The 288,358-nt window shown below is 35.0% G+C and overlaps 1 pseudogene; it reads right to left on the reverse strand.

Moving 5' to 3' along the window:
* Positions 1–179,988: 179,988 nt before the first annotated feature.
* Positions 179,989–182,851, reverse strand: LOC121449981 (annotated as a pseudogene).
* Positions 182,852–288,358: the final 105,507 nt, after the last annotated feature.

Consider the following 288,358-nt stretch of genomic DNA (forward strand, 5'->3'; position numbering starts at 1 on the left):
TACTAATACAACTTTCATGTTAAGTAACACTATTATAAAATCACTTTATGTAATCCTAAACAAAGAAACAATTTTCAGCTTTTAAAACGTATTCAAAATACATTTTATAATATTATTTTTTCCTTTCTTCATTCTAAAATTTCTAGGTAACAAAGCAATACCCATATGGCAGTAATGCTAACAATATCTTAAGATTATGACCAGGGCCCAACCTAGGGTGGAACTTTATTGGTTAAACAGAGTAAGTCTTTCTAGTATGCAGAACAATTCCTATCATAAACAGAAAACAAAACACAGCATTCCTTAGAAAACTCATATTGGAACTTTCTATTTATCAAGATGCTTGCTACTTCCTTTCTCTGTCTCTGACAGTATACTGACAGAGATAACATTAACCTTAACAACGACATCAAGTCAAAGACTCTAACCCAGTTGACTGTCATTACAATCATCTTGCTTTAGTGCTAGCTGATTTTCTCTACTCTCAAGAGGTACCTGATAGTTTTCCCAGCAAAAAAAAAAAAAAAAAAACTGTCTACCCACAGAGCTATATTGTGTAGTGGTTTTACTGATTCTTTTACAAAGATCATTTTATTTAAATTAACATAAAATTAAAACATCTCACTTGTAAGTTAAGAAAGCCTCTCAAAAGTGTGGATCCATATGGGATGAGAACTGAGTAGAAATTGAAAAGAGTAAAGGAAGAGGAAACTGCAATCAAGATATATTGTGTGAGGAAAAGATAGCACTTTCCAGTAAAAGGAAAAAATAAAGAAGAAAACGTGTCTAAAATATTTGCTCATTAGTCTATATTCATAGTTTTCTATGTAGTCAGAATGGCCCCTCTTACTTTGGTTATGGCTTCCCAATTCCTCAAGTAATTATACTTATTTAACACAATAGAGAAAAACAAAGTTAAGGTGGAATTAAAACAAGAAACATTACCTTAATCCTCCTTCATTACTTGTGGCTTTTGGCAACATTACATTCTTTCTTTTAAACTTTTATTACTCAGTCCTTCTCCTTTCTAAAGTTTATATTATAAACACAATGACATCTGTTTACATGAATATACGTTAATATTATTGTGGTTATTAATATGGAAATGACACTGGCAGGTAATTCTTAATTCTTTCTAATATCAGGTTAATTATACTTAAAAGACTCAGGCTATAAATTCTTGAGTTTAGAGGGGGTATAATAGACATAAAAGAAAATACATAAGGAGATGTATATACACAATGAAGTTTTAATGGGAAGGATCTTTTCTTTAAACCTTACAGAGGAGGTTCACTAAGAGTGAAAACAGGGAGAGATAGAAAGGACAAGATGCTGAAAACTTGGAAGGAAGAGATGACAGGGGAGACCAGGGAGACATACTTCAAATCAAATTGTCTAGAAAACTTAAAGGAGAAACCATGAAACAATCTCCCAGGCAAAAAGAAAAATTTACATTTTCATAACCTTTTCAGCCTGGAATCAATATGAAATTTAGTTCAACATAGTGTACTGGACAAGGAGCAGAGAGAAGTCAGGAAAGAATTAAAAACCTAACTTAGAGACTTATTTTTGGCTCTGGTACAGACAGTTTCCTCCCTCCCTACCAAAGAGAGTGCTTGAAGTAAGCTTTGATCCTAAGGTATAGGCCTTTATCATAAAGGAAACCACATGGTCTGGTTTAGAATAGCAGCTTCCTCATTTCTCCCTAATTTTCTGAGATTATTTTTTCATCCCTCCAGATGCTGAAACCCATCATCTATACTTCTTTCCAATGAGGCTTAATCTTTTATTTCAATATGTAATATTTATCTTTTTGTACAGTGAGACAAATGATAGTATTATCATCTCTCATAGGTTAAAAAAGTATAGATAATATCAAATCTAACATTTACATTGCCATTATTCATTCCTTTAGGGACAAATACTGTTTTATTTCATGTCTTGACTCAAATGAAAGCTATTAAACATTATTTTCTATCAATTTAATTATTATTACTTTTATCATTTATACAAAGAAATAAGTTGGGTAATAATAATTTAATTCTACATTATTTTTACTGCATCCCCATTGTTTCTTGATGCTTATTGTATTACACTTCTAGTTCACTGAATAAAATACACACTTTCTCAGTATTTTAAGTGTAATTTTATAATAACTACTTTAATGGGCTAAAATGCATTATTTTGATTTTAAAATTGATATATGCTTGGGAATGACTTGCTTTTATGTCATAACTGGAATGATTCATGGCCATTCATATGTTTTCCTTAGAGGTATGGATAGCCAACTTATTGACTGCTTAAAATATATTATATAATGTTTCAAGTAAACAAATTTGATGAAAACTCATACATAATAAATGACTACTTCCAAATAAAAATAGAGTCTCTCATAACCTAATGCAGAAACATACCAGGTTAACTAAAATAAAATGATAAATTCATGGATACCAATAATAAGGAAAAGATGAATCATGAAGAATGAGAAACATAAAAAAACAATGACTAATTGAGTTCATAAGCAAAAAATATTACATGGAAGAATAAATCATAACAGATAGTTATTAACATTGTACAAATATATCATCAGTGTATGTAACAACAAACGTTTTAATAACTAACCATAGTTATTTAAAAGGAGATAGATATTTCTCCCAAATTGTTTCTGAAACAATTATTATTCGGATTCCAAAACCAGAATATAATAAGCAAAATTGAAAATAAGTATTAATACCCTTTAAAAATATTGATGAAAAATACTATACAAAATACTTGTAAAACTAAGAGATCACAGATGCTAACTGACACTACCCAGAAAAACTTTCAAATCATCATAGATGGAGAAAGCAAGATATTCCATGAAAAAATACCATATTTATAAAATACCTATCCTCAGATTCTGTATTACATAAAGTACTAAAAGAAAAACTCCAACCCAAGGAAGTTAGTTTCACCCAAGAAAACACAAGTAATAGATAATCCCACACCAGCAAATTTCAAAGAAGGGAAACACACACACAAATATACAATCACCAGGAATAACAACAAAACAATAAAATAATAGGAATTAATAGCTTGTCATTCATATCCTTATAACATTTCATATTCATCACAGAAAAATTATCTAATAAAGTTTTAATTATGAACATCTATGCCCAAATATAAGAATACTCATGTTTATAAAAAAATATTAAACTTTAAATAACACATCAAATCCCTCACCCATATAATGGAGGACTTCAATATGCCTCTCTCACCACTGGAGAGTTCTTCAAGATAGAAACTTACCAAAGAAATAAGGGCAGTAGCAGATGGTATGGCTCAATGGACTTAACAGATACCTATAGAACATTCCACCCAAACACAAAATAAAATATCTTCTTAGCATCTCACTAAACCTTCTCCAAAATTGACTACATACTCTGTCACAAAACAAAATTTAATAGGCACAAAAATTGCAATAATCATGTTATTGTATCTTATTGAATCACCATGGCTTAACGTTCTTCCTCCATATCGACTACCCTGTTTTCTCAAGTTCTTCTTCCCTCTCCTCTTCTACCCCCATTTTCTCCTTCTGGCCTTCCTATTTCCTCCACCTCCATATTCTCAATTTTGTCAGGCAATCTTGTGTGTTTCTCCATTCCAGGGGGATCTATGAATGTTTTTCTTAGGGTTCACCTTGATACTTAGCTTCTCTAGGATCATTAAACTATAGGCTCAATATCCATTGTTTTACAGCTAGTATCCACTATGAATGAATACATACCACATTCATCTCTCTGCGTCTTGATTACTTTACACAGGATGGTATTTTCTTTGAAATATTTGTATGCATATTTCAAGATGTCATTGTTTACTGCTAAATAGTACTCTAATGTGGAAATGTGCCATATTTTCTTTATTCATTCTTCAGTTGAGTGGCATTGAGTTGTTTACAGGTTCTGCCTATTACAAATAATGCTGCTATGAACATAGTTGAATGAATGTCCTTGTAGTATAAATGAGTATCTTTTGGGTATATCCCAAGAGTGATGTTGCTGGGTCCTGAGACAGGTTGATTTCCAATTTTCTAAGAAACTGTCATACTGATTCCCAAAGTGGTTGTACAAATTTGCATTCCCACCAACAATACAGTATTCCCCTTACTCTACATCCTTTCCAGCATAAGCTATCATTTGTGTTTTTGATCTTAGCTATTCTGACTGGTGTAAGTTGGTGTCTAAGGGTTGTTTTGATTTGCATTTCCCTGATGGCTAAGGATGTTGAACATTTCTTTATGTGTCTTTTGGCCACTTGAGATAAAGTAGCTGAGAAAGAAATCAGAGAAGCATTACCCTTCACAATAGCCACAAATAACATAAAATATCTTGGGGTAAAACTAACCAAAGAAGTGAAAGACCTGTTTGATAAAAACTTTAAGTCTTTGAAGAAAGAAATTCAAGAAGCCAGAAAATGGAAAGATCTCCTTGCTTTTTGGTAGATTAGATTAAAATAATAAAAATGGAAATACTACCAGACAATCTATAGATTCAAGGCAATCCCAATGAAAATCCCAACACAATTCTTCACAGACCTTGAAAGAACAATACTCAATTTCTTATGAAAAAATCAAAACCCAGGATCACCAAAACAATCCTGTATAATAAAGGGACTTCCAGAGACATAACTGTCCCTGACATCAAGCTCTAAAATAGAGCTACACTAATGCAAAAAGGTTGGTATTACTATAAAAACAGAGAGGTTGACCAATAAAATTAAATCCAAGCAAATATTAATTCACACATCTATGTACAGCTCATTTTTGCCAAAGAAGATAAAAATGTACAATGGAAAAAAGAAAGCATCTTCACCATTGGTGATGGCATTACTGGATGTCAACATGTAGAAGAATGAAAATAGATCATATCTATCCCCATGCAGTAAATACAAGTTGAGATAGATCAGAGACCTAAATTTAAATCTGACCACACTGAACCTGATAGAAGAGAAATTGGGAAGTAGCCTTCAGTGCACGGGCATTGGACACTACTTCCTAAATATAACTTCACCAGTACAAACATTGAGAGTAACAATAAATAAATGGGACCTCCTGAAACTGAGAAGCTTTCTGTAAAGAAAAGACACAGAAAAAAAAGGCATCCTACTGAAAGGGAAAAGATCTTCATCTACCCCACATCAGACAGAGGACTGATATTCAAAATAAATAAACAACTCAAGAAATTAGACATCAAAATTACAAAAAACCTTACTCAAAAAACAGGGTACAGAACTAAACATAGAATCCTCTGCAGAAAAATCCACATTTCTTTAACAACAAATACAGAATAATTCCAAGGGCTGGTTATTTCTTCAATATGCTGAGCATTTAATTGTTCCTGTACCAGTTGTTCAAAAGTCTGCAGTTTTTCTGTCGTTAAAGGTTATTGTGCATTCCATACAAGCTTGTCTGGGAACCATTTCAAAGGTAGAGCTGGTGGTGCCTTATAAAGATGAGCAGTTGTTGTGCCCTATTCTTGCACAACCTGAATGTTCGATGACTATATATAATATCTCATAATATTTTTCACAGAAATTTACATTAATTTATGGTTTGTTTCTAAGATTGGAGAATGTTTATCTGAGTATTCCATTGCTGTAACAAATCATGTTCCCACAAATTTATTGCTATGTTAGCCACATATGGTTTAATATTCTTTTTGTCCTTCTGACCCTATATATTTGACCCATTTTGTACTTGGCTTTACCTTAGATAAAGTTCTAATTCCTAACAGCTGAACATTTGGATCCTGAAGAGGCTATTTTGGATGCCAAGATTCTGATGAAATTATTGTTACATCAGCACTAGTATCTAATAGACTTTCAATGCTAATGTATTTTATTTGTATTTTTCATTTTGTTCTTTGCTTTTTTATGTGTTTGCCAAAATGTTTGCTTGTAGTTTCTCCTGAACTTTATGTTCTCTCTTCTAAAGTTGTTTTATTATCCAGAGCATTATGGTTTCTTATAATAGGCATTTGATTCTTTAATTGAGTTTCCCAACAGCAAAGGAATTACCTTGTATATTTCTCATTGTCATACATTTATTAGTTTATCACTTGCCTTTGCCACACCTTCCACATTATCCCAAAGGAACTGTTGTTATAAATGGATTACTCTTAGAAAAAGAAAACAAAAACATTTCTTCTAGAAATGCCCTTTCTACATTGTAAGTTGATGTTGTTTGTGACAATTATTACATTTGACATTTTGATTTTTCCTAAAACTTCTGGAAAACATCTCTCCTCACCAAGCATCATCATAAGCAAGAAATTTAATATTAATTGTTATTAAATATTAATTAATCTCAAATACATTTCTCAATAGGTACTGACATTACCTTTAATTGTCTAGTTATCTTTTTGCATAGAGAACTGGCAGTTTCCTAAACCAGAGATTCACTTATTATTCTTCTAGCTTCTGAATTTGTAATCATTCTATTTACTGCTAAAGTTAATCTTTGTAACTAATACATCATGGCTTACTTTGTGCCCTGCATAACTTAACAAATGACTCAATTTTATTTCCTACTTCTGCAATTCTACCCCACATATTCAAATCTGCTATATGACATAAAGCTAGGATGTAACCATCATATAACAATTGTGTTTATACAGTAGCATAATTTCCTTCTCCAAGAATTTTATCTTAAAAGATTTCTATACCTCTAGCCTTACTCTATTAATCAACAGTCTTAACCTCTTCTCTGAATTAAGCACTCCATTGTAATTATGAATCAGGCTCTAAAAAGAGTTTTAATCAGCCCTCTCCAGTCATTATAGATAATTCTCTTACATATAGACTAAGAGTTTAGCATTTGTTTCACTAAAGGTGAATGCATGTCATGTGAAATTATTTCCTTGAATCTCCTTAAATTTATCATTGGCACATGAATACATTCAGCTCTTTCTTTATCATGTATGGTTACTGAATATATTAATGTTGATTGTTGAAAACTTTAGACTGTTTCTTTCTATTCTTATAATGTGGAGCTGAAATTGGTTCTCCATTAAATTCCTCTGTTTGCATTTGAATATTTCTGTGATCCAATTTATTAAGTTTTCCTAAGACCTATATCTTAGCATTCAAATTAACCAAATTTTTAAGTGATACAACACAAATGATAATATTAATAATGGTTAAAGTTGGCATACAAAAATTCCAATTTATCCTCTCATTTAATCATTACTTTTTCAAACTGTCCAGTGTATTATCATATGGAGACATAAATTTCTCCAATGCAAATGGTATTTTCTACTTATTAAATGTGTAAAAAGATTCTCTTTTAACTAATTCCTCCCTTTGAGAATTCCCACTTGTCAACTCTACAACTGAAAAACACCATCAGTAATGTGGCAGGATATAAGACCTGCTCAAAAAAAAAACAAAAAACAAAAACAAAAACAAACAAACAAACAAAAAACCAAAACTGCAGCCCTCCTATATACAAATGATAAAAGTGCTGAGAAAGATATCAGGAAAACATCATCCTTTATAATAGCCACAGATAATACAAAATATCTTGTGGTAATGCTAGCCAAATAAGTGAAAGACCTGTATGAAAAGAACTTTAAATATTTAAAGAAAGAAATTGAAAAGATGATTAAAAACTGGAGAGATCCCCCATGCTCTTGGATGGGTAGGTTCAACATAATAGAAATGTCAATCTCACCAAAAGCAATCTATAGATTCAATGCAATTCCCATCAAAATCCCAACACAATTCTTCACAGACCTTGCAATAACAATACTCAACTTCATATGGAAAAAACAAACAAATAAAAAACCAAAACAAAGAACAGATTAGTCAAAACAATCCTGAACAAGAGATTGACTTCCAGAGGTGTTACTATCCCTGACTTTAATCTCTACTATAAATTATAGTATTGAAAACAGCTTGGCATTGGCGTAAAAACAGATAGGTAGACAAATAAAATTGAATTGGAGACCCTAATATTAATCCACACCCCTATGAGCAGCTGATTTTTGACAAAGAAGACAAAGATATACAATGGTAAAAGAAAACATCTTCAATAAATGCTGCTGGCATAAATGCATGTAGACATGTAGAAGATAGTAGATAGATCCATATCTATCACTAAGAACAAAATTCAAGTCCAAATAGATTAAAGACCTCAACATAAATCCAGCCACACTGAACCTCATTGAAGAGAATGGAGAAATATAACATCAGTAACAAATACACTGAGATCAACAATTAATAATGCAGACCCCCTGAAATGAAGGAAGTTCTATTAAGCAAAGGACACAACAGCATACATAATGGGAAAAGATCTTCACCAAACCCACATTGGACAAAGAACTGAACTCAAAAATATAAAAGAACTCAAGAAACTAGACATCAATATACCAAACAATCCAATTAAAAAGGGAGGTACAGATCTAAACAGAGAATTCTCAGCAGAAGAATTCCAAATGTCCGAAAGATACTTAAGGTTCCACAATATCCTTAACCATAAGGGAAATGTAAATCAAAACAACACTGAGATACCATCTCTTACCTGTCAGAATGCCTAAGATCAAAACACTAATGATAGCTTATGCTAGAGAGAATACAGAGTAAGGGGAAAACTCCTCCATTGCCCTGGAGAGTGTAAACTTGTACAGCCAGTTTGGATATCAGTATGACATTTTCTCAGAAAGTTGGGAATCAGTCTACCTCATCGGCCAAGCAATCCCATTCAAGTACATACCCAAGACATGCACACTCTTACAACAAGAACATATACTTAACTGTGTTCATAGCAGCATTATTTGTAATAGCCAGAACCTGGAAACAAACTCGATGTCCCTCTAGTGAAGAATGGATAAGAAAAGATGGTACTTTACACAGTTGTAAAAAAAAAAAATGACATCTTGAAATTTGCATGCAAATAGTTGGAACTAGAAAAAATAATCCTTTGTGAAGTAACCTAGACCTAGCAAGGCAAGCAAGGTATGTACTCACTCATAAGATATTAGATGTAAAGTAAAAATAATTATCCTATAGTCCACAACCCCAAAGAAGCTAGGTAGCAGAAAGAACCCTAAGAGATACATACATGGATGCCCCTGGGAAAAGAAATTGGACAAGATATCCTGAAACATTGGGAGAGTAAGTGGGGAGAAGATAGAATTAGTTGGAGGGAATAAGGAAAGAAAGGAAAAGAAGAAGAGGAAATGGGATGGTTGAGATGGGAAAAGGACAAAGATGGAGGGCAAGGAAAAGGATATCTTCACTCAGTGAGCCATTATGGGGCTAGCAGGAAACCTGGCACAAGAAAAATCCGCAGATACCCACAAGAATGACCCAGATAAGACCCTAAGCAATAGTGGATAGTGTTCCTGAACTGGCCTCCCAATGTAATTAGATTGAGGACTACCTTAATTCTTACAACTGAACCATCATTCACCAACTCATGGAAGTAGATGCAGAGATACACAGCTAAACAAGTACTGGATCAAGTTTCTGAAGACCAGTACAAGAGAGGGAAGAATATGGATAAAGGGTTTAAGAATCATAATAGCGATACCCACAGAAACAGTTCACCTGAGCAAGTGAGAGCTCATAGACTCTGGACTAATAGTTGGGGAACTTGTATTTGATCAAACTAGAACCAGTTAATGTGGGAGACTGTTGTGTGACTTGCCCAGTCCATGGGTCCACTGGAAATGGGATCAGGACTCATCTCTAGTGCTTAAACTGGCATTTTGGAGCCCATTCTTTGGGAGGGATACCTTGCTCACTCTACATATAAAGAGGAAGTTCCTTGGTACTGCCTCAAAATGATGTGCTAGAGTTTGTTCACTCCACTTGGAAGCCTTACCCTCTCTAAAAAATATTTGGGATGCTGGGGTAGTACAAATGTGGGGGAAAGGCGAGGGGAGTGGGGAGAGAGGAAGAAAGTGGGAAATAGAGTAGGTATGTAAAATGAGAAAAAAATGTTTATAAAAATAAATTTAATAATAAAAAATAATTAAAAAAGAATCCCCAATTGCCTTACCAAATCTTCCAATGATGTTGATGAAGATGTGAGGCTTATTGCTGTTGTGTAGAACAGTAAACGGGTGACTGGATTTCAAAGCAGCTACCTAGTTTGGCAGAAGCTTGAGAAGGGGGTTCAGGGAGAACCCACAACCCACTGTGGAGAGAGGGACAGACAGACAGAGAGAAGACTGTCTGAATAATGCACAGAGGATTGTTCAGAAAAAACATGTGTGGCCAGGGCCAACCTAAAGGCCTAACTAGCCAGTCTATGGTGGATGGGTCCTGTGGTGTTTAGAGCCTCAGTGACAACTGAAGATTGTTTCAGAGAGGCTACACAGAAAAATCCCAAACTCACTCAGAGTTTGGGGGAAGAAGATAAGAAAGCCTAGCTATATAAGGATGGAGCCTTATGTGCAGCTCTGCTGAGAGCTGCACAATAAGTTTTGATCTTTGCCAGTGGCTAGAAAACCTAGGGAAATGGATTTTTCATGAATTCATACCCCAAACACCGGGCATCAAATATAGCAGGGATAATAAAAACCCAAAGACAGATTTCAGGGTTTTATCTGAAGATTAAGATAAACTAAGGAGTCAAACCACTAGAACGTTCTTACCTCTATGAAATGTTCAGACTGAAAAAGAGATAGTTCATGTCTCATCCCACCTTATATTCTTCTCTAGTGCTGGGATAAAAAGGTGTGCACCATCACCCCCTGGCCTCTATGGCAACTAGTGTCACCTCTGGGATTAAAGGTGTGTACCACCACTGCCTAGACTGGATGGCTGACTAGTGTGACGTTTTTGCATTCTGGTCTTCATGCAAGCTTTATTTATTACAATACAAATGAAATATCACTACAAACAATCAAGAATTAGGACATTCTAAAACTGAAATGTTTCTGTAAAGCAAAGGACATGGTCAGCAAGACAAAACAGCAGCTTACAGAAAGGCAAAAGATCCTCAACCCCACATCTGACAGGTGACTGGTCTCCAAAATATATAAAGAACCCAAGAAACCAGACAGAGAAATACCAAACAATCGTTAAAAACAGGGTATAGACATAAACAAAGAATCATCAATAAAAAATTTCAAATGGCCCAAAGACATGTAAGGAATTGCTCAAAACCCTTGGTTATCAGGGAAATGGAAATAAAAACAACTCTGAGATACCAACTTATACCTTTCACCATGGCAAAGATACAAAACACTGATGACAGCTTATATTGGAGAGTATCTGAAGCCAAAAAAACACTATTCCTTTGCTACTGGGAATGCAAACTTGTACAGCCACTTTGGAAGTGAGTACTTAGGTGTCTCAGATAATTGGGAATCAGTCTATGTTAAGACCCTACAATACCACTCTTGGAATTATACCGAAAAGATCCTCAATATTTTATAAAGAACATTAGATCAATTATGTTCATAACAGCATTATTACTCATACTAATCAGAATCTAAAAAAGGCAGTCTAAATGCCCCTCAACTGAAGAATGGATAAAGAAAATGAGATACATTTACACAATGGAATATTTCTCATTTGTAAAAAATGACATTGTGCAATTTGTAGCAAATGGATGGAACTAAAAAATTCATCTTGAGTCAGATAAATTAGACCCAGAAACAAAAACACGGTATGTCCTCACTCATAAATGGATATTAAAGCAAATGATAATCAGACTACAACCCATAGTCCCAGAGAAGTTAGTGAACAAGAAGGACCCAAAGAGTGACCCACATGGATCATCCTAGAAAGGGGAACTAGATAAGATCTCCTGGGTAAACTGGGCTGGGGAGGGAAGAGAGGAGTAGAAGTGATTGATAATATGAGAGAACAAGATAATTGAGTTGGAAGAGTGATGGAGACAGAGAGCCATGAAAGAAATATCTTGACAATGGAAGCCATTATGTGGTTGAGGAGATACATGGTGTTAGGGAATTTCCCAGGAATCCACAAGAATGACCTCAGCTAAGACTTCTAGCAGTAGTAGAGAGGCTGCCTGAATTGACCTTCTTTAGGTTTCAGATTCGTGACTACCCTAAACAGTCATCATAGAATCTTCATCCGGGAACTCATAAAAGCAGTGCAGAGATCCAAAGTCAGGCACTGGGCCAACACTAGTGGTTCCATTTGAGAAGAGGAAGGGGAGGTTATATGAGTGGCAGAGGGTAAAGATAATAATGGGAAACCCCATAGACATAGCTGACCTGAGCTAGTGGGAGCTCAGGGATTTGGGCCAGAAGGCTGGGCCATCTGTATGGGACTAAACTAGGCTCTCTGCATGTGGGTGACAGTTGTTTAGCTTGGACTGTTTGTGGGGTCCCTGGCAATGGGACCAGGATCTATCTCTCGTGTATGAGATAGATTTTTGCAGCCAATTTCCTATGCCTTATTCAGCCTTGATGTAGGGAGCAGTGATTTGGTGCTGCTTCAACTTGATATGCCAGACTTTGTTGACTTCCTATGGGAGGCCTTATCCTCTGATAAGAGTGAGGAGTGGATAGGATGAGGTGTTGTGGTGGGAGAAGGTTGGAAATGTGAGGAGGGGAGAGAGAGGAAACTGTGGTTTCTATGTAAAATGAATAAAATGTTTTTAAAAATTAAACACTTGCAAATTAGCACATCAAAATGAAAATATACAAGCCAAATTTATCCCATGGATGCCAGAATTAATCAGTTTTTGCTTAACAAAAATGCTTCATAAGAGAACAAAAAGCATATGTTGATCACATTTGGATGAAGAAAAATAAATTCATTAAAATCAAATATGCCATCATGCTAAAACTTTCATTTATATAGAAGCATCATACATCAACACAGCAATCTTCATACATGAGAAAACTGTATATGACCTGATATTGATGAATGCATAGTTGCAACTAGTTCTCTTTGTAGCACATGATAGGGATGTGAATACTCACATTTTCTTATGTTACATACATTACAATTTCTAGCACGAGAAACTAAACAGTAGAATGGAATATATGACTCATTTGTATTAAAAGAGTGATTTAAAATTGTCTCTATGATACATTATCTTATACAAATAAAAACCAAAAGATTCTAAGAAAACATAGATTGATGTTGACTATAATATTGAAATTGTAGGATATAAAATAAACATACAAAAAACATTATTATGCCTAAATCACAGCAACAAATTAACTGGAAGATAAATTAAGAGGCTAATTTTATTTCTAATACCTCTAAAAATATAAAAGATACCAATCTGGGGCCTGTCCTTCAGGAAGACTCTATTTTACATTCTTAACATTCTTTATTTGCCAGTATTGATTTGTCTATAGTTGGGGACTTATGAGCTGTTTCCTTTTATGTAAGCATGTCTACCATTGTTTCAATTAGAAGGACCCACCATATGTCCATATATTTGATTTTTAGTCTCTAGCACATGAAATATTTGAAATGATTATAAGGTTTAGGATTTATGGCCTTATTGGATGAGGTGTGGCCTTGCTGTAGGAAATGTTTCACTTGGGGTGGATTTTTACATTCTAGTTTCAACAACTTCTGACAGGTCCATTAGCACTCTTGTTATACTGCCTGAGGATCTGGTTGTAGCTCTCAACTACTTCTCTAGAAACATGCCTTCTATGCTTTCTGGCATGCTTCCTTCCATGATTATAATAGAATAAACCTATGCTATTTTAAGCAAACTGCCAATGAAACACTTTCTTTTATACAAATTTCTGTGGTCATGGTAACTCTTCATGGCAAAAGAATAGAAACAAAGAAAGAAATTAGTGCCAGAGAGTGTGGTATTACTGTGACAGAAATTGTATCCTGCTTATGTGATAAATTAGGAAAACTTGGGGACTTCAGACAAGAAAATCAGTTGAACACTTCAAGCAGGTTAGGGGGTAATCCTAGTCAATGCATGTCAGAGAGTGCTGAGAGTTTTTTTTTTTTTTTTTTAAATCTGGGAGTTCAGAGAACAGGAATAATAGTATGTAGCCAAGAAACCAATTGTGATATTTTCTCAATGAATGTAACTGCTTCTTGCCCTTATCCTAAAATTCTGCCTGTGGCTAAATTGAAGAGTTATTGATTAATGGTATTATCAGAGGGAATTTCAAGACTGCCCAGTATTGACTGTGTCACTTGGTCATTAGAATTTATCTTTATGCAGGTCTACAATGAAAAGAAGCAAATGGGGCAAAGAGAAATATTAAACCATGCAATGTGGGGAGAAAAAGGAGCACAGGAAAGTTGAAGTTGAACCCAAGTCCTATTGAAGCTGAAAAACAATCCCACACAAGTTATGGATTATGGATAATTAAAAAGGTTATTTATTTGAGGGAAAAAACTTACAGATCACCACCAAACAACAGTCCTCTCATCACAAACAGGAAACAGAGAGTCTAGCAGCCGGAATGGGAGCCAGAAGCAAGGGAGAGGGAGCACAGTTCCTGCTGCTTTTTTAAAGTTTAAGAGACCATGCCCCCAGTGGGCTGTTATCTTAAAGGCTATTGGCTGAAGGAGCAGAATGTGCTCCCACAGTATCCTATGCTCAAGAAGATACAAAATTTTTAAATAACTAAGATAAATGAAATTAGAGGAGTTGTGATGTCAGAGAAAGACCCTGCCCAGCCATAAGCTCCTAACTTGTAAAAAGGTATTAATGTAAAGTTTAAGCTTCAAGTGGAACCATCAATATCAGGAGAAAAAGGAAACATAATGAAAAGAGAGGACCATATCCCACCCTCAGCAAGCAGGAGAACTTGACAACTTCAGGCATGGTGCTCTGGCTCTAGAGTGAAGGATAGAAGAAAGAAGTTATAGAGTCTCCCTCCTCGGCTAATGTAAGCTACTTTGATCAGGGATGTGTTGGGGTTTTCCCTACACAGAGGCCCAGAGAGGCCAGAGTTGTCTTAGAGACCTCAAGATGCTTCAGATACAGATCCATGGGAAACCTGCAATGAAAATCTATATTGAGTGAGTATAAATGAACCAAGAAGGTAAAGTGTTTTATGTTAACATGACTAGGAGGAATTTTAGATTTGAAAAGCTGTTTTACATCAGACATAAGACAGAACAGAGAGTTTTTCCTATTGGTTGTGTTTGTGCTTTGACCCAGTATTTCCACACTGTGTTCTTTCCTTTCTTTATGGACAGTGATGCATATTCTATGACAATTTATGTTGGTATTATGTAGTTTTATAATAATTTTGATTTTCAGAGTATTACAGTTGAGAACTTTGACTTTTAAATTGTGTTGTCTGTGAAAGACAATGATGACTTTGAAAGTTGAACTAAATGCATCCTTTCACTATGATATGACTACCAGGACAAAGGTGCCAGGGAGTAGAATATGAGGATTTGAATAGAAGTGATTCCTTTAAGCTTATATTTGAATGTTTAGTCACTAGAGAGTGTACATATTCAAAAAGTAGAAAGTATTTGTTGCCTTGTTGGATGTATGCTTCAGGGTTTCAAAAGCCAATGCACAATAGGATATAGACCTATTTCTCCAGGACTATAACTTCAATGACTTTTAATTTGCCTGCTCCAGACCATGATGATAGTATAATAAATATCCAGAACTCCAAGAAAGCCCCTGATTAAATTCTTTTACAAGTGGTTGCATTGGAATTAATTATTCTACAGCCGTAGAATAGTGACAACAACAATGTCCATTTGTGCTGCCTTCATTCAGTCTGTTTGTGCAGCCATGCTGATAGGCCTCCATTGGTGTCTATATTTTGTAATTGGTGAATGAAGATCAGTAGTGACTTAAAAGTAGATTTAGCAATCTTTTATCCCACTATTTCTATACTATATCTTCTTTTTTTTTTCCTTCAGAAAAAGATCCTTGAATCTAATCTTCTTTGTTTAGCATTTTCCTATTACCAGTAACACTTTGGAACCAACCCCCCACCCTAAATGTTGACAAACATTATAATTTCATATTTGAGCCTCCACGTTGGATGCCAAATGTAGGCAGGTTTTTCTTTGGGTCACTAATTCACAATCAATAAAATGGAGACTTACTATTAACTAGTTGAGCTTGGTCTTAGCTTATTTGTTTCTCATTAGCTCTTATAATTTAAATTAACCCATTTTTACTAAAATACTTGCTGATAAATTGCTCATGGCTTTTACTTTCCTCCTCTATGTCCTGCTTTCCTGCTTCCTCTGTTTCTGTCTGGTGGCTCTAACTTCCTCCCTGAGTTTTCTCTATCTCCAGAGGTCACACCTATTTTCTTCCAATCTAACTATAGATCATTTGGGCATTTGGGTCTTTATTAAGCCAACCAAACTTAAACATAAATATAGCACAAGAATGGGAGCCTTATCCAGAGTTAGATCTTTTCCCACCATAGATCCACATTTCTGCTAAAGCTGCTGAGGGATGTAGAACTCCCTGAGCAGTTGTCAGTTTTCCTCAAGATTTTAATGTCACCTAACACTATCCACTTGGCATGAAAATTTATCAGAAGTCCTTAGGATGTGAAAGTTTTTTGAGTGTTTTAAACTTTGACTCTGGTTCTGAAGCTCTTGCTAAAGGTACTGCAAGATAGGTGGTTTCTTTCTTTTGATATGAAAAGAAAGTTAATTGAGAAATATTTGAGTGAAAGAAATAAAAAGAATGAAAGTCAAATTACATATTTCCTCAGACTGATAGTTTATTGCTAACTATGATGTGTCTTCTTTGTTCTTTCCTTTCTTCCCTTCTTTTTCTTCTTCCTCTGTAGTAACTCTTGCTTCAGATTTCTTCAGTCCTTGTCAGACCTTGTTTCTGAGATTCAGTTCCATTATTAGGAAGACCTCCAGTTTCTGCTCCTCATTTCAAATATGAAGAGACAGAAAAAGTTTGATGTTTGATTGTGAGGCACTGATAAACTAGCCCAACAAATAGAACTTTAATTGACTGAGTTCTTACAGTGACAAGGTTTCTGGTGAATGCTGATTGTAAGAGACAATCTCACTAAAATATTAGTACCTAGTTTCCAACCAAGATGTACAATAAACTCAAAATTTAAACAACATATCAATGACTGAAATATTTATGAAAAATATAGCAAACAGACCAGGTATAGGTCAAATTATTACTGGATTCTGTACCATTACTAGATACTTATATCATCATCTTTTAATTTTATTTTGAATTTGAATATTTGAATTTTAAGTTAGGAAAGCTATATATGGCTTTCCTGTGTATTTTTTGGAACCTATGTATATACCAGCTTGTGATGTTGTAAGTATTTGCATGTTCTCTATAAATATAGATTGAAATCTACAGAGTGAAATGAATTATGACTATCATTTTGTAAATAATAAAAGGATTTTGTATTTTTTCAGATAAGATCATGAAATTCAATGAAACAAAATTTAGTTTCATAATGTAGTGAGCCTGTTCTAACAACTTGCATAAACTTTTAGGAGGTGCTAATGTGTATAATATTTGAACTAATATTTAATCAATCCTATTTCTGTATTTCCCAGAAATGCTTTTATAGACTTTATATTAGAAGAGATTTTTAACTTGAAGTCATAGTGACTTGAACATTTTGCCCTAAAATGATACAGCTGAAGAGTGCCGTGTCCCATGTGTCTGAACTGGTGACCTCATTGATTTTTGTCTGACATCTGAATTCTATCTCTCCTGCTAGATTTCTTATAACTATCTTCAGTCCCACAGATGTGAACTTTCTTCTAATGAAAAGCACATTTAACCATGTCTGATTAGTACAGTAAATTGAGTTTATCAATGCATTTAATAAAACAAGAAAGTACTCCACCTTATGTTTCCTTCTATTCCTTTTTGTGGTTATCTGATTTATTAATCTTTACATGACAGAAATTACAAACACTAAACATGCAAGGCATAGTTATGGAAGATACTATAAAACAAAGAATATAATTCTAGAGTAGATTTTTAAGTAGAAGAGATAAAAGGAACCAAATTAAGACTGGGAAGATGGGCTAACCAATATAATGCTTTCTCTATGAATAAGATTTTCTGAACTCAGATCCTGAGAAACTATTTAAAAAACCTAAGAAGGGTCCACAGGCTTGTAATAAGCACTGTGAAGGTGAAGAAAGAAAGATGCCTGGGGCTTATTGGATATCTAATTGAGTTAAATCACTGAGGTTCTCTTCCAGCAATGGACCCTGTTCAAGAAAGATAGTACAGAAATGAGCAAGAAAGATACTATGTATCTCTGGCCTCTGAACGTTTATGTTTTATTCCACCACTATGCAGAAGCTAATTTTTATTAAAGGAGAGTGTCATATGTTTAATTATAAATTTTAGAAAATTAGAGTTTCTGGGAGACAAAATAATGTATTAAAAGCATTACACAGCAGCAGTCATATACATGATTGATGGTTTAGACAAATGGAAAGTACAAACTAAGTGTTCTCTTAATGTAGTTCCAAAAACAAAATGATGTGGAACAAAATTTCTTCTTGATTCATTCATCAGTATATTCCATCAACTCTGAAGTAAATACCCCTTTTGCTTTTTGCTACTTTATCCATGTTCCTCAAATTTTAGTTTCTCACTGAGATTTAGTATAAGTTCTATACAGTTTATTACAAACACCACATACCTTTTTGAGTATATCCAAACCTTAACTTAGTTATAAAAATGAGTTCCCAGTATCCTATCAGCATTATTTTTAATCATATAGTATTTTCTTCTTAAATCAATAGTAAAAGTAATCATTTTCTTTGTTTGTATGGATTTTGACATGCACATTGAGATTTGAAAGTGATATAAAAGATATATGCAAAATTTTAAAAGATTGAAATGATTATATTTAGAATTAAGAGGTTCCTATTCTATTGTGTGATTTAAACATGAATGAAATTACAATTAAATTTGAAGTTAGAACTACACCAAGTCTTTCACATGATTATGGTCATAGTTCATCACTTTTTATAGTTTATATCATAATTGATTCAGATATTTACAAAATTGTTTCTGATCTATAGTTTATTATCTTATAGACATGATACATCAGCTGTATTCTTAGTTTTGATAAATACTGCTGACTATCAAAAAACAATATTTTGTTGAAATTAAACATTTAACTAAACAGGAAATTTAATAGCATTTAGGACATTTCATTTTACAAAATATATTATATATGTATATAATCTGTTTATATATAGTTAAATGTATGTACATGTTTGTGTTTGACTGTATGTCTGTGAGTGGATAAAGGTTGGCATCACATTCCTTCCTTAAGTGTCGCCACTTTTTTTTTTTAAGTCAGTGTCTTTAATGAATCTGAAGTTCACTAATTTTTAGACTAATTTCATATAAAGTATTATACCCTCTACTTCCACAATATTACTTCAAGAAAACATGCACTGCTGTGTGAAGATTTTCTAAATCTCCCTCCTAGAATATACAGCAGTGGTTAGCCTAGGTTTTAACATCAACATTTAAAACAGAAAATAACAGTGTAATGGATATCACATCTAAACACAGCTCTAGGTTATGAGATTCTCCCTTGAATTCACCAATGGGACCACTGTAGGGCTGTCTGCCCATGCTACTAGCATGTATGAGGTAGTAACTCAGGGCCTGTTGACAATGTAAGTGATGAAAATTCATTCTGTTTCCCAGGTTCTGCTTAGTCTAAAAGTCTGGTTGCAAGCAGACAATTAGTAGAAGAACCTATGGACAAAATATTTTACCAGTGTAATTTTAATCTCAAGTAAGGTGTCTTTAAAGTCTTACTCCCCCAAAATGTCACATATCCCTTTCAGATAATAAAGAGATCTCAAAATACTTTTCTCTGAGAGCATGTGTACGTAGCAAGTATTTTCATTATTTTAATTTCTTATATCTATCTTCTACTTCCTCCAAATTACTCATTTAGTAAAAGTTAATTTAGCTTTTAGTGTTATCATAAATTCTTAGTTTTCTTGCAAGGTGGGTAAAAAGAATTTCTGTGGACCTTTTTTTTTTTTCTGCTTCTTGCTGCTTAGCCATTGGAGCCAAAGTAAAACCAAAAACAAAAAGAAAACATATTCAGTCACTAGATGTAAATATTTATATACTTTTCTTTGTTCTTGGAATATTTCTGAAATGATTATGCATTATGACTTTATTTGACACACAAAAATAAAAGCATAAGGTTTTGTAAGTATATCATTCTGCTGTTATTCTTACTGAAAAGAAAAAACATTTGCTTTGAAAGAGATAGTCACTCATTGTAAAGATTAAACACAGTTCACTGTGTTATTTTGAAGTTGCAGTACAGACAACAAAATTTTAATATTAAAGTCACCTGTGGCAGTTTTACTATGAATGTGTCTGTAAATCAGGTCAATGACAGACAGTGTGTAAAGACAAGAGTTTATGTCTTTTTAGAGTCTCCAATCTGTTTAGACAAATGCAATCAGGCAGATTTTCAATTTTTTTAACTTCAAAATATTTACTATTATATATACATATATATACACATATATGTATATACATATATATATATATATATATACTTTTTAAAAAATAATCATGCAATATTCATGTAGCCAAAGACTGAATCAAATGACCACTCACAGGACAACTCTTGGAATGTAGAATGCCATTGTACTCTGGGTTGTATTCAGGTTGTAAATTATTTTCCCCTGTTTTTGGAATGATCATACCTAAAAATGAGAATGTCAGAAACGACAGCAAAACTGAAAGTGACAGACTGGATGCCACATGCTTCATGAAATGGCTTTGTCTGATATCTATTGGAAAAGCAAAAAGTATCTAAATTTTAAAAAAGAAACCTGTAAGAGGGAACTTTAAAGAAATATCAGCCCTTCTAAATGTCTAATATGTATTGTGCATTCACAAAGTACTTTATTGACACTAAAAAAATTATATCAAAATACTAGTAAAGCATATCTTTCTCTCTTTTTCTCTCTCCCTCTCCTTCTGTCCCTCCTTGTATATATGTGTGCTTGTATAAAATTATTTTTGAAACAACTGAAAGTCAAGATTAGCCAAATTGCTTTTGGAAGGTAGATTTCTGAGGAAACTTAAATTCTCTTATTTTAAAATACTACCTCCATTCTAAAAGTATGTAAATTTTGTAAATTCTGTAAGAACAAATCTATACTCACGTAAAGCTGTTGACAATTTTTATTGTTAATGTGTTTGACATATCATGTTTCTACAAGGCAGTTTTGTTCCAATAGAGTTCCTAAAAAACATTTTATTATGACAAACTTGCAATAAACATATCATATTTCAAAATTAAAAAACACAGATTCTACATTTCTTATTAAACTTCTATACGCTTTAATTTGCCCAGAGCTCTAAAGCACATTTGATACTTTTACAGGTTGACTATAGTGATTATTTAAGTGTACTAGCTGTTCCTTACTGAAAATACAGCAAACCAGAAAAATTAAAAACTAAAAACAAACATATTGTATGAACATTTAAAAATAACATAGAAATTAATGTTATTATTAAATGTTAATAGTAAAAGCTGTAATGGCAAAAAGTATTTGTACCAAGCTTTGTCTGTTATCATTTTCTGTAACTGTAGTATTCATAATTAAGTAAATGAACTGTGATTTTTCAAGCAGACAGTTTTGACGTGAAAAGATATAGAAGTGGGTACATGGATCCCCACTTTTGCTTGCTTCTTTCTCTGTAGGCGGGTGACATGAGAGTTCACTTTTTAAGACTGTGGAATTGTGTTGTTTTTGTATGATTGTGTTTTATATGAACACTAAAAAAATTGACAAAATTGTTCTTTTCTATTTATGAAACTAATGTTCTCCCATTTTTTGCCTCTTCTTCTATCTCTTATTTTCTCATCATTCTCATGTCTCATCTTGGGAACAAGTTTTTTTCTAAATTTCTCAGTATTTTTCTTTCGATTTGAAATGAAAACTACTAGCATAAACAGTTTATTTGTTCTCCTGAGAACAAGGATAGTCATTGAATGTTCTCACTAATAAAATGTGGTATTTCAATAGAGTTTGAGATACTGTACTGCCTCTAAGATATGCTACTGCAATGGCAACAGAAAGCTTGTGGTAGAAATTAATATATAATTTGAACAAAGGCCCAGTCCATGAGATGGGGCTAATAACTGACTTTCTTAGTTTTTATTGCTGTGAAGAGATACCATGACAACTCTCAAAAAGAAAATAATATAATTAGGTTTTCATTCCACTTTAGAGGTTTATTCCATTATCATCATGGCAGGGAGTGTGGTGTCATCCAGGCAGAAGTAGCTGAGAAATCTACATCTATATCCATTGGTATCAGGAAGAGAAAGACACTAAGATTAGTTTTGGCTTTTGAAACCTCAAAGCCACCACGCCCCACTTCCTCTAATGAATATGTATGTATTCCAACAAGATCACAATACCAAACCTTTTCCAAGGGTTGTGCTTTGTTGGTGACCATGTATTCAAACATATGAGCCTCTGGTGGCCATTCCTATTCACATCACTAAACCAAAAGTGCTTGGGTGACTAGAAACCTGAGAATATATAGTCTGGAGAATTAGGATAAAGCCCAATACTACTCTTCTTTAAAAAATAAATAGCAACTAAATGACCTATAATGATCTTCTACTATACTTACAAATCAATATGTTACACAGTCATTATTAGAGGAGTTTCTTCCTATATCACATGGAAACAAATACAGAGATCCAGAAGGAAAAAAAATGTAGATACCCACAGTCAGAAATTATGAAAAGTTTGGGTGATCTTAGAACATTCAACTTTAAATGGGATATCTCCATTAGATTTGGAGACTTGGTAAAGGACAGCAAGAAAGCAAGTCTCTCTAAATCAGTGTGCTCAAAGCAGATTTCAACTCAGAGACTGAGGCAGAATGCACAGGGCCTACATGGGTCTGCACCAATTCCTTTGCATTTAGATTATGAATTAGAATTTAATGTTTTTATAAAAGTTCTGAGTGTGTGAATTAGTAGGTTTAATTTTTTATGTCTTCTTTTCCAATCTCTTCTTTCCATTTGTTTGTTTTGTCCAATTCCAATGCGTTACTCTGTAGTATAGTATAGTGTTGGGGACTGCAGACCCTCAGACCCTGAACTTTCTATGACCCTTTGCCTGACAGAGAGAACATCTTGTTTTCTTGTGCTTGCAGCTGATCTCAGCATGAGACCCTCATGAGTTCCTGATGGCAGGGGAGTGGTTTCTGGTGGGTTTGCAGCTGAAAATCCCAAGAGCTATAGCATGGCTCTTAGTTAAAAAAGAGCCCTATATAAGCTACCTTGGAACACAATAACACTGGCATTCTTGTTTCAAGAATGACTGGTGTCTCTGTGTATTTTCCAATCTCCATTCCCTTGCCAAACTTGCAAACCATCCATAGTGCAGGCATTACAGTTTGAGACCCCAGTAATATCAGGAAATATGGACTCCTGAGAGATCACCCTTGGAAAGCTGGGCAGCAGGTAAGATATTTTCAATATAAGTGCTATTAATTATGTTCCAGTATTGACTGGCCAATATATGGTTCTTTTAGAGAAGCAAGACACTGCTATTAAAACTAAGGCAGCACAAGAGTTCATTAGACAGTTTCGTAGTTTATTCCCTGGTTTCCACAAACAGGGAACTTTAATGTTCCTGGGTGAGAGCAGGTAAAAGCTGACCTTCAAAAGTCTTTGAAAGAGAGATGGCCAGAAGACTTTTCCTTAGCGACATTTTCTCTAAGGTGTTATTCAAAGGCATTCTTCCCAGAGATAGTACAAAAGTGAAAGAACAACTAGAGAATTTAGCCAATACCTTTGAGGATATACAGGATAAAGAATCTGTGAAGTCTATTAAGAACTTTGAGGAGGGAGAAGTTAAAAGTACAAAAAACAGAAGAGGAAGAAGAAAGGAAGGAAGCAAACAGGGATGTCTCCATAAGACCCTTGCGGCATAATCAATTCCTTGCTGCTTCAAATCCTTTTGCTGACTCTTCCACCTCTATTTACTTAGAGGCAGAAATCCTAGAACTCTAAGATAGACTAAATAATCTAAGTAGAAATGGATAAATTTATCCTATCACGGTGTTATTGATCCACGAAAACAGCAGACCAGGCATCATATTCCTTTGGCTTTTAAAGACATTAAACAACTAAAAGAAGTAGATATGGCTTATGGGTCCCATGACTACCTTACAAGAATGCTACCAAGGATTCTTAAGAGTTTCATTTCCGGAATTCAGCCCAACTTGATATACTGCCCACCTTCATGGGATGGTACCTCTGTGGACCTCAGGACTGTCTAAATTTTGCACCATTGGCTGTGCACAATTGTACCTTGTCTAATGGCACATCGAGATGAAATATACCTTGCAGTTAAACCGAGACAAAATAAGACTTTTCAGGCAGCTGCCTCTATGTCAGGGCCACTTCTCTTTCTTTTAATTAACCATTCCTTGAATGATTCTGCCCTTAACTTCTCTCAAGTTTTATGGCATTTAAACATCTGTTGGGCAAATGAGACAACTGCCGCTGTGGTCCTGGTTCCAGGTTAGGTACCCATCCCATTGAATCAGCTGGTGCTGAGCCATCCCTGCCGAGACTTCCGGATCATTTGCTGCAGCCTCTGTGAAAACCAGAATTGCCATCAACCAGACAGCTTTTGTAGCTAGCTCTGTTGACCATATTTTTACAAGAACAGTTAGAATTTTTATGGGATTTGCTCTTCTTCCTTTCCTCATATTTGTGCCACACCTATGCCAGTACAGCGACTTCCAAAGATTCTCTCAATCAGGACATTCTTTATGGCCAAGGCTTGCTGAAAAGCTGCTCTGGGACTGACATCACAGGAACTCTTGTATCTGGAGAGTTTCTATTGCTCTGCCTCTACAGCAGATATCAGCAGCAGCAGCAGCAGCAGCAGCAGCAGCAGCAGCAGCAGCAGCAGCAGCAATGTCATATCTCCAATGCTTGCCCAAGTGAGTTGTCTTCCTCCAAATGCAGTACAGGTCAGCATATTATGGAAAGACCAGTAATCCAGAGACCGTTAAGACACGAGCCTGTCAAAATCAACCTAAGATAGAGGCCTTGCATGCTGAGCCAAATCTTCTTGATGATGGGTAAGATGTGAATTTATACTTCTGCAACCCAAGAAAGGCCTGGGCTAATTATATAGAAAATGGGGAGCTCTTGAGGACTTCAGACCCTCAGACCCTGACCTTTCTGGAACTCTTTGCCTGCCAGAGTGAACAGCTTGTTTTCCTGTGCATAGAGCTGCTCTGAGCACAAGACCCTCATGAGTTTCTGATGTCAGGGGAGTGGTTTCTGGTAGGTATACAGCTGAAAATCCCAAGAGCTGCAGCATGGTCATTAGTTAAGGAGAACCCTATATAAGCTGCCCTGGAACACAATAAAATTGACATTCTTGTTTCAAGAGTGATCCTTGTCTCTGTGTTTTTTTTAAATCTCCAACCCCTTGTCTGACTCATGAACTGTCCCATAGTGCACGTGCTACAGTATAGTACTTGAATATAGTATAGAATGATATTCCTTTAGAAGCCTGTTTGTTTGCAAATGAGAGACAGAATAAGATTCATACAGATGACAGGAGAGATAGGGGAGAACTTGGACAAGTGGAGGAAAAGAAAACCATAGCCAGTCTATATTACGTGAGAAGAAAATCTATTTTCAATAAAAACTTAAATAATGAGATATTAAAAAATCTTCCAGCCAGGCGGTGGTGGCGCACGCCTTTAATCCCAGCACTCGGGAGGCAGAGGCAGGCAGATTTCTGTGAGTTCGAGACCAGCCTGGTCTACAAGAGCTAGTTCCAGGAGAGGCTCCAAAACCACAGAGAAACCCTGTCTCGAAAAACCAAAAAAAAAAAAAAAAATCTTCCCTTTTCATTCACAAATAAGGACACTCTGAATGGTCTTCACTCAGTTCTACTATGACCAGGCATTCATATCTTTTTTATTATTATTAAAAATTTCTACCTCCTCCCATTTGCCTCCCCCATCCTTCCACTTCCCTTCCCCCTCCCTCTCCAGTCCAAAGAGCAGTCAGCGTTCCCTGCTCTGTGTGAAATCCAAGGTCCTCCCCCCTCCATCCAGGTCTAGTCCAAGGTCCCCCCCCCCTCCATCCAGGTCTAGGGAGGTGAGCATCCAAACAGACTAGGCTCCCTTTCAGTCAGCACTCATTGTCCGCCATGTTCAGGGAGTACAGTTTGATCACATGCTCCATCAGTCCCAGTTCAGCTGGTATTGGTAAGCTCCCATTAGATCAGCCCCAACGTCTCAGTGGGTGGATTTTTTTTAACCATTCCTTTATGTGCCTCTTTGATTTTTTTTCTTTTTATCTTCCTAAATATTCACTTTCACTGTTTCAGGTTCCATGTCTGTCTATACTGTGTACTTGAGTATCTCCAAAAATCTAAGTTCTATTGAATGGCATATAGTTCCAGATACACTATTTATGGATATCTACTTGGTTGAAATATAAGAATCCATGTAGATGCACTGGGTGTTGGTAATGCATCTGTCTTCAATTTCATCACACTTCAGAACTATAGAATATTATCTAAATAAATAAGAAGTACATTGTAAGAAACATCCAAAACTCTAGAATTGGCAGAGACATTTCTCTTCCTAGACGGTCACCCAAAGTTTCATTTGTAACACTGGGAAAACCAACTTTGGCTAAGGCCTTGAGAATCTGACAGACCATTATCAGAGGCAAGAAAATTTTAAAATTTTTCTTACTCTCTCTCGGCAAGGTTTGTTACTCTTATTGCTTGTATCCTGCTTTTCCAGTTTGGATACAATGAATTTTATCAGTAGTAGTGGCAGGGGCAGTTCTTGGCCCAAATACCAGTTTTTCCAAGAAGAAAACAAGCTGCAAGAGGAATTTCTTCAGTGCCCAACATTCTCTCAGAATTTCATTGGTACTGCCAGGAACAAACATGTCTCACATCATCAGAATTCTGAGTTATTTAAATGCCATATTCTACAGTTCTTTGAAGTGGTTGAAGATTACCTATCTATGTGGAATACAATCTCTATGCATCTAAAGAAACTCATTAGTCTAACTATAAGTTTGACTAACATGGATAACTATTAACTTACAATTCTTAACACCTATATAGATTAAAGAATAAGACTTCATATTAAAAATAAAACAATCTTTAAAACAGTATGCAGCAAATGATGACAATGACCTCAAAACATAAACAATATATAAGTATGTGGAGGGCCAGTTTTGAACTACTGAGAAACTCTGTGCAAGGGTGACTTGAGGTACATTCTTGCTGACAGGATTGGCAAACCAAGTCAGGAGAAGGCAAACCTCTCCCATCAGTAGAATGCCTTGCCAATAGTCATTGAGAATGCAGATGTGCACTGTAGTTCAAAGACTCTAATAGGATATCTTCTGCTGAGGTGTTTTTACATATTATATAACAGCAAAGGTTATTCCCATAACATCAGGCTTTTTGTTTAGATTAAGGCACAAAGCTCTTGAAATTATTTGTAACAAAGTTATTAGTTTATGTAACTATTTTCAAGTATTATGGGAACCTAGTTTGAATTGTAATTTGAGTATTATAAAAGAATACTGGCTTTGCTATAAAGTATGAAGTTGTATCTCCTATTTTGCATCCCCTGTGTCCTGATTTCTGTGATGCTACCCAGGGTTATCCATAACTGAGGTAGTTGGGGAAAGGTCCCCAACATAAGTATCTTGTTCAGAGATAGAAATATATACAATATGGTAGAATAAATTCACTTAGGTGTACATACATTGTAAACAGAAATAAGTGCATATTCAGTATAACAAATAAAATTTTAATTTATCAATATATAAAAATCTATACCAATGTAACTTGTCTATAAACAATAGCTCACAAGTAGTCTTACTATTACTCACTATTATTAGTATGAGTAAGCTCACAATAATCTACTGATTATCCCATCCCATACAGTCCCTTTTATTTTTTTAGAAAAGATCCCTGAGCCTGCTACATTTTCACCCCCAATCCCATACCACTTATAGACAAACCCTAATAGATGTCCTTAACCCTGAAGGCAAACATTGATGGGAAAGGGGATATTATCATTTTCTAGAACTACCTCCAGCTGTCAAGAAGATGGTGTTATTTTATGGGATCTTGTAAAACTTGAAATAATGGTTAAGATAAAAGATTACTTGAATTTCATATAGTCTCTGAGTAGTCAGTAGAGGGTTTTTTTTTTTTTTTTTAGAAATTTTTATTTGAAGTTCTGGCCAGAACATTGTAAAAAGGTGCACCAGTATCAGTTAGTCAAGTTGGAATCTTTTTGAGCTGCCTAACTAATATATATCTCTGTATATTTAGAAAACCTAGCTAAAATGACTAACCACACTCTCTGAATGTGGCTAACTGTTGAGGCTGACTGAAAAGCCAAGAACAATGGAGCTGGGTTTTTATTTTACTGCATGGACGGGCTTTGTGGGAGCCTAGTCTTTTTGGATGCTCACCTTCCTGGACCTGGGGGGAGCTGGGAGGACCTTGGAATTCCCGTAGGGTAGGGAACCCTGACTGCTCCTTGGACTGGAGAGGAGGAGAGGAGGTGGCAATTTTCAATATAAACAAACAAACAAACAAACAAACAAACAAAACAAAACATGCTAAGTGGGCATGGCTAGGACCAACTCTCTGGTCTCTCTGTTGGCTCCACCCCATCCAATGTACCCCAGAGGTACATTCACTGACAGCTCTGTGAGCCATGTTCACTGACCCAGCTCCAAGTATGCAGCATGTTTATGTTGCCATTAAGTAACTAGTAGCACACTGCTCACAAACACTATTTAAGTGCAGGACCTCCCAAAGGAGCCAGAGTTCCTTCTCCCAGCACAAACCCGGAAGCTGGCTTTTAAAGGCGCCATGCATTTTTGGCTGCTAGTATTGAATCAGAAAGCCTTCTCTTAAAGGAGCTGCACCTCTGCTTACTGCCCTTAAAGAGAAACTATCTGAAAAAAGATGCAGCTATCAAGAAACTGAATGTGGTTCCTATTCTTTTGGGTCTAGATGCCACCACCCCCGCATTTTTAAATATTTGTTAAGCTTTATAAGGCTGTACATTGTCAAATGCTGGGAATCATTTTGTAATCAGAGACTGTTGGTTTATTTCCCAGCTGCCCAGACCTGAATAATCATACAAAACTATATTAATTACAACAATGTGTGGCTTATTACCGCATGCTTCTTATTAAGTAACTCTTACATCATAAATTAACCAATTTCTATTAATCTGTGCATCACTACAAGACTGGGGCAAACTGGTAAGATTCCAGTGAGAGTCCTTACCCTTCAACATTTACATGATGTTCTTTGACTCTGCCTACTCTGTATCTCTATAACTTTTTCAGCCTATCTATATTCTGTACAGCCATAGGAAAAAGAATCTTCTTTATTAGCCAATGATAATAAAAACTTATTCACAACATACAGAGGGGTATCACACATCACTGTTTCTATCCACCCTTTCATCTCCAGATCTACCTCTTTTTATCATAGAGTTACTGTCTTGATTTTCTTTCTCTTCACCACATTCTTATTTGTTGTATTGGTGCCTTCCCAATCCATGCTTCACAGTTTTAGGCAGAAACCTCGTTTTTGTCTCATTTTGGGTCCTAGCATATGATGTATATCTCGAGGCAAGGGACTCTTAAGTGTTTTCTATCCCAACCATATCATGTGGACTACCTTAAATTTTTTAATTAAATTTATTCTTTAACAGTTTCATGGGATGTACTCGCTCATAATTGGTGTCTAGCCATAAAGAAGGGCCACGGAGTCTACAATAGGTGAACCTAAAGAAGCTAAGTAAGAAGGTGAACCCAAGGAAAAACATATAGTTATCCTCTTGACTAAGGGAAGTAGACCAAATTGCTGGGGAGAAAATTGGGATCTTGGGGGTGGGGTGGGATGGGGGTAAGGGGAGATGGGGAGAGAAAAGGTAGAAGGGAAGGAGGGGGGACTTGGGGAAACAGGAGAATTGGGATAAAGGAAAGGTGGATGGGGGAGCACGGAACCACAATTCTTAGTTAAGGGAGCCACTTTGGGGTGGGCAAGAGACTTGACCCTAGAGGGGCTCCCAGGTGCCCAAGATGAGGTTCCCAGTTGGTTCCTTGGGCAGCTGAGGATTGGGAACCTGAAATGACCCTATCCTAGAGCAATACTGATGAATATCTTGCATATCATCATAGAACCTTCATCTGGTGATGGATAGAGGTAGAGACAGAGACCCACACAAGAGCACTGGACTGAGCTCCCAAGGTCCCAATGAGGAGCAGAAGCAGGGAGAACATGAGCAAAGAAGTCGGGACCACGAGGCGTGCACCCACCCACTGAGACAGTGGAGCTGATCTACTGGGAGCTCACCAAGGCCAGCTGGACTGTGGCCGAAAAAGCAAGGGATAAAACCGGACTCTCTGAACATGGCGAACAATGAGGGCTGATGAGACGCCAAGCACAATGGCACGGGGTTTTGATCCTACTTAATGTGCTGGCTTTGTGGGAGCTTAGCCAGTTTGGATGTTCACCTTCCTAGATGTCGACGGAGTGGAGAGGATCTAGGACTTACCACAGGCAGGGAACCAGGACTGCTCTGTGGACTGGAGAGGGAGGGGGAGAGGAATGGGCGGAGGGGGAGAAGGGTGGGAGGAGGGGGAGGGAAATGGGAGGCTGGGAGGAGGTGGAAACTTGTTTTTTGTTTATGTTTTTTTTAAATAATTATAAAAAAATGAAAAAAAAACATTTTCATAATAAGTAAAATTTGAAAAAAAAATAAAATTATTATTTACATCTATTAATTATTCATAGCATGACTGATCATAATTGTTAACTACATCTGGATTCAACTAAAAGTCAAGTTGATAAGACCAGGTGATGGTGGCGCACCCCTTTAATTCCAGCACTCGGGAGGCAGAGGCAGGCGGATCTCTGGATCTCTGTGAGTTCGAGGCTAGCCTGGTCTACCAGAGCTAGCTCCAGGACTGGAATCAAATCTATGGAGAAATCCTGCCTTGAAAATCAAAAAAAAAAAAAAAAGTCAAGTTGATGGGCATATCTCTGAGGGATTTTTTTGGTTACATTATTTGAAGATAGAAGGCCCACATTAAACATGGGTCACTCATCTAATCTCAGTCTACATAGAAGACATAGAAGGTCATGGAAGAAGAAAATTTTTGTTTTCCCCTGTTTTACATCTCTGCCTCTGGCAAGTGCATCTATCCTGTTGCTATGACCACTATTAAATATAACTTCAGGATTCTAAGGGAGACACAGATTCCAGCATTAGAATGGTGCAGCAGAGAAATCCAATCTCTTGAACTGAATATTTACTGCATTTTTTCCCTTTCATTGGTGATACATATTTCAAAAACATACAGGGATATCATTCCACATAGGGGATCATACATACATACACACAATATTAATTCATGTTCTTAAGCCTTAAATAGATAAAAAGAAATACTCAATATAGTATACAGGACTGTAAGATATTGTTCTGGTTTGAATTAGAATGGCCTTCATTGTTGTAAAATGTTACTTTAACTAGGCAAAGAGGTTTTACATTTGTTTAAGTTGCATTTATTTAATAATGCAAAGATGTGTTATCCTGCCTGTCTAAGGTGCTTATTGGTCTAATAAAATGATGAATGACATATATGTGTATATATGTGTTTGTATATACACACACATACATGTATTTCTCTCATTTATATTCTTTTAGAGAATGCTGACTAATACAACCTATTCTAAAGAATCCAGCATCCAACCAAGTAATTTAAATATTGTGCTGGCTAATTCACTGTCAACTTGACACAGGTATTAGTAGACAGAGCTATAATTGAGATACTGATTCCATGAAATCTGACTGTAGGCGAATCTGTAGAATACTTTCTTAATCAGTGTTACAGGATGTCCCAACCCGTACTCAGGGTTTTCACCCCTGTGCTGTTAGTTCAGGGTGCGATAAAGAAGCAGTCTGACATAGCCATAGAAAAAAGTGATTGAGCACAACTCTACAATGGCTTTTCCATCAGCTCATCAATTCCTGATTCTAGCTTCCTGCCCATTTTGAGTTTCTACCTTGGCTTTCTTCATTGAATTCTAACTTAGTGTATATGAATGAAATAAAACCTCTCTCTCCCTAGTTGCTCTTTGTTATGGTGTTTATCATAAGAATAGTAAACCTTAGACAAGTCCCCTGCTTAGGCTCTATCATCTGGACAAAGAAAAAGACAAAGATATCGGTGTAAAAAAAAAGAATAAAATACATCTGTTCATACATAGTGGCTAGGAGAATTGAGATGACACAATCTTAAAAGAAATCCTAGCAAGAGCAAAAATATCAAATGATCTTACATAATTAGGGATGAACTACTCCTTCAAAAATTTACTTTAATAAAATCAGAATACAAGAATAATTACTTGGATGTTAGGATAGTAAAAGAATTGTGAGAGAGTTGTTGGTTAGTGAGTATTGTTGCAGATTTGACAAATGGTATAAATGTTGGTTTTGTATTGCAAAGTATAGTGAATGTAGGTTACATTATCTTATATGACTCTAGATGTTACAAGGGAGGATTATGAGTTCTTCATTTGAAATGATGAATTTTTGAATTGTTGGACATAGAATAGTAATGGTCCTGCTTTGATCATTATACAATGTATAATTCAAGTGTCTATACATCAAATCCAGCACATAAATTTCCTTGCTTAAAATCTTTCAATATTTTTACATGTAACATCTACATTTAAATACATAAGCTATTCTTAAAACATCATTATTCTCTTATCTATAGTATGATTTGAATTTAAAATGGTGTAGGAAATCCTCTATGAAAGCTACCTCCTTGGCACTTCAGCATTCCCCCTCACTGTTCTTTTCACTTTCTGCTTTCAGTTCCCAGACACTGAGATTAGTCTTCAAAATATTTCTCTGCAGCAGTGTTGCTTTTCTAAAAATCGATTTTCTTGTATCCAGCATGAATGTTGCTAGAATCACTTCATCTCTAGGACTTTACATTTCCCCAAGGCTGTGGATCCCAGAGCTGCCTCTGGGCAGAACTATGAAGCCTCCATTAAGTGGAGTTAGTTGAATGTAATGATCTGTGTTTCTTCCATGGGATGTTATGAGCTCTCTAAGGGGAAGGATTGTGAACTTCTGACTCTAATATATTCTATGGAAACCAAGTCTTCCAGTTGTTTATTTTTGCTGTAATATAAATAGAGAAGACACAAGTAAATCAATGAGTGGTAATTCCTCAAAATTTTTCTCTGTAGATGATTGAGATGCAGAGTTGAAATGAGTACATTAAGAAAACTTTTTTTACTGATGTTATGTTTATTTTTATAAAATATAATGCATATTTTCTATAAAGTTATTAACTATCTCATGTCAAGCACTCACTTTGTGCTTACCATTAAACTAGTTCTAAGTTCCATGGCAAATCTTCAATGCAAGATTTCTCTGTACTATTTCTGTACATATGGAAAATGAAGTTCAGAGAATCAAAGAAGTAAGGATAGAGTAATACGACTGCTCACTTGCAGCCTAGGGAATAAAGATGGTTTGCCTCTCCAGAACTGCATCTTCTGGAACAATGTTTTTGTTTCATCATCAATTAGTTGAACTAAAACATTACTTAGATCATACTCCTTTTATATGTTTACAGTATTGTTCAAAATAGGTAGAAGGTTAGAGAATAGACACAAATATTTAGTCATTTTTCAGAAAATAATGTTTACATCTATCAGAAAACAACTTTCTTCTTCACCTCTTCAGACTCAAGTACCATTGTTCCTTTCGACATATTGATGAGTTTATTTAAAATTCCTTTATTAATGTTGCATCAAAACATATTCATAGACACCTAATTGTATAAACAAATGTTAATAGATTTAATATAGTTAAGGTGGGAAAATACTATTTATCATTTTTCCAAATATATTTTACTACTGAAATATGTTCATAAATATGCAGAAGTGTGCATAGGATATATGAGAAAATAAAAATTTTACCACTTCTACTGAAGTGTCCTAATAAGCATTAAAATCAGACAATAAGAACTGTACATTACATATGTTTGTTTTACTTTATTTTAATAGATAACAAGATAATATGCATATAAGTACAAGGAAGCATCATATGAATGACTAATCATCTATCTATGGTGTGGGAGAATTGTCTGTAATCTGTCAATCATGTTTAAAAACGCTGATTGGTCAGACAGGAAGTAGAGGTGGGGCGATGAGAACAGGAAAATGCAGGAGAGGAGGAATCCCATTCCTCCCATTCCAGCCCAGACCACAGAGAAGCAAGATATCACCTGCAGCTAAGAAAGGTACTGAGCCATGTGGCTAACATAGATAAGAATAATGGGTTAATATAAGCTACACGAGCTAATAAGTAGACTGAGCTAATGGGCCTATCAGTTTTATAACTTATGGAGATCTCTGTGTGATTTTTCTCTGGGACTAAATGGCTAAGGGACCAGGCAAGACAGAAACCCCAATGAGCCCAGCCTTCATGTTACATATGTAGGTTGTTATTCAACAATATTATTGAATATAAAATTTCCATTTATGTGATGTGATACTATTCAAAGTAATCTTGAAAATTCATGTTTTTTATGTTCTTCCTTGTCCTCTAGTTTCTTATAAGTATTTTGAATCTTTTAACATTGTCTCATGATGTTGTAATCTACACAGTTTGTTCTTAAGAATTATACACTTACAGAGGAGATGTTCAAGTGAATAAGAACATTTAATATGCAACCTTTAAATCCTGATCTAGACCTCCAGAAATAAACTGAGGAACTGGATTCAGTGGGGATACACCTATAATCACAGCACTCCTAAGGCAATATGAGAAAATAACAACAGGAGAAACAGCTTAAAGCTCAATGACAGCTAACCTGGAGTACTCAAGGCAGTGACAGAAACAAGAGCACAAGAGTATATCTAATGTAAAAAAGCTGAAAGGTAAGAATATATTCCAAGTACTTTTCATTCCTGTTCCATGTATTCAGTAAGACACACACACACACACACACACACACACACACACACACAGAGAGAGAGAGAGAGAGAGAGAGAGAGAGAGAACTAACTCTACATAGACAGATATACAATGAATTAATAAGTGATTACCACTTGTAAAAGGTAATCTGAACATTAAGGTAAAAAAATTACAAAAAAAAAAACCCTTATTTTAAGTTGACAATTTTATGTTCGACTGCATTCATAGTCATCTTGTGGTTCATATATCTTATGGGCCATAGGGTAGATGACTAGGTTGTAAACAAAATCATGAATCCCTTCTTCTAGCATCTAAAGTCATATGTATGGGAGTATAGAAAGGAATAGCAGTATATTCGTGGGAAATCATTTGATTCTATGAACACCCACAGTGATTTCCCTGTTGACTAAGTTTTTGATTCTGTCCACTTCTGGCAGCTGTTAAGTCCCAAAGAAATTACATTAGTTATACACTGGTTAGACTAGTATCTCTTAATTTTTATTAACTGTTAAAATTTATATTAGTACATAATTTTTGTCTGTGATAGCCATTTTTGGTGAGGCAGTCACATCTTGCATCCTCTGCATCTGGGTCACGACTTGTAGACTGTGCGTCCCTCTTCTTAGAATTCTTATTGTCCCACCTCTACTTCATGCTTGGTCACCCTGTGAAGGCGTAGTTTTTAGTATACTTTTGTTGATTGGGGATGCTGATAATCTTATAAGGACATATAGTAAATTTAGAATCATGATCAAGTCATGGCTGGAGTATCCTGTGAGGCTTGACCATCATAGGCAGCAGTCTTTAATCTGTTTTGGATGTAGAATTCAGATATTTGGCAATCTGTTCTTATTGGTGATTTTTAAGGGGTCTTTTTTAATTAAACCTAATTTTATTTTAACCAGGAATGAACCCACAACCCCTAATTTTTTTGTGGAAACCAAAGAAAAACCTCTTTTTCAAAGTAACATACTTTTTTTACTTCAATTTTGAAATCAAAGTATTTTTAAAATACCTATTTTGGATTAATTTAACAGCATTTATTAACAAATATCTTTTCGCAGCTGTTGATTCTTTTTCAGCATATAAACAATATAAAGAGAACCTAATAACGTACAGTATCCAGTTTTTGTGTGTTTTTTATCTTTACATAGTTTTATTTTAAACTTTATTTTTTATTTTTAATTTTTGGCTTTTTGAGACAGTATTTCTCTGTGTATCACCTGGCTACTCACTAATCAGGATTTTATTAAAAATTATACAAGTTACAAGATAAAAGACGCTTGCCCATAGCATTTTCATTTTCTTCTTACTCTTCTATGTTCCTAAGATGTATATGTAGCACTCACAGAAAAATAAAATGTATAACTGTGCCTTAGTTATATTGTTGTGTGTATTCAGGGAAATCAAAGCATAGGTGCATTATACACAATATCAGAAACAAAATCAGTCAACTTAGTTCAGGTAATATAAGTATTATAATTTTCATTTCACGGCTATGAAGACTAGAGAGTCCACAATTAAGGAACTGACAGATTCAGTGTTTGAGATATCTATTCTGTACTTCCATTGTGATTACTATTAATACCTGACTTCACATACTATAACAGATGGAAGGGGAGAGAGAATATGAGCTAGTTACCTAAACTAATTAATTTAAGGGACTGGACCATTGGTAAGGACAATTTATTGTTATTATTTAATCACTCTACTTAAAGGGAACCATTAAAGTTTAACATTAACATCAGAAGTCACCATCAGTCAAAACATGCTAATATTAGATTATCAGACTTGTATGTTACAAATTGGGAAGTGGAGAGTTTCTGGCTTATTAAGGGTTATGTTTGAGCTAGATAAGTCCAAGACTTCTTCCTATTAAGGTAGAATTTTCAAGCATGCATTTTACACTTAAAACTTGCTTTCTTATTGATAATAATAAGGCTTCAGTTCATGATAATTTTCTAGTTATGCCTGGTTAATATGTTTATATACACCTAGAAATTTTTTAAAGTTCAATACAGGATGATCATATATAATCAGGGGCAACATTGGAACCATTCAGTTTTTCATTGCTAACATTCATCTGAGAAAATCATATAAATAAGGAAGCTGAGACAAAAACTGCTATGCCTTTAATGATGGTGGTACACCTTTAATCCCAGCCCTAGGGAGGATTAAATAATGGAAAGAAAGAACTCTTAGACACACAGTCTCATTCTGAGATTCCGGGAGGCATTAATACCTTTTCAGACTGAGGTCGAGGTAAGAGTCAATGGCTGGTTGTTTTACTTTTTCAGATCTTCAGGTTGATCCCAATTTCCGGCCTTGAGCTTTTATTAATTGTGCTTCAAAATATAGAGGGTAGAATTATTAAAATTCAGAAGTTTGAAATAGTGCTGTTAGTGTGTTGGCTTGATATCAACAGATCACAATACTCACTGAAAGATCAAGGAAGAACTGGTAAATGGCATTAAATTCTTGATTAGACAAAAAAAAAGATGAATTTTATAGTTGTAAAAAAACACCTGCCAAGTTAATCCAGCTGCTACTAAGGGAAATAATCACATCTTGATTGAGGAAGCAGTTCTCACATCATTATCAAGAGATGGAGGAAGTACAGCATGAAGGGAAAAAGACCATGCTTCAGTCCATTCATAGAACATAACTGAAAAAGGCTGGATGAACACCCATTGCTTTGCAGAGTCCTAATCCCATTCAAAATACAGATCCATGGATGTGTTGATGACATCTATACACAAAACACATACACACACACATTTTTACATACAGTCATGCTTGACTTAATAATAGAAATAATCTATGCTTGACAGAATAATAGAAATAATTTTTAAAGAATGCCATCATTAAGCGATCTTATCACAGAGGGAGGGCTCATCCACAAACCCAGATGATACCCAATGGTATGCATTTAAGTATGCAAATCTGTGAAAGAATCAGGAGCTATACATTACTTAAAAATTATCTTGTACACCATGGACAGTGATAGTCAGCTTACAGGAAACACCAAGAGATTTAATGAGGGAGGGGTGAAAAATTATTGCAGATGAAGATATCATTTTGTACTATCGTAGAATTTATAGAAACTGTATATTTGGGTGATAATATTTTTTCTTTCTTAATAAGTTAACAATAGCTAAATATATCTTAAAATATTTGTATTTGTATATGATATGTGCATGGCATGTAAGTGTGTGTGTTTGTGTTCATGTTCTTGTGTGTGAGTGCAGGTGTACCATGCCACTGCTCATGTGTAAGGGTTGAAAGACAAATCCAGGTGTTGGTCTTGGCATTTTAACTTGAGATTGGGGTCTCTATTTTAAATACTGACTTTATTTTTATTTCTATTTATGCGTGCATTTCTGCTTGGGGGCATGATCTCAAGTATACTTATGTCTTTGAAGGAAAAGGGATCAGATTTCCTGTACTGGAAGCATGCATTTGTGAACTGTCTGATGTGGGTAGAATTGAAGCATGGTTTTCTGCCAGGGAAGTAAGTTATCTTAACTGCTGAGAAATCAAAACAGAATCTTTTGTTCATGACAGCATATGTTAAGCTAACCAACCCATGATATTCTGCAGATTCTTGAGTTTCCATTTCCCATCTATTTGTGGGAGGACTGTAATTACACAACCAAGTTGGCATCCAAGTTTTATGAGAGTTTTGGAGACTCAAACTCAAATCCTCACATTTTATGGCAAGTTATTTTACCTACTGACTATAGACTATAACATTTTAAGTTAACAAACAAGGTTTTTAACATTTAAATTTTTGCAAAGGTGCTTAAGTTAGCAAATGTTAGCTGCTATAAATGTAACTTGTTTCATTAAATCTCTATTTTGTAAATTGTCTCCATTTATTTCTTTTTTGGTTTTATCTCTTGTGTTTGCAAAAACATAAGACATAGCTACACACATCAGCCTCTTTATAGTCAGAGTCAAGCCATTAGAATGAGAAACTTCCCCTCCACAACTTGTGCCAGTATAAATCCTGTTGAGACAAGGATATCCAAGGAACTAATTTCTCCTTTGACATCATCACGTGTAGGACACACTGAGGTTCTTGGGAACATTCCCATTTTTGAAAATGGAGATTGAAAAGCGTGCAAACTAGTATAATTTATATAGAAAAAAGTATGCAGAATTTTCAAAACACTATAGATAGAACCACTACATGGCCCAGACCACTCACTCTAAAGTTCTCTTTACCTTGATATGGACCATATCTACAAATTTATGTTTACTTTGCATTATTCATGATAACAAAAGTTAGAACAGCATAGATATTCAATCATAAAGTACTGAGTAGTGCAAATATTGTACATGTATACACTGGAATTTTAATCAGATTAATAATAAAGACAAGTTATAAAATTTACTTAAAGAAAACTAAATGGATCTGGAAAATAAAATATGAAATTTCCCAAACTCAACAGAACAACTGCAAGTTCTCTTTCTGTGCTGATTTTGGTTTATAGTATTTATATGTTTATAAATAAAGTTATATAACCATTATTAAAACAAAAATGTAGACAATATATTAAAGGAGACACAGAAATGTATTATAGAAAGGGGTGGGAATAAAAAGCTGAAACAGAAATGAAACCTAAATGAAGAAAAAGATAAAGGAAAAATAAAAGATGGAGGGAAAAGAAAAGAGAAGCAGAGAATATGAGTTTGAAAAGATCAGAGACTCAACTGTAATATATTTTATTCGCAAATGACATTACAATACTTAATACTGTGTATACTTATTCAAATTGTTTTAACTAAATATCACAATAGTGTTCAGAGTAACTTGTTTGATCTTTTAGCAGACATTTGCTTCTGAGCAAATATTACACCATAGAGCTTCTGTCTTAATACAGACATGTTGGTTTAAGATCTGTACATTTGCCATCCTCTCTCCCCCAATTCCCATGCTCCCATTTTTTTCAGGCCATGTTGTATATTCAACCTTTCCAGGTGAATTTCTTTATGTTTTTCTTAGGGTTTACCTTGTTACTTATCTTCTCTAAGAACGTGAATTCTAAGATCGCTTCTCTAAGATCGGGAAGGGAGGAGGACACTTAGAGGGAACAGGATAATTGAGATGGAAGGACAGAGATGAGAGCAACGAAAAAGATATTTTGATTGAGGTCACCATTATGGAGCTAGCAAGAAACACGGCACTACAGAAATAACCATGAATTCACAAGGAGGACCCCAGGTAAAGTCCTAAGCAATAGAGAAGAGGGTGCCTGAACTGGCCTTGCCCTGTAACCAGACTGATGAGTCATATTGAATATTTTCCACATGTCATTTCTATCTTTGTTAGTATATTCAATGCAACAAATTTAAAATTATCAGAAGCATTTCATTATGATATATATAGCAATAAAAATTATCATAGATTAATGCAATAATCTCTGAAAAGCTTTGTCATGTCCCTTGTTCGAAGATCATTAAATAAGCTTCTATTCAGAAATGGTAGTAAGTGTACTGTCCTGGACTTGGCTTCTCAGTTTCTTGTTACCTTTTTTATCAAAAGTCTGAAAATCTTAGCTAAGCACTTTTTTAATTAACAGTGAAATAGAAGAACCAGCGGTTCATTAAAAGAGAGATCAGTTAGATGGTGAATGACACAAAAGGTCACAGTGGGTCACACTTGGAACAATTTCACCACAGCAAAGTGGAGGGGTAATGTGTTAAAAGAACTCTTCTCTTGTCTCAACGTTTGACATCACTTGTTAAGATGGAAGACCAACAGAAAATTATAAGTAATTGCTTTAAGTGACTAATCATTTTAATTAAACAGAAAATTGCCAGGTGGAAAGAAGTCAGGTCCAATTATGAGGTTACATTAAAAGGTTCGTTTTATTTTAAAGTTAACATTTGAAATGAAAATAAAATGAAAACCAAATCACACGCTCAATAAACTATAAACACAAAATGTTATTATTTAGCTGATGCCAGTGTGAAACAAAGGTGAAACTAAAAAAAATGAGCATAAACTAAATGAATATTTCATAAAGAATAAAATTCTACAATCCCAAACAGATTTTCTGTTGTAGCACTGGAAATGACCCCAAGATCTTTCACTATCTAGAAAATATAACAGTAATATATTTCTAGATCCACAAAATATGATAGTAAGTTACCTAAATTATAACTTTACTGGAGAAAAGTATGTGTCAAAAATTCAGTTACATGCAATGTTTCCAAACACAACTATTTAAAAATACAGAAAACAATGTATTTTGTAGACATACAAAACTAGAAATGATCCATAAATTACTTTTTCCCTCTTTATTTTCATGTTGACTAAGTATATTATACCTTCAAAATATTTACACAGACCTATATGTGAAAATATAATAAAGAAGAAAAAAATCAATTTATTAAGTCATATTCTTTCGTGTGTGTGTGTGTGTGTGTGTGTACAGTTAGGCATGAATGTGTGTATGTGTGTGTGTGCTTTCTGTTCAGTAGGAAGCCAGAAGTATCTTCTGTAGTTACTATGTTTTTTTTATTCTTTTATATGTATTTTCTGTGTGTGAGAATGTATGTCATATATGCAGGTATGCATCTTCCTGTGTGTACCAAATATTGACATTGTGTGTTTTCTTCAGTTACCTTCTCATTACTATTGAGACAAATGTATTTCACTGAATATGAACACATCATTTAGGCAATGCCTATTCAAATCCAGCTGTCTTCTCCATTCCCACAATAATGTTATAACTGTGGATTAAAACTCCAAACTCTTCTATACGTTTGAGAAAGTGAATCCATGTCCTCAGACATTTACAGCAGGCACTGTATTTATCAATAACCTGAGCTCTCTGCATGGCATTTAGTAGGGATGAAGTCTCCTAGATGTCATTGTTTCAGTGAAACTGGCTGACCAACAGCCCTGGGATGTGTTTCTCCTGTTTCTTCCTCACCTATGCAATTCTTGGATTAAAATGTTAGCTGCTAGACCATCTATTTTCTAACAAGATTTCCAAAGATTGGAACTCAATTTGCTTTCTTGAATGGCAGATATATTTTATTAATTGAGCCATATTGTTAGGCAGATTTCATCCTTCACAAATTAATAGCTCAATTAAAATAAAAGAAAATGAGAATTTAGACTTAATCCTTAGTTTATTATTACTTTACCAATTCTGGTAAAAATGCCAATTCTGGTGAAAATATCACACAAATTATGGGATATAATTAAAGTGAATTTGATGGAGCAAAGATTGCAAAACTGTGAATCAGAGAACATTAAGTAAATAAATAAAATGGAACATACAAACAATGATGTTGTAATTGTATTATAATGTCAAAAGATAAAAAAAAAATAAGGTGAGTGAATAGCCACATTGGCTTGATGGCCCACTCTCCAAGACCTCCCCAGTGTGAGAAAACTCAGGGGCCTTCCACAATTCCCTAGGCTTTTATAGCCAGCCAACAGGAAAATTTCCTGTGGCTAGGCTACTCCCCAACCCATCCTATCACCATACAAAGTACTAGCTACACACAACCCCAAACACACCTATCTGCCTGCAATCTCCTTGGAACTGTGAAACACAGCTTGCTTCAATACTGAGGTAAATGATAGCCACATGGCCAGATGTCCCACTCTTTAGGACCTCCCCAGTGGGTTAAAATCCAGGGGCTTCTCTAGCCAGCCAGCAGTGAGTTTCGGTGGCTAGGCTCCCCTGAAACCCAAACCCATTCACCAGACCCCCCAAGCTACTAACCACACCTTGCCTAAGAGCTGAGAACTTACTATAATATTAAGGGAACCAAGAGCATGCTACAAAACTGAGGCTAATAAGAGAGAGCACCAAGAGAGCAAAACAGGAGAGAAGACCAAGAAAGAAGGTGTATAGAGGCCACAGGGGCTTTCTGAGACAGACATTGACCAGACCAAGGAAAATTCCCAAATATTCAGACAGCCACAGCAAGGATTGGACGAAGACACAAAGACACTGCTGGCCTCATTTGAAAGAAGAGATGGTGAGTAGGAGCTAATGCAAGAATTCCTCCAGCAGCATAAAAAGCAACATGGTAACAACAGAAACCAGCAGACACACAACAGAAAGACTTGATCAGCCTAACCCAGAAGAAGTAGAAGAAAATGACTTTAAATGTAACTTGTTTCTACTGCATGTACTGGCTTTTTGGGACCCTAATCTATTTGGATGCAAAGCTTCCTAGGCGTGGATGTAGCAGGGAGGGCCTTGGACTTCCCACAGGGCAGCATTTGCAGCATTCCCTGCCCTCTGTTAAAGAGGGAGGGGGAGAGAAGAGGGGGAGTGAGGGAGCAGGAGGGGAATGGGAGGAGAGAAGGTAAAAAAGCAAATAAAAAAGATGAAAAACAAACAAAAAAGTAATAGAAAGATAAAAGTTCAAGGGCAAAAAATAGAATAATTTAAGATAAGAAGAGCTGACAAGAAATAAACCAAGTTAAGACCAGGCATTTATAAGTTAAAAAAAAAATGACAACAAAAGGCGATCAAGGGGATTTAATTTGGAAAGGATGAAGTCAAACTTTGTTATTTGCAGATGATATGATAGTGTATATAAGTGACCCCCAAAAATCTACCAGAGAATTCCTATAGCTGTTAAATTCCTCCAGTGATGTGCAAGATACAAGATCAACTCAAAAAAATCAGTAGCCATCCTATATACAAAGGCTAAAGAAGCTGAGAGGGAAATCAGAGAAACATCACCTTTCACAACAGCCCCAAATCACATAAAATATCTTGGGGTAACATTAACAAAGAATGTGAAAGACCTACTTGACAAGAAGTTTATGTATTTGAAGAAAGAAATTGAAGAAGATAACAGAAAATGGAAAGATCTCCCATGTTCTTGAATATTAAGGATCAACATAGTAAAAATGGCAATCCTACAAAAAGCAATCTATAGATTCAATGCAATCCCCATCAAAATCCAAACCCAATTTGTCACAGACCTTGAAAGAAAAATAGTCAATTTCATATGGAAAAACAATAAACCCTTGATAGACAAAACAATCCTATACAGAAAAGGAACTGCCACAGGCATTATCATCCCTGCCATCAAGCTATATTACATAGCAACATTAATCAAAACAGCTTGGTATTCGCAAAAAAAAAAACCCACAAACGTTGACCAATAGAATCAAATTGAAGACCTGTATATTAATCCACATATCTATAAACACCTGATTTTTTACAAAGAAGCTAAAATTATATAATGGAAAAAAGAAATCATCTTTAACAATTGGTGATGGCATAACTGTATGTGAACCTGCAGAAAAATGAAACTAGATCAATACCTATTGCTATGCACTAACTCAAGTCCAAATGGACTAAAGACCTCAATATAAATCTGACCACTCTGCACCTGATAGAAGAGAAAGTGGGAATTAGCTTTCAATGCATGGGCACAGGACACTACTCCCTAAATATAACTCTTGTAGCACAGTCACTAAGAGAAACTATAAATAAATGGGGCCTCCTGAAAATGAGAAGCTTCTGTAGAGCAAAGGGGACAGTCCATAAGACAAATAGGCAGCCTACTGAATGGGAATCCCACATTAGACTTAGGGTTGATCTTCAAAATATGTAAAGAACTCAAGAAATTAGGCATTAAAATTCTAAATAACCCGATTTAAAAATGGAGGACTAATAGAGAATTCTCAACAGAAGAATTTCCAATGGCCAAGAGATACTTAAGGAAATGTTCAACTTTTTTGATATCAAGGAAATGCAAATCAAACAGTTCTGAGATACCATCTTACACCTGTCTGAATGCCCATAATCAAAAACACCAATGATAGCTCATGCTGGTGAGGATGTGGTGCAAGGGGAACACTCATCTATTGCTGGTGGGAATTTCAACATGTATAACCACTTTAGAAATCAGTATGGCGCTACTCAGAAAATTGGGAATCAACCTACCTCAGGATCCAGCAAAACCACTCTTGGGAATATACCTAAAAGATACTCAATCATATTACAAAAGCAACTGTTCAACTATGTTCATAGCAGCATTATTTGTAATAACCAGAACCTGGAACCAACCTAGATGCCCCTCAACTAAGGAATGATAAAGAAAGTGTGGCACGTTTATACTTTAGAGTACTACTCAGCAGTGAGAAATAATGAAATCTTGAATTTTGCATGCAAATGGATAGAATTAGAAAAGATTATCCTGAGTGAAATAATCCAGACCCCCCAAAATGAATATGGTATGTACTCACTAATAAGTGAATACTAACTATAAACAAAGAACATTGAACCTGTAGTTCACAATCCTAGAGAAGATTAGTAATAAGGTGAACCAAAGAAAAACATATATAGACCCACTGAGAAATTGGAAAATGTCAATATCTCCTGACAAAATTGGGAGCATGGGAGTGGGGTTGGAAAGAAGGGGAAAAGGGGAAGAAGAGAGGAGAAATGGAGGGTTGAAGAGGACTTGAGGGAATGGGAAAGTCCAGATGAAGGAAGGACAGATTAGGTGGAGGTGGGTTGGTAGGGTATATGAAGGGAATGGGAGGAGGAGAAGGAATGGGATGTTGGATTAGTATTTAAAAAAAAATGTAATAAAATAAATTTTATTTGAAATGATTATTTGGATGTAATTTTAGGAAATAATTGAAGTTTTAACTATATTAATAATCAATGAAACAATATATTACAAATAAAGTTTCCCTAAAAATGTTAAACTCTTACCTGTTTGTAGATACAGTTGTATATGAATAAACAAAACTGTATGCTTCTCTTTATAAATGACAGAGGATATACATTTACAGATACATTTTTTCATGAATTTTTATTTTTAAAATCTATTATTTAATTAACTGTATTAAAAGTAATTCAGGAGAAAATGTATAATTCTGAATTATTTTTGGAAAATGTTATAAAAATACCTTTATAATGGTGGGTGACACCATTCAAGAGGCAAGGAATAGAGAATGAAAAGGAAATTGCAAAAGCATGATGAGAGCAAGAAATCAAGTATATGTTTATTCTCTTTGTGATTGACAGTGGATGTCATGTGACTAGCTTCTTGAGATTCTGTTTTGACTCCCCAAAATGTATTGTAACTTGAAAATGTAAACCAAGAAAATTCATTCCATCACTTCTTCTCCTCTATTTAAAAATGAAAAGGAAATCAGAATAGGAAAAAATATTTCTAATTATATGACTCATATAACAGTTCTAGAAAAAATACTTGAACAACACCGTGGCAGAAAATTATTTTCTTCACATGTATAATTGTGTGTGTGTGTATATATATATATGATATTTTTACATTAAATATATATGTATATTCTAAATGAATATGTATATTCTAAATATATATGTATATTCTAAATGTATATGTATATGTGCAGAATGTATGTGTACATATAGAATATATAGATACATGTATATTATATACATAATATACACATCCTATTTGAATAATTATCTAATAGAATCCATAGGTGAATGGTAAGATTTAAAATAATGATTAGGCTATATAGATGGCACAATTAATAAAGTCTTTGCTGTTTAGATCCCAGCACTTACTTAAATAGTGAATAATGGTGGGACACATATGTTATTGGAGCTCTGGAAACAGAGATAAGAAGGTCCTTGAAACTCATATGTGTGTGTATAAAAAAATTGAAAACTTGGCATGATTACTAGCCTCCATATATTCCCATACATGTTTACACATGTCCCTGTATATACACATAAAGGAAATATATGAAAATATACATATATACATTCAGATGAAAATTAAAATTAAACAATTATCTTTAAATCTTATGAATCATAAGGATTAAATCAAGAAAACAATCTCAAAGTTTTAAAAGATGGCTCAGCATTTAGGAGTACTACCTGCAATTCCATGGACTTTTGTTTAATTCTCAGAACCCACATTGCTGTACACAACTGTCTATAACTATAGCTGAAAGAGATCTATAGCTTGCATGAACACTAGGTATACTTGCATCGCACATATAAATGAAAATAAAACATCCATAAACATAAAATATAAATTTAAAAATGAGCCCAATTTTATCATATTTTACAGAATTAAATTCTATGTGTTATCATGTACATACATGGAATTTAAGAATTGAAGTCATTTTATTTCACATATATGATAAAAATACAAATTTAAACTTTTATCCTAGTTCCTGGTGCTGTGATTCTAAAATATTTGTAATCTTGGTGCAAACGGGGAGCTCTCACCATCGTCTCTTTTTAAATTCTACCACTGGATGCAGTTTGAGACATGGGGCTTCTCTTAGAAACAAATGATAGTTTATGATAGACTCTTGGACATAGGCAGAATGAGTTCTGGTCACCAGAAATGCCAAGCAAAAGTTAATTAGATATTCACAACACTCAACCTTATCACATTTGAGGAATGAGAGAAGACAAAGAAATGTGGTTAATCTGTCATAATTTCTTAGTGATTCTTGAAAAATGCGTGAAAGATGAGGCTTATGGAGAACAAGTGAAGAGAAGAGAGGTACATGCAAAGGGCAAAAAACACTGGTGCTTGTCATTCTAGTCATTCAACTGGATTCATGGTATTGCCCTTTAAAATAACCTGTCAGCATTTTTATTCACTGAATTTAACAGTCACCATAGAAATTAACACACCTAAGCCCTTTCTGAAGGAACCCTCTGATTAATTGCTCATTTAAGAGAAAATTGGAAAGCCTGTATTCATCATTATGATTTAAAATCAGGACATTCTTATGAGACTGGCTCCTTACCTTTGAGATCAAATGCGACCACTAAGTAGGTATCAAAATTAAATACAATCAATTTTATTATTCCGTGCAAACATCACTGAAATAACAGAGATGTTCATTCTGTACTAATGTTTATATAGAATTGCTTAAACTATGCTTATAAACCAATCAATTTCCAGAGAGACTTGAACAATTTCATGGTTTTAGAAAAACTACTCTGATAATGAAAAGTATTTTTCTTCTTTAATTTATATTTCAAATTTTTCAATATATGAATAGAAAGAAAGTTTATAAAAATATTCCTATTTTGATTAAACATATTTAAGAAGCAGAATTCTACAAGAACTTTAAAGAACAGATAATACCTATACTCCTCAAAGTGTTCCACATAATAGAACCAGAAGGCTTATTGCCAAACTCTTATTATGAAGCTACAGTCACCCTGATACAAATACTGCACAAAGACTCAATTAAGAAAGAGAATTACAGACCAATGTCACTAATGAATATGGATGCAAAAATCCTCAATAAAATACTATCAAATAGAATCCAAGTACACATCAAAAAAATCATTCATCATGATCAAGTAGGCTTAATACTGGAAACACAGGGCTGGTTCCACCTACAAAAATTTAACAATTTAATCCATTATATAAAGAGACTGAAAGAAAAAATACCACATGATCATTTCATCAGATCTGGAAAAAGCATTTGACAAAATTCAAATCCCCTTCATGGAGAGATTAGAGATACAAGGATCATATGTAAATATAATAAAAGCAATCTTAACAAGTCAACAGCTAACATCGAATTAAATTGACAGGAACAAGAAAAAGCTGTCCGTCTCTCCATATCTCTTCAACATAATTCTTGAAGTTTTAGCAATAGCAATAAGACAACATAAGGATATCAAGGGAATTCAATTTGGAAAGGAAGAAGTCAAACTTTTCTTATTTGTAGATGATATAATAGTGTATATAAGTGACCCCAAAAATTCTACCAAAGAACTCCTACAGCTGATAAATACCCTCAGTGATATATCAGGATACAAGATCAACTCAAAAAAATCAGAAGCCCTGCTATACACAAAGGATAAAGAAGTGGAGAGGAAAATCAGAGAAACATCATCTTTCATAATAGCCACAAATCACATAAAATATCTTGGGGTAACACTAACAAAGGATGTGAAAGAACTATTTGACAAAAAACTTTAAGTCTTTGAAGAAAGAAATTGAAGAAGATATAAAAAAAATGGGAAGATTTCCCATGATTTTTAATATTAAGGATCAACATAGTAAAAATGGCAATCTTGCCAGAGGCAATCTATAGATTCAATGCAATCCCCATCAAAATTCCAACCTTGAAAGACAATAGTCACAGACACTGAAAGGACAATAGTCAACTTCATATGGAAAAACAAAAACTCAGGACAGCCAAAACGATCTTATACAATAAAGGAACTTCTGGAGGCATTACCATCCCTGACACCAAGCTCTATTATAGAGCCACAGTAATGAAAACAGCTTGGAATTGGCATTAAAACAGAGATATCGACCAATGGAATCGGATAGAAGACCCAAATATTAATCCACACATCTACAAATACCTGATTTTTGACAAAGAAGCAAAAATTATACAATTGAACAAAAAGAAAAAAAATAATTATTGAAGAGAGTAGCCTGTACAGAGAAACACAGAGACAGCTGAAAAGGCACTGATGATGAGATCCTTCTAATGAATGCCATTAGACAACAACTAGACAATATGAAGAGAGTGAGACACCATGAAACCCTCTCCCTTAAATGGGTTTTCTTTATTAAATCTCTCCCCATGGGGTTCAGGGAACCATGCAAATGTGGAGACAGAAAAAATATAAGAGCAAAAGAGGATGAAGGACACCAATGAAACAAAGGCCTCAAAACTCACAGACTGAAGAAGGGCACATGACCCACTTAAACCTGCACTAGATTAGATCCTAGAGCTGAGAAGTAGATGTACTCACATTCCTAACCCATAAGTAATGTCAAATTGTAAATAAAAACTTAAGTTTTTCTAATGTATTCTCAGTGAGATGACTCTTTAGGGTAGATCCCATGCCCAACAGAAGATGAACAACACAAAATAAACCTAATGACATCTTTAGACATTCTTTATCTCATATTGTGGTACTAGAGCATTTTTTAATCTTTCTATCCATATTATAACTTTTTTATTTGTGTTTTATGGCATTTCTGTATGAGTAAACATGTGTCTCTATGTATATAAATTTTTTCCAACTTTTTCTTTGGCTCTTTTTCTTCCATTTGTTTGCTTTTTTCCCCTATTTATTTTGGACTTATTTTATTTTATTTTTCCTTTTTCTTATTTTTTTGGTATTTTTGAGACAGTGTTTCTCTGTAGATTTGGAGTCTGTCCTGGAACTTTCTCTTGTAGACCAGGCTGGCCTCCAACTTACAGAGATACACATGCCTCTGCCTCCTGATTGCTGGGATTAAAGGTGTGCTGGGATTCAGCCATCACAACTGAAGAATGGATAAAGAAAGTGTGGCACATCTACACATTAGAATACTACTCAGTGGTAAAAAAAAATAATGACATCTTGAATTTTGCATACAAATGGATGGAATTAGAAAACACTATCCTGAGTGAGGTAACCCAGACCCCAAAAATGAATATGGTATGTATTCACTCATAAGTGGATACTAGGTATAAATCAAGGACGTTGAGCCTATAGTTCATGATCCTAGAAAAAATAAGCAATAAGGTGAACTCAAATAAAAACATATATAGACCCTCCTGAAGATTGGAAACAGAGAAAAATTTGGGAGCATGGGGGCAAGGGGTAGAAGGAAGTGAAGAACGGGGGGTTGAGAACTTGATGGAATGGGATAGTCAAGGAGAAAGAACAGATATGAGATCAAGGAAAGAGATATCTTGATTAAGGGAGCCATTAGGGAGGTAGCAAGAAACGTGGCTCTAGTATAATGCCCACGAACCCATAGGGAAGACCCTAGCTAAGACCCTAAGCAATAGAGGAGAGTGTGTCTGAATTGGCCTCATCCTGTCATCAGACTGATGATTATTTTAAATATCACAATAGAACCTTCGTCCAACAACAAATTTGCCATACTGATATCCAAAGGGGCTGTACTAGCTAGTACAAACACCAGCAATAGGCTCTATTTAGTGCTGAACATGAAACAGTCTCTTATTTTCTCCACATTGCTTATTTAAGGGCTTCTTTGGTAACTACAGTCTACTGTGAAGAGTAGATTCTCTGCTGAGGCTTGAGAGATGCTTTGATCTATGGTATAGCAATGTTATTAAAAATCCTTATAATACTAGGTTCATTTAGGAGAAAAATAAATTTGGATTTTCCCATAAGACTTATGACCTATACAGCCGTAAGTCCTTGTCACATATAATGGTTTAATATATGGGTTTCAAATGGACCTTAAATCGAACAAGAATGTAATTGGTTATGACCATAACATTTGTACCACTATGCACCTGTAATGTCAGGACAGTCATTGTAGTTTTCAAGGATCAAAGAGATGTGGAATTATGAATTAATCCTATTCCTCAGCAGGGTGCATATTAATGTATATCAGCATGAGAACTGGTCATAGGAATGATATTTATAGGGGAGTACTAGCTTTGTTTGTTGATACTATATGAATCAAATATATGATGTCTTCAAGAACAGTGTCTTACCTTCAAGTTCCAGTGGATATTCAAGGGTACTGGCAATAGCTTATAAAGCTTAGAAATTTTAGAGACCCCATTGAATAACATATACAAAAACAAGAAATCTATTAATTCATTTATGGAACTAGAATTCTATTTATATATATATAAATTCTTTTGCAGTTGTACTCCCTAACTCCATTGAACTTCTTTATATATGTGTGTATTTGTGTTTTCGTGGTCTTTCAAAATAATCTTTTAATATGTCTTTTGAGAAGGGTCATAGTAATTTTTTATCCCTGTCCCTATTCCACTAATTTTTCTTATTTTTCATCCTAATTAGACTCCTCTTTTCTATTTTCTAACATTAGCCCTTTATACCACTAAGTTCCATCCCCCATTTTGAAAGTGCCCCTGTCTAAAGTTTCTTAGAAATTTTTGACTACTGTGGATTATTACAAATGAATATCACATATCTGAAATTAATATCCAGAAATAAGGGAAAAGATGAAACATTTGCCTTTGTGTATCTCAGTTACTTCACTCAGAATTATTTTTTCCTAGTTACATTCATTTACCTGTGAATCTTTTTTTTTTTAATGGTGAAAATTTTTCTCCTGTGTTTTAGATCTGTTTTAAGCTATTTGGGGAGATTCCAGCTGATTTTCAGAGTGTTGATTTCACAACCACCCTCAGTAAATCAACATTCCCATTTCTACACATCCAAGGTATTATATGTTATTATTTGAGAATTATTGATATTTTACAGCTGGAAGTTTTACAATTATTGCTTATATTCACTGTGCATTATAATTTCATTAAATTATTTACTTCAGAACTATCTAATTTTTATATGTCATATAAATCAAGAAATTTGTCCATTTCTTTTAAAATTTCTAGTTTATAGATTGTAGATATTTATACATATTTTAGTCTCCAAATCCTCAATATTTACTATAATATAATGCTTTCTTCCTTCTTATTGTAATTAATTTTGGTCTCTCTTTTTTTTTTCTCTAAAGTTTTATACACCTTTATTAAGCTTTTCATGAATTGAATTGCTTGTATATTTGATCTTAGTATTGGATATTGTTGTTTGTATTTTATTAAAATAAGCCATGATTTTATTATGTCTTACTATGTACTTCTTAAGTATTGCTTTAGATTACATTTTCAAAACTTTTAGCTTTGGAAATATTAATGTGTGATGCCTTCATTTTTTAAATGTGAGAACTTTTTCTACAGACTTTTCTAGCATTTTGTCCCATATAATTTGAATGTTGTACTTTTATTTTTATTTAGTTCTATGTATTTTTTATTTTCTTCTTGATTTATGTCTTGATCCAATTCACACTCAGTAGTGTGTTGTTTACCTTCCATTGTTTGTGTACTTTTGTCATTTTTGAGACACTTGTTTTGATACATCATATGTAACAGATTTTTAAGAATGTCACATAAACTGCCAAAAAGAAACTGTATTATTTAGTACAAAGATTAAATATTTAAATATCTTTTGATTTATTATGTCATTTAATTCCTGTCTTCTCTATAATATTTGTAAAATTCGCTGTTACTGTCTTGTGGCCAAAATATAATTTTTAACATTAACGTTGTTATTCTTTGAAAATTAGTGCCCTGAGTTTTGTGCATAATTGTTGAAAACAGTATAGTACCCTAATTGAATTTTTTCAAGAATAAAAAAAAGTCTTTTCCCATTTATAGTTATTAGTCTTGATCAAAAAGTATACTTTTTCAGATATTAGAGTGGTTTTTCGTGCTTGGTTCTTTATTCCACTTATTTGGATTGATGTTTTCGATCCTTTTGCCTAATGGTTTTGTCTGACCTTGGTAATGAAGTTTGTTTCTTGGAGGTATCAAAAAGAATCTTCTTTCCTAATTAATCTATTGGCCTGTTTCTTTTTGTTAGGAACTGAGAATATTGACATTAAATTTTTTTCTTGAATAATGATCTTTATTTCTGTTATTTTGTTATTTCAGTGGTGTTTTTTTTTTTTAGAACTGTTTTGGCTAACTGTTCCATAAGTATATATTTCTTATTCTCTGTAAGGTATTTTTAATTTTTTATTTAGACAAAAGTGTTCTTTCTAATATCTTCTATGTATATAATATTATGGATATAAGCTAATAACCCTGATTTTTTTTTACTTGAAAACATATTATTTTCTCCATTTCAACCATAAATATGGTTGATAATTTTTTTGGTTATAATAGTTTCAGACAAACTTTTTAGTTATTTTTAATTTGCAGAAAGTTGGTTGTCCTACCCCTTAGGCTTTTAACATATGCATTGAAAATACATGTGTTGTTTTAATGATTTTATATGTGGCTTGATTTTCTTTTTTGCCAATCCTAATATCCCTTTTGGTTTTTACAGTTAGTGTTTCTATTATCATATAATGTGAGGAGTTGTTTTTTCTGATTTTGTTTATTTAATTTTCTGTGTGCCTCTTGAACCTAAATAGGGATCTCTTTCTATATATTTGCAGAATCTTCTTGGGCTTTTTTTTTTAATTATTTGAACATTTTTCTTTGAATATAACCTGGGTTTCTTTTTCTTTTTATATAACTGTTTTTTATATGTTTTTGTTTTTTTTTATAAAATCTCAAAAATTCAGAAAATTCTGTAAATGTTCTGTTCCTGGGTTTATTTTAGATTTGACATTTTCTCTGATAGAGTGATTTTTCTTCTTTATGTGTCTTAGAGACCTTATGCTTTTTATTCCACTTGACCAAATTCTGCTTATGATATTTTCTTCTGTGACTTTTGTTAGATGATTTTTAGCTTTATATTTTGAAGTTTATTTCATTTTGTTCTGGCAAGATTCTGTCACTTTCACTAAATTCCATTTTCATATTTTGATTTTTTCTTTTTGTTTTTTAGAGACAGGTTTCTCTGTAGCTTTGGAGTCTTCCCTGTAACTAGCTCTTGTAGACCAGGCTGACCTCAAACTCATACAGATCTACCTGTCTCTGCCTTACAAGTTCTGGGACTAAGGTTATGCATAGACACCATCTAGCCATACTTTGAATTATTTTTATCAATTCTATCAATTTTATGTTTTCACAGGCATCCTTTGGGCAATTATTCATTTCATATAGTTTTTGTGTTCTTGATCATACTTTTATTTTTTTTTAAATTTATTTATTTATTAAGGATTTCTGCCTCGTCCCCACAACCGCTTCCTATTTCCCTCCCCCTCCCCCGATCAAGTCCCCCCCTCATCTGCTCGAAGAGCAATCAGGGTTCCCTGACCTGTGGGAAGCCCAAGGACTGCCCACCTCTATCCAGGTCTCGTAAGGTGAGCCTTCAAACTGCCTAGGCTCCCACAAAGCCAGTATGTGCAGTAGGATCAAAAACCCACTGCAAGAGACAGAGACCCACACGGGAGCACCGGACAGAAATCTCAAGGTCCAAATCAGGAGCAGAAGGAGACGGAGCACGAGCAAGGAACTCAGGACCACGAGGGGTGCACCCACACACTAAGACAATGGGGATGTTCTATTGGGATCTCACTAAGGCCAGCTGGCCTAGGTCTGAAAAAGCATGGGATAAATCCGGACTAGCTGAACATAGCGGACAATGAGGAATACTGAGAATTGATCATACTTTTAATTGCTGGTATGAAATAATTGTCTCATACACAAAGTTTTTGTTAGAGAAAGATAAAATCTGGTTGTGAGTTCCTGAAGGAGACAAAGTGTTAGTTATTTATACTGTTTTAGATTTTGTTTATTAACTGATGTATCTATAGTTAGACATTGTGTTTATTGGTATGGCTATCTGTCTCATCATTGTTATGTGATTTTGTCTTTTTCTGTAATTACTTCAACTTGTGAAGTTTTAAATCAGATAAATCATATGTATCACATGTTTGATATTGGTCCACTTTGTACTTTTGTGGAAACTGAGTATCAGAAGAATGTTCTGCTTTATTGGGATACGTGAGGCTTCTGAGTTTAGTAGTAAATAATGTGTAGGCTTAAAAGATTAGCTCTGTTTCCTTAGGTATTTTATAGATTGCTCATGGGATTTAGATTTTGATCCATGATTTCCAGGTTAAACTCCCTTTTGTCTAAATTCTAAGAAGGATAGTAGATAGCAAAAGTAAAGAGGAAGTTATGTGATCAATTATGAGTTCAATAATGGACTCCCTATATTGTGGTGGCTAGAAAGTGTGGGACAACAGAAAGGTGTTTGAGCAATGACTACAGAGACATAATGATAAATCTGGTAGGATTATAAACATTGTGGGTGCCAGATATAGAGGCACATTAGGACTCATTATGCAATATAATAACATTTAGGAAACTCTCAGAATTGCACACTGAATTAAAAACTTTAGAACATTTTATTACCCAGAAAAGAATCTCCATATTCACTAAGAGTTATGAATTTCCTCTTCTCAATCTGTCTATAAATTTCAGATGAATGAAGCCACTTTTCTGCAAAAATTTTGTGAATAACTTGTTTTATTTAATCAATGTTCTCACGACTCATCTATGTTGTAACACACATTAGAATTTCAATACCCTTCTACAAATAAGTATACATCAAATAGTAAGTGGTAGAAATAGAAAGCAGAACCCATTGCTACACCTTCAATTTTCACTGTGTTGTGTCTATTTCTTCTCATGGCATATTTTCAGATATTTTGGCATCATATTTGGAGCTGAAATCGCTAATTATAAGAATTTATGTTGTGTAGTAGCTATTTGAGATGTTTATCATTGCCTTCAAACAGAGGATTGTCATTTCCTTAAGAGAGGGCTGAATAACTACTGTACACTCAGAAATATCATGTATTCCTAAACATTTTATGTTACAAGGAGGATGATTGTAACATAATCCATTTTTCTTCCCAGCCACCTGGCTATCTTGCTCCCAAAATAACCACACAGAAACTCCATTCATCAAAATACTGCTTGACCATTAGCTCTAGCTTCTTATTGGCTAAATATTATGTCTTAATTTAACCCATTTCTATTAATCTGTGTATCAGCACATGACTGTGGCTTACTGGCAAGATTCTAATGAGGATCCATCTCAGGGAGGAGATCCATGGCATCTCTCACTCTGCCCTTCTTCCCAGAATTCAGATCTGTCTTCCCCACCTACCTAAGTCCTATCCTATCAGGCCCAAAGCATTTTCTTTATTCATTAACCAATGAAAGCAAGACATGAACAGAATAACCTCCTACACCAATTTTGTACATTCAGAATGCATACCATTGAGAGTTCTATATCTCCCCAGCAGATCTACTCTGATTTTGTTTGTTTTTTTTTTAATCATTTTGGAAATTTGAAAATCTAGTTGATTAAAAATCTATTCTTTCCACACTGCCTGCCCTTCAGGTGTAGAAGAGGAAAACTTTGGGTGCTGCACAAAAACCCTTTGGATGTTATATATTTTTCAAATTTCTATTCATTCCAAATGGCTTGACACCATTTCTTTCCAAGATATTAGCATTACTCTACAACCATGATATAATCAGGTAACTTTATATTTATTTATAATTTTTCTGTGCCTTTCAGATATTCCATTGAGAGCTTTATGTAACACACTTTTTTGAAAGGTTAAGTAGTGCCAATCCCTTATCTTTGAGAATTATGAAAATATACCCCACAACTCTATGATAGGGTGTCAAAATATTTGACTTGACATCGATGAAGGTTCTTAATTTTGAGTAAACTATAAAGAGATTAAGCTAAGATATGGCATTTTCTGCTTTACTGCAAAAACTGATTTTACCTGTTTCTAAGGAAGGTTGAATGGAGATAGTGCTTGTCACACTGGGAATCAATAGGAGATTAAAATTTCAGATGGGTACTGAGGGAGCAACACAGAATGCGGGATGAGCCCAACTCTGACCAAATAGAATCTCCAGCTCACAGCATCCTACTGGGTCGCCCTAAATTAGGATACAGACTGTGGGTTCATTATTAGAAAATGAACCATGTAGGAAAACATTCCCTTAAGAGGTGCAGTTGAGGTTAATCACTTACAGAGAAACCAGGTGAGGTGATACAAATTACCCTTAGGAGAAACCTAGATAATACATTCCATTGACGTCCACATATGTAACAGTGGGATAGTTATGAACAGAATATCTCTCCTAAGGTTATTTCCTATTTAAATATACTATACCAGATTGAAGAACAAAAGCAGTGTGCATCTAAAACTTGAAACTAACTAAAATTATATTCATTTTTAATTATAAAAATAAAACAAAACCCAAACAATACAAACAAACAAAAACAAGTCAATCCTACTCTCAATAACTCCTCCTTTTTCAGGTTTTGTTGATAGTATTGCACCTTTGTTTAGAATGTACACTTTTGTATGTTCTATCACTGTGTTTCCATGTTCTATTTATTTAGACATATTGCCTATGTAGTGTGTGAAGATAAATCATCCATGCTGTTATAAGCAATTTAGGCAGATGGATCAACTTAACATTACTGAAGTAATTGAAAAAATAATCTGGAACAAGTTTAAATTGGTCACTTAACTTATGAAATTTCTTTTCAGTGGGTATAAAGGAGTTTTTCTGTTATTTACTGTTTCTTTCAGGTTCATTTCAATTTTTTCCATGTGATAGATGTTTTCTTAGATTTGAAGAAATAGTTGTTAGATAATTGTTGGGCAAATAGTCTACAGATTCTACAATTATAGGCAGAATGAGACTTAGAAATAAAGACTGGCACATTAAGAAATAAAAGACATGTTCAAAAATATAAAAGACCAATTTAATTGAAAAAAGTTCTTTGATTTCTTGTCTTTTCTCCATTTTAAATTGCAAACATGAAATATAAAGTATATGAAATGTATGCAAATTGAGAGAAATACAAATGAGCTAACTTCTTTATACATGACTACATTTATCATTTGAAGTGTATTTGAACAAATATAATTTATTCAATAATATCTTATTATTTGTTGTGTTACAGCCTGTGCAATGTCAACTTGATGCATATAGTAATTTTTGTTCAGTTTGAGTGATATCACTGTGTATGTGCAGCAGATGCTTTTCTATGTCAAATGATTCTTAGTCATCTCATCAAATACATAAAAATATTTTAGGATTGCAAATATGCAAATGAAGATTATAGGCATTTAAATTTGCATTGTAAATGAGTAAGTTATTCATTACCTTCCATTTTTTATTCTCAAAGCAAATTATTTTTTTCTCATGGATTTTCAAAAAAAACATGTTAGTCCTCACTCAGGATATTAATGACACTGCAACAAAAACATATGTTTATATCCAGTTAAACGGAATAGGCCAGTTTTTGTTATGATCTATTTGACATTGAAGCTGAAAATAATGAAAAATAAATGATATAAGTCTTTACAGACTTGTTTCATTTGTGAATATCTTAACAGTAATAGGATGACCATTATAATATTCAATACATAGGTTTATTGAATTCATTTCTCTTAATAAAAAAAAAATCCTTACATACCTGTGGATATAGGTCTTAGTTTGTTTCCCAGGATGACATACAAAAACAAGTTTTCCTGTAATATTATGAAATACTAAAATTCAAAGACTTTGAAAGTTGCAACAAATATATTCCTATAGGTTTTTATGGCAACTGCAAAAGTCTTAGCGCTTTCTGATACTAAATGACAGACAGGCCCTCCAAGCCATACTGAGCATTGCAGAATAGAAAAATAAAAAATAAAGGAGCATAAAGGTACATTAAGGGTGTGAAAAGCCATTTGTGGTCAATTACAGATAGGCATGGCAATCATAAACACTTAAAAAATTCAGATGATAGTAATGAATGTGCTCTGTCATAGATTTATCAACAGTTAGAAAAAGACAGAGGAGGTTTTGCAGAACCCATACAACTCATTGCTGATTTATAATTTTCTTACAGAAAGATTCATGGAAAGATAAAGATATTCTCTTTATTTGTGTATTGACTGGTAACTCCACAGGTTCTTGTGAATACTGCCAATACAATAGTCACATTAAGTCACCTACATATATAACAAAACAAAACCAAAGCTCATGGATCTGGTAAAGAAACAAGAAAGTGGATATTAACAGGATCCAAACAGAGATGAGATGGGGTAGTGTGAGAGAACAGCCAGAATGCATTATTATATTCATGTATAATATTGTTCTAGAACTAACTTAATACCAAAACAATCAACATAATCAGAATTAAGGGACAAAATAAATGTACATGTTGAAAGGAAAGTGAGATTGCAGCATCTACTAAGGGACTGTCTGGTGTTTTTGATGCACTGCTTTGAGTAAGAGTAAATCATTAAGTTACTCAGACCCTAATAATGACCTAGAAGGTCTATTTCTTTTCTTTAAAAGCAATTGTTAATAGGCATTTTGAGAATCAGATGCTATTAAGATATAAAATATCCCTTACCTTGACTCTTGACAGAACACACAGTTTGGAATTCGTTGTGATAGCATAAGCATATTGTGTTGCTCATGACTTCCTAGAAGACTATGTCACTTTTGAGACTGCTTTGACCAGTTAGATTTTATGAATTAAGCAAAGCTATTTCAGAGAGTTAGTAGAAAAGAGAAGACTTTTTGCTTTGATAACTTTATTTCCAATTTAGTAGGTTTGAATTTAATATAGTTTTTATTTTCACCTTTTCCTGAATATTTTCTTATGTGTATTATAAAATTTGTATTGCCTCTTATGTAATGTATCTGTTCAATAATTTGCTTGGTATATCAATTGTTTATTTATTGTTGATGTTGTTGCACATTGTTAAGTGAATATTGTTAACTTGGTAGGATCTAGAATATCTTAGGGAGAAATGTATATGTAGATTTTAAAAAATAGAGTAAATAAGAAGAGAAGCTATTTATAAATGTGAACAGCACTGTTCCATAGACTAGTGTTCTGTATCTTTACTCAATCAAAGTGAAAGAGAGTCAACACTCAGGATCCATCTCTGCTCTTGAATTTGAATATCATATAAGTGGCTGTTTCAAGCTTCCCCTTCCATGCCTTACAGACCATGAGGAATGGTAACATAACACTGTGAGCAAAAGTATACCCTTCCTCCTTTAAGCTAATTTTGTCTAATATTTTATCAAATCAAAATAGAAATTTGTAGGAGAGACCCAGCCAATAACCTTGCAAGCAGGGGGCGGGGTCCCCCGAGGATATTTTTTACTTATAAAGATTGCTGGCATGCTCCCAACTGTCCCTTTTGCTTTCCTGTTCTCTACGGGAACCTGTGGTTCTGTAAGTATATTTCCCCATTAAAGCTGTATATATTATTACAATCTGTCTGCATTCATTTACACTGCTACATAAGGTAACTAATATATTTTGTATTTTAATGGGTATTTAATCATTTTATGTTTTTTTGCATTCAATCTTGATTACATTCTTATTTTTCAGAAATATTTTGATTAATTGTTTCCCCATTATATATGTAATGAAGTATATCAATACTAGCTAGGAAACTACCTAAAAAAATATCTTGAAACACACCACTATATTTTCCAAGCTACAGGTATTTCCTTAGGGGCTTTGATTCATTTTGAACTGTTTTCTATGTTGGATGAAATTGCACTCTAAATTTTGGATTCTACATATTAATGCCCAGCTTTCATAACATCATTTGTGGTTTGAAAGGAAACTGCTTCCATCAGGAGTAGTACTATTAGGAGGTTCTACTTTGTTGGAGTTGAAATGACTTTGTTCAATGAAGTAAATCACTGTGGAGATGGGCTTTGAGGTCTCCTATGCTCAAGGTATTCACAGTGTTGCCCTCAATTCAATTCCTGTTTTCCAAAGATGAAGAACTATCCCCTCATTCTCCAAAACTTTGTCTGCCTTTACAAAACAATGAAGATAATGGATCAAAACTCTAAAACTCTAAGTCAGCCTGAATTAGGTTTCTTACTTTATATAAGAGTCATGGTAAAGGCGTCTCTTCACATCAATAGAAGTCCTAACTGGTTCACATATGATCAGGTGTCTTTCCATTGTCTAATATGCATTTCCCAGCATTATGGGGAATCGGTTAATTGCTGAGGCTTGAAATTTGCTACACTTTTTACTTTGTCCCAGTGTTTATGTGAGATACTGTCTGCTTTTATAATCTTCTGATGTGGGAGTGTCATATATCAATCTGTTGATTTCATTGGCTAAGCAATAAACAAACTGCTTGGGCTTATAGCCTAGAACATAGGTGGGTGGAGTAAACAGAACAGAATGCTGGGAGGAAGAGGAAGTGAGGTAAGACGCCTCAGAGAGATGCCATCCTCTCCTCTCCTGGGCAGACACACGCAATGAAGCTCCGACCCAGGATGGACTTAGGCTAGAATCTTCCCGGTAAGTGCACCTTGGGGTGCTACACAGATGATTAGAAATGGGTTAAATTAATATGTGAGAATTAGCCTAGAAGAGAATGGGCCAAGCCGTGTTTAAATGAATACAGTTTGTGTGTTGTTATTTTGGGCATAAGCTAGCCAAGCAGGTGGCTGGGGTGCTGGGGATGCAGCCCTGCCGCTCTTATCACTACAATCTTCTACAATAGTCTTTGTATTGTGTTTTGTCAACAACATGAACTTCCACCTAAGTCTCTGGAGTGTGTTTTGAATTAGATATTAGGAGGACTCCAGTAGGTTTCTTTTACTCAAGTTTGGTTTTGATTTCAAGAGGATTTTATTTAGGCATGAACTCCGGCATTGTTTTGTATTGTTTTTTCTTCTGGTTGATTAGTCTTTGTCAAAAGTTGTAATTGGACATCAGTGACTTTGTAGAACTAGTTGTAAAGCTCTTTCTTTTTAAATTTATGGAATAGTTTCAGAAAATTTGGTGTTGAGTTTCTAAAATCCAGCAAGGAACACATGTGATACAAACATTTCTTTGTTTAGAGACTTTTTAAAATACTGTTTCCATTTTCTCAGTTATCACCTACATATTTTCATTCTTTATTGTTATTTTGTTTGCATTTGTTCATACCTTATGCATTGTCTAACATTTTGGAATCTAGTGCCTTCAAATATTTCCTAAGTATTCTTGAGTGTTAGTAATGTCTATTATGTTGTTTCTTTTTTATTTCATATTTTATGAATTTTAGTCTTTCTGGATTCCTTCTGGACAATTTAGATAATTGTTTGTCAACTTTTTTACTGTTATTGTTAAAATCTATAGATAAATATAATTTCCATATTTCTGTTAGGTGTGTATAGAGTTCTCCTGTCCATGTGAGCTAGCATATTAAGTTTTTTGTCAGGCTGAGATTTTTATAACATATTCTCTCGTAACTATCATGTAGCAGCTTTTCGATTTTGACACAGATTATCCCATGTCAAAGCAGAAGATTGACTGTTTCTGCAGCCTTCTATACTGGCTCTGGAACTCCAGACAAATGACATGGGCAGCAGAGTATTGTCCTCTAAGTTCCTCTTATTATGCGATGGATTTTCTTAGGAACATTGCTAAGAGCAGTTTTGTTGCTTGAGAGTGATTGGAATTCTGGTTACATAAATCACATGAAAATATTTGAAGATATATTCTTCCAATTGCAGTCCCTTGTGCGGAGACAAGAGGCTCCAAAAAATAATAGTGGCTCATCAGTGTCTCTGTACTTCATTCAGTCTTAACAGATTCACATAATCTATCCAGTTCAAACTTTAATTGATGTAAAAGATCATGTGACAGTGTGAACAACTGATATTTTTTCCAACTGTTATTTTGTTTGCTTTCTTTCTGTATCCAATATAAGATCATCTTTTCCCAGAAGAGCAGTCTTAGTCTTCAGATTTGCAAAATACAATAAAGTTTATGCCGTATTTCCTTTAATATGGAAGTGTATGTCAGTATTTTACCATACCTGAATTATTTTTTTTTCATGTTGTGATCAATTCCTAAAAGGAGATTAGGAACAGAAGCTAAATTCAACCTGCAAACCACATTGACCTCAACATAATGTAGTGCACATGTCACAAAGCCTAGGGCTAATGCCATTCAAAAATTATAATTATGGTCATACCCAAAGAGTCATTGGAACATCTTGGTTTTGTGGTACATAGTGGCATTTTATTTGTGTTTTAATAATTAAAACTTGCCTGGCTTCTAAATACAGATAGACTTACCAACACTGATTATCTTAGTCAACTTTCTCAGTGGTATGTATGAATAGATTCTGAACAGAATCACTTAAGGGATAATTTTTATTCTGACTAATAGTATGAAGGATAGAATTTATTATGCAAGGTAAAACAAAGCTGTGCGAATGGCTTACACATAGATCAAATGCAACTTGAAGAAGATGGTTGCTCTTTTGGCAGTTACAAAGTAAAAAGATACATGAGGAAATACAACCAACCCAAAATCAACCAGCCCACTTCCCATGTAATTGATCCAAATCTAAATGTTTTAGAACCTCTCAAAACAATGTTGCAGGTTGGAGAATCATGTGTTCAAACATGATTCTGTGGGAGCTATTTCACACTTAAACCATAACATTGTCCCCTTAAGCTCACAATAATATCACAAAATTCATTACCACTTCAAAAGATTCCATTAAGTTTGGACATTTGATACATCTTATGGTAATGAAGTAAATTTCTGTGAACCACTGTATAAATACCACACACTGTAAAACTTCCAGCAGACAGTGGTGAAGATTAAAAGTCTGCATTCCAAAAAAGGTAAAAAATGGAAACAAAAACATTAAGATTAATAAATTCCAGAATCCAGCAAGACAAACATCACATCTTGCAGCGTCATGTCTAGCTTCCAAGTTATCTGGTGCAATCTCCTCCATTTGGTTTGCTTATTCCTGTTGCTTGAGTCCTGTTGTCTGCATCACATGTGGCCTACTGCTCTATCCTTAAACTGTATCTTTCCTCAGTGCCTGCCTTCAATATATTGGCATATTGAAACTTGTATTATAACTAATGCGTGACCTACAGAGCTTCTTTCACAGCTTACTTTGTACCCCTGCACAGGGAATACAATCATGCTACATACTTAGTAGTCACCTTCCCTTTAAGTATCCTTGGAAAAGAACAAATTACCCCCTCATTATTGTATTGTTCTTGCCTTCAAAATCAGTGCTTAACAAGTGAGCCAGCCAGATTTTATTGTGAGCTTGCTCTATAGCCTGGACCATCTGATCATAATCTCAGCAGCCTCACACACCAGGGCAGGTGAACTTGGGGAAATACTCTCCTAAATGATTGTTTTGTAAAAAAAAAAAAAAAATAGAATTCTGCAGGGTTATTTTTGTCCTGGCAATCTGATTTAAAATGAATTTGTATTTTGAAGATTTTGTATCCTTTATATATTGGTTGTTTGTATCAACTGCTTGCATGTAAACTGTGGGTTTGAGCCTGAATTGTGATACTCTTTGAGACAAGTACAGTAGCTTTGTCTACCTCACAATGGCCTCAGGTTTAATGAAGTTCATATTTTATTTCCTAACAAACTGTAAATCTTTATGTCTTTCTATTGTACTTTACTTTCTAGTATCTCTCCATATCAATTCAGGTATAAGCAGTAAATAATATCCAAACCACAGCCCACACACCACTCTCTCTTAAAATCTTTCCTAACAAACAAATTAATTGTTTTTTATTCCAAGATCTAACCAACATTCATGACAGATATACCGTGAAGCCAAATGACAAGTCATAATAACTACTATGTGTAGTAAGAAAAAGATGCTTATTTGTCCCAGCCTCCCAGAACCGAAATAACCACACAGAAATTGTATTAATTAAAACACTGCTTGGACCATTAACTCTAGCTTCTTTTTGGTTAACTCTTGTATTAATTTAACCCATTTTTATTATTGACATGTATATCAACTTGTGACAGTGGCTTACCAGCAAAGCTTCAGCATGTCTGACTCTGGTAGCAGCTCCATAGCATCTCCCTGACTCTGCCTTCTTTCTCCCAGCATTCAGTTTTGTCTTCTCTGCCTACTTAATTTCTGCCCTGTTATATGTCCAAAGCAGATTCTTTATTCATTAGTTGTAATCACAATACATAGAGGGGACTCCCACATCATATTTGAATTCATGAGAATCTGATAAAGAGTCTCAAAAATTTATTCACATATAAAACAGGTGAAAACACTCACTGATACAACAGGTTAGATGCCATTGCAATTTGGCTACTGTGCCCTGCCCTTCTGCGCAGGGGAGATAGGCACCAATCAATTCTTGATTTGGTTCTGAGAGTATAAGAGAGATAGAGTGAGAGAGCATGACCCCTTTCCTTCAGCTCTGAAGTGGTCATGTAGGCAGACATGATCATATCCTAGGACTTGTTAGCTCAGAAATCATAGCCTAAAAGAATCAAAATCTCATAAAACTTGCCTTTTTTGTAAATAAGAAGGTTTTAATCATAAAATTTTCTATAATAAGAAAAACTCTCAAGTTTTTTTTCAAAATAAAAAAAGAAATAATATAAGCAAAGATAAAACTATAACTAACAAGAACATCAAACAAGAAACACATTGTAAATGCCCAGATCATAGGTAATTTGTAAATTACAGAGATTATTGCAATAGCTGTCCTATTCTAGAGAGTCTATATCATGTACCTAATAAGCCTTCAATAAGAATGGACAGGATTATAGCTGCAAGTATCTAATCTTGAACCCCATCAAAGACCTGAGAAGGAGAATAATGTTACCTGAGTAACATTTAAAAGATGCAAGAAATGAAAGAAACATCTGGATGGTTGGACAATCACACAAAGTCTCTCTACAATGATGGGGCAACAAACTTTGTCTGTAGGTCTACCATATCTGTTTGACTATTTTCAGAAGTATGAAAATTCGAAAGACTGCCCTATCCTGTTTTGGAAAGATTCAGCAGGTGTTCTTCCTTAAATTCTGATGAGGGATTCCATTTTGTATGCTGCAAATATCATTGGTCAATAAAGAAACTGCTTTGGGCCTATAGCAGAGCTATAAGTGAACAGAGCTAGTTTGGAAAAACTAAACTAAATGTTGGGAGAAAGAAGGGTAGAGTAAAAGAAAAGCCATGTAGCCCCCACTGGAGAAAGATGCTGGAATTTTAGCTGATAAACCACAACCATGTGGCAATACACAGATTAATAGAAATGGATTAAATTAATGTGAAAAATTAGCTAATAAGAAACTAGAGCTAATGGGCCAAGCAGTGATTTAATTAATATAATTTCTGCTTGACTATTTCAGGGATAGGTGGCTTGGAATGAACAAGTGGCCTACCACAACAAATTGGTGCCCACATGTCCAATTAAATAAACATAAAACCTGAGAGGGTTTGCAAAGAAATTCTAGACACTAAAAAACAAAGTTTAGCTGCAGTTTTTCTCCCTTATGGGCTTTGCTTGCTGGCAGCATGCTGCAGATTTTTCAAGAGAAGTTTTTCTGACTTAGCAGTAGCAGAAATAATGCTGCACCACTTTGAAATGCCTGCTTTCTGGGTCATACTACCAGCACAACCTCTGGTTCTTTCAGGAGACCTAGCACTTAAATGTGATTTGTAAGCAACATATTACAAACTGCTAAATGGCTCAACACAGAGACACTGCATATTTGGAACTGGAGCAACGTGCACAGCTTGTAGAGGTGGGGAATGGACTTCCACCATGTTGGACTGTTCAGGGCAAGCAGGAAGTACCACTCATACCTTAATAATTCTGCTTATTAAGTTCATAAGAAGTGCTTAGCATTTTAAAAAGCCTTTGAGTTCGAAAATTATTAAAGATACACAGTAAAGAAAAATTCAGATAAAAACACTATATGGGTCACAGTGTTGAATAAATACAGATAGGCTTGAGAGATAGAAGAAAAAGAGTACAGAGAGTTATAAAAGGAAGTAAATATTATTTTAAAAAAACAAAATTTCTAAGAAGACAGAGTACAGACAATCATAAATTAAATAAGTAAAAATAATAAAATGAATATTAAAATGTAATAGAGTAAAAATAAATAAGCCACCTAAAGATGGAATATACACAGAGAGTCTGGATCTTTGAATTTTTTGACTGTGAAGTAGCTAACTACAGAGAGACATCTCATTGTATGGGCTGCTAAGTGAAACCAACATATATATTTTAAAAGTATCTTGAATTCAAAATATGGGTCTAAGGATATGTAGCTTTGGAAAAGAGGTTCTTTTTTTTTTTTCTTCCACAGAGGATGAGAACTTGTGAATTAATTTCAGGATAATGTGATTTGATAGACCAAGACCACCTGAAAGGTGACTTTGAACACCCCCTAAAAATTATATACAACAGTACAACAGGAAGCAGTGTGGAGAAAACTATGCCCATATTCCCAAATATTGTTTATAAATGTTTATTTACATTTAAAGGGATATATGCTATAGAGATATTCATTGTATGGATTTTGGTTTGTTGATAAAAATTTAAGGTCAATTCTATTATATGTCTATTTTGCTCTTGATTAAGCTATTGTGTGTACCTCATTTAAAAATGTAACATATAATTAAGAAAGATAGGTTAATAAATAGCCATTTATAATAGTTAAGCTTGTTGTCGTGTTAGGAATTCTAGATATATAAATGCATTTCAGTAAATAGGTATTCTTCAAATCTTTCAGAGACCTTCAGAATATGACATTTAAAATGTTTTAAGAGCTTGAAACTTTTCATGATAATGAGACACATCTATTCCTAGCAGGACCAAATACTTCAAGTGGAAGATGGGCATTGAAGAAGCTCCTTATGGAGTTGGTTAGCCATTTGGGCAAGAAACTGCTCTTTCCCGTACTGTTTGATGAACTGGACATGCAGGGCCCAAATAGAAATGATTAAACTTGACTAAATTTGAAATGATCCTTCAGGGTTCCTGCTTTATGAAAGATTCTGCTAGACATTTGGCAGGACACAGAAAAAAAGTGACTGACAAACTGCCAATATAGGCAGAACTCTCTTTGAAATTTCCTGCTTCATGGAAAAGTTTTTTGGAAACTATGTGCTACGGGAAGGTGTATAGATAACAAGTATCCACCTACAGGAGTGTGGCCTCATAGACTATTTACCTGGAGCAAGAGAGACTCCATGTAGCCCTCCTGGAGACAGATGCTGGAACTTTAGCTAGTAAGCCACAGCCATGTGGCAATACACAGATTAATTGAACTGGGGTTAAATTAATATGTAAGAGTTAGCGAATAAGAAGCTAGAGATAATGGACCAAGCAGTGATTTAATTAATACAGTTTCTGTGTGATTATTTTGGGGCTAACCAGCAGGGAATGAACATGCATTCTCCCCACAACAGAATCTGCTGTCTGGATTAGATAGCATTCAACATGCTTACTGTCAACAATGGAGTCAAAGGCAGTTCTTTGCCAAATAGGCCAATGTTTCCAAGAAGAAAGCAAATTCAATATGGAGAGTCTTCAGTGCCCAGTGTCCTCTCAGAAATAGATTGGTGTTGCCAGAAATATTCATATCTTACATCTGTAGAATTCTAAGCTAATATAACTTTTAAATACCATCTTCTATAGGTCTTTGAAATATTTTAAGAATGCCTTTCCGCATGCAATACATCCTTGTACATGTAGCTAACCTAATTAACATAACCCTAAGTATGACAAACATGGGTGACTATTAACTTGTAATTTTTAATATTCTATGTAGCTAAATGACTAAAACATCACACTATAAAAATAAAAAAAAATCTCCAGATATACATCATAAGGATAATAATTTCAAAATTGTCACAATATAAAAAATATTGTAATAAATGGTATAGTGAAGTATGACAATAATATGCTTAATTTGCATCAATATACAAAATATCTTAAGTAGAAATTGAAAGACATACAGCATGGCAAAAGTAATTTGACATTTTTATTAATATAAAAATGTTGAAAATAGATATAAAACACACACACAATATTAAAAATATAATTTTGATTTTGTACCAGTATGCAGATTATCTTAATCATCAATAGAAAAATAAGTTTATATTTGTATCAGTATAAAATATTCCATACCAATGCAAACTATCTAAAACTAATAGTTGTTAATTTAGTTAATAAGTAGATAAAATAATCTACCATATTATCCTATCTCATCTAATTTCTGTTTATCTATACCAAATTAAATTCTTGTTTCTAATTTTTGTTATTCAGTGCCCAAGCCTAAAGCAACTTATAATCAACCAATTACACGGACTAGTTATAGACCATTGGACTCAAGTACATTTGGTTACTCTTGTTACATTAATCCGTGAGAGTCTCTTAAAAGGTCTCATGAATTTATTTAGTTATAATATTGTGGAAAACACTCACTGATACAAAACAGATTAGACACCACAGCAGTCCAGCTGCTGTGTCCTGTTGCTCTGCCCAGGGGAAATAGGGACCAACTTCTCCTTGTTCTGACCACCTAAAACAAAGAGATGGGTGCAGGGGAGGGGAAGAGAGAGTGTGACCCCTCTCCTTCAGCTCTTAATTGGTATTGCACACAAACATGATCACACATTAGGGTTTTTTTTTTGTCACAGAAGTTATTGCTAAATGGATTGAAATCCCACAATAATGATGTAACTTAAATGACTGCTTTCTTCTGAAACTCTGGGGTTAGTCCTAACGGTACATATTTGCCACCTTCTGATCCTCAACACATCTACCAGAATGGCTCATTAGAAGATATTTATAGAATTCTTGACTTCTATACCTCTCAGTTACAAACACTTCTTTCTTCTTCCTAAAAACCAGTTGCAGAATCTTGCTTGTCTGGATTAGACAGAATTGGAAATGCTTACTGTTAGCTGTGGAGTCAAAGGACTTTTTGAGACAGAATTCCTCTAACCCTGTCCTGGAAGAAGCTCTTATAGACCAGGCTGACCTTGAACTCCTAAATTCTGGGAATAAAGACATGCACCACCACTACATGGCTGATGACCCAAATTTTAGTACCAGTGTTTCATATTACTTTCCTTTTACAATGTTGTTACCAAGTATTCAGTATAAATCAACTTTAAGGGAAAATACGGTGAATTAGGCCCCTAGTTAGTTTCCACCAGCTTAACCTGGAAATAATCACATGGAAACTGTATTAATTAAATCACTGCTTGGCACATTAGCTCTAACTTCTTATTGGCTAGCTCTTACATATTAATTTAACCCATTTCTAGTAATCTGTTTATTGCCACGTGGCTGTGGCTTACCAGGTAAAGATTCAGCAACCATTTCCAACAGAGCTACTTCTGTTTCCAACAGAGCTGCCTCTGCCTCCTTTCATCCAGCATTCAGCTTAGTTTTCCCTACCTACCTCTATTTGCTGTGTTAAGCCAAAACAGTTTATTTATTAACCAATGGTATTCACAGCATACAGAGGGGAATCCCACATCAAGAATAAGCTACTTTGGCCACTGATCTAACAAGATCGAGTATATTGTGATAGAGAACACTTGAAAACAGGGGGCTTCATGTCAGAAGAGTCATGTACATGCTGGTCCATGTTTCTTTCTATGGGGAACAAAATAGGGAGTTCAGGACAAAAGTAGAAAAGGGTTGGAACCTAGTGTTCCTCAGTCTCCCTAATGCTGTGTAACCATTTAATACAATTACTCATGTCATGGTGATCTTCGTTTCAACCACAAACATATTCATTTATACTTTCTGACTCTATTTTCACTACTAGTATGAATTGTAATATTTTGGAGAGAGAGTTTTGGCAAATGAGTCTTAACCTATAATTCCATTGCTGTAAGCTATAATGAAACCCAATTTGGTGACCTGTTGCCACATCTGAAACATTTGAAGTAGTGCACCAAGTACTCAAATCATAAATCTGTAGGAGACATTTAACATCTAAAATGTAATGCTGAATTACCTCAAAATAATAAATGCTCAATCATTGTTTCAATTTTTTATTCAGATGGGAAATTGTCAATTTTAGAATAGGTGCAGCATAAAATGCAACCCTGATGAAATTCTTCTATTCATCTTTAAAATCGATACAGGTTTCTGTTTTATTGTACTTTCAAGTTGATATCCCATTTCAGATTATATATCCTCTTATTTTCAGTAATTTATTATAAAATTAATTTGGCATTGCATTTTCAATTCAAAACTCCTTTATGTTTGAAGAAATAAATAATTCTAACTCAGGGAAATAATATTTTATAAAGAACTCTGAGACTCATAGAGATTTAACTCCCAGGATGCTTATAGAAATGCATATATATTGAAGATTTAAAATGGAAATAAGAGCTTGAAATAGTGTGGCATTTTGCTTGTGTTCCAACAAATAAAACTTTCCTGGAGATTAGAGGGTGGAGCTAGTCAGTATTTAACTGTAGATGTTCCTAATTCTGTAAAGACAGAATGCAAGTGATAAGGCTTGTCAGAGAGATGAAGTAATAAAGTATGGCAAAGTCAGGAACTTGACACTTCTCAGTCAGAGGAGTTTGAGAGGTAAAAAGTGATAGTGGCTGGTCCTAATTTACTTCTCTGATCTTTTATCTTTTACCTCAATATCTGACTCAAGGCTTTATTACTAAGAGCAATTAGGAAAGTGCTTCATTGAAATATTTTTTTTAATCTCAATCTGTTTCTAGAATATCCTTTAAGCTCAGGACTTATAAATACTTGCTGTAAATTTCTAATTTGTCATTTTCTTTAATTCACTTCATAAACAGCCCAGAATTACAGTGATATCTGAGCACAAGACAAAGAAATTATGGAATATGTCCAAGAAAATTCAGAATGTCAGAAAAGAAATAAATTCTGAAGACTGGGGAAAACAGGTCAGTGGTGAAGGAAGACCTGTGTAGTGGGAGCTGCGGGTTGCATTCCTGCCACCCCAGCTCTTGGTCACCTGGCTAGCATATGCCCTGAAATAACAACACACAAATTGTATTCTTTTAAACACTGCTTGGCCCATTATATCTAGCCTCTTCACGGCTAACTCACGCACCTGGACTTGCCCATTTCTAATAATTTGTGTAGCACCCCAAGGTGTGCTTACCAGGAAGATTCTAGCCTACGTCCATTCTGGGTCCGAGCTTCATTGCGTCTGCCCAGGAGAGGGGAAGGATAGCGTCTGAGCTCACTTCCTCTTCCTCCCAGCATTTGGTTCTGTTTACTCCACCCACCTATGTTCTAACCTATGAGGCCCAAGCAGTTTTTTTTTTTTTTTTTTTTTTTTTTAACCAATGACCTTCCTCCATCAGACCTGAACAACCAACTCTAGGGAACTGAATGCCATACTCAGGCCTTACTGAATACCAAGAAACTATTTTGTCCTTACAAATGTATTAAGGCAAATAGCATACAAAATAATAAATAAATAAATAAATAAATAAATAAATAAATAAATAAATCTTAGAAATGTAAATTCTGGAAGTAGAGGATGACGTGTAGGGCTCATATTAGAACCCATACTAGGGAGATCATCAAAGTCTGTAACCAAAGCTTCAGAATGCCTAGTACCCTTTTCTGGTCTTAGTGAGAACATGTTCACTTTATTTCAATTTAAGGTAATCAGGGTGGTATTGTTTGATTTAATAGTGAATCATATTTAGTATAATACAAATATATTTTGATATTATTTATATTTATTTTATGTATATGAGATTATGACGTGCATATATATCCATGCACAATGTCTGAACAGTACTCCAGAAGCTGAGAGAGTTGACAGATTCACTGAGATTTGAAATTGAATATAGCCAAGATACATAAAATAGGAGCTGAAAGTCTGACCCGGGGTCTCTGAAAGAGAAATCAGTAGTTGTAGTGGCATTTCCTTTGTATTTTAGTAAATAAAGTTTATCCGAATATCAGAAGGTAAAACAACCACTCTGATCAGACTTACAGAGCAGGTAACAATGAAACATCTTTAATCACAGAAGCCACATTAACTTGCCATAGAAACCAGGCAGTAGTGGTTCATGACATTAATCCCAGAACTAGAGAGAATTAGCAATCGGGGAAATGCAAATCAAAACAACTTTGAGATACCATCTTACACCTGTCAGAATGGCTAAAATCAAAAACACCAATGATAGCCTTTGCTGGAGAGGTTGTGGAGGAAGGGGTACCCTCATCCATTGCTGGTGGGAATGCAAACTTGTGCAACCACTTTGGAAATCAGTGTTTTGGTTTCTCAGGAAATTTCGGATCAACCTACCCCTGGGCCCAGCAATGTCACTCTTGGGAATATACCCAAGAGATGCCCCATCATCTGACAAGGGCATTTGTTCAACTATGTTCATACCAGCATTATTTGTAATAGCCAGAACTTGGAAACAACCTAGATGTTCTCCAATGGAAGAATTGATGAAGAAAGTGTGGAATATATACACATTAGAGTACTACTCAGCAGTAAAAAACAATGACTTCTCGAATTTTGCATGCAAATGGATGGAAATAGAAAACACTATCCTGAGTGAGGTAACCCAGACCCACAAAGATGAACATGGGATGTACTCACTCATAATTGGGTTCTAGCCAGGTACCCAAGGTGAGGTCCCCAGTTAGTTCCTGGGGCAGCTGAGGATAGGGAACCTGAAATGATCCTATCCTATAGCCATACTGATGAATATCTTACATATCACCATAGAACCTCCATCTGGCGATGGATGGAGATAGAGACAGAGACCCACACTGGAGCACCGGTATGTTTTCAAAGTCAAACAAAGATATATTATATATAGAAAGGTCATCTTCAAACACTTCAGAGATAAACGGAATATGGAATTTAAGATGTTTTTATAATATACGCTACTATTAATGAAAATGTAATATTTCTACTAGTAGCAGCATTAATCTACTTCACTTGGGGATTATATTCTTTGTGGTAAAAGTAAGCCTCTTGGAAAGAAAATGCCCTTGCCTCTACTTCTCACAGTATGTTGTCTTATTGGACAAGTAGAACACAAAGGAGATGTCCCCAGCTTGTTCCTTGAGCAGCTGAGAAGAGGGCTCCTGAACTGGCCCTATACTATAGCCACTCTGATGAATATCTTGCATATCACCATAGAACCTTCATCTGGTGATGGATGGAGATAGAGACAGAGACCCACATTGGAGCACTAGACTGAGTTCCCAAAGTCCAAATGAGGAACAGAAGGAGAGAGAACATGAGCAAGGAAGTCAGGGCCACGAGGGGTACAGCTATCCACTGTGACGGTGGGGTTGATCTATTGGGAGCTCAGCAAGATCAGCTGGACTGAAACTGATGGAGCATGTGATCCAACCGGACTCTCTGAACGTGGCTGACATTGAGGGCTGACTGAAAAGCCAAGGACAATGACACAGGGTTTTGATTTTACTCCATGTACTGGCTTTGTGGGGAACCTAAATTGTTGGGATCCTCACCTTCCTAGACCTGGATGGAGGGGGGACAACATTGTGTTTCCCACAGGGCAGGAAACCCTGACTGCTTTTTGGACTGGAGAGGGAGGAGGAGGGAGAGGAGGAAAGGGGAATGGGGGGAGGGATAGGGAAATGGGAGGAGGTGAAAATTTGTAATAATAATAATAATAAATAAAAATAAAAAAAAACTAAATTAAAAAAAAAATTCTCCCTCCAGATTTAAACCTGCTTTTACTCCTGTGAACTTTGGGTCATAATATTCTTTAAGCCATTGAGCCAAATTTGTGCTTCCCATACAGTTTTACCTAATCCATACTTGATTTTTATGCACATGTTCACACATGCATACACACAGACACACATACATACAAACTTACACACAACCATGTGCTCATCTAATAAATGAAGCACAAATTGAAAACACTTTAGATTTTTTCTTTGACTAAATGTCAATGTTTCCAAGTAAGCTGTTGAATTAAATATTAAAATTTTAATGATTTTATAATTTGAAACATCAAAGATTTTTCAAGTTTAACAAATTTAAAGTGTTGTTACTTCCTCCAAAATCCCAACTTACGCATGCAATAGAATCTCCAAAAGTACATGGAATTTCAAAAGATTTCTTACAAAGGCAAAAATTTCCCAAGATTTTCTACAACCTCCAAACATTAAAATTCTGAAATAAAGCTTAGGGCAAAACTGAACTCATTTGGGATTCTTTCCTTACAACAGTGAGAGTAAAAGTCTTCATTCAACTTTTTGGTTAAATCTAGCACTTGCACTTTACAGAACTTCTTATTTTTAAAAATATTATATATTTGAAAAAGATTGCACATGGACTATATGACCCTAGTCATCATTAAAAAAGAAGTATTTTTAAAAAAGGAGAGTTTATTTTGTTCCTTGTATTTTAAAAATGTACATTATTTGTATTTATTAATTTTTATTTTGGATAAAATATATCATTATGTTAAGTAAGCAAAAACCTATATATTCACCAATAAATAACTGACAATATATTATCATAAATAAATGAATGTAATCAAAATTAAAAAAATTGTAAAAATGCAAAGAAAAATTTTCAGGGTAGTTTTAATAACAATGACTTATTCTATTGAAAAAGGAGGGTAAAATTTTAACTATATTATTTAGGGTTGTCTAAGAAGATGCAAAATATTTTCTTCTATCATAAATTATATATTTCAATTTGTATTGATTTGTCAAAGATCCATTTACTTTGTAAAACAAAAGTACACCAAACTCATATTTTCTAGCTACTCTATTTGCTCAATAGAACATGCTCCAGTGAATTGTGCAACAGTATAATTTCGATACTTATTCATAGAATATGTCAGTAACTTTTATCCATTGATCAGATATGCCATCATAGGCTTTATTATTTGAAGTCAATAAATAAATAATTAATGTAACAATATAAGCTATCAATGCAGAGTAAACAAATACTGAAAATTATTTCAGTATGATAAATTTAAAGCATTAAATGCAGAAACATCATAGCGGCAATCGCATTACTGTACTTTTGATATCATTTGTAATTATATTTGACAAATTCATTCTTTTCCCTTTATGTTTTCCATGTGATATAATGGCTGTATAAAAAACCTACAAGCTCAAAAGACTATCTGTTAAAGTTTTATTAACCATCATTATAAGTAACTTTTAACAGAAAGAGGGAAAAATCAGAATATATAGAATTTACACTCTAGTAGAATACTATAGATGATAAATCATAAATGTAGTAAATAACTAAATTATGTTATATACTAGATAAGCAATGTTCTATTGAACACAGAAAAACCTAAATGGTTTTTGAACTCTGTAAATCGACAGAGATTTTTAATTTTGGAGAGATGTTCTGCCTAGGCTTTCTTGAGATGACCCTCTAAGACATTAAAGAGGTAATGAGGTGAACAATGCTGATCTTAGAGTAATAGGGAGTGGAAAATAATGTAAATGAGGGTCAGTTACAGAGAGATGGTGACAATAGTTCATTCTTAATAATAGAAAAGCAAAAGTTTCTAAAAAACCAAATATTGGACAAAGATTATTTCTGATATCATTCTATTTTAGTTTTCATACATTAGAAATCAATATCACTTTTTAATACTAACAATAAATAATGAAGTGTAAAAATTAAAGAAAGAAACAAGGTTGCAATCGAGATATGTGACTCAAATCTAACCCCCAATCTCTGGGGGCTATGAAAATAGTCTTAGAATGATTTTTAAGACACCCTAGGTGGCAGAATTAATTCTTAGATATACATTAGCAGATATTTGTAACTTGTATCAAAATTTGAAATAACAAATAAAGAAGAGTATAGGAAATTTCCAGGCAGAAAAATGCAAAAGCGTATAAGTAGCACTGACATTTCTCACCATATTTAATACTCAGTTTTTAAATTTAACTCATGATGTTTGTGGTCACAAATACAAGTTTTCTTATGTGTCCTTGATTTGGGTTAAACTCTTTGGTCTCTTCACCTTGTTCTTATCTTTTCAATACATCTCTGCCTAGCTTTGTCAAATCAGACAGCCTTTCACTTTTTTCATATCACATATAGTCTCAATATATATGTTTCTTAAATCACATATAATCTAATATTGATCACCCCTTTCTATGTAAAACTAAAGACATCTTCTTTATCCATTTCTTATCTTGTTTTTTTTTTTTTTTTTTTTTTTTTTGGTTTTTTGAGACAGGGTTTCTCTGTGGCTTTGGAGCCTGTCCTGGAACTAGCTCTGTAGACCAGGCTGGTCTCGAACTCACAGAGATCCGCCTGCCTCTGCCTCTGCCTCTGCCTCCCGAGTGCTGGGATTAAAGGCATGCACCACCATCGCCCGGCTTTTATCTTGCTCTTTACCACTTACATTCTCTCCAAATAAATCAAACAAATTAAAAAATTCGAAGCTTTGGAATATCAGAATAAGAGACTACCATATTGTCCTTCTGTATCTGAATTTTTTTTATATTTTCCAATTAAATTTTTTGCACAGAATTTAGTTTTTCTTTAGTCCTGAATAGATGTATTTTGTGTATATGCATCATATTTATATTGTCTATTAGTTAGATGATATATATCTAATGTAGTCTATTTCCTAAATGTAGATAAAACAGGAATCAGTGTGGACCAGTGAACATCACTCTATTAAGGTATAAATGTCTTGAGTATATACTGAGAAGTTTCTTTTCTAAATTTTATAACAAATATAATTGCAAGTCTATAACTGTTCGGCTTTCAGTGATAACAGAGAACTGATATTTATAAAATATTACCTGACTAAACACAAAACACAATACAAGCAACTCACAAACCTTTAGAAATGACAGACAGTTGGCTGCCTGTATAGTCATCTGTTGTAGGAGGCCTGTAGTTTTTGGCTGCTCAACCTCAAAATAATTACACAGAAACCATATTATTTGCAATACTGTTTGGCCAAAATCTTTTTTTGGTTTTTGGTTGGTTTTTTTTTTTTTTTGTCCAATAATCTTAAGCGTATTTCTGACTAAAACATATATTAATCCATCTCCATTAATCTGTGTATCAATACAGGGCTGTAAATTACTGTGAACTATTTCCAGCGTCTGTCTCCAGTGGGGCTATATGGCTTCTCCTGGACTCTGCCCCTTTTCTACCTGCATACAGCCTAGCTTACCCACCTAGTTCTGTTCTGCCCTGCCATAGGCTCAAAGCAGTTCTTTATTAATCAATGAAAATCACAGCGTACAGAGGGGAATCTTACATCATCCAAGATTCCTCTGCACCAAAAAGTATCCATATTCAGCCTTCATGTCTAGAACATCTGACAAACTTTTCTGTGAAGCAGGAACTTTGCAGTTCTGGCCTATATTGTCTTGGCAAAGGTCTGCAGTAATTTCCTTTTTGTATTGCTTGTCTGTCCAGATAACAGAACAACAGCACATGTTTGTTTCCTAGGTTGATTTACTTGAGACATAGTTTTCATTCTTTAATCAGAGTTTAGTTGCTATAAAACTGTATAGTTCTGTTTTATAGAAAGAGTGTTTCTTTGAGGTAATAGATGATTTCTGATTTTTATTCAATTTATTAGTCTGTTATCTTTTGATTGAGAAACTGCTACAATGACTGTTCAGAATTATTACTGAAATTTGTTTACTGACTTGTGTCAGTTTTTAGTATTTGTTTCCTCTTCTTCATTACTTGCTAAGTTATTATTCCAGCACCGTCTCTTCTTTCCTTTTTCTTTTATTTCCTTTTTTTTTGTGACCTCCTGGAAAGATTATTTGTCTTCAGAAAAGATCCCTTCAATTATCTTCTGCAGAAGTACCTTGGTGGTCATAAATTCTTTTAGCCTTTTATCATGAGAGTGTTCTGGTTTTTCTTTTACTATGACAGAGAGCTTTATTTAGTTAATATGCTGGGTTAGTAGTTGCTGTTTTCAGTGCCTCAATTGCATCTTTTGAAACAGTCCTGGATAAAGTTTCAGCTATCAGGTCTGTGTTACTCTGATGGACCTGCCTCAAGAGGCTTTTGCTAGGATGTGAAAGAAAAAGTTCTTAATGCTATGACCAAAAGTTAGCATTTCAGCTTGATGACTGTAGTAATAAGAGCAGCAGGGCTGCGTCCCTAGCACCCCGGCTGCCCACATGGCTAGCTTATGCCCCGAAATAATTACATGGACACTGTATTCTTTTAAACACTGCTTGGCCCTTTAGCTCTAGCACTTACAGGCTAATTCTCACATCCCGATCAACCCATCTCTAATAATCTGTGAGAACCGGTCTCACTGGGAAGATTCTAGCCTAGTCCATCCTGGGTCAGAGCTTCATGGCGCGTGTCTGCCCGGGAGCTGGGCATGGCGTCTCTCTGAGGCGTCTTCTCCCGAGAGGAGAGCTGTGGAGTCTGACCTCACTTCCTCTTCCTCCCAGCATTTTGTTCTGTTTACTCCACCCACAGGGCCAAGCAGTTTCTTTATTGCTTAACCAATGAAATCAACAGATTGATATATGACACTCCCACATCAGATGACATTTTGTAAGTACAGTTATTTGACAGTCCTATGTTTTTCTAGAGTGCTATAGGTATCTTCCCAAATCTCCAAATTTGTTATGCAAATTTGAACTTATCACAGACTATCTATTTGGACTATTTCAAAGAGAAAGTTTAGGTGTGAAAAGCTAAAGTGACATAGACTATAGAGTAATCACATGAGAAATTTCTTATATAAATAATAACATTTTTACTAATTTTACATTTTTAAAGAACCTCTTTAAACACAAGTGTAAAAGGACATGACAACAAGATGCAGAGGAGAAATATATAGGAGCAAATGTATTATATGGGATGGAATGTGCAGAAAGGAATGCATTATACTAAACTGAATATAAAAATGCATACAACAATGCTAAAACTTAATTTAGCAACAGAGAAACAATAAAATTCATCATGTGGTATATAGACAAAAAAAAGAAATGATACAAATATGCAAAACAGAAAATACTCAAGGAATTAATTATTTGCAAAGATTAGTTAAAGTGAAAAGTGAAGTTCTCTGTTGAAATTCTAGCAGAGTCTACTCAGTTCTGCGGGGGGAAATAAAGAGGAGCTGCAGTTCTCTGCAGTGCTGATGCTCTATAGGTTCTAGCATGTGGGGAAGGGAGTTTTAAACCTTTTCCTGCTGACTCCCTGTGATCCTTTTACCGTATCTTGACCTCTCCTGATCCTATGTATGTTTCAATTAATTAATTACATATTTTAAACGTTGATTTACATATTTAAAAATTATTAGGAATTTTAAAAAGACAAAATAACAATGAAAAATCTATAAAACAAGTGTATATATATTATACATATATTATATGTATGTATATATATATGATTTGGGTTACTAGTACAATAGGTTCCAGTTATAAGCTACTATTCCACTGATTTGGTTTTATTATTTTACTAACTATTTTCACTTTTATTTAAATTCCAATACATTTAAAGAAATTTTGTCAAATTTAGGGTGGGGAATAGAGAGAATATTTTATATTAAGTGGGCTGTAGTTAACACATTAATACTCAATTGCTTCCAATGAAGAGAAAAGACTGTAAGTTCATCCCTATATGAATATCTCTATCTACATTCCAAATATGCAAACTTCAGAGACCAACTTGGGAGAGAAGGCAGAAAGACCAGCAGAAGAAAGATTCAGAAAAAAGCTTTAAAATGCTGTCTTTTGGACACGACAGGGCTACTGGTCTCATGGACTCACATCAACTATATTAAACCTATATTATATCATACCAAAATTCAGGCATAGTTGCAATATAATATTTTATTTGTGTTTTAATAAATAAAACTTGCCTGAAGAGCAGAGAGCAGAGCTAAGTCACTAGAGGGCAGGAAGTGCTGACACAAACCTTTAACCCCATTACTCAACTCCACCCCAGGAAACAGGAGAGTGAATCTCTCTAAAAAGAGAAATAAAACTCATACAAAGGTGCTCCCAGCTCTCAGGCCTCACATATCTTTATTCCCAGTGCTAGGGAGGTAGAGACATGAGTAATATGAATATGGCTGGACAGGGAGAAGTACATAAAGCAGAACAAAACAAGAGCTCAGTTTAGTCTGAGATTTGCTGGAGAGCATTTCAGTCTACAGTTGCACTGAGGACAGGATTGTCCCTTTTTTGTCTGAACTTTGGTAGACGTAAAAATTCTCTAGTGGCTTGGCTGCTTTGATTTGATTTTCTGATATTCACCTTGAACCCAATATCTGTCTTTTTTTTTATTATTATTCATGCTCTTTCTGGTGCCGAACTTTTGTGGTATGAATTCATGAAAATGGAATTTGCCTGTGGTTTACAGCCACTGGCATAGGCCGGACTTACATACAGCTGCCGTCACTCCCGTTCTGGTTTTGTTTTCCTTTCTTTTCTCCTGGTGGGATTTCCATGAACCCCCTTTTTGAGCTTCTGACAAACTAGGTAGCTTCCTTGAAGTTTATCAGTCCTTTGCTGCTCTTTGAGGCAACAGTAAACCACATATCTTCATCATCAACAGGGAAAGATTTGGTGAGAAAAATGAGGAATACTTAAGGAAGAAATTAGAAAGAGAGAATAAGTTCCCATGTTAAAAAATGGGAAACGCAAGATGGAGTTAGATGTCTGTATTATTATGTAATGCATGGTTTAAAAATGGAAACACTAAATGAAGAGATAACCAACGTAACTGGTACTTATGCACTGTTAATTAACATTTTGATAATCCTTGTTGCTGTTTTGATATTTTTTGGTTTATCTCTTAAGAAGTTGTTTTGTTTGACTGCCAAGATACAGACCATAGAAAAACTTAATAAAAGATATCATAGAGATATTATGATACAGACAGAGGAATTTAAAGGAGAACCATTTTGAGCTTTGAATTACAAAGTTAGAGAAGACCAGCCTAAGGTTTCAAACAAACAACCTTAGCATATCCAGTAACCTTACAGGAATTGTCAAATGATAAAAGCTTTCTAAGGGCTAAATGAAATCCTGTGCCAGCGTTAGATTTAAGGAGATTCAAGGAAGGGATTCTTTCATATGACATACATTCACGTCTGTGAATTGTTAAACTTATGTAATAGAATTAATCTAAAAAGCTGGATAGATTAGGCTAAAGCAGTTTTAGAGTCTGGTAGACAATTAAAAGGGAGTACCTGGTAGAGAAGAGGCTAAGACTATTGAACAATGGTGTAAGGCTAGAGAAATCTGCAAAAATCTATGAAAATCTTCCTGGAGAAGGAGATTATACTACTACTGAAAGGCAATATTTATATGATGACCACACCCTGGCTTTATTATGCACAGCAGCTTTGAGGGCTTGGAAAAGAATTGGAGAAGTAGGAAAGAAAATTGAGACAATGGTTAAAGTTATACATGGCCCAAAGGAAGCCTTCCTGCATTACTTGCAAAGATTAAATTCAATGGTAAATAGAATGATATCAAATTTTTAAAATAGACAAATAGTAATAGAATCTATAACATTTCAATTTCCTAATTCTCAATGCAAAAGAAAATTAGGATTGTAAAGGAAAAATCAGTATCCTTGAATGAATAGCTATAAGATACAATCAATATTGAATCTCATAACCAGAATGATACTTATATAGGAGAGGTGACTTCCAGAGGTTTGAGGAAGAATCAAAATGTCAAGTTCTATAATTATGGCAAACAAGGTCACCTTAAAAGCAATTGTAAACAAATTTTGTATATTGATAGACATTTGAGAATAAACTTGTAAAGATATACTATATACTCATTTATAATTTTTGTCAAGGTATTGTACCTATACATCTCATTTAACAATGTAATGAAAATATATAGTTCTTCTAAGTTATTTTTACCAACTGTTTAGTATAATAAGGAAATTCAGGTTAGTAATTAGCCACCTACTACAATTAAACTTATACTTAGTTCCCTTAGGTATGTTTTTAAAGTCTATCAGATATGTTTTTAATAGGCATTTCATTTTCAAACACTTAAGAGATCTACAGAATATGTCATTTAAGATGTTTTAAAAGCATCAGTATTTTTTTTAATGACAATGAAACATGTCTGCTTTTGGCAGCACCAATCTACTTTGGAGAAGATAATGGGCATTGAAGAAACTCCATATGGAGTTTACCTTCTTTGTGGCAAAAATAAGCCACATGGCACTAGAATGCCCCTGCATTGATTGTTGACAGTATACTGTACTAATTGGACAAACAAGACACAGAAGAGAGTGACTGCCAAACCTTGTCAAGACAAGGCAGAATAATCCTTCAAAAATCTTGCTTCATATAAAAATCTGTGAAATGTTTTAAGACTTTATCATGAAGATGAATGCTCCAATATTGGAGAGGAACTTTGCTTTACTGTCCAGACAGTCAGCTGCTTCTATCATTTCTCATATTTTTGGATGTTGCTTGTTCAAACGCTCAGCATACTCAGTTAATAATATTTTCCACTTGTGTCTCTCAGGTAGTTGAGCTTATTGAGGTTATTGCTATAGTTTCCCTTGTTTGAATGACATAGTAAAGAATTTCACTGCAGAATTGTAAAGTGCAGAAGGCTGAGAGATATCAAAAAATAGTTTTGGGTGGTAATGCAAATTATGATAGAAATTAAATTAAGAGTCAGACTTTGAACTCACCAAGATAAGATAATGGAGTATTTTCTCTGAATTTGTCAAATGCAAATGGACTAGACTTTGTTGATTACTTATTGTCTGTATATATTGTATATAGTTTTTCTTAAATGAGTTTTAGCCTTCTTTTTTATTTTAGATAAGAAAACAAGGAAATGCAGAGGTATTTTATTTGTGTTTTAGTAAATAAAACTTGCTTGAATATTAGCATGCAGAGTTAAGACACTAGCATTCAGGCAGAGGTAGCACACACATTTAATCCCAAGACTGAAGACTACCCTGTACTACATGAGATTGACTCTGTCTAAAAAGAGAAATAGACATCTCACAAAGGTATGGCCAGCACTCTGGAGTCATATGTCTTTAACCCCAGCACTAGGGAGGTGGTGACAGGAGTTATATGGCTGCATAGAGAGAGGTATATCAGATAGGAAGTGATAAAAGCACATTGCAGTCTGAGATCTGGTGAAAAGCATAGAAGTCTCCAGTCATGATAAGGACGTGATTGTCCCTTTGTTTGTCTGAGCTTGGAAGAGTTAAGAACTCTTTAGTGAATTGGTGATTTTGCTTTCCTTATGCTCAGCCTGAACCCCATATCTGTCTCTGGGTTTTTATTATTTGTGATACACTGAGGCCATGATTTTAAGGTCCTCTTCCATACTAAAGAGATATTGACTATTTGCTATTGCCAAGGAATAGAATATCATTCTTTGAGAAAGAAGCCACTGTTATGTTTTCCAATACCCCAGTTAATATTCTCCATTATTTCTTAGTATACATAATCAACATTTTCCTCTCAGTATTAAAACATAGTCTTTTACATTTTAATTTTCTTGTTTTATTATTTCATTACAATTGTTATTTTGATATTACTAAACATCAGGCTAGATCATTTTAATGAATTATACTACAGTTATTGAGGCAATTAAGGTCATAGTTTAGGGATTTTATTTGGTGAGAAAATTCATGCTCATTAAATCATTACAGAAAAGTTTAAAGGCATCAAAGGTTAATATATAGAAGTCTCAGGAGAGAGTCACTTTTACAAATAACACGTTTTCCAAAAACTCATAAGTCCATGTATCTATTTACCCATGAAAGAATTTAGCCATTTGAGAAAGCAGAACATTAAACAGTCAACAATGCTTAAAAGCTAATAATATAGGGCTTCCCATAGTCCAAGTTAGCATGCCTATTTCTGTTTGCCTTGGTTTGCTCATGTTCATGGACCTGAAGGAATAGTAAAAGAGGAAGCAAGAATCATGTAATTATATATAAGGTAGTTAAAGAAATACAATTTTTAAAGTTAATGCTCTGTCTACCCCTTCATACTTCTCAACACCTCTTAAGCATTTTAACATGAAAGGTTGACATTCTAATAATAGCCTTGATTCCTCCTTCCAAAATGTGTATATTATAATAGCCTTGATTCCTCATTCCAAAATGTGTATACTAGAATTGAATCTATGCCACTTTTGGATAAATGAGTAGAGTTGCTATTTAGATTCTGATGCCACTTGGCACAGTGTTACTCATGGGCCTTGTCATATAGTACTGTCTTAAAATGCTTCTAAAAAGAGAAGAAGCACACACTCAATGTGTCTAAGCTCCCACCACTTGAGTTAAGTTCACTTTGTTACACAAACCATGGAAGAGATTCAGTCAGAACAAAGCTTATATCACTTTTCTTAATTAAAAATATCTACATTCATAATTTTCTGATCCACATTCACTTTTTTCTTATGACCATTCTCCTCTATCTCCATTCTCTTCATATTCAATGTATCTTTCACTTTTAATTTATTTGTCTAATCAAATATTGTCAATTACAAAACTGTACAGAAACCTAGACATTATCTTTCAAAGTCTCACATACTTAGGTAACCTTACCGACAGAAACTTGTCTCCTACAGAGTTATTTCTGCTTATCTGCTGATTCTGACACCAGGGGAAGACAAATTTAATTAGTATTTTTCTGAGCTTCTCTTGTTTTGCAGCGAATCAGATCATTCCATCTTTCTCCATTGTTTACAGACACAAATATGTCAAAACTGTCCATTATGGACTCTGGTCACCTTTCATTAAAATATTAAAATGAATAATTAGTTTTAAAATCAATACAAAGACTGTCATTTTCATCTAAATTTTTCAGACCTCTTCATTATAATTCTAAGAATTTTAGTCAGTAATTGAAGAAACTTGCCCAACATTCACAGTGATTTAAGAATTATAAAAGAATCTGCTCATTAGAAAATATTGAAACTGTATGTGCATAAATATATAGAATCTAAACATACTTATATAGTCTTTCTTAGGATATTATTGTAAACCTTAAAAAATAACAAAATTTTATTCTTATAGCTCTTTATCCCTGATAACTTTAGTTAATATTGAATTCATGATAGTTCAAATTTAATAGCTTCAGCATTGTAATAGATCTTAATATATATTTACAAAATCATATTAAGTATGTTTGTAGTTATGTGTCTGTGTCTATCTATGTATTTGTCTGTCTATTTATGTTCCTTTGTCTGTCAGTATCATTGTCTGTCTGTTTCAGTCCATGTTGACTTGTGTGCACTTATGACTGTCTGTGCTTTAACCTGTGTCTGTGCTGTGACTGTTTGACTGTGTCTGTTGTCTGTGTATGTGTCTGTGTCTGTGCCTCTGTCATTTTCTGTGTCTGTGCCTGTACCTGAGCCTGTGTCTATATCTATATCGCTTCCTGTGTTGTTGCATATGCCTGTACCTGTGCTTATACCTATAACTGTTCCTGTGTCAATGCCTGTGTTTCTATCTATGCCTTTGTCTATAGCATCTGCCTTTGTCTGTGACTGTACCGATGCCTGTTTCTGTGTCTGCTCCTGTTTTGTGACTGTACCTATGCCTGTGTCTGTGTCTGCATGTGTGCCTGTGTCTGTACTGTGCCTCTGCCTGTGTCTTTGCCTGTGCATGTATCTAGAGTTGTTCCTGTCTGTGTTTTTGTCTGTTACTGTTCCTGTGGATATAGCTGTGCCTGTACCTGTGCCTGAGCCTTTGTCTGTGTCTGTGCTTTTGTCTATGCCTGTGTCTGTCTAGAGCTGTGCCTGTGTTTGTGTCTGTGTGTTTATTTATAGCTATGCCTGTGCTGTGCCTATACATGTCCTGTGCCTGTGTTTGTGTGTTTCTTTATAGCTGTGCCTGTGTCTGTGCCTGTGTCTGTGCCTCTGGCTGTGTGTTTCTTTATAGCTGTGCCTGTGTCTGTGCCTGTGCTTTTGTCTATGCCTGTGTCTGTCTAGAGCTGTGCCTGTGTCTGTGCCTCTGGCTGTGTGTTTCTTTATAGCTGTGCCTGTGTCTGTGCGTGTATTGGTGCCTTTGACGGTGTCTGTGCCTGTGCTGTGTCTATGCTTTTATCTACAACTCTGCCTGTCTATAGCTGTGCTGTGCTGTGTCTGTGTCAATATTTGTGCCTATGTCTGTGCCTGTGCCTATGGATATACCTGTACATATGCCTGTGTCCATTGCCCATACTACTGCCAGGGCCTGTGTCTGTGCTTGGGCCTGTGTCTATTCCTGAGGTTGTGATGTGCCTGTGTCTTCACCTGTGCCTTTGTCTTTGCCTATGTCTGTGCTTGTGCCTATTGATATACCTGTGCCTGTGTCCATTACCCAAACTAGTGCCAGGGCCTGTGTCTCTACCTTTACCTGTGTCTTTGTCTGTGCCTGTGATGTGCTTGTGTATTTGCCTATGTCTGTGCCTGTGCCTATGGATATACCTGTGCCTATGACTGTGTCTGTGCCTTTACCTCTGTCTGTGCCAGTGGTTGTGCCTGTGGCTGTGATGTGCCTGTGTCTGTATCTGCGCCTGTGTCTGTATCTGCGCCTGTGTCTGTATCTGCGCCTGTGTCTGTATCTGCGCCTGTGTCTGTATCTGCGCCTGTGTCTGTATCTGCGCCTGTGTCTGTATCTGCGCCTGTGTCTGTATCTGCGCCTGTGTCTGTATCTGCGCCTGTGTCTGTATCTGCGCCTGTGTCTGTGATGTGCCTGTGTCTGTATCTGCACCTGTGTCTGTATCTGCGCCTGTGTCTGTATCTGCGCCTGTGTCTGTGATGTGCCTGTGTCTGTATCTGCACCTGTGTCTGTATCTGCGCCTGTGTCTGTGATGTGCCTGTGTCTGTATCTGCACCTGTGTCTGTATCTGCGCCTGTGTCTGTATCTGCACCTGTGTCTGTATCTGCACCTGTGTCTGTATCTGCGCCTGTGGCTGTATCTGCGCCTGTGTCTGTATCTGCGCCTGTGTCTGTATCTGCGCCTGTGTCTGTATCTGCGCCTGTGTCTGTATCTGCGCCTGTGTCTGTATCTGCACCTGTGTCTGTATCTGCACCTGTGTCTATCTGCACCTGTGTCTGTATCTGCACCTGTGTCTTTGCCTATGTCTGTTCCTGTGCCTATGGCTATACCTGTGCCTGTGTCTGTGTCCATTGCCTGTACTAGTGCCAGGGCCTGTGTCTGTGCCTTTGCCTGTGTCGATCCAGTGTCTGTGTCTTTGCCTGTTCCTCTGTCTGTGTCTGTCTCTGTGTCTATGTACAGTCTTGCAGACCATGAAATTTGTCAGATCCTCTGGCAGTGTCTGAAATATCTGATATGTGTTCTTTTGGAATCAAAACTCTGGTCCTCTGGAAGAACAATATATTCTCCTTACCACTGAGTTATCTCTTAAGTTCTGTCTTAGTGTTTTAAATGTATAGTTATTATAAATTGTGAAAATATGACATTTTCCCTCAAATCCCAAAGTTTCAAACAAAAGAAAGTTTTTTGGTTTCTAATGTTGCTCACATATGAAATTTGGGAGTTAGAACCTCATGTGATGTTTTTCTGAATAAACTCTTTTATTGTTGTCTTTTATAATTCATCTCATTTGCCTTTAAATCTCATGATTTTATTTATTTATTTATTTTTGTTGTTTTGAGACAGAGTTTGCATGTAGCTTTGGAGCCTGTCCTGGAACTAGCTCTTGTAGACCAGGTCGGCCTCAAACTCACAAAGATCTGCCTGTCTCTGCCTCCTGAGTTATGGGTTTAAAGGCATGTGCCACCACTGCCTGCCTCATGATTTCAATTTTTAAGCAGATATTATTTTGTAGTATAAATCTATGACATTTTAATTATATATACACATGTTTAGGACATTTTGGGTGTTTCCATTTCCGAGCTGTAGTGGAAAAAAGCAGCAACAAACATGACTGAGAAAACAGGAACATACGGAAGAATTTTAGAGAGTGGTAAAAATAGTCATAAATGATGGAAATACATTATAACTTCAAAACTAGAGGAAATAACTAAAAATCCAAACATCTAGAATGTATAATACATTAAAAAACAAGAACTTTACAAAAATCAACTTACATGTTTATCTAGCCGTGAAAAATAATGTATGTTTACAAATTTATACCGGCCGTTTTAAAATGTGTTTCACCAAAGACCAGAGTCCTGCTTTTATGTGGAAACCCCTTGTCAATGAGCAGAACATGTAAGGCTAATAATTGACAACATACCTGTCAACATATGCTGTGTGGCATTTTTTTTTTTTTGCTAAACGGGAAACCATAGCAACACCTGATAAGTGAAATTTGAAGAAATATGTTGTAATTTTGCATTTGTTAGAGCTGCTGGTCTGTAACAGATATATATTAATTGGAAGGAGATGTGACAGCTTGCAGCAGTTACCAAGGTAGCTAACAAACCATCAGCACCTGTCAAGACAAGGGCTGAGAGATGAATCAACTGCTGTGATGTGTGACTTCAAACATGGTGTCACTTTTGTGTACTCATCATTTGTGAAATGTGTGAGGGAGTGTGGGATTTTGTTAATATATAAATATTTTCAGCAATGTCTTAAGGATATGTAAAAGAATCATCACTTGTCAAGTTAAAAAGGGAAAACTATAAATTCAAAAGGGCCCATAAAATGTTGACAGCTCTAATCATGTATCATTACTGTGATTTCACAGAGCATGATGCATGCAGGCATAAAAGATATTCCAAATACAGATTGCCATACTAGTGCACTGGACAACACTCTCATTAATGTTGGGGTAAATATAATTAGAAAAATTTAGATTTTAAAAATGCATTTTACTGAAATTAAAATCACATATTTTACTGTCCATCATAGGAAGAAAACTGATATTATCAATTGAGGCATATTTTCAAATATCTCAAAAATAATATGAAATACCAACTCCTTTACAGTCCATCTTTTATAAATGTATTAAATTTTTCTCATGCTAGTTTGGATATTTAACCCTTCATACTAATTTATTTTTTTGAGGATAACTAGAAATTTGGAAAAATTGTCACTTAATTGATATTTTATCCTTATAAATATTCTATTACCCAAAAGGTTAAACAAACAATACAAATAAATACAAGAAAAAAATCATGCAACTTACTATTCTGTTTTTTGGCCCAATATCTTTGATGAACAAATGCTCTAAATTTCTATCCTTATCATACAAAGAAATACCTACTGCCTTTAAAAATTACTTGAGTCTTTCATGTGCTGAAGGTGATATCGCTTGAAATTCATAGATAGATAGATAGATGATAGATAGATGATAGACAGATAGATAGATAGATAGATAGATAGATAGATAGATAGATAGATATAATTTTTTAAAGACAGGGATTCTCTGTGTAACAGCCCTAGCTTTCCTTGAAATAGCTCTTGTAGGCCAGGCTGGCCACAAACTCACTGAGTTCCGCTTACCTATACCTCCAAATGCTGGGATAAAAGGTGTGTCACACCACCACTTGGCTTATAATATAATATTTTTACATTAAGATACTATAAGAAGTAAAATACATCATCTTGCTAACAATAATTTCATACTTACATATTTTTAAAGGTTATGAATATTTTCTTATATACTCTAGATCAGTCTAGGTAACAGTTTAGCATAATTTAAACATAAAACAGTATTTTGTAGCCTTTCTTTTTTGTTTGTTTTTTTGAGACAGGGTTTCTCTGTAGCCCTGGAGCCTGTCCTGGAACTAGCTCTTGTAGACCAGGTTGGCCTTCAACTCACAGAGATCTGCCTGCCTCTGCCTCCCAAATGCTGAGATTAAATGTGTGTGTCACTTCCGCCCAGCTATGTAGCCTTGTTTTTCTATCCAATTGATTTTCACAATAAGGATTGTCCCATGTATTTATGAAAGAATCAATAAAAGTATTTTGCTTACCTATATGTAATTAATGTTGCTAACTGCACTTTCTCTGAAAATGTGGTCTATAATGACTTGTCCTGTAAACTCTACACTAGAAAAAATAGAGTAAAATTACATTTTATTTTGAATTTCAATCAAAAGATGTTTGAAGGAGTGATTTTATTCTTTCTGTTAATTAGGAGAGTTGGTTTTGTCTCTCTGTGTGTTTTGGTTGAAAGGATTTTAATATAGTTATTATAGGGAACTTGATATATTGATATGAAATTACAAATATGTGCGGGAAAAGAAACATTTGTTGTAATTTTCTAAAACATCCTAAATACCAAAAATAGATAGAATGGGATTGAACAAAATGAATATAACTCTCATATGTTTTTTTTTACAATTACTATTTTACCAAGAAAATGCAGTGCATTGCTTTGATGGTTTACAACTACTTCGCATGTATTTTAAAATGATTACATAACTCTGTTTCTCATTTTCTCAGAAGTTTCTCGTTTCCTTGCTGATTGCATTTCAATCTGAACAAATTGGTTGATCTGTGCATGCATGGTGTGTAGAATTATTTTCTGTGGTCATGTAGTATTCTTCAAATTACTTATGCTGAAGTGTCAGTGGCTTAGTAATCTGCTGACAGGGAGATATATACACAGTCCTTAGGACATCAGATATGATATGAAACTATGATAAAATGAGCCAAAATATCACTGTCAACATTTGTACCATTTCTGTTGACAATAATGAGATATTCCAAAAATAGTAAGAAATCAAATGAAATACAGGTTCAGGATTGGAATCTTTAAGTTATTTTGAGTGAAAAACAACAGTATGAGTACTGTAATAACAATATATTATTAAAAGTTGTCTTTTTTAAACTTAAAATTATTGTGGCATAAAAATGTATCTGGTTAACAATAAGAAAAATTATACTATATTTCAAGTGGTTCTGTCAATGTAATTCATGATTATCCTGGTGTAGTCTCACAAAATGTTGCCCTCATAGAAGTATAGAGGGAAAACCATGCAGGGTCAGTAGGATGAGAAGGATAAAAATCAATGGGTGAAAAGTCAAATCTAGGTAAAAACAAGGAGTCCTGCAGCATTATTGCACAGAATGGCAATTCTAATAAAATATACTGCATGTTTCAAAAATCAAGAAGAAACTATTTTACATGTTCTTTAATGATAATAACTTTTTCATACAATATGGAATGTTGTTATAAAAGATATATGCTATATGTGTCCAAGATTTCTTCTCCTTCAAACACTCCTAGATAGTCCCCAATCAACAAAGCACAACTCTTTCTTTCTCATTAGAAAACAGAAGGAAAAACAACCATACAAGGAAAAAGGAAAAAAGAAAATAATCAGAATATAAGACAAAACTAACAGAAAAGAAATATCCAAAAAAAAAGTTGATGAAACACATACTGACACATATACAGACACAAAACCTCTGCAGCAAGACAGCTGGCCCTAAGCATCACAGAACAACTGCTACCCACCCCAGCTCCTAGGATACAGGTCCCATCCCTCACTACCAGGGGAAGGAGAATGATCCTGATAGCACGGGCCTAGGGGAGCTGGTGAGCCCCACCACCTCCACATGAATTAGGTGGACCCAGTGGCCTACACTTACCAGCTTAGCTACCAGCCAGGCCACATCCAGGACCTTGGGTTGACCCACCCTAACATTTTCCCCATCTAGGACCTGCTGGAGCTCCTGAAAGGACTAGTGTTCATACCTACAGGATTTTCATGACTAGGAATAGATTCAGGGTCTCTGTAACTCAAGGAAAGCATGGTATATCCAAGAAGAATATAGATAAGGATCCAGTAATGAGGATTTATCAGAAAGCCAAGGCCTTGCAGTAAACTAGTGACTCACTGCAGTGAACACTTGCTAGTAAAGCTGATTGAGCCAAAAGAGTCTAAAATGTGACACACCTCTTCCAATGCACAAGAATGAATGAAGAGGTATTGGTGAGGCAGGAAAGAGCAAAGAAGTTTTGTTTTGTTTTGTTTGATGTTTGCTTTGTTTTGGTTTGATTTTTCTTTTTATTTTCACTGTAGGCATGAGAGAAAGATATGGATGGATTAGGAGGTCAGTGATATTAGGATGCATGATGTGAAATTCCTAAGCAATCAATAAAGTAATTAAGTTAAAAACACATACATACATGCACACAAAATCAGGAACCTTAATATGTCAGCAAAAGATTTGTAAGATAAACCAATCAAACAAAACAAAAACAGACAAACAAAACAGACAAAACATAATTAGACAAAAATAATAAACCAAAAAACAAACGAAGAAACACATAAACAACATTCAATTTATTTTGTGTGGTTCATCTACATGTTGGGAATGAACTCCTCTTGAGATTCCCCATTGAAGATAACTAATTTTTTCTTTGTAAGTGTTTATCATTGGACATAGCTTTTGTGTTGAAAATGTTACCTTATGTCAACTCCCACTTGGCACTGCAATACTAATTTGTTTAGACCTGGGCACACTGTCATGATCTCTTTTAACTTGTACATTAATCAGTTAAGTTATGTCTAGTAGTTCTTGTTTCCTTGTAGTTTTCCACTGTCACTCGTCATTGCAGTCTTTGGTCTTCTCTTTGACAAAGTTCCCATGAGCTCTAGTAAATAGACAACATCAAACTAAATCGAAAGAAAGTCCTATCAATTCCACTAAAGTCAGGAACAGGACAGGACCGTCTCCTCTCTATATATCCATTCACTATTACTCTTGTTCTAGCTAGAGCAATAAGACTACAAAATAAGATCAGAAGAAAAATATTGAAAAAAAAAAGTCAAACTTTACTATTTGCGGATGATGTGAGAGTACAGACAAGTGACCACCAAAATTATATCAGGCAACTCCTATAGCTGATAAACGCCTTCAGTAAAGTGACACGATACAAAAGTAACTAAAAAAAATTCAGGAGCCCGCCTATATTCAATGATAAATGGGCTGAGAATGAAATCAGAGAAACATCATCCTTTACAATAGAGACAAATAATATAAAGGATCTTGGCTTAACTCTAACTGAAAAAAGTTAAAGGCCTGTTTGTCAAGAACTGTAAGTCACTGAAGAAAGAAATTGAAGATATCATAAAATTTAAATGATGTGGGGTATCCTTCTGTATATGTGTTGCTTTTATTGGTTGATGAATAAATCTGTTTGGACCCTTCCCATGGCTTAGCAGAGTAAAGCTAGGCAGGAAATCTTAACAGAGATATATAGAGGGAGTAGGAGAAGTCAAGAGATGCCACGTAGCTGCTGAATGAGACAGATGCAAGATCGTAATTTAATGATAGGCCATAGCATCATAGCACACATAGATTAATAGAAATGAGTTAATTCAAGATGTAAGAGCTAGCAAGAAATACAAATAAGCTAATGGTCTAATAGTATTGTAATTATATAGTTTCTGTGTGATTATTTTGTCATGGGCAGCCAGGAAACAAATGAGCAGCTTCTATCTGTAAAAACTCAAATGCTCTTGAATAGAGATGATTAACAGTAAAAATGGAAATCTTACCCAATGCAATCTACAGATTTAATGCAACCCCTATAAAAATCCAAACACAATTCTTCACAGACCCTGAAATAACAATACTCAACATTACATGGAAAAAAAAAAACTCAGGATAAACAATACAATCCTGTAGAACAAAGGAACTTTTGGAGGCATCACCTGTCCTGACTTCAAGCTCTACTATAGAGCTATAGACATAAAACAACTTAGTACTGTCATAAAAGGAGACATGTGATTCAATGGAATCTAATCAAAGACCCTGACATTAACCGACATACCTATGAACACACGATTTTTGAAAAAGAAGCCAAAATTTTAAATAGGGATAAAAGAATCTTTAACAAATGCTGCTGACATAAATGGATATGGGATATTAACATGTAGAAGAATGTAAATAGATCCATATCTATCACAATGCAGAAACCTCAAGACCAAGTGGATCAAAAACCTCAAAGATAAATCCAGTTACACTGATTGTGATAGAAGAGAAAATGGGAAGTGCCTTTGAACACTGATACAGGAGTCCACTTTGTAAATATAACACCAGTAACACAGACACTGAGAGCATCAATTAAAAAATGTAATCTCCTGAACCTGAGAAGTTTTTGTAAGGCAAAGAACAAAGGCAATAGGACAAAACAACAACCTTCAGAATGGGACAAGATCTTCACCAACCCTACTTCTGATAGAAAACTGATTTTCAAAGTGAAAAAAGGAATTCAGGTAACTAGACATCAAAATACTAAACAGTCCAATTTAAAAAGGAGATGCAGATTTCTGAGAATTCTCAACAAAAGAATCTCAAATGGCCAAAAGACTTTTAAGAAATTGCTCAACACTCTTAGTTATCAGGGAATTGCAAACCAAAACGACTCTGGGATATCATCTTACATTGGCAAGGATGCCTAAACTTATCTTGGAGTGAATATTGAGTAAGGAGAACACACCTCCACTGCTGTTAAGAAAGCAAACTTGTATGGTCACTTTGGAAATCAGTATGGTGACTTCTCAGAAATTTGGAAATTAATTTAACTTAAGACCCAGCAATGCTACTCTTGGGCAGATATCCAAATGATGCTCAATCATATGACAAGGACTTTTGCTCAAGTCAGTTCATAGCAGAATGATTCATAATAGCCCTAACATGGAAAGAATCTAGATGCCCTCAACTGAAGAATGACTAAAGGAACTGTGATACATTTACACAAATGAGTATTACTCATTGGTTTACAAAATGACATTATGAAATTTGTAGGCAAAAGGATGGAATGGGAAAAAACATCCTGGGTGAGTTAAGGCATACCCAGAAAGAAGAACATGATAAGTACTCACTCATAAGCCAAAACAGAATTAAAACAAAGGACAACTTTACAACAACCCACAGTCCCAAAGAAGATAGGTCATAACATATACCCTAAGAGGAACATGGTTGGACTTCCGTATATCCCCAGCAGCACAGACATTAAGGACAACATTGAATAAATTGGACCTCCTGAAACTGAGAAGCTTCTGTAAAGCAAAGGACACTATCACTAAGACAAAAAGGCAACCCACTGACTGGGAGAAGATCTTCACCAACCCTGCAACAGAAAAAGGTCTGGTCTCCAAAATATATAAAGAACTCAAGAAACTAGACTTTAAAAGGCTAATTAACCCAATTAAAAAATGGGGCACTGAGATGAACAGAGAATTCTCAACAGAAGAAATTCGAATGGCCAGAAGACACTTACGGTCATGCTCAATCTCCTTGGTGATCAGGGAAATGCAAATTGAAACTACTTTGAGATCCCATCTTACTCCTGTCAGAATGGCTAAAATCAAAAACACCAATGATAGCCTTTGCTGGAGAGGTTGTGGAGTATGGGGCACACTCATCCATTGCTGGTGGGAATGCAAACTTGTGCAACCACTTTGGAAATCAGTGTAGCAATTTCTCAGGAAATTTGGGATCAACCTACCCCAAGATCGAGTAATATCACTCTTGGTAATATACCAAAGAGATGCCCTGTCATATGACAAAAGCATGTGTTCAACTATGTTCATAGCAGCATTATTTGTAATAGTCAGAACCTGGAAACAACCTAGATGCCCTTCAATGGAAGAATGGATGAAGAAAGTGTGGAATATATACAAATTAGAGTACTACTCAGCAGTAAAAAAAAATGACTTCATGATTTTTGCATGCAAATGGATGGAAATAGAAAACACTATCCTGAGTGAGGTATCCCAGACCCAAAAAGATGAACATGGGCTGTACTCACTCATAATTGGTTTCTAGCCATAAATAAAGGTCATTGAGCATATAATTTGATATCCTAAAGAAGCTAAATAATAAGGTTTACCCAAAGAAAAACATAGTCATCCGCCAGGATATGGGAAGTAGACAAGATTGCCGGGCAAAAACTGGGAACTTGGGGTGAGAAAGAGAAAACAGATAAGATGTCCTTGAGAAAACTGTGTGCAGGAGGTTCGAGAGAGTATGAGAAGGGGAATAAGAACATGAGAGAATAGGTTGTTTAAGTTGGGAGAGGAATGGAGAGGGAGAACAATGAAAGCGATAAATTGATAGAGGGAACCATTATGGGGTTAGGGAGAAACCTGGGCTTCAGAAACACTCAGGAACTTAGAAGGATGACCCCAACTAAGACTCCTATAATCATTGGAGAGGGCACATAAACTGGCCTCCTGTAATCAGACTGGTAACTGCCCTTATTGTTATAGAATCTTCTTTCAGTAACTAATAGAATCAGGTGCAGTAATCCACAGCCAAGGACTGGGTCAAGCTTAAAGAGTCCAATTAATGAGATGGTGGAAGGATTATATGAGAAAAGAACTCAAGATCATCATTGGAAAATCAAAAAGAGAGCTGACCTTAGCTAGTGCAGGCTCCTGGACTCCAGACTACAACTGGTGAGCCTGGATGGGACTGAATTAGGATTGAATTTGGGTAACCTTTGTATGGCCTTTTCTTTTTGTGAAGCACCTAACAGTTGGACCAAGATTTATCCCTGCTGCATTAATAGGATTTTTTGGAGCCCATTCCCTATGGTTGTATACCATTCTCAGAATTAATATGGGTGGGGATGGCTTGATCCTGCTTGAACTTGATATGCCAGACTTTGTTGGCCCCCTATAGGAAGAATTCTACTCCCTGAGAAGTGAATGGTAAATACAGGGTGAAGGGGAAAGTGGAAGAGGGGAGGAAGAGGAAACTTTGGTTGGTATGTAAAATGAATGAAAGAATGAAAAAAATAAAGAAAAAATTTGACCAATTTTCCTTATAGACATATGTGAAAAAATAATCCATAAAATACTTATTAAACACAATAAAATGACACATCAAAAAGATCATCCATCATGATCAAGTAGGCTTCATTCCAGAGATGTTAGGGTTGTTCAACATACATAAAACAATGATTGTAATCCACCATATAAGCAATCTGAAAGATAATAAACACACTATCATCTCATTAAATGCAGAAAAGTTCTTTGAAAATATCCATCACTGCTTTATGATAAAAGTCCTAGAGAAATTATAATCACAAGGGACTTACCTAAGAAATTCCATAGCAAGCATCAAATTAAATGAAGAGAAAATCAAAGGAATCCCACTAAAATAAAGAACAAAAAAATTTTCCCTCTGTTTCTATACCTACTAAAAATACTTTTTGCAATCTTAGCTAGAGCAATATGGTATAGCAAGTAAAGGAGAAATAAATTAGAAAGGAACAAGTAAAGTATATATGTTTGTGAATGATAGGTTACATTTCAAAAGTGATCTTGTAAACTTTACTGGGAAACTCCTAGAGCTGATGAACACTTTCAGGAAAGTAATTGGATATAAAACTAATTCAGAAAAATTAATAGCCTTCCTATATACATACCATACATTCTGGGAAAGAAATTAGAAACAATAGCTTTCACAATAGCTTCAAATAATATAAATAATCTTGGGCATCTTTTACCAAGCAAATGAAAGATTTGCATAATAAAAACTTCAAGTCATTAAAGAATAAATTTAAGGAAGTTATCAGAAGGAAAGATTTACTTTGATCACAGATCAGAAGGATTAGTAAATATGTCCACACAACCAAAATCAATACTCAAAATCAAAGCAATCCCCTTCAAAATTTTAACACAATTCTCCACGGAACTTAAAAGGACATTTTTCAGCTTCAGATGCAAAGACACACAAAGACACAAACACACACACTCAAGATAACTAAGGTAATCATTAAAAATGGAACTGTTGAAGGTGTCACTATCCCAAATTTCAACTTATACTCAAACATTATAGTAATAAATAGAGAATGGTATGTGCTATGGACTGCAGAATTATGCAGTGAGAACTCAGCAAGTACTTAAGAAGTCAATCATTAGAGAGGTATATCTCATGGAGACAGACCTTATTTAACAAGGTTATAAGTGATACTGTCGCAAGAGATGCACATCTTCTGGAGATACCTGATTTAGCAGGATGATAAGGTATATTGCCTTCTGAACATGTTAGCTGTCCTCATTGAAGATTTTCTTTGTTAAGAGCTCTTTCCTCACATTGGAGTTTGGGGATTTTTCCAACATTACTACAGTGTGTTAATTGCTTACTGGGCACAATTTCCCCTACAGCTAACTCTGTGAATCTTATCTTGTTTCAAGCCTCTGGAGAAAGAGAGATTTTAAGAGACAAGACTAAAGAGGTACTAGCTGGATGGGGCAGCTGGGAGAAATTAGCAGAAATGTTAAAAAATAAGAATGTAAGAAAAATAAGAATGCAAAAAAAAAAAACTGAAGAGGAAAAAGAAGCTGAAAGAATCTAGGGAGAATTAGAAGTAGCACAGAATTATTAGAGTAGAAACGTTCCAATAGAGAAGAGCAAAGAACACAGGAGTAAAGAGCATGACCCTCAGATTATGTGTGAAGTCACCATAGAGAACTTTTTATTCCATTAGTACTAGAATAAATTTCTGTATGGGAAATAACACTGTCATTTGAACAAATTGACAACTTAGAAGGTAGGTAAAATTTGTTATCAACCACACACCTGAGGGACAGCTAATGTTCAACATATTTAAGAACTGAGGAAACTACACATTAAGCAAACAAAGAAGATCATTTAAAAATGACATGCCAGTCTAAACAAGGAAATCTCTATAGAGGAAACTCAAAAGGCTGAGAATAAAAAGAAATGTTCAATATCTTTAGCCATCAGAGAAATGCAATTCAAAACTACTTTGAGATCTTATCTAACGTCATTCAGAATGGCTAAGATCAATAACATAAGTGACAACTTATTCTGGCAAGAATTTAAGGTAGGGGGAAGACTTATTGATTTGCAGTTAGAGTGCAAATTTGTGAAGCTATGATGGAAATCAATGTGATAGTTTCTCAGGATGATGGGAATCAATCTACCAAAATATCTAATCATATGACGTTTGGGCATGTTAGTATGTTAGAAGTCTCTGTTTCTTGTGTTTTCTATTGAGATATTTTACTTCTGTCTGTTTAAAGTATAAAAGATTAATGTGATAGTTTTTGATTTAAGTAATTATATTTTATTTTTGTATATTTTTTAATATTATGTCTTAGAAGCAGAAAGGGAGTAGATACAATGAGATAGAAGGTGGGAAGTAATTGGGAGGAGTAGAGGAAGAAGAAACTATAACCAGGATGTATTTTATAAGAAAAGAATCTTTTGTTAGTAGAGAGGAAGAAAACTAAAAATTGTAATTCATATAAAACATAATTAAAGTCAAATATTGAAGGCATAAGTCACAAACAATGCCACACCAGTTTGGAATCATGATTAATAGGGTGGTATTTATTTAAAGGGGAAAAACCTTACAGATCACAATCCTAGCCCTCTGCGAAACCAGGAAGGGAGTCTAGTCACCAGCGGAGCAGGAAGTGAAGAGAGAGAGGAAAGGGAAGTGGCCTTTTTTTTAAAGGGAGAGAGACCACACCCCAATGGGCTGGTATCTAAGCAGCTATAGGTTGGAAGAACGGGAGGACCTCCCGCAACAAAATATATTTTGATGTTCATTCTTATAAGATGGGTAGTATAAAAAAATCTAAATGCCCATTACTGCATTCCACTCATTCTAGAAATTAACTCCAATACATTTTTGTTATATCTATCATCTCAGGTTCTAACTTACTTGATTTGTGAATATATAAAAAATTGTCTAAATTGCTTTCCTTACCTGAGTATCTGATTTTCATAAAATAATATTATGTCTTTCTCATCCTTTTTTAATCTGAATATATTACATGGAATGAAAAATCAATAAACAAAATAAAAGAATATTTAAAAAGAAACATTTTTATGAAAATTATTTTAAAAACTAAAATAAATAAATTAGTATCATAAAGAGCAAAAAAATAACAAATGCTTTCCACTTTGGCTCTATTTCTAGAAGACTTTAAATTCTTTATCTCAAAAAGCCATCTATCTCCAAAAAAACCTATAGAGGCGAGGAACCAGACATTCAGAGCCCATGGAAAACATTGCATATTCAGACTATACAATACCCACTAGCTTGTCACACTGAATATTTTAACATAATTTGATGTTGCTATTAAGTCACAAATTCCTTTGTTTTGTCATGTTTGAAAATAGAAGATGCAGTTGTGCCATGGTGTCACCACCATTAATGACAGCACTCAGGAGGCAGAGGCAGATGGATCTCTGTGAGTTCAAGGCCAGCCTGGTTTACAATGTGAGTACCAGGAAGAGGTTCCAAAGCTACACAGGGAAACTCTGTCTCTAAAAACCAAAAGAAAAAGAAGGAGAAGTAGAAGAACAAGAAGAAGAAGAGGAAGAGGAAGAGGAAGAGGAAGAAAAAGAAGAAGAAGAAGAAGAAGAAGAAGAAGAAGAATAGAAGATGCTTGATCATCAGGAATATGATATTTGTGAAAAACATCTGTATCATATAATTCAATATTATCTCATAGATTTCTGGAAGCACTTCATCTGCGTAATATCATTTACTTATTATTTATTTTAATTCATACATTAATTTTAAAATTTCATGATATGCAACAGCCCTAGACTAGAATTATCTAGACATATTCAGAATTTTAATATCAGAATCAGACCTTGTAATATCTTCTGTTGTAGTAATATGGGGTGGCGGCGGGGCTGCGTCCCCAACACCCCAGCCGCCTGCTAGCTTATGCCTGAAATAACAACATACAAACTGTATTCATTTAATTACTGCTTGGCCCATTTCTATCTAGCCGCTTCTAAGCTAATTCTCACATATTAATTTAGCCCATTTCTAATCATCTGTGTTGCGCCCCTAGGTGGGCTTACCGGGAAGATTCTAGCCTATGTCCATTGTGGGTCAGAGCTTCATAGCGTGCGTCTGCCCAGGAGCCAGGAGCATGGCGTCTCTCTCGGGCGTCTGCTCCCGAGAGGAGAGATGTGGAGTCTGAGCTCACTTCCTCTTCCTCCCGGCGTCCTGTTCTGCCTACTCCTCCCACCTATCTTCCAACCAATAAAATGGGTGAAGGCAGTTCCTTTATTAGCCAATGACCTTCCTCCATCATTTCCCCTTTTTCTGTTTAAACAAAAAAAAAAGCTTTAATTTTAACATAGCAAAATTACATATAACAAAACAGTTATCAAGTAAAAGTTACAATAATCTTTATCATAACTAAGGAAAACTATAACTACAACTAACTATTCTTAACTCCATCAAAGACTCCAGAAAGATACAATACTACCTAAGCAAACAAGAAAAAAGCAACTTTTAAAACTCGAGAAATGACAGAGACATCTCGCTGCCTGGACAGTCACCCAAAGTTCCTCTGTACCATTGGGGCATCCATGTTCAGCCTTCAGGCCCATGGTATCCAGCAGACATTTCCATAAAGCAGGAAAATTCAAAGTCAGTTCAGTCACTATCTGTTGTGTCCTGCAGAATGTCTCGCAGACTCTTTCAAAATGAATCATGAACCCCGAAAGATCATCTCACCTTAGGCAAGTTCAGTAGTCCTCTCTCTGCGGGTTCTCTGTGTCCAGTTTATGCAACAGTCCAGGCAAGAGCAGTTTCTTGCCCAAATGGCTATCAAACTCCATAACGAGCCTCTTCGATGCCCATCTTCCTCTTGAAGTAGATTGGTGCTGCCAGGAGCAGAGTGTCTCATTGTCATGAAAAGTCCTAAGTTATTAAAACATTAAATGTCCTATTCTGTAATCTTTGAAAGACATGAAGAATGTCTATCTAAAATATATCTCTATATATCTAGAAAATCTAACTAACATGACTACAAGCTTTACTATTATCGATGATTATCCATTAACAACCTATATTTCTTAATTATACAGTACATATTTAAATGAACTACACAATCACAATACCTTAATCAAAATCAGAAACACTTATACATATAACAAAATTGATCTTAAATCTCTATCAATAAAGCAAAATCTATACTAATGTAAATTATTCATATCTATTTCATATCCCCCCTTAAAATGTAAAAGAACGTTTATAAACCATATTTGGGAATATGGGCACAGTTTTTTCCCTCCAAACTGCTTCCTGCTGAATGGGGGCGTCGTTAATTAGGTCTTTCATGGTATAACCTGTGTGCTAGTTTCATCTCAGTTGGCAGTTGAGTGAAGCAATTTTTTGAAGGCGTGCACAGGAACCATTCAGGAGGACGTGGTCCATCATACCAAATCGGAATAGAAGAAATGAACAGCGTCTCATCCTCTGTGAAAACAAAATAAGAAACTCCTTTCCAAAGTATCATATCCTTATATCCAAATTCAAAATATCTATGTTGGATTAGTTCAGCAATATTTATACATAAATATCTTTTAGCAGCTGTTGCTCCTTCCTCAGCATTCAAATAATTCAAAGAGAGCATAATAGCATACAGTATCAAGATTCTCTGTGTATTTTCCATCTTTGTACAGCTTTGTTTTAACCTCTATTTCGTTTATTTTTACTTTTAACTTTTTGCTTTTTGAGACAGGTTCTCTGTATCTTTGACCTGAAGTAACTCTGTAGACCAGGCTGTCTTTGAACTCTCAGAGATCCCCCTGTCTCTGCCTCCCAGGAATTGGGATTAAAGGCGTGTGCTACCACACTTGAAGTCACAGAGGTCTATCTCCCTCTGCCTACCAAGTGTTGGGATTAAAGGTGTGTACCACACACAACGACTCTCTTCCTTTTTTTTTTTTTGTTACTTTAAGAACTTTAAATTTTAGTCTGCATATATTTTTAACACACTTCAAACCATTTAGAAATTTTCTTTGTCTTTGAATCTCTCTTTACTGTATATCTCTCTTTTTCTGACCACACGAGTCTTTAATTTATCAAGCAATATCAGTAGGATTAAAGGCGTGGCTTTGCCTGTTGGATCCAGTCCATTCCTTAGCTTTCCAGCCTCATGGCGGATATACAGGCTGTAGCCATGTTTACTGCAACAACTGTATGGCATTTCAAGGTCCCTGCCAGCAAGTGAGCTACAACAGACAACACTCAAGTCCTCTCTCGGTAGCCGGCCCTCCTGCCTCAAACAGTCAGAGTTTGCCCTGGCAGGATGGCCCAGAAAGCCGGCATTTTTAAACGGCGCAGCTTTTTTCCTGCTATGGCTGAAAACCGAAAAGCATGCGTTCAGCTTTTCGTCAACACCGTTTAAGTGTTTCGTGGCAGGACCTCTTAATGAGCTGCAGGCTTTGCAGCTAAAGCTGAGTCAGGAAGCCTCTCTTAGAAGAAAGCGCATGCTTGCCTCTAACAAGCAGAGCAGACCCGAGTACACAGCGACTCTAGTTGCCATCAAACAAATCGTAGCACTTTACTCCAAATGCTCTATTCAAAAGTTCTGTCTCCCACAGGAGCCAGACAGAGATCTCAATGGCGGCACAGCCCCAGGAAGTCGCGCTTTAAAATGACACAGCGTTTTTCTGCTACTGTTGCCGAATCAGAAAATCTCTCTACAGCACACCACCAACAAACAGCAAAAATCTGTGTTAAACTCTCCCTCCCTTATTTTTAAGCCTTCTCAGGTTTTTTAAGTGGATTTAGTACATCATGTCAGGCGCCATTGGTCTCCTTAAACAAATTCCAATCTTAAAAATTTCATAATTTGTGTATTTTACTTTTTACTATTTACTAAAAATTACTTTGCTTAAAAATTGTTTCTGAAAAATTACTCCGTAAATTTATCATTCAAGAGTCTTGGTAATCTCATTATTTTGCATAATGCAATTAGAATTTATTGAATTTCTTGCTATTTAACAGCCAGTATGCTGCCAATTTGTAGTGACAGCACAGCTGTAATCATTTTTCAGAATGAAAGATCACCCTCAATACACTACCACCATTTTTTGGGATAAAAAATGCTCAAATGTATGCTCAAAATTTGCTGCAAGGTTATACATTCCTTGGCATACCTTGTGTGGTACATTCAACAAAATCAGAACATTTAATTTTACTTAGAATTTTGAATTAGATCTTATGTCAAATATAGGATAATGTTACAAAAGGAGCTGCATTATTGTAGATAAAATGTTAAAGTGCATGCACCAACCACCAAAAGATGATTTATAGAATTTTAATCATAAAGCTATTGTGGAAAATGATCAATTAGAGAAATTAGAAACTCCCCATGGAATTATGAAGTATTATAATGCTTGAAAAAGAAATAGATATGTGCATACAGATTTTCATATATATGTTCAATAATAAAATGTCTTCAAATTTAATATTAAAAGCTCTTTTCCACTGACTTAAATGATATGCACTATATTATGTAAATATGTTGATTAGATATGTTCCCCTCAGGAAGCATCATAGCAGCTGATTGTGTTAGACAGATTCCGAAATTCCTTTTTATTTATTCCAAGGGTTTTAAGCACTGGAACACTAGAATCAGAGCTGGTGCCACCATGTGTGCTTTTAGCTTATTTTCTATTTGTCCTTATAATCTTTATTACAAACTAATGAATTTTGTAAACATTTATCTAATAATTTCTGCTTCTACTTTGTTCAAGCCTAGCTCTTAGTTAAAATTTTGAAAGATTTCAAGGTGAAATATACTTCAAAGACTAAGCAAAAGACCTAAAAGATATGTTGAATGGAAGTGACCATAAAACTGTTTAGTCCTGGAATATATGTGCATACAGTAGTCTAGGAAATGCATTCAAATGTTAGATTTACCCAATTTATCTCCAAAAATTGAAAGGCTGTACCAGTGCATGAAAATAACATCAATTATAAAATTATATTAAGATGGCTTATTTTTATAATACTATTATATGTAAAATGTTGTAATGTAAAATTGGAACTACAATGAAGAAATGTAGTAATGTGACTGTGCTTCAAAATAGATTAATTTCTTGGCATAGAAAGTAGAATATGAAGCAGCCATAGGAATCTCCCAGTTGCATGAATATTTATAAATATCAGGCCCTCATTTCTTGGCTGTGTTTTCTAAGGTAGTCAAGATTTTTATGCTGGTGGTCAAGTTTGAGGATCTTCTTGAAGTGGTCATTCATATTTAATTTGTTTAGAATTTTAGAGGGTAACTTGATTAAAGGTTAAATGACTAGAAAGGAATTTGAGGTACTGTCCACCAGAGCTTTATAGGAATAATATAGGCTCATGGCCCTGAAGTAACAGACCATGGGCGGAGGGGGAGAATCCTGGCCATAGATACTTGTGGTGAGGTCTTATTGGGACAAAGATTTTTCAGTTTATCAGTTTCCACTGAGTCCTTAGGATATCCGGAGAATTATATCATTATAGCATATGTTTCATGAATGGTCATGTGGGGGGAGGATCCTAAATTCTATAGAAAAGTCAGAGTTTCTAACTCAGAAGTTTTGAGTAGTGACATAGGTTAATTCCATAGATGACTTATCCTACATTCTAGAAGCAATTTTGGTACTCTTAATAAGACTAAATTTCATTTTGATCTAGGCTGTAAGGGGTAGAGCAGGACTTCAGGAGGCGTACTTCAAGTTGACAGCAGTTGTCTGACTAAGAGAGACAATCAGGCTTGGTTTCTAAGAGAGACTAGATGATGATAGATAGATAGATAGATAGATAGATAGATAGATAGATGATATAGATAGGTATAGATAGATGATAGATAGATAGATAGATAGATGATAGGTAGATAGGTAGATAGATAGATAGATATAGATAGATATAGATAGATAGATAGATGATAGACAGATAGATAGATGATATAGATAGATATAGATAGATGATAGATAGATAGATAGATGATAGATAGATAGATAGATAGATAGATAGATAGATAGATGATAGATAGATAGATAGATAGATAGATAGATAGATAGATAGATAGATGATATAGATAGATATAGAAAACAGGCAAGTAGTTAGTCATCTATAACAATAATTTTTTTAGAGAAGCTAGGTATGATTTTTCAAACCATACAGATATATATTTTAGATAGATAGATGATACTTGTCTGACTAAGAGAGACAATCAGGCTTGGTTTCTAAGAGAGACTAGATGATGATAGATAGATAGATGATTGATAGATAGATAGATAGATAGATAGATAGATGATAGATAGATAGATAGATAGATAGATAGATAGATAGATAGATAGATATTCAGAGTCAGGTAGGGAGAGAGGTAATCTAGAATGAATATGTTTGTAGTAATGTGACTACTGAGGCTACTACAAAAATGTAATCTTTTACTTTCTAGAAGACTTCTCTGAGGAGGTGATTAAATTGATTGATTGCAAAGAGAAAATAAGGTGAATTATTGAAGGAATGACATTGTAATACAGCAAGGTTTCTTTTTACATATCAGATTCAAAAGCCTTTTCTCTTCCTTTGCTCTGACAAAAGCAGACAACTGCTGTGATAATGTGTAATACACTAAAAACGTTATGAGAGTTGTTTTTCTTTTCTTCAGTAAGTTTAAATCTTTCTTTTCAATTAGTTTCTTTCACAAGAGATTATTAAAATAATACTATTGATATAAATAAACCCTGCAACATCCATGTATAGAGACTAGTAAACTTTTCTCTAATTTATCTTCTACTTCCTTAATATTGGGCAAAGTTAGACAAATATAAAAGCAATGATTGTATCTATTATTTCATTATAAGCAAATATTATGAATTGTCCATAAATAAGATGGACAAAAAATGATTGAAGAGCCAGAATATTAGGATGTCTTCTATAAAATAGTATTTCCTAGAAATGACTGCAGAAACAAGAGAAAAACAATGACAATATGCTAATATTAAAGTAAGTGTTGACACAGAAGCCATCTACTAATGGGAGGAGAATTAGACTCTCCAAAGGATGAACCTGGTTATTGACCGACTAAAGCAAAGTGCTTAGTTTTAAAACCATATAAACACAAACACCAAAAACAGATTCAGAAGGCTCAGTCTGAATATATCCTGTATATATATTATATACTGTATATATATTATACATCACATATGCATATAAGTATATATGTTATATAATATATATGCACATATGTATATAATAATAATAAAATTAAAATTTCAGCTTAAGAGAAAAGGAACTGATAGTGGTTGTATGAGTTTAGCTGTGAAAGGATAGAGGTAGTGAAGAGAAGAGAGGAAAGTGATCTAAGTTTACTTTTACTCAATACATACTAAAATGAATAATAAAATTAAGGTATAGTCATAGACTATCATAAGATGATGGTTATTTGAACTGCATTGACAGCTGAGACACAGAATCAAACCATATTTTTTATTAATTATATAATAATGGCTAGTGTCATAACCACCCGAGAATGATGAAACAATACATGACCACCCTTGCCGGGCGGTGGAGGCCCACGCCTTTAATCCCAGCACTCGGGAATCAGAGGCAGGTGGATCTCTGGGAGTTCGAGGCCAGCCTGGTCTACAAGAGCTAGTTCCAGGACAGGCACCAAATGCTACAGAGAAACCCTGTCTCGAAAAACCAATAAAAAAAAATAATAAAATAAAAAAATAAATGACCACCCTTGGAAGTGGCCTGTATTATTTCTGTATCTTATTCCACATAGCTAAACAAATTCTTGATTAGATAAAGTATAAATATGAGTATAATAATGCTCATATTAATAAGATGAATTTTATGGAAGGGTATTAGAATATGTAAATGGCTTATTTCAGAGTTAAAACTGAATGAAAATAAAACCTTTTAGACTTAAATTCATAAATTTCAATTATTCTTGTAAATACTGGAAACTTTAGATGATGGAGAAGTTTCATTAAATCTTCTTTGTTGCAATAGGTGGGAACAAGTTTCTGACACTACTCATAGGTTAAATTTACTAACTTTTGTTAGAACAGTCCATACCTCATAACTGCTCATGAGAATAACCTATAATCCTGAATTCTGTAATTAATGGCAGAAAACTTATCAGTTCACAAAGCTGAACTTTGATGATACCTATTTATTGCTTTCCTATCTAAGTTGAGTAGATATTTGTTCATATCTTTACAATGAGAGCGTGACACAACACAAGGCAAACGGGTAAAATTTCTTGACTAGGGCTATTCAATAATAGCTCTATACCATCCAAATTTTCTCAATGATCAAGCCTATACAAGTGTGCATCAAGACAACAGTCCTCAGCCACATGTCACTGTCACTATAACCCTTCAGTGAAGAAAATTTAAATCCCTTTGAATAAGTAGTGTCAAAATAGAGATAAAGATAATGCAAACCACATTATAATTATTAGAATATTTCATAAAGTGCACATTTCTTTTAAATAAGATGGTTATAGATTGTATTAACATTCTAGACTAGATACAGCAGTGAAAATCATAGCCCATATGTATGTATGTATATGTATATATATATGTGTCTCTGTGTATGTGTGTAGCTATATGCTACTTTGAGTCAAGGATATGTATACATATGTAAATGCATGTATAAATAATAGAAAAGTTTGAAATATAATATAATACTATTGGAATCTGTGTTTCATTTTAAAAGCTGTTGAGCAGCCAGATGGTGGTGACTCAAATCTTAAATCCCACCACTCAGGAGGCAGAGACAGGCAGATCTCTGTGAGGATGAGGCCAGTCTGTATTACAGAATGAGTTTCAGGAATGGCTAATTCTGTGACAACAAGGAAAAACTATCTCAAAACACCCAAAAAAGAAGTTGTTAATAAACTTCATAAATATGTCTGTTAATGTATATTAATAAATTTAAGTAAAATACACATATACAAACTAGAACTATAATATGAGTATAAAACTAAGAAGGATAAAAAACTGAACAGGAATTTAATTTATTTAGTTAACTAAGAAAATACCTTTTATAAGATATTTTCTTTACTCAAGAAAGAAGTATGAACATTTGTGAATGCAGAAGATGTAATTGGTTATCCAAGATAATCAGAGAATGTTGGGAATAAAATTGGCAAAACAACAACAAAGAAGACAACAACAATAAAACATAACAAAAATCCCCACAAAACTTAGAGAGAGAATGTGCCTAATAGCAGGCTGATTGCATGAGAGCAGAGGCCAAATTTTCAAATGTGAAGCATTTTAAACATGAGATGACAGAGCTGCTCATATACCATCTGTTATTTGCTGATCCATCTGTTGTCAACACAGTTATTCAACACTCTTCAGTCTTTGAAACATCACCATTTACATTTTTTTAATTGGAAAATAATAGTGATGATTTAAAGATGCAGTATTTGATTACACTAAGCAATGAAATGCCCATTGTTACCCTTATTATTATTACCATCACTCATAATTAAGGCAATATAACATCATATTGATGCCTACACATAAAAAATGTGTTTAGGTAGAAATATTAAATAAAGATTAACAAGGGCATTCTACTATAATTCATCAATTTCTGAGTATATAATACTAAGCATGCTATGTGCATTTTAATAGATTTTGGAAAATTACCCATTTAAAGATAACAACCAAAAATTTTCACACATAAATCTCAACAAATGTTATATTTATAAAAAGCCATACACCTAGTATGGCTGTAGCATCTGCACCTAAGTCAGTGGATTATCCCTTTCTGTAATAAATATTATACACAGAGGATGTTTGTTTCATGTTGCCCACAGGATTGTGAATTTACTAATCAAAAAGAATAACAAATCCACTTATTTCCTGAGATACATGCGTTTACAGTGTACTTTTTTGAGACACTACTTCTATGCATAACAGCCCTGGTTATCCTGAAACTCACTATAAAGAACAGGCTACTTTGAATACACAGGGATCTACCTGCCTCTGCATCCCAAGTACTGGGATTAAAGGTTTTAGACATCATTCATGGATCAATGTACATTTTTATTATTTATTTATTTCCCAAATAAAATGGTATGTGTCATTTTTGTAGATCATATTCATATAGTCCTATTACTCTCCCTTACCAGGACCTGAAATTCCAATTCTTCTCAGAATTTCAATGAATAGTTAATACCTTTACTTCTTAAATTGTTCCACATAATAGAAACAGAAGGAAATTGCCAAACTTTTTCTATGAAGTTATAGTTATCCTGAAACCAAAACCACATAAAGACTCAACCAAGAAAGAGAATTACAGACCCATCTCCCTCATGAACATTGATGTAGAAATGCTCAATTACATACTAGCAAATCACATCTAAGAAAATATCAAAAACATCATCCACCATGACCAAGTCAACTTCATTGCAGAGATGTGGGGATGGTTTGGCATAAGAAAATCTATCAATGTAATTAACTATATAAATAAACTAAAAGAAGAAAACATGATAATGGCCGGGCGGTGGTGGTGCACGCCTGTAATCCCAGCACTTGGGAGGCAGAGGCAGGCGGATCTCTGTGAGTTCGAGACCAGTCTGGTCTACAAGAGCTAGTTCCAGGACAGGCTCCAAAACCACAGAGAAACCTTGTCTCGAAAAAAACCAAAAAAAAAACAAAAAAACAAAAAAACAAAAAAAACAAAACATGATAATCTTGTTAGATGTTTAAAAAGCATTTGACAAAACCCAACACCCCTTCATGATAAACATGAAGCACACCTCACCTCAAACACAGACATTAACTGTTTTTGAGAGATTAGAGATATAAGGATCATATCTAAACATAATGAAAACAATATACAGCAAGTCGACAGCCAACATCAAATTGAATGGAGAAAAACTCAAAGCAATTCTACTAAAATCAGGAACAGGAAAAGTTTTCACACTCTCTCCATATCTATTAAACATAGTTCTTGAATGTTTATCTAGAACAATAAAACAATAGAAGGGGAGTAAAGGGATACAAATTGGGAAGAAGTCAAACTTTTCCTTTTTGCAGATGTTATGATAGTATACATAAGTGACTCCAAGAATTCTACTTGGAAATTCCTATAGCTGATAAACACTTTCAGTAATGTGGCAGGATATGAGATCAACTCAAAAAAAAAATCAGTAGCCCTCTTATATACAATGATAAATAAGGTGAGAAAGAAATAAGAGAAACAACACCTTCACAATAGCCACATATAACATATCTTGGGGTAACACTAACCAAAGAAATGAAAGACCTGTTTGATAAGAACTTTCAGTCTTTGCAGAAAGAAATTGAAGAATACATCTGAAAATGGAAAGATCTCCCATGCTCTTGGATAGGTACAATCAACATAATAAAAATGGCAATCCTGCTAGAAGTAATCTACAGAGTCAATGCAATCTCTATTAATATCCCAACACAATTCTTCACAGACCTCAAAAGAAAAATATCCAATTTCGTATGGAAAAACAAAAAAATCTCAGGATAGCCAAAACTATCCTGTATAATCAAGGAAATTCCAGAGTCATCACCATCTCTGACATCAAGCTCTATTAAAGAGCTACATTAATGAAAACAGCTGGTCTTGGTATAAATACAGACAGGCTGACCACTGGAATTGAATTGGACACAGATATTTATCCACACACTTATGAATGTCTGATTTTTGGTAAAATAAGCTAAAATTACACAATGAAAAAAAGAAAGCATCTTCAACAAATGGTACTCTAAGAACTGGATGTCAGAATGTAGAATAATACAAATAGATTCATACCTAGCCCCATAAACGCAACTGAAGTTCAAATGGATTAAATACCTTAATATAAAACTGACAATTCAAAACCTAGTAGAAGAAAAAGTGGAAAGATTCCTTCAATGCATCGACACAGGAGACCACTTCCTAAATATAACCCAAGTGGCACAGACACTGAAAGCATCAAAAAAATAATAGGACCTTATGAAACTGAAAAGTTTCTGTAAATCCAAGGACACAGTCAATAAAACAAAAGGCAGCCTACCGAACAGGAAAAAATATCTTCACCAATTCCTCATCAGTCAGAGAATTGATATCTAAAACATAAAGAACTCAAGAAATTAGATTTAAAAATACCAAATGATCCAATTAGAATATGGAGTACATATCCAAACAGAATTCTCAACTGAAGAATTTCAAATATCTGAAAGACACTTATGGAAACTTTCGACATACTTAGCCATCAGTGAAATGCAAATTAAAATGACTCTGAGATATCATCTTACACCTGTCAGACTGGCTAAAATCAAAAACACCAATAATAGTTGTGCTGGAGAGGATACAGAATAAGAGAAACACTCCTCCATTGCTGGAGGGAATGCAAATTTGTACAACCTCTCTAGAAATCAGTATGGCAGTTTCTCAGAAAATCGGGATTCGACCTACCTTAATACCACTTGGGCATGTAACGTAAGGTTGCTCAACCACACTGCAAGGACATTTATTCAACTGTGTTCATGGAAGCTTTATTTGTTATAGCCAGAACCTGGAAATAACCTAAGTGCCCCTCAACCAAACAATGGATAAAAAAATGTGGTACATTTTTTTAAATGAGTTTAAAAAAATGATAGTTTGAAATTTGCATGCAAATGATGGAACTAGAAAAACCATCCTGAGTAAGGCAACCCAGAACCAGAAAGATGAACATTGTTTGTACCCACTTATAGGTGCATGACCCCAGAGAAGCTAAGTAACAAGGAAAATACAAAGGGAAACATACATAGTTTCCTGGGAAGGGAAACTAGACAATATCTCCTGAGAAAATTAGGAGCTGAGTGTGGATGTAGAAGGGAAGGTGAAAGGGGAGGAGGAGGAGGAGGAGAGAAGTGGAAGGAGTAGAGGAAATGGGATGGTCGAGATGGGGGAAGGATAGAGAGAGAAAACAAGGAAAGAGATATCTTGATTGAGGGAGCCATTATGAGGCTACCTAGAAACTCAGCACTAGAGAAATCCCCAGAAATCCAAAAGGATGACCCCAGCTAAGACACTAAGTAATAGTGGAGATGATGCCTAAACTGGCCTTGTCTTTTAGTCAAACTGATGACTATTTTAAATGGCATCATAAACCCTATATCCAGCAACTGATGGAAGCAGATGCAGAGAAGCACAGTGAAACATTGGGCTGAGATCCCCAAATCCAGTCAAAGAGAGGGAGAAGTGAGAATATGAGCAAAGAGGTCAAGCCCATGATGGGGATATCCATTCAAACAGCTTACCTGACTTAATGGAAACCTTCCAGTGAGGGAACCAACATAGAACCAAACTAGGCCCTCTGAATGTGGGTGACAGTTGTATGATTGGGGTTGACTGTGGAGACACGACAGTAAGACCAGAATTTATCCCTACTGCCTTTTCTGCCTTTTGGAACCCATTCGCTGGAGATATACCTTGTTCAGCCTAGATATGGTAGGGAGGGGCCTCATACTGCTTCAAAGAAATGTGATAGACTTTGTTGCATCCCCATGGGAAGCTTTACCCTCTCTGAGAAGTGGATGGGGAGTGGAATGGAGGTGGAAGAGAGGCAAGGTGTAGGAATCAGAAGGAGAGGAGGCAGTGGGAAATGGATTTGACAGGTAAAATGAGAAAACATAGGTTTTCTTAATAAATTAAAATAAAAACATATTTAAGATGATGTCTTATGACAACTAAAAACAACAGTGGCTATGTTAATATCAAACAAATTACTGAGTTAAGACCAATTCAAACAATTTTAAAATAACTATGTTCATGCTCATCATTATTTATATAAATTTTATGATCATTGTGTACTTTTGAATAAAATAACCTTGTCTCATTGTATATAATATCAGTTTTATTTTGTTTTTGTTGTTGTTTGTTGGTTTGTCTTCTCATTAAAGATGTTTTAATGGATACCAAAAAAGGAAATAAGAATATATGCATATATTTATGTTTGAATATAGATATAATTTCTTTTAATCATTCTCATTTATAGACACTTGATCTGTTCTTCTACCTTGGTTGCTCTCTAGTGACATGAGTAAATAAGACCAGATATATAAAGAATATTATGGTTTGCTAATTTAGGAACCAGCAGTTACAAAGTGTAAAACGGTATGGGTTTTTTGTTTTGTTTTGTTTTTGCTTTTGACTGATTTCCCTAGTGGTTTTGCTAATATATTTTCACATATTTTTTTATAAACACTCCTCTTTATCCGGGTAAGAAACTGTTACTCTTGAATGGGTATACGTTCATTGTAAGAAATGACTTGTTTAGTAGAAATACTGAATCACTCACATTCTGTTCTTGAAAATGCAAAATAACTACTCTTGAAAAATATAGACAGTTCATTCTAAATAATTAGACATGCAACTGTAATATGACCTGTTCCTGGATACTTATCTCAAATCAAATAATATTTATGTTCATGCAAAAACTTATTTATAGATGTTTATGCAAGAGTTATTTGTAATAGCAAGGGGGGAGGGGGCTGACAACCCAAACATCCTTCCATGGGTAAATGGGTAACCTGTAAATTGTATTATATACTTTTCCTGAAATACCATTCAAGGAAATAAAACACATTGGCATAATTTTCTGGAAAGTCATCCAAGCTCAAAATATTAAATGAGCTGGTTTCACTTATATAGCTTTCTTGAAATGGCAAATGTGCAGAAGTAGAGAACAAAATGATTGTGAATGGGGTAAAGCGCATGTGGGGATCCTCTTGATGATCGAGACAGTGTGAGAACAAAATGATTGTGAATGGGGTAAAGCGCATGTGGGGATCCTCTTGATGATAGAGACAGTGTTTTTCATGGTGGTACTAAAGTCAGTCAGATGTGTAGAGCTCAAGATGTTGACATTAAAAGAAACCTGGCAAACATCAAAAAAAAAATGACTTGTTACATGAAGATAATTTTTTAACAGATACATCATGTACTTTCAACATTTCTGCTCCCCATTCCATCCAAATCTACCTTCCTCCACTTGTTCCGAAATTCATTGTCTCAGACTGTGTCGCTTTACCATCTTCTCCTTTGTGTATATTGGTAGTTTAAGTAACAGATACAATAATAGCTGTACACCTTGCATTACGACCATCACTGTTATACTAGTTAATTTTCTATTGCTGGAATAATAGCATTCCTAATTTTTAAAGGATAAATGAGTTTATTTTGGCATATAATTATGGAAAAGTAAGATTCTATGCTGGAGAGGAGGCATGGAACAAGCATCAAGAATGTAGCTGGAGGACTCTGAAAATTCTCATCTGAACCATAAGCACTAAGCTAAGAGAAAATAAGAAAATGTGGTGAGATTTCAAATTCTTAAAGTCCTCCCCAATTTTGTACTTCCTTCAGAAAGATGCACCACCTTGTACACTCTCTATACAGCACTCTCAACTGGTGGCAAGGAGTTTAAAGTGTCCTATAGGGTACATTTCTCATCAAGACTACAGAAAATGTTTAATGACTTGCTTTTATGCAATATTTGCTTCTATTTATTGTCTATGTAGTCTTTAAAACCCTTAATTTAAGATAGCTGCTTTCAATTTTTAGCATATTTCAGTATTTATCATAAAATCGTCTTAGAATTTGTCAAAGATTTTTCTACATCTGTTGAGTTGAATATATCATGTGATTTGTGACATGTACTGAATATCATGTTGATCCATTCATCCACCACCAGACTGAAGGTAACTAAAATGTTATTGAAATATTAGTTTTTTAAAGATAGCTATTCTTACTGCAGTAAGATAAAATCTTACTATAACTTTAATTTTAACACCTTGGTTGTTTAAATAAATAATTTTATCTATTGGCAACACATACTGACTAAATGAATCCTATAATCCATACTAGCAATTTCATATTGATCAATAATATGGCTGGTATAGCAGAACAATGCTTTGATAGGTAAAGAAAGAATGATGCAATGAAACATAGAATTTATATTCTGCTTACATCTTAGAATTTTGAAGAAGCAACAAGTAAAATTTCAGAAAGCTGAACTAACAAGCTCTGTTCTCTAAGCTGATCAGTTTTCATATTTACATTTCAGTTAAGAAGAAACGACTCTCACAGTTTTATTATGTAACATTTCTCCAAAGAAAACATCACTTATTTTTTGTCTCTACTGCATCACTCAATGCAGTGGCTGTCATAGCTATATTTTCCCCCAAATCAGAAAAATTACTATGCCAGTGCATCCTTTCCCTTCCAGTTAACATTGCCATTTGGCAATAGTTAATCTTCAAATTTACCTTCTACCAATGGAAATCTAAGTGACTTTAATTAATATATATATTTTAATTACCAACCATGTGTCAAGTAACTCAAATCTATTCACTCCCTATTGGCTTCGGTTGACATGTCTTATACTTTTGGGCATCTATTACATATACCAGGAATAGATAAAATATATAGGAAGCTTAGTTACAATTTTTTGAATTAATAAAAAGGGAAGTGAAGAGATCAAAGCATGCATTCCCAGGAAAGAAGCTGACTGAAATAGTAAAGCATAGCAAAATCTTGTCTGAATCTTGGGGATTAGCAGTCCTTTTTATTGTGAATTCCTTCATCTACTATTTCTGAATAAAGATCATTTTAGAAAAGGATAGAATCTTACATAAATTAGATCATTATACCAATGATTATTTCTGAAAAACTTTCAATATGGAGCTGGGGCAGCAGGCACAACAGTGATACCCATTATCCCTGAGGAAAACAAAATGGAAAGCTCACAAATCTTGCCATATATTTATAGGACAAAGAATGTTTTCACAGACTATACAATGGATTCCCAAGTCAATAAAAACATTAGTTACATATATGAGTCTTGCTTTAAAATATATATAAGAAGATAGACCCAATATTTCAACCAATAAATATCTAGGCAGTTTCCATAATCTTAAACACAAAGAAACATGTTTAATTATTAACAAAATAAAAGTCAACATTGAGTATTCTTTCAACTAAAATAAAAATAGTAAATTGAAACACCTCAATTACATTGATGGACACTGAACAATTGGAACTGAAAATTATTTTATGTGTAATATGGTATAACTGCTATAACCAAACATGTAAAGAATTCATTTAAAAATTAAGTGCCTACTGTTGTTATCTATTGTCAATTAATTTGACCTTCTTAAAAAATATCTAAATATCTTCATTGGAAATTTTAAATGCTCCATTATTACATTAAAGAACTGGGAAAAATCACAACATATTGATACTAGTTAGCATCTACAATAAACATTTTAAATATTTGATTATTATTAGTATAAATGCAAGCAAATATGGAGACATGACACATTAACTCTAACAGCATTTTGTTTGATAGAAAAGCATTAATAGATACTTAAAAGCTGTAGCATTTCACGCATGTTAAATTACTAGTCAAAACGGGTCTTTGTAAATGGATAATGGGTGAGAGGTTGACAATTATTTTGCTAATGACTATACAATGAAATGAGGACTTTGTTGGAATGCCATATAGAATTTTCTTTGAATTATGCACGAATGTCATAAAATCTCACTGACATAAAAAATTTATGATTTACTTGTATTTTATTTAAAGAAATACTGTCAGAAATCCCTCCAGAGGATGAAGAATTTTATTTCAATATTTGACAATGATTGTATCATGGTTTCTTCCCTTTGTAGTTCTGGGATATCAGGTACCTTCTGCTATTTGGAATAAAATTTTGATTAATCACAGGAATTTTAGAAGATGATATTAAAATTTTCTAAAAATCAGGTTTGTGAGATTTAAAGTTTTGAGATCTATCTATCATCTATCTATCTATCTATTTATCTATCATCTATCTATCTACCTATCTATCATTTATTTGTATAGGTAGTTTGCAAGTATGTATGTCTATGAACTATATGTGTTCAGTGTCCATAGAAGTATGCAGAGTGTGACTTAAAACTTGTTTTATATATAGATGGATGTCAGTTTCTGGGAATTGAACTTGTTTTCTCTGAAAAAGCATATAGCATTTTTATGTAAGTAAGCATTTTTATTTAAGTAAGCTTTCTTTATATCACTTATATTGACTTTATTGGATAGAAATAGCTATACGACATATAAATAAATATGAGACGTAAATATCGATATGTTTGTAAGTAGAGGTAGACAAACATGTGTATACACGCACACACACACAGATATTACCAAAGTGGGTGAAAACAAAGTTAATATAGATGTGTAAGCATAAATATATAATTATAGAAATATCTTTGGGTATATAGAAAGAGGTAAAATTGATATGTATATGGTAGACATATATTTTCATATATCTGATATATATCACAATAGGTGTATAATATATATATCACATATATTCATATATATGTATGAATGAGAAAGAGCTTAATGAAAAACAATCTAATTTGAAACTTTTCTACATTCACAGGAGAGACAGAGAAAATAATAACTAATTCCTTTCTATAAAAGAAGTATGATACCTTTTAAATTATAATTAGAGAGCACTAAATCCCATGTGTATCATTTTCCAAACTGGGAAAGTATTTTATGTATATTTACATTGAGAAGCAAATATTTTGATCAATATAATGGAAGAAAATAAACAAGTCTTAAGCCCTCATTTTGAAGAATTGGCAAGAAAAGTAATACTTCAAGTGACTTCACATCAATTAAAAATACAGTATGAATTAAAAAATAGAATAACTCAGACATTTCAGTCACTGTCTGTTTGTGGGTGGTCTGTCAAATTAGAATTTAAATGCTGTTAGAAACAGGTGGCAGCAGCTGTACTTTGCCTATTATATATGGACATGTTTTTCTCATCATCTACTCTGAAGATGGAACTTTTCTTTGTTAAGGGACATTTAATCTGGAGTGCTGGCTATCAAAAATGTGAGTGCAAAGCACTTAGTAGAGTACATCTATCTTTATAATATTCATGCACCCAGGGCCTCTCTGTGTTCAGAACACAAAAGCAAGTTTCTGTCCTCCAGTGTCTAAAGCTCATTGATCTCTGCCAACCTTTAACTGCCAGGGTTAGGCTTGTATATTTTATCTTTTCTGTCTTTCACTATAAGAACATATGCATTTAACTTTTTCCTCTCAGCTTTCTTCATTATTTGTAAATAAATGTTACAAATAAAAACCCGGCAATATAGAAACTAATGTTAATTAAGAATCATTCAGACAACCTTCCACCAAACATATTATCACTATCATAAGGAAAAGGTTACAACATATAGAGGACAATATGAAGGATTAGACTTTATCTAAACAGAATATATTATTAGCCATATGACTTCAGGGATGTTGAGAGTTCCAGTGCAGAAGTTAATATTAAAGCATTGTTAAGTTTTATGACAAATGTGTATATCATGAATGGTATTTACAATATACATTTACACAAGTGAAAATTTAACTCAATAAACTTAACTCTTGTTGACAAAGACACAAACGGAGAAAAATATGAAAACTTCGTAACTGTTTTCTGGAGCTGGGAATCAAACATGCCTTATACTCTCAATGCAAGCGCTCTGCCACTTAAAACAACATAAAGAACCCTCAAAGTGTATAAATAAATATACAATACAAACCTGGTATAGCATCTCCTGGCATATACCCCTAACAACCTCTCAATAACTTTTGTACATACAATTATTTCAACATAAATACTTACTTCTAATTTAGCTATTAATAGGTATCTGTTATTAATGAATATATTCAAACAATGTTGTCCTATGTCAGACTATGTCCAATGTCAGACTATGTACTAAATAGATTTTATGGGTTACTTTTTCTGTTCTTGATAAATATCTCAATTTTTCTGCATTGTCCTTTCTAATGTTGAATAAATTAAGAGCTCTGCTATTGCAAGAGCAATGCCTTCCTTTTAAAGTAATATTTCATATGTTTTTGAAATTATAATATAGCTACATCACTTTCACTCTTCCCTTTTCTCTGTTAACCCCTTCCAGTTTTCCCTTTGTTCTCTTTCAGTTTCATGCATTTTCTATTTAATTTTTGCTACATATATATGTTTATACATATACATATATATATATATATATTTACGTACAGGTAAATAGATATAGGCATTGTGCATATTTAACATATTAGTATTGTAATGCCATATTTATTGTTGTTGAAGTTCAAATGTTTGAAACAAAGTTTGGTAGGAATAAATATTGCTTCTCTCATTTGAAACTTTCTGGTACCATGATAGCTACTGCTAATGAGTAAAAGTTTTCAAGTCAGTGGTAGCTCAGATCCTCCAGGTATTGTGTCAAAAATACATCTTATCTTTCGCTATGTTAACTTATCTTCCTTTTCTGACTGACAGTAAAGATTACCACTATATTTTAAACTATCTTTGGGTACTCTTATCAATAACTCAAGGTAATGTAAAATTTCTCTTATTTAGAACTGAGATATATTTTAAATAATCTAAAATTTCAGGAAAAAGCATATCCAGCCCAATAACAAATTTTCATTCCAACTATGTGTATGTGTGTGTGTGTGTGTGTGTGTGTGTGTGTGTGTGTGTTATGTATAGCTTCTGAGAATTCTCATCCTGATCCACAAAGAGTAGTCAGAGAGACACACTGAGAATGAGACACATTTTTCAAATCTTCAAAACCTGCCCCCAAAGGCATCTTCCAACAACAAGGCCACCACCTATTTATTAATCTTACCCTAAATAGTCCCACCAATTGTAAGCCAATAATTTAAACACATTAGTGTATCTGTATAATTCTCATCCAAACTATCACAGTGGTCTTGCTTGTCCACTGTTATATTCTATGAAACAGAAAGCATTCCTCCAGATTCTTATGGCTTTCAATGTTTAACAAATCAGGAAAACCAGCTATTAATCTAATGGATTTTCCTTTATATATGATATGTTTTTTCTCACTCTCTTGAAGCTTCCAATGCACTATCATTGCTCTATTTTATTACTGTTTTATCGAAGATATTTTCTGTGGATTTTGTTTTCTAGTCATGTTTACTTAGTTTTCGGTGTACTTTTATATTTATGTCTTTCTTTGGTTTGTGGATGTTTTCCTCTATGCTTTGTTGAGAATATATTCTATCCCATTTAGTTAGGATACCTATTCTACACTTTTTTCTATAGTTCAAAAATTTGGTGTTTTTATTGTAGTCTATATTTTCAAGAATGTTACTTTCCTATGTTTTTTTAATAAGTTCTTGGCTTGGTTGGTCTAGTTACTGTACTTTATCTTCGAATCATGATATTTAAAATTCAGCTTGATTCAATTACTGAATTTACCCTAAATTTACTGGTATTTACTCTAAACTGCTTTTGTTTATTATGTTTTTTTTCTATTCTATGTTTATTTCAGCTTGAGATCTCTTCAAATTTACTATTTTTTCATTGAATTCAGTTTTAAAATCTTATTTTGAAAACTTTGTCATTCCTTTAAATATTTTGTTTATGTTTTCTGGGAAATCACTCAGCCATGTATTCTCTTTAAGTTCACTGAATGATTCATTGTGTCTTACTTAAGCCCTCTTATTCCTCTGATGTTTTGTATTGATTGTATTCATCTGAAGAGATCTGGCCATTTGAAAAACTTTGTTAGTTTTGTGCACTTTAGGGGTACAGAAGGCATAAATGGAGCAGAGGATTCATAGGACATGTTGTGCCTGAAACTTTTATTGTGTCTTAAGTAGATTGGCGTCAGCTTGATTCAGAAGGGTGAGCTGATAGAGATGATATACATTCTAACCCATGCTAGAATGGGATGTCAGATATTTCTAAGAATTGATTTATGTGAGGAGAATTTAGAGTACTTGGGAGAACATTACAAAAATACAGGACAAGTCTTATGATTTCTGTTCCTTCAAGAAACAGGATTGATTGTTCTTGGAATGTGTTTTCATATTCTTCCCAAGTATAATTGATAGGAGTGCTGTAAATAGATGTTTCTCTCCTGAGACATCCAACATCAGAGTGGCTTTTCTTCCCAATTCCCCATTCTTGTTCGCTGTTGTTATTTAGAATGTTTACAGTATAAACTCATTTCATATGGCTTTACTCCTATTACCTTTCTCAATTTTAAAATCATAAATTGTCTGATGCTCTAAATGAAGTTGGCTATTTATGCCATTTTAGTCTATCTTATTCATGGGCACCATTCTTCCAGATCCCACTGCCTCTAGATCTATGACATTATGGTAGTATATATGAATATATATAATTTTAGAATAGTATCTGAGTGAAAGGTCAGTTTTCTGGGTAGAGTAGACTCTAGAAATACTTGGCTGTACTTAAAAGTTGGTTAAGATGTGTGACTCAGAGGTCTATGTTGTTGGCAAGGTATGGAGCCCTGGCTAGAACCTAGCAGTTGAGGGAAGAATAATCTTAGGTGGCAAGACTAGACCAGTATTGTGGGAACTGCGGGTTGCATTCCGCCACTCAGCTCCAGCCACAGGCTAACTTTACCCAAAATAACAACACACAAATTGCATTCACTTAAACATTGCTTGGCCCATTATATCTAGCCTCTTCTCAGCTAACTCTCGCACCTGCACTATCCCATTTCTAATAATGTGTGTAGCACCCCTAGGTGCACTTACCGGGAAGTCTCTAGCCTATGTCCATCCTGGGTCAGAGCTTCATCAATCGCGTCTGCCTGGGAGAGGGGAACATGGCCTCTGAGCTCACTTCCTCTTCCTCCCAGCGTTCTGTTCTGTTTACTCTTCCCACCTATGTTTTAACATATGAGGGCCAAGCAGTTTCTTTATTTTTTAACCAATGACCTTCCTCCATCATTTCCCCTTTTTCTGTTTAAACAAAAAAAAAAGGAAGGCTTTAACTTAACATAGCAAAATTACATATAACAAAACAGTTATCAAGTAAAAAGTACAATAATCTTTATCATAACTAAGGAAAACTATAACTATAACTAACTATTCTTCAACTCCATCAAAGACTCCAAAAAGATACAATATTACCTAAGCAAACAAGAAATAAACAACTTTCAAACTCTAGAAATGACAGAGACATCTCGCTGCCTGGGAAGTCACCCAAAGTTCCTCCATATCATTGGGGCATCCATCTTCAGCCTACAGGCCCATAGTATCCAGCAGACATTTCCATGAAGCAGGAAATTTCAAAGGCAGTCACTATCTGCTTGTCCTGAAGAATGTCTTGCAGATTCCTTCATGAATCAGGAACCCCGAAAGATCATCTCACCTTTAGGCACGTTCAGCAGTCCTCTCTCTGCGGGTTCTTTGTGTCCAGTTTATGCAACAGTCCAGGCAAGAGCAGTTTCTTGCCCAAATGGCTATCAAACTCCATAAGGGTCCTCTTCGATGCCCTTTTTCTTCTTGAAGTAGATTGGTGCTGCCAGGAGCAGATATGTCTCATTGTCATCAAAAACCCTAAGTTATGAAAACATTAAATAGCATATTTCATAGTCTTTGAAAGATATGAAGAATGCCAATCTAACTGATATATCTATATATCTAGAAAATCTAACTAACATAACTGTAGACTTGACTATTATTAATGATTATCCATTAACAACCTATATACATTACATTTTTAAATGAACTATACAATCACAATACCTTAATCAAGATCAGAAACACATATACATATAACAAAATTGACCTTAAATTTAAATCACTAAAGAAAAATCCATATCAACGTAAAATATTCATACCTATATCATATCCCCCTTTAAATGTAAAAGAACGTTTATAAACCATATTTGGGAACATGGGCGCAGTTTTTTCTCTCCAAACTGCTTACTGCTGAATGGGGGCATTGTTAATTAGGTCTTTCATGGTATAACCTGTGTGCTAGTTTCATCTCAGTTGGCAGTTGAGCAATGCAATTTTCTGAAGGTGTTAACAGCAACCCATCAGGAGGGTGTGGTCCATCATACCATATTGGGATAGAAGCAATCCACAGAATCTCACCCTCTGTGAAAACAAAATGAGAAACTCCTTTCCAAAACATCATGTCCTTAGATCCAAATTTCAAAGTCAAGGCATCTTCAAAATATCTATATTGGATTAGTTCAGCAACATTTATAAGCAAATATCTTTTAGCAGCTCTTGCTCTTTTCTCATCATTCAAACAATTCAAAGAGAGCATAATAGCATACAGTATCAAGATTCTATGTGTATTTTCCATCTTTGTGTGGCTTTATTTTAACTCTACTTAACTCTTTTAGAGTGCATAGAAGATGGAACATTCCAGGATTCCAAAAGATATTTTCATGGTCTTGGGAAAACTCTAATTAGAATACTTTGTACAAAAAGAAATATATTTTTGATAAGAGGACAATGAAGAAATCTTCATGAGAATACTTTAAAATATATAAACAGAGTTACCCAGTATGTTCATTAGAATGGCTTACAGGCTGTGTTCTAGGTAGACTAAAAATCTACCAACAGGGGTATAAGAATTTGTCACAGAACTGAGTTCCAAAATTTATAAAGAATTCAAGAAACTAGACACCAACACGCGAAGTAATCCAAATAAAAAGGGTACATATCTATACTGATAATTCTTTTTTATTTTTTTATTAAATTTTTTTAATTAAAATATCTGCCTCCTCCCCTCCTCTCTTTTCACTCCCCCTCCCCCCACTCCCCACGACCCACTCCCCTCCCCCTCCCTCTCCAGTCCAAAGAGCAGTCAGAGTACTCTGCCCTGTGGGAAGTCCAAGGTCCTCCCCCCTCCATCCAGGTCTAGGAAGGTGAGCATCCAAACTGGCTAGGCTCCCACAAAGCCAGTACATGCAGTAGGGTCAAAACTCAGTGCCATTGTCCTTGGCTTCTCAGCAGCCCTTATTGTCCACCATATTCAGTGAGTCTGGTTTTATCCCATGCATTTTCAGTCCCAATCCAGCTGGCCTTGGTGATCTCCTAATAGATCAGCCCCACCGTCTCAGTGGGTGGGTGCCCCCCTCGCAGTCTTGACTTTCTTGCTCATGTTATCCCTCCTTCTGTTCCTCATTTGGACCTTGGGAGCTCAGTCCATTGCTCCAATGTGGGTCTCTGTCTCTATCTCCATCCATCGCCAGATGAAGGTTCTATGGTTATATGCAAGATATTTGTTAGTATTGCTATAGGATCGGGCCATTTCAGGCTCTCTCTCCTCAGCTGCCCAAGGACCTAGTTGGGTACATCTCTCAGGAAATTTGGGATCAACCTACCCCAGAACCCAGCAATACCACTCTTAGGAATATACCCAAGAGATGCCCTATTATACAACAAAAGTATTTGTTCAACTATGTTCATAGCAGCATTATTTGTAATAACCAGAACCTGGAAACAACCTAGATGCCCTTCCACGGAAGAATGGAAGAAGAAAGTATGGAATATATACATATTAGAGTACTACTCACTGATAAAAAACAATGACTTCTTGAATTTGCATGCAAATGGATGGAAATATAAAACATTATCCTGAGTGAGGTAACCCAGACCCAAAAAGATGAACATGGGCTGTACACACTCATAATTGGATTTTAGCCATAAATATAAGACATTGAGCCTATAATTCACGATCCTGGAGAAGCTAAATAAGAAGGTGAGCACAAAGAAAAAAATACAGTTGTCCTCCTGGATATTGGAAGTAGTCAAGATTGCTGGGAAAAAAATGGGAACTGTAGGGTGGGGTGGGATGGGGGAAAGGGGAGATGGGGAGAGAAAAGTGAGAAGGGGAGGATAGAGCCAACTTGGGGGAATGGGATGGTTGGGATAATGGAAGGATGGATATGGGAGCAAGGAAGTATATATCTTAATTAAGGAAGCCATTTTATGGTTGGCAAGAGCCTATACTGATAATTCTTAACAACAACAACAACAAAAAACTCAAATGGCTGAGAAAGACTTAGGGAGATGCTCAATATCCTTAGCCAGCATGGAAATACAAATCAAAATGACTGAGATTCTATCTTATGATGTGAAATATGCTTCTGTATCTGTGTGGCTTTTATTGGTTGATGAAAAAAAGCTGTTTTAGCCAGTGATTAAGCAGAGTAAAGTTAGGCAGTAATTCTAATAGAATTATAGAGAAAGACTAGACCAAGTCAAGGAGACACCATGTAGCTGATGAAGAAGAAAGATGCCAGAATATTACTGGTAAATCATAGCCTTATGGCAATACATAGATTAATAAAGATGTAAGAGCTAGCTAGAAATATGCCTGAGCCATTGATCAGAGTGGTAATTAGTATATTTTCTGTGTGATTATTCGGGTCTGGGCAGCTTAAGAAATGAAAATACAGTTTCAATCTACAAATGGTGCAGATTCTCTATTGCTACATTTTTTCACATAGTCTCTGTTTGCTGGCTGGGAGCAGAGGTGATGTTTCCTTAAGAGACAACTCTATGGTTCATGATGGCAGTATGCATGGCTCTGACTATTTCAGGAGGTCCTGCAACAGAGCATTTAAATGGAGTTTGTGAGCAGCATCCAACTAAGTACTTAATCGTGACATAGACCTGTTTTATCCCTGAACCTAGTACAATAATCATGGCTTATAGATGTAGTGAACATTCCTTCATCATGTTGAATAGGGTAGAACCAACAGGCAAGGCCACAGGATGAATCCTAGACATGCCTGCTTAGCATTTTAAAATTTGCTACTTGTCAGAAAAGAATAACACATACACAGCAAAGACAGATTCAGACAAAACAAATCTCTAAATGGTTTACAGTGTGTTTAGAAATATATTTAGGCTTGTGGAAGAAGATAAAAAAAGATAGGAAAAGTCTTTTAAAAAGAAACACAGTAGCTGGGCATGGTGTCACACACCTAATGTCAACTGTTTCATTTTTGGCAAATATGGTCACCTTAAAAGGGATTTAAAACAGGGTGTTCTTAGAAAAAGTAAAAATTTTTCTAAGCATAGTTTAGACAGAATGTATCTCACTTCCAGATTATGCAGAAGTTATGGAACAGGCAGGTTTTTGAGCAATGAATGTAGCTCAACAAAGAATAGTCAAGGTAATACTATGTCATTGGTTAACTCCTTGAAGGGCCTCTCACAGGCCCCAGTGCCAAATCTTGTTCAATCATTTCTTGTAATCATGGTGAAAATACCTTCCAGGGGAATTAAAAAGCCTAATGTCTATAATAAGAAATTATAGTGCTCGGGATGATAGAAATGATATAGAGGAGAAAACAAACAATCAGTTGAAAGCATAAAGCAAATATTTTGACAGACTTCTATTAAAGAAAAAAGACCAAAATTAAAAATATGAATAAAAGACATTGCCATTGAAGGCCTTTTAGACATGGGTGAGGATAACACAATAATTTCACCAGAATCCTATCCTGATATTCAAATTGGTGTCTTCCAGAGGTAAATCAATCTCTCTCTCTCTCTCTCTCTCTCTCTCTCTCTCTCTCTCTCTGGATTGAAACTTTATCTTAAATAAAATAGAGCGCAGGTGGGTTGAATGTATAAGACCAGAAAGTAAGAAAGATAAATTATAGTCATTTGTGGCCAACATAGCAATAAACTTATGTGTACGTGATTTGCTATAGCAATGAAATGCTGAGATTAACTTTCCCCGAATCTTAGGAACAAACCATAAATTAACATACGTTTCAGGGGATGATGTTAGAAGGTATTATAAAGAACAGTCACTGACCATTCAGCTTGTACAACAACAGGGCAAAACATTTGTTGAGCTCTAAAAGGCACCAACAGCCATACCATAAAAATGGTTGATGGACAAACCTATATCGGTTGTGCAATGTCCTTTAGCAACAGAACAACTGCAGGTTTTAGAAAAGCTGGTACACTCTAGGCACTGTTAGCAAAAGCTGTTAATCCCACCACTCAGGAGGCAGAGATAGGTGAGTTCACATCTGACTGGTCTATAAGAACTAGTCACAGAACATCTAAGGCTGTTATACAGAGAAACACTATCTTGAAAAACAAAAGCAAAATAACAACAAAAACAAAAACAAACAAACAAAAAAAAACCCAGCTTGTGCAGAAGCAGTTAAATGCACAGCGTATTGAAGAATCAACCAATCTTTGGAATTCTCCTGTATTTATTGTTAAAAGGGAAGTCAGGAAAATAATAACAAATCTAAGAGCTGTTAATAAGATGATTCAGCCAGTTAGTTCTCTACAGTCTGTTAGTCCTCTGCTTCCTTTATTACCTAAAAATGGCCTCTTATAGTTATTGATTTATTAGACTATTTATTTACTATTATTTTACAAGAAAAAGACAAAAAATTTACATTCAGAGTTCCTGTTTATAGGTAATTTTCAGCCCTTTAAGAGACATCAATAGCATATAATCCAACAGTAAATGTTAAATAGTCCCAACCATTGCCAATATTTTTCAAGTCATTCACTGGAAATAATTAATAAGCAATTACCTCAATATATAATTTTTCATTACATGGATGCCATCTTATTAGCGGATTTAAATATAGATACAATAGAAATAATGTTTGATGAAGTAAAAAAATTGCCACGTTTGGGATTAGAAATTGCTCCTGAAAACTACAAAAAAGGATATTCTATTAATTATTTAGTTTATAAAACAGATTTTTAAAAAATTAGACGCAAAAGGTGCAAATTAGGGAGGGCGATTGCATACTCTTAATAACTTTCAAAGATTGTTAGGAGACATTTTCCATATATGGCCCACTATTGAGATAAAATCGGATGAACTGTGTAATTTAAACAAAACCTTAGAAGTGACAAGGACTTAAATAGTTAAAGGAAATTATCAGTGGAAGGTGAGAGGGAATTGGCTTTGAAGGAAGAGAAATTTCAGAAGCTACAAGTGAATCATGTGTATCCAAAGCTTAAGTACATTCTGTCATATTACCTTACAGGAATTTTCATTCAGAGGGTAATGCCTCCAGAAGTTCCTTTATTGTATAAGATTGTTTGGGCTATCCTGGGTTTTTTGTTTTTCCATATAAAGTTGATTATTGTCCTCTCAAGATCTGTGAAGAATTTTGATGGGATTTTGATGGGGATTGCATTGAATCTATAGATTGCTTTTGGTAGAATTGCCATTTTTACTATGCTGATCCTCCCAATGCAAGAGCAAAAGAGATCCTTCCATTTTCTGGTATCCTCTTCAATTTCTTTCTTCAAAGACTTAAAGTTCTTATCAAATAGATCTTTCACTTCCTTGATTAGAGTTACCCCAAGATATTTTATGCTATTTGTGGCTATCGTGAAAGGTGATGCTTCTCTGATTTCCCTCTCTGCTTCTTTATTCTTTGTGTATAGGAGGGCAACTGATTTTTTGGAGTTGAGAGACATTTTTAAAAGCCTTGTTGTCCAAAGAAGATTCTCATAGAGACCTACATAAATCTACTCTACATGGGAAAAAGAAAAAGACAAGATATCCTGAGTAAATTGGTATCATGGGGACCTATGGAATGGCTAGACATAGTGGGCGGGACAATGGAGGGGAACAGAGAAAAATTCACAGCTCGTTAAAAACAATTTAAAAAATAATACAGAGACTATTTCACTAGAAGGTTCTTATATACCACATTCTGAAGCTCAATACCTCATCTTCATGATATTGTTAGTTATTGTTCCACAGGCTAGAGACAATCTTGAACATGTTTCCTTCATATGATATTGAAAGTTTTTCTCTCAACATAAACTTATTTTCCTCCAGTTTTAATTATTTCCACTACGATTTATCAAATCCACAATATCTTGTGGACAAAAATATCTGATATCCTGCACATATTTTTTGAAACTTTAGTTTACAGAACTCAGACTGGTCCTTGCCTGAGAACAGATTTTGATGCATGTGTAGTATAGTAACAACAAATGCCTTTCTCACCGATATTGATGCTCACAGCTAAAGATACAGAGCCTCATCCAGGATCACACCCTCACAATATCCAGTTTCTATTCATTTTATGCTGTCTGCTTTTTTACCATGTTCTTGTTTTACCTCCTTAATATACTACCTGATGGGACCATTTGAAAAAAAATTATGCATAGAAGTACAGCTCATGGAGTGATCACAAAGTTTGTTTCATTACTACTCAGTCACAGAACCAAACAATATTTTCCTGTCTCCCTTACACTCAGCAAGTACCATGTCATTGAATGCTGGTCAAGAATTAGAGCTAAGTAATTTTATGTTATTTTAGGTCCCTAAGATATTTATAGTCCTCAACATTTTCTGTCAATGTGAGAAATAAATATAGAAGAACACGGAACTCTAAGTATGGTATAGTCAAATGAATAAAGACTTCTAGTCCACTGAAAGAACTATTGTAGAAAACATGTGAACTCATGAAACTGAGTTTCTACTTTATCAAAATACTGAAGTTTAGGGTTTTGTTCTACAACAGTCCATCTAACTAAAGTAACACATACCTAACTCTGTATCTTCTATGTTCTCTGAGTTTGTAATATGTTACTGACCTTCTCAGTCATATGAATAAAGTATTGATATGTTAATGGCTTTGAAAAAACAAATAGTATGACATATGTTCCCAAGATGTCAGAGAAAAGAAAATACAAGCCTTTTTAGAATCTATTATTATTTTTAAACATGATGGTTTATTATCCCTGTACAGCCTAATGTTGGAAAAGTTATTTAATAAAAATTATTGAGTATTTTGAGTGGTCAATATCACTTAATCTTTTTTAGAATGAAATCTGAGCAGTATGCATGGGCATTTCGTTGGTACCATAAATATATGAAATCTTTGGTACTGATAACAAGGAGAAAAAAACAAAAGAATATCTAACTACAACAAATGATGATTATCAGGAAAAAGAAACAAACAAACAAAAAAGAAACTAACAAATGTGAAACAATCTGGCAAGTTATAAAGTTACTGAAATGTAAATGTCTGAAAACTTTTATTTTTCTCTTTCAACAATACATTTTCTGTATTTTCAATCAATCATTTAATGCACATAGTTATTAAAAGTAGCTATAATTCTGCACATTAGATATTTTGAGAGCTCTATGACATCATCCACATTACTCATTCACTGGACCAAGTAAGTTCTTATAGTTCTTAAAATATAAAATAAATTAAAATAGACAATTTCTCCGTGTTGTTTAGGATTTTTAACTCAATTTTATTCATACATATTTTAAGGTGTTTTTTTAATCATTTAAGCCCACAGATTAATTAACAAACCTATTCTTCCTAAAATAGTAAGTATACTGAATAATGTTAACTGTAAAAATTTGTATATAAATGTGACAATCTTGGACTTAGATAATTAATGGGTCCAATATCTTTTGATAAACCTGTAAATGGTACAGTTTTTCACAAGTTAAATATTTCTGAAGTTAATTATATGTGCTTCAATTAAAATTGTCTTAATAGAAAAGATAAAGAATATGCACATTGTAACATTATTGTGTTGCTAAATTAAGAAAACAACACACAACTTGATGTAATTTCTGGATGTCCAGCTCTTCTTCTGTCAGATATTTAAGTACTTTTTGTTATTATGGTTATATGTAGTTATATAAATTTTTCAAGATCTGCATAGGAAATGAGCATAATTGATGAAACTTATTTTATTTTTATGGTCAAAACAAATATTAAATGATGAGTTCAATTTTATATATAAGAATATATATTATATATTTAATCATAATGTATTACTATATTTTAATGATATATTAGCCCAAAATTATCATCAATTGCAACAAAGGTTTTACCAAAAGCAGTAGCTAAAAATTATGATAAAACACAAAAAATTATTTGAAAAAATAGATAATTGATAAATTTCTAGAGCAGTCTAATATGTCCCATATTAAGCTGCAAACTAGAAGAAATTATTCAAATAATTTAAATCTATTTTAAAATGTAAGAAACTAACAAGAACAAGAAAGAAGAGAAGAAATATGGAGAATTTGCTCCCTATGCAAGATTTATATGTGAGAACATTTTTATATGTGATGAAGAAAAATTTAAAATTGAATATATACTCATTGAAGAGAAAATGGAGGCAATTTAAGAGCTGATAGATAGAGAATTATTAGATGTTGAATGCAATGGAAGTGCAAAAGAAATATATTAAATCTTTCATTAGGAGGATTGAATTATATAGCAAAATATTTCACACTATTTCTTTATCCAATCCACCTATAAGAGTTAGATGATTAATTTGTATCATATCTACTTTCCTCCAATATATTCTGTAGATTTAAATACCAAAGTACTCCTTGCTATTTTTTTATTATTTTGTTATGTTTTTTTTTTTTTTTACTACAGTGACTGGCATTCTTTACAAACTTTTCTCTTGATAACTCTCACACCCCAGAAACAATGGACTTTTGATTGTTTGTTTTTCTTTTTGTTGTTTGTTTTTTAGCCTAAATTCTGAATTATTCTTTGGAGTTTTACATCATACACTCCAATTCTGTCATTTCCTAATCCTTCCATATCTGACCTTCAATCTTGCAGCGTTAACCCCCCCCCCCCCCCCGGCAAAAAAAGAAAAGTATAACAAGACAAAACAAACAACAAAAACAAAACCCACTTTATTCCTCCATCTTTTTTTTTTTCTTTTGCCTCTCCAACACCTCTTCATTCATCTTAGAGGCATTGGAAGCCACAGTGTACTGTACAATATACCCTTTGTTCCTATCAGTGCTACCTACAAACTTTCATTGCAATAAGGAATTGATCTATTTAATGACCTTTGGTGTCTGGTACACCATCATTACTAGATCTGAGTCATGGAAAGACTGCAAGTATCATTCTGTATGACAGTCTCTTCAAATGTTTTGTAGGCCCTTGGTGGGATAGATGTGAGGCTGAGCCAAGCCAAGGCCCTGGACATGAGCCTAGTTGTATTTGATTTGGTCAGACCACCCTCAGGAGCTGGGTAGAGCCAGTTCGCCTGTGCACAGGCTATCAGTACCAGCTCCCCAATGCCTGTGGTGAATGTTGGGGCCAGCTCTTCTGAATACAGGGGCCATCTCTCCCATGTGGTTCCAAGTCAGCTCTTTTGCTGTAGTGTCCAGTAAGGACAGGGTCCCTTTTCCCAAGGCCAGCAAAAGGCAGGGCAGAATCAGCCTGGCCCTTGATTTAATGGTTCTCATGTCCTTCTGTCATAATACAAGTCACTGATATCAACATAGAAAACTGCAACAGGAAAATAGACCCAGACATGGCTGTCATCATCAACTCAGGCCGTGATGTCACCATGACCCATACTACAGCTCAGGTAATCGAATTCATTATAGCACTGGCAGCACCATGACGCTTTGCCACCAACATTGTCTCAGGTGGCATACAGATACCAGGCATCCTCATGGATTTTGGTGGTATTAGGGGCCTAAAACTTCAACTCAGACCCTTGCTGCCATAAGGACACAGAACCAGACATGACCCTTGGCTGGAGCTCAGGCCTGGCCAATGCCATGACCTTAGGTAACAGCACAGGCTACTCACATCAGCCGGACTCCAGTAGCAGCATGGTCATCAGAAACCAATAAGGAAACAAGTTTCAGCCTAAACCATAGGTATCTGCGTGGGTTTTGGGAAAACATGAGTCATGGACTTCAACACAGAACTCCACTATTGTATGATCAAGGACCAAGACATGATCCTTACCAGCAGCCAGGCTTGAGTGTCACAATAGCCTCAGGTGGAAGCACAGACCACTCAGTTCAGTGTGGCCAATGACAGTATTGTAACATGAGGGGACATGCTTGTTGGGGTTTATGTCCTGCCCAGTTCTCCACAGCCGGCAAACCCCAAAGAAAATCACAAAGAGATCTCCATAAGTTGTAAAACTGATTGGCCCATTAGCCCAAGCTACTTATTAGCTCTTGTAGCTTATATTAACCCATTATTCTTATCTATGTTAGCCACATGGCTTGGTACCTTTCTTAGTGGGGTAGCTCACATCTTGCCTCTTTGGTGTTCTGGGCAGAACTGTGCAGAGAGCTTCCTGCTTCCCAGAATACTCCTGTTCTCATCGCCCTACCTCTTCTCCCTGTCTGGTTGACCGACCTATACTTCTTGCCTGGCCAATCAGTGTTTATTTAAAACATGATTGACAGAATACAGACAATTCTCCTATACCACAGTATGGTCCTCAGAGACCAGTATGGACCCATGTGGTAGAACAGAACCCAGGCATGCTCATGGCCTTCAAAGGTAACAAGAACTACTGACATCAACATAGACCCTGGCTGCTATGTATTACCATGGACACAGATATGACCTCAGCTGCAGCTCTAGTCCAGATACCACAATGGCCTGAGGTGGTGGCAGAAACTACACAGATTAATATGAACCCAGCAGCAGCATGATCATCAGACACCAATATGGCCACAAGTGGTACCCCGGACCTGGGCACCCTCATATCCTTTGGTTGCAAACTGTTCATCACAGCTTCAACAAATGTTATTAGAAATTTTGGATATTCACATGTGGAAGATTGAAATTATACCTGTATGTATCTATTACTAACAGAAAAGAAACATGTCTAAATCAATTTTTTAAAAATGTGAAATCTAAAGCACAGAAATATCTTTAAAAATATACAAGCAGTATTATATAGGTATAGGGGAAGAATATCTGAATAATATGTAATTTCCCCTGAAAATAAGACGAATAATTGAATAAAGAGAGTTCAAGAAACTTAATATTCTCTTTACACGAAGGAAGCAGTCAACAGAATAAGAGAAAACCCTCCTAATTAGGAGTGAGGATTAGTCTCTTCAATATATAAATATCGCAGGAGATTATTATTTAGAATGTATATAAATAAGTCCAAAAACAAACGGTCAAGAAAATAGGGGGGTTATGATCTTAACCGATTTTTAAAAAGAGGGAAAGAGAAGAAAGAAAAATGTCTTAGGAATTACCACAAACATCTTTAATACTCTTAACAAATAGATTTAAAAAATTAAAATAACATTGCAATTTAATTTTTACAAGTAAGAATGACTAAGATTAGCAAAACAATAGTAATCAAATGCTGGCCATACATACCTAGTCATTAAATTAATTTATGACTTTGGGTATATGTGTATTTACAATATCTGTAAACCAATAAAAGCCCAATACCAGGTATAAGAAACTTAATGTTGACATATTGGTAAGGTAAATACAAGACTTCCAAACAATATTGAATATAGCTATTTCTCCTAATTGCTTCTCAGAAGTTAAAAGTAAATCCTTATTTTTGAAGACAGACATATTTTTCCTGAAGACTCCAGGGAATCAAATTGAAACTGACACAAAACTCTTCTTCCTCATAACTAGATTTTATAATAATTATAAATTACTATGAAATCTGAAAAGTAGAAAAGCAATCAAAACTCCTTTCCAACAGTGATAACTATGGGCCATCCCAATGACCATCACTTGAAGATACCTCTTAAAGGTACAATAGTGGTATTTTTTCATGGCAGTAATCAGCAGTGGTCTAACTGGACTAAAAAATAAAACACTAGGAGGTAAATCATGCCTGGTAAAATATACCCAAACAACTACCAATAACCACTGAATTTAAAGAGTATGTCATTGAACCTACTATTACCACTTTATCAACACACTATGATATTCATTCTACATATTTATCTTTATATTTATAGACAAGTGTAGCTGTCATGCCTCATCAAATTGATTTCTTTTAGCAGCAGATGGAGCCTACTAGAAAAAGACAGAGTAAAGCAGCAGAGCAAAAATTATCATAGGGCTTCTACCCCCAATTTATAGATTTATGAGAAACCCATACACCTAAGACTCATAAAACATTAGAAAAAGGGGAAGGAAGAATATCTGCATCACTGTATTTTATTTATCTAAAAGAGAATGTAAACCCTTGAAATCTCATCAATATGACTGCTGAAACAGCAAAGACCATAATGATGATCTACAAGTTTATGCCAACATGGATGTGGGATATTTGATCACACTGTGAAGCCTGAGTTTGCATTTGCTTTGATGAAATAGAATCAATATTTTGTCAGCAAGCAGGAGCAGCAACTAGCTAACTGAAAATGATCTCAGAGTCTGGGAAACAGAAAGATGCACATAAAATAGAAGGGGGGAACTTTGAGTTTGGAAATTATTTTTAGTTTGGTAGAGCAGAAGGCTGCTTTCTTTCTGTGATTCTGCGGAAGAGAGATGGTCATTTAGAAGCTTTTAAACTTCTCTGAGAAAGCAGACTTTTACCCCATACCCTAATGCTGAGTTTTACTGATAAATAGATAATGATTAAGACAAAAATGACAGTTTGTGGCAGTGACAAGAGGCAGAAACAGACTGACAAATACCTTTCATCTAATAAGGTATGAAAAAAAGAAAATAAAATAATATTTTGAATGATAATTTACCAAAGGCATAATTGCCTTACTAGTATGGAAGAAAAAATGTGTTCCTTAAACTACATGTTCTAATTTCACATTAGAATTTTAAATTGTATGTTGCCAGATAGCCCACGACTCCTTGGATAGACATCAAATTTCTACTTTTTTTTTTTTTTTTGGTTCTTTGCTAAAATACACATATCACTGTATTCTACTTGTCTAAAGTATTGCATTTATGGGACATATTTAAATATGTAATAAATCTTCTTATCCTTGAAGGTTATTGTCAAAAACTGTTTAGGATAATTAAAAAAAAATTAGGTTAGTAGTTATTCATCTATAACTATAAAATATATAGTCCTGTTAGGTATGGTTTCACAGTTAAAATGAGATATATTTTAGGCACATAGGTGATTCTTAATCACTCTTAGATGAACAGAATATGTCATTTAAGATGTTTAGATAACATAAGGCAGTTCATGCATGGAGGTATAACTACTCCTGGCAACATTTATCTGCTTCAGAGATGGTAATGGACATTAAAGAACTTCCATATAGAGTTAGTTTTCAATGTAGCAAAGCCAACACTGGGCATGAGTCTACCTTTCCCTCAACTTCTGACAGTATTCTGTCCAAATTGGACAAGAAGGACACAAATAAAGTCAATTGCCAAACATTGCCAAAACAAGGTGGAAGAGTCCTTCAAAATTTCTACTTCACAGAAAAGATTGATAGTTGGTATAGGCCTGTAGGCAAGGAATGGATGCCCCAATATTTTTGAGTTAGCTTTGGAAACTGCCCAGGCAGTCATCAGTGTTTTACATTTCCCTAGTTTTGGCATTTGCTTGTTCTGTACTTCCCATTTATTCAGGTAATAATTTATACATTTTAGTCTCTGATGGGTCTGAAGACTACATAGTTGCATTCTTGTGGTTTTCCTTTTTGGCAAATTCATAACATCAACTCACAAAGGAAATGCAAAGTTTGCAAATTTTGAAAGACGTAAAAGCTTAAATTGTTTATCTAAAAATGCTTTAAGATCTAAAACGATATTTTTAGGTAGTTATTTTAAGTTATGACTGAAAGCAGTTTAGGTATCAAACTTTGGACTCTCCAAGATCAAATAAATAATGGAGTACTTTCTTGAGAGTAGCTAAATGCAAAAGTAATTGGCACAGATAAATTTTTCTTATTTTATATAGCTTTACTGTGTTAAAGTTAAAAACCAATCACTTTATATAAACAATAAATGGAAACCATTGAAGGATTTTCAATAACACTCTGAACTCGTTTTCATCTTTATTAATGAAATAAAATCAACTGTGGGTCAGGAGTCAGAGCCAGCACCTAATTTATAGGAAAAAAAATCATAGAGAGTGAACAGGAATCTAGAATTTGGACAGAGAGATGCCCTGGAAGTAGTAGGAAGCAAATTAGAGTGAGTACTTTTTGATTTTGGTGGACTAGAAAGATATAGTCTCTCTGAGATGCTGGTGAAGAGGGAAGTTCAGCTTAGCTGCTCCTCAACATTTATATTCTAGCATGCTTTCACTCCAGACTTTTAATCCCAAGTTTTATTGATAAATAAAATGCTAGAGACTCAGTCAAATACTATATTTACTGCAGTAGCAGGAGTCAGGACATAAAAGTCCTACCAGGATGCTGCCTGAGAAGCAGGCCAGTAACAGCAGAGCCACAATTCTTGGCTGAAATAGCAGTAGATTCTGATGCAGCTGGAAAAAAAAAAGGAAATTTCATGTGGTACCATCCCTAGATGGAAATCTACAGGCAGTCAATGATGGCTGAAAATGTGAGAATTAATCTCTCCTAGAGATGAGCCCTCTTAATGGCTATTCACTCCCATGGGATAAGCCCCAAATATGTAATTCTGAACAAACTCAGCAATTTATTTATACATATATGAAACAATAATTAAATATGAAACAATATATTCATTCATCAAATATATGAAACAATGACAAAGAAAAACTGGTAATAAATTTGAAGGGTCACAGGAAAAAGTTATAAAGGATAGAAAGGGGAAAATGAGGAAATTAAATTTTAATTAAAAACAAAATAAATTATAATAGCAGTGAAATAGTACATACAGCCATCAAATTTCCAAAGAATTTACATAAGTAGATTATAATAACATTATTTAAAAATAATTTTAATACAGTGTTCTTAGAGAAGGCACATGGAAACAATCATCTTTATTGGATAAGGACCTTTTGGAAACAAACATATAATAACCATTTATTAAATTTATTACTCCAGTAGAAAGCAACCAAAAGAAAAGGATATTTAAAGAAGTACATTGAAGCTAGAAATTCAGTTTCTCCATCTATACAAACTCACAACAACTCAGTTTAAAACATTTTAATCTATCAGGCAGCAAGCCTGCTTTTTAACAGGAATAATTTGATCAAGGTAGCCATGGAATTCCTTTTAACGGATTTAAAGAGCACTGCTTAGCACAGTGCAAATTTGCATCAAAAATGTCAGGCAATATGGAAAGAATTGATAAGCAAGTAAGTGAAAATAGTAAGGAATTAAGAGCACATATTTAAAGTGTTTATTGTGGAGCTGGATAAATGCCTCTGCAGCTACAACTTATACTGTTCTGGCAGAGGAACTGAGTTCACTTCCAGGCACTCATGTTCAGCTGTTCACCATCTCTGAATCTAGACACAAGTAAAACAGTGGTGCCTTCTGGACTTCCTGGACTCTTTTAGACACCTAAAATACACATACGCACATGCATATACACAAAATAAATACAAATAAAATTAAATACTTAAAAATTATTTGGTAAAATTATCATAAACTGTTCTCTTACATTCAGATACTCAGTTGACTATGGATACTTAAACAAGCTTACTGGAAATTAGCACATCTAAGATGTCAATCATAAGCATAATAAACTGACTAGAGTAAAAGGTTCACTCGTGTCAGTTTTCTCCTGATTTAAAAGAAAACCAAAAAGAGTCCTCTTTCTATAAAAGTGAATGAATAATATAATAGAAAAGAAAGAAAGAATATATTAAACAAGACTAATATCCATACTAATATAAGTAAGAAAAATAATATTAAATCTCATTTAAAATGAAATGGAGCACCATTTAACATATGGTCAAGTACAAGGCATTATTTTGACAAACATAAATGATGTACTATTGTCAGAAATCTCTACATGTGATCATTCTTGAAGTGTCTTTCCATCACTTTTCTTTGCACACTCTAAGCCTTTATTTAAAGATTCTTAAGATGTAAGGTGTGTTCATAGCTCAAAGTGTTTTTTGAACATAATTTATACAAATAAATTATATTACAAACCATGACAAAGGATAAAGTACAATGTATAATAAAATAATTGATATACTTTCTTTAAAAGCATGATGAACATTCAAAACTTTATAGAGATAAAAGTATATTAGACTGAATTCTGAAGGGTATAAAAGCAAGACGCAGTCCCTGTTATGTCTCCTCCAACAAAAAAAGTAGAACAAGAATTTCATGTTGTTTAGGAACAGAGTATGAATTCGATTATGAATTTTAGTCTTAGAAAACATACTAGGCCCATCATGAAAGATGAAGCATTTTGAAGACTTTTTGCATGAGTCACAGCTCATATGAATAGCCAAGAGAGCTATGGCATAAGAGCCCAGCAAGTCTTCAGAACAGTTCAGAGATTTAACCATATCAGTTATAACTTCGACACAGACCTGTGAAACACCTACCCTAAGCTCAAGAATGTATTGATCCCTTGTTCAAGAATGAGTTAGATTAGCAATAGTTACGGTTTATGATATAGCACCCTTACTGAGAGGATGGGGGTAACTGATAGAGTTGTTGGAGGGACAGTAAGGTTCCTTCACCAATGAAGTCCTGAAAGGTTAATCTTGCTCAGTAGATAACTTTACATCCATAAATATCAGGCAGCACTAAGATCACTCAACAGTCTTTTAAAAAGAAAAAAGAAGAATATTGAGGTAAGAGTAGTAAAGTGGAAGAAGAGAAAATGGGGGAGGAGGACGAATGGTATATGTGATCAAAATACATTATATGAATGTATGAATTTCATAAGTATAGAAAGATTCAAAACAATTGTCTCTGATACCTGTCCTCACACACAAAATTCTTTTACTCACATTGTATTTAAATTGTATTTCAAACTTCTCAACAAGAAACAGAGTGCCTGAATGCGGTAGAATCATGTTTTATACTTTAGCAACTTTAGTTGATGCATAGGCCTTAATATACAGTTATCGGTATTCATTACTTGGGCTGTGAAATTAACAACCCAATTTAGCGTCAAAAAATATCCAATGATTTACCTTAATCTTTTGGTGATTTGAGTAAAAATAGCACCTATAGGCTCATAAACCCCAAGGTTCATAGCTTAGAATATCATAGTGAGTGATATTATTTCAAAGGACTAGGGAGTGTGGCCTTTTTGGAGCATGTGTGTCACTGGGGATTGGTTTTAATGTTTCAAATCCCAATGCCAGGCCTGTAGTCTCTAAATCACTGGAACAGGATATAACTCAAAACTCCTTCTCTACTACTGTGCCTTCCTGCATGCCACCATTCTTTCTAGCATGAAGATAAGGGATTGAAACTCTAAAATTTTAAGCAAGTCCCACTTAAATGCCTTCTTCTATAAGAGTTATGGACATTTTGTCTCTTCCCAGAAATAGAACACTGATCAATCATTACTCCATTTACTAAATTGGGCAGAAGAGTAACCCTAAACATTTTTTCTCTATTTTTCCAGTATTCTTCTGAAGCCTAAACCTGGAAGATCTTGTGTCAAAGAATGACCTTATATATGTTGTAAGGAGACCACTAGTTAGTTCCAGATTGCTCAACCCTGAAATAATCACACAGAAAATATATTATTATATTATTTAAAACACTGCTTGGACCATTAGTTCTAACTTCTTATTGGCTAACTCTTATACCTTTATTTTACCCATCTCCATTAATCTGTGTATCGCCATGTGGCAGTGGCTTACTGGATAAGCTTCCTAGTGTGTTTCTCTGGTGGTGGCTCCATGGTGGTTCTCTCTGACTCCACCTTTTTTTCTCCCAGCATTCAGGTCCATCTTTCCCACCGATCTAAGTTGTGCCCTGCTTTAGGTCTAAAGCACTTTTGTTACTCATTAATGGTATTCAAGCATGAAGAGAGAAATCTTTATGAAGAACCTTTGAAGTATCTCCAATAGCATGACAAAACACATTCCCTCCTTGTAACTTAGTTATAATCTGAATTACCTCAGATGAGTATGCTGCATGATGAAAGTGGGACACAGTGTGGCAGCTTATGTGAATATATGTGTGACATAAGATAATGGGTCTGATCTATGTACAGTATCTCTGCCTATAGACAGGGAGAGTCCTGTAATATGTGACAACTGAACATTAATTGTGGTTGACATAATTACTGTAATCAACAACTATTATTGTCTTCATTGTACCTTCAAAAGACTAAACCAATCATCAAGATGAGTCAGAAAGTACACAAAACACTCTACACCTTGAGCTTCTATTTGCTTCTGATTCCCATGTAAGGGAAGTCACGTTGAACCCTTTCCCTACTGGTGGTCACATCAGTTTCCATTGGATAATTTTTTAACAATAGTCACACAAAGAGCCCTGGTTAAACATATTTATCACAAAATAATTTAGTCACTGATCTATTGGTGTGAAGGGACACCATTAATAAAAGATTGAAGGACTGAAAAAATTGATATTATCATCACATGCATGAAACTAGAAATTATACTGTTAAGTGAAATTATACAGTCATGGAAGGGCAAGAACCGTGTCACATGCGTAAAGCTTTGGTTACCTTTGTACAATTCTATGAGCATCGGTAATAATGCCCTGGACATTTCATAAACCTAGAAGCAAGTGATTTGGTAATCTCTCTCTAAAATTACAAATACTTGAGATGATATACTTAACCTGACTTTACCATTAAGACTTGTATACTTACAACATAATAGCACATATTACGTGCCATTTTTAGAAAAAATACACATTTTATGTCTGTGCCTAACTTGAAAAAGTAGGAAAAAGATAAATAATTGTATCTACTTTGGTAGTACTCCAGAATTATTACTGTATGTGTTTTATACAAACTATTCCAGAGAGAGGACACATAATCTACATTTTATCACTTTTATTCCTTCAGTTTTTATTGAGGACAGTGTTAAGGAATTAGGCTTAAATGTGAAGTGATAATTTAGGAGGAAGCAGACTCTCCATGCTGTTCCAAACTTTTTATTCAGTGGTCAATAACCTGTTTCCAGAAGAACCTTTGGTTAGATAGCACCAGGACTCTTCATTCATTATTCATCCTACAGATGATTTTGCCTCTTAACATTTTTTTATGTATTTCCCTCCTTTTCTATGATGATCTTTTCTTTTATATTTCTATTTATTTTCAAAATGTAAATGAATTCTTGATTTGTATCAGTTTTCTTTTGAGTCTTATGCTTGTATCCTGCAAACTTTGATGGGAACCAGGTATTAAACTTACAGGTTAATTTAGTACTGAACACTTTATAGATCCTAACTCAAGCTATTAACAGGCTTTCTAGATATAGCTCCTAATACTGAAACAAACTTAACTCTCATATCCCATCTATGCTCTTTTATAAAATTTGGCTTTTTGGTATGTGGCCTGGAATGAAAAACACAATTTGAAGAAAAATAACCTCTTTGATGCCTTAACTATCTGATTTTTCTGTTTTCTCTGATTTTTCAATGACATTGTGTATATAATTCCATGAAGCATGCTTTGCAAATTCCATACTTTCTTTGTATATGTAAAAGGTAAATGATTAACCTATCTCACATTTCTAAAAGAAAAAGTCTTCTTTAAGTATCATTGACTTATATGGAAGGAATTAAAGATTTTCCCCGATCATCATTAAGAATCCAAATACCAATAAGTACATTCCCAAATTTAATTTTTCTTTTAAATGTAATTTCTTGCATTCTTGTTTATATTCCCCAAAATCTATGCTTATCCTTCTTTTGTTTCAGGAATTTTTTATTTTGACTTTGTGTTGTTTTTAATATGTAAATAACTGAATGTCTAGAATTTTTTCAGTTTGCTCTTGAAGACTTATATTTGCATCCAGAAACCTTACATGCATGAAAATACTAGGCTTACTGTCAGATTTAGGGCTCTGCTTTCTGTAGATCCCAACTCAAGTTTTGAAAACATGTTCTCTAAAAATGCCTACTGGAAAAGTATCTTATATGATTAATATAGGGAAAGAATATCTATTATCTAAATACAGTGATTAGGAAAAACTAATTTTTGACTGAGATAAATAACTTTTCAATGAAATCAAAATGTCCTATGCACATGTTACTAGGTTTTAATTTAAAATAAAAGTAGAATTTAAAAAATATATGAGTGTATATATATACATATATATATTATTCTTTTTAGATATTTTTCTTAATGTATATGTATGTATCTGAGTATAAGCTGTACATGAATAAGTACCTTCAGAGGCAAGAAGAAAAGCAAACGATTCAACTAGAGATCCATTTACTGGCAGTTGTGAGCTTCCTAGAAAGCCTACCAAATAAATTCCTAATTCTTCTCTAATTCATTATCATAGATTTAATTTTCATATTGATTTGGACCTCTCATTTGTCCTATGTGTCCAATTAACTAATACATTCAAATACACAAGCTTTTTATTTCAGTCTGCTAACAAACTTTTGTTTCACACCATTCAAGATTTAATTTAGTTTTAGTGTATGAACACAGATTACCTTGTTTGGAACCGATTATCAACTGAAAAACCCTGTACAAGTTTAAAAAATCTTCCAGCACTTTCACTTTCTCCATATATTATGAGAGAAACCTTGGTGATAACTGCTGTAGTTTGGCTGATCTAAGAAAATCTGAAAGAATTTATTTAAAAGTTTAGTTTTCGAAATTATTGTTAAACCTTGATGTTCAGTAATGAAAATGGAAAGGTGCAGTTATCTTCCAATTTCTATAATCATTGTAAACATTTTGAAGGTTGTGTGCATTGCAGTTACCCTTTTCTCCTACACAATGTGTCTTGTACTTGGTTTTGACATACTGATTTTAATTATAAAAGATCATATATGAATATATAATGTTATCCATAAACTTTTTGTCTAAAAAAGCATTAATCATATACTTTTTTGTGTTGTGGTCTACCATAGCTCCATAAAACACTGGTACCTCTAGGGAAATATTGTATATTAATTTATCCAATTTTTTCATAAACATCCCATTTAGAAATTTTACACAATATGCAACTGTAAGGTCTGTCCTCCACAAATTGTACATTTATCTCTGTTACTAACATTCTCCATAGTGTCTTTCAGAGTGGAAATAATTTTCTCCTAAGGCATTAGGCCTACAAGTGGCAACAGATGCATTCACATGCAATGCAACACCAGACTCCAGTTTGGCATTGTTAGTCAAGAGTTTCCTCTTATAGGAGATGTCACTTTGCACTTAACAATCTCTCCTGCTAAATTAATCCTTTGTTGGCATTTATGTCTACTTGAAACTAGCTTACCATTTCCTCAGTATGGATCCATGACAACCTAACAGATGGGCAGAAGGACATGCATGCCAGATGATCTGAATGACAATGAGGTTTAAATATTATGGGATACATTCTTTTTTCTCAAATTCCAAAGTAATGATTTACACCAAATATCTGCGTATAAAAATTTCAATTGTTTGCCATTTCATTGTTGAATGTATTCATAAATATATTTCAAATAATTAATGAGAAAATATGATCATATTAGAACACATTTTCATATGCCTTGAGGCATCTATCTCCTTAAATGAGAGCAAAGCCAATATTAGTATTGTAAAAGTTCTGAGAATTATAGAAAACATTAAAATAACTTGCTGTTGAAAAACTGGTGAAATAGACAAAGTCAATTCAGACATAGTGGCACATTCTTGAAATCCCAGGACTTGCATGTGAGACTAGGATAATTAGGAGCTCAAAAGCAACCTTGTGTATGAAGTTATTTCATGACAAATACTATTTTACTATTATTATTTTATTTCTTAAAAATACCTACCAATCCAAATTCTGACTCACTCCCCTCCTCCCACTCACTCCACACACCCTCCCAACCCTAGCCCCTCCAATGCTAAGAGGGCAAGGCACACTGTCCTAGGGAAAGTCCAAGGCTCTCCCTACTATATCTAGGTTGAGCAAGGTATACATTCAAAGGGAATAGGATCCCAAAAAGCCAGTACATGCAGTAGAGACAAATAACAGTGTCACTGTCAGTGGTCCCTCAGTTTGCCCCAACTGTCAACCACATTCAGAGGGACTAGTTTGATCCCATGTTTGTTCATTCCAAGTCCAGTTGGAGTTGGTGAGCTCCAATTAGCTCAGCACCCATTATTTCGGTGGGTGAACCCCTCAGGATCTTGATCTCCTTGCTCATATTCTCAATCCTTCTACTCTTCAACTGGACCTTGGGAGCTCAGTCCAGTGCTCTGATTTGATTCTCTGCCTCTGTTTCCATCTGTTGTTGGATCAAGGTTCCATGATGATATTTAAGATAATCATCAATCTCACTACAGTGCAAGGCCAGTTCAGGCACCCTCTCCCGTATTGCTTTGGGTCTTAGCTGGGGTCATCCTTGTGGATTCCCGAGAATTTTTCTAGAGCCAGGTTTCTTGCTAACCCCATAATTTCTCCCTCAATCAAGATATCTCTTTCCTTGTTCTCATATCTGTCCTTCCTCCATCTCAACTATCTCATTCCCTCAAGTTTTCCTCAACCCTCCCCTTCTCCCCTTCCTCCCCCCCCCCCCGCGCCCCCATGCTCCAAATTATGTCAGGCAATCTTGCCTGTTTCCAATTCACAGGTGGGTCTATATATGTTTTTCTTTGAGTTAACCTTATTACTTAGCTTCTCTAGGATCATGAATTACAGGCTCAATATCCTTTGTTTATAGCAAATATCCTCTTATGAGGGAGCACATACAATATTCACTTTTTTGGGTCTGGGTTACCTCACTCAGGATAGTGTTTTCTAATTCCATCCATTTTCATGGAAAATTCAAGATGTCAATTTTTTTTTTACTACTGAGTAGTACTCTAATATATAAATTGCCACACTTTCTTTATCCATTTTTCATTTGAGGGGCAAGTCATAGCTCTATTTTTTTTTTTTGGTAAGAGGTCATAATCTCTGAATGGATCTTGGGAAAAATATAAATTAAATTCATAAAATCACATAGAATGCATAAAATTTCTTCTCAATTTATGCAGAATTTCTAGCCAAAATCCAAGAACTGATCCAGACAGTGGTGCACAACACAGCACTAAGGAGGGCATGGCAGGAAGAACTCTGTGAGTTTGAGGCAACTTGATCTAAAAGAGTTAATCCCAGGCAGGACAGGCTCCAAAGCTAGAGAAAAACCCTGTCTCACAAAAACAAACAATGTTCAAGAAGTGTGTTTACAAGACATTCTGAATAGCACATTGGAGGCAAAAAAGTATCTTAGTACATAATATCTGATTAGTTTTTACATAAACATGAAATAATCTAGGATCATCTGTGAAGAGAAAATCTTTGTTGAGAAAATGCCTATACAGGATTGGCAAATATGCATAGAATTTTATTGAATGATTATTGAAGTGCAAGAGCTATGCTCACTGTGGTCAGTTTCATCCATGAGCAAGCTGATTTGTCTTTTATATGAAAACAGGATAAGCAAGACATTAGAATCAAGTCAGTAAGCCGACTTCTTAAATTTCCTCTGTGTCAGTTCCTGCCTTGGTTCCTTCCTTACTTTGAGTTCCTATGATAATAATAACTTTCTTGAATGATTGATTAAAGGCAGTATGGAAATATAAGCCAAATTAAGCTCTTTCCTCCCCAAGTTGTTCCTATCCATGCTGTTTTGTCACAGAAAACTTAAGGCAGTATGTTTCTTCAGATTTTGGGGTAACCTATTCAGGAGTTTATAAAACTAAAGACAAGTGGAAAATTGACAAATTTGAACTTTCCAGAATCTTGTTTTTTTTTATTCTCAGACATGAATTATCTGACACAATCTTCATATTCCTGTTGTATGTTTAGAGGAAAAGGACAATTCATGAATGATGCTGCTTGGAATGTAACACGGGGATACATAGAGAAATGTGATATTTTAACTCTTTTTAAGAGGGAACTTGCGGTCTCGTTCAAACTCTAAAGAAATATTTTTGTAGTAGTTTTGTATTTTAAATTATTATAATACAACAAAAATCTATTTAAAAGGGTACTATTATAGACACAGTAAAAAGGAAAACATAAGTAACATCTTCATATCCTCCACAACAGTAACTGAGCACCAAATGCCTCAGTTACCATAAGAAGATTCTGCCTACAGAATTCCACAAAGGGAATTTGTGTCTTAACCTCTTTTGGCTTCTCCAAATCAGGAAGGTTGAAAAATATTTTTCTCATTTAAAAATGAAATTTTAACAATTAGTAAAGTTAGCATGCTTTCTTATTTAGTTTATTTTCTTCAATTAAAAATGAGAACCCAAAATGCTGAAAAGATCTTGATTTATGAAATATATTATTTCTCATTCTGGATTTTTTTTTGCAAAATTTTGTTAAAATATTGCTTCACATTTTGTCATTTTGAATTTTTGTGTCTTAGGTATGTGTGTCTGTGCATGGACACATGTTAATGTCTGAACATGCTATCAAGCACAAATAAACCTTGGTTTAAATGGATGCCAATAAACAAAGTTTTGACCCACCTGTACCACTCATGGGCATAAGCACAAGGAATCTATACTCAAAAGGAAGAATTCCTAAAGAACCAGGTTCATTGTTGCTCTATTCAAATTAACTGTGTAATGGAAGAAGCCAAGTAATTAATAGAAAATGAAAATATGAAGCATATGCATAATTTATACTACTGAACTCTAAAAAAATTGTAATGTGAAATGTGCAAACAATGGACAAAATGAGAAAAACTGATCCTGCATGTGGATCCCAGCTTGAAAGAAAATGAATCATTAATACTTATGTTGCAGCAAAATATTGAGCACATTACAAAAATTTCTAATAATAACATATTAATATTATATTGTCATTAAAACAGATTCTGTACTTTAAAAAAGAATTGCTAGAATTTTTTTAGTTTAATTTTTGATCAATTCATCTTTATTTTCCTAACTGGGTCCAAGTTACTTCATTAAATTAGTATGGAAAAATCTACTTTTTACTTCCCTATACTATGCAAAATAGAAAGGAAAGGATATTGAGTCTTTGTTGCAAGCTTGCTAAGAAGAAGGCAGCACTAAAAAGTATCATTTGTTCAGTTTCTTTGGCATGTGTATTTTTCTTTGATTTTTTTTTTTTTTGATTTTGTGTTTTGAACTGGAGACAAAGTTTCTTGTAATATATCTGGACAAAAACTCACATTGTAGTCTGAACTGGCCTCTAACTCATAAAGATGCACCCATCTCTGTGTCCCAAGTGGTCAGTTTATAGGAGTGCAAAATATCTTAAAGTCTACAGATATATTTTATAAATTTGCTATCTGTCAGACCTTAAGATATTATGTTCTTTAAATTTTTGTCAAAGTATGAAATTTCCTCTTCTCTGCTTTCCACACACAAAAGCAAATGTTTTCTGAACAAAACTAGCAATATAAGAGTTATTTTTATATCTTCTTTTTATCATGAAATATTTACCTCTGTATTTGGTTGGCCTAAAACTTTATATTTTCAAAATTTCTACGTAGTTATTCATTTTGAATGTTCTGAGGCATAAAAGTATCTCTAAAATGTAGTTACGTTGAGATATTCATACCTGGGCTATTGCCAAGAGCCATGTTGGGGTCCTCAGCCTTAGGTCTTAACACATTATTACAGATAATGGTATCTGTAACACATGTTGCCATCAAGTGCAGTGCAGATTTCAAGGCTCTATGCTGTCACCTGGGCTATGTTTAGGAACTACTATGCTTTCATGGTGATTCTGATATGAGTATGTGGCACTTTCACCTGGGTCCATGGTGACATCTGGGTCCCAGCTCCTGATAAGGACTATGTCAATGTTCATGGTCTTACCGCAGCCAGGATCCATGTTGCCACCAAAACTACAAGGATATCTGTGCACAGGGATACTACCTTTGGCCCTGTGTGGGTCAGAGAGATGAACTGTTCCCAAGACTACATCCATATTGATGTCTTTTTCAAGCATCCGGGTCCTGGCTGTTTTTCAGGCCTGAGATGCTTTGAAGGACCATATATGACTCTGGTCCTTTGGCCCTACTGCAGTCAGGATCTTCACTGATTTCCATGGCTCCTTTTAACAGATAAAAGGCCTCAAAAAACACTCAGGTATCTGGATCCTGATAGAATAGAAAGAGATGAATATCCATGAACTCATTGGCTAAGGGAAAGACTTTCAAAACAGAATACCATTAGCATAGGCATTAAGAACTAAAATTAACAAATGTGGTCTCATGAAACTGAAGATCTTTTGCATGGCATAGGACAATGTTATTCAGACAAATAGAAGCCTACAGAATGGGAGAATAATTTTACTAATTACACAAACAATAAAGGGCCAATACAAAAAAATATAATGAAATTAAAAAAATCCAATTAAAAAATGGGAGAAAGATTTTAAAAAGAATTCTGGAAAGAAGAAACTCAAATGTCAGAGAAATACCTAAGAGATATTCAACAGACTTAGCCATCAAGGAAATGCAAATTAAAACTATTGGAGGTTTCATCTTATAGCAGTCAGAGCAGATAAGATCTATAAAACAAGTGACAGCTAATGCTGGTATGGATGCAGGTAGAGTAATGGGAATACTCATCTATTGATGATGGTAATGAGAGTTACTGCAAGTGTTATATCTCCAGAGAGAAAGATATCCTGACTGCTTGAAGGTCTTCCTGAAGCTAGGAAGAGAAGGTATCCTGAATATCTACAGCTTTGAGGAAAAAGGTATCCTGACATGTAAAGTCATGTTATACCTGAAGTTGGGTCCCAGTGGGGATGTTTTCACTACACAAACTGGCAATCCTTCTCTCAGGAAGAGAGGGGAGAAGGAGAGAGAGAGAGAGAGAGAGACAGAGAGAGAGAGAGAGAGAGAGAGAGACAGAGAGAGAGAGAGAGAGAGAGAGAGAGAGAGAGAGAGAGAGAAAAGCTGCTACAGCTGAGCTGTGCTTCACTCCCCTAAGGGAGTTTTCCAGCAGAGGTGTCCATTGCGTGCTGCTCTAATACACTAGGGCAAATCCCAGTAGAGATTCTGCTCCACTCTGGCAATACAATGTCTTCATCCAAAACACTTTGAAGAGATTTAATTGGGAATGAGGAAACCAGCAGAGTTGCTGTCTGTATAAGCATAGGGCTTATAAAGGGCTTTATAGGGGTTTAGTTTTTTTCCAGTTAGAAGATCTTCAAAGGGAAAATTTGATGTATGGTGTCCTTCTGTATAACATGGAGGATTCTGTTTGTTGTTCCTACCACTTATCAACTGTACCTTGAGAGCTCAGTCCAGTGCTCTGATGTGAGTCTCTGCCTCTGTTTTCATCTGTTGTTGGATGAAAGTTCTATGGTGATATTTAAGATAATCATCAGTCTGACTACAGGGCAAAGCCAGATCAAGCACCCATTCTTCTTTTGCTAAGGATCTTTTCTGGGGTCATCTTTGGATTCTGTGGATTTCTTGGAATTTTTCTAGAGACAGGTTTCTTGCTAACCCAATAATGGCTCCCTCATCAAGATCATCATCTCTTTCCTTGCTCTTATATCTGTCCCTTTTCTATCTCAATTATATCATTCCCTCAAGATCTTCTCAACCCTCCTTTCCCCCTCCCCTCTAACTCCCTCCCATGTTCCCAACCCCACCAGGCAATCCTGTCTGCCTCCAATCACCAGGTGGGTCTATGTATGTTTTTCTTTGGGTTCACCTTATAACTTAGCTTCTCTAGGCTCAATGTCATTTGTTTATGGCTAGTATCTACTTATGAGTTTGTATACATCATATTCATTTTATTGGTTCTGGGTTACTTCACTCAGTATATTGTTTTCTATTTCCATCCATTTGCATGCAAAATTTAAGATGTCATTGTTTTTTAGCACTTAGTAGTTCTCTTTATTGATTCTTCAGATGATGGGCATCTAGGTTGTTTCCAGGTTCTGGAATACATTACAAATAATGTTGCTATGAACATTGTTGAACAAATGCTTTTGTAGTACGATTGAGCATCTTTCGGGTATATGCAGAAGAGTGGTACAGCTGTATCCTGAGGTAGGTTGATTCCCAAATTTCTGAGAAACTGCCATACTGATTTCCAAAGTGGTTGCACAAGTTTGCATTCCCACCAGCAATGGATGAGTGTTCCCCTTACTCCACATCCTCTCCAGCATAACCTATCATTAGTGTTTTTGATCTTAGCCATTCTGACAGGTGTGAGATGGTATCTCAGAGCTGTTTTGATTTGCTTTTTGCTGATAGCTAAGTAAGTTGAACATTCAGGTAATCTGAGACACTATGTAAAGACCAAATTTAAGAATTACTTGGGTAGAAAACGGTGACGAACTTCAATAAAAGGAACAGAAAATATATTCAACAAAATTATAGAAGAAAATTTTCCCAACCTAAACAAGAATATCCCTATGATGGTATAAGAAGCTTACAGAATAACAAATAGACTGGATTAAAAAAAATCCCCTCGTCATATAATAATCAAAACATACAGAATAAAGAAAGAATATCAAGAGCTGCAAAAGATAAAGGTCAAGTAACATATAAAGTAAACCTACCAGAATTAACACCTAATTTCTAAATGGAAAATATGAAAGCCAGAAGGTCCTGGATAGAGGTGTTGCAGACACTAAGAGACCACGGATGCAAGCCCAGGCTAATATACCCAGCAAAGCTTTCATTCACCATCGATGGAGAAAACAAAACAAGATATTTCATGAAAAAATCAGATTTAAGCAATGCATATCCACAAATCCAGCCTTACAGAAAGTTCTAGAAGGAAAAGTTCAACCCAAGGAAGCTAACTAACCCACAATACCACAGACATCCGATAGCTCCCCACCAGCATAACCCAAAAATGTTTCTTTTTCTTAGCAGACAAAAACCCACTTCTATTTTGTGGAAATAAATTGAGATTATTCAAGCTATTATCAGGATGAAAAATCACAGTTAAATCAGGGGATAATTCCCATAGTGTAATAAATGAGTGCTTTGAACAAAACTTTAATTAATAATAACAGTTCTAAAAGAATACCAAAGAAAACAAAAAGAAATGAACAACAAATGTAATTAGTTGTTTTTTGGACAAAAATGAAAATTGATAAAAATGAAAGTGGGTAGTATTTTCAACACAGTATGATTTATATGTTTAAAAAAATTGTATGAGACCATAGTGTAGTAATCTGATGAGCAGGCCTGCTTTTCGTATCACCCATCTCCTGCAGGTTTAGCTTTACACCCGAAATAAAAACACACAAATTGTATTCATTTAAACACTGCCTTGAAACTATCTGGTCCTGTGCGTTTTTTGGAAGGGAGATTTTTGATAACAGTTTCTAATTCTTCGCGACTAACAGGTCTATTTAGATTGTTCACCTGGTCTTGGTTTAGCTTTGGTATATGGTACTTATCTAAAAAAATGTCCATTTCTTTTGCATTTTCCAGTTTTGTGGCATATAGGCTTTTGTTGTAAGATCTAATGATTCTCTGAATTTCCTCTGTGTCTGTGGTTATGTCCCCTTTTTCATTTCTGATACTATTTATTTGCTTGTTCTCTCTCTGTAGTTTAATTTGTTTGGATGGGGGTTTGTCGAGCTTGTTGATTTTCTCCAAGAACCAACTTTATGTTACATTGATTCTTTGGACTGGACATTGAGCCTACAATTCGTGATCCTAGAGAAGCTAAATAAGAAGGTGAACCCAAAGAAAAACATATAGGCATCCTCCTGAATACTAACCTTCATCAGGCGATGAAAGGAGACAGAGACCGACATTGGAGCACTGGACTGAAATCCCAAGTTCCAAATCAGGAGCAGAAGGAGAGAGAACATGAGCAAGGAACTCAGGACCGCGAGGGGTGCACCCACACACTGTGACAATGGAGATGTTCTATTGGGAACTCACCAAGGCCAGCTGGCCTGAGTCTGAAAAGAATGGGATAAAACCGGACTCGCTGAACATAGCAGACAATGAGGACTACTGAAAACTCAAGAACAATGGCAATGGGTTTTTGATCCTAATGCTCATACTGGCTTTGTGGGTGCTTAGGCAGTTTGGATGCTCACATTACTAGACCTGGATTGAGGTGGGTGGTCCTTGAACTTCCCACAGAGCAGGGAACCCTGATTGCTCTTTGGGCTGACAAGGGAGGGGGACTTGATTGGGGGAGGGGGAGGGAAATGGGAGGTGGTGGCAGTGAAGAGGCAGAAATCTTTAATAAATAAATAAATAAAAATAAAAACTGCCTGGCCCATTAGCTCTAGCCTCTTACTGGTTATCTCTCACATCTTGATTAACCTATTTTTAATAATCTGTGTAGCACCACGAGTTGTGGCTTACCAGGAAAGTTTCTAGCCTATGCCCATCACAAGTCAGAGAATCATGGCGAATGCCTCACTGCCTTCTTCCTCCCGGCATTCTGTTCTCTCTACTCTACCTATGTAAATCCTGCCCTATCAAAAAGCCAAGGCAGTTTCTTTATTAACCAATGAAAATAAGACATAGACAGAAGGCCCACCTACCTCACCATAGTACTTAAAATTGAGAATTTTTTCAGTAATTAGATGATATGGAATACTTTGGTTTACATGAAAAATTATAAGCACATTTGATGTTTTCTATTTTTATAGAAATTTCCTGGAACACATTTACAAAATTAAATAACTTTGAATTTAACCATGTATACTTTATTCCATATTAAGTATAATATAATATAATAAAAAATTTAAAAACATAATGACAATATATTGGCAATATATTATTAATTACAACTGTTTCATAACATAGAAGAGATTAGAATAAAATAGATACTGAGTAAATATCTCTGAATCAATGAATTAGTGTTTTTACCCTTAATCTTTAGTTTTTGAGGATTTTCTGGGACAATACTTTTACATCACTTATAATATTTTGCATGTATAATCAGGTTCATCACTGGAATGATGTCTGAGAAAGGACATTGAAGGATTCTCAATTATTGTAATATCCTTCATATCTCTTTAATCATGTAGTTGGTATAAGTGAATATGATATCATTAATTTACAACTTCAAATTTTCCCTCTAATTATAATGTGAATAAAGAGGGAAAGGAGGTTGTGGGAACAATGGTTATAGAAAAAATCAGCTAGACTGCTAACTCAGTATACTGTACAGTTGACAATGGAAATCTGAACCATAATAATGGAAATAAGGACAAATGGATTCTAGAGATGTTTATATGGAAACCACCACTTATATAGAAAATCCAACTGAGCATGAAAACATGGATTTAACATTGAAAATAAATAAAAAATAACCAAAACAACTGATATATTTATATATATGTATCTTTTCTAACATTACCAGAATGTATTATATTGCATTTAGTTTAAAATTAACTTGAAATATATTCATCAATATATGCCATAATTCATAATACTTAGTTAAAAAATTGTAGAAATATATTATTGTATATATTATACTAATAATCAAAAGTCATAAACAAGGCTGTCTGATTTTCAGTTATCATTTTGGTGTTAAAATTATCAGCTGCTATGAATTGCAATTTTTTTTCTAATTTATTTTTGTTTTTATTCTTTGTTGAAGTCTGAAAATAAGCGACATGAATGGAGAATTACAGAGGCAAAAAAGGAAGCCACTATTATCCAGAATTTTATGGATAGATCATGCTCAAAGAAGCTCTAGGGAGGATCATATGAATCTTTTTCTTTGACTGGAAATCTAGATAAGAGCTAAGAGTGGCACCCTCTGAGTCAGTGGTTCCATTGACAGAACAAAAACTCTTCTTTCTAGTATCTTTACATTTAGAGAGCTTCTTTAAAACAATTCTGATAAAACTCCTTCTGTGTTGGCAAAGTCAGCTCCCCTACAAAGGCTTTAGTGATCATTCCTCCATCAGACAATTAACAATTGTGAAGAATCTACTCATTATATCCTGTATATCAATATCCACTTGTAATTTTGGAATTATCTTCCCTTTCTAAATGTACTATTTAGTCATTAGGTCATGTAAAGAGTATGGAATATCAGTCATTGTGTTTTCCTTCTTTTATCTACATATTCATAAAATTTTCTTGTTAATTAGATAGTGTCTTCTATTAGTTCTAAACATTTCAATAAATGAAACCAACTTTTGGGCATACCACAAAGTACAACTAATAAAAATTTAGTGTCTTACATTTTTAGAAAAATATTTTTATGGTTAAATGAACATATATTTATTGAGGGATTAAAATTATTATTTATTTTATATTCTAAAATAAAAAAAAACTTATTACTAAGAAACTATGTGGAATAGCAGAATATAGAGATGGTTTTTATTCATATTTTCATGTTATCTTGTTTGTGTATAGTAGCAGAATCTTGAAAACTAATATTGGAGACTTAATGATGTGAGTCCATGGTTTTATTATTTTTAACAGGTCTAAAATTGAGTAACCCATAACAGCTCTTGATGGCTTAAACAAGCAGGAAACTTATCATGTTCACTTAAAAGGGAAATGTGAAATGAAGTCTGTGAAAGAAAAATTACCTAGGGGATATTCTGATTTTTTCTGTTTGAAAGGCTTGCCAATTCTACTGGTATTAGCTTTGTAGACAGAACTGCAAAATTAACAAACCATGAAATTCAACACCACACCAAGCAGTACCAGATGCCTGACTTTGCAGTTGCTACAGCAAACACCAACAACTATATTTCAAGGATTGGAAAAGAAATCATTCTGCTTCCTTTGAAATTTTATACATTTGCATGCTTCATGCATACTCATTTAGAAAAGATTCATTTAAAATGTGTGCTCCAACTCATCCACGAAATATCAGAACAGTTTTAAAATGCACTGCAGCATAGCAACACAGGTTCTACTTACAATTATGGTCTATAGACAAAGTGATAATCATAGCTAGCTTACTTAATGTAAATTAAATATCTTTATTGCAGAACTACAAATAAAATTGTGATCACAGATGAAATATTAACATTATCATCAAAATTGTATCTTCAATTATGACCTGTAATAATGATTAACATTTTTCATGCATTAGCATGATTTTATTAAGAATTTTTTAATACAATCTTTTCTCATTTTACATAACTATCCCCATTTCTACTTCCTCCCCTCCTTCTACTCCACCCTTTCCCCAACTCACCTCAACTCCATCCACTCCTCAGAAGAGGTAAGGCATCCCATGGATGTTATAATAGGAGCGGCGGGGCTGTGTCCCCAGCACCCGGTCACCCACATGGCTAGCATTACCCAAAATAATTACATGGAAACTGTATTCTTTTAAACACTGCTTGGCCCATTAGTTCCAGCCTCTTATTGGCTAGCTCTTACATATTGATCTAACCCATTTCTAATATTCTTTATAACACCATGAACTGGCTTACCAGGAAAGATCTTATCCTGCATCTGTCTGGAGTGGAAGAATCAAGGCGACTGTCTGACTCAGCTTCTTTCGCCCAGCATTCTGTTCTGTCTACTCCGCCTACCTAATTTTCTGTCTTATCAGGCCAAGCAGTTCTCTTTATTAGTTAACCAATGAAAGCAATATATAAATACAAGACCGACCTCCATCACATGGGGAGTCAAAAATTTCTGACAATTTACTTTGAGGCAAGACCAAGGCCCTTATCCCCTAGAATATCCCTTATATCTAGGCTGAGCAAGGTATGCTTCCAAAGAGAATGTGCTTCAAGATGCCAGTACAAATACTAGGGATGAATCTTGGTCCCACTGCCTGTGGCCCCACATACAGCCCAAACCTATAACTGTCCCACACATTCAACAGGCCTAGATTGGTCCTATGCAGTTTCTCCCTCTATCAGTCCAGAGTCAGTGAGCTCTCAATAGCCCAGGTCAGCTATTTTTGTGTTTATCACCACCATGGTCTTTTCCCATTTACTTATATATTATTGTTCTTTATTTTATTGGACTGGTCTCTGGTAGCTTGGCGCAATTCTTTGCTGTAGATCTTTGTATCTGCTTCCATCAGTTGCTGATTGAAGGTTCTAGGATAACAATTAATTAGTCATCAATCTCATTAGAGGATAAGGTCATTTCAGGTATCCTTTCATTGTTGCTTAGAGTCTTAGCTGGGATCATCCTTGTGGATTCCTGGAAATGTTTCTATTGCCATGTTTCTCACTGGCCCGTTAATGGCTTGAATATAAACCTTAATTTTATAGAGAATATACTCCAGTGTTCAAAATTATTTTGCAATGCTTACATTTTTGTAAAAAATAACTGAAATTATTGAGGTTAAGGACATTTATAAAAATATCACAGATTAAAAATTAATTGATATTATTTAATCAAAGTTTTTAGTTATTACAATCATGACTGAGGTACTAATAAGATATAGATATATCAATTTATAGATAGGTAGAAAAATAAAGATATAGTCATAATTTCAATTTTGAATTTGATGTGCCTAGAGAATGGAAACTCAGTTAAGTTTCCTTTGTATTGGCCTATGAGAATATCTATGAGACATTTTTAATGTAGATTAATGTCAAATTGGTGAGAACAAGTTAAGAAATCCCATCTCGAAGAAGGTACGCATGGGCTGAGCGTGAAATACAGCTGAGTAAGACATGGAGAACAAGCCACTAAGTACTATTTTTTCATGACCTCAGCTTCAGTCCATGTTCTAATGTTCCAGGCTCTGGCCTTTGTCCTGACTTTCTTCCAAGATGAAATGATGAACAGTAACCATTAAGATGAGATACTCTTTTCCTCCCAGATTCACTTTGGTTAGTGTTTTATAACAAAAACCAAGAAGTAAATAAAAACAAACACAAAGATCTGTATATCAACATATGCAATGAAAACATGGAAATAAATATTAATTGACAGTGTAATGTTTAAATATAATTTATTTATTTATTCTAACACACTGGATAGAAATTTTGAATATCCTACTTTAAAAAGGGAAATTATTTTCAAAAATAAATGTTCAAAGTTTTGTGTAAAATGATATCTTACACAAGTGCTTAAGGAAAACAATAAAAGGCAGTTAAACACTGTAAATATTTAACTTATTGACTTAGAGAAAGTATTATCATTTGAGATATATAAATAGGCATTTTTGAAGTTCCCTTGTAATATGTTTGCATCTAAATGTTTTATCATTATCATTAACAAAAACTTAAAAATAATATTGCTGAAAAATTCAAATCAGAGTATATTTTAATCTGTCCACCATTTTAAAATAGTTATAATTTGCTGTGGAATAATGATATTGAACATGGAAAAAAAAATTTGTCACTCACAACAATGTAATAAAATGCTGATTACCCAGTAGCGAGGCAGGAAGTATAGGTGGAGTGACCAGACTAGGAGAATTCTGGAATGAGGAAAAGCAGAGACACAGTCACCAACCAGACACAGAGGAAGCAGGGAGAGAATTCATTTCCGATGAAAGATTCCAAGCCACATGGCTAAACATAGACAAGAATTATGGGTGAATTTAAGTAGTAAGAGCCACTTTATAATAACTCCGAGTTAAAGACCAAACATTTCATATTCAGTATAAGCTTCTGTGTGTTTTTTTGAGATGGAAAACTGCAGTACTGGGTGGGACAAAACTTTGTTCTACAAATTGACCCCAGACATTTGGCAAGAATTTTTACACAAAGCCTGATGAAGCTTTATCAAAAAAAGGGTTCTAGACAGACATGAACAATCAAAGTGCAGCTTCTTGGTAACTATCTTTTCTCTGGTAATCTCTGTTTGCTCACAGCAAGCAGAGGCATGGCTCCTTTAAGAAAGGCTTCCTGACTCAGTGTTAGTGGCAAAAACCTTGCAGCATTTTAAAGAGGCTCTGCCAACAACCACTTAAATGTTTGGCATTCATGAGCAGCTGGCATCAGGCTTCTTGTTGGTGGTATGGACCTAGAAACTCCACACAGTTTTGATAATAAGAGTGTCCCCCTCCAGTACCTTTGCCATGAAGCTAGACTCTCAAAAGGCTATGGAATGGGCTGTTGTCTGCCACCAAAGTTGTAGTTTTAGAATTAATCATATCACTTAGCAGATTAAAGACTCATGTTGTCAGAAAAAGATAGTGATATACAGTAAAGCAGATTCAAATGAAAACCAACCTCTAAAAGATTTACAGTGTGTTTAAAAATGTACATAGATGGGAGAGAAAAGAGAAAAAGAAATTGAGAAAGTTCTTAAAGAAATAGAATAGTTGGCTATAGTGGCACACACATACCTTTAATCTAAGCATTTGGGAGGCAGAGGCTGGTGGATTTCTGTGAGTTCAAGACCAGCTTGGACTAAAGAGTGAGTTCCAGTACAGTAAAAGGCACAGAGAGAAAGCCTTTCTCCAAAAATAAAAAAGGAAAAAACAAAAAAAAGAGTAAAAAAATGTATATATGTAAAATATACCTGTAATGGGAATATTGTATGTTATTGCATTTTCTTTGAATTCTTTGACTGCTGTGGAAGGTGTAATAACTGCTGAGAGATATATTATAAATGCTGCTGGATTAATCCAAACTATATATTTTGAAAATGACTTGACTTCAAAATTTAAATCAAACATATGTTACTTTAGAGAAGAGGTTTTGCGTTTGTTTCCACAGGAAATGGCCAGCTGTGGATTCATTCTGGGTTAATAAAAATAAGGTTGAATCAAGGAATACTCCCTGAAAAAATCTTCAATGGGAACAGATGGCTCAGGTGATCCAACATTTCAAAGGACCTCAGTTGTACTTTCCTCTGAGTCATACATTCAGAACAGCCTCAAGACTGTTGGCTGAAATGATCCAACTTCACTGAATACTCCAGGCAGGACTTAACAATAATACTAAATTTTTTTTTTTTTTGGGTCTCCATAACATGACTAGCACCACCAATCAGCAGGAAGTAGCATAGGAAACTACACTCACAATTCCACACAAAAAATGGATGTGTGCCTTTGTTTTTGTATTGGTTACAAATTATTATGGGCAATGGTCAGGAAAAAGCTAAACAAAGGAGATTAGATTCAGGGTTCATGTTTATAAAATAATAAAGGGGAACAATGTCGGATAATGCTCTTGTACACAATAAAAATTTGTCACTCATATTAGTTTAATAAAATACTAATTGGCTATTAACCAGGCAGGAAGTATAGGCAGGGTGACCTAAGAAAATTTTGGAAAGAGGAAAGGCAGAGATGCAGTCACCACTCAGACATGCATGAAGCAAAATGAAAATGCCTTATTGGAAAAGGTACCAAACAACATGGTTAAACATAGGTGAATTATGGGTGAATTTCAGTTTCAATAGCTACTTAATAAGTTTCAGCTAATAGGCCAAACAATTTATAATTAATATAAGCCATTGGTTGTTTCTTTGGGACTAAATGACTATGGGACCACGTTTATTGATTTATTTATTAATCAAATAGTTACCTCTGTTATGAGGTTCAGTAAAATGTTTTGGGTCTAATAATCTTCATTGTCTAGCAGTGTTGCAGTTGCAGCCATGTGGCAGAGTCATGACTGCTGGTGGTATGAATAGTCCTCTACTGCTTTGGATTTTTACATTGGTGCCTGGTTAAATTCTGACAAATATGCTTTGCTTGACAAATTAAAGTAATAAAATCAATTCCATACAAGGAGAAAGGAGCCTGGAACTCATAAGCAGGAAGCACAAACCAGAAGCTTTCCTATCACCCCAGCATTATCCAGAGACACTTCTATCAAATCTACCAGAAAACACAGGTGGTTAATTATGGTCGGCAGTTCTTAAAGAGTTAGTACCTCTGGGGTGCTGCTTGTTCTTACCACTAAGACATGTTTGGTAGTCTTGTGTCTTCAGTTGTGTCTTCAGCTTAATGGCCACAAGCTGGTAGTCCTCCAATAATGTTGATTAGGAATTATCAGTGGGTCTCCAAAATCATCCCAAGGGGAGCAAAGAGGTAGAAATACGACACATTTCCCATGAATGAGATAGAGATGTAATACCCAAGGGTCTACATTCCGAGCATCCCACAAATTCATAGAGGGTCAAATTTGAGATGGTACAGACTGCTCTATGATTTATCAAACATAGAGCAGTGCCTAAGGACTTTGAGCTTGAAGAAACACAATCACCTGGTACCTGGACTTCCAGAAAAGCCAGAAGGGGAAGAGAGGACTGAGCTGGAGAAATGAAGGCTTACCAACAGTCAGAGTTGGGTAGCCCTGACAGAGACCCATTTGCCTGAATAAAAGGCAAAGCCATCAGTGAACAAGAAAGCAGATTTCTTACAGGTGGTAGAGAGTGGATCTCTTGAAGGTGAAGCAGGTGGGTAGGGTCCCAACATAAAGTGATTACTAACAAACTCAATTTTTTCTATCCTTAACTCTAAAGCTAGAACAACATGGCAATAGCTGTCAAGCCTTGATGTCTGATGAATCTGAATCATGGCCACCATGTTTAATTATGTCTTTACTAGCTTTCTGTCTTTCACTGCCTAAGCCTGACTGTCCTGAAATTTGAAATTTGCTCTGCAGACAAGGCTGGTCTTGAATTTACTAAGGTTTGCCTACCTCTCCCCAGGAGTGCTAGGATCAAAGGCATGTGCCATCATAGCCTGAGGCCACCACTCTCTTTACTCAATTTCTTAATCTGTTTATCTCCTTGAACAGAGGATTTAGTGCCATTCTGCTTGCTGGTGTCCTTTTACTCATCAAATATTTTTCCTTGTTAAGCTTGCTCCTTTCATTACATATTTTCATTAGAGATAATACTAATATCCACATGACAAAGTCTCTATTAAGCTGTTATGAGATTTTTTTTTTTACCAACAGAATTAATTCAGAATTCTTCATTTCAGCATCATGCAGATTCTTCAGACAAGGGCAAATATCAGCCACTTCCTTTACCAAAATATAACACTGATTTTTATGCAACATACAAAATTTTTCTCTGAAACCACTTGAACTGACACCCCACCTTTCAAATCATTATCAACACTGTCTTCTTCCATGCTACTAGTAGTGTGGCCCCATTAAGCAGTGCTTAAAGCATTTCAATGCTTTTATAACCCAAATACCAAAGTCATTATTCTGAACAAAAACATAGTCAAGACTATCACAGCAATACCCCAATCCTGGCACCAACTTGTGTGTTATTTTAATTTTTATTTATTTGTTTGCTTGTTTACTTGATTGTTTGTTTGTTAGTTTTCTGTGAAGATATGCCAGGACCACAGTAACTTTTACAAAGTAAATGTTTACTTGAGGGAGGCTACACTTTCAGAGGTTAAGTCCATTTATGATCAATGATAGTAAGCATAATGTCAATCAGGCAACTATGGTGCTGCAGCTGAGTGTTCTACATCTTGACAACAGAATGTCAACCATCTCTCACACTAAGTGAAACTTGAGAAAAAAAAACTTAAAATCTATTCCTAAATGACACACCTATAACAGAAGATGTGAACCAGATTAAAGATATGTCCAATAGCCTCTTGGTCTGGATTAAAGGTGGGTTCCATCCAGCCTCCTCCAAAATCATCCTTCCTCAAACAAGGAAGGTCACACCTCCAAATACTGCCAGTCCTGAGCTTATGTGGATCAACTACATTCAAATTATCACAAGTTTGATGTGTTCACATTAAAGTATCATTTTGCTGAGTAAGTGGAGATATAAATCTGGTGATTTCATATTCATGGATATAGCTCATCAGTGGGTCTGGTATCTTAATTAGATTTCCATTGCTGTCATAATGACCCTGCCCAAAAGCTATTTCATAAAAATATATATGAGTTTAAAGATGATAGTTTATCAGCAAGGGAAAACAAGACAGAAACTCAAGTCAAGAACCTGCAGGTAGGATATAAATAGAGGCCATGAAGGAATGTTGGTTACTTACTTGCTCCCCATGGCTTATTGAACCTCTTTCTTATACCACCCAGCATGACCAGCACAGGGTAGAATTATTCACTATGCTGTGGGCCCTATAATATCAGTATTTAATAAATGAAATGCCCCATAGATTTGCAAAAAGTACAGCATGATAGAGAAATTTTCTTAGTTGAGGTTCCATCTTTCCTGGTGAAGCTAGTTGTGTGGCACTGACACAAAAACAAACAAAACAAAAGAGTCAGCAAAATTGACCCCTTGTTATCCTGACATAAACATGAATTGCTTTTAAACCACTAATCTTTTATACACTGCTTATTCTCCAATCCATATTTGAATATTAGCATTATTATAAAAATACGAAGGGTGCACCCACCCACTGAGACAGTGGAGCTGATCTATTGGGAGCTCACCAAGGCCAGCTGGACTGTGACTGAAAAAGCATGGGATAAAACTGTACTCTCTGAGCATGGCGAACAATGAGGGCTGATGAGAAGCCAAGGACAATGGCACGGGGTTTTGAACCTACATAATGTGCTGGGTTTGTGGGAGCCTAACCAGTTTTGATGTTCACCTTCCTAGGAATGGACGGAGAGGGGAGGACCTAGGACTTACCACAGGGCAGGGAACCCTGACTGCTCTTTGGACTGGAGAGGGAGGGAGAGAGGAGTGGGGGGAGGGGGAGAAGGGTGGGAGGAGGAGGAGAAGAGTGGGAGGAGGGGGAGGGAAAAGGGAGGCTGGGAGGAGGTGGAAACTTGTTGGGTTTTTTTTTCTCCTTTTCTCAATAAAAAAAAATGGAAAAAAATAACATTTTAAATTCCTTTGTAATTTTTTATATTTTGAAATTAAAAATAATTATACCATATTGCTCCTTCTTTTTCTTATTTCTTATTTTCAATTTTTTATTTCCATGCACCCTTGCCTTCCTTGCCCTCTCTCCATTTCATTGCCTCATTTGATTTTTGTTATATGTATTCCTTGAAACTTTTAAATGTTCCACATTCTTTAAAAATTTAAACACATTAAAATTTCAGCTCTTAAAATATGTTCAGTTCTCCTTAAAACTCAATGGATTCTTTAAACGACCAATGTATTGTAACTGCGGATTTCTATGAAATCCATAATAAGTTTCATTCTTCTTTCACGGGGAAAGATCCAGAGCATAGACCCAATCAAATAAAAGAAATGAAAATCCCATAGTTTAACAAATTTGACATCTGAGAACCTTCATGATCTGTGCTTCAAAGGGTCTGGACAGCTCTTCTTCTTAGGCTCCTCCAATTGAAGCACAGAGCTAGTCTCGTAGGTTCAGGCAAGTTCCATCCCACTGCTGCTTCTGTCCTTGAAAATAATCCCAGGATCCTAGTGTTTTCAGTATCATGATGTCTTCTCTATGTTTTGACTGTTCTTCTCCTGTTGGTTACTTACTTGCTCCCCATGGCTTATTGAACCTCTTTCTTATACGACCCAGCATTACCAGCACAGGGTAGAATTATTCACTATGCTGTGGGCCCTAAAATATCAGTATTTAATAAATAAAATGCCCCATAGATTTGCAAAAAGTACAGCCTGATAGAGAAATTGTCTTAGTTGAGGTTCCATCTTTCCTGGTGAAGCTAGTTCAGACCTTCTGAAAACAGGTCTCCTATTCCTGCATCCTCTCCTGTTTCTTTTCAGAGATTTGCTGTGGCTACATTGTCGCAAGCTTCACCTGTCTGTGACCTCTTCAATCCTGTGGTTTCCAGTGCAAATAAAGGAGTACCTTCACTATTAGCAACTCTTGGACTCCTGTAGTGTCAGAGCTCAGCTGCTATCCATGATCTCTAAACCCTGAGATTATTTTGCTGCCCAAACAATTGACAGACAGGAGATTTATACATTCACCAATTTGATGATCCTGCTTGCGATACAGCTTTGTTACTCTCCGGACCAGATATAGTTTGTGATGACACTTAGCAAGTACTTCCCGCAATATTTTTTGCCATACTTGTCCTAGTTTCTAAATAAGAGCTGATTTTTAAGTTCAATAAAACAGCATCAGTTGTCCCAGTAAAGAAAAATTATGGTCTCTTTTTAATGAAGGCAGATTCTTTAGCCTCCCTTAAACTGAAACTTTTATATGTAATAGAAAATATCACATAAATAGCCTCAATGGAATCTTTTCCTTTTTAAGATTTTTTTTCCATCAAGTTCACTGCTCTCAACAATATCTTCCAGTTCCCACAAGTCATTAAGTTCTGAACACTCAAAGACATTTTCAACCAAAATTTCTAAAATTCTTCACAGTCTTTCCACAGCGTAGCCAGGTATTTCACCACAATAGTCCCTCTGGCACTAATTTCTGTTATATTTTGATTTCTCTTGCTATTTCAAAGCCCTTGATCAAAGGCAATTTGTGGAGAAAATGGTTTATTTGGCTGATAGTTTATACCACCTGAGGAAGCCAAGATAGGAACCTGCTTAGAGGCAGGCACTGAAGCAGAGACCTTAAAGTAATGTGCTAATGACTTGTTCAGTTGGAGTACTTCTACTAAAGGGTTTATTGAGTCTAACTTTTTATAAAGCCAAGGACCACTTGCCAAGGGCCATTACCAGCAGAGTGCATCAGTCATGCTCACATCAAGTGTTAGTTAATAAAGTGTTTTGCTGCCTTACCAACAGATCGATCGGATAAAGGCATTTTCTTAACTGATGTTTCCTTTCTTCAGATGACCCTAACTGTATCAAGTAGAAACAAACAAGCAAACAAAATGTTAATCAGCACATCTATCTGGAAATTCTCCCTCATCACTTAAGTTGTCCAGTAAATTTCTATCATAGTTCAAATTAAACTAAAACTAATAGTAAAAGTAACCTTTCAACTTTTGTTTTGGGAAATAAATATGACACTTAAGATTTGAGTATTGAGCATAATAAAAAATGATCATGTTTCTCAAATTATCTGCTTATTTCAAACACTGCTATAAATAACAAAATAATGGTAAATAATGGGTATGGTTAAATAGGTATTCATTTTCACGTTTCCAAGTGATATTTTTGGAAATAATGAAAAAGAAGTATTTTGCATGAACCAGGCTATAGGAAACAAATTAAAAGTCATGTTTAATCTTAAATTGCAAGAAATGTACAAACAACTCATTCTTCAATAATTCATTAACCTGGTATGTAAAGTTAAATTCAAATTACTAAATTTAAAATTATATAAAATATCATACTAAATAATAATGCTCAATTAGATCTTGCTATAAATTGCAAGCAAAAAATATTTTAAAGTAATTTTAATTATTTAAAAATTTATTTATTATTTTTATTTCATTTTATATTCCAACCACAGTTTTCCTTCCCATCTTCCTCACCTCAACTACCACCTATCCACTCTTCCCAATGGGTAAGGGCTCTGATGGGTAATCAACACACTATGGCATATTGAGGCAGGACCAAGCCCCCCCCCCTCCACACACACACACAGTAAGTCTGAGCATGGCATCCTACCACAGGGATTAGTCTCCAACTAGCTATCTCATGTACCAAGAATAGATCCTGGTCCTACTTCCAGTGATCTCTAAGGTAGTCCAAGCTTCAGTGCTGTCTCTCAAATATGGAGGGTCTAGCTCCATTCCATGGAGGCTCCACAGCAGTCAGTCTAGAGTTTGTGATTTTCCATGAACTTGGTTCAGCTGTCTCTGTAGATTTTTCTTTCATGATCTTGCCCTCCCTTGCTCATATATTCCCTTGTTCCTCTCTTCAACTGATATTCTGGAGCTTGGCCTGGTGCTTGGTTATGGATCGGGTTCAATCAGTTATTGGATGAAGTCTATATAATGATAGTTGGGGTATTAACCAATCTAATTACAGAGGAAAGCCAATTCAGGTACCTTCTCTACTATTGCTAGGATACTTAACTCTGGTCATTCTTGTGTGTTCTTGAAAATTTCCTTAGCAAAAAGCTTCTCCCTAACTCCATAGTGACTGTCTCTATCAATCTATCCCTTTCTTTGCTCTCCTCCTCCTTCCCTCAACAATCCTGTATCATCTTTTCTTAACCACCTCTCATTTCTCCAGGTTATCCAGGAGATCTCATCTAGCTCCCCTTCCCAGGGATGTCCATGTGTTCCTCTTAGGGTACTCCATGATACATAGCTTCTCTGGAGTTGTGGATTATAATCTGGTTATCATTTGCTTTACTTCTAATATCGATTTATGAGTAAATACATGCAATGTTTGTTTTTCTGAATCTGTTTCCTCACTCGGGAGGGTTTTTCTAGTTCTATTCATTTGCCTGCATATTTTATGATTCCATTGTTTTTTAAAGCAGAGTAATACTCCACTGCTTAAATGTACCACATTTTCAATATCCAATATCCAGTGCAGGGGAATATAGGTTGTTTCTAGGTTCTCGATGTTATAAATAATGCTGCTATGAACATTCTTGAGGAAGTATCCTTGTGATATGACTGAAAATCCTTTGGGTATATGCCCAACAGTGGTATGTCTGGATCTTGAGTTAGACTGATTCCTAATTTTCTGAGAAACCATCATGCTAATTTTCAAAATGGCTATAAAACTGTGCACTCTCACCAGCAGTGAAGGAGTGCTCCCCTGACTTCACATCCTTTTCACAATATGCTGTCCTCACTGATATAATATAGTATAAAAGCCCAGGTTAAAGCAAACTTACCACTTAATTTGTTTGTGCCTCTGTGTGTAGGCAACTTGTTATAAACCTAAATAGAAATTATCCAAATAGATTTTAACTATATAAACCACTTACCCATATAAAATGTGCTTATGACTCTTTTGTTTGTGAAGCCTAAGAGTTCATGTATACAGCTTGAGATTTCCTGAGAAGTGACTAATATTAAATATAAATTGGGATTATTTTTTTCTTCTCCACTCAGTTTTTAACTCTTCCCTAACTATACTGAACACCTATCTTTGTGTCTTTAGGTACATTCTGAGATAATAAATGCAAAGTAGAATCAGTACTACCACATATAACCTGGGATTGCATTAAATTTCACATCTTATATATTTGAAAAGCAAGAAAAAAATCACAATTTCTAATTTAATACAACAAGTAAAAGCTATTGTATAGTTTCAGATTCCTTTAGTCTAAACACTTATGTGACAGAAACAGGTAGATCTCTGAGTTTGAGGTCATTTTTATCTGTAGAGTGAAGTCTACTTTATAGTCATCTAAATACTGAGTTTCTGAAGAATAAAAATGCTGAGTTGTGTCTAGTGGGATTCTTCCAAAGAGAGGACAACTGTGTCCAAAATATTAACTTAACTTTACAATGGAGATTTTAGGATGGAAATAGAGAACAACACAATACCAAAAATATTGTAGAACAATTAAAGCAAGGTAGCTAGTTAGGAAAGAGCCCATGCTGAAAGTAGAGAAAATGAGATATTTTAGTGGTGTATGCCCAGAGAGAAAGGCCTGAACTTTAACCTGAGCCCACAGAAATTTAACGGTTTCAGAATTGGCTGGAAAGTAAGCAAGCAGAAAATGCCAGTTGTCAGAGAAAAAGCTTCAGGTGCAATTTGAGTACATGTCATCATATAGTGGTTAAATTAAAATTTAAGCTAAAAACTAGCAGAAATACTCCTATTTGTTTATATATTTTGTTTCTTTCAAGACAGGGTATGCAGGTGTACTGTTGGTACCTGTCCTACAACTAGCTCTTGTATTCCAGGCTGGTCTGGATCTCACAGAGATCAGTTGTCCTCTCCTCACAAGTGCTGGAATTAAAGGTGTGCACCACCATCACCTGATCCAAAATACTTTTTTTTATAAGAAAAGATCAAGAGAAAATTTAGATGACTGAATATATTTTCAGTAAGAAAAAGAAAATTAAAATTTCATTAATTACAAAAAAAAAAGAAATCACCTTTCTCTTCTGTGAGGAAAAGTACTTTAAAGAATATATGTAATTGTTCTTTCTATGTTTCTTCCTTGTATTTCTTTGGGTATTTCACATGATGAATTAATATCTCACTTATATCCCTGCCACCTCTGGCCCTGCAATCTTCCCCAAATTTAAAAGAACAACCCAAAACCAAAACCAAAACTAAATTAAAAACAGGGAGAGAGAGAGAGAGAGAGGAAGGAGAAGTAGGAGAGGGAGGATGAGGATGAGGATGAGGAGGAGGTGGAGGAGGAGGAGGAGGAGGAGAGGAGGAGGAGGAGGAGGAGGGGGAGGGGGAGAAGGAGAAGGAGAAGGAGAAGGAGAAGGAGAAGGAGAAGAAGAACTGCAGAGTATGGCCAGTTGAGTAAGTTTACCCTTCAGTCCACTCATCTGCATGTGCAAGTATTCACTGCCATGTTGCATTGATCTGGATCTGATTCCTGCTACAACACCAATAATGTGACCTCAGTACGGCTCCTCTCAGATATCCTGCTGTTGTCTTGTCTTATGGATATCCTGCTCTTTGGATCTGTAGGTTCTTTCCCTTCACATGTTGAAACAGTTCATAGATTCAGTAGATGTTGGGGTGGGCCAAATCCTATCCTTGGTTCTGGGCCTGGGTGGTATCTAGGTTGGTCATCTCTTTGGCTTTCCATCATCTTCACTACCCAGGTGAGCTCCCCAGCACTGCCTAAACTATCTGACCCAATATAACTTACAGTCAGGAGAGGGGAGTGAGGCAAGTTCTCTTCCTCTTTGGCCCTAAAATTCATGTCTACCTCACTCATATATCCAGGGACAATTCTGCTCTTTTTCAAGGAAGATGCAGGGCCCTTTCTCCTGATTGCTGTATGGGAGGGCAGGGTCAGCTATCCTCTTCTCACATCCTCAGAACTGGCTCACCTGTGTCCCCCAAAACAGGTTCATCTCTTATGTACTTCCCAACAGGGTTCAGAGCTTCTACTATGTATTGGTGCTAATGTAAGACAGTCTATCTATCTCTCAATCTCTCTCTCTCCTCCTGGGTCAGCTTTCTGGGATGTCACAGGTATCAAGGCAAGGAGGGTAAGCATATCTTTCCCTCACTCATGCTACCACATGGAAGATGGGGGGACGGGGTCAGCTCTCTTGCTTTCATAATCTCTGGATCAGCTTACCTGCTTTGCTTTAGGGTTGGCTCACCTACATATTAAAAAGCTCTACTGTGCTTCCCAGGTGGTTGACCAGAACCTGAGCATCTGCAGAACCCTTGCCAGCAATTAGAGTGACAGATACTACCTAAGACCCTGACCCCCATAAGGTCATTGATCAAGACATGGCCCTAGGAAGTGGCCTATGACCCTATATCTCCATGACTCCAGGTGGTAGCACCTACCACCCAGATGCTCAGGTTTTGGTCAGCCACCTGGGGCCATGTTGATGCTTAGAGCCATGTTGCTTCATGGTATGTTGGGGGGCACCGTCAGTGGTCTTTGCTCAGGGCCATAGCCCGTTTTAGCTAAATAACGGGGTTATTTGCTTCATGTTGGTCTGAACCTGTCCTGCCCTTCACTGGACCTAGATGTAGCGTGGACCTCAGACGTTGAAATGGTCCAAGGTAGCTGAACAGACCCTGGCCATCCTCAATTCTATTAGTGATAATAGGAGCCCTGAACTTCAAATCTGACCCTGGCTACTATAGGGCCCTGGGCCCAGACATGTCCCTCTATGCCAAATCTTGCCTGAAAAACACCCTGACCCTGGATGACAGCCCTGGTTTCTCAGATCAGGATGTCCCTTGAAGCAGCATGGTCCTGGAACGCCCTTATGGCCACAGTCTGTGGTCCAGATCCTAGGCATCTATTGCCTTTGGTGGAAACATGAGCCATGGATATCAATACAGAGCTTGGCTATAATAGGAACATGGACACAGACATGGACCTATGCAGGAACCCAGTTCCAGATGTTACTATGGTCCCAGGTGGACGCACAGGTCATTCAGACCACCATGTCCCCTACAACAGCATGACCCTCAGACACTAACATGGCCCCAGGTATCAGACTAGATACTCAGCATTATCACTGTTTTTGATGGTCTCAGTAACCACAGACATTAACATAGATCTTGGATAATGTAGCAGGGCCACAGATCTAGACATAGCCCTTGGTATCAGCCCTAGTCCAAAAGATACCATGACCATAGTTTACAGCCTTGGTAAACCAAATCAGCCTGGCACCAGCAGTGGCATAGCCCTTGAACATCAACATGGTCACAGGTAGTGGCACAAATCCTGGATATGCACATGGGCCCTGGTAGAAACATAGGTCAGGATTAGGGGCATCAACATAGATATCAGCTCAAAACAAGACTATGCACCCAGACATGGTCCTTGTCAGCAGCTCAGGCCAGGTTGTCACCATGGATCTAGGTGGTTGTGCAGGCCACACAGGTTGGCATGGCTTCTGTGTCAGCTCAACCCTCAACACCAATGTGACCCAGACCACAGGCCCCTGTATGACCCCCAGTGACAACAGTAACAAAGGATATCAATACAGTCCTCCTTTGCTAATTTAGGGTCCTGGACAAAGATCTGGCCCTTATATGATGTGGGGTTCTGTTGACAGAGGTTTCTGTCCCACCTGGTCCTCTAGCCATTCAGTGCCAAAGAAATGCCCAGAGGCCTATATTAATTATAAACTGATTGTCCTATTATCTCAGGCTTCTTATTGATTCTTATAACTTATAGTAGCCCCTAATTCTTGTCGGTGTTAGCCACATGGCTTGGTACCTTTTTTGGTGAGACAGTCACATCTTGATTCCTCTGTGTCTGGATGATGACTGCAGACTCTCCGGTTCTCATTGCCCTACCTGCACTTCCTTCCAGTTGGCCTGCATATACTTCCTGCCTGGATATTGGCCAATTAGTATTTTATTAAAATACAATTGACCAGGTACAGACCATTGCCCCACAGCAGGATTCCTCTCTAAAAGGTATGGCCATGTTTTATTATCATTGGCTAATAAGGAAGTTGTTTTGGCCTATGTCAGGGCAGAATAACACCAGGAAAGAAATCTGAACAGAGATATAGAGAAAGAGTAAGTGGAATCAGAGACACCTTGTAGCTGCCTAAGAAATTTTTATCAGTAAGCCACAGCCTCATACTGACATATACATTAATAGAAACAGGTTAATTCAATATGTAAGAGACAGTTATAAATATTTCTGAGTCATTGGCCAGTATTGTAATTAATATAGTTTCTCTGTGATTATTCTGGTCTGAGCAGTCAGGTAATGAATGAACTATCTCTGCCAATACTTATATACTCTTATTGCATTGGAAGAACTTCTATTCAGGCACACATGGAATATGAAGACAAAGATATTGATGACTATGATATGCTACAGGCCACATCTGATATAAGTGTGTTATGATTTAGTTATTAGTGTGAAGGTTTGAAATTTAAAAAAAATATATAAATATGGTTAAAAATAGATCTATAGAATACATTTCAGTGTAAAATCATATAGAGTGTTTGTGCTTTGAATAATTTGTTAAGAACACTTTCTTCTGCTTTGTAGAAGGCCCCTGGGCATTTATACAATGTCCAGGCAAATGGATGGAGCCAGAAAACATCATATTGAGTGAGGTAACCTATACCCAGAAAGATAATTATCATATGTACTCACTAATAAGTGGTTTTTAAACATAAAACTAAGAAAAACAGCCTACAAATCACAATCCCAGAGAATCTAGATAACAATGAGAACCCTAAGAGAGACATACATGGAACTAATCTACATGGGAAGTATAAAAAGATAAGATTTCCTGAGTAAATTGGGAGCATGGGGACCATGAAAGAGGGTTGAAGAGGGGGGAGAAGAAGGGAAGTGAGAAGTGAGCAGAGAAAAATTCATAGGTCAATAAAATCAATAAAAATATACTTGATTTTACAAAGGACCTTCTTTTGTTTACAGAAGCTATGTGGTGGCTCCACGTCCTCTGTAACTCCAGTATCTTTGGGTCCCACACATTCTTCTCTCCTTTGTGTACAACAGACACATACATATACAAGCAAGGTACTCATCAAGCACATGTATATACATATAAGAAAGATACTCCTAGACATAACAAATAAAATGCAAAAAAAAATATTTTAGAAAATGAAGCCGGGCGGTGGTGGCGCACGCCTGTAATCCCAGCACTCGGGAGGCAGAGGCAGGTGGATCTCTGTGAGTTCGAGACCAGCCTGGTCTACAGAGCTAGTTCCAGGACAGGCTCCAAAACCACAGAGAAACCCTGTCTCGAAAAAACCAAAAAAAAAAAAAATGAAATATTCAAAGTACTATCTTATAAGGTAAAATTTTTTTACAATAAATTGTGATTAATTAATTTTGCAGAATTATTTTGTTTAATAAGTACAGTGTAGTCTGAACCTATGGTGTTTACATAGTCTACTAGATTGTAAAAGAATGGGATATTCATGTCACCTTCACTCCTCAATCTTCACTCATTCAGAGCAAACACCAAGTCTACAAAATCCTATTACAGTAAATATTTAACATGGGTCCCTGTTTTATCCTATTGTATAATGAATCTTTATTGTGTCATTTCTATAACATATATATGTAGAATATATAAAAACTTATATATGCATATAAATATACATATACTTGGCCCATTATTATAATGGACTAAAATTATTAAAGTATTTATACATATATATCTAAAATATAAGAAACATTTCTATATCATATGAATACATTTATTATATATCTATATAGTCAATAGACAAACACATACAACTGTGTTTCGACTACCTATAATAGTTCATGTACTGTTATGTTCTATACATGTAGTCAAGAAATGATTGCTCTACTAAGCAGTCTATGTGTCTACAGACTATAAAATTCAGGCTTGTTAACTTAAATTCGAGTTGCTAGAAAGAAGACTAAATGTCTTGAAATCATTTTTCAGAAGGCATGGCTATAAGTGATTCAAGCAGAAATTAAAAGTATATAGCATATTTTATTACTTAAAAGTGTCTCATCAATACTGTATATCATGCTTGGACTTTTGCATGGAAAAATAGGTCAGAAAACTATATTTGCCTAGAATGTATGAGTCTTAAAAACATTTTCTGATTTTTTTAAGTACACTACTATATAATTAAGAAAGACTCCAATGATTTTTTAAAAATGTTGTCCTGCATTGTTTTACAACAAATAAATTTATTGATTGCTAGATTGCATATATTAGGTTGGTTATCAGCAATCATTTTACTTATAGTTTAAAAGTTACTATTTCCTCAATCTTGTATGAAACAATTGAGAAACATCTGATTTCATAAATGAATTAAATGCTGAATTCTAAATATCATTATTGAAAACCCTAGTAATAGAAGATGAATAATACATACTAAAAAATTCCTTGAGAACTATGTAAACCACAAGGTCGAAGACAACCTGTGACGCAAAGAAAAAGAACTCAGAGAAGTAGTACTTTTACAAATCCCTCCTACAGTTTCACAAGAAGATAAATATCAGGGGCAGAGATTATGAAAAGAAAGTAAGAAATTAAGAATTGGCTCTTATTCCTGGGGATCGTAGATCAATTGAAGATCACTTGTTTGGGATATATAAGGTCTAGATTCAATCCTTGAAAGTGGGAAAAAGTGTGTTGTAATCTTTTGATAACATAATTAGACACTTGGTTTAAATTTTACTTTAAAAAATAGGTCCTCATCTATTACTACTGGGAGCATTACACATAATCTGACAAATTTTTAGGTCTCCTGGCATATGGGCATCTGTTTTATCATAAGGATTTCAGAGTTTTTTTCAGGCATTTCATAATGGGTATATCGGAAGTCCTCATAATCAATGAAACTGTTTATACTGATAAATGTTCTAAAACTCAGTAGTGAAATTTCTAACTTAGATGTTAGAAATTTAATTAGTATCTAATTACATGTGTCAGATTAATACTTGGCTAAATTATAAATATTACTCATTATGTATGACAGACATTTTCCTGGCAAATTATTCCATAAACTATTTTTTCTTCTATAACTCAACTGCCTAAAATATATTCTCTTAAAATTAAATGATTAAAACTATTATTAGCACGATACATTCTAAAGTAAAGTGCAAAAACCATAAGTGACAGATGGTAGTATCTGTCATATTAACATAACCTGCTGAAAGTGTAAAGCATCCAATTTAGCAGTCTAGAAAATTGAAATAAAAACAATAATTAAGGTCTAATCGTCTAAGACACCCTTCTCAAGTAATAACACATAAGTAGGTAAATTAAAAAATTTAAAATAGCACTCTGGTTTGTTTAGAGATAAGTTGTTAAGGTTTGACAAAATTTTAATTGGTTTTTAAAATACTCCAAGTGCATTTATTCAAATCCACAAGAGAGATCTCTGGTACATCTGTGTTTTAAATCATCTGCCATAGGCAGTTTTTTTTTTTTTTACCATTTTAATGATGGAGACGATGTGGAGGTATTAGTTTGGCTGTAATCTCTTAGAAATATGCTCTTTTCTGAGCAGAAAATAGAGTGTTATTAGATCTGACAGAGAAAGGAGTGGGGAATTATGGGAAATACATGCAGGGAAAACTTTGTTTGAAATATATTGTTTGAAAGAAGAATCTGTTTTTAATTAATTAAAGAGAAATAATTACATATAGATAGGAAATAAACTCAAGTGATCTATAACACAGCAGCATCTTAATTGAAAAGGATCATATCGTGTATTTTTGAAAAATGTAATAAAAATGGGTATTGTACTCTTACAAATAATGATAACAGCAAACAAGACTTAATTATTCTACAACATGTAGAAATTTGAACATTCTATGCATTATAAATGCAAACATCTTTATGTCTCACATTAAATAATGCTAATAAGTTTAAATTATTTGGTACTAGATTTTAGTAAATAGACTAAATCTTAGAATTTTGAAGGAATATATGTGTGTATATTATTTATAATATATGATAGTATATTATATATATTTATAATATTTTATATATATATGATTTACAGTTCTAAACAACAGTCTTCTAGATGAGATCCATTTGAGTGATATATGAATAGTTCTTGTGATCAAAGGCCATTTTATCCAAAGATAAAATGAGGATCAATAGAACACATTATTAAAATTCAAATTGTCTTTAGCAAACAGATACTATGTGACATGCAATTTACATAATTTTGAAGCATTAGACTACTAACCAAATAAAGCATTAGTTACTTTTTCTGTTGTTGTGATATACCTTTGCAAAATCTCACAGTTCAAGGGCACAGTCCTGTCTGGCAAGGGAAAGCATAATAAAAAGAGCTTTAGGCAGCTGGTGACATTGCTTGTGTACTCCTATTTTTTTGTTTGTTTTTGTTTTTATATTCATGCTAGGACTGCAACCCAGGAGATGGCACTGCCTGAGTCAAGGTAGGTTTTCCCAAATCAAGTGTCCTAATTTGTGTACTTCCTCACAGTTGAGAAACTAGGAAAATCTAGGCAAACCCTCCCACAAATATGTACCAAGGCTGATAAGCTATATTCTATATTTTGTCAAACTGGAAATCAGGATTAACTATAATCAATGGGTAAACACATTTCCTTTTAAGGACTATGGCAATGATTTTATAACATACTGGATACTTTCTTGTGTTTTCATCCATTTTACATTACAGGAAGTTATGGAATTCTAGATGAGTTTGATTTCATTTATTTATAATTAATGGAATAATTTTAAGAACCCTGGTTTTAGCTCTTTTGAATAACTTGATAGAATTTTGAAGGGAATTCATCAAGTCCTATACTTTTCTTTGTTGGAAGGTGGTTTATTAATGTTAAAATCTTGTTGAGGAATATGACTTTTATGAAGAAGTTTCTTCTTCACTTGATTTTGGGAAGTCTAGGGTTGATGGGGAACCTCCTTCAGTCAATGTCCTTTGGGAAGCTGGACAGGTTGGGACATGACTTTTGAGTTCCCCCAAAATCCGCCATTCTGCCCAGCTCTGTTCTCTTCTTTGCTCCATACCTTGAGGTTGGACCCTAGTTCCTGTTCCATGAGTTTTCCCCCTTAACAAAGAAAGGCCTTAAAATTTTGGAGACAGCTTGGGATTATTTGACTCACGTTTCCCCCCTTTTTAGCACTCAGCTTTATCTGGTGCCCAACCCAACATGGGGACAAGACAATGCTTCCTGATGCCTAGGCACCCCTGCAGTGCTACACTTGCCAACTTGGCATATTCCCCTTCAGCAGCTGGAGACCCAGCCACTGCCTCTCTCATTTGTCCCATTTAATTGGTTCCATCTCCAACTTGTCACTGCCTCTCCAGCCAGTGATTCCTGCAGTGTGCACAGTCTGTGATTCCCAAATGACAGAAAGCTTTGAACTTTCTCCTTATTCTAGTCACCAACTCTGGGAATCACTTTGGTCATCCTTAGGAACTGCTCTTGTTCAGGATGCTTGTGCATTGTACATAGTTTGAGATCATTGTCCTCATTTTCTACACAGTTGTTTAAAAATTGTTTAATATTCTGTTATAAAGTTTTAGTCTTTTTTTGACACCAATTGCAGCGTGATTTATTGGACAAGATGTGCACTTTTGATATGGCCTCAGTAACCACAGTTTCCTTCACTCAACAGTACAGGACCAGGGTATAAGGGCTCAAAGATAAGACAGACAAATTCTCCCCATGAGCCAACAGGGAAGCAAGAGGCAAAGGGAGCCTCTTTCCTTCTTCCTTCCCTATCACTCTGGGCTTCAGTTCGCTCCTGTCTTGGGAGGGAACTGAGCAGGGATACCTGGGGAGAGTGTGCATCACAACCTGAAGTGGGTTAGGGCTGACATTGTCCACCAAAATACCTGGCTCCATTCAACTTGTCCTCACCCGGGCCCTACGATCTGGCCACTGTTCCAGTCCCCCTGTGGGTACAGTTAAAAAATACGAAAGCGGATCCGATGAGGGACAATGTGCAAAGAGAGAAGGGACCGAGATTCTGTAGTCTCTTAACCACAGACCCCAATGACAGGAGTGGCTGAGGTCAGGGTGTGCTGAGCAGTTCTGGAAATCTCTTTTCGTCCAGAGAGGATGAGCAGCTGTTGTCACTAAGCTTAGGGAAGGCGGGGTTGATGAAAGAGGAGCAGAGACTTAGAAGGGTAGGACCAGAGGCGTGTGGGGATGGGGTAGGGTGGGAGGTGTAGTAAATAGGGGCAGCGGGGCTGCGTCCCCAGCACCCCGGCTGCCTGGCTAGCTTATGCCCGAAATAACAACACACAAACTGTATTCATTTAATCACTGCTTGGCCCATTTCTATCTAGCCCTTACTGGCTAATCCTGATATCCCAATCAACCCATTTCTAATAAACTGTAGCACCGGTCTTACCGGGAAGATTCTAGCCTATGTCCATCCTGGGTCAGAGCTTCATAGCATGCATCTGCCTGTGAGCAGGGCATGGCGTCTCTCTGAGGCGTCTGCTCCCGAGAGGAGAGCTGTGGAGTCTGAGCTCACTTCCTCTTCCTCCCAGCGTTCTGTTCTGTTTCCTCCTCCCACCTATCTCTAACCAATGAGAGCCAAGCAGTTTCTTTTTATTTAACCAATGGCCTTCCTCCATCAGGGAGGTAGGTAGGGTGGGGTGTGGTGCTTTACCCTGTCCCTCAGCCAGTCAGAAGCAGGTGGCTGGTGCCTATGGGAAGCCAGTGGGGAAGAGGCTGAGCGGCTGGCTCTCGTTGGTAGGGAGCGGAGATCTGTAGTCATCAAAGTTCCTTGGGATGCTGCCACTGGTGGAGCCCAAGCTGTTACTCAAAGTCTCGATGCTTCCCTCTCGCTGAAGTTCTGTTCCAGATCCTACAGCATCGCGGCTTGGTGACTCAGCCATGGCATCTTCGAGCCGTTCCTGGAGACCCTCCTCTGTGTGCTCCCTGGAGGACATGTCTCGAAGGCCAAAGCCCTCAGGCCAGCTCCCACACACCTCCAGCAGGGTCACGCTCCAGTCGAAGGTACCAGAGGCAGCATCAATCACCGTGGAAACTCCCCTGCAATCAGAGACTGGACGGAATGACCCTGGCATGCTGACTGGGTCAGCGCGGACTGGCTGGATCCTGAGACTGTTTAGATCTAGATCATCTGTATCAAAATCCAAGAGCGGCTGTGGTGCATCGCTCGGCCTGTGAGACTGCATCACAGATGAACTAGGTGATATGACCATGGTCTGGCCTGAGGGGTGGATGGTTTTAAACTGGATCTGGGGACCCATCCACAGGCGTCTGTGGGGTCCAGTGTGTGTTACAATTTCAACCTGGGAAAGCGATTCTTCATTTTCCTGTCCACTATGGTCAGAGGCCAAGCTGTCATAGGACCCATGTCGAGTAATGGGGCCGGGACTTCCAGGGGGAAGCAAGCCAGCAAGCAAGAGCTGGTAGTAGTGCACAGCTTCTGCCGCGAGGTTCGCGTTAAACATTGGCTGTAGCTCGTTTCACTGAGGTGTCCTAACGAGTGTCCAGCTGGCACCGGGTGATGTCATCATCTCCAGCGGTGTGTCCTCACTGATCTTTGGAGCAGTACTGAGCGGCCTGGGCTCAATCGTGTGCTCTACTAAGGTTCCGTAGCAGCTGATGATGTACAGAGATTCAACTACAACTTGTTTGGACTGATCTTTTTCCCGTTTCAGACTTGCATTGTTTGCAAACCACGACCTGGAGGTCCCGAACACTGCAGCGACGCAAAACTCGCCACCCATTCATTTGCTCAGTGAAATTTGTGGAGGTGGTTTAACTTTGCCAGTGCGTTTGGTGATGGTCCCCAACGTCATTGGCTGCTTGATTTGTGCTAGAGGAGTCATTACCATCAGGCTCAGGAAGGGAGAAAGTCTGGGTTTGCCAGGATTGTTGTTGGTGAAGTTATTGTAAGAGTCTTGGGGAGCCGGAAGGACTGCTGGATAAGCCTGGAACAGGACTACAGCGGCCACCTTGCTTAGATATCAGTTACGCTTAATCTCATCCAGCCCAGTACTTTTCTGGAACCGGCTCATGCGATTCACTACTCGTGGTGACATGTGTGTGCGGACACAAGGCTGGCCACCGTAGGGATTGATGGGGAAAACGTGGGAAGTACCCCGGAGGGTACTGACCACCACCCAGCGACAATCATGGCTGAAACAGATGTCCTGAAGTTTGGCTTCGGTTTCTCTCCTGTGAAGAGTATACAGATGATGGACAGCACTTTGGGATGATGACCAGGGATGAGTAAGAATCTGGAAGACATGAAAGTCATGGCCAAAAGTGTCTGTTGTGACTAAAAGCATTCCACTAGTATTAAAAGCCATACAGCACACTGGCTTCTCATGGGCAGGGAAGTGGGCCACAATGCCATCGCTGTCTGAATCCTCATTCACAAGCACCTGGCCCTCGCCAACTGTCTCGGTGTCTATGACTGCGATGATGCCCAGCACCAGGGGGCTCCGCCTGGAGTTGCTCTGGACAGCAACATCATCTTCTGTCACCCCCGAGGGCAGTGTGCCTTTCAGCTGCGTCACCACCTTCCCAAACATCGTCAGGCCGCTCTTCAGTGTCTGCTAACTCAACGAGAAAGGTTCTGAGAGAGCAACACCATTAGCGCTAATGGCTAGGGTGACAACTGATAAGGCAGAGAAAGGTTCAAAATGACGAAGGACCCTGCAGCCGATTTCTTTAGCGGCACTAATGACTGTAGTGGTGTAATACTGAATGTTGTCTCCACAGGCTCCGCCGCAGGACTGATGAGACATCGAATCAACTTGTTTTCTGCATAAACCAGCCAGCGGGTCCCAAGAGCTATGGGATTCATGTTTGGCCCAGGACAAGGATAACAGCTTGTGACAATGAATAAATAAATAAATAAATAAATAAATAAATAAATAAATAAAAAATTGTGAAAGTACAGCTATCAAAGGCAGCGATTTTCTCCTGCAAGACTACGACGAGGATCTGCTTATTGCAATGGAGATCGAAAATGGGTGTTTTGAACTGAATGGACTTCACCATTTCCCCGGTATGAAGTGAATTCAGGTCCACACAGCAGTACGGTGGTTTTGTGCCCGAAGATCCAATGCTCTTGCAAACATCAAGAAGACGTCTTTTCTCAGCAAAGTTATCACATTTTTGAGCACCCAATTGTGGAGCGGGCAAGATCCTAGCTGCTCGGACTGGGCCATGTATCAGAGAGAAGAGCTCCTGGGCTTCCCCGCTGATAGGGGTGCCCCAGACTTGCATGCCATCACTGTAGTCTATCATAAACAGCAGAGGGGGCTCATTCCCAGTGCTATGCAGTTCATGAAATTCTAAATTCCGTGATGTATCGTTAAGATCTGCATTCTCGAATCTGACCCAGACTATTTTCTCCTTTTCTTCTGTTAGGGGAGTCCCGCTGTGAGCCTGCTGCACAACATCCTGCAGAAAAGTCATGACGCTCTCCTTGTAGGACTGCTTCTTGACAGCCTGAAGGTGAACCACAACTCCAGCAGAACAACTGCTGGGCCTTCGAGGAGAGTCGGTATCCATCGTGTCTCTCATAGGACCTGAGGACAGTTTCTTGCAAGCCCCTCAGGCTCCACTCTCACCAAAGTCAAGGGAACAACACTCTCCACTTCACTTCCAGCCTGGCCACCATTACCCCTGACTGTCCTCTGGCCTCTTGCCCATCTTGCCCGGCTCTCCTCTAGTTTCAATAGCTCTCCTCCACATCCAGTCAACTGGGGCTGGCCCAGCCCTGTCCCCTCATGCTGCCTGTCCCTTTTCCTCTCCAAGCCTCCCCCACACCAAGGACCAGCCAGCCTTCTCAAAGTTTTAGTCTTTAAGTTATATAGGTTTTAAGTATTATAGGTCAATAGTCACTTATGTTTGTCATACTCATTAGGCTAATTAGGTTCTTTAGATACATAGAGATTGTATTCTATATTGTATTTATATAGATAGATAATCTTCAATCACTTCAAAAAACTGTAGAACATGGCATTTAAATAACTTTGGGATCTATTGCCATGAGACATGATTGCTCCTGGCAGCACAAATCTATTTTTAAGAGAACATTTAACACCAAAGATACTGTACTGGGAGCTTGTTTTCTTCTTGGTACAACTGGTCTTTGAGCAAGGAACAGCCAATGCCTCAACCACTGACAAAGTGCATAATATCCTGACTGGTCAAGCAAGACACAAGAAAAATAGACTGTCAAATCTTGCAAGAGCAGATAAGATGGTTTTAAAAAACTTACCTGCCTATGAAAACTGTCTGTCAGTTATTTTAGGCCTTAGCCAAACTTGGTTGCTTCAATATTGCAAATGAGACATTGGGTGATTGTCCAGGTAGCCAGTTGCCTCTATCATCTACTATACATTTTGGAAGCTGCTTAATTATACTTCCTGCCTACTCAACTAATATTATCTCCTTTCTCAGACCTTCAAAAGGTTGAAGATGAGATATTCATAGTTATATTCCTCTTCTGATATAGTCAAACCATTTCTAACACAAAACTTAGACTCAGGATAAAATGATTATTAAAATATTTAGAATATGCTTCTTGCTTGATATTGTTTATGTTGGTTGTAATTCTACTTTTATATTTTATATCTGTTCTTAGTATTTATGGTTTTGTATTGGTTTTGGAACTCTGTTATTTAGACAAAAGGGAAGGTGATGGGGAAACTCCTTCTGCCAATGGCCTTTGGGAGGCTGGACCAGGTTGGGGCATGACTTTTGGGTTCCCAAAAAAGCTGCCTTCTGGCCCAGCTCTGCTCTCTTCTTCCCACACTCCACACTTTGAAAATGGGCCCTCATTCCTGCTCTATGAGTTTTCCCCTCTAATAAAGAAGCACCTTAAAATATACCATTTCAAAGTCAGCTTAGAATTATCTGACTCGTACTTCCCCTGTTTTAAAACATTCAGCTTCATAGGGTGAAATTAGTCTCTGGAAATGTTTTCTTTTTTACTTTTTGAAATATAAATAAATTCAATGTACTACATGATAACTGTATTTCATTGAAATCTGTAGGCGTCCACCTTCTCCAACTCTTATTTCATTACTTCGTGTCATCTCTCACTGTTGGCTAATTTAGTTAGGATTTACCAAAGGACAACACATTGATCACTTTTATACATTATTCTTTTCACCTCTGTTTCAGTAATTTACTTTAACATTTTAAATTTGCATTTTAAAGCATTTGAACCCTGCCTCTTCCAATTTATTTTCATCAGTAAAGAACATAGGGGCTCCATATATTTGTGTTTCCTATAAAATGTGAGCAAGGAAGGACCCAGGTAGTTCTCTTTATAAGTTGAATTCTCTTGTTTTGGAGATATTTCATGTTTAATGTCTCCCCCTGAAAAAATTGCAAGCTTTTTGCCCAGGGTTCACTTTCTGCCCACAATTTTTCAATTTCATCTTTACTTAGTGGTACTACAGTTTCTGCTGGGTCAATCCTTCCCAACTGATGAAGTCTCAATTTTCTTTTTTGTATTAATTCAGAGATCATTTCTTCATGAGTTATCAATTCTTTACTAGGTTTATGTGATAACAAAATTCATTCTAAGATATATTACCTTCACTCTGCATTAAAATTCCTTTGAAAGATCAACAGCTGATGTTCCCTGTTCTTTTATAATCAGAATTGTCGCTGACTTTTCTTTGTAATTCCTTCTAATACTTTTTCCAGAAACATACATTAATACATGGTTTGTTCTGAGATTGGAGGAATATTAATCTGAGTATTTCTTTGCTGTAACAAATCACATCCCCATAAATTTGACATTTTGCTAAACATATAAGTCTCTAATTTTTCTCTTTGACATTCTGGCCATATACATTTGATCTGTCTCACACTTCATTTTATCTACAATAATGTTCCAAACATAAAAACTGACCATTTACCTCCTGAAGAGGTCAATTTGGATGTGAAGCTTCTGGTGCAATTTTTGTGACATCCGTATCTATGTCTACAAAATCTTCAATGATAACATCATTTATTTGTATTTTTAATTTTCATCTTTGTTCATTTAAAATTTGTCAAAATATTTTGCGTTATCATTTTACTTGATTTCTTTGTTCTCTCCTCTATATCTTTTCTACCATCCAGAATAGTATGGCTTCTTATTATAAACATTTGACTCTAATTTCTCAGGTAAGGGGTTTCCTCCATGGATACAAGAAATGAATGAACTGAAGTTGGCATTGGGAATTGTAAGGGACACCTCAAGGAGTTTCCTGATGGCAAGAGGTTATATTAGCTATTCCTTGTTGACTTACATTCTTTGTCCAATGCCTACCTTTGTGACACCTTCTGCATAATCCAGAAGTGAGAGATATTCTGTTTAAAATTATGCTTAGAAAAATTGTTTCTAGAAACAACTTGTTTACTGTCCATTTTAAGGTGATCATATTTGCCACAATTGAAACACTTGACATTTCTAATTTTCTTCAATCCTCTGGAAATCACCTCTTCTAACCATGTATCCTCATGGTCATGAAATTCAGTGTTGACTGCATCTGATATGGCTTACTTCTCCTTTTTCAATGTGCATTCACATTTTCAAAAGCCATACATTAAATTATTTTTTCTAGTTTCTGAATCTATTTTGTGCTGAAGTCAGTCTTTGCAAGAAATCTATGAAGGCTTTTATTTGGGCCCTGTATAACTTTAGTAAGTGACACAATTTTCTTTCCTACATCTCTAATTCTGTCTCAAGCATTCAAAGCTGCTGTGTGACATAAATCTAGGGTGTGGTCATCATATAGAGATTGCCTTTATACATCAACATAATTTCCCTTTCCATGAAGTTGGTCTTGGGGGATTTCCATACCAGAACAATTACTGCATTGTTAAATGTTCTTAGCCTCATCTTTCCACAATGTCTTTCATTGTAATTAAGGAACAGGTTCAAAGACAGCTCTAAACAAATCTCTTCAGTCTCTAGAAATAATACTATTACAAGTTGACTATGAGTTTAACATCTGCTTCATAAAATGTTAATACATTCCATATAAGAATAGCATTTCCCTGAATGTCCATAAATCTAACGTTTTCACGGGAGTCCACTTAACTCTAACACAGCTGTTATAGGAGGTTGTTTGTTCCCAGCTTCCCAAACTTAACCACACAGAAACTATTAAGTACAACACTTCTTGGCCTATTAGCTTAGGCATATTTCTAGCTCACTCTTATCTGTTAAATTAACCCATTTCTATTATTTTATATTTTACCATGAGGCTCATGGCCTACCAGCAAGTTTCCAGCTGGTGGCTAGCATCTTTCTCTTCTGAAAGGTCCATGGCATATCACTGACTCCAACTTCTTAGAGTCAATTCTCCCAGCATCCAGTTTAGTTTTCCCCACCTACCTCTATTCTGCCCTGCACAGGCCGTAGACATTGTCTTTGTTAACCAATGGTATTCACAACATACAGGAGGAATTCCACATCACACAGTCTTTTGATATATATCATTTGACAGTTCCTATTAGGTAATTAGATAAATTAAAGTTGGTTGTTGTAAAACCTTAGGCTGTTCTTCTCTAACCTTCAAATGCAACACTAAAATTCATTCTCCATTAAATTCTTCTATTCTTCTGTGAGGATCTATATATCTCTATGAACTGGTTTATTGAGTTTCTCTAAAACCTGTATCTTAGCACTCAAATTAACCAACTTTTTTATTGATAAAACAAAAATAATAAAATTTATAATGCTTATAATTGACACTACCTAAGTTCTCTCCAATTTAGTATTCCTCTCATTTAATTTTTCCATTTTCAAGCGGTCAACCATATTATCATAAAGAATCTTAAATCCCTCCAGAGTAATAGTGTTCCCACCTTTTATATATGGAAAAAACTCTCTCTTTTAACTAATTACATTTTTTAAAGAAATTCCCAATTATTTTACCAAATCTTTCCAAAGTGTCTGTGAACTGTGAAGCATAGATTATCTGGTTATAGAAAATAAACAACAAAGAGCCTGGCCAACAAGAAGTGCCACTGGTAGCATGTAGCCATAAGTTAAAAGTAGCAGCCTGACATGAGTGGACGTAGGGAAGCCTGACTACCCATGGTTAAAATAGAGAGAGAACCCGTAGTTTGAAAAACATACACAGGATTGTGAGGAAAACGCATGTGTGGTACGGTAATATGAGAAATATTAACAGAGAGATAATTTTTATTCAATATAATTAAAATAAAACAATATCAAAAATAAATTATTTCTGAACTTATTATAGGTTCATCTAAGACTGAGTAAACTGTAGTTAGAAAAAAATATTCAATTTTTAACAAAAATGAACCAAACGGAGGCCAAGTAGCTGAAGAGTATAAAGAGAATTGCAACAGTATCTACAGAAAGATATTAAATAGGGCAAAATCAGGTGATCAAAATTGTTTTATAATTTGTTTTATTTTTAAGATAATTCATATAAAACATGAAAAATACAATCAGTTATAAAAATTAATGACAGTGGATCATATCTGGGTATCAGAGAAACTTCAACACTCCTGGCACAATTTAATAAAGATTTAAGTTATTAGGCATACAACCTTTGTAGAAACAAAATCATCAGTCTAACCGAACAATGAATCTTGTGAGCAACAATAATGACTAGCTTTGTGAGATATGCTCACTGGTACAATAGTGGTATGAATACTCTAGGAGTAACCAACAGCATTCTGATTACATTTAAGGTATGGTTCATATTGACATATATTATTTACTCAAGACTATAACTATAAAGACAATAGTTTCTAGGAGAGAACTACTAATATTATTATGCACAATTGACACAATATTAAGCCAATATATAATTATCTATCATTATACCAACACATACAGCCACTTATCAACCCTCATCAGAGAAACTACTGTTTGAAGTAAATGATGATTAATGCAGAGACACACAACTGACAAAAGTGCAAATAAGAGGCTAAAAATATTCAATCTCTAATAGAAAATATAAGTTTTACTTGGCTTTTATATTGATTCATACACCATGACCAAAAAGTAGGAAAGGGTTTATTTGGTTTACACTTTCATATTGCTGACCGTCTTTGAAAGGATTCAGGACAGGAAGTCAAACATTGCTTAGACTTGGAGGTAGGAAATAATACAGAAGGAAAGGAAGAGTGCTCAGCCTGCATTTTTATAGAACCAAGATCCACCAGCACAGGAATGGAACCACCCACAATGAGATAGGCCCTCACCCAACTAACATTAATTAAGAACCTTCATCCAGCGAAGGAGGGAGATAGAGCCAGAGAGACCCAAATGGGAGCGTTGGACTGAGCTCCCAAGGTCCCGTTGAAAACCAGAAGGAGGGAGAAGATGAGCAAGGAAGTCAGGAACATGAGAGCTTGGTCTACCCACCGAGACAGTGTGTCTGAGCAAATAGGAGCTCACCAAATCCAACTAGACTGGGACTGAGTGAGCATGGGATCAAACTGGACCCTCTGAATGTGACTGACAATTGGGGCAGACTGAGAAGCCAATGATAATGGCACTGAGATTTGTCTCTACTGCATGTACTGGCTTTTTGGGATCCTATTCTATTTGGATGCATACCTTCCTAAGCCTGGATGGAGAGGAGAGGGTCTTGCCCTCTCTTAGGACTGGAGAGGGAGAGGGGGAGGGAAAGTGGGGGAGCAGGAGGGAAATGGGAGGAGAGGAAGTGAAACTTTTGATTGGTATTATTTAGAAAGTAACTTAAAAAAGAAGAAAAAGAAAATGTCTTACAGCCAGATCTTATGGAGGAACTCTCCTTTCAAATAACTCTCGATTAAGCAGCACAACTTGAAGTATCAACTTGAAACACAAATACATCACTATTAAGCCACAACATTTCTTTTCATATTCATCACCAGAATTGCACATCAAAAATATACATAACATAGATTTGTCGACTCACACCTCTAATCCAATAGCAGAGGTATAGAGATCACTGTGAATTTGAGGTCAACCAGATCTAAACAGGCAGTATAGGACAGCCACAACAATAAAAACAATGAAAAGCTAACACAAATAACTTTAAAATTCCCACAGTACTTACAAATTCAAAGACAATATATTTTCAGTCGCTTTAAAATATCTAATCTCTCTAAACTCTCTTTAAAAATATCTAATCTCTCTAAATTCTCCTTAAAATATCTAATCTCTATAAACCCCAAAATCTCTTTTAAAGTTTAAAGCTGTTCAATGGTAGGTTTCTGTAAAATCAAAATTAAATTAAATCATTCTTATTTCAATATGTAAAAACAAGGTCATAGTCCCAGTCAAATAAAAGAAGACACAAATTCCTCCAACTGTAAATTAACATAATGTCCAATGTCTGAAATCCACTCATTATCTTCTGTGTTTCTACAAAACTTTTGGGATCCTCTGATGCACCTTGGATGCATGTTCACCATTAACCTATCACAGGCTCTCTTCATAGTGTTAAGTCTCAATATTTCTGCCCACTTCAATCCTTTGTCTTCAACTGCTACTGACGTGGCACCTTTGACAATACCCTCTCCTGGCCTCTCACAGTGTCTTACAGAATACTTGAGCAAACTTGTCTGCCAAAGGAACCCAATTATTTCCTTTGTGGTTAATAGCTAGGAAGAACAAGTTAGGTGAGACTTCTGAGGTAAAAGTGGAACTCAGGAAGAATCTAGGCATGAGAGACACAAGGGAGATGGAGAACAAGGTGGACATAGAGTGGAAGAGATGAAAAGGCCATGTTACAGAACATAGATTAACAGAAAGAGGTTCATTTAAATTATAACAGCTACACTGGAACAAATCCAAGCTAAAGGACAAACTTTATAATTAATAAGAAGTCTCTATGTCATCATCTGGGGAATCGTGGTTCAAAGAAAGTCCAGCTACAAACAGTTCCAAGCCTTATTTATTTATTCTTCATCACCCTTCATGCATTCAAAACTGATACAAAGACTCTCCCACTACCAAGTTTTACTGCTAGTTGGAAGTAAAACAAGGTTGTCTCTGGAACATAGATTTTGTGTGGTGACTCTCAGGAAACATTTCCTAGAAGACTTCACTTCAATGAATTTTAACCAATTAACCAGCATTAAGTACCCCAGGAAAGGCAAATATTTTGCTTTAAAAGTTATAGTATTTTGTTAATCATAGCTTTTTTTTCATCTCCAGATAACCAGAACAACATAATCTTAAATCAAAATATCAAACATGATAGTCTTCAAATTTTGCTCTAAAACTTCACAAGACAGGCATCCATTTTTTACCCTGCTTTCAACTTTATCTTCCAATCTCCTAAAGAACATTCCACTGAGCTCTTAACAATCAATAGCCTTTCTAATCCAAAATTCTAATGTGTTTTCAACCCCCACAACAGCTCTTACCTGTGAAGCAGAAGTCATGGAGTGGTGGTGCTTACTGTCTTGCTCATCATGACTTGTTTAGCCTGATTTCTTGTAGAACTCGGGGCCACAAGCCCAGAGATGGAAAAAAAAAATCACCATGTACTAGACCCTCCTCCATCAATCACTAATTAAATAAATGCCATGTAACCAGATACTTTGGCAGTATTTTCTTAATTGAGATTCTGTCTTTTTAGAAAATTCTAGCTTATGTGATGTGTTGACAGAAGAATAGCCAGCAAGATGTATTTCACAGTCCTCTTCCAAATCTTCAAGGGTCATTGTGAAGAGAGAATAGGTAATAAGCCATAAATGTTGGCTCTGATGATGAAAATAAAATTGTATCCACTAGAGGCAATGGGGCTGCTGAATTTAGGAATTCACAGTTGCTTTGACAACATTTTCAAGACATGTGCAAGCCCATGCCAGACAAAACCTCAGCATAGAAAGAGGAATGACTTCAGATTTTACCCTAGCCAAGAAACTATTGGCAATACTTAGCTCTTGGGAGAGAGATGATCAAATTCATCATAGAGTGTAACCCTTGATAACTCTATGATGCTCCAGTGAAAGGGGAAACATCCAAGAATTTGGACAATACAAATGAAACTTAATGGTGGGGAAAAATTTACAAATTTGGAAGGAAAATGGTTGTGGATCTGGGTAGCATTGAAAGAAGAAGGGCGGATACAATCAAAACATACAAAGTTATCAAAGAACTAATGAAAATATTAACATTTGAATAATAGAATTATACACTCACTGTGACTTATAGTACCCAAATGCACACAAGTGATATGGAGGCACCGTGCACAAAGGAACACTGAACAGAAGACGTACGTACACAGGTTTCAAATATTTTGAAATACAGAGAGTAAACATGTGAACCTAGGATTTCTATACACAGAAAAATGCCATGCAAAATAATTAAGAATAAAGAAACAACTTTTCCAGGAGACAAAGTAAAGAGAATTTATCACCAGAAAACAGTAACATTAAGAAAATCTGCAGTAATTTTCTAGAAATAAAGATGGATTAAAATACTGTCAGAAAATTGCATACACAAAACTAAATTCAAATATTTAAAATTAGTAAGCTGAAAATATTACCTTATTTTAAATCACTCTTAAAAAAGCAGATTTTTCCAGTGTAAATGACCAAATACGTATTGTAATGTTTATAAGGTTTGTTAGAGATAAATACATGAAAGGAAAGAGAAAACTGAGATATAGTCATAAGGTATTTATAATATGCATAATCTAATATTTTATTATTTTAATTCAGTTTATAGCCTATGTAGATCTTAAAACTGAGTAGACAATAGAAAGCAAAACTAAAAGTGAAAGCTAATCCAAAACAGGAGACATTAAACTGAAAGACTACCTAATTCTTACATCCATGGAATTCAGAAATAATGGAAATGTTGGATATGTGGAAATAGCATGGTAAAAATCTTGCTTTAACTTATCTTTCTCTGTTATTAATTTTAGAAAAATTTAAATTAGTTTTCTAATCAATCAATTTATTAGAAATTATTAAGTAGATGTTCACTCTACAGTGTTCCATTTCACATATGGATAAGTTGATGGCAGTAATTTAAAGTGGAAAGAAGCACCTCAGAACAGCAAAATAAAAAATGGTTAGAGTGGTCATGTCAATATCAGACAGTTTGAAGTGTTTAAAATAGAATGATAGGAATATAGATGTATCCTCCAAGTGTGACAATAACACCCAATAGTCATTTATTATTGAAAAAATGAAAAGGTTCTCATAATCACATTAAGCAACGTAACTCTAAAAACATAAACACGCATACACAATAACATTAGAAATTAAATTGAAGAATATAAAAATTGTACCTATAAAATTTTAAAACTTTTCAACTAAAGTTTTTACCATTTATATCTAAGGTATATGTTCTTATAATATTCATCCATCATGACCCTTATATCCGCATCAAATCCTCACTAACTGCCTCTTATCATCTAAAATGGTCTTTTACTTTCTAGACTTTTTCTTTGTGTGTAGGGAGATACAGATTCTATATTATTATGATTGTGATAATCATTCCATATACAGAAAATATCATTGTATAGTTCTATTCTTCTCTCATCCTCTGTTCCTTTAAATAATTGTATTCACTTTCTTGGATTTTATATGGCTCTTTCAGTGCTGATTATATAAAGCTTAATTTTGCAAAGGACTACAGGGAATATGGGAATTATGACTGGTCAAAGTGCTAAGAATAAGCAACAGTTGACCTCATATATTACCTACTTGACCTGAGAGGTCAGTAGTTTTTTATTCTCAGCACCTTGATTCCAACATTCCTTGTTGTTCTCTGAAAAATGAAGCTTCTCTTACTCAAGCTGACAGTAATATTAGCCTATGTGAATAAAGATATATATATATATATATATATATATATATATATATATATATATCATATGTATTTGCTGTATGTCCATCAAAAAATATCAAGTACTCAGCCACGACCTATGAACCCCCCAGCTATAGGTTTTGATCAATGTCAAGCATATATATTCCTGTAGAGCAGGATTCAAATCCAATAGGAAAGCAATTGGTTAGCTTCTGGAGGGCATATTTTACCTGGTAGTCAGAGTTATACCATGAATAATCATAGCTTAGAAACACCATTAATGTCACTTTTCTCTTCTTAGCCTATATACCATATTCTAGTAAAATGCACATCTCCAGACCACAGAAGCTTCTAGCTCAGTACCAACTGGATGTTTCTGTTTTTTCTATCAAACGTGTGCTATATGTTTATCAAAAATAGTCTACCACTATTAATGAGAAACCAAAAATAAAGGTCTGTATGGCTTTGAGGGCCACTGGAATCCCTCTAAACAAACACTGACAGGGTTTTTACTTAAAATTTTTGGATGGAGAGCAGCATTAAAAACCCACACCATTCCAAATGTAGAGCTTATCATATCTTCAAATGATCATGTGTTCACCAAGATAGACCATCTTTTTACCAAGGAACTTCAACAAAATATAAGATTAGGTGGTTCAGCAGCTAAGAGCACCACACCTCCATAGAAAATTAGACACAAATGCACAGGTATTGAAGTCAAATAATAACCACAAACAACAGTGTGATATAATTTAAATGAAATGAGAACAAAGGTACAACATTAAAGAGCTAAGATTATATTAAAATTATTTGATAAGGATTTTTAGGAATATAGGATTTGGTGAATTGGAAAATTAATATATAATTGTATATCAGCTTATTATTCTTATAAAAAGACTAAGAAAATTTAAATACATTTCAAATTAAACAGATATATGAAAATGAGAAATAGTAGTAAAAAATTGTAAATCAAATACACTTTTAAAAAAAACCAAAGCTGAAACTTTGAAACAAAATACTATGTCTCTAGAGCATAAAATACCACTGAATGTACATATTGCCAACAGAGGAATAAAGATTGGTGTACTCTTGCTGATTTGAGAGAATGGGTATAATAACTGGAAAATGCTTTCACCAGGATAATGTAAGTTCATGTGTCACATAATTAGCAGTAATAGTCATATTCATTGAAAATCAGAAGTTTCTGCATAAGACAGAGGTAATGAATGAGCTTCTAGACAAAACCAGTAGAAAAAACTCTGACTGAGAAAAGATCAGGACTATAGGGCATAGAAGCTCTATTAGCCAAGTGTGAATTACAACAGTAAAATTCTGCCTCAGAAAGTAGGTGAAATATAAATGCTTACCCAAAACCTTCATATAACTTTACCCTCCGACCATTTTCCCTTAGCGAGCATTACACAACATCAATAGTATTTAAGTGTATCAAAATCAGATATCAAAGAGAAATCATGCATCTTGAGTGCAGAAAACAATGGGAATGCATTTTCAAAAACAATTAATTTAAATCATTTTGTCAGCATAATAATGATAAAGCCAGTGACAACATTTACTTTAAACACATACTATAAAAATGAAAACAAAACTATTATGCTCTCTTTACATTAAGATCCCAACATTTGAAAGTAATGTAAACCTGTGAATAGGACTAATCTCTTTATTTTATTTTTAGTTAAATATTATATAAAATAACTAGGATTTTCCCAAGGCTTTTACTGTGTTTTGTTTTAGTATCTGCTTGGTGCAGCCTAACTGGTTACTGACTGAGCAAGAACTTTTCTTTGCTTGCATTTCATGTTGCTATCTATTTCTGTCAACTACTACTATGAATTCACTTTTCCTGAAATTGGTGATTAAATTCCACGGGAAGAATGCAGTCTTAAGTTTATGGCACACAGTTTACAACTTATTATGATGGTTAAGCATGACTTGAAACTGAATTGAATCAAGAAACACTCAGATATATTTCAGAAAATGTCCACAAGGGCTAATCAAAGCAAGAAAAAGCCTTGAATGTAATTTGTACCCTTCCTTAGGCTGACAGTACAGACAGATGAAAAGGGAAAGACAAGAAAGAAAAGGATGTAGATATTTTCTGTTTCCTGACTTCAGTGTTCCCTGATCTGCTTTCCTCCACATTCAATATCATGGTGGATAAAAGGTCATGAAAAAGAGAACCTGCATATGGTTTTGCCCCCTTGTCTCTGTACCTAAAAAACTAACTATAATAAGCTTTCTAATAAAAATAACAAAAGTAGTTTCTGACTTCAGTGTTTGGGAGTAAGTTTTGGTCCTCCATGTTATGCAAAGACAAATTTATAATTTGTTACTTAAATGCCTTTATGATTGAAAGAATATATTGCACAAGGAAAGGAACCAAAAGATAAAATTCTAATTTATCTACAAATTTTATAATCTATCTATCTTTTATTAGCAAATTACATTTACCTGATTCATCTACATTACCTATAAAGCTTCTTTGGAATCAGTCCTGATCCAATTTTTAATTCTTCCTCAGTGCTTTTTAGAAACTCTTAATTTTTTTTCTTTTTTATTGATTTTATTGAGCTATACATTTTCTCGGCTCCACTCCCTTCCTCTCCCCTCCCCTTCTACTCTCTCCCATAGTCCCTATGCTCCCAATTTAATCAGGAGATCTTGTCTTTTTCTACTTTCCATATAGATTAGATCCATGTATGTCTCTAGTAGAGTCCTCATTGTTTTCTAGGTTCTCCAGGATTGTGATTTATGGACTGGTTTTCTTTGCTTTATGTCTAAAATCCATGTAGTGAGTGACTACATGTGATAATTGTCTTTATGGGTCTGGGTTATATCACCCAATATAATGTGTTCTAGATCTATACATTTGCCGGCACATCCCAAGTTGTCATTATTTTTTTCTGCTGTATAGTACTCCATTGTGTAAATATACCACATTTTCCAAAAATATCAAATGGAAAAAAGAAAGCATATTCAACAAATGGTGCTGGCATAACTGGATATCAACATGTAGAAGCATGGAAATAGATTCATATCTATCACCATGCACAAAATTCAAGTTCAAATGGATCAAAGACCTCCAAATAAAGCCAACCCACATTGAACCTCATATAATAAAAACTCTTAATTTTTAAGCAAAGTAGCAGGAAAATCAACTGATCCCACAGAATTATGGTGATAGAAGTAGACATACAACCATTTAATTTAGTATCCATTCAGCTTTACTTACTGTGATCATGAAGTTTTATCATCAACTTGACTGGATGTAGAATCAGCTAAGAAAAAGTATTTTCTTGCCTGCCTATGATTTGGCTTCCAGACTGGGTAAACTGATGTGAGAAGACACTCCATAAATGTGTGTAACATTTCCTGTGTTAGGATTTCAGACTGTATGAAAAAAGAGAAAGAGTGTCGAGTCTTTCATTGTTCTCTTCTTCCTGGCTACATTGTAATGTGATTAGCTATCACATACTCCTACATTGGTCTTCCGATCATTATTTGATGAAAGCATTGAAACTGTAGCCTGAAAGAAATTATTTCTCTTTTGGTTTCTTCTTACTAGGTATTAGGACACAACAGTGAGAAGAATAATTGATGCAGCTATTATTTTTTTCAGTCAAATGTAATAAACATCCAAAAAAGTTTTGCAAAATATAAATTTATGCCGGGTGGTGTTGGTACACGCCTTTTATCCCAGCATTCTGGAGGCAGAGGGAGGTGGATCTCTGTGAATTCAAGGCCAGCCTGAGCTACAAGTGCTAGTTCTAGGCCAGGATCCAAAGCTACAGAAAATCCCTGTCTTGAAATTTACTAAAATATATCAAATTTAGAATAACACGATAAAATTCTCTCCTTCCCTCCCAATATACATTTGAAATCTTAAGTAATAACATTATAATCATTAAGTAAACATATTTATCATTTCACTTCATTTTACCTGAAGTTACTTGAATAATAAATTTTCATCTTCTTGTCTATAATTTTAACCAGATTTTTAAACTAAATGTCATATATTTATGACATATATTGGTATGGGTCTTGGTTTATTGATACAAATTTAAAGTCAATTTTGTTATATGTATATTTCTGCTCTTGATTAAGGGATTGTGCTTGTGTAGCTCATTTAAAAATGTAAGATATAATTAAGAAATATAGGACAATACATAGTCATTTATAATAGTCAAGTTATAGTCATGTTGGTTAGGTTTTCTAGACATATAAAGATATATTTCAGATAGATAGTTACTCTACAAATATTTCAAAGACCTTCAGAATATGGCATTTAAAATGTTTGAAGACCTTAGGACTTTTCATGATAATGAGACACATCTTCTCCTGGCAGCACCAATTTACTTCAAGAGGAAGATAGGCATTAAGAAGGCTCTTTATGGAACTGGCTAGCCATTTGGGCAAGAAACTGCTCTTGCCAGGACTGCTTGATGAACTGGACATGCAAGACCCACAGAGAAATGACTGTTGAACTTGCCTAAAGATGAGACTACCCTTTGGCATTCCTGATTCATGAAAGTTTCTGCTAGACATTCTACAAGACACAGAAGAAAGTGACTGACAAACTGCCAATATAGGTGGAACTGTCTTTGAAATTTCCTGCTTCCTGAAAAAGTTTATTGGATACTATGGGCCTCTAGGCTAAAGTTGGATGCCCCAATGGTACAGAACAACTTTGGGTGACTGTCCAGGCAGTGAGATGTCTCTGTCAATTCTAGAAATGTGTAAGTTGCTTACAATGCCCTTTCAGTTTACTTAGGTAATATTATATCGTTCTGAAGTTTTTGATGTAGTTGAAGAATTTATAGTTAAAATTATAATTTTCCTTTTTTTCCTTAGATATGATAAAAGATAAAATATATATAATATTATAATTGTAATTCTTGCTTGAAACCCATTTTGTTATATGTAATATTTCTGTGTTAAAATTAAACCTTCTTTTTAATATAAACAGAAAAGGGGAGGTGTTGTGGGATTCCCCTCTGTATGCTGTGAAAACCATTGATAAACAAAGAAACTGCCTTGCCCTCTTGATAGGGCAGAGCTTAGGTAGGTATGGAAAACTAAACTGAATGCTAGGAGGAAAAAGGCAAGTCAGAGAGAAGCCATGTACCACTGCTGGAGACCGACACCAGAACTTTACTGGTAAGCCACAGCCACATGGTGATACACAGATTTATGGAGACAGGCTAAATTTATTTTTAAGAGTTATCCAATAAGAAGCTAGAGTCAATGAGCCAACCAGTGATTACAGGTATAAGATGGAGTTCAGAGTTGTTTTGATTTGCAATTCTCTGATGACTAAGGATGTTGAACGTTTCCTTAAGTGTCTTTCAGACGTTTTATATTTCTCAGTTGAGAATTATCTACTTAGATCTGCACTCCTCTTTTATTGGATTATTTGTTCTTTTGATGATCAATCTCTTGAGTTCTTTGTATTTCTTGGAGATCAGATCTCTGTCTGATGTGGGGTTAGAGAAGATCTTTTCCTATTCTGTAGGCTGTTGCTTTGCCTTGTCGACCATGTACTTTGCTTTACAGAAGCTTTTCAGTTTCAGGAGGTCCCATTTATTAATTGCTTCTCTCAGTGTCTGTGCTCCTGGGGTTATATTCAGGAAGTGGTCTCCTGTGCCATTGTGTTCAAGTGTATTTCCCAATTTCTCGTCTATGAGGTTCTATGTGACTGGCTTTATGTAGAGCTGTTTATTTATTTATTTATTTATTTATTTATTTTTTATTGAGAAAAGAAGAAAAAAAACATAAACAAAAATCAAGTTTCCACCTCCTCCCAGCCTCCCATTTCCCTCCCCCTCCTCCCACCCTTCTCCCCCTCCTCCCACCCTTCTCCCCCTCCCCCCACTCCTCTCCCCCTCCCTCTCCAGTCAACAGAGCAGTCCAGGTTCCCTGCCCTGTGGTAAGTCCTAGGTCCTCCCCCCTCCGTCCATATCTAGGAAGGTGAACATCCAAAATGGCTAGGCTCCCACAAAGCCAGCACATTAAGTAGGATCAAAACCCCGTGCCATTGTCCTTGGCATCTCATCAGCCCTCATTGTTCGCCATGTTCAGAGAGTCCGGTTTTATCCCATGCTTTTTCGGTCACAGTCCAGCTGGCCTTGGTGAGCTCCCAGTAGATCAGCTCCACTGTCTCAGTGGGTGGGTGCACGCCTCGTGGTCCCGACTTCTTTGCTCATGTTCTCCCTCCTTCTGCTCCTCATTGGGACCTTGAGAGTAAAGTCCATTGCTCCTGTGTGGGTCTCTGTCTCTATCTCTATCTATCACCAGATGAAGGTTCTATGATGATATGCAAGATATTCGTCAGTATTGCTCTAGGATAGGGTCATTTCAGGTTCCCAATCCTCAGCTGCCCAAGGAACTAACTGGAAACCTCATCTTGGGCACTTGGGAGCCCCTCTAGGGTCAAGTCGCTTGCCCACCCTAAAGTGGCTCCCTTACCTAAGAATTGTGGTTCCGTGCTCTACTATCCACCTTTCCTTTATCCCAATTCTCCTGTTTCCCCAAGTCCCCCCTCCTTCCCTTCTAACTTTTCTCTCCCCATCTCCCCTTACCCCCATCCCACCCCACCCCCAAGATCCCAATTTTCTCCCCAGCAATTTGGTCTACTTCCTATAGGCAAGAGGATAACTATATGTTTTTCCTTGGGTTCACCTTCTTACTTAGCTTCTTTAGGTTCACCTATTGTAGACTCCGTGGCCCTTATTTATGGCTAGAAACCAATTATGAGCGAGTATATCCCATGTTCATCTTTTTGGGTCTGGGACACCTCACTCAGGATAGTGCTTTCTATTTCCATCCATTTGCATGCAAAATTCGAGAAGTCATTGTTTTTTACCACAGCGTAGTACTCTAGCGTGTATATATTCCATACTTTCTTCATCCATTCTTCCATTGAAGGGCATCTAGGTTGTTTCCAGGTTCTGGCTATTACAAATAGTACTGCTATGAACATAGTTGAACAAATGCTTTTGTCATATGATAGAGCATCTCTTGGGTATATTCCCAGGAGTGGTATTGCTGGTTCCAAGGGTAAGTTGATCCCGAATTTCCTGAGAAACCGAAACATTGACTTCCACAGTGGTTGCACAAGATTGCATTCCCACCAGCAATGGATGAGGGTACCCCTTCCTCCACAGCCTCTCCAGCAAAGGTTATCCTTGGTGTTTTTGACTTTAGCCATTCTGACAGGTGTAAGATGATATCTCAAAGTTGTTTTGATTTGCATTTTCCTGATTGCTAAGGAAGTTGAGCATGACCTTAAGTGTCTTTTGGCCATTTGAACGTCTTCTGTTGAGAATTCTCTGTTCAGATCAGTGCCCCATTTTTTAATTGGGTTAATTAGCATTTTAAAGTCTAGTTTCTTGAGTTCTCTATATATTTTGGAGATCAGACCTTTGTCTGTTGCGGGGTTGGTGAAGATCTTCTCCCAGTCAGTAGGTTGCCTTTGTGTCTTAGTGACAATGTCCTTTGCTTTACAGAAGCTTCTCAGTTTAAGTAGGTCCCATTTATTCATAGTTGCCCTTAATGTCTGTGCTTCTGGGGTTATACAAAGGAAGCGATCTCCTGTGCCCATCTGTTGTAGGGTATTTCCCACTTTCTCTTCTATCAGGTTCAGTGTGTTTGGGCTGATATTGATGTCTTTAATCCATTTGGACTTGAGTTTTGTGCACGGTGAAAGATGTGGGTCTATTTTCATTCTTCTACAGGTTGACATCCAGTTGTGCCAGCACCATTTGTTGAAGATGCTTTCTTTCTTCCATTGTATACTTTTAGCTCCTTTATCAAAAATGAGGTGTTCATAGGTTTGTGGGATAAAATCCGGGTCTTCTATACGATTCCATTGGTCGACTCCTTGTTTTTATGCCAGTACCACACTGTTTTCATTACTGTAGCTCTGTAATAGAGTTTGAAGTCAGGGATGGTAATGCCTCCAGAAGATCCTTTATTGTATAGGATTGTTTTGGCTATCCTGGGTTTTTTGTTTTTCCATATAAAGTTGATTATTGTCCTCTCCAGATCTGTGAAGTATTTTGATGGGATCTTGATGGGGATTGCATTGAATCTATAAATTGCCTTTGGTAGAATTGCCATTTTTACTATGTTGATCCTCCCAATCTAAGAGCAAGGGAGGTCCTGTAGAGCTGTTAATAAGCTGCTTGATAGATGCCAGGTATCAAAATTGGGTCCCCTGAAAGAGAAGCCACTGCATTTCGCTCTCAAGCTGCCTCTCCAGCCTAAATTGTACTTCATGACTCCTCTTACACTTTTAGGGTTTAAACATAAGAAAACAGATTAAGATTTCCTGGTTCTGGCCAGAAAGAAATATGTTTTAACTTTTAGGTTAGCTTCCTTGATAATGTAAAGTGAAATATGTAGCCTCATTTGTCTAAGATATTTTCCTTTTTTAGTATTTTAACATTTGATTCTAAACCATTGTTTTATTGTTCCAAGCTGCAGTTTTAACTACATCCCAAGGTTCACTTTGCTGACCACTGAATCAGAGAGTATTTTCCTTTCTAATCTTGCTCTAGTTACATTTTATATCATCTTGGGATTTGCTACAAGAAGATATTTAGGAATTTAGCATTAAACCTGAAGCACTGTTAACTTACAGTTAATAAACTCAGATTTTCATTTTACCACACTACACATCATTAAATGAAGACTACTTTTACTGCAGTGGCTTATAGAAACAGAAAAATTAGAACACTTCTAATCAAAACAAACTGAAGGTTTAACATAGCAAACAAGCTTTGAGACATCTGACAATATCCTCTTCTAGATGGTCTCATATATATATGAGACCAACATAAAGACTACCAGTGCGGAGAGTTTTGTCTATCATTGTATCATCTTATAAAGTAATAAGACCAATGAAAACACACTACTGAGCTACTAGCTACTTAAATCTGTTTACAGTATTAAGACAGACCAGCAAGAAATATTTCAAAGTGAAATATTTGCAACGGCACCAAAGGTAGTCCATAGAAAATCACAGTCAAAGGTAAAAAGGGAACGTATGAGACAGTTTTGGAAATACAAGCTAAACAGCTGAGCGTTTATAATACATAGTAAAGCCAAAAATGTGCTGTATACTTCTATGTCAAAAATGACACAAGCTAGAATCATTTTGGAAGAAGAAAATTCAATTGAGACTGCCCCGAACGTATGAATGTAAGCAAGTCTGTAGGATATTTTCTTGATAGATGATTGATTTGAAAATGTTCAACTCAGATCAGGCAGTGACACCAAGAACTGGTGGACCTAGGTACTATAAAATAGAATGCTTAACAAAACATGAAGAGCAAAGCAGTTACCAGCATTCTTTCATGACTTCTGCTTCATTTTATGCTTCCTTTAAGTTCCTGCCTTTACATCCTTTGATGATAGACAGAGGTATAGCTTGAAATAAACCTCATTACATTCCCAAGTTATATTTGGTCATAGTGTTCATCACAGCAATAAAACCAAAAATAAAACAGCAAGTCAATAGGTGAACGAATAATCAAAAAACAAACCTGCCAAGAAAAGGCAGCAAGCTGTACTGTTAAACACAAAATTTACAATGTCTCACTTAAAAGTCAAAATAATAAAATATGTAAAATGAAACCTACTAAGATTTACTTACTAATCATTGTTGCCCTTTAAAAAAAAACTTGCATTTCTGTTTTCTGATTTCTACATGTTGACTAAACTTTTGAATTGATTTTAAAAGTATGAATTCCCTTAGTAAAATTTCATTTGTTTTCCCATTATTTCTAATACGCCATTTTAAACAACTTAAGTTCATCTTGGAAATAGAATATGTTTATATGTTCTACTACAGAGACATGTTATGTAAGTGTCTTCTCTTTCTCCCCAGACTAATGTCATAATTATTGCAGATATCAGAAATAACCTCTTCCTCCCCTTTTTATTTATTTTTATTTTTTTATTTTTTGAATTTTTCGAGACAGGGTTTCTCTGTGGCTTTGGAGCCTGTCCTGGAACTAGCGCTGTAGACCAGGCTGGTCTCGAACTCACAGAGATCCGCCTGCCTCTGCTTCCCGAGTGCTGGGATTAAAGGCCTGCAACACCACTGCCCAGCCTTCCTCCCTGTTTGAAATGAGACTTTCAAGTGATCTAGGGAACCAATTATTTAAAAAGTCCATTAACAATTGAGAAAACATGCAAGCTATAATCCTTATCTGAACATAAGGATTGACAGAAGAATGAAATCTGAAGAAATTATCAAAAAGATCATTTTATATTATGAAAAGATCATTTTATATTTTATAGGAAAAGAATAATAACTTTACAAAGCAATAACAAGCTAATAAATATCTGGGTTATGAAATTAACTAACAGGTATAACTAAATTATATGAAGTGGGATTAAAAGGTAGGGAAAGGTAGGATTGTTTTAATGAATTTGTATACATTTTACTATCACAACTTTTGAGAGAATGTATATCTTGATGAAATTTTTAAAAAGTTCTGATAAATATAGCTCTTATTGAGGTTATAATTTTTAGTTGATTTTAGGTTGAAGTAATGTATGCATTAACTTCATACATTTAATGAGTCCTTCACACCCACACTATCAAATATTTTTCTTGGCATTCCTGTATAACCATCCAATGCTTAAACAACCCCCACTTTAAAATTAGTTATTCTATGAATATGTTGATAACACAGTAAAATGTTTTACATGGCCTTATTTACTCTTTCTCTCATGCTCTTTATAGAGATGTGATTTTCTAAAATGAATAGTTTTCCAGTTTGTGAAGAAAATTTTAGTTTTACTTACAGTGTTTCCATTTCTCTATGTACATTACTCGTGTTCCCTTGCCTACTGCATATTCTTTTTCATTAAGATTGTAATAATCTCTGCTCCATAGAGAAGCAGAACCCAGATGACAAATAGATTTGGAAGAGGTAAATTACTATGGAATTTCCTCACATGGTTACTGGAGTTGATAAATACCATAATGTGCTTCCTGGACCCTTGAAGAAAAGATATTAATTTGTGTGATTTGGCCTTTCTTTGAATTCTGAGACTGATGCAAGTTAAAGTTATATCGGTCATATGCCAATGGCCTAATATTTAGGATCCTAGCATCTAAATTTCCAACAAACAGGAGGAATTAAGTATCTAAGAACAGGAGAATGTTGTGGCCAAGTACCAGGTCAATTATCTCAGACTTCCTCTAAGTGACATGAATTTATAGCAGAAATCAAATTTTGATGGGTAGGATTTAAGTTAAAATTTATGTTCTTCTGACCAAGTGTCACTGTTTACACTTCTTTGTTTGGGGATATTTTTTTGCTGATTAGTTGGTTTTGTTTTTATTGTTGCTGTTGTGTATATGTTAAAGTTCTAGGGACAGTGATCCACTGCAGGTCTCTGTTTCTATTTCTGTCAGCTGTTGAGTGAAGGTTCTCTGGTGATATTTAGGGTATTCATCAGTTTGACTACAGACAAGGCCAGTTCAGTCACCCTCTTCTCTATTGCTTAAAGTCTTAGCTGGGGTCATTCTTGTGGATTACTGGGAATTTCTCGTGAGCCAGGTTTTTTGCTAGCCCCATAATGGCTCCCTCAATCAAGACACCTCTTTCCATGCTCTATCTCTGTCCTTCCTCCATCTACCTATCACATTCCCTCAAGTTCTCCATGTCTTTCCCCTTGTCCCCTCCAAACCCTATGTTCCCAATTTTGTCAGACGATCTTGTCTATTTTGACTTTCTAGATGGATCTATATGTTTTTCTTAGTGTTAGCTTCTCTAGTATCATAAACTGTAGGCTCAATATCCTTTGTTTTAGCTAGTGTCCACTTATGAGTGAGTACATACCATATTCATCTTTTTGCGTCTGAGTTACTTCAGTCAGGATGGTGTTTTTTAGCTCCATCCATTTGCATGCAAATTTCAAGATGTTATTATCTTTTACGGCTGAATAGTACTCTAATGTGTAAATGTTTTACATTTTCTTTATCTACTCTTTGGTTGAAGGGCATCTAGGTTACTTCCAGGTTCTGGCTATTACAAATAATGCTACTATGAATGTAGTTGAACAAATGTCTTTGAAGTATGATTGAGCATCTTGTGGGTATATGTCTAAGAGTTGTATTGCTGGATCCTGAGGTATATTGATTCCCAATTTTCTGAGAAAGCACCATATTGATTTCCATAGCAATTGTACAAGTATGCATTCCCACCAGCAATAGAGGAACGTTCCCCTTACTCCACATCCTCTCCGGCATAAACTGTTATTGATGTTTTTGATCTTAGCCATTTTGATAGTACTATGTATTTCATTGTAGATTAGCATGCATGGAAAACAGCAAAAGAATGGGCATATAGATTATTAGAATCAGAAAGAGAGTTTAGAAGTACAAGAATGTAACTGTCTGATTTTTGCTACAGAGACTATTTAGTGAGAAAAGGATTTTTCCACAAGTGATGCTATATCAAACAAATGTTTGTATTAAAAAGTGAAAATTACCCAGAAAAAAAAACTCTACCTGTATTTCCTTGAAAATGAGTTATCTCAACATGAATAGTGAACACTACTATGAAATAAAAAATCTAAAATATATTAGACTCTTCTCAGAAAAATAAAGAAGCTATCTATAATTGAGTCAGAAATATATTTTTACATATATTCTGAGAAAAGCAAGACTCTAGAAGATATATCTTCCATTTCCTATTCATTATTACATTAATCTCAATTGCCAAGATGTAAAAAGGTAATATGAAGAAAAAAAGTTTATGTTTAAAGCAAGTACATGTTAATAAATATACTAATGGAGGAAGCAAAGTATATTGCCTATTTAAAAAAAAAATTCAAGGAATACCTGCAATTTCTGTCTCATTCAGTCCAGCATTTTTTCTCAGACCTTCAGTGTAAATTTGTCAAAATGATTTTCTTCCAAAGAAGAAAAATATTGAACTAGAATGGAAAGAATAGCTACACATTTAGAATGCAAGCAAACATGGTCTTAAGTAGTTATCATGATTAGACTCAACAATGCCAAGGCATGTAGATAGTATGCTACTTGCTGTTGTGCAAATTGCACTTTATAATTTGTGAACTTTTAACTGAAACCCAACAAACAACTATTTTTAAAAATAATCATTTAAATTTTAATAAAGGATAATTTATATAACTCATATCTCCCTCAAATTTCAAAGGAAGGTAAAAGTAAAAACAAACTCTTTTATACCAAAAAGAAGTATGAGACATTAAGTCTTTCTGTAACTCTGTAAGATAAGATGATTTTTCTTCATCTACTACATGGGAAAAGTGAAATAAAGGGTACTAAATGACAATTGGGGAAACATAAATAAATTGTGGATATTTGATTAACCAGTGTTTTGTTAATAATAATGTATCAGCACTGGTTCATTGTAACAAATACATTATATAAATATCACATATTAAAATACAAAAATATTGAACCATAAATGGATTCTGAACAATATTTATATTTAATCTATAAACCTAATATTCAAGTAGTAATTTGCTTTTCTAAAGATAATGAGTGTTCACAAGGAAAATGTAGGACAGGTACATATGTTCACATGAAATATTAAATCTTTACTCTATAAGTTCTCAGATATTTTTCTATAACTATCTTTTCTCAAATTTATAACTTGCCCTAAAATTTATACTCAACAAACCCTTAAATACTTAATAAATCTACAATAATAACCCCAAAGCAAAAATCACCTATGAGCTTTACAGTTTTCATTCTGTTTCTATGGTAATATGTGCTTACATGAAGCCAATTAAGGGTGAAGGAGTGAATTTTTACCTATAATTATAAAGAGAAAGGATCCCTTTAGGAGGGAAGTCATGGTGACAGTCAGGGAATACATCAAGAAAGGGCCAGGAAACTTACTTAAAGCTTTGGAAACATGATCAGGAAGCCGAAATAATATGAAGTGTATTCAGGATATAAAACCTCAAGTCTATTCACACGTAAATACTTTCTCCAGCAAAGCCTATCTTCTGAATTTTTCATAAACTTATCTCCACTACCACACTTCACATTCAAAGTACTGTATTGACCACAGGAGAATTCAGCATATACCCTGAGTGAGAGGTGCCCACACACAGAGGAAACTCAGGTATGTTTGCACCTGCCATGCAGTGTAGCACTAGGGCAGAAACTATCCTTTCTTTCTGCAGTGATCACATTCATCAGCACCAAATGATTTAAGGATAGCACTGCTCTGAGTGCCAGCCGTTGGAGAAGCGATATTTTCTGCAAGAAAAAATTTTAGATATTGTCAACTATCAGATTTGACATCCTCTAACCTCATATTTTTTGATGGAAGTGAGTTTTGTTTGATTATGAGATTATTTATTTGTATTATGTTCTTAGCATGCATTAAAATGTGTTCTTTTCATATTTAAATGTATGTTCAAAACATAATATTTTTTTTTTGCAAAATTGTTAAAAATTGCCCTGCTTTACCTTACCATCAAAAGAAAAGGAAAGTTGTAAGAGAAACAGATTCAGAGTGTTCTAAAAGAATGTGATTCCTAGAAATATAGGATGCTACATCATAAAGTCATGAAATTTAGAACATGAGGTGAACAAAGATAACACCAATGGACATGCTAGAATGGATAGAAAAAGCTGACAAAATTTCAAACTTACCCAAAGAACTACATATATGTGAGAAAGCCTGGGATTGGTAGAAGTTTGTCTAGTGCCATAAAGACATCCCTGACAGTGTACATAAAAGTAAAATTTTATAATCTGAACATATTATAGTTAGAAATAAGTATTATATATGTTTGCATACACACATACAATACTATTTAGTAAAACGGAGACCATGAATTTGAATGAAAATAAAACAGATACATAGGGAAGGCAGAGCATATTTTCAATTATAAAATAATAGAGGAATATTTTCCAAACCTAAAGAAAGAGATTTTCATTTAGGTACAAGAAACACTAAATTATCAGTACTTTATAAGAAATAACCCACAATATATAAGTTAAAAGATTAAAAATACAGAATTAAGATACAATATTTAATGTTTCAAGTGCAAAAAGCTAAGTCATTTATAAAGGTAGAAACTTCAGAGTAACAAATCATTTTTGAAACACGTTTAAATATGGAGGGGTCTGGAAAGACATACTCCAAATTCTAAAAGATGATACTAGCAACTCAGACTAATAACCATAATGAAAATATTCACTTAAATTGAAGGGTAGAGAAATTCTTTCCATGAATAAAGTAGGCTATAGTATTTATGACTTTTGAGACACCTATACGTAAGATGATTAATGAAATACTTCATCTGGAAGAACAAATATACAAAAGAAGTCTCAGTGAATAAACAAAGCTGTGGGAATTAATCAGAAGAAGACAAATAAATCATTACAAATTTAAGAAAATGACAAGACTTTATAGATAGTATTAAATAATAAATCTTAGTAGTAAAAGAATCATTTCTTCAGTAAAATTGATAGACTAAAAAATGCTATTAGAAAAGGATTCATGAGAGATTATCTTCACCCTGTAGAGCAATAGGCATGAATATGCACCAAGAAAAAAGAGAGAGCTATGAGCAAGACATGACAGATCCTATGTTGGAGTCCTGACTTCTATCTTGTATATTTTTATATGTTCATTATCAGACTTATTAGTTGCCTATATGAATAATCTAGGGAGTAGAAGAAGAGGCACAGCAGTGGGTCAGCATAGGCTGTCAGAGGTAAAGATTCAACCTTCACTATATTAAAGGAAGAGTCACAGCAGCAGGTCAAGAGAGGTCACTGGAGGCAGAGGCTCCACCTATACCAATTGGAGGGAGAGGTGAACAGGCACAAGTATCACCTTTACCAATTGGAAGAATAATCAACACCCATAACTATAACTATAAGTCACATGGCCGGGCGATGGTGGCGCACGCCTTTAATCCCAGCACTCGGGAGGCAGAGGTAGGCGGATCTCTGTGAGTTGGAGACCAGCCTGGTCTACAGAGCTAGTTCCAGGACAGGCTCCAAAGCCACAGTGAAACCCTGTCTCGAAAAACAAAACAAAAAAACAAACACACAAACAAAAAAAAAACAAACAAAACAAAACAAAAAACTATAAGTCACATGGCAAGATAGTAGTGTAAGAATACATTCAACAACATGAAGATCAATATGGCACCACTAGAACCCAGTGGTTCTACAACATGAAGATCTTAATATTCCCACATTGATGAAACAGAAGAAAACCACCTTAAAATAATTTCATTAAGATAACAAAGGCCCTTTAAGAGGAAATGAGAACTTCATTTTTAAAAAATTGAGAAAAGGACAAATAAAAAAGTAGAAGTAAATAAGTCCCTTAAAAAAAAAAAAAAGCCAAGAAAGCCAAGAAAAAAATTAAACAGTAGAAGTAAAGAGTTTAAGACTTGAGAACTGAAATAGAGGCAATAAAGAAAGCACAAGTTAAGGAAATACAGAAAATGGAAAATCTGGGTAAATAAATAGGAACTACAGATGCCAAAATAACCAACACGATACAAGATATGGAAGAGGGAATCTCAGGTTTTGAATATACGACAGAGAAAATAGGTTTAATGGTCAAATAAAATATTAAATCCAATAAATTCTTATATCAAAACATCAGGAAATGTGAGACATCATGAAAAAAATAAGCAAAAAATAATTGGGATAGAAGAAGGAGAGAATTTTGGTTTAAAGGCAAAGATATATATTCAAGAAAATCATAGAAGAAACCTTTCCCAACCTAAATAATTCTATCCCTATGAAGATAAAAAGAAGCTCACAGAACACCAAGAAGACTAGATCAAAAAGACCCCATGCAACATAATAATCAAAACACTAAACATACAGAATAAAGAAAGAATAATAAGAACTGCAAAGGAAAAGGACGAGTAACATATAGATGCAGAGTTATCAGAATTATAACCAAATTCTTAATGGAAACTATGAAAGACAGAAGGATCTGGCTTGATAATTTCAACAATAAATGACACAGATGCCAGGATAGACTATAATATGCAGAAAAAAACTTCATTAATCATAGACAGCGAAAGCAATATATTTCATGACAAAATTAGATTTTAACAATACATATCCACAAATTCAGCCATGCAGAACATACTAGAATGAAGCTCCAATTTTAGGAAGTAGGCTACACCAAGAAAAACACAGGCAATAGATAGCAATAGATAATCTAACAACAGCAAAGTCCAACGAAGGAGAAAACCCACACATGCTATCACCACCGAAAACTAAACCAAAAATAAGAGGAATTACAATCACCGGAGATTAATATCCTTTAATATCAATAGACTCAATTCACCTATAAAAAGATACAGTCTAGTGAACGAATATGAAAAAAAGAGCCATCCTTCTCCTATATACAAGAAATGCACCTCAACTTCAAAGATGGCCATTAATAACTTCACAGTAAAATATTGGGATAAGATTTTCCATCAAATGGAACTAAGAAACATGCTGATGTAGCTATGTTCATATCTAACAAGATAGATTCAAACTAAAATTAAGTCATGAAGGACATTTTATATTCATCATAGAAAAAAAAGCTCATCAAGATAAAGTCTCAATTCTGAAAATTTATGCTGCAAATACAAGGGCACGCATATTAATGTAAAATGTGTAAAAAGCACAACTAAAGAATAAATCACCCATCATTCCCTAGTAGTGAGGGACTTTAACACCCCACTGTTACCAATAAACAGGTCTGCAAGACAGACAATCAACAGAGTTAAGGGAACTTACAGGCATTATGACTTGGGCTTAACAGAAATCTATAGAACATTACACCCAAACACAGAAGAATATATCTTTTTCTCAGCACCTCAAAGAACATTTCCGAAAATTGGCTTCACACTCTGAAACAAAGCAAATCTCAATAAATACAAAACTAATTGGAATAATTCCCTGTATCTTACCTGAGCACTTTGGCTTAAACTTAGAATACAGCAACAATACAAATTGTAGAAAGCCTACAAACTCATGGAAACTGAATAATGCTCACACAAATCACCATTAAGCCAAGGAAGAAATATAGAAAGAAATTGAAGATTTCCTAAAATTCAATGAAAATGAATACACAACATAACCAAAATCTGGGAACCATGAAAGCATTGATAAAATGAAAACCCAAAGTACTAAGTGCATACATAATAAATATGGAGAAATCTCACACTAGGGACATCATACTGTAAACTCTAGAACAAAAAGAAGCAAAATCACTTATGAGGAAGACACGACAGTAATTAACAATATGAGAGTTGAAATTGATAAAATATGAAGGGATCAATACAAAGAATTAATGAAATGCAGAGTTTGTTCTTTGAAAAATCAACAAGACACACAAAACCTCATCCAAACTAACCAAAAGTAGAAGAGAGTATGAAAAATAAAAGATAGTATGAAAATTAGCAAACTCCTGATTTGGACCTTGAGATTTCTGTCTGGTGCTCCCATGTGGGTCTCTGTCTCTGTCTCCTTTCATCGCCTGATGAAGGTTAATATTCATGAGGATGCCTATGTGTTTGTCTTTGGATTCACCTTCTTATTTAGCTTCTCTAGGAACATGAATTATAAGCTCAATGTCCTTTATTTATGGCTAGAAACCAAATATGAGTGAGTACATCCCATGTTCCTCTTTTTGGGTCTGGCTTACCTCGCTTACCTCACTCAGGTACCCACACACTAAGACAATGGGGATGTTCTATTGGGAACTCACCAAGGCCAGCTGGCCTAGGTCTGAAAAAGCATGGGATAAATCCGGACTAGCTGAACATAGCGGACAATGAGGAATACTGAGAATTCAAGAACAATCGCAGTGGGTTTTTGATCCTACTGCACGTACTGGCTTTGTGGGAGCCTAGGCAGTTTGGATGCTCACCTTACGAGACCTGGATAGAGGTGGGCAGTCCTTGGGCTTCCACAGGTCAGGGAACCCTGATTGCTCTTCGAACAGATGAGGGAGGGGGACTTGATCGGGGGAGGGGGAGGGAAATGGGAAGCGGTTGCGGGGACGAGGCAGAAATCCCTAATAAATAAATAAATTAAAAAATAAATAAAAAGAAAATTAGCAAACTCGGAAACCACATAACAACAAACACTGACGAAATCCAGAGAATCATTAATTCATTTTGAAAAACCTGTACTCAACAAAATTGAAAAATATAAATAAAGAAATGGACAATTTTCTGGATAGGTACCACATACCAAAATGAATTCAAAATAAGATAAATAATTTAAATAGACCTATATTCCCTAAGGAAATAAAAGCAGTCATTAAAAGTCTCCCAACCAAAACAAGCCCAGGACCAGATGGTTTCAGTACATAATTCTACAAGGATTTCAAGGAAGAGCTAATATCACAAACTCCTCAGATTGTTCCACATAGTAGACACAGAAGGAACTTTGACAAACTTGTGTTATGAGGTGAAAGTTTTCCTGATACCCAAACAACACAAATATAAAGCAAAGACAGAGAATTACAGACCAAAGTTTTATTTATTGGGGATAAACTCACAGTAAAGCTTGTTATCCACCGTCCTCTGTGTGCACTGGAAACTGGGAACCAAATCCAGTAGAAAAGGGCCCATGCTGCTGGGCAATGGTGGCGCATGCCTTTAATCCCAGCACTCGGGAGGCAGAGGCAGGCGGATCTCTGTGAGTTCGAGACCAGCCTGGTCTACAAAGCTAGTTCCAGGACAGGCTCCAAAGCCACAGAGAAACCCTGTCTCGAAAAACCAAAAAAAAAAAAAAAAAAAAAAAAAGGGCCCATGCACACTTTTTGTCTGTAATTCTAGTATCTGAAACCACAACAAAAAAAAAAAATGGCCTGGTATCTAAAAGGCTATTTGTTAAGGATTTCCAATAACAGGGTTATTTCAATTTTTTAAATTTGTTGAGACTTGTTTTGTGGCCAACTATTTGGTCACTTCTGGAGAAGGTTCCATGTGATACTGAGAAGGTATAGTTTGTTTTTAGGTGAAATAGTCTGTAGATATCATCCATTTGAGTTGTGAAGTCTGTTAGTTCCATTATTTCTTCTTTGAGTTTCTGTCTTGATGACCTGGCTGTCGGTGAGAGTGGGGTGCAAAAGTCTGCCACTATTATTAGGTGGGGTTCTAGGAATGAATTAATCTTTAATAATGTTTCTTTGACAAATGTAGGTGCCCTTGCACATGGAACATAGATATTGAGAATTGTGACATCATCTTGGTTGATTTTTCCTATGATGACTATGAAATGTGCTTCTTTATCTCTTATAATTTATTTTGGTTGGAGGTCAATTTTGTTAGCTATTAGGATAATTACATCAGCTTGTTTCTTAGTACCATATGATTAGAAAATCTTTTCCAAACATTTACTCTGAAGTAATGTCTATCCTGATGTGGTATGTTTCTTGTATGCAGAGAAATGTTGCAGTCTGTTTGTGTATCCAATCCATTAGCTTGAGCCTCTCTCTCTCTCTCTCTCTCTCTCTCTCTCTCTCTCTCTCTCTCTCTCTCTCTCTGGGTGTGTGTGTGTGTGTGTGTGTGTGTGTCTTTGTGTTCATGTTCTTTGGAATTTTCTGGTGTGAGATATCTTAGATAGGGTTTTAAGGCTGTTGTTAACTTCCTGGAGTTGGAGTTTTCCTTCTAGTACCTTCTGTAGACCTGGGTGAGTGAATAGACATTATCTAAATTTGATTTGCTTTCTCTATCTATGGTAACTGACAGTTTTGCTACAACTTCTGAAGTTGTAAGCCTGGGGTTCCTAGACCTGGCCTGTCCTCTGGAGTTTTAAGGAGCAGTTTTGACTGCCATAAGGCAGTCATGGATATGTGTCTGAATATGGAACCCAGGAGAAGGGGTGTAGTCTGGCATGGCTAGACAGGTTTTAAGAAGTGTTAGCTGGGATTGGCCAGTTTTTCACATAGCATTACTTGATCTTGCCTGGCCTTGGGTAAAGCTCAAAACCTCTTCTAAAGTAGTTGGCAGGGATATAGTGGCCTGGTGTGTGTGTGGCGGGGGGGGGGTGCTTTCTGGGGTTATTAAACAGAACAAAAGCAGTTTATCAGGTGATGGACAGTGTTTTCCCTGGTCTCTCTAGGATGTCTCTGGCCTCCAATAGAGCTGTCCACCTGTGAGACCTATTGTGGAGCTCAGAGAATCGTGTGCAGTTTGGACATGCTGGGGATGTTTAAAAGAGTGTTAGTGGACAGAGGGCAGTTCTTACCTGGGGATACCTAAATCTAACCTGGCCTCTGATAAAGCAGAAATATTATCCTGAAGTTGTACATCAGGATACAGAGGCAGGTGTGATGGTTGCAGTGGTGGGACTGTGTGTGTATTCTGGGATTTTGGGGAAGGCTTAAAGAGGTTTAGCAAGTGGTGGGCAGTGCCTACCCTGGGGTGCCTATATATGGAAAACATCAAAATATTCTTATTTGTAGGTAATATGAATATGCATAAAAAGACCCTCAATAATGTATCACAAAAAGGATGTAAAATAAGTCAAATTTTAAGCACCTTAAGATGCCTATTAAAAGAGAAGGTAAACACATATACAGATTAACTGGGTGGAAAATTAACAGAAAAGTTAGCAGCCTTCATATTTCCCCAATATAAACATACAAAGAAAGAAATTGGGGGGGGTCATTTTATTTACTATAGCTTTAAAAAATGGCTCAGAGTAGAGCTACCAGTGGAAGGAAAAGATTTATACAATGAAGGCTTTAAACAATTGCAGAATAAAATTGATGAAGATACCAGAAAATGTAAAACCCTGCAATGGATTTATAGATTTACTAATGTGAAAATGTTCATCCTACAAACATAGATCTAAATATTCGGTGCAAGACTCAATCAAAATTCTTCCTAGAAATTGAAAAAAATATTTTGTGCTGAAGCACAGAAGGCACAAGATAATCAAAAACTGTTTTGAACTACAAAATAACTGATGTTGGAACAATCATGATTTCAAGTTAATACTACAGAGCTGTAGTGAGAAAACCAGAATAGTGTTGGCACAAAAACAACCCAGTACAGTTTGTAATAGAATTGAATGGAGGACTCAGATACAAATACATACCACCACAGTAAACTTCTATTTCAAAGAGTTAAACAATTCATGCTGGAGAAATGACAGTATGATCAATAAATGGATCTATTCTGAGTGAATAATCACATGTACTAGAATGAAACTAGATAGTTCTCTCTTACATTTCACAAAATTCAATTCCAAATGATCCAAGAACCTCATCATAAACCTGATGATAAAGGAGAAAGTAAGAAACATGATTTAAATAGTAGGCAGGAGAGGAGATTTTCAGTACCAAATACTGGTAGCACATGCACAGAGACTAATGACTGATACATGAGACATCATAAAATTACAAAGTTTCTTTATTTTATAAGCCACTATAATTTGAGTAAAAAGGCAGCCTATAGAGTATATAACTACACTCTCCAGATTTACATATATCTGGAAGTTTCTAGAATGTACAAACTAAATACTAAGAAACCAATCAATTCAATCAAAAATTGCAGTATAGAGTAAACAGAAAGTTCTCAAAATTAGAGCTTGAGACAGCCAAGAAATATGTTTTAAACGTTAAGATTAATGGGCTTTAGGAAAATGCACATTGAAACTACTTTTGAAATTTCATTTACCCCAGTTAGAATGGCTAAGATCAAGAATGATTGTGAAGAAATGCTTGCACGATTATAAGCAGAGAGAATACTTAATCACTGTTGTTGGGAGTGCAAACTGTCATGGTCACTGTGGAAGCCAGTGTTATGATCCCTCAAAGACCAAGGACTGTATGTCCCATTTCACCTAGATACACTTCTTTTTAGCATACTATGAAAGGATATTATATTGTACTAGAGAGACTTGCTCATCCATGTCACTGCTGCTTTATCTACCAGAGCCAGGAAACAGAAACAATGTATGTCCATCAGTTTACCAATGGATATAGAAAACATGGCTCACAAATACAATAAAATATGCCAAGTTATAAATAAAAATTGAGATTCACACATAAGAGTTTGGGCTGAAATAATCATGTTAAGTGACATAATTCAGACTCAAAAGTCAAGTGGTGTATATTCTCTATCATGCATAGATACTAACGTTGAACTGGAATGTTTGGATTTTAATGAATTACCCATAGAAAGCAGAAAACTTTCAAGCTATGGGAAGGATTTCAAAGTAAAAGGGTAATTAACACAGGTGGCATAAGTAGGAAAAGGACAATGATAGCACAGTAATGATTAAATAGCATTTCAAATGGAATGGCAGGAGGAACATGAGGAGGAATAACTAAGGTTAAAACCTTTAAAATTGTGATATGGGAAACCTACTCCTGTTTAAGCTTCCTAAAGTAAAATATAAAGGGGAGTTAAATGTCATCAATCTATAATGGGAAGACAATACTTCCTCCCACAACAATTGGGAATCCAATGAAAACCTAAGTATCAGATTGAGGTTACTGTTTTTTGAGTTACTTATCAATGCACTTTCACATACTCTCCTGAGTCTCAGAGTATATTTCCATTTCTCTGTTAACATCCAAAAGTTATTCTCAGACTGCAGTGCTGAAAATTGCAATCAGTAGAGAAATCAAATTGGTTCTGACCTGGAAGATCCATCTTTACTTGCTATCTTTTATAGTGTTGGAAGGTTTATATATGTCACTCAAAAAAGTCAACAATAGTCTTATTCATCATTGAAACTGGTGAATTACAATAATAACATGTATAAAAATAAACACACTATTGGCGCAAAGTTTGTATGAATAACTACCTACTTTCTCATATTTAAAGTTCACTAAAGAAGAAAAAACTCATGCCTTGTACCATTATCTGATCCAAAAAAAAAAATGTGGCTAAAATTTATGCTTTAAGATTGAACCCAGTACTATTATTCTGCCAAATTAAAGTAATAATATATTGTCCTTTAGGTTCTTATTTATACCCATAAAGTAGTGAATCTTTAAATCTTTTTTACTGGTGAAGCTTCTACTACAGCAGATGGTGATTAGTATACAGACCAACCACTAGTCAATGTGAAGGGAATAAGAAATTGCACAGCACCTATGTCTAGCTGGAATGCTTATGTATCTCTTCTCACATGAGGCTCGGGGTTCGTGTCCGATGACACAGAAATTAGAAAACCCATAGGTACTGAACATCTGCATCAAAGCAGTATTTACTGGGCATGTCAGTGCTGTTTTCACAAAATCTGTGACTATGTTTCAAATGACCTTCAAAACATCAAGGTAGACAGCACCTCTGCATGAATAGAAGAGATGCTTCTTATTTCTTACCTCTCCATGAGGCACTAGTGTTTCATATATTGTTGTTAGAGAAAGGAGAGCCTATTTTCTTCAGGAAGCAGCATCTGAGACACTGCCAGTGTTCAGGTTGATAGTCCCACTCCAAGCATACATAATTCTAAGTGGACTTAGTGGGTTAAAAAAAGGGGAGGAGGCACATGAAATTGAAATGAAAAGTGATGTTGGAGGTTGAAGGTAAATAATTGAAGACGAAGGTAAAATGATGCCTTTGATTTAAAAGTTTTATGCATTAAATTCTCAAATTCTAAAACTTCTTTCTAAAACCACTATTTCAAGACTTAAAATGTACTTAAAAAGTAATGTTTGTCAAGATAATTTCATGCTAAAATGTAAATCTTCATTTCATCATCTATGAACAATAGGACCAATGCATTCATTTAAAGGTATTAAACAGGAAGTGGAGAATTTAAAAAGGCCTCCATTTTGTGTAATATAGAATCATCCCAGAACCCCCATGTTAGCACAGCAATGTGAATACTGTACCATGTGAAACTTGAGCCCAGCTAGTTTTGCTCTTTACACTTCTGCTTCAACAGTTCATGGTTTTCCTGAAGGATACTTCTTTGCTCTTCCATTCTAAAATTTGATATGAAAGGAAGAACAACTATATTTTGTGAGTGATTTATATGTTTAAATATCACATCTATTTCAAAAAAAAATTGGAACCGGGTGGTGGTGGTGCATGTCTTTAATCCCAACACTTGGAAGAATGTCTAAATTTCAGTCATTAGCTGTTCTAGTGATTAGAAATATGTGATGAGCTGAAAGTGTAAGTTCTGTAAAAACTTCCTGTAGTGAATTCCTGCTGGTTCCTGAGACCTTCTTTTCAGGATGAACCCCCAATACTTTTTTCAGATCTTGCTTTCCTCATAATTATCTTATTCTTCTGATACTTTTTCTTTTTTTTTTAACTGAGGTGTAATTACCTTAAAATTATGGAGATTTTATGAGAAATGGCAACCTAGCTTTGTCCTGAGATGTTTCCTTTAATTACAATTACTTAAAAAATGTCACCCCTTTGAAACAATTTCAGCCTTGACTGATACTTATGGGCTTAAAATTTTACTGAGTACTAATTGCCTTCAAATTTCTTGATGTGTCTGTGGGGTAAAGTTAAACCTCCAAACAATAGAATCTTTCATGTTTGAGGAGCCCTAGGTTTCTGCAATCCAAAATCTTCATTCAGTTAGTTCTCAAGCATAGCATTTCTCCCCACAACTGACTGGTATTTATACCTCTTTATTTAAAAAAGCTACACAAAGTCTATTTTTGACATCTTTTATGTATCCCAGTTTAGAAATTATAATTAAATTCAAGATTTTCTTAAACACACACAATTTTTAAAAATATTCTCAAATTTAATATGTATATTTCTCCTTCAGTTTTTTTAGCATAATTCATCCTAGATCCTTAATTTTTTTCATGATGACAATTACTTCTTAAAAGGACTTATTAGAACATTTGAATTTTCTTTGTCAGAAAACAGTAAGTGCATTGTGTTTATACATTTTGTTTCTAACCACGAATTTTACATCAGTTACTTAAAGCATGAATAACTACATTTAACATTTTACTTGAATAAAATAATCTCTCCAGTATGAACTAATAAAGTTTATTTTAACAGCTAGGGGATGGTGACATATGCCTCTAATCCCAGCACTCAGGAGGCAGAGGAAGGTGGATCCCTATGAGTTTGAGGCCAGCATGGTTTGAGAAGCAAGTTCCAGGACAGCCAGAACTGTTACACAGAGAAAGTCTGTCTAAAAAAAACCGTGTGTGTGTGTGTGTGTGTGTGTGTACATATACATATATACATATTAAACTTTTATGTTTGGCAAGCATATGCTACACACACACACACACACACACACACACACATATATATATATATATATATATATATATATATTAGTTTTATGTACCAAGTTAAGAATCCTTTTTCATTGAACATTTATATATATAAAGGTAAGGGAGTTAAGTAAAAATACATAAATCATATGTATATCATACATGCACATACATATGAAATATGTATGCATATACATGTAAGCATATAGGAAATATATTTCTATATATACATATATATAAGCACCTTAGGCTCCATTGTGAAGTTGTAAAATACTGAAACCTGCTACATAATGGTACTGTGACATTATCAAGTATTAATACATTAAATAGTGGCCTCTCTATAAATGTTTCACAGACCCAAGAATCCATTGCCAAGTAATATACTCTTCTGGTTTTATTGTAGAGCTGGGAGCTGTTTCACTATTGCAAAACACACAAAATAGAACATTTATTGCTATTATGCCAAATAAATGAAGTGAAACAACAAAGAGCCCTTTAAATGAACTGTATTTTATGGCTGAAGCACACAGAAGATTAAATGAAAAAACAACTTGGAATCCATTCAGCCATTTTACTTATTCATCTGTATGTGTGATAAAGCATAGTGCAGCCACACATAATCTCAGGTTACTACCTCCTGTTTTCATGGTGCAATAATGAATGAGCTAAAGCAAAATGATGGAAATAGTAGATATGATCTGAATTATAGAATTTAAAATAGAAAGGGAAAGCAATAAAAAGCATTATTTTTTCAATCACATTCTGTTTAAAATAAAATTAGAGCAGTTTCGATTTACTTTAAATATGGTTCAAGTTAAAAGAACTCCACAGCTATAGACAACGTCTTTTAAAATATCTTTGTAATTCATGTGAAAAGTCTAGCTTCCAAACTTCAGAAGTGTGGATTTTGTGAGGAAAATATATTTTGAATTTTAACAACTATTTTATGTAGCATAATTTCTTTAAATATTAACAACACTAACTGAACTATATGATAGTTTTGAACAAAAGAAAAAAGGGAAGATTTGTAGATTATAAAATCCTTCTTCAGAGAACATTTTTAAACAGCTTTTAATAAATGGCACAATGTGATATATTTAACATTTTAATTCCTCCCACCATTACTACAACCGGAATTTAGGCATAAGTTGAAAGCGTAAGTCATAAACAATGCCACAACAGTTTGGAATTATGATTAATAGGGTGGTATTTATTTAAAGGGGAAAAAACTTACAGATCACCATCAGCCCTCTGTGCAACCAGGAAGGGAGTCTAGTTGTCAGTGGAGCAGGAAGTGAAGAGAGAGAGGAGAGGGAAGTGGCCGCTTTTTTAAAGGGAGAGAGACCACGCCCCAATGGGCTGGTATCTCAGCAGCTATTGGCTGGAGGAGTGGGAGGACCTCCCGCAACAATAAGTAGTAAATTTTACTTCTTTTATTTATATCTTTATAAATAATATCTCTTATTTCCTTAGTTTGGGTGCCATCCTTCAACATTATACTTATTGGTCTAAAAGATGACTTTTCAAATAAAATTTCCTGTTATAAGAATATTAATATTTTTAGATTGCAATCATCATTGAGTGCAGCTTGAGATAGTGAATGCTGTCACAAGCTCTTAACTTTGTTATATGCATTTAAAGGAGCTGCATATCTGTAAGGTTTACAATGATGTTGTATAGCTCTCATCCATTTTCTAGATCATGTACATTTGAGTTCAATAGGAATTCATACAAAATATTTGTGTTAGTTTCTCAGTTGCCCTTCAGTTTCATCATGGAAAACTTGAAACAGAAGCTTGCTAGTATCAAGATGACAACCTCTGAAACTTTGTTCTTGTTGTGTCATGTCTTAATCTTAAATTTGCTCTACTGAGGTGCTAGCATTCTGGTGTGTAGCATTTAAAGGGAGAAGGGATATAGATTAACTTAATGCCGTGGCCACCACAAGTTAAAGATACAAACTGATACACAGTTATTTTCTTATTAGCACTAACTAATGCTTTTTGGGAAAGTCGTATATTTAGAATTTTCCAAGCTAATCAGTTCCATTTCCTATATATTTCCCTTTGATTCTTATCTAGAGAATCTATTATCCTACCCAGAATAAAATTTCTCGTTACTTTAGCTTTAAGAATTTTTATGGAGATAAAAATATTGAAGGAGACAAATTTATTGACAACATTTTACTGTGTTTTTTATTTAAAACGTTAAACTTTGAAACAAGATGATTGGTTTTATTATATAATTTTTGCGTATCTGGAATTATATATTTTTCTTGGCCATATCTGTGTCCCTTAGCTCTCCTGTTGCTGATCATCCTCCTTGTCCATAATAGTCCTTTCCTCTTCTCTCAAATTCTTCATTTTTTTTCATTTTTCTCCTGTATGTATGTAAACAGTGTTCCTTGAATATTTGTTGAATAAGATATATATATCATAGTAGAAAATTTTGACATTTGTCAAAATGTAGGTAGTTGTACATATTAATATTTATTTATGGGTCACATGTTTGCTTTCTGCCATTTTCTATATGTATGTTTTGTGCCTGTCCTAGGATATATTTGCAATTATAGCTATAAACTCTATTTTATGATCAAGTATTAGAATATCCAGCATCACTGTTCTTGAAATGCTTTTGGTATTCTTGGTCATTCTTCTTCAATTTTAGAATTTTTTTAAATGGAATTATGGTGGAATATATTTCCAACCTATAGATTACTTGAGGTAATATAACCATTTTACAATATTAATTCTACCTAGTATGAAAGTGACAAGTCTTTAATTTTAGAGGCACTTCAACTGAATTGTTTGTGCTTTCCTCGAACATTTTTTGAAACTACTGTGCAAAATTTTTTTCCAAGATTTTCATCTTGGAAAGTTGTTATTGAATTATTGAGATACCGAAAAGCTCCCGAGTTCTATATATTGATTTTGTAGCCTGCTACTTACCTAAAAATCTATAGAGAGATGAGTTTTCTTGTAGATTTTGTATGGTCCTTTGTGTATAGGGCCATTTCTTTTGAAAACAGGAATGTCTTGACTTCTTTTTTTTTTATTGAAAAAAAAAATTTCGCCACCTCCCAGCCTCCCACTTCCCCCCCCCCCCTCCAACTCCTCTCCCCTTCCCCCCACACCTCTCCCCCTCCCTCTCCAGTCTGAAGAGCAGTCAGGGTTCCCTGCCCTGTGGAAAGTCCAAAGTCCTCCCCTCTCCATCCTGGTCTAGGAAAGTGAACATCCAAACTGGCTAGGCTCCCACAAAGCCAGAACATGAAGTAGGATCAAAACCCAATGCCATTGTCCTTGGCTTCTCAGCAGCCCTCATTGTCCGCCATATTCAGAGAGTCCGGTTTTATCCCATGGTTTTTCAGTCACAGTCCCTCCAGCACGACCCCCCCCAACCCTGCCCTGCTGTATGCTAGGACCAGCGCTTAAGAACAGTTTTAAGCTCCTACACTAAGCCCATGTCTTGACTTCTTATTGTTTCTTTCTCTTTAATGTTTTCCACTTGTCTTATGTTGGGGATTGTGGACTACCAGACGTGAATTTCCTGTGACTTTTTGTCTGCCTGCCATAGTAAATAACTTGTTTTTCTATGCTTGCAGTTGTTCTGAGCAAACAACTGTTCTACACCTGCGCTGAGCATGAGACCCTCTGGAGTTCCTGATGTCCAGGGAGTGGTTTCTGGGGTACTTGTAGCTGATAGTTAGGATATGGAAGGAGACCCTATATAAGATGCTCTGGAACACAATAAAGAGGCAGTAGGCATTCTCTCTTCATGGATTACTCATGTCTCTTTTGTTCCTTAATCTCCATGCCTTTACCCAGCTGCGAACCTTACCATAGCATGTAGTGCATAGAGTAGGTATTGCATTACATTCTTATTGCTTTTAATGCTCTTGATAAGACTTTAAAGTACTATATTGAAGAAGAATTGTAAGCACCTTTACCCTGTTTGTGATCTTAAAGGGAATTCTTTCAACACATCCTAGTTGGTATTCAACATAGAGCTCTGCCATATGTGGCTTTTTGTAATTTTAATGGGGTTCTTTCTATTCCATGTTTTTCTAGGGATTTTTTTAAAGAAGAGAAAATTTTGTCAATGCTCTTTTCTCCATTGATTAAAATATAACTATATTTCTAGAGTCTTTGTCTTTTTTGGTTTCCTTTCTATTTATTACTTTTGTATGTTGGACTTAGTTTGAAACCCTGGGATAAACTAACTCAGTCATAGTGTTCTTGGATTTGACTTGCAAATGTTTTATTGAACATTTGAAATCAGTTAATGAGTGGAAAAAGAAATTATTTTCGTTTCTGCTGCTTTCTTGTTTGGGTATTTCAATACTAGATTTGTGAAATGAATTTGGTAGTTTTCATACCCTTTCTGTAATGCAGAACCATTTGAAATTCATGATGTCAACTTTTACTGGAAAATATGGAAGAATTTAACAGCAAATTTCTTTGGTCCTGTATTATATTTTAAGTAGGGATGATAATTTTTGCTTTTGTTTCATTCATGTCTTTCCTATCTATTTGAAAAGCCTTTGGGTTATTTTGTCAGATCAAAGGTATCTAGGAATTTATCCACTTATCCACATTTTTGCATTTCATTTTGATTTTTTTAGTTTAGAATCATGTGTATTCAAAGTATTCCCCATTGACACCACAGATTTGTACCCTTCATTTTCAATTCTATTTTTTTATTTTTTATTACTTTATTAATACTAGGAATCAAAATTTCCACTTCCTCCCCTCCTCCCACTTCCCTCCTGTTCCCCCTCCCTCTTCCCCTCTCCACCTCCAGTCATAAGAGAGGGCAGGGTATCTTGCCCTGTGAGAAGTCCAAGGCCCTCCCCGCTCCATCCAAGTTTAGGAAGGTATGCATCCAAATAGACTAGAATCCCCAAAAGCCAGTGCATGCCATCGAGACAAATCCCAGTACCATTATCATTGGGTTCTCAGTCTGCCCTAATTGTCAGCCACATTCAAAGGGTCCAGTTTGATCCCATGCCCATTCAGTCCCATTCCATCTCACTTTAGTGAGCTTCCATTAGATCAGGCACAGTGTCTCAGTGGTTGGATCAACCCCTCATGGTCCGGACTTCCTAGCTCATATTCTCCCTCCTTCTGCTCTTCAATTGGAAGCAGACAAGATCTCCAGGCAAAAGTTGAGAGGATGGGGGTGGGGGTGGGGTGGGGAAAGGGTGAGGGGGAGAGAGAAGGGAGAAGAGGAGGGTTGGGAAGAGCTTGGGGGAATGGGATGGTTGAGATGGAGTAAGGACAGATATGGGAGCAGGGAAGAAGATATCTTAATTAAGGGAGATATTGTGGGGCTTGACTCTAAAGAGGGTCCCAGATGTCCACAGGGATGTCCCCAGCTACGACCCTGGGCAGTAGAGGAGAGGGTGCCTGAATTGGCCTTGTCCTGTAGTCAGACTGATGACTATCTTGAATATCACCATAGAACCTTCATGCGGCAATGGTTGGAGCTAGAGACAGAGACCCACATGGGAGTACTGGACTGAGTTCCCAAGGTTCATTTCTAATTTTTTATTGTTTGTTTTCTCTCTCTTTTCATTAGTTTGGCTACAGATTTTTGATTCTTATCAAAAGTTCTCAATTGTTATTTTAATGTGAGCTTGGCTATAAACTTTTGTTTTATTTCTTATTGTCTTACTAAAAAGCTGTGTTTTTATTTTTTATAGATTCTATTTTTTAAGTTCCTTTCTGTTTTCTTAATGATCATTTGACCAACAATGAATGTATTATTCTGTCTACAAATATTTTTTTTAGCTTTAATAGGCTTCCTTGTCAATGGTTTCTAGTTCTATTTCTCTTTGAAACAACATAATATGTTGACATATTTTTTCTTCCAGTATAGTATTAATTTACAATTTATTTAAGGTATTGTCGGAACCAGCAAATGAGCCAAGTAAGAAGGCAAAAGTAAGAAAAACACAGGAACATAATAAAATAAGTTTTCAAAGACAATATAATGTGTAGAGAAGGATGTTATGTAGGATATGAGAGCAAAATTGTAGAAAAGATTTATAGACTTTTAAAGACTAAAGAAAATAAAACAATGACTACAGTGAAAATGTTCTAATAAAATTAGATACATGTAAAAAGGAGAACAAAAATAAAACTGATTTTAGTTGTATAAACAAAATGGTGGAGAAAATTAATGTTTCATAATGTAGGTATAATATAAAATATAAATTAAATGTATAATAGAAAAAAAAAGCAGGAAATGACACTGGAAAGTTGTGACAGGGGCTACTTTGCCTAATAGTGAAAGAGCTATCCAAAATTTTTAGCTAAGTGTATGTAGGGAAATAAATCTTTTTTATTATTATTATTATTTTTTTTATTTAAAAATTTCCACCTCCTCCCATTTCCATCCCCCTCTCCCTCTCTCCATCCTCCCCCTCTCTCTCCAGTCCAAAGAACTGTCAGGGTTTCCTGCCCTGTGGGAAGTCCAAGGTCCTCCCACCTCCATCCAGGTCTAGGAAGGTGAGTATCCAAACAGACTAGGCTCCCACAAAGCCAGAACCTAAAGTAGGATCAAAACCCAGTGCCATTGTCCTTAGCTTCTCAGTCAGCCCTAAAAAACTTGTTTAAATGGAATATTTTAAAATACTGCTAAAATTATAGCTAAAAATTAGGAAAGCTCTAGTGATCAAAATGTGATGAGGTGTCAGATTCAAAGGATATTCTCTTTGACTTCTTCAGTTCTTGTACTGGGCTAGGGGTGTGGTCAAATATCATTTCTTTGGTTTTACATTGTTTAAAATAGGTTTGCGCTTGAACTAGTTAATGGGCATTTTACTTTAACAAAGTATTCTCTTTCTTTGCCTAAGAGCTGTGCTGACCACTCTTTGCTGTGATTTTTCTGGATGGGTATATTCTCTGACTCTCCTGGGATTATACAATTTATAGTCCTGACGTGATTAAATATTTAACATTATCAAGAATCTCAGGTACACAGGAAATATGAAAAGCAGCCAGAGCACTAAGATCTGTACTGATGATGGACCTGTCCCCATACATCAAAGATACCTTAAGTTTTAATATCTCGATTATATATTATATACTCAAGAACAGATAGGTAACTCCAGAGGTTAATATACCCACTGACTGCAGGCTCAGAAAGATCACAGTTCAGAGTTACCTTCGACTGATAGAATCTGTTTCTGGGGACTGGAAGCATAGTTATGATACACTGCCTGAGCCAAGCCTCCTTTGGCTGTACTTTGTCATCACACAACCCTCATGAGCTCAACAACGGCTCTCCATTGCTATTCCTTACTGTGGGACTACACTAAGCTACACTCGCCAATGTATTTATTCTCTGTTCTCAATAATTCAACATAGCTCAATTAAAAAAAATACCATTCCAGGACCAATCAAAAAAAATGGGATTCTTTCCAACTATTAATCAAGACCTCAGATGGATTTGAGTCTTTATGAGGGCTGTGGGCTTCCCCTGAGTGGGAACCTGCCAGTTTCTTGTCTCCAAACAATCCATCTTACTGTTTGGATGGGGCTTTCACATATCCATCCCACAACAGAGTGATGCAAGAACCTGTGTTTGGATTGACATATCTGAGCTCTTTTTTTTTTTTTAACTATTCTGACTCTGCTTCTGTGAAATTCTGGTTTTTCTTCTGTCTTGCTTTGTCCTTTCATGTACCAACCTTTCTTCTCTACTTGGTTACTCACATGTAGACAATGTCCTCTCTGTCATCTTATGTACAAGTATGGATACTTTCAAGAAAATATATTCATGAGTGACCTTGCTTGATCCTTTCTTCATTAAAGCATAGTGCAGTTATGACTGACTTCTAACACTTGATTCTTGATATGCAACAAAGTTTTCTGACTCAAATCTTCTAAGATTTTTCAAGAAAACAGATTCAGCAATCAAATTTGTGTAATATTAAAACATTGTAAGATTTCCTTAACTCAATTGCATGAACCAATGTTTACAAATATCATATTTTATTCCAAGTAAAGATCAAATAATCTATGAGACAAATAAGAAAAATAACGGGAAAGAGATATAACATAAGGTCATACCGTTGTTATTAGATGTAAGGCAAAGCATGAACCTCAGTGTGAAGCACAGAAAAGTAAAAAGATAAAGAGAGAAAATTACAGAGAATGCACTATGACTTTACAAAACTATTTAGACTAAAACCTCCTGAGGAAATACCTGTGTTTTTTGTGTAATAACTACAATGATTAAAGTGTTTAAGAAAAAGTAAATATGTCTTTGTGTGCATAGACATAAACATGCAATATGTGATTTGGAAAGGGGTAAAAATAGATCCATAAATATAGCAGACAAATATTAATGTGAAATAAAACACTATAAATAACTCAATGTACAGGAATTTGCACATACTGAGTGATTTCTGCAAATATAAAAATAATATAAGAGAGTTAAATAATAAATAACATTTTAAACATAGAGAGAAAACATCAGTCAATATATATGAAAGCCAAGGAGACTTCAGAAGTAGACAGAAATTCAAACTTCATCATTTTGTTTGTTAGATGTAACATGGATTTGGATTTCATTCCAAAATATTTTGGAAGAGATTAATCTTTGATGAGAATTTATTTGTTCAGTATGCTGTGTGTTTGTGTGTGTTACTATTTTTCTTCCTTCTATGACTTATCTTGCTTCTTGTTTACCCCCGTTTGTAAAAGTAGGTTAATCTATTTATTTATTTATTTATTTAATTAAAGATTTCTGTCTCCTCCCCGGCACCGCCTCCCATTTTCCCTCCCCCTCCCCCAATCAACCCCCCCTTATCAGCCCAAAGAGCAGTCCTGGTTCCCTGCCTTGTGGGAAGTCCAAGGACCGCCCACCTCCTTCCAGGTCTAGTAAGGTGAGCATCCAAACTGCCTAGGCTCCCACAAAGCCAGTACGTGCAGTAGGATCAAAACCCAGTGACATTGTTCTTGACTTCTCAGCAGTCCTCATTGCATGCTATGTTCAGCGAGTCCGTTTTTTTTTTTTTTTTTTTTTCCCCATGCTTTTTCAGACCCAGTCCAGCTGGCTTTGGTGAGTTCCCAGTAGAACATCCCCATTGTCTCAGTGTGTGGGTGTACCCCTTGCGGTCCTGAGTTCCTTGCTCCTGCTCTCTCTCCTTCTGCTCCTGATTTGAACCTTGGGGTTTCAGTCCGGTGCTCCAATGTGGGTCTCTGTCTCTGTCTCCTTTCGTCGCCTGATGAAGGTTACTATCCAGGAGGATGACTATATGTTTTTCTTTGGGTTCATCTTCTTATTTATGAATGTAATTCCTATCTGCTAAAATGTCTTAAAATTTTACCACTGTCTGTAGCACAAATTCTAATAGATAATTAAAATTTAATCTTAATTTTTAAATTAATCTTAGTAATTAAAAATTCAGAGGCAGATAGCAGGATAAATGTTGAAAGATCAGAGCAGTAAAAGGAGCCAACTTCGAGAGACATTTTACCACTACTTAATCCTCAGACTGAATGGGGCAAGATTCCACGAACTTCAGCGGAAATGAGCTCCTGTTTCCTCCTGCCTTATATTCTTCTCTCCACCCAGCCATATCCCTTCATGTATCTGCCTACCTAGTGCTCGAATTATACTCATGTGCCTCCCAAATACTGGGATTAAAGGTATGAGCTATTACAACCAGGCTCTGTTTCTCTATTAGACTAGGTCAATTTTGTGTGGCCCAAAGTGGCCTTGAACTCACAGAGATCTTTCTGCCTCTGCCTCTGGGTGTTGGTATTAAAGGTGTGTACCACCACTGTCTGACCTGAACTTCTCACTACTGTCATAGATTCACACTCTTATCATCAGGCAAGCTGTATTTGTTAGATCACAAACAACAGATCACCAAAATTGTCTAGCTTCTTCCCATACCAAATGACGAAGATCACAGATCTCCATGTAGAAAATGAGATTACAGATCTCTCTTATCATAAACCTTTCTATCTGATTATCCCTAGGAGATTTAGAATGATAATGAGAAACAATATTTTGGTTTACAATGATGTTGTTTAGAATGATATTAACAAACAACCTTGTTTGCTCCTTAGATATGCATTTTTGATTTTGAAATATCATGGTCCTTTATATATTTCTATATGTTTACCTTCTCTTTTAGTATAAATCTTAAGGTACTTAAAATTGACTTAGTTCACATCCTTTTTTTCTTTCTTAAGCTCATTTCAACATTTTCTTATGGTTATATTTAGCCACATTTGTCATTTTTTTCAGTAAAGGATAATGATTTGGAAAGCTGCAAAAATGTGTTCAGAGGTTACACTTAAAATATAAAATTTGACATACTTCCTGTCACATAAAGTAATAGGATTTCATAATTTAAAAGTTACTACAATATAGATACATAAAAATATGTGTGTTTACATTCTATATAAAATCAAAAAATAACTTACAGAAAATATGTGCTAAAAATTTGTGGAAGTTATATTTTAAACATAAGTGCAAATCACTAAATTTCCCTTAATTATACTCAAGAAATCTTCATTAAAATAGCATGTCACAATCATGAAACCACTTTGATAGCTTTCTCTAATTCTTATCTGCTAATCCCCTCTATCCTCAGATTTCTCTCTATGGTTTAGTGTTAATAAATGCCAAATAACATCTAACAGGTTCCATAGCTAGATTTTTCTTGCAAATATATTGTACAACAATTCTAAAGAAACATTAATAATATCATGCCCATTGAAAAATAATCCACATAAATAATTTTAAAACAAAAATATAATAAATAGTGCATGGTAAGAATGCTAATAATAGGACTGGAGATATGGCTGGTTCGTTGGCTAAGAGCACTGACTACTCATGCAATGTATTTGGATTCAATTCCCAGGCCCAGCATGGCACCATACAAGCATCTGTAATTGCTTCTAGGGCAGGGCTTCTGATTCCCTCTTCTGACCTTGATGGATCTAACATATACATACATGCATACGGCGAAAAACAGCCAAACACATAAAACAATACAAGATAGGTTAAGTATGAAACATATTGGGCTAAAGTAAAATGCTAACAATACTTATCTTGGCACTGTAATATCTTTGAATGATTTTTAACTTATTTTGAATTTGTATATTTTCTTATATCTCTAAAGTCTTATGTCAACCTAATAACATTGTAGACTTATTCTAAAAATCCTAAAGATTACTCTAGGGCACTGCTTAAATTGTACTAAACTTTCTTTACATTAATTTCTAATTTTTTTCTAATTAACTGGTAATGGACTCATACAGTTTTATAGTAGAAATTAATGATACACTTCCAAAATCTATATTTTAGTCAAGGTTTCTAATACTGTAAAGAGACACCATGACCATGGAAATTCTAATAAAAAAAAATAAATGGTAAATTGGGGCTTGTTTACATTTCAGACTTTTAATCTATTATCATCATGGTAGAAATCATGAGGAAACACATGCAGACTTAGTGCTGGAGAAGTAGCTGAGAGTTATACAGATAGATTGACAGACAGCAAGAAGAGAAAGACCCTGAATCTGAATTCCAAAACGTCAAAAGCCACTATCAGCAAGGCCCTATCTACTCTAACAATGTCACACTACCAATTCCTCCTATACTGTGTCACTCCCTTATGACCAAGCATTCAAATATATGAGCATATGGGGAACATTCTTATTCAAACTACCACTGTCTATATAAGAACATTATTCAGAAAATATTATGTCACTATGTAATCAAATTATTTCAGGGAAATTCACATAGTATCTTTTACATTTTTATTATGGTTATATTTAGTCACATTTGTCATTTTTGAGTAAAGAATAATGATTTAAAAAGAAAATCATTATATTTTATAATTTAATTACATTTCCAAATTGAATTTCACTAATCAGTCACTTTATTTATGGGAACCATATCATGGACTTCTAGCAATTTATTATTTATTTAGTAATAACCCCAGGGTAAAATTCAGGTTTTTGTAATTAATAAATTTTTGGTTAAGTTGGGAATTATAGGTAATAATAAGTTGGGAGTAATTTATGGTTAAGTAGAGGATAGACCATAGATTTTAACCTAGATTTCAAGGTTTCTAGATTGAATCAAATATTGTGTTCTGTTGTTTGTAACCAGCAGGGAAATAATCACTTTACCGAAAAGTAATCAAAGATTTAGCTAATATTAGTAACTTTATAAATATTCCTAAATTTACTAAATATACTAGAAACTTTAAGTTTTCACTAGCTTATAGACTGTTATTCTTTTACAAATATTTTATAATAAATATTTTTAATGCCAGATAAGTAAGATACAGGTGAGAAAACAAGCAATTATGAAATAAAGTATGAATGATCCAATTAATAACTAGAAGGATAGCCTATCATACATATTTGTTTAATGGAAATAGAAAAGTCATTTTTTACTCTTTAAAAAAATCTGTTATTTTAATTTTTACTTAAATTCCAAATCATATTAGAGGAAAGGAAATATTGGATGTAGTTTTTTTGTCTTTGTTACATTTCAATTTATTTTGAAAGGTTTTATAGATACCATCATTTCCTAAGGAAACTGTAACAACTACCTAGTTTCAGAAGGAAAAACATGGAAGAATCGACTCTCTATCTCCCTGAATATTTTGCAAGTACAATTAGCTTTGTTTATGTTGAATTATTTCACTGCTGTCCATCATTTTTCAATGAAATAATTAGAAAATAAGTCTTATAAGTTAGGATATATTATTAAATGTTTGCAATAAGAATGCCAAAATTAAATCACGATAATTTTTTAAAGAAATAAATTGAGGGGGATATATCAAGGGGATTAGGAGAGCTATATAAAAAGGAAAATGACATAGATGTGATCATATTTTAGTGAATAAATGTATTACATTTTCAAAAATCAAAATATAAAATATATTTTACATAATAAGATAAATTAATGATATTCCTGCTTTATCAATTTGTGTGATGACTTTGTATTATATTAGTTTAACAAAAAATAAGTAAATTAAAATTTATGTTGAACAGCATGCATACTGGTATATACCAGCATACCTGTAATCCCTACACTTGAGGCTAAAATAGAAAGGTTATTTGAGCATAATCCAAACAGGAAGCTGGGAATCTGGGAAACAATGAGATCTCTATCTATTTATCACCTATCAATCAATCTATCTATCTATCTATCTATCTATCTATCTATCTATCTATCATCTTTCTATCTATCATCTCTGTGTGTTTGTGTGTGCATGTGTGTGTGTTGTTATATGAATTTGACACATATGCATGGGTATATTACCCTAAAGATAAAGGGTATTTTGCTGTTTGCTGTGCCTATTGGGTTGTGCTAATAAATCAGTTTTATTTTATATATTGTCAAATATGTATTATATTTTATTAAATGTATCCATTTACTTGTGTACGTGAGTGCCAGTCAGAAGACAATACACCAGAATTGGTTCTCCTACCACATGGTCCCCCTGGTGGGAACTTAGGCAATCATGTATGGTTGTAAGAGACTTTGCCTGCTGAGTCATTTTGACACTTTCACTCATTTTTTTTAATGATCCAGTTTTCTGTCTTCACACAGCATTTTATAATGCTTGGCTCTGTTATTATTCACATGCAGCTACAGGAAAGAATGACATTTGTCTTATAAACAAGGTAGTGGGATTGAAATAGCACTTGAGACTTTCATTCATATTCTACTGAAAAGAGCTAAGAACATGGGACATTGCTCGGCATGAGAAAGCTAAGCTCATAAATGCAGTCAATGAGAAAGTAGCCACTTTATAACAACCACTGTGCACTGTAAAAGGAAAATCTGAGCACCTGTCAATAAATATAGATATATACCATTAAATTAAGCAAATTGATGCAAACCTACATACTTATATGTACACAAATACATAATACATATATGCTTTTGTCTCTTAATATATATATATATATATATATATATATATATATATATATCACAACAGCTTCCATTAATTGTAATGCATTCATATTCCAAAAAGTGTAAAGTCTAGGAAGAATTCTTTAGTTTGACATTGTCATAGTATGGTCTCTAGCTACATTTAATTTATAAAATAAAATAGAAGTTATGAAATAGTTTGTGTTTTTTTTGTTAGTTGCTTGAGAGCTTCATACTTGAAAATAATTTGTACAGATCAAATCGACCCCGCCATTCCCTCCTCTCTAATACCATGTTCATGGCCTGAACATTTCCCCTTCTTTTTAAAAGCTGTTTTATTAATGTCCCTTAATAAACATCCCCAAAATACATTTCAAACACTTTTTCAATCGTCAAACTTTAAGCAAATTGACAGCTTGCAATATGGTTTATGAAATACCAAGCCACTTACTTACTACCAGGAAAAGTGGCTTTTCTTTATATGTTTGTGACTCTGTAACTTTTGATCTTTGTTCTATGCCACAGGTCAAGACACTATGCCCTGCAATGCTGTGCTGTTGGGAGGGATTAATTCTCCTTGTATAGAGAAGTAGAAGTACCTCTTTGTGTTATAAACTCATGATTGACAGTCTCAATAGGAGAGAACACGAATGCCATGACACTATCTGTGTAGCATTGTAACAAGCTACTGTGTTGCTGAGGGAACTCTAAAATCTCCTATTCACCCTATCACCTCTGGAAGATAGACTTCTGAGCCCAGATCTCCTTCTGTCTGCTTCATCATTACAACAACAACAACAAAATCACAACTCTCTAAACATGGGGAATTATTTTCTATTTTGTGCTCTAAAGTTGAGTTTCACATGCAAAAGAGATGCTTGATAAAAATGTTGAATAAATCTACTTGTAAATATAAGATTAAAATTACTTGAGTTTCTCAGTGCCCCCTCACTTCAAACCCTCACCCACCAGTATATAAAACTAATATCTTTTGGAAGTTCTTTAAGATTCACAAGTAATGCTTCCTTATTGTTTTCTTTTAGCCTATATTATTATCATATATATATATGCACATATATATACATGGCATGTATACATATGTAATTGCTATAGTCCATAGCAATTCCTAGTATCTGTTCATTTATAAAGGATTATGCTGAAATTTGCACCCATTAAAAAAATCTTCCATTTCATTCTTGCATCTTTTATTTCTTGTCTTTATAAAGAAAGCTGCAGAAATCTAGAGGAGAGGTAGCTTTCCAGAAGGCCCTATGCAGGCTTTCTATAATAAAAGTTGTACTCAGCAGGGCGGTGGTGGTGCACACTTTTAATCCCAGCACTCAGGAGGCAGAGGCAGGAGGATCTTTGTGAGTTCAAGATCAGCCTGGTCTAAAAGAGCTAGTTCCAGGACAGGCTCCAAAGCTACAGAGAAACCTATCTCAAAAAACAAAAAAAAAAAATGTACTCAAATTTTAGGAACTACTAGACCAGTATGCAAGGAAGACATAACTAACTGTAAAACAATACGACTATTTATATGGAGTGGCCAACTGCCTTCTAATATAATTTGAATCATGTTCCCTGTATTTACCTTGTTTTATAAACTGTTTCAAGTCCGATGACAGTGGAGGTCACAGTTCTTAAGAGCTAGGCGACTGAGTGCTGTTTTTAGTGAGGGTGGCACAGTAACAAACTGTTTTCTAAATATTTGTGTTTATACTAAAAGTCAAATGTCTTAATAACACAACGGTTTCTCTCTCATTTCAGCAATGAATGGAAACACAAAGTTTCCACACAAGTACTGAGGATAAGTGAAAGATGAGTGTTCAGCTTTAAGCAAGACATTAGCTCTGTCTTAGAAAACTTTGTGTAAGCATGAGCAAAAAGAATGTAAGAGCTGAAAAATAAGGAAACGTGCTATAAAATTAAGCCTTTTAAGCAACACACTGTCGTAGCAGAAACAAACACAGCAGCTTTGAATGTCTGCACTAGGCTTCTACAGGAAATGGTCTCAAGAATTCAGGTATGGATGGAGTGATCAATCATGCTTATCCCTCATTACAGAACAATTTGCTACTCAATGATTTGGGAGTACAAGGAGTCATTTCCTTCAGATAAAAACTTGCTACCCCTCAACTGATAATTCCAATCACCCAATGGTTACTCACATTGTATTAGTTTAATAAAAATTGGTTATAAAACAAAATCAAAATAATGAGTCTGTTGAAGGCATTGGTAAGGAGGAATAGGAGGCATAAACAGAAGTGGGGCACCAAAAACAGCAGAGAAAAAGTTATTAGGATGTGCTATATACATCTATGAAATTCTCAAATAAAATAATGACAAAATAAGAACAAAGAAAAACAACTTACAATGTATTATTTTGAATGTTTCCACTACAAATTGATGGTGAGGAGGAAGTGATTTTGAAAATCGAATTTAAGTGTCATGCAGTATATTAATTATAAAAAGCACATGTGAAACTTTCATGCATTTGTTTACATATCATTCAAATATAACATTAAATTTAAAAGAAAGGTGCTGCTATTATTTTTCAGTCTCAATTCAAAACTCAGTCTTTAAGGACAAATAGCAAATAGTTGAATTCCTTTGATCAAGTTACCATTCAGCAACCCAGGACTAGTCCATAGAATTATTCCTCTTTCTATTGTAGTGGTAGTGAATTCTTTCTTCCTTTCTCTTTCAGTCTGTATGGGATATTTTCTGTGGCAATGCAAATAACATATTCCAACATGCTTATACAGATTTATTTCTAGAAAACTGAAAATTTCCAATATTCTATGGACTATTATAAAAAGAGGATCAATCTAGTTTTTTTTTCTTTTTTTTAAAAAAAAGCCTATTACAAATCCTTTCTCTTTGTTTGATACACTTATGTGAATTTGTTTCGCAGGAATAATTCTTGCTCAGCCTACCCTTAGATCTCATCTACTTTAAAGCAATTGTTATTAGAGTGTTTTATTTGTTGTTTCTTGCCTTAAAACTAAACAAGATAAAACCCATTTCTTTTCTTCAATGTGAAAAAGATACAAGTCAGTCTATTTACAACCATCCTTTTCTTGTTGGTAATTGTACCCCGTAAGACTTCATAAAACTTGAACTTACCCTTCTTAATTACTTGTCTTACCTCATCTTTGTGTAGCCCATCCAGTGTTCCTGTTTTGAATCTCATCATTATTCTTTATTTTTCTTTTCATTTTTCAAGACAGGATTTTACTGTAATTTTGTGCCTGTACTGGTATTAGCTCCTGTATACCAGGCTGACCTCAAACTCACAATGATCTGCCTGCCCCTTTCTCCCAAATGCTGGCATTAAAGGTGTGCACCACCCAGCTTTTTATTTTATCTTACTATTTGTTATTTTTTATCATTTATTCTGACGGATTTTTACTATTCAGAAGAGAAAGGCACTCCTCTTACCTTCAGTTAGGTTTGTGTAGACCAGGGAAGTTCCTAAGTACCGTCTGGTGATGGTGACAGATCAATAAATTCATTTTACCTATTTACACTTTTTTTAAAAATCTCAGGAAAACATAAAATTTAAAAGGTAAATATCCATCTCTTGAGAACAAGAAGGCAGAAACCAATTTGGAGTGAAAATCAAGTATTCCAGCATAAAACTTGAATAGAGTCAAATAATAAATGTACATCATATAGAATAGAATGCCCTATTTATAATAGTCATGCTGAAAAAAATTAACAAAGTCCAAAAAAATGAAAGAAAGCAAAGCAAAAGAACAATAGAGAAACTGGATTACTTTGGTAGAATGAAAATCAGAGCATTTAAAATGCTATTTAATCCCTTAGATTGCATAAAGTAATGACTCGTTTTCAGTCTCTGTGCTTAATTCCTAAAATTATAGATATTCTTGATATCAAGCTTTTAAAGAGTATGTTGAATCCAATGTCCTATAAAATTGTAAAATATGCGAAGAATGTCATAGAATGAAGACAATATTGTTCATGAAGATTATGTGATAGTCAATTAATAATTTCTATGTTGATTTGAAAAAATCAAGATTGAATAAGTTTATAACAAAAAAAATAGGAATTCTATGGGAATTCCTAATTCCCTATGGGACATCCTATTAAATGATAAAAGTGTTTTTAAACCATTATGGATTAGTATAAATTTTTAAATGTTAAAAAGCTACAAAACTACACCATGTTTGAAAGACTAATGTTTAGGACTAGCCTAAGTAGTGTCATTAATTTAGCTTTATATAAAGAACTTGAATTAAAGTGCCAAATCACTTCAGTTATTACAATGAACAAAAATATTTCAGTAAAAATTTTTCCTTTTTTAGGATAAAATTAATTCTACATTATACCAATTTGCAATTTAATGAAATGCTAATGTTATTTCACTTTAAAAAGTATGCTTTTTAAAAATTTTCTGACATATACTTCACATGTTCTTTTATATTTTAAGTTTTAGAGATGCATTTATGCTTATAACTTATATATAATTTAATCTTCCAAAGATTTTTGTCTCTTTTAAGTCTTCAATAACTGTCACACTGAACCTGAAGTCTTACTTCCTTGATTGATTTTACTGTTTTGTATTGCTATATTCTTTAATATTTTTTTTCTTTTGGAATGTGGAAAATATTAAGCACAGAAATTTTGTTTCCATTTAATTAAATATTTATTCAGAATACCCAAAGTAAAAGACTACTGATTTAACAAATTTTTAATGCTACCATGTCCTGTAAATTCAAATATTGATGAAAATTGATAAATTTAATTTCACTAAATTTATATCATGTCAGATTTATTTTATGACCTTTTGTACAGTAATCACAATGCTAATTAGAGAAGAACAGATGTAGCTTAGTGAAGAGAGTTTGTCTTAATACGTCATATTTGAGAAGGCATTTAAGTCAGAAAAATTTACTATCTCAAACAAGTGTCTGGATAAGAACAGCATGAGCCAGTTTTCTCAGAGATTATCACATATTTATTAATAGCTCCATGATGAAATATCAGAGATGAGTAAATGCTGGCCCCCATGGGTACCTACTACATTATACTGCTCTTCTACATACTATTTGGAGCATCACATCAGGTTTTAACCTGAATTTCAATAAAGTTTACCTAAAATCAATATCTCAGAAAGGAAATCACGGATTAGCAATCTAAACATATTCTTCCATCACCAATATCATATCCAGTTCCTCTATTGTATGCAAATAACTCCTAAATAGTTTCATGTTGTACTTGACATACACAGCTATATTTTTACCACATGCCCAGTAAAGAAAAAGTTATCATTAACTTTGACATATTTATATGTTTATATGTAAACTACTTGAAATAATAATTTACAACACCTAAAAGCATTACAAGGAATTTTATAACTTGATATTATTAAATAAATTAGACTTGTGTTTAAAAAAATCTTAATAGAGGAAATCTTATCTGTTATAGAAACCTGATTAGCTTTATGTCTGTATCTTACTCCCTCGGGTTTCTATCTTTATGTATAGTATTTTCCAATTCAAGTGCTTTACTATATACCATATCCTGAGGTAACAAATTATAGCTAATTTTGTATGTCAATTTTACAGGACATGATTAAATTTACAATTAAATTGACTTACTGTTTCTAATGGGCATCATGTTGAATATGTACATATTTGAAGAAAACTGGTATTGTAACATTATTGAGCATGATAGGCCATACTTATGTGACCTTTCTCTTCATGCTTTTATTTATGCTTTTTAACATTTCTTTCAAAAGTTTTTCCATGTTTCACAGCAAAATCCCCAACATATATTGTTTCTCTTATTAAAAGTCACTTGTGATTTTGATTATTTCAGTAGTTGTCACTACATTTGTCAATATTTTAAAGCTGGTTAAGATAATAATTAATATTTTTGGATTATGAAAAGCATTTTATACTTATAAAAATTATTTTTCAATTCTGTTAAGCTTACTTCATATTGATGATTCATATTAATGGCATTGAAAATATATTTTTTTATGATTTCTAAATACACTATGATCAAACATGTTTATATTTCTCCAGTTTGATATCTTTCATTTCGTTAGTTCATTAATTATTCAAAGAAGACCTGATGAAACCTAATATTATATATTCAGATAGCAGAATTACACTTCTTTTGCCATTTTATTAATCTCAAGAATATCTTAAAGTCACTTATATTTTTGAACTTTCAAATATTTATTGATTGTATAACATTTTTCCTCCCCATTTTTGTGGAGTTATGTATGCTTCAAAGAGATAGTTCATTTGGGGAAGGCTTTTATGGGGCAGACTATATTCTCCTGCTATCACATACCTGTTGCTTAAAGTTCTAAGGTTGGGATCCCCTGAAATATATTTCTTTAATATATCTGTTGGTATTGTCATTGATTTGGTTTGATTAGGCATCTGTGAGGGTATATTTCTTGAATTGGGAATACAATCTCATAGCAGATTTCCATTTTTCTGACACTTAGCATTTTATTGCTTGTTATTGTTATGATGTTCTCCATCTACTGTAAATGGAGTTCTTTCTTGAGAAATCTATTAATTAGGTTTATATTGCTGTGATAAAACCCCCTGAAAAAAAGCATGACAGAGAAAATTTATTTTACCTTCATAATCTATTATCCAAGGGAGACAGGGCAGGGATTCATATCAGGAACCTGAAGGGAGTAACTGGGCAAAAGGACATGGATGAGTCCTTTTCACTGACTTAGTTCTCCTGACTTTCCCAGTCTGCTTCTCATAGCCATCTTAAAATACTATAGTAAGGAGGCTGCTTGTTCATTTCCTGGCCACCCAGACTCCAGAATTAAACACACAGAAACTGTATTAATTAAATCACTATTTGGCTTATTAGCTCTAACTTCTTATTGGCTAGCTTTTACATCTTAGTTTAACCCATTTCCATTATTTTATATACCAAAAGGTTTGTGGACTAGAGGCAAGTTTCACCCATATCTGTGTCCAGCAGCAGCTCCATGGCTCCAAGCAAAGAAAATTATCACTTATAAGGACTGGTCATCTGAGCGTAAGACTCTCTGAATATTAACTAGAATGATAGTCATGACTCACTTAAAAATCGAAGCTGGCTTTGGAGTTGGACAATGACTCTGTCCTTCTCTAAATCCAAGCATGTTGTTAAAAGAAAAATAAAGAGTTTCTGTCTCATGTCAGAAGCCACCTGGTATGGGACAGAAAGAAGAAAGAATTTAGAAAAAAAATTTACTTTTCTTTATACCTATTTTTGTCTCTATTGTACCTTTCATTGAATATATGTCTGTATAAATAATATTTAAGTTTTTCATACTGAACAATGGATCTTCCCACAGCAATCTTTGAAGTTTCCAGTAAGAAGATGGGGCCCCACAACAATGAATCCACCTGGTTGATATGATGTCCTGATGTTGATAGTGGTACTAATAGACCTATTTTGAGTACCAGCTGCTCAAGATGGTTCCAACTTGGTAAGCTGAAATGGTGCACTTTTTTACAACTTTCTGGTCAGATCTCCATATAGGAACATCAGAAAATCCCTATCAAATATTCACAGACAATTGAAACATAGCCATCATTTTACTTTCACAGGATTCCATGGAAAGAGCATCACCTCCATGACAGCTGGAAATAATTGTAGAAGACAACATCCTCTCTCCCAACAAAGCTTATCCTCAAGATTAAGCACATCTTTTAGGGATTGATTATAATTGGCATAGATACCATTCCCTCCAGAATTGTCCTTTCACAGATTCAGGTATAGCCTAAGTTCTTGACAAGTCAGGATATGTTTCGCTCCTGAGATGTAATACTTGCAGATACTACCACCCATACTGAGCTAGGCCATCCCACATTAATCATAAATAAAGCACACCACAGGCTTCCCATTAGGCTAATATGATGGGGTCATTTTGTAAATGATATCTGTCTGAGAAAATGAGTCTTCCTGTGTCAATCTGAAATAAAAATAGCTAGAAAAATGGTGAAAGATGCATTTTTCTGTGAGTATAAAAGTATAAATGTTTAGAATTCAGTAAGAAATTATGCCAGTTTAATGTTATGTTCATTTCATTTTCTTTGTAAGATACATAACCTCACTAGTCCCAGGGCAGGAAGCAAGACTTGCAGTAGTGGGACTGATATACCTCTAGTTCAGGACATTAGTCCAATTAGGCAAGTTTCTAAAGACACATGATCAACCATGAAAACATTTATATATATATATATATATATATATATATATATATATATGTGTGTGTGTGTGTGTGTGTGTGTGTGTGTGTGTGTGTGTGTAGCAGTATATGGACTGAACAAATTGTATTTATATGATTATATATCTGTATATATTTATGTATGTATATACACAAAAGAAAAACCACAAATTTAGAAGATAGCAGATGGCTACAGGTATATGGAAAGGGGACGAAGAGAAGAAAGTGAAAGGGGATTCCGATAAAATTATCATTTGTTTTCAAAAATACAAAAATGAAAAGGACTATGCACTTGAAAATTGTGTGGTGGATCTTTTTGCAGTCTCCAGTTAGCCTTCTTGTCCACAATCTCATTTCTGCTCTCCGGTGATGGGAAGGAATCATTACACATGTGGGGCTTCATCTTTGCTATTCTCTCAATGTGAACTTCCTCATATTAAACTGCAATACAGCATATGCTCCTCTTGCTTCACATATTTGCTCATGCCTTCAAGTCAGATTCTTCCATATAATACAATATTGCTAAGAGCACAGATTAATTCAGATAAAGGGTAACAGGGACTATATACATTCAAAGCATAGCTAATATTCATATTTCATGATAGAGAATAGTTTAGATGAACCTCGCCTAAAATAGAAAATGATTTGTAACTATGAACAAAAGATTTTGACTTAGAAAGTCATAGTACAGTATTATTAGTTGAGTTAAGGCCTCCTGTATTTCAGGCTGTCCTCAAGTTCACTATGTAGGCAGTGATGACCTTGAGCTTCTGTCCTATCTGTATCTACCCCTCAAATACTGGTTCCATATGCATGGGGCACCATACCAGAGTTATGTATTTCTGGGGATGAAACCTCAGAAATTTTATTTTCCATGACTGGAAAGTATTCTATCAGCTACACTACATTCCCAGTCTTCTCTTTATTTTAGCACAAAATTCACCAAGAATTTCAAGAAAAATCTAATATCAATATTCCTCAAACTATTCCACAACTTAGGAAGAGAAGGAACATTGTTAAATTCATTTTGAGGCCACAGTCACAGTGACAAACCAAACCACACAAAGAAAGAATGTTACAGACAAATGTCCCTCATGAACATTGATAATATTCAAACACTTACAAACGGAATCCAAGAACACATCAAGAAGATAATCCCCAGAGATCAAGTAGGTTTCATCCCAGAGATGCAGGGATGGTTGAACATATTAAATCAGTCAATGTAATCCACTATATAAGCACACTGAAATAAAAAACACACATGATCATATCATAGATGCCAAAATAAAAAGGCTTTAATAGAATCCAAAAATTCTTCCTAATAATATAAGTCTTGGAGAGATCAAGAATACAAAGGACATAATTAACCATAATAAAGTAGTTTACAGCAAGCCTATGACCAAATACAACTTAAGTGTAGAGAAACTTAAAGTAATTCTACTGAGATCAGACATAAGACAAGGCTAGTCACTCTCTACATCTGTTCAATATAATACTTGATGTTTTAACTAGAGCAGTAAGACAACTAAAGGAGAACAAGGAGATATAAATTAGAAAGGAAGAGATCAAAGTATCACTATCTGCAGATGATATAATAGTACATATGTGAACCCAAAAATTCTACCAGGAAACTGTTACAGCTGATAAACACCATTAGTGAAGTATCTAGATAGAAGAGTAACTCAAAAAATTCAGTAGCCTTCCTATATATAAAAATAATAAATGGCTTCCTCCTCTCTCCCCACACTTTAGAGGACTCATCACTCAGTCCTTTCTCTTTTTTTTGTTAAAAAGAGTATTTTATTCCTTTATTTGCAGTATCACTGTCATTTACTACCTGCCCTATTGACAAAAGTATATTCTTAGCCTTTATGAGTACATGTACATGATTTTGTCAGGGAGATATCAGCTCTATGTGATGACTGCAATGTTTTAGTTAAATAATAAACATTTGCTACAATTACCAACAATATTATCTATGGTACAGTTTCTTTTCTTTTTATTATTATTAAAAATTTCTGCCTCCTCCCCGCCTCCGCCTCCCATTTCCCTCACCCTCTCAAGCTCCCTTCCCCCTCCCTCTCCAGCCTGAAGAGCAGTCAGGGTTCCCTGCCCTGTGGGAAGTCCAAGGTCCTCCCCACTCCATCAAGGTCTAGGAAGGTGGGCACCCAAACAGCCTAGGTTCCCACAAAGCCAGTACATGCAGTAGGATCAAAACCCAGTGCCCTTATTCTTGGCTTCTTAGCAGCCCTCATTGTCCGCCATGTTCAGAGAATCCGGGTTTATCCCATGCTTTTTTAGACCCAGTCCAGCTGGCTTTGGTGAGCTCCCAATAGATCAGCCCCATTGTCTCAGTGTGTAGGTGCACTCCTCTCGGTCCTCACTTCCTTGCTCTTGTTCTCCCTCCTTCTGCTCCTCATCTGGACCATGGAAGCACAGTCCGGTGCTCCAATGTGGGTCTCTGTCTCTATCTCCTGTCTGGGATTCTGGCATTCCATTTTCCTATACTTGTGTTCTCTCTGCCCTGTGAGCTGTAAAATCAACACTGGAAGTCCTAAAATATACTTGTTCCCACCATTAAAATCTTTTTTTTTAATTTTTATTTTTTTAATTGATTTATTTATTAAAGATTTATGTCTCTTCCCCACCACCACTTCCCATTTCCCTCCCCCTCCCCCAATCAATTCCCCCTCCCCTGTCAGCCCAAAGAGCAACCATTAAAGTCTTTATATAAGATGGTCACAACTGTGCATAAGATCATTGTGACCTTTCTAATGCTCACCAAGGAAATGATTGGCCATTTATGAACCCATTCCTGACTACTTTCTCATCCTCATTGCTTGCTATTGTCCTGTATTTCCTGGTTAAATAAATAAATAGAAACCAAAAATTAATAATATATGGCCTGAGGAAAAAATAGGGAATCATCCGTCATAATAGCCACAAAGAATATAAAATATTTTTAGGTAACTCTAACCTAGCAAGTGAAAGACGTGGATACCAAGAACTTCAAGTATTTAAAGAAACTGAACTTTAATCCCAGCACTCTGGAGGCAGAGGCAGGCGGATCTCTGTGATTTCGAGGCCAGCCTGGTCTACAAGAGCTAGTTCCAGGACAGGAACGAAAAGCAACGGAGAAACCCTGTCTCGGAAAAAAAAAAAAAAAAAAAGAAACTGAAGAGAGCAGAAGATGGAGAAGTCTCGCATGTTCCTGTATTGGTAGGATAAACATAGTAAAAATGTTATGAAAAGTGCTGCAGATTCAAAGCAATTCCATGTTGGCAAACTTCTTCAGATAAGCTGCTGGGCCATGGAGATACTATGAGCTCTGAGCAGCCTCCGGTGTCTTCCAACATAAGAGGCATAGAACAAGTGGTCCTGAAAAGTTTTAAATGAGATTTTCTACTCAACTCTGGGACAATGTGTCCAAATGTAAAATATTTTGGTGTAGATAACAGTTAGCACAAGTTTTGGTAGTAGATTAAATGGGTTCCATGACTATGAAGGTTCAATAATAAGAGAAATATGTAAACAAATCTAGTCTTTGTCAGTTTCTAAGAAAATTATGAACTGTACTCTGAAATCCACACTCCACATATGTCACAATTCTGTTGACCTATAATATCTGTAATCATCAGGTTCTGTTTAAGATGAATAACACTAACTTCTCTATAAAAAACATGGAGGAATATTTGTTTTGGTTCTAAGTAGACAGTGTTTTGCTTACTAAATAATACTCTGAAATCTTAGCTTATAATTGAAGAAGAGAAAGAAAATAATTAAATTTTAATTTTATTTTATACACATTATATTTGTTTTATATACAAACCAGATTTAATATTCACATTTTATAAATGTTTATCTTTTCTGACATATGATGTATTCCATGAACAGAATTAAATATATTATATTATTAATAGTTTTATAGTTTAATGAATTTTTGCATATGTACATACCCAAGGAAACTACATACTATTTTCAATAGTTCTTCTTATAAATCTATCACATTATGTAGCAATTATTGGTAATTATAGATGAGCATATAAATAGCACATACTCATTAGATCTATTTAACCAAAGTTAAATTCCTGAAATTTTATCCTTATTTTTTATTAATGCTTTAAATATTCTCTTGCTAAAATTTATGTATTACCTCATTAAAAGAGTTTTAAATTGAGTACCTTTAAAATGTTACAAAAGGATTTGATAAATGCCCTTCATGATCATGGACACAGATAATTTCTAGGGTAATATTTTTAGAAATGATATTATTGACTTTAATACATTTTTTTCATTATTGCCTCTGATAAATTATCTACTGAGCCAAAGCTCAAAAATAGCTTAGTCCACATAGTAAGATGAATCACTAATGCTTGTAGGTCAGGGATTCTCCATCTTCCTAATGTTGTGACTCTTTAGTAAGTTTGTTTTAACACCCAACAAAAAAATATTTTTGTCGCTATTTCATAACTATAATTATGTTACTGTTATTAATCAAAATTTAAATAGATGTGTTTTTCATTGATCTTTGAGTACCTCTGTCAAAGGTCTCTTCAATCCCTAAAGAAGTCATATCCCATGTTGCTCTAGGTGTTTCAAGCAATGTACTGATTTACCATCTGAATGTATACTTCATGCTTAAGTATTTTGTAGAATTTGTAGATGTGAATCCTTAATGAAGCACTTTCAATCAAGCATTCTAGAAAGTCTAAGAAGTGTCAAGGCTTATGGTGACAGACACAGTTGGCACAAAACTGCACATGTGCCTCCTTTCTTGTCCCAGACTATAACAAAAAGAAAACAAATTCAAATAAGGTGAAAAGAGTTGTCAATAGCAACATCCCTTGCAGCTACACTTAAGAACTAGCTAGCAGATATTTTTTTTCAAATTCCCTAAACAATTAGTGTGCCAAATTAATTACAATTACATAAGGCTATTCCAGTGCCCTTTCTTTCTAAAAAATAGTTGTTTTCAACAGTTTAAAGGTAAGTGATTCCCTAGGTAAAGAACTCCCCCAAACAGTAGGAAAACAAACAAGGCTTCCTTTTTTTAATGCCAAATCTAAACAATGGCCTAACTATGTAATAGGCAAATATTCATTGTGAATATACATGTAAAAATTCTTAATAAATACATGGGAACACAACTAAAGAAAACATCAAAAGATTATCCACTATGATCAAGCAGACTTCATCCCAGACATGCAGGCACGCTTCAACATTCATAAAGCAAAAATGTAATATACCATGTAAACACAATAAAAGACAAAAACTCCAAGATCAACTCATTAGATGTAGAAAGTGACATTGGCAAATCCAACAACTCTTCAGGAAAAATGTCCTGAAGAGTCCTTGGATTCAAGAAAGATACAAAAATATTATTATCTTAATTATGGTATTATATTTACTGAACTATATTTATTTACTGAATTGCCAGTATCCAGCACCACATACACATACATACACACACTCGTTTGTTCACACATACATGTGAATACACATATTTACATGATAGATATAAACACATGAACAAATACCACTTCATCACCATTTTATCTTATTAAATCAAGTGGTTTCCCAATGTCATATCCAGGTCTGAAATCTCTATACAAGTAATAGCATATAAATATACATATCTATAAATTCATTCACTAACAAGTGCTGAAAATAGAGACTGTGAATTGGAAAAAAAGTGAGGAGGAATATGGGAATAGTAGGAGGGAGGAGATGAATGAAAAATGTAATTGAAATGCAATCTCCAAAATAAAAAAATATTTAAATTTAATTTTTTAAAAAAAATATAAACTCAATCATAGCTGCCCTGACTAGGAACACAAGTGTTAATACTACAATATGCATTAAAATCTAATTCAAGTCCAATGAAATATAATTTTCAATATATTTCAAAACAGGAATATAACTTCTCTGGTACTCTTATATAGGACTTTTATGTTGAGATTCATAGCCTTTTGAACTGCCCCACAAATTAAAAAAGTGAAATAGTTATCTTAAAATAACAAAATGAAAAACTTAGGTAAGTTTTTAAACATTATTCATATATAATATTTTATACATAAATGCTTATCACAATATTCATGCATAATATTTCATACATAAATTCTTAATATATACCTACACATATGTGATGAGTAAACACACATGCAAAAATATATATTAAGCATTTATGTGTGGAATATTGTATATATATATAAATGATTTATATGTGAAATATTGTGTGTGTATACAGACACACACACACACATATATATATATATATATATATATATACACACATATATATCCTGATGAAATTAAACATTATTTCTTGATTTATTTATTCAACTTTTTCTCTTTCGTTATATCAGTTGGAGTCAAAAGATATAAAAAGTAACATGAGAAGTGATGTGTAACCATTACATCTGTCTCTTCAGGATGATAATTGACAGTGATGCTAGCATCTTAGCAGTTGCCTGAGGCTCTGTCAAAGATTAATCTCTTGAAGGATAAACTCTCTTTAATACATTTCTCTTTCACAATCTCTTAGATTTCTGTGATATTATATTATATTACAACTCCTTCAAAGAACTCAGAGTGATTCATAGATGTTATATATTAATTCTCAAATTTTCACCAAGGTCATAGATAGCTAGGAAAAACTGTTCCTTCAATGTTTGGAATATAATATTTCTAAACATACAGCAGAAAAAATGGGCATTCAGACTGAATTATCAATATGAATTAATAATTTTTAAATGTGAAGATATTCACCAGGAAAATGAATTATAGCATAGTTGAAATTTTAACTACAATATGTCCTCTGGTTTAAAATATCAGAGACAGTCAGATGTTGGACAGTTAAAAAAAAAAACACTAAACTTGATCGCTAGAGTTAAAGGCACAGATACCACAATTATCTGACATGTTTCTATATTTTTCATGAGTGTCACAAAGACATTTAGTATCTGTGTTGGATATTTTCATGTCATCTTGATATAGACTAGATTCATCTTGGAGGCATAACATCAATTAAGAAAGTGTTCCCACTTTTATTGATTAATGATTTACTTGGGAGATTGCAACCTGCTATGTGGTGACACTCAAAGCAGATTAAGCAAAATTTCAGGAGCAAGCCAGTAAGTGACATTCCTGTACTGCATCTGTATCCGTTTCTGACTCTTGGTTCCTGCCTTGAGTTCATAACCTGATGACTTCTCTCAGTGATATATTGTAATCTGAGACTTGTAATCTAAAATAAAATTTGTAATGAGGGCCTCTTTGTTGGAGGTTTCTGTCCTGCCCAGTTCCCACTGCTGTTTAGTCCCAAAGAAAATCCCAAGGAGGTCTCCATAAATTTTAAGCTGATTGGCCCATTAGCTCAGGCTACTTATTAGCTCTTGTAGCTTATATTAGCCCATTATTCTGATCTATTTTTGCCATATGGCTTGGTACCTTTTTCAGCTGGCAGGTCACATCCTGCTTCTCGGTGGTCTGCACAGGACTGGGAGGAATCAACTTCCTCCTTCCCAGAATTCTCCTGTTCTCATTGCATTATTTCTACTTCCTATCTTGTTTTCCCACCTATAATTCCTGCCTGGCCAATTAGCATTTATTTAAAACATGATCGACAGAATATAGACAGTTCTCCCACACCACTTTTCTTGAGTGTCACAAAGACACTTAGTATCTGTGTCGGACATTTTTATGTCATCTTGATATAGGCTATCTTGGAGGCATAACATCAATTGAGAAAATGTTCTCAATTGATTTCATTGATTAATGATTTACTTAGGAGATTGCAACCCACTGTGGATGGTGACACTCAAAGTAAACTAAGCAAAATTTCAGGAGCAAGCCAGTAAGTGAAATTCCTGTACTGCATCTGTATCAGTTCCTCCCTCTTGGTTCCTGCCTTGAGTTCATAACCAGATGACTTACCTCGGTGATATATTGTAATCTGAGACTTATAAACTAAAATAAATCCATTCCTTCCCAAATTGATTCAGTGTTTCATCACAGTAATAAAATTATTATGTGAGACAGAATCAAATTAGGTATGAAATTCAGGGAAAAACTATTTAAGTTCTAAGGTAGGGAAAACTGACTCCAACCAGTGTCCTTTGATCAACATGCTTACAATGCCTGCACATGTGGGCACACACATGAATAATAAATATTGTAAAATAATTTAAATCAAGTTAAGCAAACATGATTGCCAACATAACAAAATACAAAATATTTTGAATAAATAATTTTAATTTTTAAACATATGTAAATAATCTAAAACCTTTAAATGTTTTGCAAAATTTTCTCATAGTTTATTCTCAGACACACGAATCCTTTATAGTTAATTATTTCTAGTATATACTAATATATATTCTCAATCAGATAATATATTCTCGCAGAAATACATTGTATTTATTTGAGTAAACTGAGTTTAAAGTCACAAGCCCATCCCTAAAATGGTGGCACAGATGCCAATATATAAGAATGGATACTGGAGCTCAGCCCAGGCAGTCCTCCACTAGAAAACAGAAATCTAATCTCCATATTTCTCAGAAACATTATCAGTCTTGAACTTAAATTATCAAAGCACCACAACTTCCTCATTCTTCCCTAATGTCTAGGCATGCTAGGAAAAGGAATATCTAGCACCCCTTAATATAACCAATATTTTGAGAACCAGAAAGACAGCACTACAGGCTTGTATTCTTATTGCTGAATTGTTGAATCACAAAAAAAAAAGTATAACATCTCGCCATGAAACCAGTAGACTCTTCCTGTGGGAGAGATCTCTTGCCTTTTTTATTGTCTGCTGGTCTGTGGATTTATTTAGGCTAAAAGAAAACAGTAGCATTCCTTGGAAACTTTATAAGAAGAGTTCTTCCATATTTCTGTAGCTCACTGGAACACTTCAGAGTGCCAAAAAGGAAATATATACTCAAGTGAATCGACCCTACTAAGATGTACAGAGCAGAAACACTACAAAGTTTCTGCCTACTTTTAATGGAGAAGAAATTACTATAGTCTCAAAAGTCAACAGCACAAAACTTTCCATTAACTACATGATGGTGATTACAATAAAGTAGTCCCACACTAGCTCAGAATGGAGTATAATAAAAGGTTCTTTATTTAGGGGTAGACTCACAGATAATCAGTCCTCTGCAAAAATGGGGAACAGGACCCAAATCCAGGAACCAAGAGGCTACACGTTTCTACATCTGTTTATATAGTACATGTGGCCATGCTCGAAGTGTATCAGTATTCTTGAAGGCTATTAGATGAAGGAGTTTCCATAGCAACTCAGTCTTTTGTCTAAATAAGAGAACTATAAGCCTAATATAAAACTATATAAAATAGGAACAAATAGCAAGTATAAAATTAGAATCAGTCTAGTGGTAAAAAAAAAATAGAATCAGAGCCATCATAAACAATATTATCAAGGAACATATGCTAAATGTTTTAATAATTATCCTATTCTAAGGATTCTAAGTTTTGTATTAGAAATGGCTTGGATAAATCATGAGACAAAGTAAATGTGACTATCTAGTCTTTAATCCTATCAAAGCCATGGGAAGGGAAGATAATATTATTTGAGTAAACAGGAAGTGCATTTACGCAACTTTCAATATGTGTAATAAAAGACAGAGACAACTGGCTACCTGAGCAATCACCCAAAATCTCATTTGCAACATTGGAGCAACCAACTTTGGCTAAGGCCTAGCATAACTGACAGATCATTTTCAGAGGGAGAAAAATTACCAAAACCGTCTTATCCTGTCTTGGCAAGGTTTGGCAGTCTTTTTATTTGTATACTGCTTGTCCAGTCTGGACACCATGCATTTTTGTCAGAATTCGAGGGATGAGCAGTTCTTTGCCCAAAGGCACATGTGGATCAGGTAGATCCAAGTCTTAACTGCTTTCTAGTCATATTACCCTCCAGAATTTCCTCTAGAGAAATTTTAATGCAGAGGGAAGATATTATCCTAGAATGTATCTTTTACCATATAAACTGAGTAAAAAATTAAAAACTTATATGGAAAAGGTCTCTTCTTAATTATAAAAAGGAAATTGAGACTTCGTCAACTATGAGTAAGAAACTTAGCAAAGATTAAAGTGCCTTTTTAATGATAAAATTTTAAAAAAAAATTATGAAAAGACAATGAATCCTGGCAAAGAGCCTGTGCTAATTATTAGGAGAAATTAATAGAATTTTTTTCAAAAGCAATAGAATTAACCTTATAAAGAGAGCTACTTGAATCCTTGTCCTCATTATATGTGAGGAACCAATTACTAGAGCTTGTACATTCTATACTGATAGAAATTAATCAAAAACCTGGTTACAAATCAAAAGATCTAAGTAAAGTTGAACAAGGCCCTTATAATTCTGTCCAAAAGTCAGAATTACATGCTATATTTCATGGTTAAGGGATTTTAAACAACCTCTCGGTAAGGTTAAATTCACAATATGCAGAAAGAATTGTTTAAAATATTGAAACCAATAAATGTATACCTTATGATACAAAATTTATTTTACTATTGATTTAGGTTCAAGATATAATCAAAAATAGCCTTTATCTCATATACACAACACACTTCTGAAACCATATGAGTCTACCAGGTCCTTTAACACAAGGTAATGCAAAAATTAATTGATTATTGATTAAAAATGTGCAAAGCCCTCAAAATTTTATAAAAAAGCAACATGTAAATAGCAAAGGTTTAAGGAAAGAGTTTTATGTTACATGACAACAAGTTAAGGAGATTATAAAGAGTTGTTCTACTTGTTCTTTTTATACCCAAACACCGCAAGGAGCAACCAAAAGGGTACTGAAAAGAATAAATTCTGGCAGATGAATGTGTTCCACTTTGCAGAATTTTAAGTTTTCCATAATGAACAATAAATTTTCCTGCAGTAATCTTTAAAGTTTCCAGGAAAAAGTTGGGCCCACACAACAATAACTCCACTTGATTGATATGATGTTTTAATTCCGATAGCAATGATAGTGGGCTCCAGGATGATGGGCAGGGAGCAAGTGCAGGCCTGGGGAATTGCCAAGTTGCTGTGTGGTCTGCCAAAGTGGTATCTTTGCTGTAGCTGGGTTTTGGCAACAAATACTTTTTAGGTAAAATCAAGTTAGGCAGGTAGTGGTGGGAGACCTTCTGGACTGTGAACCTTCTGGGCTGCTCCTGATAGGCATGGAGTTGGATTCCACATGGGGTGCCAGATGTTGACAATTACAATAAAGTATTTCCACACAAATTCAGAATGGAGTATAATAAAGGGTTCTTCATTTAGGGGTAGACTCAGCTGAACAGTCTTCAGCTCAAGCAGGGAATAGGAAGTAAATCTAGCAGCCAAGAGGCTGCTCACGGATCTACATCTGTTTATGTAGTACATATGGCCATGACCACAGTGTGCCAGTATCTTAAAGGCTATTGGCTGAAGGAGTTCCCAGAGCACCTACAGATTATATTTTAGCTAAAGATGTTTGTTTAAGTAATTTAATAATTCCGCCATTACACTAGCTTAATAATATGTCTCAAGAAAATTTCAAGCTTGTATCACATTTCATATAATTTTTCAATTTTGCTTTATATCACTCTCCCCAAACATTCACAAATCCCTCTATCTCCTTTATTACTAATAGAGTACTGAATTTGTGACTAATTGAACAATTTAACTTGACAGAGCTACATTAAAATAACACTTAATAGACATTGCATCAGCCATAAAACTATACTGGTTAAGACACTATTACATTGAATATTTCTGGCTTATTCTGATTTAGTAATGGTTGAAATATCGTAGAATTTTAATGTTTAAAAGTTAAAAAAACCAGTCTACACTCATATTTTGTTTTCCTCTTTTGATCCTTTCTTTCTTGCTCTACTCTCTCTTAGTATTCTCTGCCTCTCTTGTTTCTCCAGTTCATGGCTGAGGTCAGTCCAATGGCAATATTCCCTCTACTACTGTCTCCTCCCCTTGTCTCATTTGTACTCTTCCTCAAATCTAATATATATATATATATATATATATATATATATATATATATATCTTCCCCTCAACCATACCAAGTAGTCATGTCCTCTCTTTATATACATGGTGTCAAAACCTGGATGTGACTTACATGAACCCCTTTCCAAGGGCTTTGCCTTCTAAATAAATCAAATTGCAAATCTGAATGTCTTAAAGTATGAAAGGTTCATTTGTTTTTGATAACTTCTGAAATTAGTCCCATGTGGTTCTTCAGGACCTGGACAACAAATGAATCCTCTTCTTGCTTGAATTCTTTTCACGCTCCTGGCTTTTGACCTTTTGAGCCTTAACAAAAATTTCTTAATTTCAGTGAAGAAGATTTACTTCAAGAAGATTCTTTGCCATCAGAAATATGTGTGTGTGTATCTGACATGCTACGTTCAAATGAACCTGGGGAAATTTGGATAACTGTAGTGCCTTATTAGCATATCAAAGTATATTCTGGCCTCCAGTATCTCTCAGCTATAGCAGAGTCCATGCAGGTATCCAGGATCATCTCAATTTTTCTCATTCTAGTCCTTACCCTAAACTTGTCATACTCATGGACAACCCTTTACTACATGATCTCTTGTTCTACATTTGTCTTCCTCTCTTGGCCCCCTCTCTCTTGTTCCTCTCTCATGGTCAACTCTTCTTTTATTCTCCTGCGTTCTCTTTCTCTTCTTCTCTCATGGTCAAATTCTAAGGTGGTATTTTCCTCTGTATGCTGTGAATACCACCGATTAATAAAGGACTGCTTTGGACTTATAGCAGGGTAAAACTCATCTAGGCAGGGAAAACTAAACTGAATACTGAGAGAAAGGAGGCAGAGGAAAGAGAAAAACCATGTAGCCCCACTGAAGACAGATGCTGAGAACTTTACCCAGTAAGCCAAAAATACATGGTGATATACAGATTACTAGAAATGGGTCAAATTAAATAAAGATATAAGTGTTAGCCAATAAGAAGCTAGAGCTAATGAGCCAAGCAGTGTTTTATCACAGTTTCTGTGAGATTATTTCGGGTCTGAGCTGCCAGGCAGCCTAAAAACATGTGGCCCTCCCAACAACAAACTGGCACTCCAACATATGTTTAAAAATTAAAATTATTTATTCAAAATCCACCTAAAATCTGAGAAAGCTAACAAAGGAATCCTACACACAAAAGAACATAGTTAAGCATGTATTGGTAGAGGCATTTTCTTGGGTGGACTCTGTTTGCTGAAATCAAGCATAGGCATGGCTCCATTAAGAGAGCTTTTCCTGATTCAGTGGTAGCAAAAAAAAAAAAAAAGGCTGTGCTGTTTTGAAACTGTGGATTCCTGGGTCATACTGCCAGCACAAAATTGATGAGGTCCAGCTGTAGAGCATTTAAATGGGTTTTGTGAGCAGAGTGTTACAACCTGATTAATGGAACAACATAGACCCTCAGTGTGCAGGAAACTGGGGAAATAGACATTACTACCAGACTCAATGAACAGCTCCACCATGCTAAACTGGGCAGGGAAAGCAGGAAGTACCATATTTCCCCTAGCAGTGCTGCAGCTTAGGTTTTTAAGAAGCTCTTAGCATTTCAAGAAATGCTCCTAGACAGAAAAGAATTAAAGATACACAATAGGACAGAATCAGATAAAGGAACTCTAAATGAGTCACAATGTTGGACAAATGTACATAGGCTTGGAGGAGAGAAGAAAAAGAGTATAGAGTTATAAAAAGAAACAAATTGTTTTAAAAAAACAAAACAGTCTTTAAAGAGACTGAGAATAGACAGTCATAGATTAAAGGGTTAAAGATAATACATTAAATACTAAAAAGTAATAGAGTAAAAACAAATAAGTCATGTAAAGATAGACTATAAACAGAGTCTGGATTATGTATACTATTGTGTTTTCTTTGAATTTTTGACTACAGAGAGACATTTGATACAGGGGACTGCTAAGTCAAATCAACATATACAGCTTACAAGTGTCTTGATTTCAAAATTTGGGTATAAGAATATGTTACTTTGGAAGGCAGGTTCTTCTTTTGATTTCACAGAGGATGAGAAAATGTGGAATACTTTCAAACTTATGTAGTTTGATACACCAATGCCCCCTAAAAGGTCACTGTGAACACCCACAAAAATTATGTCACCCAACTAAAAGCAGGAAGCAGTTTAGAAAGAACTATGCCCAAATTCTCTAAATAATTGTTTATAAATGTTTATTTACATTTAAAGGGGATATGCTATAGAGATTTGCATTGATACTGATCTTGGTTTATTGATACAAATTTAAGGTCAATTTTGTTATAGTGTGTATATGTATTTCTGATCTTATTAAGGTATTGTGTTTGTGTAGCTTATTTACAAAATGTAATGTATAATTAAGACATATAGTTCAATAGATAATCATCTACAATAGTCAACTTGTAGTTATGTTAGTTAGGTTTTCTAGATATATAGAGATATATTTCAGTGATATGTATTCCTCAAATCTTTCAGAGACGTTCAGAACATGCCAATTTAATGTTTAGGACTTAGGAATTTTCATGACACTGAGACACATCTGCTCCTGGCATCATCAATTATTTCAAGAGGAAGATGGACATTGAAGAGTCTCCTTATGGAGTTGGCTAGCCACTTTGGAAAGAAACTCTTGCCTGAACTGGACATGCGACACCTTCAGAGAAATGACTGCTGAACTTGCCTAAAGGTGACATGATCCTTCAGGTTTTCTGCTTTATAAAAGAGTTTGCTAGTCATTCTACAGGACACAGAAGAAAGTGACTGACCAACTGCCAAAATAGGAGGAACTGTCTTTGAAATTTCCAGCGTCATGTAGGCTGTAGGCTGAAGATAGATGCCTCAACGGTACAGAAGATCTTTGGGTGACTATCCAAACAGCAAGATGTCTCTGTCATTTCTAGAGTTTTGGAAGTTGTTTACAATGTACTTCCTGTTTATGTAAGTAATATTATATCCTTCTGGAGTCTTTGATGAAGTTGAAGATTATAATTATATGTCCTTATATATGATAAAAGATAAAGTAAATATAAATATTGTAACTGTAATTATTGCTTGATATCCATTTTGTTATACGTAATTTTACTATGTTAAAGTTAAACCTTCTTTTTTATTTAAATAGTATATTTCAATACTTTCAAATGCTATTAAAATATGATCAATATATTACATGTAGTTATAGCTATCTTTGAAGATCTCTTAACTTACTCCTTGGGGTGATAAATAGAAGTAAAGATGAGTATGCCACCCATGAGCACACAAGTAGAGAACCAAACAAGACTGAGTGATTTTTTTGAATGGCCTTAGTGTTTGGAAAGAACTTTTTTTCAGTGAAACAGAAACTCCCTATTTCAACTAAACTGTCATTGTATGCATGTGGGCAAAACTATCAATTCTGATTTGGATTTGCTTTGGTAAGTTAAATAGCAGTACGGTGACACTTGCTAAAATTATTATGTTTAAAATTTGCTAGCAAAGTGGATCACACATTCCTCACAATGAAAAAATGGAAGGGGACTATTTGAAGTGTATAACAGTTTAACCAGCGGAATGTTTTGTAATCGGTCTATAATGAACAGGCAACTTGAAATATTACATTGTTCCACTTGAAAGCTAAGAATGTTTACTTGTAAATCAGAACTTAATAAAAATAAACTTAGAAAGAAATCAAAATATGTTTCAGAACTGAAAGCTTGAATAACTGAATACTACAATCATTAGTTTTCCAACATTACTCTGTTGAAAAATAACAAGTTTTTAATTTTAAATGAAACACATTACTGTGGGACAATGTTCTAATAACCAGTAAGGATTTGTCACTTGTATTGGTTTAATAAAATGCTGATTGGCCAGTAGCTAGGCAAAAGGTGTAGGATTGGTGACCAGAATATGAGAATTCATGGAACAGGAAATGCTCAGTGTGCAGTCATCACCCAGAGGCAGAAGGAAGCAAGATGAGAATGCCTCACTAATAAAGGTTACCAAATCACATGACTAACACAGACAAAAATTATGGATTAACGCAAGATACAAGAGTTAGGTAACAAGAAACCTTAACTAATAGGCCAACCAGTTTATAATTAATGTAAATCTCTGTATGTTTCTTTGGGACTGAACAGCTGTGGGACCAGGCAGGACAGAAACCTCTGTCAACAAAACATATTCATTTTTCTTGGACTAACATTACTATTTTTTTTCTTTAGACCTTGGTATTGAATCCCCTTTCCTGATATTCATTCCTATAATTCCCTATTACTTTTAAAATGATTTGTTCTTTCTGTTAAAGACTAGCAATCTTTCCCTCAAAGTCTTTTATTATCACTGTTATAAAGAAAGAGGCAAGCAGACACAGTTTCACAAGAGCATCACCATATTCGACTTCTGTGTTAACACAGTTAAGAATAAACTGTAAGCATTTTCTGTATTTATATCTGTGTTCTGTTTTCCAAATTAATCTTTAATAATCTCTTTTATTAAGATGACATCATTTTACTTGTTAATGACTTAGAAATTGCTAACATGAAAGATATAAAGTTCATTTAAAAACTCCCCTTTAATGCACTATTGAAATTTTGATTTAGGATCTTTAATTTTGAACCACATACAGTTCCTCTAACGCTAATACATTTTCCATTTTAATTATTGGATATAGTCACAGAAGAAAATTACTGTGGGAATGAAATGTTTTTCCATAAACAGCATTTAATAATTGCTTTTGTTCTAACAGTAACTTTGTGAATAAAATCAAATTGTTATTGATTTCTTTTAGGCCATTTAACCTCTGATTATGAGACTGTGCTACTAGATATCACTGAGCAGAGCAGAAGCACCAATATTTCTGATAATGAAGGTAAGTCAGACACTTTTCCATCTAACTACAAAGTTAGGCAGAATAAAAAAATATTAGCAAAGTTGAACGAGCATACTTGACAAAATGAAATGAGGAATGTATTCACTTTTCAATTATGAAAGGGAGACATAGTGTGAAATAATATAAACATAATAATTTTGACAACTTTTGCTTAATTTTTGCATTTATGATGTGTTTTAAAGTTTTATAATTTTTATGTATGGATAACAACTTTAAAAATAGTTTGTATGAGAGTTTACGTAGATTAAAACAGAACAGGGATTTCACTCTGGAAATGTGAGATTAACAGTTAAAGAAAGAAATTACAAAAGAATAGAAATCATCGATGAGGATGGTTATGATACAGAACTTTTAGAACCTAAAAAACAGAAAAAATGAAGACTGTGAGGGAAAGTAACATCAGAAGATCTCGAGAATTTGTATTAAATATGGTGAAAATTTAAAAGCAATGCTGGGGAAATGGCTCAGAGTGAAAATGCTTGACACACAAAAAAGGACATGAATTCAAATCCCTAAAACCAGCAAGTTAACATATGTGATAGTATACACTTGTTATTAGAGTACTCTTGTGGTCTAGATGGAAGAAAGGGATAGGAGAACTGCTAGAAGCTTTCAGGCCAACTAGCCTGGTTCAGATTGTCAAATGTTGAAGTGATCCATGTCAAACATGGAGTGTACTGACTAGTGTTGTCTCAACATGACATCAGAAAGAAGGAAGCCTCAGTTCAAAAAATGTCTGAATAAGGTCAGGCTGTAGACAAATGGGTAGGAAATTTTCTTAATTAGTAATTGATGGGGGTAGAGCCCAGCCCAATATTTAAGTTTCATTTCTGGACTGTTGATCCTGGGTTTATGAAAAAAAAAACAGTCTGAAAAAATCATGGGGAGTATGCCAGTTATCAGCACTCCTCTATGATGCCTATATGAGCTCTTTCCTCCAGGTCCCTCGCTCTGCTTGAGTTCCTGCCTTGACTTCCACAGTTGATGGACTATGATATAGAAGATTAAGCTGAATAAATCTTTTCTTCCCATGTTTCTTTGGTCATAGTGTTCCATTATAGCAATAATAACCCTCACTAAGACATGGAGGAAGCTGAGGACTGGCACTGGAGGTCGTACTCTGAGCTCCACATGTGCAATGTGAAACACATGCTCCTTCATTCACATGAACAAATGTATGCACATGCATACACATACACATATAAAATAATATAAAGTAGCTAAGAGTTTTTGCAATGTATTATTTAAGGGACTCTAGCTGACCTGAGGGAGCAAACATGGATCTGACTGACGATGCCTTTCTTATCCACTTCCTGTACCTTGCTAAAAACCATTAAAATGTATTCCTAAAGCAGTCCCCAAAATCTATTCCCTTTTTAGCCCCTTCCTCCTCCTGAAGCTGGTGACCAAAGTCCAGGTGGAGCATTATTTAAGATCAGCCATGAAAAGTATCCCTGTGGCTACACTAATTAACAAGTCCAATTAAAATTAAACATCTCATTTTAACGAGATGTTTCCCCTTTTACCTTTATAAACTTTCATTTGTATATATGTATATATTCTATATGTATATGATACATGCATACAAAATATATATGTATATATATATATATATATATATATATATATATAGTTTTTTCAGTTTTTTACATTCTCTCTATACTGTTGTTTAGGTTGAACTTACCCTCTAAGGGCCCTCCAGACCCTTCCAGACCACTTCAGACCCATCCCTTAATTTACGCCTCTCACAATTTTCTTCTCCTCATTTGGTCATGTGCTGTCTTCTTTCTAGAAAGGGATGTTCTCTCCAGAACAGGCATGAATATTCACTTTTATGACAACAACTTCAAAGGATACTCCTCCATCTTCCTCTTAAATTCCTCAGCCATTTTGTACACATTTTACTTTCCCCAATCACAATATCCCACATATTCTCTGTCCAATTCTCTAGGCAATCCCACTGTATTGGATACTGTGTAACTTTGTCTTGATGCACATCATAATTCTTTTTCTATTTCCAGACAAAGACCCTTCTCCATATGTTTACAAACCTCTATATTCTCTATCCACAGCGGGCCACTGCCCGGACCTCAAGCCCATCATTTTTAGCCCTCACCTCTTTAGTACTCCCATATTAATAATAAAAAAACTCAATAGAACTTTCCGTTTTGTCCAAGACATTCATTAATTAATACTGCTGTTGTGCATGTAGACCCTGTAGAGTCTAACCACTATACTATCCTCTCCATTATCCCTAACAAGATCCCTCCACTTTTCAATCCTAAATTTATTTTTTATAACTTCATTACTGACTATTTGGGAGTTTCACATCATGCACCCCAATTTCCTTCACCTTCCAGTGTCCCCATATCCTCCCCTCATCCTTGTCATGTCAACCTACATAAGAAAAGAAATCAAAGTAAGCAAGTAAGAAAACAAAAACCAAAAAACCAAAACAAAACAAAAACCACAAGGGAGAAATCTCTTTGATTCTCCTTTCCTGCTTGTCCAAGACTTCTTCATTTGCCCTGGTAGTAATGGAGACTTTGGAATACACCTCTTTCTCCCACTAAGTTTACTGTCAAAAGTTCATCAAAATGAGTCACTGATCTGGTTCAAGGCCTGTGCTTTCTGGCATACCATCATCACTGAATCTTCCTCAGAGCTCCTCTGGGATATCCTGTGGCTGCCATGTGTCTTGGACACCTTGCAGGTATCATTCCATAGGACCAGTTTCTTCACCATATCCATCAGATACAAGATGGGGTAGATGCTAGATGAGTTAACCCAAGGTCTGGCTGTGGGCTTGGACAGAATTAAAAACGGTCAGTCCATAGGGCCTAGTGCCACCCACTTTAGGCTATGTAGTTGAGCCAGCTCTCCTACATGTGTGCCCTCAGAGCTGGTTCACCTTAGCCTGTGGTGAGGGGTGGGGCTATCTTTCCAGCAGACAGGCATTATGTCTTTTGCTGTAGTGTTCAGAGAGAGGCAAGGCCAGCTTTCCCAGGGTCAGTAAATGGTGTGAATGGCTCAGTATGCCCCTATGATTTTGTCTCTTAGGGTTACTAGGGCCTCCTGAGGTGACACAAGCCACAGACATCCACATTGACCCCAAATAAAGATGGATCATTGACCCAGACATGTCCCTCAGCAGCAACTTGGGCCTGGTGGACATCCTGGCTCAGGGTTGGAGGACTGGCCACAGATGTAGAAATTGATGCAGCCCTATGTAACTTTTGGTGGCATTTCAGGACCAGGTCAGTCCTAAATCTTAATGACACTCTTCTCAATACTTTTGGATGTCCTCCCCAAGACTTTTTTTTTTTACCTTCACATAGATAAATTCTGATACTCAACATTCCCAACAATTGATCTGGACTGTCCTTTATGAGGGATTCAGAGACAGTCCCCAGTCTTTAGCCAGGCAGTTGTTGGGAACTTAGCATTCATTCCCCATTTTCCCTCCCACTTACTTCAGTAAAATGGTACTCTTCTTCGCATTCCTTCTTTGACAACCAAACTAACACTACCTCCTTCTCAATTTCCTCTGCTCCAGAGGTTACCAGATCTCATCTTCCAAACCTCAACTCTCTTCTCCCCCACATTACCTATCTTAATTTTTTTTCATGTCAACCCATTAACACCTTGCCCACCTCCCCTCCTTATCTTTGCTCTCAGGCCCAATTTTTTTCTTGTAATAATTTCCTAAAAACTCACCACTGATATATTTCCTATACCAAGGTGCTTTTTGACTTTTTCTTTCCCCCATTAACAAATCTTTAAAGCTAAAACATTCTTCTTTCTACTCAGATTCTCTGCCTCCCAAATCTATAGAAACATTTCTATACTGATACTTTTATAATAATACATCAGCACTTCCTAAGATCAATGTTTGTCCTTATCACTTACTCTAACAAACCAAAACTCTATATAGCCATATCCCTGGCTGTCCTTCTTGTCACAGCTCCTCTGTTCATCTCAAAATAAAAACAATTAAATTTTGGTTTCTTGTCTCACAATCTATTCCTACCTACTCTTTCAACTTCTGACTTACAAAGACTCCAGTCTCTTCCACAATTTCAGATTCTATCCCTTCAAACTTCTCTTATCAAAAACTTACCACTCAAAGTCCTATCTGTTCTCCTCTGAATCCTTCCATACTTAACCATTTTCCTCAAAGTTTCTAAGATTCTCAACACTCCTGTCCAAAACTTTCAAAAACTTCCCCCATCCCTCTCATATAAAAGAGGGTCTCTAGCTACTTCTGCCTATACTTTTTATATAGATAGCAACTCTTTCCTGTCAGGCAGTCACATCAGATTGACACCTCTATTATCAGTAAAGATAATAATGCTCCAAAAGTCAATTAAACCATCTTTTCAACCCTTAGTCATTGCACTTCCCTCCAGGCTACCTTACTATATAACCCAGATGAAAACCTAAAAAACCTAGACAAAAATGAGGATCCTAAGAAAGACATACATGAATCCAATCTACATGGGAGCATGGGGTCCATGGGAGAGAGTTGAAGGGGAGTGAGAGAAAAGGAGGGGAGCAGAGAAAAATATATTGCTTAATAAATAAAAAAGAAAAAAACTACCTAATCTTCCTTCAAGCCAAAATACTCTCCTAACCCCTGCTTTGCTTTGCGTATTTATTCCGTCCCTCTTGTTCCTGTTTCCTGAAGAACCTGTTCCCCACAAATCTCCTCTGTCTTCTCACACTCCTATTTTCCTCTGCCTAAATGATTCCAGGTAACGTCCACACTCACAACTATAAGACCTAACTAAACCCAAACCATCTCTTCTCTCTCCCCCCACCTCTCTCTCTCACACACACACATACACACACATTCATAGCCAAGCCCTCCGTTAGTTCAATATCATCCAACAGATTCTTCTAAACCACTGATAACTCCTTTAATGCTTCCCAATACTTCTTTGCACCTCTCTTTGAAGCCCCCCATTAGCCACAGTCCCCCTTACTACTGATCCTCCAGTTGCCGAGTACACAGTCCCATTACTGACTGCTTGTTTACCTGAACAACCAAGTCCTCCTTTGGGAACCAATGTCAAGTTCACTCAATCTTTCCACATTCAGCACAATAACCTCTTTTTTTTTTTTTTTTTGATTTTTCGAGGCAAGGTTTCTATGTGGTTTTGGAGCTCTTGTAGACCAGGCTGGTCTCGAACTCACAGAGATCCGCCTGACTCTGCCTCCCGAGTGCTGGGATTAAAGACGTGCGCCACCGCCACCCGGCTTCAGCACAATAACCTCTTAACAGACTCCCCTCTCACAGTTCGCTAAGAGACTCCCCGGTCTTTCATACTCCTAAAATATTTCAGTCTCAGAACACACCTAAATACCCCATGTAGTGGTTTAAAAGAAAATGATCCCCAAAGAAACTGGCAGTTTGGTGTTGTCTTATTAGAGGAAATGTGTCACTGTAGAGGTCTTTGTGACTTTGAGGTCTCATATATGCTCAAATCCCCAGCCAGTGTCAGAGACCACTTCCTTTAGCCTGCCTATCAAGGGGTATGACTCTCAGTTACTTCTCCATGATGATAATGGATTAAATATATGAACTGTAAACAAAGCCCAATTAAATGTTTTTCTTTATAAGAGTTGGCCATAGTGTCTTTTGAAAGTAATAGAAGCAATAGCTAAGACAGAAGTTGCTACTAGAAGTGGAACATTGCTGGGATAGGTCTGACAATGCTTTTGTTTGAAATTGTATAGACTTTTGGAGTTTGTATAAGGAAAGCAGTGGATGCTTTAAGTGTTAATTAACAGGACGTACTAGTAGAAACATGCAAGATAGTCAGGCTAAAGTTTATTTGAACTATGGATGGCTGGCTCAAGAAATTTTGGAGAAGAATTTTAATATGTTGCATAGAGATAGTTCTTGTTATATTTTGATGATGAAAGCAGCTGCTTTTTACCCTTTTCTAAAGAGTCTGTCTGAAGCCAAAGTGAAGAGATTTAGATTAATTGCATAGGAAGAAAAGAATCCCTAAACAGCCTAGTAAATACTCTGTCCTGTGGTTACTAGTGTTCATGTTTGTAAAGATTTATGATGAAAAGGAGCAAGCTAAGGAAAAAAGGAAAACCAAAAAATGGAATGGGGATAAGTCCTATGTTCATTGAGACAAACAAATTAGAAAGCACTGAAGGAATTGGTGACCTCAGAGCGTGATCATACCCAGCTGCATTTCCAATTTGTAAAAAGGAATTAGAGAAAGAAAAGCTAAGAGCTGGGAATGATAGTACACACCTTTAATCCCAGCACTCTGAAGTTAGGGGCTGGAAGATCTCTGAGTTTGAGGCCTACCTGGTACACAGAGAGAGTTACAGAAGAGTCAGGTTAAGGCAGTGAAGATAAACATTGAAAATAGAGAGCTGGTGAAGATATAATTGTATGAGAGGGACATGTTTCAACCCCATAATCAGAAGAACTTGGTAGCTATGGTCCCAAGGGTCTGCCTTTAAAGATTGAGGAAAGGGGTTATGGAATTTACTTTAGCTACTAAGGAAAACTTTTCACGCCAGACATGTGTCATAGGTGTCCCTGAATAGAGGTCTAAAGAAGCCGTTGCTTAAAACTGTGTAGTTGATGCCTTGGAGAACTCAAGATAATGGAGAAGCCAGAGCTGTGAGATATCTTCCAAGAAAAACTGCTAACAGGGTGTGGACTCACCCCCATAGAAAGAATTGTGCCTCAGTAAACAAAACTGAAAGGTGCTGGGGATCTGAAGAATGTTTTTACATTAGACATGGAGATACAGAGCTTGGAGTTTTCCCAACTGGTTTTTGGTCATGCTTTTGTCCAGATTTTCCTCACTGTGCTCCTTATCCTACAATAGTAGTATAAATCCCGTGCCATTAAATGTTGTAAGTATGTGATTGACAAATAAAACTTTCTTGTGCTTAGCACTTGGACTTTGGGTATCTTGAGCTGGTGATACTGGCTCATTCAATTATTACATATTATCTTCATATCTTATCATTATTTTTATTTTATACTTTTGCATGATGCTATAGTAGAATCAACATGCTTATATGTGGTTTAAATTATTGTCACAATTGAGAGGCTGGGGCTTTGATCCACAGAGAGGCAGTTTGGAAAAAATGGGACACCTTCTTTTACCCTTGATTCTAATTTCCCTAATGTTTCTATTTCTTATCACTGTAGGCAACTTGTCAACACTGGTAAGTTATTCATTAGAGCACTGGCTTCACTTATTTGGTTTCAGTTACAATTACATAGTCAAGAACATGAAGTTAAAAATACCATAGTCCATTTTTTATATATTATTTTATTTATTTATTTATTAAAGATTTCTGCCTTCTCCCTGCCACCGCCTCCCATTTCCCTTTCCCTCCCCCAATCAAGTCCCCCTCCCTCATCAGTCCAAAGATCAATCAGGGTTCCCTGCCCTATGGGGAGTCCAAGGACCACCCACCTCCTTCCAGGTCTAGTTAGGTGAATATCCAAACTGCCTAGGCTCCCACAAAGCCAGTATGTGCAGTAGGATCAATACCTAGTGCCATTGTTCTTGAGTTTTCAGTAGTCCTCATTGTCCGCTACATTCAGCAAGTCTTGTTTTATCCCATGCTTTTTCAGACCCAGTCCAGCTGTCCTTGGTGAGTTCCCGATAGAACATCCCCATTGTCTCAGTGTGTGGGTGCACCCCTCGCTGTCCTGAGTTCTTTGCTCATGCTCTCTCTCCTTCTGTTCCTGATTTGGACCTTGGGATTTCAGTCCGGTGCTCCAATGTTTGTCTCTGCCTCTGTGTACTTTCATCCTCTGAAAGGAGACAGAGCATAGTCCATTTTAAAAACTGTAGAGGTAAGTAATTAAAAATTATATTTAATAAAAGGCATTTTAACATCAACTCAAAGTTGTAAAAATGTAGAGCATGAGAAGTATTTATAAAATAAGATGAGCTTGTCACATACTGGTATGTATTTTATTGAGTATTTCATGATATTCCTATGATCATTGTGTGGACAAAAATTTTAAATAACTGGGAAAATAACTCAGGCAGTAAAGTACTTATCACTCTACAGCCATGTAAAAGCCAGTTATAATAGCTTAAGTCTAGAACATCAGCAAAAACACAGATGCTTATGCAGAGCTTTGTGACATAGCCACCCCAGTCAACTGATGAACTCTGTTTCAGGAATAAATCCTGTCTCATCAATAGAGAGGCATTGAGCAAGGCATGCCATCATTGATCTCTGTCATCTGCATGCACGCACACACATACACACACACACACACACACACACACACACAGACAGAGGTATACATTTACTTGTATAAAGCCTTATATCACAAAAACACTTGTGTCTGTTTTAAAGTCATTTTTGATATTTATGAATTTAAAAGTTGCATATGAAATAGACTGATCTTTTTGACTTTCACAATTGCTTGGCTAAATATCATTCAGTTGTTTTCTAGTCAACATTGCATATTAATTTATAGTTAATCATAGAAAAGTAAAATACATACTTTAAGAGGAGAACCTTATGCATTTGCTTACCATATTTAAATAATAGAAGTGGTAATTAAAATTAAGAATATTTACTATTTCTCTATATGCAAAGTATTAAGAATTGATTTTCTTTCCAGATAAACCAGGCTTTAAAATGTTATTTGGTGGGCTGTCTGACATAGAGAAACAGAAATATTTCCTCTCTAGTGTGTTTTCCTTTCTGTCTGATTACTTCTCTTTCTCTTAAGCCTTAATCCAAGTTATAATTAAAAACAATGCAAACCAAATGTCTCTGAGATACCATCTTACACCAGTAAGTTAAAAAACATCAATGATAGCTTATGCTGGAGAAGATGAAAAGTAAGGGGAACACTCCTCCATTGCTGATAAGAATGTAAACTTGTACAATCACTCTGAAAATCAGTATGATGGTTTCTCAGAAAATTGGGAATCAACCTACGTCAGGACCCAGATATACCACCCCTGGGTATATACACAAAGTGTGCTCAACCATACTACAAGAACAGTTGTTCAACTATGTTTATACATTATTATTATTATTATTATTATTATTATTATTACTATTATTAAACCTAGAACTAGAGAAATTCACAGGAATCCACAAGGATGATCCCAGCTAAGACCATAAGCAATAGTGGAGAGGGTGCTTGAACTGGCTTTGCCGTGCAGTCAGATTGATGAATATCTTAAATATCACCATAAAATCTTTATTCAGCAACTGATGGAAACAGTGGTAGAGACCCACTGTGGAGCACTGGATTGAGCTTCCAAAGTCCAGTTGAAGAGTGGGAGGAGTGAGAATATGTCAATGAGGTCAACGAGGTCAAGACCATGTTGGAGACACTCACTGAAACAGTTTACCTGAAATAATGAAAGCTTACCAACTCCATTCAGATGGGAAAGGAACCAGCAACTTACCAACTCCATTCATATTGAAAAGGTCCAAACTAGACCCTCTGAATGTGGGTGACAGTTATATGGCTGGGGCAGATTGTGGGGCCACTGGCAGTGGCACCCGGATTTATCCCTGCTGTTCGTACTGGCCGTTTGGGAACCCATTCTTTTTGGATAGATACCTTGCTCACCCTAGCTATAGTAGAAAAGGCCTTGGACATTCCCCACCGCAATGTGACTTACCCTTTCTGAGGAGTGGATGGGGATGGGTTGGGAAAGTAGGTTGAGGGATTGGGAAAAGTGGAGGAAGTGGGAATTAGCATTGGTATGCAAAATGAAAAAAAAAGATAATTTGTTTTCTTTTTTTAAGAAAAATAAAAGGTATAAAAAAGTATATAAAACATCAAGTGGGGGACACAAATTGCATATAGACTGGACTATATTCAAAAGCATGTCTCATGACTTTGTGAGCACAGACTGAGGTAACTGTGCTTGAATCAAACTAGTGATGCTCAAATACTTTCAGGATCCACTCTAACACAAATAGTTTTGGATTTAAAGAGTTTCTTACCACTTTTGTTTCTGTGATCTGATCTTGAAAGTAGAAATAAAAAATGAGCAGTTACTCAAAATCAGCTCCCCTTTCTAAAAACATCAAAAGATTTATACACAAAATTGTGCACTTTCTGTACAAATCAGTGATAACAAACAATATCAAAATGAATACATTTAGTTCTAAAGCAGAACATTCATGAAGTCGTTGACTGTAATAAACTCCCTGACTTGTTTTTTTTTTTTGTTACTTTATTTTGTATTGGTAAGTTTTCTTACTTTCAGTTCCTTTCCCAAATAATGTTTAAGCATATAATACAGTGTTGTTGACAATAGGCACTCCACTAACACAAAATTTCTAGAATTTACTCACATTAAATATTAACTGCTCATTTTCTCAAGTCTTTCTATTAAAGATATCCAAGGATAAGATTGAGAATTATTGGGTATGTATATGTATCTACAATTACATGCATGATTGCAAAGACAACTGGAGAAAAAAGGAGCCTTGATATAAAAGAAGTGTGGCAACGTGTGTATAAAAGAGCTTGAAGTGGGGAAAAAAAGAGGGAGAAATTCTAAAATTAAAATAGCATCACAACAAACAAATAAACAAAAGAATTAATGTGAACTGATAATCTTGAATCTATAGAAATTCATAATGAAATATTGAAAGACATTAGAACATTAAATATTTTACATTGTCTTAAGGCTACTAATCATTTTATGTTATACTTTATTATTAATGTGCATTTAAAATTATAGATGTTTATAGTATATAACTGGAAATATGAAGCAAGACACAGCATATAAAATTATGCCTTCCGTATTAAGAAATGTTTTCACATAAGAAGTTAGTCTTCAAGTTAATTTAAAAGTAATCACCATAAGTCTATTAGAAATATGACTTTATTACTTTTACATAATTCATTGATAATCTGAGAATTTCATGTAATGTACTTTAATAATATTGATTTCCCTTCACAAGCCTTCCAGAACTACCCTCTCTTTAACTACCTAGCCAACTTTGTGCCCCTTCCCTGCTGTTTTTTTTTTGAAGTCAATATTCTTTTTAATTCTTTTAGTATATTGGATTACATGAGACTATTTTCATGCAAGTACATAATTTGCTTTGTGTATATCTCCCAAATCTGCTACATTGCATTCCCTTTCTTCTCTCCCATTAGTACTATTGTTACCCTAGTTTCACTTCTACTTCTAACTACATACGTAATTTTATATATCTACAAAACACCAACTAATGAGGGAAAACGCATGATCTTTGATTCTCTGAGACTAACTTAATTCAATTAATTGTCTCCATTTGCATCTATTTTATTTTCTTTTTTTCCTAAAACGGCTTGAATTTATTATTAGGAAAAATGGAGGGTCATCCCGACATTATTTCAGAGAAAACTACAGCAAAATATAAAAACCATCAGTATTCTAACTTTTATTATTTTTTTAAATTAATTTACTTATTTATTAAAGATTTCTGCCTCCTCCCCGCCACCACCTTCCATTTCCCTCCCTCTCCCCCAATCAAGTCCCCCTCCCTCATCAGCCCAAAGAGCAGTGAGGTGTCTCTGCCCTGTGGGAAGTCCAAGGACCTCCTACCTCCTTCCAGGACTAGTAAGGTGAGCATCCAAACTGCCTAGGCTCCCACAAAGCCAGTATGTGCAGTAGGATCAAAACCCAGTGCTATTGTTCTTGACTTCTCAGCAGTCCTCATTGTTTTTTAAATCAGGAATTCCAATTGGTACTACTTGTATTTTTTGGTGTATTCTTAGGCAAGTGACCATGTACTAGCAAGAGGTGGATGAGTCAGGGGTGACACAGTTAAAGAATACTGACTTCCTATTCCTACAACTCTCAGCTATCGATAGCTCCTTAGTTTCAGTGGTATTCCATGCATATCTGCTAAATCTATATTGGGATTTTTCTCAAGTTTTAGAATTGAGCTAAAACAGATCATGTGCATAATATTACAATCACAGTGAATTCATATTTGCAAATTTGTTTTACTTTTTAAAACTGTTTCCTCACACTCATCTATCAGCTCTGGCTTTTTCTGTTTTTCCTCATTCTCTCTTTCTCAACCATCCCTGACCAGTTGGAGGAAGAAATGTGATATAAACAACCTATTTAGAACTAAGCATCCCTCCATCTCTTAGTCTATACATGCACATTGATGAATTTTGGATCTCTGTGTTAATCACTATCTACTACAAAAAGAAACTTCTCTAATGAGTGGTGAGGAATGATTCAATAGACATTAGGAAAAATAATTCCATTAGGAATAACATTTAAGCTGTGTAAGCTAGTCAAATAATTGGGATCCTCTTTCTCCTAGGACCTATGACCAATCTAGTCAGATTCTTAGTCCCCATAACATTGACACAGAGCTTCTTGTTCAGAGCATAAACCAAATAAATGTTGTTCTCTTCACTATTGTACCTGTGAAAATGTCTTGATAATCTAGTGATTATTGTAATTTGCCATGCTCATGATTGGTTAAGATTGATGATTAGTTTTCTCCTTTGGTAGAAAATATAGTACCTTTCAGAACTGTGAAAGCTGGTCAGTAGGAATTACATTTTAAGGCCATCATCAGCTTGATTTCTTATAGACAAGTATAAGGTTCCTTTAGAAATAAGATTTCATAGTTACATTCTGGAAGACAAATAATGTGTAAGAATCTGTTAGAATTCACTGTCAGACAACTACAAAATAAATAACCCATTCCTGGGTCTAGAGTCACCCTGTTGCAGGGTAATTCAACTTAAACATCTTTTATTGTATGTGTGTAAAAATATTTTAGGAAACATCTACACTTGTAGGTGTTATTATGATTTTTTAAAAGATTTCCATTTTCTCCTATTTCCCACTTCTACCCAGCCATCCCATTCCTCATGACATTTAATCCTCCTTCCATTCCTGTTCCATTATTATCCTTTACACTTATTTTTATTAATGTATTTTATTTTATGTATATGAGTGTTTTGCCTGTACATACATCTGCATACTGTAAGTGTGCCATGAGAGTATCAGACCCTTGCAAAAAGAGTTAGAAGATTTTAAGCCACAGTTTGAATAATTAGAATAAAATTCAGGTCCTCAGCAATGTCATAAAGTGTTCTTAACCACTGAGACTTCTCTACAGCTGGCTGTTTATCCAGTGAATTTTGTCTCTGTTTCCTTGATTGCTTTTCCCTATGTTAACTTTAAAAGTATTACTCTCAGAAAAGTTGAATCTTGTTGAAAAGTAAGGAATACCCTTTAACCCTAAATCACTTTGACATTATGATAAAACTTTTCATAATTTTAAATTGTGACTTAATATGAAAAAGACACAATCCTTCAGGTTTAAATTAAATTCAAGTTGACTGATGAGGTGGCTTAGTAGGCAAAGGTACTGTTTAAGCAGTTATCAGAGGTTATAGATTTTATTTAAAAATAAAATAATCTGGAATGCCAAACATTAAGTGTTTAAGAAGAAACATTACCAAAATTGATTCACTATAGATGATGAATATTTAAAGATATATGAACAATAGATACATACCTGCATCTAAATAATACATGATCTCCACCTAGCAATATTGATGAATAATATCTTACAGTACCAAATGCTTTTAGTATGCATGATTTAAAAACAAATCTAATGTTTATTCAAAGGATAAATATACAACCTGCACAACTTTTTAGAAGTTAAAATCATGAAAAATAGTAAGGTGAACTAACTGCCTTTAAGCATATATATTAGTTAGACTTATCAGTGTTGTAAATGGAATTTTACAATTATTGGACCAATATGAAAAATGTTTCTCTGTCTATTTGAATCATTGCCAGTACATTAAATCTGCTTTGCAATTTGGCCCTCACACTTTGAGGCATTTAATAATCTTTGTTAATAAATGAAGATACAAAAAATAATTCACATTGATAAATTTGCCATTTCAACAAAGTGGATGACATTTAATATAATTTCATCTTAAATCATTTTGATATAATTATTTTTACTGGAATCCACTAGTTAGTCACACATCCTGAAACATAAATATTTTTTTAGAAGCAATAAAGGGAAAAGATTCTTGTTGAAACTATTATATAATGACTGTATAGGAAAATTGTGAATTTGCGGAAATTGGGTAAAGTCCATATTTCCTTTAAAGTAACTATAAAATAATGGAAAATGTTTATACTATCAAATAATACTCTAATATGGATTCTATTTTGCATATATGTTCATCTACATTATTTTGCTATCAGTTATAAGTTAGATCATGACTGTTGGTATCATCCTTGTTCACATTTGGGCAGTCTTGTTGATGAAACTTCATGGATGTAGCTTCTTGTGTTACTAGAAGATAACAATCTCACAGTAAACTCCCTGATTCCCTGGCTCCATCTCCCAAAAGAGGCACAGATTGTGCTGGCAGTATGGCCTAGAAAAACAGCATTTTAAAATGGCTGTGGCTTTTTTCCTGCTATGGCTGAATTAGGAACATTTAAAGCTCCTCTTAAAGGAGCTGTGGCAAGCCATGAGCAAACGACAAGAAACTGTGTTAAACGCTGTAATTTTTCTTTTTTTGTCTAGAATTCCTTTTCAAGCCCTCTCAGGTTTTACATGGATTTAGTTGACCATGTGGGCATCAATTTGTAGGAGGAGGGGCTGCTTGTTTGTTCCGGCTGCCCAGAACCAAAATAACCACACAGAAATTGTATTAATTAAATCACTGCTTGACCCATTAGCTCTAACTTTTTATTGGCTAACTCTCACATCTTAATTAAACCCATTTCTATTAATCTGTGTATCACTACAAGGTCGCGGCCTACCAGCAAACTTTCAGCATGTCTATCTCCAGTGGTGGATCCATGGCATCTCCCTGACTCTACACTACTTTCTTCCAGCATTTAGTTCAGTCCTCCCCACCTACCTAAGTTCTGCTCTATTAATAGGCCAAGACAATTTCTTTATTCATTAATAGCAATCATGGCACACAGAGATGACTCCCACATCAAAAGAGCAGCTAAGGTGGTCTTTCTCAGGGAAGAGCATACTAATTGATTGTCCTGTGCCAAAGGGTACATACAAATAATATTAAGACAGAATAGCTTCTATTTATGAATATATAAGTATTTATATATACATATATTCATGAAATAACAATCAGTAAGATAAGAGTTCATCAATTTGAAGAGAGAACGAGAGAATATGGGAGGACTTAGAGGGCATAAATGTATGGGAAAATGTAATTACATTATAATTTCAAAATAAAAAGCAAACAGGCATAAATTTAAATCATCATAATGTTGTATAAGACATTATTTTGGACAGCAACCATACAAAAAAGAAATATTTATATTTATACATAATATACACAAATATTTATACTTAATTTATATTTATACATATACATAATTATACATATTCATATTTATACAAAATCTTAATTTTAAACACCTCTGAATATGACACTATTTTATGAAAAATTATTTGGATTCAAAAGACCATTTTTTCTGAATTGTAAAGAAATTAATTGAAGTTCAGATATAGGTAATAGTATTTTGTGGCAAAGATTAGAGGACTATCAGTTTAATGCTATAAGTCCTGGGCTCACCCTGAGCACTTCCCACGCCTCAGTATAGTCATGAAGAGACAGAGACTCTGGACTAGGACAAGATTTGTCCAACTTAAGGTTCTGAACCCTATACCGTCCAATCAACTCTGAAACATCACCACAGATAAGCACACATATGAACTTTATCAGTTTTCTAGATATTTTAAAATCAAACTGACACTCAAAAATCCATAGTAAAATAGTAAGAAGCAAGAGTCTGTATTTTAACCAGGGGTAATGCAGAACACACTAGTATGGCTGTAGGTTTTATTTTTATTTTTTTTTTTATTGAGAAAAGGAAAAAAAAAGTTTCCAGCCTCCCATTACCCTCCCCCTCCTCCCACCCTTCTCCCTCTCCCCCCACACCTCTCCCCCTCCCTCTCCAGTCCAAAGAGCAGTCAGGGTTCCCTGTCCTGTGGAAAGTCCAAGGTCCTCCCCCCTCCGTCCATATCTAGGAAGGTGAACATCCAAACTGGCTAGGCTCCCACAAAGCCAGAAATTTAAGTAGGATCAAAACCCTGTGCCATTGTCCTTGGCTTCTCATCAGCCCTCATTGTTCGCCATGGTCAGAGAGTCCAGTTTTATCCCATGCTTTTTCAGTCATAGTCCAGCTGGCCTTGATGAGCTCCCAATAGATCAGCCCCACTATCTCAGTAGGTGGGTGCACCCCTCACGGTCCAGACTTCCTTGCTCATGTTCTCCCTCCTTCTACTCCTCATTGGGACCTTGGAAGTTCAGTCCAGTGCTCCAGTGTGGGTCTCTGTCTCTATCTCCATCCATCACCAGATGAAGGTTCTATGGTGATATGCAAGATATTGGTCATTATTGCTATAGGATAGGGTCATTTCAGGTTCCCTATCCTCAGCTGCCCAAGGAACTAACTGGGGACATCGCCTTGGGCTCCTGGGAGCCACTGTAGGTTCAAGTCTCTTGCCAACCCTAAGGTGGCTCCCTTAACTAAGAATTGTGCTTCTGTGTTCCCCTATCCAACCTTCCTTTATCCCAATCATCCTTTTTCCCCAAGTTCTCCCTATCCTCCCCTTCTCCCTTTTCTCTCCCCATCTCCCCTTACCCCCATCCCACTCCACCCCCAAGATCCCAATTTTCTCCCCGGCAATTTTGTCTACTTCCCATAGCCAAGAGGATAACTATATGTTTTTCCTTGGGTTCACCTTCTTATTTAGCTTCTTTAGGTTCACCAATTGTAGACACCGTGACCCTTATTTAAGGTTAGAAACCAATTATGAGTGAGTACATCCCATGTTCATCTCTTTGGGTCTGGGTTACCTCACTCAGTATAGTGTTTTCTATTTCCATCCATTTGCATGCAAAATTCGAGAAGTCATTGTTTTTTTTACCGCAGCGTAGTACTCTAATGTGTATATATTCCACACTTTCTTCATCCATTCTTCCATTGAAGGGCATCTAGGTTACTGTAGGTTTTAAAAACCTATGGAAAAAAATGTTCAGTGAATACAGAAATCGAAAGAAAATCAACTAATAAGAATATAGCCAGGCGGTGGTGGCGCAGGCCTTTAATCCCAGCACTTGGGAGGCAGAGGCAGGCGGATCTTTGTGAGTTCGAGAACAGCCTGGTCTTCAAGAGCTAGTTCCAGGACAGGCTCCAAAACCACAGAGAAACCCTGTCTTGAAAAATCAAGAAAAACAAAAAAAGATTATAATATCTGAGTTAGAAAATGCTTTGTGAAAGAAGGGACTGAGTGATGGGATGGTAAAAAGCAGGTGTATCTCTATGATTCCTCACAGACGTAGGAAGCCCCAGGCCAATCCTGTCTCCAAGACAAACAACACACACACACAAACACACAACCATCCAGCAGAGAAATAGAAGAAACATACAATAAAAAATTACCCACATGTTACAGTGACATTTTAAGCAATGGAACAAAATGAAGATGACACTAATAGAGACAAAACTACCCAATATCGTTAATATCAAAGTGACATAATAGGGGGATATCTGAGAGACAGCCCGCCTTGAAGAACAAAAAAGTCTACAGTACAGACAAAGACAGGAATGTTTAAGTAATTCCACATCATTTTTATTGCTATTGTCATTTGTCACTGTAGAGAATGATGGGAACTGCCTCTCCACTTATTATATTACTTTTTTACATATGTGTCTAAAAATGGATTAAAACAAATGTTCCTTTCTTCTATAGCCTTTTCACTTTAATTTCAACAGAAACTCAAATGACCTGCTTGCTTTCCTCTGATAAAATTCTGCAATGAAATGGGATGTAGGATATTTAATCATTTTATATCTTTTTTCTGCTTCTACTGAGATACTTACTTTACAAAGTAAATTTGGCAAAACTGTGTGAGTGTGTGCCTGTGGGTGTGCCTGTGTGTCTGTGTTTGCATGTGTATGTGAATCTATGAGTGAGTGTGTGCATATGTGTATGTTTGTGTATATGCGTATATCTGTGTGTATATGTGTATATGTGCATGTGTGTGAGTATGTGTGTACGTGTTTGTGTATGTATGTGTGTATATGTGTTTATGTATGTATATGTGTGTATACTGTGAAAGTGTGTATATGTTGTGTGTATATGTGAATGTGGGTATATGTGTGTGATATGTGCATATGTGTGTCTGTATGAGTGTGGGTATATGACATGTGTGTGTGTGTATTTCATGGAATCAATATGAGACATTCTACTATATAAGAGCATATTTATCATTGAAAATTCCTTATAGTTTTAAGATTTTCTCACCAATAAAACATGAAACCTTATCAGTTTGCTTTCAAAAATAACATTTTTTTTTAAAAAAAGCATCTACTTTAAACTACAATTTGTATGAAAGCATATAGAAAATTAACATTAAATAAATCAACTACGTTTATTTAGGAATATATGTGTATATACAAATACATATGTACTTATAATGCCAATTAATGAAAAGATAGCTGATGAATTTGAAGGAGAACAAGAAGGGGTACATGAGGAGGTTTGAAGAGAAGAAAGAAAAGAAAAAATGTTATAATTAAACATCAATTTCAAACATGCTTTAAAAATGCTTGAGTGCATCTAATTTTAAAGCATTATATTTCATTGTTATTCCAAATTGTAGGCTTTTTAAAGAGTCTAATATCCACTCATACCTCTACATTGTCTCTAGTTTAAAAATTAAATACACTCAAATTTTACTAAAATTCTTTCTGAATTTACTTCTTCTGATTCTTTCTTTGAAGGAATCTGATGAATTATGTGCACCCTTTATCTGAGAGTATTTTTTTCTATCAAATGTGAGTAAATTTTTATTATCTATAACAAAAACAAAAACAAATTTATGATTCTTTCTCTAAAAATCAGTGTCTGCAGAGGTTTGCTAGAAAAAAAATGAGAGAACATACCTTAAAAGTGTAAAGAATCAATAAATCTGTCATGGGAAGAAAAGTCTTAAAAAGTATAATAGTTTCAAAGTTTCAGACTGGACAAAACATATATTAAATTACACAGCCATGTCTAACTGTTCAAAGTACCTCACATAAAGTTATTTCTATATAACTTCAGGTATAATATGAAACCTTAATTACACTACATATTTTGTGATTTCAAACAATAGATATCTATGGAAATTCATTAGAATATAAAATATTTTCAATTTTCTTTAAGTAACAACAAAATACTTATATTTATTCCTATATATGCATAGCATGTTACTTTATAGGTAACTTTAGTTATTTTCCATTTTCTGCCTTATCATTCAAATAATTTAATATTTCTCATTAAAATTTACCACTACATGTGGAATTAATATTTTCTAGAAATTACTTGTTCTGCTTCACAGAAGTATTACTTATTCATAAACCAAAATGATAAATTGCCCCAAATTTCCTCCTACAAGTCATGATTTCCCATTTATCTTCATTAGTCTTAATAAGTTTCCCTCCTCTTTTTAGTAGCATAATATGAGCATTTCATATCTATAGAAAAACATGGATAAAATAACAAATTTAGTCACAAGGAAATCCTAGAATACTAATGAAAAATATTGGAAGAGTGAAAAGCTTTTCAAAGGAACCTAAGGTAATCTCTGTAATGGACTATAAAAAAATAATGTTTATAGGTAGAAAAGAAAAAGAAAATATCAAAGTATAGTCAACAAGAATAACCAATATATCTAGGGGAAAAACCTACAGTTTTCTTCCACACATAGAAAGAAGTAGTTGTCTGGACTTGGTAATCAATAAAACAATGTTGAATATACTTATCTGTGGGATGTATCATAGTAAGTATATTGTATATGTAAATATATTATAAAGAATTAAATTAGACAAGGTGAAATATCACATGTCCATCCATTCATATGCTTAAACATATTTCACAGAGTTCCCTTTCAACTGTATAATCTTTGAATTTTGAATGATCTTGGACAAAGTAAACTTGCAAAGGATGATAAAAAGTACTACAAAACTGCAAAAGTGAGAACATTGAATGAGAGATTAAGCATGAAAGAGATATTGCAAAAAAAAACAGTTGTATAAACCTAAGTTTCTTACTAAGAAATTTATTTATAGTTTGCATACTCTATTAACCTGAGGGATGAAGATTTCCTATGAAAGCAGATGTTACATTCTAAGGTCCTACTCAAATATTATCCAGTCTTTTAACTGTCTGTGGTTTGATATTAGCACCACAAGGTTCCTGCGCTGAAGGTTTGACCTTCAGCTAGTAGCATTGTTTTGAAAGATTCTGGAAAGTTTGGAAGGTTAGTCCAAGCTGAAGTAAGTGTTCATCAGTGATATTTTCTTGAAAAGAGTCTTATCCCTGGCACCTTTATGACTCTGCTGCAACTGATCATAGGTGAGCAGCCCTGTTTCATTCTTTGTTTTCTCATAGTATCCAGCCTTACCTTAGATGAAGAAATCTCACATTGAAACCTGTGACTGACGAGCTCATAGTTCCTCCATTTTTAGTTGCTTATGCCATGTTTAATTTTAGTCAAATATCACTGAAAAATCTGACTCCACCATGAAGCTTCTCCCAGCCACTATATTCTATTAGTGCAATAGTTAATTTTTGGGGTTCTCAGGAATAACCTTCCACCAATAATTAGTAATAAGTAGCGGAGACTCCAAGCAGCTCAATCAAAGCAGCTTCCTGTTTAACCTACAGTGTCAAGTATCAGTCCAGAATGACAGACATGCTGATTCCAACAAAATACTGAACATTTTTATAACTATGAGTTTAGATTCCTGAAGTTTTTCTCCAGAGTTATATCCTGCTTATTTCAACGTTACCAAATACATAACCTTGTCATGCCTGCAGGTTGTTAGGCAAGTTAGGTTCATAATAATTTTCTAGACTAAATTTTTATGTGGGGGGATAGCTAAAATAGCAGGATTTGCGTATGCAGAGCCAGTTTAGATAGCTGTCAACAGAGGCACAGGATTTCCCATTTGTCATAATTTTTTTCATTATATGCTATTTCTGATGATTGTCTAGATGATTGTATTGAGAACTGTCAATCCTATAATTCTATTTTTCCAAAAAAAAGTAGTAATCAATGAATGTCTGACTCTGAATATGTGGGGTGTTGTCCCATAGGCTTGAGACCTGAATTCTATTAACGGAGCTAAAAGTGTTGGCTGTAACTATCATTCTCATGCTCTCCTTCTTGACAGCCATTGGGTGAACAACAATGCTTCATGATATACTTCCACATGGATGTACTGCTCCACAGAGATTCCCAGAAATAGTAAATAAACCTACTAATCACGAAACCCTGGAACTGTGAGCGAAAATATATCCAGTAATTTGACTTTGTTTTCTCAAGTACTAAGTCACAGTGATAAATATCTGACATAGAAAAATATCTTAGGCCTTTACATCTGGTTTATAGGAGGGATTTATATAAGGTTGGACATAAAAAATGTATGCTTGCTACCATTATATTTAAGTATACATTTATATAAGTAGTTAATTAAAACGGTAGACACCCACTTTAACTCCAGGTGGGATCACAAAAAATTCTAAATATTCAATATAAGAACATTGATTGAACTTTTTTTTCATTGAATAGATGAATATTTTCTAATTGTCTTTGAAATAATATATATAACCTTTAGGTGAAAATACACAGTACGGGCTGGAGAGATGGCTCAGGTTAGGAGAACTGCCTGCTCTTCCAGAGATCCTGAGTTCAATTCCCAGCAACCACATCATGGCTCACAACCATTTGTAATGAGACCTGGTGCCCTCTTCTGGCCTGCAGGCATACATTGAGTCAGAATATTGTATACATAATAAATACGTTTTTAAAAAAAATACACAGAACATTGTAAAAAAGGTCACAATAAAATTATATAAAGGCTTTGATTTTTACATTTACATAAAAAATTAAACCAAATGAGGAGCAGAAGGACGGAGAACTTGAGCAAGGAAGTCAGGACCACGAGGGGTGCGCCCACCCACTGAGAAGGTGGGGCTGATCCAATGGGAGCTCACCAAAGCAAACTGTACTGGGACTGATGGGGCACGTGATCAAATCGGACACTCTGAACGAGTCAGACAGGAGGGTTGACTGAGAAGCCAAGGACAATGGCACTGGGTTTTGATCCTACTGCATGTACTGGCTTTGTGGGAGCTTAGCCTGTTTGGATGCTCACCTCCTAGACCTGGATGGAGCAGGGAGGACCTTGGACTTCCCACAGGGCAGGGAACCCTGACTGCTCTTTGGACTGGAGAGAGAGGGGGAGGGTGGTGGAGGGAGGGGGAGGAAAATGGGAGGAGGGTAGGAGGTGGAAATTTTTAAGAAAAAAAAAAGAAGAAATATACATCAACACAATAAAGGTTAAATATGACAAAAAATTAAACAGAAATAAGCACTTAGCTTTAAATATTATCATATAGCTAGATTAATAATGTTGTTTTATTACATGTGTGTATTTTAAAAATTAATAATTCTCTTATCTTTAAGAAAATAATAAAATCCATGAGGAAAGGTCATGAATATGCCATTGAGTGGCATTATACAGTATTAGAAAAATAGATATAAACACATTATCTAAAATATTCCTCTGCGTGTTGTTTTGATTAATAAAACATATGATGCCCAGTTTTTCTTAACTGCTTTGTACATATCAGAAAAAATACCAAGTGTTTTGTATGTAAATTTTATTCATTAGAACGTCTCATTTTCAAATTTGTAACTTTTTGTTTTATGATCTCTAAAATTACTTAACCCTGTATTCACAATTCAATAAGCTTCCCACTAGCTTTTGGTTATATTAACAAGTAAAAAATAACTTTTTGCTTAAATTTAATGAAACAGTCTTATAAAAACTAAAATCATAAAAAAAAACTTTTATAAATAATTCTGAGCTACAGCAATTAAGTTAATCCTAGTTAGAATTTAAAACTCAATAGGGTCCCAGTTTATATTTACATTAGGTTTGACACCAATTTAAATATTAAAGCCAAATCACATTTCTTTTTTTAAAAAGCAATTACATTTGTTCAGAGTGAAAACATGTTTGTGTATAGCTTCACTATACTTCTGACGATGACATTATTTGACTTCCAGGGGTGATTGAAAAACAAATTATTAGTAAGTGTCACCTGAGAATTGAATATTCACAATGCAGATAATATACATAGAAAATTTAGGTGATCCTGACTCTGATTGCATCTTATGTGTCTTTCCTCTCTATCTCAGAAGATAAGGCCCTGGAATGCCAATTTTTCTTATTTGCATGGATATTCTTTGCATAATACACTCAGCAAAAATGCAAATAATTTAGACTATATGTGAATGCCTTTACTAAATCAGTAATGCAGTTGAGAAACAGAAACATCATTACAAAATCATAATTTAAATGAAGAACAGTTTCTAAAGTGTTATATAATTTAATGGTACTTTTCATTATTCGTACATATACACATGCATAAACTGACATAAAAGAACAACTACCTAATCTCTATTCTTTTTTTTATCCCACTATTAGTAGTATCCCCTGAACCAATCATAGCAACAACAACCAAATCAGCCTAACAAAATCAATATAACTGTATGCCAATACTAAGAAAAATAAATAAATACAAATAAAAAATTACAGAAAGAACAAAAGCTCTAAATTCAGAATAGGATAAGTCAAGCACAATAACAAGATGAGATGAACAGATAGCATTTTTAACTATGGACAGAAGCCGAATTAAAGGATCATTCATAATTCAATAATAAAACACAAAAGTTATGTTGTACATGACTTTTATATGTGTGTATATGGAATATGATGTGTGGTGTAGGATGTATGTGCATATATTTGTGTGTACTTAGTATTTTCTTAACTATCTTACCATTCTATTTTAGGTTTAAAACATACTAAAATTTGTCCTTTTTAATATATTTTCTGAAATGAAAGTATTGATGCATTCTGAATTTAATATTTTATAACTATAATAAAGTAGGTTTAGTATTTTCTTAACTATCTTACCACAATTACAAAATTGCATTCTATTTTAGGTTTACAAACATTAAAATTTGTGTTTTTAGCTTTAATGTATTTTTTAAATGAAAGTATTGATACATTATTAATTTAATATTTTATATATATAATAAAGTAGATTATAGAATCTACTTTAAATAAAAAGTTATAAATTAAATGTTACAATATTTAATATAGTATAATTATCAACTTGCTGGAAATGTTCTACCTCATGTATTAAAAATTAAAATTCATTGGAATCATTACATCTAAACTTTCTCTTAAGCATTTGATCATTTTAACATCAGTTCAAACAAAATTAGCACTAAATTATATATCATTAATAAATTTTGTCAAATATTAAATATCAGTTTCATACTACATATTGAAAATAAGAGATTTTAGACTTCAGTATATTAGTAGAAATACCTGAATTCAGTCTAATAGCTAATAACAATTTTCTCAACCCAAATATTTTGATAAAAGTCCAAGATATTTTAAGCTTTCTGCATTTAAATCTTTTTAATTACATGGAAATATTTATGATATGGTAGAAAATGTCTTAAAAGTATTTCTTAAAGGCTTGTTTTCCCATTAAGTGACTTCAATGTAATAAGTTTGAGGTGTGAGATAATGTCCCTCAGTAGCAGAAGAAATTCTGCACATCTAGCTTTAATGTTGTCTGAGGGACATTGATTCCGTGTTGTTGTTTTCATTACTTGTTACCATTACCAGCGTTCTTTCACTAGACTTGTGAGAGAATTCCATAATAAGAGTTTTGTATTTAATTAGCTTTCATAGATTCTAGGACTTTGATGACAAATCAATTCCTTTAATACACAGAAGTGAATTTTTTAAAAGAAAAAAAAAACACATCATTTAGTCTATTGATTTCTTTTGTGTTTTCACTGTTTTCTGTTTATTTAGTTTTTCTTCGGTCTTCACTGTCATGCTTGGATTGAAGTTTAAGCCTCGGTTGCTCCATTCTAGCCCTCAAAGGAAAAGCAAGTGCTTTCCTCTTGCTGACCTTCATGGCCTAAGCTAGAATTAGACAATATCTTCCTTTTTCACACACCACTAGCCTTCTTGTTCTCATCTTGAAAAGCCAGTGCATCCATATGCATTAGACAGGGCAGGGAGTACTGGCTGCTCTGTAATGCTTTTCAAGCCCACAGCTCTTGCTCACTGTTTATATCTTAACTCAGGAGAGAAAAAAAAAACAAGGCTTAAGATGGCTTCTGTTTGTTCTGAGGTCTTAGTCTATTCTGCCAAGGAGAATTACAAACTGGTTTATATTTCTGTATCTCTTTTGATGAGTCCACAAAGGAAATAAATTACAATGTTTCCCTCCTAAAATACTGCCTCATACTCAAAAAAATATGATTAAAATTATAGATACTATTAGATTAAACAAACATTCAAATACACTCCAAGGCTCTAGTCATTCCTTTACAGACTAGCTATTAGGATTTCGTGATTGCTCACCATAAATAAATATTACTTTCCAAATGGAGACTGAAACAAATGAGAATGCAGCCAGGCATTTCCCTCTTGTCAGGCCTCATTATTCTGGGACTGAGGAATAGCAGCAAAGCTACACTGTCACAACCTTATGGATTCAAACTCAATAATAACAGAAAAGCTGTGACCTTTGTTATAATCCTTCATATTGAGCTAGTAGAAAAGAATCCAGCAATATGTATGCGTATTTCATTTTATATTTGCTAAGACTAGTATTGAGAGACCTCTTGGGTCAAGTAATTTCTTAATGTTAAGAAAGCCATTAATTGAAAGATCGTTCTTTATATTCCAGATACATAGTCTAGAAACCATATGCCATAGTGGTTACAATTTTAGATTTTAAAGTATGGTATTATGAACCTTTTCCCCCAGAGGGTAGTGTCATTGCTAACTTTTCAGATTCTATCAAATAGCAGGTTTGAAAACTTCACCACTAATTTCAACCTCTGTGCTTGTTTCTTCATAAACGTATTTGTGATGGGCATGGAATAGAGTTGGAAACTTCTACACAACTGATAGATCATAGACTAGCTAAATATAGTGAGCAAGTGGTGTGCAGGTCTGTTTCTGGAGAGTGCCATGTATGTGTGCACCTGTGAGTAGATGCACCTCTGTGTGTGTGAGTGTATGTGTGTCCTCTCTCACACACACTTGCATTAGATTTTCTGTATTTGTGGTTGTTTCTTGTTATTTTTCTTTATTTCTCTACATTGCTTGTAGTCACAAATATTTTTCCACAAAGACTACTGGGCAGAACTGGCTTATTCCATGTTCTACCAGGTGTGTGGATCGATGCAACATGAGAGTGTTGGCTAGGATTTGAGCTATAGCAGTGAGAAGATAGTATGATTTAACATAGAGTCACTGTCCAGATGAACTGAGATAGAAATCTGTCATTCATTAAGTGTGGATTACTCAAACAAATTACCTGAAACAAATCATCTTTATATTCCAATATTCTTGTCATTTTGTAGAGATGCTTCACTTCTTCAACTTTGCATTTGTCTGTAAAAGTATAAATAAGATTTTTATTATGTACTGAAATGTGCATACAAATAAAAATAAGTGAAAATGTAAATTATACCAACCATCATGCAAGTACTTTTTCAAAGTAAAAGGAATAATCATCAAAGTTCACACATGATAGTTATCTTCAAGTCAAGAAGCTACATTTCCCTTTGCCTCCAGTCTCTGTTGTTCATCTTCTCTAGTATTTACTAGCAGTGTTTTGGTCTGCTACTACTGCTAATTCCAAAGTATGCGCGCGCGCACGCGCGAGTGTGTGTGTAGAAACTTCTATTTTGGAGTGTTTTTCTAGCACTGTATTTACTGCCATAGCTTCTTTGGGACAAAAATCTCAAAGGAACAATTTATTCTTCTCATTGTTTCATAGTTCAAACGTTAAATGGATGTGTTCAGTTTTTGACTTAAGAGCTCTGACTTACAGTCTCATATAAGCTGGAGTTTTGATTATCTAATGGCTCCACTGACCTGAAATACTTTGACAGGATGTTCATACAATCAGCAGAACAGCAGAATAAGTACTGAAAATTTAGCTGATGTTGATGGACAGAGCAATCAAATGTTCCATCTTGTTAGCTTTTTACCTGAAGCTTTGAGATCCAGCAAGTGAAAAATGTGGAAACTTTAGTGTGTTTCATGGTCATACCTCAAAAATTGCATATACATTTTACTATTTCTTAGAGGTCATTCGTGTGTCACAACTCACCCAAAACTTGAGGAAGAAAATATGGTCTCGTTTTATGGTGGAAATTTGCAAAGGTCAAATTATGAAATAATATGTATAAGCATGGAATTTCATGACTATTTTTTTTCATGACTATTTTTTAAACATTTTTGAGTAATGATACTCATATCCTGAAAGAGTTTAGTTTTAGTACCCTTAAATTACTTCATTTTTACTGACAAAGATGATATTTTTAAATTTCACTAGTAGTCACTCACTTAATGTGTGTGATTTAGACAATTCCTGAGGCAAATGTAAAATATTTAAATTTAATTACAAAAAGTAATTATAGTTGAAGCTAATTAATTTGATTCTAAAAAGTTTATAGAAAAATAGTGAATTTGGAAATTTTTCATTTTTAATAAAGTAGTGGATTAAGTTTACTTTTAAACCTTCATTTCCAAAATTGGTCTATAGATAACAGTTCAAAAGCTTTTACTTCTTGAATTCTTTTAAGGTGCCTATAGACAAAGTCTTACTATATAGCTTGTCCTGACTAGAACATAATACGTAGCTTCTTCCATGAGCAAAGAGAAAAGGTGGAGGCATATGTCTAGCCTTGAAATCTTTTCTCACAAGCATTGCTATTAATTTTCTCAGTAAAATAGCATTTATAATCTCAATGGATAAATGCTATTGAGAGATAATGATATGAAGAGATCAAATAGTCAGGCAAAGAGATACTCATGTTAAAAAATCAATGAGAACTATTCTCAAGAAACAGGTATTTGATTAACTAGAACTGTAGAAACTATACAGGATGGTAAAGGGTAATGTGAGATCTTAAATTAGATCCTGGGTCAAAAATATTACATTACATATCACTTTTATAACTGAAAATTCAAAAAGCATATGTAATGCCTCTCACAGGGCCATTTGTCATGCAGTGAATGTCTATGTACCCAACAACAACTTTAAATGGGAATTTAAAACTGAGTATTATGTTTAGATTCTCTTTCTTTTTGAGATTATTCCCTTTCTTTCCTCCAAATCCTTCCATATAACTCTTCCCACTCTCCTTCAAATACATGGCCTTAAGGTTACATTTTATTTAAAATGTATAAATGGTTTGATCTTTTAAATAGCATTGAAGGCTTCAGGTGAATACCTGTTGCTTTACAAATAACAACTTTATACTACCTACAGTGAAATATGAATCAACAATAAATATAGATTTATCTTTCATGACCTTTGACTCAACCAGTGACAATAAAGTAATTGTAGACAGCAGTGCATGGAAAATCAAGAAGTGGAGTGGAAGCAAACGGAGTCCAGGTTATAAAAAGAAAGGAGGGGTATGGTGGTTTGAAAGAAAATGGGCCTTAAAGGAAGTAGCACTATTATTGGTGTACGTTTCGTCTTATAGTTGAAGTGTGTCACTGTGGAGGCAGTCTCTGAGTTTTCCTATACTCAAGTAACTATCCAGTGTCTCAAATTAATTCATGTTTCTAGATGCTCAAAATGTAAAAACTCTCAGTTCCTTCTCCAGTATCATGTGTACCCACATGCTTGCTTTCTTCCCTCCGTGAAGATAATGTACTAACCCTCTGAACTGTGAGTAAGCCAGCACAGTTAATGTTTTCCTTTATAAGAGGTGGTGTGGTCATAGTGTCTTTTCACAGCAATAGAAATCCTAACTCAGACATAAGATGATACCATGGACTGGAATATGCCTGGGATAGGATTTACAATGTTTTCAGTTGCAGGGATTTGAACTTTGGTACTTTGGGTAAGCAAATGCTTTTTATTTTTTCTTAACTGTAATGGAAGTACTTCTTTTTTTATTTATTTACTTTTGTTGAAAAAATTTCCACCTCCTCCCTGCCTCCCATTTCCCTCCTCCTCCTCCCACTCCTCTCCCCCTTCCCCCACTCCTCTCCCCCTCCCCTCACTCCATTCCCCCTCCCTCTAGAGTCTTGATTCCCTGCCCTGGGGGAAGTCCAAGGTCCTCCCCCCCTCCATCCAGGTCCAGGAATGTGAGCATCCAAACAGGCTAGGCTCCCACAAAGCCAGTTAATGCAGTAGGATGGAAACCCAGTGCCATTGCCCTTGGCATCTCATCAGCCTTCATTGTCCGCCATGTTCAGAGAATCTGGTTTTATCCGATGCTTATTCAGTCCCAGTCCAGCTGGCCTTGGTGAGCTTCCAATAGATCAGCCCCACTGTAGCAGTGGTTGATGCACCCCTCGCGGTCCTGACTTCCTTGCTCATGATCTCTCTCCTTCTGCTCCTCATTTGGACCTTGGGAGCTCAGTCCGGTGCTCCAATGTGGGTCTCTGTCTCTATCTCCATCCATTGCCAGATGAAGGTTCCGTCCTGATGGAACTCCTCAGCACTGAAACAGGGACGCCTGGTAGCCCAATGACCTGCGGCCACAAGGGAGAACGTAGGGGGCAGGGCTGGATCAAGTAGAACACAGGAGACCCTGCAGCACAAGCTAAAGTTGCCCAAGCTCCCTTGCAGGGGACCTTAAGGCCTGCCAGGTAGGCAAGCACTCACCGCTCTGGGTGGGTAGCCTTAGTGTAGGCAACAGTGAAATTCTTTAAGCACTGCTTGATAGTCATACTTGTAGGAGCATGGAAGACAACAGTGCTAAGAATGATTTGAAATGTATAGGGCTGGCTCAAGAAATTTCATAGAATAATTTTAGTAACTTGCCTAGAAACAATTCTTGTGGTATTTTGGCGAAGAATG

The sequence above is a fragment of the Microtus oregoni genome, unplaced genomic scaffold, assembly GCF_018167655.1.
Source record: "Microtus oregoni isolate MIOR12 unplaced genomic scaffold, Mior012 000006F_ref0000085, whole genome shotgun sequence".
Taxonomy (NCBI): domain Eukaryota; kingdom Metazoa; phylum Chordata; class Mammalia; order Rodentia; family Cricetidae; genus Microtus; species Microtus oregoni.